Here is a 288,358-nt window from a genome sequence, read left to right as displayed (position 1 = left end):
ACACTTCCTGTCAGTCCGGCCGGGAACAGGAAACTGAATCCCCTGTTCCTGTACCGCGCAGTACCCGGCCGGTCTGAGTGACAGCCAGGAGGTAGAGGAGGAGAGCTCGGCCACGCTACAGAGCAGCAGTCAGCACAGCAGAGGAGGAACTCAGGAGGTAACCAGGAGTGCTGCAGCCGCCTGAGGCTCTCTATAGAGCGCTCAGGCGGCTGCAGCCTTAAAGGAAGCAAAACAAGCACCGTCTCTGCTTGGGGCCCCGGGCCAGCTTGTTTTGCCTGTCTGTTAGCGAAGGGCCTGCCTCCGCCCGCCCCACACTTCCTACTAGAGGGCGCCTCCTCACATTATTAACACTGGAGGTGCGTCTCTATATAACAGCTTGCAATGTGACGGTCATATTTCTGGGCATGTTCAGTTTATAAGACGCATTGACTTGGGGGTGAGGGGGGTGCGTCTTATAGAGCGAAAAATATGGTAAATTATAATAATGAAAAAGACTTGGAGGAGAAGATGAAACACGGGTCACAGAAGTGAGCCAGCTCTACATATAGGGGAATACAACATCACATACCTGTTACATCCAGTGACATCTCCTGTCATGTAGACCTTCTCTTTCCTTTTCTCCTCCGATTGCCCCAGACCACCATGACTAATTCTTTCAGCCGCATCTCGTCTCTGCAGAGTTTGTTACACAGACAAGTTACATTTCTCATAATTGGGGTCATTTATCAAACTGGTGTAAAGTGCAACTAGCTTAGTGTCCCACAGCAACTAATCAGATTCCACCTTTCATTTTCAAAAGGAGTAGTCTAAAATTAAAAGTGGAATCTGGTTGCTATGGGCAACTAAGCCAGTTCTACGTTACACCAGTTTGATAAATGACCCCCAAATGTTCCTATACAGTCTACAGCAGTTTTAATGTCCCCTAGAGTGCCCCCAGTAATAATAACACCCTATATTGTGCTCCAGGTAATAATGCCTGTATAGTGTCCCTGAAAAATAATGTCCCCTAATATGTCCTTGTAATAGAAATGCCCCTATAGTTCCTACCCAATAGCAACATCCCCCACACTACCCCTATATAGTAGTTTGCCCCCACAGTATTAATTTCTCCACACTGCCCCCACAGTATTAATTCCCCCCATGGTAGTAATTTCCCCTCACACTGCTAATTGTCCCCCACAGTATTAATTTCCCCCACACTAGTAATTTGCCCCCACGTAGTAGTTTGCCCCCACTGTCCCTTTAGTAATATTCTCCTGTGCCCTCTAGTAATGTCCCCCAATCAGCGCTCACTGGTAGATGGTAGGCAGGCGCACTGCACACACACGTTAGTGTGCTGCGGTCGGGCACAGGCGCGCAATGACATCATCACGCCCACCTGCCCCGGGATTTTACTACCACTTAGACTTCAGGTCTATTAGGCCTGAAGCCTATATCGGTGATCGGGGGGGCAGGGAACTATGTGCTCCCGTGCCCCGCTGTAGTTTGTGGGAGTTTGGGTCAGCGTTGGGCCCCCAGCAATGCCGGGCCCGGGTCTACAGACCCAAACACCCATTTAGGACAATTTATCCAGAGAAGCTAAATCTTTTCTCATGTTACTAATTGCTCTAGTAATATAAACCCTATTACACACAGCCAATTGCTGTGCTGCATGAACCTGGAACCACAGCAAGTACAGCGCAAGATGGCAATTAGTGGTAATTCGTGTGTGGTTACCACAGCTCCACTGCAAGACTGTAAGAGCACCCTTGAATGTTAGGGGCCGTCTGACAGGTTCCCTTTAAGTTTTACTAGTGTGTCACACTCAGGTTACGCATTATTTGCATGCATTGCCTGCAGTTATTTCTCACCATCTTTTGAAATTTAACTCTGTAAATTTACATCTTACTGTCAGAAACCCAACTTGGATTAACCCATTAGTATGTACTGGGAAATGCTTATTATGTGCTTACATTTTCACCCATATGTAACTCACTTTTTTTTTTCATTTTCGTTTTTCACTCCCTGCAGTTCCAGGAACCATAACATTTTTATTTTTCCATTCACATGCTGTATGAGGGTTTGTTTTTTGTGGAATACATAGTAATGCATGCCACTTACTAATGTATTGTTGTGATCCATTTTGCTTCCTTTGCTGCCTGGATTCATTTTTTCATCACGTTATACACTGCTTGTTTCCATGGTTACGACCACCCTGCAATCTGTCAGTGGTGGTTGTACTTGCACACTATTGGAAAAAGCACTGGCCTCTCTAGTGGCGGGAGCGCACATAGGCTAGTGCTTTTTTCTATAGTGTCCAAGTACGACCACCACTGATGGATTGCAGGGTGGTCGTAACCATTGAAATGAGCAGTGTATAGACACCTGACACCTAGCTGAGACTGTCACATGGAAAAAAATGGAACTTGTTTTAGAACTTTTTTGCGGTGTGGACGGATCACGGACCCATTCAAGTTGAATGGGTCTGCCTCCATCTGTAGCAACCGCGCGGATGGTACCTGTGCAATGGCGACCGCAAATTGCGGTCCTCAATGCACGGAATGGCTGGGTAACGGACGTGTGCATGAGCCCTTAGGGGTACAAGTGGCTACCCCATAAATATAAGCTGTCAGCAGAACGCTGGGTTGGCACAGCTATTTCACCCACACCCTCTATACATGCCCGCTTGACCGAGTGTCAATGAGTCCGAACGAGGGAGAATGCCAGACTCCTTTAGCGAGGGCTTATCCCCCTACAGTTGAAATCCAACATGCCCGATCTATCTATCCTATTATCTATATATCTATCTCATATCTATTTATCTATCTAAAATCTATCTATCTATCCATCTCATATTCTATCTACCTCCTATCTATCTGTCTGTCTATCTATTCATCCTATTATCTATCTACCTATCGCCTAACGATCGATCTATCTATCCTTCTATTATCTATCTAATATCGATCTATATTTCCATCTCATATCCTATCTATCATCTATCTATCTATCTATCTCATGTCTATTTATCTAGCTAAAATCGATCTAGCTTTCCATCTCATATTCTTTCTACCTCCTATCTGTCTATCTATCCATCCTATTATCTATCTATCTATCTATCTATCTATCTATCTATCTATCTATCTATCTATCATCCATCTATATATCTATTATCTATCTATCTATCTATCTATCTATCTATCTATCTATCTATCTATCATCCATCTATATATCTATTATCTATCTATCTATCTATCTATCTATCTATCATAGTATCTATCTATCTAATATCGATCTATCTTTCCATCTCATATTCTATCTATCCATCCTATTATCTATCTATCTATCTATCTATCATCCATCTATATATCTATTATCTATCTATCTATCTAAGTATCTATCTATCTAATATCGATCTATCTTTCCATCTCATATTCTATCTATCCTTCTATTTGTCCTATTATCTATCTATCTATCTATCTATCTAATATCGATCTATCTTTCCATCTCATATTCTATCTATCCTTCTATTTATCCTATTATCTATCTATCTATCTATCTATCTATCTATCTAATATCGATCTATCTTTCCATCTCATATTCTATCTATCCTTCTATTTATCCTATTATCTATCTATCCATCCCTATGATGCCCGTTCAGAGGTCCAGATTTCCAGCCGTGGAAGTTCTGGTTCCGGGCAGCAGTGATACATGATCCACCTCCATCCTCGGCACACACCCTCAGAGCGGCGGCAATGAAAGGGTGTCCTCCGCCTCGCATGTGACGGTGTCAGCCTGAGGTGTCAGGTGCGCGTCTCCCGCCTGCATACTTCTCCTCCAGCCCCTGGGTACAGGGAGGCCTCCTCCCCACCTCCTCCTTAGCCGGCCTGAACCTGGTGGCCCCCAAGTCTCCGGTGTGCTAAGACCTAGGAGCCCCTCGCCACAATGGCATCTCCAGCGCCGGAGTCTCCAAGCGGAAAGAAGAAGGGGCTGAAGAAGCGGCTGCTGAGACTGTTCTCCAGAAGTGAAGTCAAGGAGAAGCCCAGGACACGGAGTGAGGGGGACAAGAGCTCCGCAGCTGGGGAGACGGGGCAGCTGGACCCTAAAGGAAGGTGGGGTAGGACGGACAGGTAAGAGGCACAGGGGGCACTGACCCCGCACCATGTGGATTCTGTGGTAATGGGGTCTAAACAGAGGTATTTCCCATAAATAGTGCTGCCAACAGCAAATTGTTCCTGTGAAGGGCAGCCTCACACATAGGTGGCACACTCATCCCCAATATGGCATCCATAGCTTCCTGTGCAGATTACTGTACCCCTAAAAACCATATGGGCTTGAGCACTAGGCATTGCCCTGGGTGAGACTGCACACTGAGGCACCCGCATGCGCTGAACCAGGTCCACAGAAGGTGGCATAACATTCCTGCGCCCATTGGCCACAGCATGCGGCAGACCGTGAGTTCTTGCTCTAAGTCTGTGTTCACATGGGCAAAACCTGACACTGATTCAGCAGCAGAAAACAAGTATGTGCTGCAGTGTAATCCGCATTCAAAACGCCAACAGCTTCCCTTTCAGTTCAGTGTAAAAGGTTTTTCAGCAGCCGAGAAGTGAGGTTACTTCTGTGAAGCAGATTTGAGGGTGGATATCCATAGAAGTCAATGAGGAAGCAGAAAAACCCTCACTCAAAAATTCTTCTAACAAGTTTGTAAAAACTCCTCTAAAATGCCATCAAATGATCAAACCACAAATCCAAAACGACTTGTTTTCAGATTCCGATTTTTCTGCTTTGGATTTTGCTGTGTGAGTCTAGTCTAAGGCCTCAGTGTACATTTCCATTTTTCACTGATGTGTGCCGTGTGCATTTTCTACGGACAGCACACGCACCCATTGAGTGTAATGTGTCTGTTCATACATCAGTATTCTTTTATTGACCGTTGGTCAGTAAGAAAAATCACGGAGACATGCACTACTTTTTTGTGCGGACCAAACATAAGTCTGTGGGTCTGTGAAAATCACTTGGATGGCGTCCGTGCTGCGTCCATTTTTCACTGATGGCAGATGCTCTGGAAATTAATGTTCAGCTGAGCAGTGTCCGTGGAATACGGATGACACACGGAGGGCAAAAATGGACACACGGACGCTTCACGGATAAAACACGGGACATTTTTTTTTCACGGATGTGAAACTGACACGGAAATGTGGACGAGGCCCAAGCCTTTGCAGTTTTGTACAATGCCATACATCTATGTATGTGTATTAGTTTATTATATATATGTTGGTGTGAACATATATATATATATGTGTATAGCGGTGGGTTCACACATAGGTTATTAATGTTTTTTTCAGCACTTTTTGCATTTTAAGTGGCACACACAAGTGCTTTTTTGTGGTTCTGTAGCCTTTTAAAAAACGCAGCATGTTGAAGCTTTTGGCGTTAGGAGAATAAACGCCATGAAAAAACTTTGGGGGTCATTTATTAAGACCGATGTTTTTGACGCTGATCGTAATACCCCCTTACCTGGCGGTGGATGTGCCAAATTTATGAGGCACTGACCTCTACCTGACTTTGGCATATCCACCCCCAGCTCCCTTTCAGGTGTAGATTTAGACAATTTTTTACGCCTAAAATAGGCGTAGAAAATGCTAAATGAGACAGGCCCCCCCTTTGCCACTCACCCTCTTTTAGACATGGTGTGAATGGGGAAAAGTCACAGATTGTGGCGCAAAAAATGTTTGCGTCGCAATCTGCACCAGATATATGCCAAAAAGTGGAGTATATGTTTGTAAATGACCGCCTTTGTTCACACTTCTGACTAGACTAAAAAATGGCATAAAAATTGCTTGTGGTACGGAAAACACAGAGAATTTATTTTAGTGGTGGCTGCAGTGCCACTGAAAATAGCTGGATAATATGTATATATAGGCTAGCGGCAGAACAGCCTGGCAGAGTCCTGATCTGGCACTGCCGAGTACTGACTATAATGGGGTCTGGCAGAGATCTGACCACTGTCCGACAAATGCGTTGGGAATTGGCCGGATAAAAACCGCTGTAGGCAATTTTGTCTGCCCAATTCCCAGCATTCTCTACCAGTGACAGTGGCCTGACAAGAGACAGGACTTGAATGCTGTGACTTTCCTTTATGGCCTCCACTAATCCAGAACAGAAATCTGGAACAAGGACAAAATTATGAGCAGAGGTAAACAGGAATCTCGGTTTCTCTCCGTTTAAATACTTTGCCTTAGATTTTAGCACAGCCGTATTTTTGTGGTATAGCGTCAGTTAGGCTCTGTGTACATTACGGTCGCGCCTACTGCTTGACATATAGCACCCGACACCCTTAGGGCCCCATTATAAAAAGAAATGTACACCACGTGTAGGCATTTCTATATAGTTCTAGACAGTGTGGTATGTCAGTGCACTTTTAGCATCCGCCTGGTGAATGGCGACGTATAGAAAAGCTAGAAGTTACGCAGACATCTCGGCGTAACATGATGGACCCTAGTGTAAACCACTGGAGATTTGGATGCCACAACATGGCTGAAGCTAGCCTAATCACAGGATGACTTCCAGTGATGGAAATGAGCAGTGGGTTTCTGTGAATTGGGCTACGTTTCCGGTGGCATCGCTGCAGGAATCCCAGAAGTCGGTGCCGGAGATACACAGCTCCTTGTGTAGTAGACGGATCTGGAAACTGCATTGAGGTGAATGGGAGCAGCACTGCCGTTAGTTGTCACATATCTCCGGCACCAGGACAGGTGATTGGTGGGGGTGCCATCTGATATTGATGACATGTGCAGTGGATACGCCATCCATATCAAAATCCGTGACAACTTGGTGGATTATAGATTTTTTCTGCGTGTTTGCACCATTGGACATGGTTAGATACATAAGGGTTAAATATATAGTGCACAGCAAGGAGAGAAAATATTCTTTTATTTTCTTGTTTTCTGATATTGTGGGAATGAGCATTGTGGTTGGCGCGCTTCCGTGTGAACTGCGGGATTGATTATGTGCTGAGGACCTTATTGTTTGTTTAGGCTTGTATGGCTGGCGATGCTCCGCAGTGGGTAAACATCAGGCGCACAGGTGGCATATGCTGTAGTATAGATTCCAGTGGCAGCCATAAACCTGCTGATCTGGTGTATTTCAGTCTATTAACATCAATAGCTTTATGTGACGTCACTGAACCTCCGACATAAAAGACACCAATTAATATTATAGCAGCTTCCTCTGGAAACACCCAGTAGCCTCCCTGAAGCATCAGGGAGACATTGACACTGCTGCGGACTTCATATGAGGAAGGGTTAATTCTTCTGTAAGTGTGCAGAAATGGAAAGACAAATAACCGATCCTTTTAATTATGACTTTTTGGCCATGAACTCCTTTGTTTCCATTTTTGCATCCCGTCCTATAGGAGGGTTTATTTTTTGTGGGATGAGTTGTATTTTTCATTGGTTAGGGCTCATGCACATGACCGTTGCCGTTTTTGCAGTTCACAAATTGCAGATCTGTAAAATACGGATGCCGACTGTGTGTGTTCTGCATTTTCTGGAACAGAATGTCCTGCCTATACGTGTGTATAGTTAGATAATTTTGTACTCTGCACACCTTGGATCCAGTGTGGGTGCCTGTGAGAGTGGTTTAGACAATATAAGTTAAATCCACGGCACTCCGAAAGTTTTTTTGCAAAATAAAGTTTCACATTTTAATTCTTAGTATACAGAATATCATTCATGTACATCCAGTGCAATTCATTTACATATAGTAAGTATATGCCATATCAGATAATTCCATCCAGCGCCTGCCTCCTGACTCTGCCTACAGACCCCACTGAAGAAGGTTGCACAGACCGAAACGTTCGGGAAATTTCTGATATGGCATATACTTACTATAAGTAAATGAATTGCACTGGATGTACATGAATGTACATGAATGATATTCTGTATACTAAGAATTAAAATGTGAAACTTTATTTTGCAAAAAAACTTTTGGAGTGCCGTGGATTTAACTTATATACGTGTGTATAGAACTGTCCTATACGTGTGTGTAATTTTTTTGTGAGGCCGCGGAACAGACATACGGATGCGGACAGCACACGGGTATGGTTTCTGCCCAATTGAAGCGAACGGGTCCACATCCGACCTGTAGAAAATGCTCTCTCCTGGCCTTATACTGTAAACCATGATAAGCAGGGTGTTCTAGTGGTGATATATAATCATTTATCACCTCTCCCGTGTTCTCTCCTGTCCTTTATACTTCAATCAGTGATTAGCAGGGTGTTCTAGTGGTGATAGATAATCAGTTCTCCCCTCTTCTGTGCTCTCTACTGTCTTATACTATAAACAGTGATAAGCAGTGTTCTAATGGTGATAGATAATCAGCTCTCACCTCTCCTGTCCTTTATACTTCAATCAGTGATTAGCAGGGTGTTCTAGTGGTGATAGATAATCAGTTCTCCCTCTCCTGTGTTCTCTCCTGCCCCTTATACTACAAACCGGATTCCCAAAAAGTTGGGACACTATACAAATCGTGAATAAAAACTGAATGCAATGATGTGAAGGTGCCCACTTCTAATATTTTATTCAGAATAGAACATAAATCACGGAACAAAAGTTTAAACTGAGAAAATGTACCATTTTAAAGGAAAAATATGTTGAATCAGAATTTCATGGTGTCAACAAATCCCCAAAAAGTTGGGACAAGGTCATTATCACCACTGTGTGGCATCTTCCCTTCTTCTTACAACACTCAACAGACGTCTGGGGACCGAGGAGACCAGTTTCTCAAGTTTATAAATAGGAATGCTCTCCCATTCTTGTCTAATACAGGCCTCTAACTGTTCAATCGTCTTGGGCCTTCTTTGTTGCACCTTCCTCTTTATGATGCGCCAAATGTTCTCTATAGGTGAAAGATCTGGACTGCAGACTGGCCATTTCAGTACCCGGATCCTTCTCCTACGCAGCCATGATGTTGTGATTGATGCAGAATGTGGTCTGGCATTATCTTGTTGAAAAATGCAGGGTCTTCCCTGAAAGAGATGACGTCTGGATGGGAGCATATGTTGTTCTAGAACCTGAATATATTTTTCTGCATCGATGGTGCCTTTCCAGACATGCAAGCTGCCCATGCCACACGCACTCATGCAACCCCATACCATCAGAGAAGCAGGCTTCTGAACTGAGCGTTGATAACAACTTGGGTTGTCCTTGTCCTCTTTGGTCCGGATGACATGGCGTCCCAGATTTCCAAAAAGAACTTCGAATCGTGACTCGTCTGACCACAGAACAGTCTTCCATTTTGCCACACTCCATTTTAAATGATCCCTGGCCCAGTGAAAACGCCTGAGCTTGTGGATCTTGCTTAGAAATGGCTTCTTCTTTGCACTGTAGAGTTTCAGCTGGCAACGGCGGATGGCACGGTGGATTGTGTTCACTGACAATGGTTTCTGGAAGTATTCCTGAGCCCATTCTGTGATTTCCTTTACAGTAGCATTCCTGTTTGTGGTGCAGTGTCGTTTAAGGGCCCGGAGATCACAGGCATCCAGTATGGTTTTACAGCCTTGACCCTTGCGCACAGAGATTGTTCCAGATTCTCTGAATCTTCGGATGATGTTATGCACAGTTGATGATGATAGATGCAAAGTCTTTGCAATTTTTCGCTGGGTAACACCTTTCTGATATTGCTCCACTATCTTTCTGAGCAACATTGTGGGAATTGGTGATCCTCTACCCATCTTGGCTTCTGAGAAACACTGCCACTCTGAGAAGCTCTTTTTATACCCAATCATGTTGCCAATCGACCTAATTAGTGTTAATTGGTCTTCCAGCTCTTCATTATGCTCAAATTTACTTTTTCCAGCCTCTTGTCCCAACTTTTTTGGGATTTGTTGACGCCGTGAAAATATGAATCAACGTATTTTTCCTTTAAAATGATATATTTACTCGGATTAAACTTTTGATCTGTCATCTACGTTCTATTATGACATTTGCCATCTCCACATCATTGCATTCAGTTTTTATTCACAATTTGTTTAGTGTCCCAACCTTTTTGGAATCCAGTTTGTATAATCAGTGATAAACAGGGTGTTCTAGTGGTGATAGATAATCAGCTCTCATATCTCCTGTGTTCTCTCCTGTCCTTATACTATAAAACATTGCCCTTGTGGTCACAGCTTTGCCACCAACCCAATTTAGGGTACTTTCACACTAGTGTTTTTCTTTTCCAGCATAGAATTCTGTCCTAGGGGCTCTAAACCGGAAAAGAACTGATCAGTTTTATCTTAATGCATTCTGAATGGAGAGCAATCCGTTCAGGATGCATCAGGATGTCTTCAGTTCAGTCTTTTTGACTTTTCAGGACGGAGATAAAACTGCAGCATGCTGTGGTTTTATCTCCGTCCAAAATTCCGGAACACTTGCCTGAATGTCGGATCCGGCATTTTTTTTCCATTGAAATGTATTAGTGCCGGATCCAGCATTCAAATTGCCGAATTGACGGATGCGCAGACCGCAAAAAATGTGAAAAAAAAAAAATGATGGATCCGTTTTACCGCAGGGCCCTGAAAGTGATTAGCACAAATAAAAAAGACACACACAGAAAAAAAGATACACAAAAAAGACACGTGTGAGTGTCTTTTTTGTTTGTGCTAATCACTTTTACCCTAAGTTCAGACCTGAGCGTTTTACAGCGCGTTCCTACGCGCTGTAAAACGCTCAACACAGAGAAACCAATGATTCCCTATGGGAATGGTTCTCACCTGGGCGTTTTACAGCGCGTACGATCGCGCTGTAAAACGCCCGACGCTCAAACAAGTACAGGAGCTTTTTTTGGCGCGTTTGACGCGCGTTTGGGCCATAGACTCTTTGGACAACACTGCTGTCAATCACCCAAACGCGCGTCAAACGCGCGTTCACTATTAAAAAAAACGCGCATAAAAACGCGCGACAAAAACGCGCATAGAAACGCGCGTTTGAGAAACGCCTAGGTGTGAAACCAGGGTTAGGGCCATAATTAACCCCTTAGTGACCAGCCTGTTTTGGGCCTGGCTGACCAAGCGTTTTTCTGTCCTTTTTTATCATTGCCTTCCAAGAGCTATAACTTTTTTTTTCATGTATACAGCTGTATGAGGGCTTGTTTTTACGGGACAAGTTGCAGTTTTTAATGGTGTCTTTTTGGGGTACACATAACCTTCTGTTTAAGTTTTATTTACTCTCTTTGGCAGGGAGATGGGAAAAAAACAGCAATACTGCCACTGAGTTTTTAGGTTATAAATTTTACGGCTTTCATTTTTCTGTATAAATAACATAATATCTTTATTCTCTGGGTCAGTATGATTACAGCGATACCAAATATATATAGTTTTTTTTCCCCGTTTTACTACTTTTGTGGAATAAACCCCCTTTAAAAAAAAAAAAAAAAAAAAATCTACATCGCTGCATCCCAAGACCCACAACTTTTTTTTTTTTTTTCTTTCTATGGAGTTGTGAGGGCTTGATTTTTGTGGGAAGACTTGTAATTTCCATTGGTATCATTTTGGGGTAAATAACACTTTTTGATATTTTGTTATTAAGTTTTTTTGGTGGAGAATAAGAATAATTAGTTTTTTTTACGACATTCACTTTAGGAGATAATTTACATGATGTTTGTGTAGTGCAGGTCGTCATGGATACGACGATACCAAACATCTGGAGGATATTTTATTTTTGCTATATTTTTCATTGAAAACAACTTAATAGTCATGCAAGGGAACTATAACAGGCAGGATACAATGCAGTATCCCTATAGTGCATTGCATTTTAATATCAGTGCTATACTAAGTTTAACCAGCAGGCTGTGCCAGAAAGGTGCAGCCTGCTGGGGTACACTCAAGGAAGGCTTGGGGCCTACACCAGGTCCCAGCCAGCCCATACACACATCGGCACCCCGCGATTGCATTTGTGGAGTGCCAATAGGAGACAGAGGGAGTCTGCTCCATCTGTCACTGCTTATATGCGGTGGACGCCATTTGCCTGCAACATGTAAGGAGTTAAACAGCCAGGGGACCCGTGCAGCGCTTAGACTGGCCATCTTAAAAAGGCGGCGGCCCATCTTAAGACCCCTTTGCGACCACTGTAAAAAAGGTGTATGGGTGGTCATTAGAGGGTTGAAATTGCTTTGGGGGTTGGACAACCAATTTAATGCATTGTAATGTCATATTGGCATCCTTTCATGTTATGATAAATGCACTGTGATGTCATGATGTTGCCTCATGGTGTCATGATTTATTATGATTTCATAATGGAGTCTTGGGATGTCATATTAATGCATTGTGATGTATTCATTGTATGTTATGATGTCATAATGCATTGTGATGTCATAATTGTGTTCTATGATGTCACAATAAATGCGTTTTGTATTATGATGTCATAATGGAGTACTGTTATGTTATGATAATGCACTGCACTCTTCTACTTCCTAGGTTCTGTCAGGAAAAGGTTGGCATATATGGGATAAACTGTATACTGCTCTATGATGTGTGATCTCCCACATGTGACCAGCATAAATCTTAAGAATCACTTAAAACTACCTTAATTACACTTTTTTAATGGAACCTTTGTAGATAAACCTTGATAAACCAGTAATAGTGTAAGATTTGTGTGAAGATATCCTTTAATTGTATGTCAGAAGTAGATGACTACTACTAAAGTAAGACTACTACCATTTAGTCATGATAGCCGGATTTGAAAATCCTCTTTGTCCATTACAAATTAAAGAAAGAGTATAACTGGTATAACTGGTATAAACAGAGTAACCGATGCACTGACTGGAATGTAATAAGGCTGCACTGACAAAACACTATGGGGATGGGGCACATTTATTAAGATCGGCTTATTAGACGCCTGTCTTAAAAAGCCCCATAGCTAGCGGAGGATCCACCGAAGTTCTGAAGAGGCTTGGGCTTCTCCATAACTTCGGCGTGTCCACCGCTGCTTTTAAATGTATGAAGAGGCTTGGGCTTCTCCATAACTTCGGCGCGTCCACCGCTACTTTTAAATGTAAGACAGCTTCCTTGCCGTCTTACATTTAGACCTTTTTCTACGCCTACAACAGGTGTAGAAAATGGTAAATGAGATGGGCCTGCCAGCCCGTCCCCTTCCCGACCCACGATTTTAGACCTGGCGCTGCCATCTGTGCCTGAAATACAGCTAATTTAGGTGTATTTCAGCTTAGTAAATGACCCTCTATGGGAGCTCTTTATTTTCTTTGGAGTTACCTCTTATGTTTCTTTTAAGCACAAACTTCTTTCCAGATTTCTGTTGCCGATTCAGTGCCTTCTGAAAACATTTGGTGCCACCATTTTGAATACAGTACCACTATGCAGATTCTGCAGAAGAAGCAAGGAAAAGTCTGGGTCCTACACCAAGCATAATGACCTCCATACACATTAGCGTATTGCTGCTAGAGCCCGGCCTCTTTAACTTGTTGAGGACACAGGGCATACAGGTACGCCCTGATGTCCCAGTACTTAAGGACACAGGGCGTACCTCTATGCCCTGTGCATTTCTGATCACCGCCGCGCGGCGAGCGGTGATCAGAACTGGGTGCCTGCTGAAATTAATCAGCAGGCACCCTGGGACAATGCTGAGGGGGGTCCTGTGACTTCCCCCCCATATCGGCGATTGCTGCGTTTCCCCATTATTCAGGTCTCTGGTGGTCTGGTCTCTTGGGCGGGCAGTTTAAACTTACTGCAGCTCTGCCTCCTCCTCCTTTCTGTGTCCGGATCCAGGAGAGAGAGGTGCATCGTCGTCCGGCTCCAGAGCCCAGTGAGCCCAGCACCCCACTGAGCCACCATAGTGCCATCTGGCACTAAAAAAGTACATAGGGACAGGTTAGGGAGAGCTTAGATAGGTAGGGATAGTCAGGGAAAGTTTAGAAAAAAAAAAAAAAAGGTTTATTTTTGCATCACCCTGATCGGGTGTCTGGGGTCCATAGCACACTCAGCTGTGTGACCCTAGACCCCCCCCCAGGGGTGCTGCACCTTGCCCCCCTGCCTCCCACCCCCTCCACACAAATTTTTTGTGTGCGTGCGCTGACTGTTAGTGCATCGCCCACCCCACGAGTTTTTGTATTTTTGGGGCTGGCTTTTTTTTATTTAAATTTTTATTTTTTCTGTTAGGCTTAGGGATAAGTACTCGAACACCCGTGCCCCCACACACACGCACACTAAATACAATTTTCCACACACACACACACACTTCCCTTTGGCCCACCAGACGTTCTCTGCCAAGGAGGCATACGCCCTGCTTGCCTCCGACTCCGAGAGCCCCAGTGAGGACGAGGATGACCCCACTTTCCTCTTGTCATCCGCATCCTCATCTAGCGTTGATGATGAGCCCCCAAGGCGGCGGAGCAAGGGGACCGCCATGCCAGGGACCCTGTGTCCAACACTAGTACGAGCAGCTCTTGGGCTCGTACTAGTTTTCCGGCCCACCAGTTAAGTCCACCAGAGCCCCCTACTTAAACTTGTATGGTGTACCCCAGAGGATTTTGAGCCCATGATTCCTGATTTTGTTGGCCAAGCAGGAATCCAGATTCCCACAGTGGGCTTCACTGAATATGACTATTTTAGTTTTTTTTTTCAGTGACCACTTTGTGAATCTGATGGTGGACCAAACAAACTTTTTCGTCCAACAGTTCATTGCTCAACACCCAGGCACCTTTTTGGCTAGGTCCGGTGGCTGGACTACGGTCAGTGCAGCCGAGATGAGGACGTTTTGGGGCCTCGTGCTACACATGGGCTTAGTAAAAAAAAACTGTGTCAGGCTGTACTGGAGTGGGGACGTCCTCTACCAGACCCCACTTTACAGTACGGCCATGACACACTCCCGTTTTGAGGCCATTCGGAAATGCCTGCATTATGCAGATAATGCAGCATGTTCCTCCCAAGGTGATCCTGCCTATGACCGCCTGTACAAAATCAGGATGGTCATCGATCACTTTGGGGCCAGATTTTTGGAGGCCTATGTACCTGGAAGGGAGGTCGCGGTTGATGAGTCTCTCATTTCATTCCCTCTAAGCAGGCGAGGTATGGTGTGAAGCTGTACAAACTTGTGAGAGTACCTCAGGCTACACAGTTTTGTGTGTGCAAGGGGCGAGATTCCCGTATTGAACCCCCAGAATGTCCCCCCACTCTGGGTGTTAGCGGGAAACTTGTGTGGGACCTTATGCACCCACTGCTAGATAAGGGTTACCACCTGTACGTGGATAACTTTTATACTAGTATCCCCTTGTTCCAGTCCCTCGCCGTCAGATCCACGTCCGCTTGTGGGACCGTGCGGAAAAATCGGCCTCCCTAGCCACCCCCTCCAGGTACCTATCCCCAGGGATGAGACCCGTGCCCTTACCAGTGGAAACCTGTTGCTGGTCAGATATAAGAACAAGAAGGATGTCCTTGTACTGTCCACAATTCATGGTAATGGCATCACCCCTGTCCCTATGCGAGGTACCGCGGCAACGGTCCTCAAGCCCAATTGTATCGTCGACTACAATCGGTATATGGGAGGAGTTGATCTCTCTGATCAAGTCCTCAAGCCATATAACGCCATGCGCAAAACACGGGCATGGTACAAAAAAGTTGCAGTCTACTTGGTACAGGTAGCCTTGTACAACTGTTTTGTGCTGTCCCGGAGCGCTGGCAACACAGGGAAATTCCTCCAGTTCTATGAGGCAGTCGTCAAGGCCCTGATCTTTTCTGACCGGGAAAGAGCAGGCCGGAGTACCTCGGGAACTGGAGGCGCAAGGTTCTCAGACTTGAAAAAAATGATATTTTGTAAAATTAAAATAAATAAAAAAAGTCGACATATTAGGTATCGCCATGTCTGTAAGAATCGCTGTATAAAAATACCCCATGACCTAACCCCTCAAATGAACACGGTCAGAAATAAAAACGGTGCAAACCTTACATCACAAAAAGTGTAATAGCAAGCGATCAAAAAGTAATATGCCCCCCAAAATAGTGCCAATAAAACCCTCCTCTCATCCAGCGAAAAATTAGCCCCCACCTAAGACAATTGGCTAAAAAACAAAACAAAAAAACTACTCTGGTGGGTTTTTTTGTTTAAAAAAGGATAATATAGTGTAAAACCTAAATACATAAAAAAAAAGTAGACATATTAGGTATCGCCGCGTCCTTAAGAATCTGCTCTATAAAAATACCCCATACCTAACTGCTCAGATGAACACGGTCAAAAAAAATTAAAACGATGCCAAAACAGCTATTTTTTTGGCTAATGTTGAATTTTTATCCATTTTTTCCAGTAACAAAGCAAGGGTTAACAGCCAAACAAAACTAAATATTTATTACACTGATTCTGCAGTTTACAGAAACACCCCATATGTGGTCATAAACTGCTGTATGACCAAACAGCAGGGCGCAGAAGGAAAGGAACGCCATATGGTTTCTGGAAGGCAGATTTTGATGGCCTTTTTTTTGGGCACCATGTCCCATTTGAAGCCCCCCTGATGCACCCCTAGAGTAGAAACGCCATAAAAGTGACCCCATCTAAGAAACTACACCCCTCAAGGTATTCAAAACTGATTTTACAAACTTATTTAACTCTTTAGGTGTTCCTCAACAGTTTATGGCAAATGGAGATGAAATTTCTATTTTTGGTAACCTTGCCTCACAAAAATGTAATATAGAGCAACCAAAAACCATATGTACCCTGAAAATAGTCCCAACAAAACTGCCACCTTATCCCGTAGTTTCCAAAATGGGGTAACTTTTATGGAGTTTTTACTCTAGGGGGGCATTAGGGGGTCTCCAAATGGCACATGGTGTAAATAAACCAGTCCAGCAAAATCTGCCTTCCAAAAACCACACGACGCTCCTTTCCCTCTACGTCCTACTGTGTGCCCGTACAGTAGTTGACGACCACATATGGGGTGTTTTTGCAAACTACAGAATCAGGGCAAAAAATATTGAGTTTTGTTTGGCTGTTAACCCTTGCTTTGTTACTGGAAAAAATGGATTAAAATGGAAAATTTGCCCAAAAATTGAAATTCTTAAATTTCATCTCCATTTGCCAATAACTCTTGTGGAACACCTAAAGGGTTAACAAAGTTTGTAAAATCAGTTTTGAATACCTTGAGGGGTGTAGTTTCTTAGATGGGGTCACTTTTATGCTTTCCAAAAACCATATGGCGCTCCTTTCATTGTGCGCCCTGCTGTTTGGCAATACAGCATTTTACAACCACATATGGGGTGTTTCTGTAAACTACAGAATCAGGGCAATAAATATTGAGTTTTGTTAGACTGTTAACCCTTGCTTTGTTACTGGAAAAAAATGGATTAAAATGGAAAATTTGCCCAAAAATTTAAATTCTTAAATTGTATCTCCATTTGCCATTAACTCTTATGGAACACCTAAAGGGTTAACGACATTTGTAAAATCAGTTTTGAATACCTTGAGGTGTGTAGTTTCTAGAATGGGGTAATTTTCAGGTGGTTTCTATTATGTAAGCCTCACAAAGTGACTTCAGACCTGAACTGGTCCTTAAAAAGTGGGTTTTAGAAAATTTCAAGATTTGCTTCTAAACTTCTAAGCCTTGTAACATCCCCAAAAAATAAAATGTAATTCCCAAAATGATCCAAACATGAAGTAGACATATGGAGAATGTAAAGTAATAACTATTTTTGGAGGTATTACTATGTATTATAGAAGTAGGGAAATAGAAACTTGGAAATGTTCTAATTTTTCTAAATTTTGAATAAATTTAGTATTTTTTTATGAATATAAATAAAAAAATTTTACTTCATTTTACCAGTGTCATGAAGTACAATATGTGAAGAAAAATCAGTCTCAGAATGGCCTGGATAAGTCAAAGTGTTTTAAAGTTATTCACACATAAAGTGACACTGGTCAGATTGGTAATAAATGGCCTGGTCCTTAAGGTGAAATATGGCTGTGTCCTTAAGGGGTTAATGGGACTCCCATGTGTATGGGGAGCGCCTGACTCCATGACTGATAATGGCAGGAGAGAGAAAGATCAGCCATTTTGAACGTCTTCACCATATCCTTTTGCTCTCCAATGACATACTGTAAGCCACTGGCAGAAGTTTATGGCAGCAGCTTCTTCCTCTTCCCCCTTGAAAACACATATATGCTTGGCTGAACCAATTGTGCATTTTATGGGGTGTTTGGGAGAGATAGATATCATATTGACATGTCAAAAGTTTTGATTGGTGGGATCTGAGTACTAGAACAAGGAGAATTTTAGCAAGTGCCTGCAACTTTCCTCACTAAGCCAAAGATTCATACATATGGCGCAGTACGGGCTTGGTCCCATATTCTGTAGTAGTCAATGACTCGCTTGTGACCACATCACTGCTGAAGCCAGTCACTGTCTGCAGCGGATCATATGACCATGCCCATACTGCGCTGGATGTAAACACTCTGGGGCCCGCAACATGGACACACTGCTGAGGATCGGAGCTTTGGGGAGCAGCTTAATGAGGCAGGCTATGGCCACTTGCTAAAATGTCCTAATTCCTGGAGAATAGCTACTCCTATAACTCCTGTGTCCATCTTTCTGCACACAGACATGATTCTGCTTCTCACTCAGTGTCTAAATCCCATCACCGACCGTCCAACGGGTGTTTCCCTCACCATCTCCAGAGTGTAATAAACAGCTGAAAGCAGCAAGCACACCCAAACACATCTGTATCTAATCCTATCCTGTGTGATACAGCCTGTTGAGCTGTGTATCTAAACCCATCACTGACCGTCCACAGGTTTTTCCCTCACCATCTCCAGAGTGTGATAAACAGCTGGAATCGGCAAGCACGTCCAAACACATCTGTATCTAATCCTATCCTGTGTGATGCAGCCTGCTGAGCTGTGTATCTAAACTCATCACTGACCGTCCACGGGCTCTTCCCTTACCTTCTCCAGAGTGTGAGAAACAGCTGAAAGCAGCAAGCACACCCAAACACATCTGTATCTAATCCTATCCTGTGTGATACAGCCTGTTGAGCTGTGTATCTAAACCCATCACTGACCGTCCACAGGTTTTTCCCTCACCATCTCCAGAGTGTGATAAACAGCTGGAATCGGCAAGCACGTCCAAACACATCTGTATCTAATCCTATCCTGTGTGATGCAGCCTGCTGAGCTGTGTATCTAAACTCATCAGTGACCGTCCACGGGCTCTTCCCTTACCTTCTCCAGAGTGTGAGAAACAGCTGAAAGCAGCAAGCACACCCAAACACATCTGTATCTAATCCTATCCTGTGTGATACAGCCTGTTGAGCTGTGTATCTAAACCCATCACTGACCGTCCACAGGTTTTTCCCTCACCATCTCCAGAGTGTGATAAACAGCTGGAATCGGCAAGCACGTCCAAACACATCTGTATCTAATCCTATCCTGTGTGATGCAGCCTGCTGAGCTGTGTATCTAAACTCATCACTGACCGTCCACGGGCTCTTCCCTTACCTTCTCCAGAGTGTGAGAAACAGCTGGAAGAAGCAAGCACATCCAAAGACATTTGTATCTAATCCTATCCTGTGTGATACAGCCTGCTGAGCTGTGTATCTAATCTTATCACTGACCGTCCATGGGCTCTTCCCTCACCATCTCCAGAGTGTAATAAACACATCATATCCAAACACATCTGTATCTAATCCTCACATGTATGTGCCTGATACACATCCTGTTGTGTGCGATACTGCCTACTGAAATGTGTATCTAATCCCATCTTCTATGATACAGCCTGCTGAGCCGTGTATCTAATTCCATTTTGTATGACAGTCTGCTGAGTGGTGTATCTCAGTGTTTCCCAACCAGTGTGCCTCCAGCTGTTGCAAAACTACAACTCCCAGCATGCCTGCACAACCAAAGGCTGTCCGGGCATGCTGGGAGTTGTAGTTTTGCAACAGCTGGAGGCACACTGGTTGGGAAACACTGGTGTATCTAATTCTATCTTGTATGATCCTGCCTGCTGAGCTGTGTATCTAATCCCTTATGCACACGACTGTATCAATTTTTCGGTCTGCGAGCCACAGATCCGCTAAGTAAGTATACTGTCCGTGTGCGACCAGCAATTTTTTTTTTGCAGTCCCATTGATTTCTATGGATTTCAGGTCTGCATTATGAGGACCAAAATAGGACATTTTTTTTGCAGAACTGACACTGTGCTTTCCACATCCGTATATTAGTACAGCAAAAGATAGAACATGTCTTTTTCTGGTCCTCATAATGCAGATATAAAACCCATAGAACTCCATGGCTCTGGAAAAAAATGCAGATCTCACTAACAGGCAGTATCCTCATTTAGCAGATCTGCTACTTGGAGAAAGCAGAACAGATACGGTCCTGTGCATGAGGCTTAATTCTATCCTCTTGGGTCCTGACTGCTGAAGGGTTTATCTTGGGCCATCATGTGTGATACACGTGATATAAGACCATGATCAGCCTGGGAAACACGGTCCGCGTGTCGTCACATCTCCCAGGCCGACCACACTCTCCTGACCGAACTGACGATATGACAGTTATGTATGATACAGCCAGTCTCTTATCTGGACAGGGAGCCGAGGTTGGCCTGGAAATTGCTGCTGACACATGGACTGAGCCATGGATTCCTGGGCCGATCACAGTAGTTTGCATGATCCCTATCACTCATACTGAGCCACCATAACTGTGTTATCTACAGTGCCCCCATAACAGTGACATCTAGAGCACCCCCATAACAGTTACATCCACAGTGTCCCCATAACAGTTACATTCACAGTGCTCCCATAACAGTGACATCTACAGTGTCTCCATAACAGTGACATCCACAGCGCCCCCATAACAGTGACATCCACAGCGCCCCTATAACAGTGACATCCACAGCGCCTCCATAACAGTGACATCCACAGTGCCCCCATCACAGTGACATCCACAGTGCCCCCATAACAGTGACATTCACAGTGCTCCCATAACAGTGACATCCACAGTGCTCCCATAATAGTGACATCCACAGTGCTCCCATAATAGTGACATCCACAGTGCCCCCATAACAGTGACATCCACAGTGCCCCCATAACAGTGATATTAACAGTGCTCCCATAAGTGACATCCTCAGTGCCTCCATAACAGAGACATCCACAGTGCCTGATAAAAGTAATACCCACAGTGCCCCATAACAGTAACATCTAGAACACCCTATAACAGTGACATCCACAACGCCCCCATAACAGTGACATCCTCAGCGCCCCATTACAGTGTCACTGTTATGGGAGCACTGTGGATATCACTGTTATGGGGTCACTCTAGATGTTATCTACAGTGCCCCCATGTGCTATCCACAGTGACAGCCACAGTGCCCCCATGTGCAAGCCACAGTGCCCACAAGGGCACCCATGTGCCATCCACAGTGCCTACAAGGGCACCCATGTGCCATCCACAGTGCCCACAAGGGCACCCATGTTCCATCCAAAGTGTCCCTCATGTGCCATGCACAGCTCCCCCAATGACCTCCACAGCATTGTGATCAGCCTCTGTGGCTGATGGCTATGCTGTCACTCATGTACAGCGCTTACATTGCGCTGTACATGAGTCAGTACAGGCTTCACATAGAAGCCTGTACACTCAGAAGACTGACGGCGGTCCCGGTGCATGTGCAGTAGTGTGCAAGTGACGGGACTACGTTCCGTCTCCTGCCTCAGGCAGGAAAAGAAGAGGACGGCGCTGGACCGGAAGACTTCAAAACGCTTCAGGAAGAGTATCATAGGAAGGGCTGCACTGTGGAGGGTAAGTATTGGTGTGATAACCTTTCCCCCACAGGTAATGAAGATGGGCAATTTTCAAGTAGAGGCCGGAGAACCCCTTTAACTCTAATGGAGTCCAGCCGCAATCTGGCAAATATGCCGAGAATCCGCCGGACAGAAACTACTGCACACTGCGGGTTTGTGTCCGGTCGTTTTTTTGTAATTTTTTTTACCCAGAACTGGCTGCTGGATCGCATTGCTGCAGATGTGAAAGTAGCCTAAAGCAGTTAAAGGGGTTCTGCAGTTTTTTTAAACTGATGATCTATCCTCCATTCAAGTGAACAGAGCTTAGCCCCACCCAGGCCCTTGATAATTGATACTAGTCGTGACGTCACTGGGCCTGCGGTAAACAGCGAGAAGGCCGCAGCGCCGCTGCCTTCTCAAACAGCTGATATATCCAGAGAATAGATCATCAGTTTAAAAAACTGCAGAACCCCTTTAAGGCCCCCTTTTTACACAGGCCGATGATTGGGGCAATTATCAGAAGACGTGTTCCTAGTGGGAGACGGACCATTTAGACAGTCTCTTTATCCAGGGTTTATTGGGCATACACCCAGGCAGAGGTCGTGCTACATTTTTTCTTGAAGAGTAAAAATACTCCTCTTACCATTTTTGAGGAGAATTTTTAGCCGATGAGGAGTACGAAAGTTACAGTAATTCAAATAGTTAATACAAAGGCCTACATAACATTAGGGGTTGCTATTTATGCAGGGAAACCATTACTAGTGCTCTAGAACTGTCTAACATGCATAAATTGCAAATTTAGACAATTTGAAATTTAGCTGAGATCACTGTTGCGCTGAGGGGGCGACACCACTGAAGTCACTGTTGCGCTGAGGGGGCGGCACCACTGAGGTCACTGTTGCACTGAGAGGTCGGCACCACTGAGGTCACTGTTGCACTGAGGGGTCGGCGCCACTGAGGTCACTGTTGCACTGAGGGGTCGGCACCACTGAGGTCACTGTTGCACTGAGGGGTCAGCACCACTGAGGTCACTGTTTCACTGAGGGATCGGTACCACTGAGGTCACTGTTGCTCTGAGGGGTCGGTACCACTGAGGTCACTGTTGCTCTGAGGGGTCGGCACCGCTGAGGTCACTGTTGCTCTGAGGGGGTCGGCACCACTGAGGTCACTGTTGCTCTGAGGGGTTGGTGCCACTGAGATCACTGTTGCTCTGAGGGGTCGGTACCACTGAGGTCACTGTTGCTCTGAGGGGGTCGGCACCACTGAGGTCACATTTGCTCTGAGGGGTCGGTACCACTGAGGTCACTGTTGCTCTGAGGGGGTCGGTACCACCGAGGTCACTGTTGCACTGAGTAGTCGGTACCACCGAGGTCACTGTTACACTAGGGGGTCGGTACGACCGAGGTCACTGTTGCTCTGAGGGGGTCGGCACCACTGAGGTCACTGTTGCTCTGAGGGGTCGGTACCACTGAGGTCACTGTTGCACTGAGGGGTCAGTACCACCGAGGTCACTCTTGCACTGAGGAGTTGGTACCACGAGGTCACTGTTGCACTGAGGGGTCGGTACCACCGAGGTCACTGTTGCACTGAGTAGTAGGTACCACCGAGGTCACTGTTGCACTACGGGGTCGGTACCACTGAGGTCACTGTTGCTCTGAGGGGGTCGGCACCACTGATGTCACTGTTGCTCTGAGGGGTTGGTACCACTGAGATCACTGTTGCTCTCAGGGGGTCGGTACCACTGAGGTCACTGTTGCTCTGAGGGGGTCGGCACCACTGTGGTCACTGTGGCTCTGAAGGAATCGGCACCACTGAGGTCACTGTTGCACTGAGGGGTCGGTACCACCGAGGTGACTGTTGCACTGAGGGGTCGGTACCACCGAGGTCACTGTTGCACTGAGTAGTCGGTACCACCAAGGTCACTGTTGCACTAGGGGGTCGGTACGACCGAGGTCACTGTTGCTCTGAGGGGGTCGGCACCACTGAGGTCACTGTTGCTCTGAGGGGTCGGTACCACTGAGGTCACTGTTGCACTGAGGGGTCAGCACCACTGAGGTCACTGTTGCACTGAAGGATCGGCACCACTGAGGTCACTGTTGCTCTGAGGGGTAGGTACCACTGAGGTCACTGTTGCTCTGAGGGGTCGGTACCACTGAGGTCACTGTTGCTCTGAGGGGGTCGGCACCACTGATGTCACTGTTGCTCTGAGGGGTTGGTACCACTGAGATCACTGTTGCTCTGAGGGGGTCGGTACCACTGAGGTCACTGTTGCTCTGAGGGGGTCGGCACCACTGAGGTCACTGTTGCTCTGAGGGGTCGGTACCACTGAGGTCACTGTTGCACTGAGGGGGTCAGTACCACCGAGGTCACTCTTGCACTGAGGAGTTGGTACCACCGAGGTCACTGTTGCACTGAGGGGTCGGTACCACCGAGGTCACTCTTGCACTGAGGAGTTGGTACCACCGAGGTCACTGTTGCACTGAGGGGTCGGTACCACCGAGGTCACTGTTGCACTGAGTAGTAGGTACCATCGAGGTCACTGTTGCACTACGGGGTCGGTACCACTGAGGTCACTGTTGCTCTGAGGTGGTCAGCACCACTGAGGTCACTGTTGCTCTGAGGGTGTCCGCACCACTGAGGTCACTGTTGCTCTGAGGGGGTCGGCACCACTGAGGTCACTGTTGCACTAAGGGGTCGGCACCACTGAGGTCACTGTTGCTCTGAGGGGGTCGGCACCACTGAGGTCACTGTTGCTCTGAGGGGGTCGGTACCACTGAGGTCACTGTTGCTCTGAGGGGGCGGCACCACTGAGGTCACTGTTGCACTGAGAGGTCGGCACCACTGATGTCACTTTTGCACTGAGGGGTCGGCGCCACTGAGGTCACTGTTGCACTGAGGGGTCGGCACCACTGAGGTCACTGTTGCACTGAGGGGTCAGCACCACTGAGGTCACTGTTGCACTGAGGGACCGGCACCACTGAGGTCACTGTTGCTCTGAGGGGGTCGGCACCACTGAGGTCACTGTTGCTCTGAGGGGGTCGGTACCACTGAGGTCACTGTTGCTCTGAGGGGGCGGCACCACTGAGGTCACTGTTGCTCTGAGGGGGTCGGCACCACTGAGGTCACTGTTGCTCTGAGGGGGTCGGCACCACTGAGGTCACTGTTGCTCTGAGGGGGTCGGCACCACTGAGGTCACTGTTGCACTAAGGGGTCGGCACCACTGAGGTCACTGTTGCTCTGAGGGGTTGGCACCACTGAGGTCACTGTTGCTCTGAGGGGGTCGGCACCACTGAGGTTACTGTTGCACTAAGGGGTCGGTACCACCGAGGTCACTGTTGCTCTGAGGGGGTCGGCACCACTGAGGTCACTGTTGCTCTGAGGGGTCTGCACCACTGAGGTCACTGTTGCTCTGAGGGGGTCGGCACCACTGAGGTCACTGTTGCTCTGAGGCGGTCGGCACCACTGAGGTCACTGTTGCTCTGAGGGGTCGGCACCACTGAGGTCACTGTTGCTCTGAGGGGTCGGCACCACTGAGGTCACTTTTGCACTAAGGGGTCGGTACCACCGAGGTCACTGTTGCTCTGAGGGGGTCGGCACCACTGAGGTCACTGTTGCTCTGAGGGGGGTTGGCACCACTGAGGTCACTGTTGCTCTGAGGGGGTCGGTACCACCGAGGTCACTGTTGCTCTGAGGGGGCGGCACCACTGAGGTCACTGTTGCACTGAGAGGTCGGCACCACTGAGGTCACTGTTGCACTGAGGGGTCGGCGCCACTGAGGTCACTGTTGCACTGAGGGGTCGGCACCACTGAGGTCACCTGAGGTCACTGTTGCACTGAGGGGTCAGCACCACTGAGGTCACTGTTGCACTGAGGGATCGGCACCACTGAGGTCACTGTTGCTCTGAGGGGGCGGCACCACTGAGGTCACTGTTGCTCTGAGGGGGTCGGCACCACTGAGGTCACTGTTGCTCCGAGGGGTCGGTACCACTGAGGTCACTGTTGCTCTGAGGGGGTCGGCACCACTGAGGTCACTGTTGCTCTGAGGGGTTGGTACCACTGAGATCACTGTTGCTCTGAGGGGTCGGCACCACTGAGGTCACATTTGCTCTTAGGAGTCGGCACCACTGAGGTCACTGTTGCTCTGAGGGGGTCGGCACCACTGAGGTCACTGTTGCTCTGAGGGGTCGGCACCACTGAGGTCACTGCTGCACTAAGGGGTCGGCACCACTGAGGTCACTGTTGCACTGAGGGGGTCGGCACCACTGAGGTCACTGTTGCTCTGAGGGGGTCGGCACCACTGGGGTCACTGTTGCTCTGAGGGGGTCGGCACCACTGGGGTCACTGTTGCTCTGAGGGGGTCGACACCACTGAGGTCACTGTTGCTCTTAGGGGTCAGTACCACCGAGGTCACTGTTGCACTGAGGGGTCGGTACAACCGAGGTCACTGTTGCACTGAGTAGTCGGTACCACCGAGGTCATTGTTGCTCTGAGGGGGTCGGCACCACTGAGGTCACTGTTGCACTAAGGGGTCGGTACCACTGAGGTCACTGTTGCTCTGAGGGGGTCGGCACCACTGAGGTCACTGTTGCTCTGAGGGGGTCGGCACCACCGAGGTCACTGTTGCTCTGAGGGGGTCGGCACCACTGAGGTCACTGTTGCACTAAGGGGTCGGCACCACCGAGGTCACTGTTGCTCTGAGGGGGTCGGCACCACCGAGGTCACTGTTGCTCTGAGGGGGTCGGCACCACTGAGGTCACTGTTGCTCTGAGGGGGTCGGCACCACTGAGGTCACTGTTGCTCTGAGGGGTTGGCACCACTGAGGTCACTGTTGCTCTGAGGGGGTCGGCACCACTGAGGTCTCTGTTGCTCTGAGGGGTCGGTACCACTGAGGTCACTGTTGCTCTGAGGGGTCGGCACCACTGAGGTCACTTTTGCACTAAGGGGTCGGTACCACCGAGGTCACTGTTGCTCTGAGGGGGTCGGCACCACTGAGGTCACTGTTGCTCTGAGGGGGGTTGGCACCACTGAGGTCACTGTTGCTCTGAGGGGGTCGGTACCACCGAGGTCACTGTTGCTCTGAGGGGGCGGCACCACTGAGGTCACTGTTGCACTGAGAGGTCGGCACCACTGAGGTCACTGTTGCACTGAGGGGTCGGCGCCACTGAGGTCACTGTTGCACTGAGGGGTCGGCACCACTGAGGTCACCTGAGGTCACTGTTGCACTGAGGGGTCAGCACCACTGAGGTCACTGTTGCACTGAGGGATCGGCACCACTGAGGTCACTGTTGCTCTGAGGGGTCGGCACCACTGAGGTCACTGTTGCTCTGAGGGGGCGGCACCACTGAGGTCACTGTTGCTCTGAGGGGGTCGGCACCACTGAGGTCACTGTTGCTCCGAGGGGTCGGTACCACTGAGGTCACTGTTGCTCTGAGGGGGTCGGCACCACTGAGGTCACTGTTGCTCTGAGGGGTTGGTACCACTGAGATCACTGTTGCTCTGAGGGGTCGGCACCACTGAGGTCACATTTGCTCTTAGGAGTCGGCACCACTGAGGTCACTGTTGCTCTGAGGGGGTCGGCACCACTGAGGTCACTGTTGCTCTGAGGGGTCGGCACCACTGAGGTCACTGCTGCACTAAGGGGTCGGCACCACTGAGGTCACTGTTGCACTGAGGGGGTCGGCACCACTGAGGTCACTGTTGCTCTGAGGGGGTCGGCACCACTGGGGTCACTGTTGCTCTGAGGGGGTCGGCACCACTGGGGTCACTGTTGCTCTGAGGGGGTCGACACCACTGAGGTCACTGTTGCTCTTAGGGGTCAGTACCACCGAGGTCACTGTTGCACTGAGGGGTCGGTACAACCGAGGTCACTGTTGCACTGAGTAGTCGGTACCACCGAGGTCATTGTTGCTCTGAGGGGGTCGGCACCACTGAGGTCACTGTTGCACTAAGGGGTCGGTACCACTGAGGTCACTGTTGCTCTGAGGGGGTCGGCACCACTGAGGTCACTGTTGCTCTGAGGGGGTCGGCACCACCGAGGTCACTGTTGCTCTGAGGGGGTCGGCACCACTGAGGTCACTGTTGCACTAAGGGGTCGGCACCACTGAGGTCACTGTTGCTCTGAGGGGGTCGGCACCACTGAGGTCACTGTTGCTCTGAGGGGGTCGGCACCACTGAGGTCACTGTTGCACTAAGGGGTCGGCACCACTGAGGTCACTGTTGCTCTGAGGGGGTCGGCACCACCGAGGTCACTGTTGCTCTGAGGGGGTCGGCACCACTGAGGTCACTGTTGCACTAAGGGGTCGGCACCACTGAGGTCACTGTTGCTCTGAGGGGGTCGGCACCACCGAGGTCACTGTTGCTCTGAGGGGGTCGGCACCACTGAGGTCACTGTTGCTCTGAGGGGGTCGGCACCACTGAGGTCACTGTTGCTCTGAGGGGTTGGCACCACTGAGGTCACTGTTGCTCTGAGGGGGTCGGCACCACTGAGGTCTCTGTTGCTCTGAGGGGTCGGTACCACTGAGGTCACTGTTGCTCTGAGGGGTCGGTACCACTGAGGTCACTATTGCTCTGAGGGGTCAGCACCACTGAGGTCACTGTCTCAGTGATTTTATGAGGTTTAAAGGGTTTGTCCTAAGATCGATATTTATCACCTGTCGTTAAAGAGGACCCCTCACCTCTCTGGATTTGTCTGTTTCGGAAACTACTTGTACCCCCCATGTAATAACAATCCTGGAGCATCTATTCTTATGACTTTATGTTGCACCATTCCTCTTATTTCTGCTGTTAGTTATGAATCACTTGCTAGCAGTTTGCAGTAAAGGTCCAGATGGGGGGTGTCCCTGCACAGCCTGATATTATTCAATCAGTGCTGTCAACTGGTAACCCCCTGCTGGACCTTTATTGCAGACTACTAGCAATTTGTTCATTAGTTCTAGTAGGAATAATAGAGGGATGGTACAATATAGAGTCACAAGAAGTGATCCCCCAGAATTGTTATTGGATGGGAAAAGTCGTTACTAAAACAGACATGTTCCCTTTAAGTACATGATCACTGGGGGCCCCACCTTGGTTACCAGGTTCTAGTGTTCTCTGGGTTAAGTATGGATAGGTAAACAGTGTTGATCTTAGGACAATCCCTTAAATTTTTGCTGCTGTTTCTGTGCCGCTGGTCACTGGGGTATGCCATCCATCACGTGGCCATTGCTGCCCACCAAATTTACTTGTAGATGAGCTCTCAGGTGGGTATGTCGGTGCCACCAGGGCTGTTGGTAGACTCTGAAGAGACCTGAGGCACTGGCGGAGCAGGACACAGACACAATGGATTGTGGTGCATGCTGGTGCCAAGGGCACAAGCGCAAGACCCGGGCACATACCTTCGCACCGCCACAGTCATATGTTGTGGATCTTGGATGATGTCATCACGCAGTGATAACCACTGATGGGTGCAGCAACCTTTGGCACTCCAGCGCTGCTGTGAAACTACAACTCCCACACTTTCTTAGCTGTTCTTGTAACTCCCAAAGAAGTGAAAGGAGGATACTGGGAGTTGTAGTTTCAGAACAGCTGGAGTGCCAGAGGTTGCTGAACCCTGATCTAGAGGCTGTCATTTTGTGTTATGCTTGATCTTGCTATAAAGGGGAGTTTGTCTTCCATGACCAGGTTGACCGATCTCATGCCACAAAATTGCCACCACCGCTGTGGTTATTGGATTATACAGTCTTACAGCGAAGACTTCATGCGCTTGGCAGAGGGCTTTAAATGGCCACATGCAGTCCTTGTAGCACCATGTGCCGCACGGCGCTGCATCCTCATAGCACACGATACGTCTAGTTCCGTGTCTGATGGAACATGCTGCAATGAATCCTTGATGGATTCTTAAAAACGCTGACAAGTGACATAGAGGTCTACGGGTGACAGGTCTGTCGTTATGGAGGTTGTATGGAGGTCTCCTGTGTCCAGCGCTGGGACCCCCACTGACTTCTATAAGCAGGAGTCTGAAGCGCTCAGACACTTTTCCTCACTGCTGAGCACGGTAGTGAAGACGGTCCCCTAGACCTTCTATTGAGGCCATCTTCACTACCGCACTCAGCAGGGAGGAGAGACAGACTCATCACTATAGGGGAAAAACAAGGCGCTCAGATCCCCACAAAATTTCACAGATCCCCACTCACCCCGCCAGTGAGGATTGCGCACCTCCTTCCTCCTCACTTCAGAGCGGTGTGCCAAAATCTCTGGCAGCCTGCTCAAGCTGACCAATAACAAAGCTCCTCACTGTAAGGAACCTTATTATTGGTTGTTTCAGGCAGCCGCAGCAGCATCGCTGCGCTGCCTGTGCCGTTCACAGCGCTCACTGCGTTGATGAATGGCAGGGAAAAGTCTAAGGCATATTGGTCAAATGGCCTGAATAGGCGTCTATGACGCTTGTACAGGCGTTATTGCGACATCTGAACCCAGGCTTGCTTCAGCAAACAAGATAACAGTTCATAAAAAAATAACAAAAAATGCAGTAATATAGGCTTCTCACCAGCATGTAGGTTTTCACCTAGAGATTTCACTTTGTATAGTGGTCTTGTCCGAGGGTCTTCCTCTCAGACCAGCTCTCTGGCAGCGTGCCTTTTAATTAGTTTTCCAACTGGTTGAGGTAGGAACACCTTGGATGGAGTATGGGAGTGACCTTCACACCCAAGCTCTTCAGTCACTCCTAAATCTCGGACCCCAGCTACCACAAACTCAGTGATCTAGCATCACTGGTCACAGCCTACCTCTGCATACCTGCCATCTATGACATCACCCATTGAATGCTTACACTAGGAACAATTATTGCCCTGTGTAAAGCTGCTGCCAATCACCCGATGAATGAGCAAACAGTTTACTGTGAGTCAGTTAATCATTGTACTGTTTCATCACTGCACTCCTGTTCCCTTAGACACGGCAGAAATGATATCTTCAGCATCAACAAGGTGGTCATGGAGCTTGATATGGAGAGGTAGTATCAGGGAGCTGCGAGGAGGGAAGATCACACAAAGTCATCTGCACAGGAGAGGGGCCTAAATGTTCCTGTAATTTCTCATTGGTCTCGTACAAAACAGCTTCAACTCTCTTATGTTGGCGGGCTTTCTGCCATGAACTGCTCGCTTCAAGTCCTTCCACAACATTACTACTGCAATTACGTCAAGACTTTGACTTGGCCATTCCAAAACTTTTACTTTATTCTTATGAATGGATCAGTTTGTATTATCTGTAACATAGCCAAGACGGATCCATCATGAACTCCATTGAAAGTCAATGGGAGATGGATCCGTTTTCTATTGTGTCAGTTTGTGTCAGAGAAAACAGCTCCGTTTCGTCAAGCGGACAGCAAAACGCTGCAGGCAGCATTTTGGTGTCCGCCTCAAGAGCGGAATGGAGACTGATCGGAGGCAAACTGATGCATTCCGAGCGGATCCTTTTCCATTCAGAATGCATTTGGGCAAAACTGATCCGTTTTGGACCACTTGTGAGAGCCCTGAACGGACAAACGGAAAGCCAAAACGCCAGTGTGAAAGTAGCCTTAACCACTTAAATGCGATAGCCGTGTGCAGGTTGCTGCTATGGTGTCCTAAAGCCTTACAAAGCCTGGGTCTCATAGGCGAGCTGTTCACATCTCATATTTGCTGTACATCAAGCAGATTACGTTTAAACATACATTAAAAAAAGCATATGAACGTATGCAGTTTTGTGGTTATGTATTTTTTTTTCCACGTATGCATTTGCCAGATGTACATACTTTTCAATACGTTTGTGTCTTCTGTTTTTTAAACAAAAAGTATAGGGGTCATTTATGAACAGATATACGTCACTTTTTGTCATATATCTATTGCAGATTGCGGTACAAACCTTGATTGCTCTGCAATCTGCGACTTTTCTGCCTCTCACGCCAGGTCTAAAAAAAGGGGGAGTGTTGTGGATGGGGAAAAGTGCGGAAAGGAAGGCCCGTATCATTTTCTACACCTGTTTTAGGCATAGAAAATGGTCTAAATTTGCATCAGCAAGGGATCTGGCGTACATTTAGACAAGGTAAAGTCCACCTAAGTTATATAGAGCCCGGCGCCTCTACATAACTTAGGCAGATAAACCACCAGTGCAGGAGGGACTAAAACCCGGCGTGTAAATCGTTACATATGGTATCTTTCTATATATATTTTTTTTTTGCAGAGCAGAAAGCGTGGTATTCTGCTTTACTCTGTCCTGCCTTTTTAACTAGGTTTTTGCCCAATTATAGTCTATAAGTAATGTCAAGTAATACACTTTGCCTGTTTACAAACGTATCCGCTTGACGTAGGGTACTTTCACACTAGCGTTTTTCTTTTCCGGCGCTGAGTTCCGTCCTAGGGGCTCAAATCCGGAAAAGAACTGATCAGTTTTATTCTAATGCATTCTGAATGGAGAGTAATCAGTTCAGGATGCATCAGGATGTCTTCAGTTCAGTCTTTTTGACTGATCAGGCTTTTCAGAAAACCGTAGCATGTTGTATTTTTACCTCCGGCCAAAAATCCTGAACACTTTGACTGAACGCCTGATCAGGCTTTTTTCCCATTGACTTGCATTAACGCCTGATCCGGCGCCGTGTGTTCAGTCAAACCGGATCCGGCTTTTGCATGTTAAACCCGAAAAATTTGAAAAAAAAGTTAAAGTCCATAAATGGCGGATCCGTTTTTTCCAATGCATTTTTTCATTGTGATCAAAATCCTGATCAGGATTCAAATGTACTCCGTTTTCACACGTTTTTCCGGATCCGGCAGTCAGTTCCCGTGTCGGAATTGAACGCCGGATTTAAACAACGCTAGTGTGAAAGTAGCTATACAGCAAAAGCAAGATGTCAACAACTCCTAAAACTGACAGTTCAATGCAGTACAACGCATTTCAATTTTAATAAAGACCAATTGAAAAAAAGATTTTTAGCCCAAAATGAGTAAAATGCAGTGTACATAGCCTTTAAAGTCCCATAGTGGAACAAAAAAAAAAGTTAAGAAAATTACATTAAAAAAGTGTTTCTTAAAAATAAAAGTTTCAAGAAAAATAAATAAAGCAGCCTATACCCTGATCAAAACATGTACAATAAAAATAAAATAAAAAATAGACATGAGGTATCTCCACGTCAGTTACGTATGCCACCCCTTGATAAAAACCTTTACATCAGGGGCTCTGCAAATGTGATGAAGGACCCAAAAACCATTCCTTTTCTAAAACTCACATCCCCACCTATCCCTTGGTTGAACTTGATGGACTTATGTTTTTTTTTCAACCGTATTAACTATATAATAAGAGGTCTTGTTTTTCACACTGGCACACAATGGGCACAACATATTAAAGGGGTTGTCTGGATTCACATTTGCGTGTGCACTGAATTTATATCATACTATCCTCAGGATAGGTCATCAATATCAGATTGGCGGGGTCCGACACCGGGCACCCTTGATCAGCTGTATGAGGAGACGACACTTGCAGAGTGCTCATGCACAGATGAGACTTGAAAAAGGTCACCATGACCGAAACGTCGTCATTAGTGTTGAGCGAACTTGTGTTTTAAATTCGGCTTCGGGTTATCGAAGTATCAGGATCGGGTTATCGAAGTATCCCGTTATGGATACTGCTACCACGAACCATAACGTAATTTAGAATCCATAACGGGATCCTTCGATAACCCGAACTTTAGAGGCCGAATTTAAAACGCAACATTATCATGCTGAGAAACGATTCTTGAAATTATGAATGTTCTCCTTTTTTTCATTCTTTTTGCTGAGACAATGGAAATTATGTACTACAAATATCTTGCCAAAAATTTAAAAAAGAATATAATTTTGATTCAAATTTGCGTCTGCACTGAATTTATATAATACTCGAATAGGGTTGAAAAACCCTTTTTGGTTGCAGCACACCCTATATATGGTGTTCTTTTCCAATATATATCCACTATCCTGAGGATAGGTCATCAGTAGTAAAAGGCTGGACAACCCCTTTAAAGAGGACCTTTCATCAGTTTTGACATAAGCTAGTTATGGTATTACCTTGTAGGGCGGCCCCCACTGATGCCATGGGTGTTTTTTTTTTTTTAAATGTCCCCCCCTTTCGTCCGCTGTGGCCCCCCGATGATTTGGCGCGCTGTATTTTAATAAGCAATATACTCGCAATGGGGAAGAGACGCAGTCTTCTTCTGTGGGCGTCTCCTTCTTCCTGGCTGTGAGTGCAATCCAATCAGAGCGGACTGCTCACAGCCAGGGAGAAGGAATCTCGCGAGAATTTCAGCTCCTTCTCCCTGGCTGTGTGCTGTCCGCTCTGATTGGATCATGCTCACAACCAGGCACAAGGAAGCGCCCACAGCAGAAGACTCCGTCTTCTCCCCATTGCGAGTATACTGCTCATTAGAAAACAGTACGCTACAGTGGACGAACGGGGGGGGGGGGATGCAGCTTTTAAAAAAAAAAAGAAAAACACCCATGGCATCAGTGGGGGCCTTCCTACAAGGTAATATCATAATTAGCCTATGTCAAAACTGATTAAAGGTCCTCTTTAAGCACTGAACTGGCATATCTGTTTAAAAATTGCAATTTTCACTTTGCACCATCTGCTGTGAATTAATTTTCCCAAAACACCTGTTCAGTCAAAATGCTCATCCCTTGCTAAATACTGTGAGGGGTGTGGTTTCTAAAATTGAGTTCCTTCTTTGAGGTTTCTTTTTTATTTTGTCTCAGTGACTCTGAGTTTTCGACCAGTGTAAATCACCACACTAGGCCTCAAATGTACATGGTGCTCTTCTGAACAGTGCAGTGTGGCCAAACAGCAGTTTACAACCGCATATGAAGTGTTGCTATATTCAGGAGAAAATGGGTAAGGCCTCTTTCACACGGTCGTCATGGATTTGGGCCGGATAAGATGCGGGTGCGTCGCTGGAAAATGCGTTTTGCACGCGTGTGAGAAAAATCTGCATGTTTGGTACCCAAACCCGAACTTCTTCACAGAAGTTCTGGTTTGGGTTAGGTGTTGTGTAGATTTTATTATTTTCTCTTATAACACAGTTATAAGGGAAAATAATAGCATTCCTAATACAGAATGCTTAGTAAAATAGGGCTGGAGGGGTTAAAAAAATAAATAAATAATTTAACTCACCTTAATACACTTGTTCGCGCAGCCCGGCTTCTCTTCTTTCTTCTTCTTTGCTGTGCAGGAGGAAGAAGACCTTTGGTGACGTTACTGTGCTCATCACATGGTCCGTCACATGGTCCATCCCCCATGGTGATGGATCATGTGATGGACCATGTGATGAGCGCAGTGATGTCACCAGAGGTCCTTTTCCTCCTGCACAGCAAAGAAGAAGAAAGAAGAGAAGCCGGGCTGCGCGAGTAAAACATTTTTTAACCCCTCCATAGTGCTCCAGACTAAAAAAAATATCAAGCTGAAAAATTTAGGAGCCAAATGAAATTTTTGGTTGCCATATTTAAAATACATATAATATAGCTGGGATGCTTAGGAGCATGGGGTTTTCTAAGCTACAGCCCACACAGTTTAAGGAGTTGTACACTCATTTCCATGACCTGTCAGACTAGCCAGATTCGTGTTGGTAATCCCTAGGTGCTGGGTCCCAGCTAATTCGCATCCCGGCCTCCGCTGCTTCTCTTGGGTTTCTCAATGAAAACATTTGGCTGCAGTGGCATCAAGACAATCTCTGGCCACAGTGGAGATCTGCTCCCTTTGCATCACATGACCATTTAACATAATGCCCGGGAAGCAGTGGTCAGTCATTGGCTGTAACGCCGTCAAATAGGAGGTTTTCATGAAGGGACTCAAGACAAGCAACAAAGGTTGGGGAGCAAACGAGCCGGGACCCCGCACTGGGCATCAGGCAAGTATGATTACCAACAAAGGTCCTGCCAGTCTCAGAGGTCCAGAAATGAGTGTATCCAAACCCTTTAAGGAGTAATTTTTATATTTTTCTTTAAGGGGTTTCAAACCAGTATTATTCTATATGTGACACAGAATGGGTTAAAAAAAACTATTCCCACTGCACTCCTTAAAAGGCCAATCACTTGAGTCGCCCCTGCAACCAGTGACCACATCAGCGGGCATCACATTCTTTTTTTATCTATTTTTTTTACATTAAGAAAAAATATAACAGATAAAAATATAATACTTCACAAGCTTTACTCTTTATTCTCAACCCCTCTGCTTGCCTGTCAGTGAATGAAAACCTTTGCTCTCAGAGGGAGGAAAGATCACCCATATTCTAGTGCTGCTCACTGTGTAACTGTGGCTTGACATGGACATTCAGTCTGTGAATGTCAACCTTAAAGGTTTCCATTCACTGCCAGCAAGCAGAGATGTAGGAAAGCTAGGGGACCTCCTCTGGCAGCTGAACTAGCCTGTGCTTAACCCCTTATAGGCTGCTTCAGTGCCATTTTCCCTCTATTTAACTCTACTACATGTCTCTGGCACAGAAAGGAGCAGTTAAGGGCTCTCTGCCCATCACCCACGTGTCAGTAAGGAGCCGTGCACGGACATCTCCCTCCTTTTCTAGAACGTGCGCAGTATAGGAGGCAATCTCTCCTTGTCAATTGGCGTGCCTTGGGACTGCTGAGCGAACCCCTAGGCCGGGGGAGTCCCACCGTCTCATCATTTTGCCAGCAGTAACATGGACTGACGGGAAGGCTGACATCCGATTGCTATTCCCTATGTGGAAGTGAATACTGGTCTTGGGAAATAAGGGGAATAGATTATATGATTTATGATCAGAAATGGTTACTAGTCTGTGCATTGATAGGATTGCGCTGGTTTCACACCGGAGTCTGTCTGCAGGAGCGCTGTACTGCCGGGGTCGCATAGCATTATATTGATTTATGATGCTATGTAACCCTTACAGTTCTGGAATGTATCATGTTGACCGCATTTCTCAACGTGAAAAACTCACAAAATAGAGCATGCTGCGATTTTCACGCAACGCACAAGTGATGCGTGAAAATTACTGCTCATGTGCACAGCCCCATAGAAATGAATGTGTCCGGATTCATTGCGGGTGCAATGCGTTCACCTCGCGCGGCAAGAGGCATAACGAGTTATGGTTTTATTTTTTATTTTTAACCCTTGAGAAAATGAAAAATCTGAGGCTAAAGCAACATTTTATTGGAATTTTTTTAATTTTTCATAGGCAAGTGTTTCTAAATTCTATGACGCGTCTGTGGGTCAAAGCACTCACTACATCTCTGAATACATTCCTTGAGAGGTGTTGTTTCCAAAATTAGGGATCACTTTTTGGTTTTTTTAATTGTAGAGGTACCTCAGGATCTCTTCAAATATGACATGGTGCCTGAAAATCATTACAACAAAATCTGCCCTCCAAAAGCCAAATAGTGCTCATTCCTTTCTGAGCCCTGCTGTGTGCCTATACCACAGTTTATGTAAACTGCAGAATCAAGGTAATCAATATTGGATTGGATTAAAATGGAAAATCTGCAAAAAAAATGTGACATTTGGAAATTTCACCCCATCTGAAGGGTTACCAAAGTTTGTAAAAATCAGTTTTAAATAATTTGAATGGTGTAGTTTCTAAAATGCAATTATTTATAGGTGTTTTCTATTATGTAAGCCCCACAAAGTGACTTCATAACTGAATTGGTCCTTAAAAAAGTTTGTTTGGGTAATTTTCTTTCAAATTTTAAAAATTGATTCTAAAATTGTAAGCCTTCTAACATCCTAAAAAAATAAAATGACAATTACAAAATGGTACCAAAATAAAGGAGACATATGGGGAATGTTTATTAATAACTATTTCACAAAGTATCACTCTCTGTCTTAGGGGGGTTGGTCAATCTCATACATTGTGGCATATTGCTAGGTAATGCTAGGTAATGCTAGGTAATTCCACCAATGTCTGATAGGTGCAGTTCCCATCTCTAGAACGGAACCCACAAAGTGAAGGAGAGCGGACTGCATATGCTTGCTCAGCTGTTTCCGCCAGCTCCATAGATGTGAATGGAGTGGCGGCAGTGTTTCCTATTAATTTCTCTGGGACTTCCGAAAATAGCCGAGCAGACCGTTTTGCGGGCTCTGCTCTAGGGATAGGTGAGGTGTTCTCTATCAGATATTGGGGGCATATCCTAGCCATATGCAAAAAAAAAAACAATTCATTTACTGCAGCACTCACCTCCAGTTTTTTAACCCCTTAAAGGGACACTGACAGGCCCAATAACCATAATTAGCTGTACATATCCATGCACAGGTCTTCTATTGTGCATTAAAAACATATAAGTATCCCCCCGTCCACATTATGAATACAGTTAACTCACGTTTTACAACTTGAACTAATCGCTGTTCTTTCTGCCCAATGGGCGGGGTTTCAGCTTCTCTTGCGCCCAGCCAGCATCAGCCCAACCTCCGTTTTTGAAGTGCAGCCCAGCTCATCAATATTCACTTAGCTGGGCGGCTTCTGCAGTCCCCGACCTTCCAAGATCCGGCGCATGCCCAATAGAAAGCTATGGGCATCGGACTCGCTTTCAGCTTCTGCGCATGCGCCCGGCACCCATAGCTGAAACCCCGCCCCTTGGGCAGAAAGAACAGCGATTAGTTCAGGTTATAAAACGTGAGTTAACTGTATTCATAATGTGGACAGGGGGGATACTTATATGTTTTTAATGCACATTAGAAGACCTGTGCATGGATATGTACAGCTAATTATGGTTATTGGGCCTGTCAGTGTCCCTTTAAGGACTCGGCCCTATTTCACCTTACAGACTTGGCCATTTTTTGCAAATCTGACCAGTGTCACTTTAAGTGCTGATAACTTTAAAACGCTTTGACTTATCCAGGCCATTCTGAGATTGTTTTTTCATCACATATTGTACTTCATGGCATTGGTAAAATGAAGTAAAAAAAATCTAATTTACCAAAAATGTGTAAAGAATTGCACATTTCCAAGTTTACATTTCTCTACTTCTTTATAGTAATACCTCCAAAAATAGTTATTGCTTTACATTCCCCATATTTCTACTTCATGTTTGGATAATTTTGGGAATTATATTTTATTTTTTTGGGATGTTACAAGGCTTAGAAGTTTAGAAGCAAATCTTGAAATTTTTCAGAAATTTTCAAAAACCCAATTTTTAGGGACCAGTTCAGGTCTGAAGTAACTTTGCGAGGCTTACATAATAGAAACCACCCAAAAATGACCCCATTCTATAAACTACCCCCTCAAGGTATTCAAAACTGATTTCACAAACTGTGTTAACCCTTTAGGTGTTCCACAAGAATTAATGGAAAATAGAGATACAATTTCAAAATGTCACTTTTTTGGCAGATTTTCCATTTTAATAATTTTTTTCCAGTTACAAAGCAAAAGGTTAACAGCCAAACCAAACTCAATATTTATGGCCCTGATTCTGTAGTTTACAGAAACACCCCATATGTGGTCGTAAACAGTACGGGCACACGGCAGAGTGCAGAAGGAAAGGAATGCCATATGGTTTTTGGAAGGCAGATTTTGCTGGACTGTTTTTTTTTTTACACCATGTCCCATTTGAAGCCCCTCTGATGCACCCCTAGAGTAGAAACTCCAAAAAAGTGGCCCCATTTTAGAAACTACGGGATAGGGTGGCAGTACTATTGTTGGTACTAGTTTAGGGTACATATGATTTTTGGTTGCTCTATATTACACTTTTTGTGAGGCAAGATAACAAGAAATAGTTTTGGCACCGTTTTTATTTTTTTGTTATTTACAACATTAATCTGACAGGTTAGATCATGTGATATTTTATAGACCAGGTTGTCACGGATGCGGCGATACCTAATACTGTATGTATACATTTTTTTTATTTATGTAAGTTTTACACAATGATTTATTTTTGAAGCAAAAAAAAAATCATGTTTTAGTGTTTCCATAGTCTGAGAGCCATAATTTTTTTCCGTTTTTGGGCGATTACCTTGGGTAGGGTATGATTTTTGCAGGATGAGGTGACGGCTTTATTGGCACTATTTTGGTGTGCGTGTGACTTTTTGATCGCTTGCTATTACACTTTTTATGATGTAAAATGACAAAAAAAATTTATTTAGCACAGTTTTTATTTTACATTTTTTACGGTGTTCATCTGAGGGGTTAGGTCATGTGATATTTTTATAGAGCCGGTCGATATGGACGCGGCGATACCTAATATGTATACTTTTTTTATTTATTTATTTATGTAAGTTTTACACAATAATATCATTTTTGAAACAAAAAAAAATCATGTTTTAATGTTTCCATATTCTGAGAGCCATAGTTTTTTCAGTTTTTGGGCGATTATCTTAGGCAGGGTCTCATTTTTTGCGGGATAGGATGACACTTTTTGTGATGTAAGGTGACAAAAAATGGTTTATTTAGCACAGTTTTTATTTTTTACGGTGTTCATCTGAGGGGTTAGGTCATGTGATATGTTTATAGAGCCGGTCGATACGGACGCGACGATAGCTAATATGTATACTATTCCCCCCCCCCCCCCATTTTTTACCTATTTTTTAACTTTATTTAGGGAAAATGACGTTTTGGTTTATTTTTACTTGAAACTTTTAATTTTTGTCACACTTTGGGACTTGAACTTTTGGGGGGCTAATCCTTTACAATGCATTCCAATACTTCTGTATTGGAATGCATTGGCTGTATGAGTAATACTGTGTGTATTACTCATACAGCTTCCGGCCGACTCTTCACCGGAAGGCAGCGCTCTGCTATCCTTAGGCATCGCTCTGCCTTCCATGCCATCGGGTTCCCCCCACAGCCGACCACCGCTCCTGCACCAGGTAAAAGCTGCAATCCGCAGGTGTGAATTGGCGATCGCCGATACGGGGGGATCACATGACCCCCCCGGCGTTGTGACATGATGCCCGCTGAATGATTTCAGCAGGCATCCTGTCACAATTAAACCCCGCCGCGCCGCAATCTACTTTTAAACTTATGACGTAACCGTACATCCTAAGGCCTTAAGGACTCGGCAAACGTGGTGTACCGGTACGTCCTAAGTCCCTAAGGGGTTAAAGGAGTCACGGACTGTACTGGTCTAGACGCAGCCAGGTGAGCAATCCAGGAATAGCAAAAAAAAAGTCCAGCTCCTTATCCTTAAAAATCAATGTTTTATTTTTTCACATATTGAGTTAAAATCCATGTGTAAATCTCCCGTCACTGAATCCTGCTCCTATCCAGATACTTAGAGTTACGCGTCAGGGGTGCCCCTTATCCCCGGCACTTTTTGCATTAGCTATGGAGCCCCTAGCTATCTCTATTAGAAGGGATCAAAATGTGTCAGGCGTCAGGGTTGGAGAAACGGAATACAAACTGAGCCTGTTCGCTGATGACCTCCTCCTTTCCCTCACTAACCCTCTTGTTTCCCTACCAAACCTCATGCGAATTTTAGACAACTTTTCTAAGGCATTCGGACTTCGGCTTAACCATCAGAAATCCGAGCTCATGCTATGTAATACCCCACATTCCCTGAAATCACTCCTTTTAAATAACTTCCAATTCCACTATCAACCAGGTCATATACCATATTTAGGCACAATAGTCCCCACCCATCCACACCTAATGTATAAGATGAACTATATCCCTCTATATCGGTCTATTAGAGAAGACCTTAAGACCTGGAGCACATTACCAATATCTTGGATAGGTAGAATACATGTGGTCAGGATGGTAGTCCTACCTAAACTCCTTTACTTGTTCAGGACTATACCATTGCCGGTCCCGGGTGGGGATCTCCACGACCTACAGAGGGAGGTGCTGAAGTTTATATGGAGTAATAAGCGAGCCCGTATAGCTCGGGCAGTCATGTGTTGACATAAAACACAGGGTGGTCTCTCAGTTCCTGATTTCCTAAAATATTATAAGGCGGCTAGATTAGCCCAGCTTTTTTTGACTCATACTAAACTCGAGACACACCCACTATGGGTCTCGATGGAACAGTCCCTCTTCTCTCCTTGGTCGTGGAGAGCCTTACTCTGGTCTACTTTGCCCATTCCGAAAAAGATGCGCACTGATTCACCACTATCATATCAGGCCCTCCTGTTATGGAGATCGGTTAGATTTAAGTTTGCACTTCAGTCGAAGCTTTCACCGCTCCTACACTTACTGGGCAATCCTGCCTTTCCGCCGGGATTGAAGACCTCCAATTTCAAATGGTGGATTGATAATAAATGTACAAACCTGCATAGATTTTAGAGATAAATTTGACCTACCTGGTTGTGAATCGTTCAGGGCTAATCAGGTTTTCTCATTTCTTCATTCTTTGCAGACTGCTGAGCAGACTTTAGACTTCACCCCTTTGAAAGATTTGTTAACTTCTCTTTGTATAGACAGGGGTTGTTGTCTAGACTATATAGTATGCTGGATCTCTCACCTGAGGGGGTCCGACTCCCGTACATGGCGGAGTGGGACAATGATACACAGGTAGAATGCCCGTTATCCGAGTGGTTCTCTCGGTCCCAGACTTTGACCAAGACTTCTTGGCAAACTACACTAGCGGAGACCTCTGTAAAGGTTCTTCATAGAACCCATCTAGTGCCATTTCGATTGCACCATATATACCCAGATGTGTCACCATTATGCTTTAGAGGGTGTAATGCAGATGGTACCGTATACCATATCTGGTGGACATGCCCTCATGTCCAGCTGTTTTGGTCTAAAATTGGTAAGTTACTCACCACAGTACTGGGTTCCCCTTACCAAATTACGCCCGCTTTATGCCTCCTGGGAGATAAACCTCCTGAGCTAACTTTCGCCAAATTCAAGTTGTCACAACACATCTTAATGGCTGCCAGAATTCACATAGCATTCAAATGGAAATCGAATTCATTGAGCTACCAAGCAGTGTTGGACAGAGTTAATAGGATACTACTCTATGAAAAACTCTCTGCAATTCGGGACGGATACCTTTGAAGCCTTTGAGAAGTTATGGGAACCTTGGGTGTCCTCGACCTACTCCGCCAATGTACAACGTAGTCTAACGTTATAATGTTCCGTAAGGTCACACCGGGATACTCTAAGCGGGACTGTAAAGGCCGCCCAATGATGTGATTTATTGAGTTACCACCTGCCTATGTCCAGCTGGTGATTGCCTCTGGATTCTCCATTGACGTATGTTATTGTTTTATTGTATTATTTATGTACTTAATGTATGACCATTATACATTTGTTATTGCATTTGTGTTAGCTATATCAAGATGCTTTTATGCTGATGAAAATACTTTTCAATAAAGCATTTGAAACATAAAATCCATGTGTACAAACGGAGAAACTGTAGCACAATGTGACACATTTCGGGCCACTTGCGTATGGGCCCTTCATCCTAGCTATATGCCCCGATGTATTAGATGAGCCAACTCCTTTAAAAACTGAGAATAAAAATTTAAAAAAGAACACATTTTTAAAAATTTTCTGTTATTTTTTATTTAAAAAAAAGGTAAAAATATCAACTCAGATTCACCACCAACATGAAGTACAATGTGTCACGAGAAAACATTGTTAGAATCAGTTGGATAAGTAAAAGCATGTAAAAGTTATTACCACATAAAGTGATCTTTGTCAGATTTGCTAAATTTAGCCAATGTCAGGAAGGTGTCTGGAGGGGGTTAACTATTTCTTAGGATTTTTGTACTGCTGCATGACCCACTTTCTCTTGAGATTCAGCTGGGGGACATTTTTCTTTAAAATGTGCTGGTATTATTCAAAGTTAATTGTTCCATCAATGATGGCAAGTATCTTGGCCCACATGGTACAAAAGAGACCCAAACTACGACACTAGCACCACCAACCATGTTTAACAGATAAGATGAGGATTTTATGCTGAAATGCAGATTTATCATCCAGCCTGAGCCACTGTGATAAGTCAGACTGAGGTGCAATGGGACAAGGTCGTAGCGTGATACCAATGCACCCCCACATTTCAGCTCTGGCTTGAAGCCTCGCTGCTTTGTTATTGTTGGTGACACTGGATGTACAATAAAACTAATTGTATCACGGATATTCCTCTGGAGTGCCATTACTTACTCCATTTAGGTCATTGTTCTAATAGCCTTCTTGCTTGTCCAAGTTTTCATGAGCAAACTGCAGATAGGCAGTAATCTCCTTTATGAAGAGCAATGGATTTCTCCTTGCAATCCTGCCATGTACACCGTGAACATTAGCTAATGTGACAAAGGCCTTTAGTTGCTTAGAGGTTACCTTGGGTTCCTTTGTGTCCTCGCAGACTGTTACATACCTTGCTCTTGGCATGATCTTTGTTGGTTGATCAGTTCTGAGGAGGTTAATAATGGTCTTGAATTTCTTCCATTTGGGGATGGGTTTGTAACCTTTTCAGGTCTGACGAGGTCCTCAGAAATCTCCTTTGTTTGTGCCATGACACACTTCCACAAACGTGTTATAAAGATCAGACTTTGATAGACCCCTGTTTAAATAAAACAGGTTGCCCACTCACATCCGATTGTCATGCCATTGATTGAAATCGTCTGACTCTAATTTCACCTCCAAATGAAGCGCTAATCATAAAGGTTCACATGCTTTTGACACAGACATATTGGATCATTTTCTTCAATAAATAAACAATCAAGTCTAACATTTGTGACTCATTTGTTTGATTTGGTTATCTTTATCTACTTTTAGGATTTTATCTAATGTAGTCTTAAAGGGGTTCTCTGGGAATTAAGAAAATACAATTACTGAAAATACCTAAATATGACTTCATTATAAACACTCTCCCAGTAGGGAGAGAGGAGGACGGACATGTCAATCTGTTGTGGGGTGTGGTAATGTAGCAGACTGCTGCTACTCATTAGCCACATCCCCCACCCGTCCGTCCTCCTCTCCGTACTCTCCCTTCTCTCCATTACCACACACAACTGATACAGTCCTGATCATTTAAGACCACTTGAAAAATAACAAAAAAATCATATTTAGCATGGCTGGATCTTAACATGGTTCCAAGTAGAGCTTCAACATGCAACAAGAAGAAATGGGAGTGAGACAAAACATTTTTTGAGCATTCAATTTAATAAAAACAACAAATAAACTGAAACAGGCTATTTTTCAGCTGATCAAAAGTTTAGGACCACACCTCCCCAAAAAAAACGAAACCCCCCCCAAAACAGAAATCCAACTTCCAAACATGAACTCAGTAATGAGTAGCTCCGCCATTATTGTTTATCACTTCAAAAATTCGTTTTGGCATGCTTGATGCAAGCGTTTCTATGAGGTGAGTGGGAACATTTCTCCAAGTGGTGAAGACGGCCGCACGAAGGCCATCTACTGTCTGGAACTGTTGTCCATTTTTGTAAACTTCCCTTGCCATCCATCCCCAAAGGTTCTCAATTGGATTTAGATCATGGGAACACGCAGGATGGGCCAAAAGAGTGATGTTATTATCCTGGAAGAAGTCCCTTGTCCTGCGGCATTGTGTACTGTAGTGTTGTCCTGTTGAAAAACTGTCATGGAACCATGAACCAGACGTACAACAGAGATAGGTGGAATAAGAAGGCTTTATTGAAAATCAAGCCGTAGCTAAAGTCCAAACGGATGGCTAAACCGAAGCAGGGTCTTGCGTAGACGGAGGTCAGGAACCAGGAGGGTAGTCAGACGTAGCCAGGATCAGGAACCAACGGGGTAGTCAGACGAAGCCAGGATCGGGAACCAACGGGGTAGTCAGACGAGGCCAGGATCAGGAACCAGAAGCAGCAGCAGTCTTTGAAGCATGTGCACACAGGAGGACCAAGCAAGGAACTGAAGCCACAGACCTTCTATATATATGAGCTAGGCATCCAGCTCCTCCCAGTGGGAAGGAGGAGCCGCAGGGTGGGAGGCTACAAGAAACCCAGAAACCAAGATGGCCGCCAGCACATGTCAAATGAAGGAGAACAGTGAGAAGGTAAGACCATGACAGTACCTCCCCCTCAAGGGCCCCTCCTCCGCGGAGTAAGGAACGGTTTCAGGGGGAAGCGTGCGTGGAAGGCTCGGAGCAACGCAGGAGCATGGACATCTGTGGAGGGAACCCAGGAACGCTCCTCTGGACCATAACCACGCCAATGGACCAAAAACTGCAACCGACCGCGGACCAGGCGTGAGTCCAGGATATTGCTCACCTCATATTCCTCACGATTGCCCACTTGGACCGGACGGGGCCGAGGAACCGAGGAAGTGAAACGATTACACACCAATGGCTTCAACAGGGAGACATGAAACACGTTGGAGATCCGCATGCCAGGAGGAAGCGCAAGGGCATAGGCTACCGGGTTTACCCTGTGAAGCACTCGGAAGGGACCAACAAAGCGAGGCGCCAGCTTGGGAGTGGGCACTCGAAGGTTGAGGTTGCGGGTGGACAACCATACACGGTCTCCGACCTGGTAGGAAGGAGCGGGCGCTCGTCTGCGATTAGCCTGGAGTCTCTGGCGTTGCGCAGAGACCTCAAGGGACCTCTGGATCTGTACCCAAGAAGTACGTAGGACGGAAAGGTGATCCTCCACAGCCGGAGTATCCTGGGGAGAGAATACCTCCGGTAACACGGCAGGTTGGAACCCATAATTGGCCATGAAGGGAGACGTCCCAGAGGAAGAGTTCACCGCCGTGTTCCTGGCAAACTCAGCCCAAGGCAGGAGGTCAACCCAATTGTCTTGGTGATCAGAGACATAGCAACGAAGGAATTGCTCCAAGGCCTGATTGGATCGTTCTGCGGCCCCATTGGACTGAGGGTGGTAGGCCGAGGAGAAAGAGAGATGAATCCCCAACTGGGAGCAAAAGGCGCGCCAGAACCTGGACACAAACTGACTCCCCCGATCCGACACAATCTCCTTGGGCAAACCGTGCAACCGGAAGACCTCCCTGGCAAAAATCGAGGCCAACTCTTGTGCAGAGGGTAACTTCTTGAGAGGAACACAGTGGCACATTTTGGAAAACCGATCCACAATCATGAGAATGACCGTATGGCCTCGGGATGCAGGAAGGTCCACAATGAAATCCATCCCCAGGTGTGACCATGGACGCTCCCCGGTGGCTATGGGTTGCAAAAGGCCCAACGGAAGGTGCCGAGGGGACTTACTCTGGGCACAAACGGAGCATGCCGCTACATATGCGGCGATGTCGGAACGTAGAGAAGGCCACCAGAACAGACGTGAAACCGCCCAGGACAGCTGATTCTTTCCAGGGTGCCCCGCGGCCTTGGAGTTATGGTAGGTACGCAACAACCGAGTGCGCAACTCCTCAGGCACAAAACATCTGCCGTTGGGTCTCCCAGAGGGAGCACCAGATTGAGCCGCCAAAATCTGCTCACCCAGAGGAGAGGTCAGGCTGGTGCGAATAGCAGCCAGGATCTGATTCGGGGGTATGACCGTAGTCGGAATCGACTCCTCCCCGGACAGCTCGGAGTACTGCCGTGATAAGGCATCCGCTCTGATGTTCTTGGAGCCGGGTAGGTAGGAGACCACGTAATTAAAACGTGACAAGAACAGAGCCCATCTGGCCTGACGTGGTGTCAATCTCTTGGCCTCAGAGAGGTAGGTCAGATTCTTGTGGTCCGTCAGGATGAGAACCGGAACCACCGAGCCCTCGAGCAAGTGCCTCCATTCTTTAAGGGCCTGCACGATGGCCAATAACTCCCTGTCACCAATCTGATAGTTGCACTCCGCGGAAGACAGTTTCCGGGAGTAAAACCCACAAGGAAGCAGAGGACCCTCTGGTGTTCTACGCTGAGACAGGAGGGCGCCTACTCCCGTCTCAGACGCGTCCACCTCGAGGACAAAAGGCAACCCAGGGTTGGGATGCGACAGAATCGGAGCCGACACAAAGGCGGACTTTAGAGCCTCAAAAGCTCGGATGGCCTCGAGCGACCAGACCTGCGGATTACTGCCCTTCCTGGTCAGATCCGTGAGAGGCTTGGCTAGCATGGAAAAGTCCCTGATGAACTTCCGATAATAATTGGCGAAGCCCAAAAAGCGCTGCAGGGCACGAAGCCCACTGGGCTGGGGCCACTGTAAGACAGCCGAAACCTTCTCAGGATCCATGGAGAACCCCTCAGCGGAAATGATGTAACCTAAGAAGGTTACCTGGGATCGGTGAAATTCGCATTTCTCAAGCTTACCGAACAGCTTGTTCTCTCGTAAGCGTTGCAACACTCGTCTGACATCCAGAATGTGGGCCTCCATGGATGCAGAATATACCAAGATGTCATCCAAATAGACCACCACACACTGCTGCAACAGGTCACGGAAAACATCGTTGATGAATTCCTGGAAGACTGCGGGCGCATTGCACAACCCAAAGGGCATAACCAAGGATTCATAATGACCGGTCCTGGTGTTAAACGCGGTCTTCCACTCATCGCCCGCCTTGATCCTTACCAGGTTATATGCCGCCCTCAGGTCGAGTTTGGTAAAGACCGTGGCCCCTTTGAGGCGATCGAACAGCTCGGAAATCAAGGGTATCGGGTAAGCGTTCTTGATCGTGATGCGATTGAGACCCCTGTAGTCGATGCAAGGCCTCAACTCACCGCCCTTCTTTTTCACAAAGAAAAATCCAGCCCCTGCCGGGGACGAGGATTTGCGAATGTGTCCGCGTGAAAGCGCCTCCCTCACGTACTCCTCCATGGCCTCATTCTCCGCTACCGACAGTGGATAGACTTTGCCACGAGGAGGAACGGCACCAGATTGTAACTCTATGGCACAATCGTATGGGCGGTGCGGAGGTAGGGCAACCGCACGCACCTTATCGAATACATCCCGGTACTCCTCGTATTCAGGAGGCAACAGAGAGTCCGAGGAAGTACACAGCAACTTGACAGGCCCATGGATGCAACTAGCCCCACACTGCGGTGACCACGAGAGGATCTCGGCCGATCTCCAATCGAAAGTCGGATTATGCTTCTGGAGCCAGGGGTACCCCAAGACCACCGAGTAGTGTGGAGACGAAATAACCTGGAGACAGACCGACTCTCTGTGAACGGCACCAATGGCCATCCCCACTGGAAGGGTCTCCTGAGTCACGTGTGGCGGCAGAAGGGGTCTGCCGTCTATCGCCTCAAGAGCCAGTGGGGAACCTCGAGGCTGCAGAGGAATGGAATTGGCGGCGGCGAACACACTATCAATGAACAAGCCACCAGCACCAGAGTCCACCAACGCCTGGGTCGTCACCGAGCCCCCGACCCAGGAGAGGACAACAGTAATCAGTGGTTTGTCAACACGGGAAACCGGGGACGAGGAGACTCCACCCAAGATCTGCCCCCGACAGGATCTCAGGTGCGAGCGTTTCCCGGACGGTTCGGGCATGCCAACCGAAAATGCCCACCGAGACCACAGTACATGCATCGGCCCTCGCGTCTCCGGAGTACCCTCTCCCCCTCGGACAGGCGAGCAACCCCCAGCTGCATGGGTTGACCCCCAGACCAGTCATCCCCAGGAGACGTGGGAGGAGAGGGAGGCACGGGTGGGACAGCAAACGTAGGCGCCAATCTGTTAGAAGGCCTCCGCAGGCTCTCCTTAAAGGAAGGTCTCTCCCTGAGTCTGGTGTCAATCAAAATCAGGAAAGAAATAAGGGACTCGAGCTCCACTGGTAGGTCCTTGGCTGCAATCTCATCCTTCAAGGCATCCGAGAGACCATGAGAGAAAGCAGCGACCAGAGCCTCATTATTCCAGCCCACCTCTGCTGCCAGGGTACGAAACTCAATGGCGTATTCAGCTACGGATCGTGAACCCTGTCTGATGGACATAAGGAGCTTCGCAGCAGAGGCAGCACGAGCCGGCACATCGAATACCTTCCGAAGAGAAGCAACAAAACCGGAAAACTCGGCAACCACCGGATTGTTGTTCTCCCATAAAGGGCTGGCCCAGGCCAAGGCCCTGTCCGAGAGCAGCGAGATCAAGAAGCCCACCTTTGATCTCTCAGTAGGAAAGGCATGTGGCAGCAACTCGAAATAAATGGCCACCTGGTTAAGGAAACCTCGGCACTGAGTTGGCTCTCCCCCAAAGCGCTGTGGAAGGGGGGCAGAACCGGTCATACCCCGAAACACCGCAGGTGCAGCAACAGGTGTCGGGGTAGACTCTGGCGCAACAACCGGAGCGGCAGTAGGAGCGGGCCCAGGAGCGACAACCGACCCATCGGCAACGGAAGCTAAATGAGCCGTGCGTTCAAGCAGGGTTTGTAACGCCACAGCGAACCGACCCAACAGGTGATCCTGCTGATCAAGTCTGGCAACCAGCGTAGGTAGCGAGGATGGCCCTGTACCGTCAGAATTCATGGCTTGGTCCTAATGTCATGGAACCATGAACCAGACGTACAACAGAGATAGGTGGAATAAGAAGGCTTTATTGAAAATCAAGCCGTAGCTAAAGTCCAAACGGATGGCTAAACCGAAGCAGGGTCTTGCGTAGACGGAGGTCAGGAACCAGGAGGGTAGTCAGACGTAGCCAGGATCAGGAACCAACGGGGTAGTCAGACGAAGCCAGGATCGGGAACCAACGGGGTAGTCAGACGAGGCCAGGATCAGGAACCAGAAGCAGCAGCAGTCTTTGAAGCATGTGCACACAGGAGGACCAAGCAAGGAACTGAAGCCACAGACCTTCTATATATATGAGCTAGGCATCCAGCTCCTCCCAGTGGGAAGGAGGAGCCGCAGGGTGGGAGGCTACAAGAAACCCAGAAACCAAGATGGCCGCCAGCACATGTCAAATGAAGGAGAACAGTGAGAAGGTAAGACCATGACAAAAACCCAGTCGTTTCCACACAGACGAGGGCCCTCAGTCATGAGAAAAGCTCTCTGCAACACTGGACATAGCCAGCGGCCGTTTGACGCCCCTTTACTTCCTGAAGCTCCATTGTTCCACTGAAGGAAAAAGCACCCCAGACCATTATGGCCCCCCTCCACTGTGGTGCGTAGAAAACATCTCAGGTGGGATCTGCTTGTCATGCCAGTAATGTTGGAAACCATCAGGACCATCAAGGTAAAAAAAAATCTCATCAGAGAATAAAACTTTCTTCCACCTTTGAATGTCCCATGTTTGGTACTCTCTTGCAAAGTCCAAACGAGCAGTTATGTGGCGTTCAAGGAGACAAGGTCTTTGAAGACGTTTTTTGTTTTTGAAGCCCTTCAGTCTTAGATGCCGTCTGATGGTTATGGGGCTGCAGTCAGCACCAGCAAGGGCCTTCATTTGGGTCGAGGATCGTCTAGTGTCTTGACGTACAGCCAATTGGATCCTCCGGCTCAGTGCTGATGAAATTTTTTGGGGTCTTCCACTTGACTTTTTTGTTCCATAACCCTCAGGTTCATTTAAGAAATTCCAAATGACTGTCTTACTGTGTCCCACCTCAGCATCGATGGCACGCTGTGAGAGACCCTGCTTATGCAGTTCAACAACCCAACCACGTTCAAAAAGGGAGAGTTTTTTTTGCCTTTGCCATCACAACGTGTGACTACCTGACAGAAAATGACAATTAATCCACATCTTTGCACAGATTTGCCCTTTTAAAGGCATGTGGTCCTAAACTTTTGATCAGCTGAAAAACAGCCTGTTTCAGTTTATTCGTTGTTTTCATTAAATTGAATGCTCAAAAAATGTTTTCTCGCTCCCATTTCTTCTTGTTGCATGTTGAAGCTCTACTTGTAACCTTGTTAAGATCCAGCCATGCTAAATATGATTTTTTGCCATTTTTCAAGTGGTCTTAAACTTTTGATCAGGACTGTATCTTATCAGCTGTATGTAAGATGGTAATTTATTACAGCCAGACTGGTTAGGAGGGCTGAGAGAGCTCTTTAGCTAACTGCACTGAACCTCTGATGTATCCTGTCCCAGCTGTGTTGTGAGGACAGACTTTGTGCTAGTAGAGGAGCCGCCATTTTATTTCTCCTGATGCTTGTCCCCCTAGAGAAAACAAGACATTATAAATAATAAAAGCTGTTTGGGAAAGTGTTTATAATGAAGTAATATTTATGTATTTCATTAATTGTAATTTCTTAATTCCTGGAGAACCCTTAAGTCAAATTTATGCAGAAATACACTGACGAGCAAAAGGCTAACAATGTTTTGAACTTTTGACTATTTTCAGGCTCCATATCTCACCATTCATAACAGCTTTGAACATGAGACTACCATCATTTTATACACAATCATCTTGGCTATCTCATACATAAATTGGAGTTGCAACTATTTAGCATATGATTAGTTATGCAGATTCTTGTCATGTAACATTATTGCTGTTTTTCTCCTGGTGGTGGAACAATCTTTTTCTTCTTGTATACTACAAATTACAACCTGCTCTTACATTCCCTAATAGCTCAGTGTGCTATTAGGTTGGTTCCCAAGTGAAAGGTCACTGGTTCGAATAAAGGAGCATCCATGAAGACGATTTCCCCAAAAAAGAGAAACATCATCATCCAGCTCATCGATAGTGGTATCTCGGCCAAGAAAATTGACAAACTGCATTATGTCAGTGCCCTGACAGTCGGAAGAATACAAAATGAAGTCCGTCCATCCATTCCAAAGCCAAGAGGTGGGTGTCCAGTCAAAATATTGGAGTCAACAAGTCGGCTCATCACAAGGTCTATCAGTTCTGGTGCATCAAACAAGGCAGTGGAGGTGGCTCGTACGCTTCGTAATAGTGAGATCAAAGACGTCCATGCAAGCATTACACAAGTCTGGAATGGTGGCCCAAAAAAAGATGAAGAAGCCTTGACTTCAATATCGTCATAAGAAGCGTCGGCTTGATTTTGCAAAAAAGTACAAACAGCGGACAGTAGAAGAGTGGAAACGGGGCTCTGATGGGTGCAAATGGATCTGGAAGAAACATGGCAAAAGGGGGCTAACAGATTGAGAAAGTGAAGGAACTGTCAAGTTTGGTGGAGGAAGCCTGATGATATGGGGTTGTTTCACAGCCAAAGGCGTTGGATACTTGACAGTATCGATACAGGATTGATGGTATTCTCCATGCTGAGCTATATTTGAATATCCTACAAGACGAGTTAGGCTACTTTCATACGTCATGGATCTTCAAAAACGCTTCCATTACCATAATACAACCGCATGAACAGATCCGGTTGTATCATGTCTTCTATAGCCATGACGGATCCGTCATGAACACCATTGAAAGTCAAGGGGGGATGGATTAATTTTCTATTGTACCAGAGAAAACGGATTGTCCCCATTGACTTACATTGTGTGCCAGGACGGTCCATCTTGCTCCGCACCACATTGCGGACAGAAAAATGCTGCTTGCAGCGTTATTCTGTCCATGATGGGAGCGCAACCAAACAGAACGGAATGCATTTTGGTGCATTCCATTTTGTTCAGTTCAGTTTTGTCCCCATTGACCATGAATGGGGACAAAACTGAAGCGTTTTCTTCCACTATTGAGATCCTATGACGGATCTCAATAGCGGAATTGAAAACGCTAATGTGAAAGTAGCCTTACTTTGTACACTTGAGTACTATGGGTATGAAAAGGACGACATTGTGTTCCAGCAGGACAACAACCCGAAGCAGATGTTGAGATTGACCAATAAATAGTTCAATAACAATGAAGTAGAGGTGCTGTATTGGCCCCCACAGTCCACAGACCTCAAACCAATCGAACACTTGTGGGTAGTGTTAAGAGCCAAAGGTCGATTTACAAAATACTAACAAAATAATAAAAAAATTTAATTTAGAATTTTAGGAGCAAAGCAGTAACAATGCAGTTACATGACAAGGATCTGCATAACTAATCATATGCTAAATATTTGCAAGTCCAGTTTATGTATGAGATAGCCAAGATGATTGTCTGTAAAATGATGGCAGTCTCAGGTTCAAAGTTGTAGTGAATGGTGAAATATGAAGCCTGGAAGTCAGAAGTTCAAAATATTGTTACCCTTTTGCTTGTCAATGTATAGTAAATTTTGAAGGGTTCACAAACTTTCAAGCACCACTGTACATGTACGTGAAAATAATGGACTTTCACATTGTATGAAGACATTGTAGCGGTAAGAGAACACATTATTTACTTGTTTAGTTTCGCTGTCTCAACAGTACTCTTCCGATTAATATAATTGTAAAGAAAATAAACACTGTGTGGCCTGTAACTTGCCCCATCAAAGTACTATACACTCATTGATTTAAAAAAATAATGCATGCAGATAGAGATGTCAGATTGCTGCAAAACTCAGCATGCAGTTATGTCTCAGGCACATAATTAAATGATTACAGGTGTGGTCTGATAAGACATTGGATCTGGCCACAAGAGGGTGTACAAATGCTTCCCTGTAAAAAGGTTCTCAGAGGATACTTTTGGATAGAGTACCTCTTGGTGAGATATCGTAGACTGCTAGACATGCCTCTACGATGGACTCAAAGACATTTTGTCAGACAGACTTTGAGAGGGGGCACATCAATGGACTGAGAGAAACAGGCTGCTGTTTCTATGAACTTACAGCTATCTTGGCAGTTCTGAACTTGTTGTTTAGGTGTTGGGAGCAGTGTTTATGTAAGGTCATGTACGCTCAGCAAATAGTCTCTGGATGGTCCAGACAGACCATTAATAGAGAGGATCATTGGATCTGCCAACACATGCAGGCAGCTCTCCGTTTTGTTGTCCATCATCCAAACTAAGGTGGCACCTTCATTATACACTGCAGGCTCTGCCTCTACTATTTCCAGGTGCTTAGCAGCAGGAATTTTGGTGTCACAGTGCCCATTACGTGTCCTGCCTTTGACAGCCAGCCACTGCCGCTTTTGTTTACAGATGTGAATGAGAGACCTAGACTGCAACAGACTGGATCCTGATACCGCTAGCAATGAATCCAGGTTATGTTTGGGATCTGATGGCAGAGGCCTGGTGGTGAAGCAATTGTGCCTTTTCTGTGGAGTGACACACTGCCCCAACTGCTGGAGTGATGGAGCCACCGCATACCGAAGTCAGTCACCCTTAGTAATGATACGAGGGACACTAACAGCTTAGAGGTAAGCGCAGGACACCATATGGAACCTGTATGCTTCCATGCCCAACCGTATCTCCTCTTGTATCACGGCTAAAGGTGACCCAACAGATACTAGAGCTTCTTTTCAGTTGTACAGTTTTCACCAATAAACGTATGCATTTACTCAAATATTGTAATCACATAAATCTTTCACACATATAACATTTAATTTAATTCTAACAACTCAATGGGGATAGACAGATAGATAATCCAAAATCAGGGCCGCACTGCCAGTTGTAGAGATGCACCAGGTGCCTGCGGTTTAGACGAGACCAATCATCTGTTACATACAAAAGGAAAAATAGCCGCGGCACATCCAAATAAAGTGAAAAAAGTTGTGTCCTTTATTCACTCGAGTAGAGACGTTTCCCTTTATTTGGATCTGCTGCGGCTTTTTCCTTTAGAGAGATACATTGAGCACTGGTGTAAAGAGTGTAATCATAGTGTAATACAGTAGTAATGTGCTCTCTGACAAAGGCCGCCATGCAAGTTCTTCAGAGTGGTTCCTTCCCTGCTGCCGCCTTTAACAGTGTACTACTGCGGCAAAAATATAATAATAGTGGCAAACATATGCTGTCCACCTTGGTAATAGTGCTGTTATTCTCATCTACTTTTATATTGTATTCCAGTACATTGTGTCTGAATGAGTAACCACAAATCTACCAGGAAAACAAGGAACATTTTTCATTTTTTTTTTTTAAACAATACATGCAAATTAGACGAGAGCTCACATGACAACTTCTCTGTGAGTTTTAAATAATATTCATTAAGAAAATGTGAGCCATTAACTTTAGGAGATGTTCATGGCGTGGGCTTAGCCTAAGAGACCTGATCATAGACTCCTGCCTTTTAGTAATGTGATCACATCTGAAAGGGAAGCTCTAATGAAACCGACAAAAATCCAGTAGTGACAAAATTAGGAAGATAAAAAATGTGTAACTGGACAAAGTGGTACTATGAGTATGGTTACCCTGTGAGATTCAGCAGGGCCCTAGCAGTGGCACCATATATTGTTACTAAGATGTCATTGTCCTCGCTAGACGCCATTTACCAAAAGCCAACTTATCTCTGGGTTTGACAGTGAAGGTCTGTACATGTGTAGCTGTTGATGCATCCATGTACTTTCCTGTTCAGGGATAGCAGCACAGCAGCGTGAGAAGACCTTTGTCCTGAGTACAATAGCATCTATAATGTACGGTACATTCTTCTCTTCACGGCTAATGAACTGGAAGAGGCTGAACTATAGGTTATACCAGTCAGTGCTAGGCTGGGATGTTTTACCAATAAACTTCTTTTGTTTCTTTAGGTTTCTTGTACTTTAGACCGGCCATTCTTCTTTTTAGAAACACGCCCAGAGACCAACAGTTTTGTCATAAGCTCTTTACACACTGACTAACGTAGGCTGTTTAGTCAGACATTTGTCCAGCTCCCTCTGAATAATATTTTCCAATATTTATAAGGCCACTTTCACACGGTCAGTATTTGATCAGAGTATTGCATCGGTATTTGTAAGCCAAAATCAGGAGCGGAGCATACAGAGAGAAAATATAATGGATAGATCTGTGCTTCTTCCATGTTCTGGAACCACTCCTGCTTTGACTTACAAAAACTGATGCGAAATACTGACTGAATACTGACCGCATGAAAGTGGAATTAGACTGACGGTTAGGTCCTCATGCACACGACCGTTGTTTGGGTCCGCATCCTAACCGCCGTTTTGGCGGCTCGGATGCGGACCCATTCATTTCAATAGAGCCGCAAAAGATGCGGACAGCACTCTGTGTGCTGTCCGCATCCGTGGCTCCGTTCCACGGCCCCGCCCAAAAAATATAACATGTCCTATTCTTGTCCGCGATTTGCGGACAAGAATAGGCATTTATATTGCCGGCGCCCATTCCGTTCCGCAAATTGCGTAAGGCAACACGGACGCCTTCTGTTTTTTCTTGCGGATCCGCGGTTTGCGGACCGCAAAAAACGGCACGGTCGTGTGCATGAGGCCTTTATGGCATCTTCCTGCTGTTTTACTTTAGTGCCAGTGTAAATTCACATACAACAGCTGCTTGTTCCGGAAACAACCCCAGTCACACGTTGAACTGTTTTTAGTGGCAAAAGTTATGCAAAATAAAAAAAACTATATCTTAATGGGGTTGTCTCACTTCAGAAAATAGCATTTATTATGTAGAGAAAGTTAATACAAGGCACTTACTGATGTATTGTTATTACCCATATTGCATAATGCTGTCAATGTTATACAATACATTCCAGAGCTGTAAGGGATACATAGCATCATAAATCAATATAATGCTATGTGATCCTATCAGTGCTAAGTAGGTCAGGATGGGAGCTGTGGGTTTAGTGCATTGAACTCGCTTGTGTGAAACAGCCTTAGGCTACTTTCACATTTGTGTTTTGTGCGGATCCTTCATGGACGGATCCGTTCAGATAATACAACCGCAATGCATCCGTTCAAAATGGATCAATTTTTATTATCTTTAACATAGCCATGACGGATCTGTCTTGAACACCATTGAATGGAGGACGGATCCGTTTTCTATTGTGCTAGAGTGTGTCAGTGAAAATGGATCCATCCCCATTGACTTACATTGTGTGCCAGGACGGATCCGTTTGGCTCAGTTGGACACTGCTAATGAATGGCAGATTTCTGATTAGATGAGGGGATTTGGTGGCGACTAACCCTTTAGTCAGGGGCTGCGGAGATACCTGAGAACCAGTGTTCTGCTATCTCTGGCAGCCCCATAGAGTCGATTAGAGCAGCAGCGTGCATGTGTAATAAACAGTTACATAGCAAGATTATGAATGCACATTATGGTCGTGGCTACGGATACTGGAGCTATTGTGGTGAACACAGGAAACCTGAACGTATCATATATTACATAGGCCTGGATTGTGCCCGTAGCCGTGAAACATGGGTAGCCTATAAGGGGGCATACCCTGAGGAAGCCCTTGAAAAGGGGAGGGAGGGTGGGGCACGAGATGACGCCAGCGTCGGATGACCGTGGGAGGGGGGCTTATAAAGCCCCTCCCACAATCACAGGCTGCAACAGCCTTGACAATTGTGGAGGACCTAGAAAGACATACATAAGATGACATTATATTAGCCCATTAGAGATAGTAGCAGGGTGCAGTAGTGGTAACACCACTCTAGGGTGTTACACATAATATTAGGGTGAATATACTTCCCGACTCCAGTTATGCCAATCAAAATAAATCCCTGCATGAGCATACCATCTCCAGAAATCCAGTACCCATAAATTGTACTATTATACCTGATGATAGTGAAACCTTCTTTTCTCTAGATGTACAGGATGTCCCCTTTCATTGCAGGCCTAGGTATAAACGATTATTAGAGAGATCTCTGTACTGTCCATTCATGTAGTTGTACCTTGTATTTACATCTCCCTGTGTTCTTTTTTCTAAACTAAATAGCCCTAAATTTGATCACCTTTCTTCGTACGGCAACCTACTAATTTCCTTTAATTACCTCGTGTCTCTGTATCTGCTCTAGTTCAGCTGTATCCTTATATGTAGCTGCCCAAAATTGTACACAATGGGGCAGATTTATTAATCTTATCTAATATTTAGACAGTGTAAGCTTAAAGAGGACCACTCCTGACATGCCTGTATTAATAGCTTCCCCTCTGTACCCTTACTACAGACTGCTAGCATTTCATGCATAACTTCTAGTAGGAGTAATACAGGAACGGCACAACATAGAGCCAGAAGAATAGATGCTCCACAATTGTTATTACATAGGGAATGCATGAAGTTATTAATACAGGCATGTCAGGAGCGGTGACGGGTCCTCTTTAAACTAGACAGTGTGGACATGTGCCAGTTGTAAAAGAGTAGCTCATGCTAGATGGTACATCTGCTGCATCCTCAGACAATCCTGTCTAAATTTACGCTACCTATTTGTTGGTTTACTTTGCGCTAGATTTGTGCCACACATTAATCTTAAACCATTGCCTTTTCCCTATAGGCTCTCCCCTTTTCCAGAACCATAGTGAGGTGCAAAAAAGTGTCTTAAAGATACAATAGATGTTTGTGAGCCATAAGACAGATCCTTTGATGGATTCCACTGTGAAGGCGAAAGATTGGCTTGCATTGTATTTGAAAAGATCCAGCCTAGTGAAGACTAATGGATTACCTAGTGTGGCGATAGGTGGTCATAGCCTTTAAGTTTGAAATGGAAGGGAACTGACAGGGCCAGGCAAAATAACTATGCAGCAACCAGGAGGAGCAAGGGTCCCTCCTGCAATGCATGTAACTAATCATTTGTATGTGGATTCAAAGTACTTTTTCTCCAGAATGAAGTACGGATTGCTAGGTTAAAGGGCTTCTGTCAGCCCACTAAACCCTTTTTTTTTTTCCCCGTTAATATTAATCCCTACACTGCAAGCTCCCTGTACATATGCTAAATATTAATTTTCGTTCAGTAGATATTGTTAAAAATCAAGTTTTATCATATGTAAATTACCTTGCTACCAGCAAGTAGGGCGGCTACTTGCTGGTAGCAGCCGCATCCTCCTCTCATCATGACGCCCCCTCCGCCGTTTGATTGACAGGGCCAGGGAACGGGTTCGTTCTCTGCTGGCCCTGTTCGAATTCAAAATATCGCGCCTGCGCCGTACCTTTCTTTAATCGGTGCAGGCGCACTGAGAGGCGGCCTCTCTCCCGGCCGCTCCATCCTCAATGCGCCTGCGCCGGGTGTAGATGTGACGTCATCGGCGCAGGCGCATTGAGGATGGAGCGGCCGGGAGAGAGGCCGCCTCTCAGTGCGCCTGCACCGATTAAAGAAAGGTACGGCGCAGGCGCGATATTTTGAATTCGAACAGGGCCAGCAGAGAACGAACCCGTTCCCTGGCCCTGTCAATCAAACGGCGGAGGGGGCGTCATGATGAGAGGAGGATGCGGCTGCTACCAGCAAGTAGCCGCCCTACTTGCTGGTAGCAAGGTAATTTACATATGATAAAACTTGATTTTTAACAATATCTACTGAACGAAAATTAATATTTAGCATATGTACAGGGAGCTTGCAGTGTAGGGATTAATATTAACGGGGAAAAAAAAAAGGGTTTAGTGGGCTGACAGAAGCCCTTTAAAGATACCATTACATTCAGCTCAACTAGTCCTACAAGGCACTGTGCATGGTTTACCAGTGAATTTCCTGCTGACAAATAACTTTTAGCTATTGAGATGTATCTTTTTATAACCTGTATCTTGTATGCCTTCTGGGAAAAAAAAGTTATAATTGTGGTGTGGAATAAATATATTTATCAGATTTATAGAAGATGAAATGTTGCATGCCTGCTGTTTCATTGTTTTTGTGATCGTTTGTATAGGTAGATGTGGTTTTTATAAACGTTGTGCATCTTCTATTTTTTAGTGAGACAAACTTTAGTCACAAGCTTGAAATCTTATGTTTTTCCTCCAATTTTACATTTCTCAGGTTGTCTGCCTTCAGGTAGTACATCAGGTATGAAGGCACACTCACTCATTTAGGTGACTTTTAGACACAGGCACTCATTTCTATGTATTTTTTAACAATAGTTTTCTGATGCATGAAGGTGCCTGGAGATTAAAGTTCTGGGTGATATTTTGCTGTTAGAAAGTGTGTAGGTAGGATGGCAGTGGCAGCCTTTGCAATTACGGAAACAAAGCAAATGCTTGGGGCACAAGAGACCATTGGCTGCACTGTTGAGCAGAGAGCGGCTTAGGCAGCTGACAGGGGTGGAGCTTAATGGTACATCAGAGGCCCTCAAACATAACTTTGCTTGGGGCCCCAGTAGCGCCAAATCTGCCTCTTGTAGTGGTATAGTATGACATTTTATTTTGTCATTCAGGTTTTATTTGTATATATTAGTGTGTAAAAATGAAAACAGCAGGATGCAAAAGAGTTGAAATAAAATATATTTAGGGTTACAAAAACCAGATAAAATAAGTCGGTATAACCGTATTATGTAGCATAAAGCAATGCACTGAATAGGATGAAAAATGACTACATACTGTATCGGAAAAACACTTGTCAGGCTGCAACTGACATCACAAACACTTGATGGCCACATGTAGATGCAAAGAACTCCCGACAGAGTATCTCAAAATCAAGTTTTTCTTAAAACTCCTTTACTACCAGTGTCGTACATGTATGGATGGCGCTGGAACGATGGGCAAACATGGCGCCTGCTTGTGAATGCGATTATTAAAGCCTTTAGATGCTGTGAACAAGTGAGATCACGGCATCTAAAGGGTGAAAAACCCGGATGTTCGCGTTTCCGGGCTTCTTACCGACATCCTCTGCGGCCAATGAGGATGTCGGTAATTAGTTTCAATATGCTGCGTCTCGCTGAAGAGACCCAGGATATTGAAGCTACAATTCCTAGCAGTTGGCAGGCCAACATAAGAAATGAACAATTCTGAATAATTAATGGGTCAAAAAAATCCATGACTGTTCAGAATTAATATATTTTTTTTTTTTGTAGGCTCAAATACAAGCTTCAAAATCATAATAAAAAGTAAAAAAAAATTAAAAATATATAAAAATAAAAATATAAAAGTTTAAATTAACCCCCCTTTCCATAGAATAACAAAAAATATAAACATCATGGGTATCACCATGACCGAAAATGGCCGTATTATTAAAATATTAAAATATTTTTCCAATATGGAATTTTTTCATCCCTTCTCTTACAAAAAAAAAATCTAACAAAATGTGATCAAAAAGTCACTCACACACTCCAACATGGTATCAATAGATACTACAGAATGTCCCACAAAAATGAGCCCCTACACAGCTCAGCAGAGCTAAATATAAAAAAGTTATGGGGGTCAGAATATGGTAGTGTAAAAACAAAAAAAATAATCTCAAAGTTTAAATTTATTTTTACAATATTTAGACATAAAAACCTACAGTATACATATGTGATATTGTTGTAATCCTACTGACCCAGAGAATGAAGGGCACGGGTTAGTTTTGACACAAATGGAATGCCATGGGAACAAAACCCGTAAAACAGTAGAGGAATAGCGTTTTTATTTTCCAATTTCACTCCATTTGGAATTTATTTCCCATTTAGCACTACATTGTATGCCATATTAAATGGTGGCATTAGAAAGTACTTGTCCCGCAAACAATAAGCCTTCATACAGCTATGTGAACGGAAAAATAAAAAGTTATGGCTCAAGGAAGATCAGATAAGAAAAATGAAAAAACAAAACTCCGGTATCCTAAGGGTTAGAGCTTGTCATCTTAGGATGTGTTGAGTCAGGATGAATTGTAAGGATGGATACATCTGTATTAATGTTCTAAATATGCACACATGTAGGGTCATTTATTAAACTGGCTTAAAGTTAGTTGCTCATAGCAACCAATCAGCTTCCACCTTTAATTTGTTCTACGTTACACCAATTTGATAAATGACCCCAATAATCGTTATCCTCCCAGCATTCCTCTGTAGGCAGATCACAGATAATTATTATCTAACAGTCAGTTAATAGATCATTATTATCTGTGATCTACATACAGACAAATACTAGGACACAAGATTCCTGAAGCCTGTATTTCACTGGCCGATTTTTTGGCAGATAATCGTTAGCGATCATCTGGCAGTGTAATACTGCCGCTGATTGCCCAATAACATAGTAACATAGTACATAAGGCCGAAAAAAGACATTTGTCCATCCAGTTCGGCCTGTCATCCTGCAAGTTGATCCAGAGGAAGGCAAAAAAAACCTGTGAGGTAGAAGCCAATTTTCCTCACTTTAGGGGAATAAAAATTCCTTCCCGACTCCAATCAGGCAATCAGAATGACTCCCTGGATCAACGACCCCTCTCTAGTAGCTATAGCCTGTAATATTATTACGCTCCAGAAATACATCCAGGCCCCTCTTGAATTCCTTTATTGTACTCACCATCACCACCTCCTCAGGCAGAGAGTTCCATAGTCTCACTGCTCTTACCGTAAAGAATCCTCTTCTATGTTTGTGTACAAACCTTCTTTCCTCCCGACGCAGAGGATGTCCCCTCGTCACAGTCACCGTCCTGGGAATGAATAGATGATGGGATAGATCTCTGTACTGACCCCTGATATATTTATACATAGTGATTAGATCTCCTCTCAGTCGTCTTTTTTCTAAAGTGAATAACCCTAATTTTGATAATCTTTCAGGGTACTGTAGTTTCCCCATTCCAGTTATTACTTTAGTTGCCCTCCTCTGGACCCTCTCCAGCTCCGCTATGTCTGCTTTGTTCACTGGAGCCCAGAACTGTACACAGTACTCCATGTGTGGTCTGACTAATGATTTGTAAAGTGGTAGGACTATGTTCTCATCACGGGCATCTATGCCCCTTTTAATGCAACCCATTATCTTATTGGTCTTGGCAGCAGCTGCCTGACACTTACCACCCAAATGAATTTTACCTCCTTTTCTTCTCACTAATGGAGCTTTCATTTGGTGGTATTTTATTGCTGCTGACATTTTTACTTTTTTTGTTATTAATCAAAATGTAACGATTTTTTTGCAAAAAAATGACATTTTTCACTTTCAGCTGTAAAATTTTGCAAAAAAAAACGACATCCATATATAAATTTTTCGCCAAATTTATTGTTCTACATGTCTTTGATAAAAAAAAAATGTTTGGGCAAAAAAAAAAATATGGTTTGGGTAAAGGTTATAGCGTTTACAAACTATGGTACAAAAATGTGAATTTCCGCTTTTTGAAACAGCTCTGATTTTCGGAGCACCTGTCATGATTCCTGAGGTTCTACAATGCCCAAACAGTAGAGAAAACCCACAAATGACCCCATTTCGAAAAGTAGACACCCTAAGTATTCGCTGATGGGCATAGTGAGTTCATAGAACTTTTTCTTTTTTGTCACAAGTTAGCGGAAAATGATGATGATTTTTATTTTATTTTTTTTCTTACGAAGTTTCATATTCCACTAACTTGCGACAAAAAATAAAAAATTCTAGGAACTCACCATGCCCCTCACAGAATACCTTGGGGTGTCTTCTTTCCAAAATGGGGTCACTTGTGGGGTAGTTATACTGCCCTGGCAATTTAGGGGCCCAAATGTGTGAGAAGAACTTTGCAATCAAAATGTGTAAAAAATGACCGGTGAAATCCGAAAGGTGCACTTTGGAATATGTGCCCCTTTGCCCACCTTGGCAGCAAAAAAGTGTCACACATCTGGTATCGCCGTACTCAGGAGAAGTTGGGGAATGTGTTTTGGGGTGTCATTTTACATATACCCATGCTAGGTGAGAGAAATATCTTGGCAAAAGACAACTTTTCCCATTTTTTTATACAAAGTTGGCATTTGACCAAGATATTTTTCTCACCCAGCATGGGTATATGTAAAATGACACCCCAAAACACATTCCCCAACTTCTCCTGAGTACGGCGATACCAGATGTGTCACACTTTTTTGCTGCCAAGGTGGGCAAAGGGGCACATATTCCAAAGTGCACCTTTCGGATTTTGCAGGCCATTTTTTACACATTTTGATTGCAAGGTACTTCTCACACATTTGGGCCCCTAAATTGCCAGGGCAGTATAACTACCCCACAAGTGACCCCATTTTGGAAAGAAGACACCCCAAGGTATTCCGTGAGGGGCACTGCGAGTTCCTAGAACTTTTTTTTTTTTTGTCACAAGTTAGGAACGCCGCCTCCTCCTCAGCTCGTATGCCTCGGCAAACGTATCTGTTACTGCAGAGGAGAAAATCTCGTCTTGCAGCGCCGCATACACCGACTTGCGTGTAATCTGACAGCAGCGCAATGCTTCTGTCAGAATGCACATCAGTGCTGCAGCTAATCGATCGGTTGGTCCACCTGGAAGGTAAAAAAACAAAAAAAAGAAAAAACCAGGCCGCAACACAATAATTTTATTAACTTTGCAACAGAACATATAAACTTTAACTTTTTTAACTGAACATTAACCTTTTTGCTTACTGGTGTTTTTTTTTTTTTTTTTACCTTTATAGAACAAACCTCTCCTTCCCCATGGGTCAATGTGCAAAGCACAAATCGCCCAAAGATGTGGCGAAGTGCGTTATGCACTTTGTCCCATGTGAAAGGAGACGTTTGCAGCAGCAGTGAGTGAATGGGCCCTAATAGCCCTGTGTGCCTGTCCTGGTGAGATGATCCCTATGCTAATAGTGTACCTGTGAGTGGTACTTCCGGAAACACTCTCCAAAGCATAGGGCAGGGTGGTCAGGACAGTCAGGACAGAAATAGCGGGTGTCACGCCTTATTCCACTCCTGCTACAGACACAACATCTTTTTCGGGGTGACGGTTGGGTTGAGGTACCAGGAACGACATTGGGGAAATGTCGCTCGTGTAGACGGCTAACTACACTGGTGGATGGTGCCACAGAACCTCCTGGGTACAGGAGGTTCTCGATGATCTCTTCCTGAAATTTGAGGAAGAGATCCAGTTCTGCCAGCCTAACTGTAGAGAACAAAACTATTGTACAGAGCCAATTGAATTAAATATACAGACACCTTTTTATACCAGCGTCTGGTTCTGCGGGAAACTAAATACGGAGACAACATCTGGTCATTGAAGTCCACCCCTCCCATGTGAAGGTTATAGTCGTGGACTGAGAGGGGCTTTTCAGAGACACGGGTTGCTCGCTCAATTTGTATTGTCGTGTCTGCGTGAATGGAGGAGAGCATGTAAACGTCACGCTTGTCTCCATTTCACCGCGAGCAGTTCTTCGTTACACAGTGCGGCCCTCTGCCCCCTTGCAAGACGGGTGGTAATGAGCCGTTGGGGGAAGCCCGCGCGACTAGTTCGCGCGGTACCACAGGCGCCAATCCGTTCTAGAAACAAATGCCTAAAGAGGGCCACACTTGTGTAAAAATTGTCCACATAAAGATGGTACCCCTTGCCGAATAAGGGTGACACCAAGTCCCAAACTGTCTTCCCACTGCTCCCCAGGTAGTCAGGGCAACCGACCGGCTCCAGGGTCTGATCTTTTCCCTCATAGATCCAAAATTTGTGGGTATAGCCTGTGGCCCTTTCACAGAGCTTATACAATTTGACCCCATACCGGGCGCGCTTGCTTGGGATGTATTGTTTGAAGCCAAGGCGCCCGGTAAAATGTATCAGGGACTCGTCTACGCAGATGTTTTGCTCTGGGGTATACAAATCTGCATATTTCTGGTTGAAATGGTCTATGAGGGGCACGTGTGGGCGACCGATCAGGCCTGATCGGGCAAACACTGCGTTTTGGGTGGAGGGCGAACTAAAGTGACACTAGTACTATTATAGATCTGACCGTGATCAGTTTTGATCACTTCCAGATACTATAAAAGTACAAATGCTGATTAGCGATACGCTAATCAGCGAATAACGGACTGCGGTGCGGTGGGCTGGGCGCTAACTGATCGCTAACTACCTAACCAAGGGGCCTAAACTATACCTAAAACCTAACGGTCAATACCAGTGAAAAAAAAAAGTGACAGTTTACACTGATCACTTTTTTCCTTTCACTAGTGATTGACAAAGGGGTGATCAAAGGGTTAATTGGGGTTCAGGGGGGTGATCTGGGGCTAAAGTGTAGTGTTTGGTGTACTCACTGTGAAGCCTGCTCCTCTGCTGGATCCAACCGACGAAAAGAACCAGCAGAGGAGCAGGCAGCCATATAACAGATCATATTTACAAATATGATCTGTTATCTGGCGCTGTGATTGTTTTTTTTGAAAATCATCAGCTTGCCAGCCGCGATCATTGGCTGGCAAGCTGATGACGAAATGGTCTTCTTCGAAATGCCGGCCCGAACTGCGCATGCGATCTCGCGTCTCGCGAGATGACGCGTATATGCGTCGTTGTGCGCAGCGCTGCCGCCTCCGGACCGCACATCTGCGTTAGGCGGTCCGGAGGCGGTTAAGTCGCTGATGTACTTCCTCCTGGGTCAGACAGGACACTTTTAATGGGGAATTTATTTCAACATTCGGCATGTCATCTGACAGTTTATTTTCCTCAGTGAATACATTGGAGATAAAAATATTTAACAGCTTTGCTTTCTCCTTGTCGCTCTCTGCGACTCCCCCCTCATTACTCTTTAACGGGCCGACACCTTCAGATTTATACTTTTTAACATTTATATAATTGAAGAACATTTTAGGGTTAGTTTTACTCTCTTTGGCAATTAATCTCTCGGTCTCTAGTTTGGCCGCTTTTATTTGTTTTTTACATGTTCTATTTTTATTCCTTATAGTTTTTCAGTGCTTCCGTGCTACCTTCCTGTTTTAGTGTTTTATATGCTTTCTTTTTGTCATTTATTGCTTTCTTTACAGTTCTGTTTATCCACATTGGTTTCTTTTTGTTCCTTAACCTTTTATTCCCATACGGTATGTACCTCTCACAATGAGATTTTAGGATGCTTTTAAAGATATCCCATTTTGTGGCTGTATTTTTATTTATGAGGACTTTATCCCATTTAGTTAGGCCTATGGCCTCTCTTAGTTGGCTAAATTTAGCTTTTTTGAAGTTTGGTATTTTTGTTCCTCCCTGTAGAAACGCTCTCTTGAATGATAATTGGAAGGTTATTACTTTGTGGTCACTATTTCCCAGGTGTCCCCCAACCTGCACGTCTGTTGTTCTGTCAGGCCTATTGGTTAATACTAAGTCCAGTATGGCCGTCCCTCTAGTCGGGTCCTGAACCAGTTGGGAGAGGTAATTGTCTTTGGTTATTGCCAAGAACCGGTTTCCCTTATGAGATATACAAGTTTCAGTTTCCCAGTCTATATCTGGGTAGTTGAAGTCCCTCATAATAACCACCTCATTATGATTTGCCGCCTCGTCTATCTCGTTTAGTAGTAGATTTTCTGTGGACTCTGGTATATTAGGTGGTTTATAGTAAACTCCTATTAGTAATTTATTATTGTTTTTAGCTCCATGTATCTCTACCCACAGTGACTCCACATGTTCATGTCCCTCATTTATATCTTCCGAGAGTGTGGGCTTTAGACAGGACTTTACATAAAGGCAGACCCCTCCCCCTCTCCGGTTTTGACGATTCTTTCTAAACAGACTGTAACCCTGTACATTAACTGCCCAGTCATAGCTATCATCCAGCCATGTCTCCGTTATTCCCACTATGTCATAGTCCTCCTCACACATCACCAATTCCAGTTCACCAGTTTTATTAGTCAGGCTTCTGGCATTAGTATACATACATTCTTTTTACATCTTAAACAATTATTGTTTGTAGGTGGCAGATCATGGTGTCTAATAACGATCTGCCACCGGCAAACCATTACACAGCATGGGGCAAGAGATGGCATAACTATCGCACCTCTCCATGCTGCGAAGGAGATAGCTGCATGTAATGGCAGCGGTTTTCTCTGCTAGTGAGCAGGCAATTGCCGGAAGGCAACGTTTCCCTCCCAACAATCGTCTGCCACATTGGGTTTTGTAATACAGCCTTAAAGCCTTAAAATAAAGGTGGGGGAGTCATATTTCAGGCACAGATGGCTGATATATCTAGGACTTTTCCCTGCTCAAACCAGGTCTAAAATTGTGGGCTTACATGGGCAGAGAAGGAGACGAGCCGGCTGTTTTTGGCATATAAAATAGATTTGCTGAATTTATGGAGAGGCCGGCGCCTCTTCATAACTTTGGTCCAGCTACAGGTCTAAAACGCTGGTCTTAATAAATATGCCCCTAAGTGTCCATATCACAGACTATATATTAGATCCTTACAAGTTATTCACTAGTTATCGCACTAGTTTTTGACATCCTAACCTCACCCTATCAGCTCTTGCATGCAAGAAACATTTCTGCTTTTGCTGTGAGCTCCGCGGCTTTCTCTCAGGTTTTCCTAGGGCAGTGACGACATATTCACTGGTCACATGGCCTAGGCACAGCTCAGCCCGATGTAAGTGAATGTGGCTGAGCGCGATACCAAGCACAGCCGCTATGCAATGTACAGCCCTGTGCTTGGTGAGAAGGAGCACCAGTGCTTTCTCAAACTGCTGGCGGGGTGTCAACAGGGGGTCCTGGGTGTCGGGGCTCATCAGTATTAAAGTCTCGGAAAACCTGTTTAATTTCAAGGGAGGTATTTAGAACCACAGAAGCCGGGAGCTTCATGGCATGGGTTTCTGTGGCCAAGCAGCTGCATGCAAACCTTACATCACCAATCACTATGCCAAGCGTCAAATAGAGTGGTGTAAAGCCTACCGCCAATGAACTCTGGAACAGTGGAAACGTGTTGTAGTGATGAATCACTTCTCTATCTGGCAGTCTGATGGATGACTCCAGGACTGCACTGTGCTAACTGTAAAGTCTGGTGGAGGAAGGATAATGCTGTGCATTGTTTTTCAGTAGTTGGCCCAGGCTTCTTAGTTCCAGTAAAGGGAAAAATTTTATGCATCAGCATACCAAGACATTTTGGACAATTGTCTGTACAGCTCGGTGTGGAAGAACTGGCCCCCACAGAGCCCTGAACTCAACTCAGTCGAATACCTTTTGGGTGAGCTAGAACAGATATTGTGAGCCTCTGGTCCAAAACATCAGTGTCTGACCTCACAAATGCTCTTCTGAATGAATAAACTCCAAAATCTCTTAGAAATCCTTCCCAAAAGATTGACAGCTGTTTTTGCTGCAGCCTATGGATTTAGAATGGGACGTCATTAACCCCTTAAGGACCCATGAAGTACATGTACTTCATGGGGATCGGGCAGGCGCAGCTCCTGCGGCAGGGTCCGGCAGTCACTGATAGCCAGACCACTGCTGCATGCGCCGGCATCGGTGAAATCACTGATGCTGGTGCAATAACCCTTCATGTGCCGCGGTCAGCGCTGACTGCGGCACGTGCGATGTCGGGCGAGGATCGGAGCTGCCATTGGGTCCCCGTGCTCCTGTGACCCTGCCTTCCGGTAGAGAGCCTGTAAGATCCAGCCCCCTGGATCTCACAGGCAGGAAGCTGTATGAGTAGTACATACTGTATTACAAGTACAGCCAATGCATTTCAATACAGTATTGGAATGCATTGTAAAGGGGATTAGACCCCCCAAAAGTTGAAGTCCCAATATGAGACAAAAAATAAAGTGAAAAAAAGTTGAAAAAATTAAGTTTTCCCCCCAAAAAATTAAAAGTTTCAAGTAAAAACAAAAACAAAAATGTAATTTTCCCCAAATAAAGTTAAACATTTTTTATAAATAAAATAGGGAAAAAAAAGAAAAGAATACATATTATGTATCGCCGCATCCGTAACGACCAGCTCTATAAACATATCACAGGACCTAACCCCTCAGATGAACACCTTAAAAAAATAACTGTGCGAAATAAACAATTTTTTTTGCCACCTTACATCATCAAAAGTACAACACCAAGCAATCAAAAAAGAGTATGCCCGCCAAAATAGTGCCATTCTAACCGTCATCTCATCCCGCAAAAAATGAGCCCCTACCTAAGACAATCGCCCAAAAAATTAAAAAACTATGGCTCAGAATATGGAGACACTAAAACATTGTTCTTTTGTTTTAAAAATACTGTTATTGTGTAAAACTTAAAGGGAACCTGTCATGTGGATATTTAATTATAATCTAACTAATTATATACAATCATTAACTACTAAAAAGTGCCTTAGATGTATTCACTTACTGGTGTGACAGATGGTTACCTCATCATATACACACAAAGATGCCACATGCTGCATGCTAATGAGCTGATTTGAGTCCAGCGTGATGTCATTGAGTCCAGCGTTTATTTAATTAACAGCTATAGCCATTCCCCTGCCCACCTGCTGCTGATTCATATGGAAAATAACTGTCAATCAGCAGCAGGTAGGCGGGGAGAGCCTCATGACTCATCATTACCAGCTAGAGTTTTTCAATACAAGATGTTGGCAGATTGACTGGGTCAATTTAAGAAAGTGACCCAGCATTTTGCTAAGAGAATCACTTATTTATGTTGCCCTTAGTTAGGACACCATAAAACTGGTAAATTAAGTAAATAAAAAAAGTATACATATTAGGTATCGCCGCGTCCGTAAGAACCTGCTCTATAAAAATATCACATGACCTAACCCCTCAGATGAACACCGTAAAAAAAAAAAAAGGCGTCAAAAGGGGCGTGGTCAACTGCTGGCATGAGCGCACGCACTTGAGAGCTGCTCTGTTCCCTGCACAGAATCCTGCAATATCCTGGCATAATGGCCACCTCAAACACTGAGTGGCAAGTGCACAGAGGGAAGAGGAGACCTGGGAAGTCTGCGATGGGCCCCAGCAAGGCACAGTCAGCGGCTGAAAAACGAAAAGAATATATGAGGCAAGAGGCTTAAAATGGCGCCGCTGCTCCTGCCACACCGTGGGTGGCAGTCACGCGAGGTCAAACAGCGCACCAGTCAGAGGCGGGAGGTACGGGGGAGCCTGAGATTACCTTAAAAACTGTCTCTGATCAACTTCTGACAGCGATATCCACATGTCAGACCTCACCTGCAAAATCGAGGAGGTGAAGGGGACCTGGGCCTGCTGAGGCAAGAGGTGCAGCAGCTCAGGGAGCGGGTGCGTCACACAGAAGACAAGGTCTCAGCTTTAGAAGACCTCACTAGACCACTTGTGAAAGTGCATGATGTGGAAAGGTCTGTGAGCCTATGGCAACAAAAGTGTGATGACCTTGAGAACAGGGCCAGGCGCAACAATGTCAGGATCCTGGGATTAACAGAGAGATCGGAAGGCTCGGATCCGGCTACATTCCTGGAGCTTTGGTTTAAAGCGCAATTTCCTGAAGCGCCATTTTCTGCCGCCTACGCTGTTGAAAGAGTGCATTGAGTTCCTGCCAGGCCTCCCCTCCAGGGGCGCCTTAAAGACACCTTTTGGCGCGGATGCTTATTTGGAAAGATAGAGATCTCATCCTGAGTCAAGCAAGAAACAAGCGTGTCATCAAGCATGAAAACGTGAATATATCGCTGTTTCCCGATTTTTCTGCTGAGCTGCAAAAGAAGAGGCCCACCTTTATTTCAGTCAAGAGATGACTACGTGATTTAAACCTACAATACTCCATGGCTTATCCGGCGCGTCTTCGGTTGATAGATGGCGAAAAGACCGTCTTCCTCGTTGATCCAAAGGAAGCGGAGGAATGGATCTCCAAGAGACCAAGTCGCCCAAGACCTCATTGATGCTACCGTCTTTGCAGATGTTGCAATTATCATGTTCACACCGTTACACTCACCTGCCTGATGCTATCCGTTGACTCTTAACATCACTGTCTGAGACTCAGGGCAATCCCTCACCCTGCACCAGTGGAACGTATTAGATCATAATACTTCACGCTCGTGTATCAGAGGGGCAGTTACTTTTCCCTTTTTCTATTTTCTATATGCACACATTATGCCACATTATTTTACTGTTACGGGGAGCGAGCAAATACCTGCATAGGTTTAACACCTTATTGCACTATGTAGGTCTCCGGAAACCTAGCCACATTACAGGATGGCAGTGATGTCATCACTTACAGGTTCACTCAATTGTCTGTTAAACTACAGTTAAGTTGCATATAGTTTATTCTGTTAAAGGCATGGTACACTGTTTATTTTATACTAGTGGAGAGGGCATACACAAGAAGGTTCAAGAGAGAGGGTTTTTACCCCCCTGAAGCCGGGGAGCTGATTCATTCGGAGAAGGAGTTGTTGGGTTATAGATTTCAAATTTGTATGTAGTGTCCTGGAACGTGAGAGGAGTGGGCAACCCAAGGAAAAGAATTGCTGTATTCTCCCATTTACGCCAGTACAATCCTTATATCCTGGGACTGCAGGAGACCCACCTTACACCAGAGACAGGGAGTAGAATTAGGAAGCCATGGGTTCAGTGGTCTCTGAATGCGTATGGGTCGACGCATTCTAGAGAAGTGGCTATACTTAGTACAGCAATCAGTAGTAGATCCAGAGGGGCAATATATTTTTGTGTATGCGTTCATCAACTGCACTCCCTATGTAGTGGTCAATATATACAACCCCCCAACCCCCCCCCCCCCCCCCCCGCTACTATTCCAGGCGGTGATGGGCTTTGTTGCGCAGTATCCCAATGCTAAACTGCTCTGGGAGACTTTAATTTAATGATGCTTGATTTTATGGACAGATTCCACCCGGTGGGAAGAGGGGACGGTCGCTCTCCACATGTCACCACCCTCTCTAGAGTGATTGAGGAATTGGGATGGCTAGATATGTGGAGACTTAACATCCGCTTCAGAGGGAGTATTCCTGTTTTATTCCTGCCAGGGGTGCCTTGTCTAGGATTGATTACCTCCTCGGTAACGCCGCAGTATACACAGATCTCGAAGATATAGGGTATGGATCGCAGGGACATTCGGATCATGCTCCGGTCTTTGCTAAGCTAAGACTTCATGATGTTGTTAAACAGAGTATCAAAATGTGCATTCATCCATTATGGTTGTCCCTTATGACCACGAATGATAGGATCCCTGATCAGCTTAAGTTGTTTCTGGAGGTGCAGGATGAGATGACGGATGATTTGCTACTCTGGGAGACGATGAAAGCCTACTTGAGGGAGTGTCTCAAATCATCTATCTCCTATATCAAGAGATACTCAAAGCGTAAAGGACTAGAACTACATACTAAGGCCTCCTGCACACGACTGTTGTGTGCACCCGTGGCCGTTGTCCCGTTTAACGTGTTTTTCTGTGGTCCCATTGACTTTCAATGGGTCCGTGGAAAAATCGGAAACTGCACCGTTTGGCAGCCGCATCCGTGATCCGTGTTTCCTGGCCGTGAAAAAAATAAGACCTGTCCTATTTTTTTCACGGCCAACGGTTCACGGACCCATTCAAGTCAATGGGTCCGTGAAAAATCACGGATGCACACAAGATGGTCATCTGCGTCCGTGATCCGTGTCCGTGATCCGTGTCCGTTTTTTCCTATCATTTCAATGGCAAACTTGACCCACGGAAGAAAAAACGGGCACGGATCACGGTACAACGGATCCACGTTTTGCGGGACGTAAAAAAATACTGTCATGTGCAGGAGGCCTAATTATAAGGAGGCAGAGAGCTCTTTTAGGTCTGATCCCTCTGAAGCGAATAGACAAAAATGGATGCTTAAAGGCGGGCTTTACATGATGCATCCCAGGGAAAAGAGTGAGCGCAAATTATTCTTTTTAAAGCAGCAATCCTTTGAGACGGGTAATCAGGTAATATTGTGCGTAACAACAGCATGTCCCCCCCCCGGTCATCCGAATAAAGAATTCTGAGGGCTCGGTGGTGGAATCAGTGGAGGGTATATTACAATGTTTCAAGAGGTTCTACCAAGACCTGTATAAGTCTGCAGTTCAATATACAGCACAGGAGTTAGGGGATTATCTAATGGAGGTAGCACATCCCCAGCTTAATGAAGAGGACAGGAACCTGTTAGAAGCTGACATTTCAATAGAAGAAATCCAAATGGCAATTAAGGAGCTGCCTGCTGGAAAAGCGCCCAGCCAAAATGGTATTCCGGTAGAAGTGTATTCTAAATATGTGGATGTACTAGGGCCCCAGCTTCTCTAATTATACCTGGCTACTCAGCAACGACATCAGTTGTCAGAATCCATGTATGATGTTACTATAGTGGTGATCCTGAAGCCAGATACAAATTCATTGGAGTACGGGTCGTATCGACCAATCTCGCTACTGAACTTAGATTATAAAATACTCTACGATGCTCCTTCCTACTAGATTAAATAAGGTAATTGCCACCATAGTACATAAAGATCCGTCAGGATTTATACCGGGTAGATCGACATCTGATAATGTCACAAGGGTGTCAAGAGTCACGTCTGACTCCGTTATACCCGGGGTCAGGAAGTCGCAGCGGGTGGCTGCGCGCTCTATGTCTAAAGATCACGGTGTTTCTTAGTGTTTGTTTTCTGTGTTTGCCTTGCTATCCTTTTTGTCTCACTCAGGGATCCGTAGCTTCTCCTCCTCAGCTGTTTCTTGTCTGCCACTCCCAAACTCCTTATATTCTCCTCTCACACTTCTCTTGTTGCCAGTTATAGAGCTTCCTGCCTGGACATCTATGCTGACCCACTGGAGCTGAGAATCTGGTTGTTGTTCCAGAGTGCTACCCTCCGGATCCCTGTTGGGCTTTTGTTGTCTCCTGTTGTTGCCCACCTGGGATTATATGTTTAGTTTGTATTGTCTGTCCTCCCCTTGGTGTTTTCCTTTAGAGCTAGTGGTGCGGACTAGTGTTCCCACCGCCCTGTTCACTATCTAGGGCTCATCCTAGGGAAAGCCAGGGTTTTAGGCACGTGATCGGCGTACGGGTGAGGAACCCGTCTAGGGACGACAGGGCAGCCAGGCGCCAGCCGCAAGGTGAGTCAGGGGTCACCACCTTCCCTCTCACTAGGGCAGGGCCTCCCTCTTTTCCTCCCTCCGTGTCACGTATGTGACAGTTACGCCGATCGTGATAGATAACATTAGGAGAGCGCAGGCCATCGCGCAGATAGGAATAGCAGGGGATAAGCATTGGGCCCTGGCATCGCTGGATACACCCAAGGCTTTCGACTTTGTGGAGTGGATGTATTTATTGGCGGTGTTGCAGAGTTTTGGTTTTGAGCCCTAAGTTTATCAAATGGATAGAGATACTATATCAACTTCCCAAGGCTAACATATTAGTGAATGGGTCTCAGTCAGATTCATTCAGGCTCCACAGAGGTACTAGGCAAGGGTGCCCCCTGTCGCCGCTATTATTTGCGGTGGCAATAGAACATCTCACCCTTAGGATAAGGCAGGATCAGGTTTTTATAGGTGTTAGCATGGGGGATAGAGTAGATAAGATGGGATTATGTGTAGACGATCTCCTTCTTTTTATGGCTAAGCCTGAGACTACGCTTCCTAGAGCGATTGAAATAATAGGACATTTTGGGAAGTACTCAGGCTCGCAGATAAATTGGACGAAGTATGTGCCCCTCTCAATACTGCAATTTACTGGTTGTGAATCGCTTCAAGTACTTGGGAATTGTGATCACCAAAGATCCCCAACTGTCATACGCCCTAAATATAGCACCCCTGGAATTCCTGTTTATTGATAAATTCAGAACGTGGAAGTCCCTACCGTTATCAATCATGGGGAGACTGAACTTGGTCAAAATCATTCTTTTGCCCAAGGGTCTATACCTACTGGCACATGCATGCACACCGGTACCACTAGGATTCTTTGGTCTCATCCATGCATTGGTGGCTAGCTTTATCTGGGGAGGAGCCAGAAGGAAACTCTCCCTTAGTGTTCTGCAGCCTGCAGATCTAAACTAGAAGGGGGTGCTGCCCTGCCCTATTTTTTCTTATATTATTTGGCTGGTCAGCTGAAATTCTTATCTTCTTGGATCTCAGCATTAGAATGACCAAATGCGGAATATTATCTTAGGGAATACTTACATATGTCCTCTCTGTGGCCATTACTGGAGGGGCCACGGCTTGCCGCCACACGTTTACTCCCTCTACATAAGCTAGCTCATCAAGTGTGGAGTGCTGCTAAGATGCAATCATTTACGCTGGGTTCACACCTGAGCGTTTTACAGCGCGTTCCTACGCGCTGTAAAACGCACAACAGGCAAGAACCAATGATTCCCTATGGGAAGGGTTCACACCTGGGCGTTTTACAGCGCGTACGATCGCGCTGTAAAACGCCCGACGCTCAAACAAGTACAGGAGCTTTTTTTGGCGCGTTTGACGCGCGTTTGGGCCATAGACTCTTTGGACAACACTGCTGTCAATCACCCAAACGCGCGTTCACTATTAAAAAAAACGCGCATAAAACGCGCGACAAAAACGCGCATAGAAACGCGCGTTTGAGAAACGCCTAGGTGTGAACCCAGCGTTAGAGGATCTCCCGGGTGATAGTCCAATATTGGATAATCCTATATTTGCTCATCTGAGAAAACTGGAAGGAACAAATTTGTGGAAATGTCATGGTGTACTCATCCTGCGAGATCTATATGTTGAAGGTACTTTGCACTTCTTTTCGCAAATGCAGGAGAAATTCACGCTAGCCTGTAACTTCTTCTTTAGATATCTGCAACTGAGACACGCGTTAAAAGCCCAGTTTGGGGAGAGAGGGCGAAACATCTCAAAATACCCTTTAATAGGTATACTGAGGTCGCAGGGGCATCATCTCTGTGCTTTATACACACCTGCTCAGTAACCGCATGATGTTGAACCCTCTAGCTATTGAGGGAAAGTGGGAAATTTCAATACCGTCTCTGACGGCTGATGATTGGAATGAAGCCTTAATGGCTCCGCTGAAGGTCTCTCCATTAATCAACAATAGGTTGATACAGCTGTTTATTTTGCACAGAAGTTACCTTACGCCCACTAGGTTACACAAAATGGGTACACTGCCACATACTAGATGCCACAGATGTTTAGAGGATAATGCTGATTTTTGGCATCTGTTGTGGGATTGCACTTACTTGAGAGGTTACTGGAGAGAGGTGGTTGGAGCATTGTCAACTATGGTTCCCTCTGCCGTACCGCTATGCCCTAAAGTTTGTGTTCTGGGTATATTAGATGAGGAGACATGGGGATATTACCACAGGGTGTTACTGAGTGAGACTTTATTCTTTGCTAGAAAAGCCATTGCTTTGAGGTGGATGGCCGATAGAGCGCCCACACTAAGGCTACTTTTACAGCAGCGTTTCGGTGTCCGCCTGTGAGATCCGTTTCAAGGCTCACACAAGCAGCCCCAAACGGATCATTTTAGCCCCAATGCATTCTGAATGGATGCGGATCCGTTCAGAATGCATCAGTTTGGCTCCGTTCCACCTCCATTCCGCTGTGGAGGCGGACACCAAAACGCTGCTTGCAGCGTTTTGGTGTCCGCCTGGCCGTGCGGAGCCAAACGGATCCGTCCTGACACACAATGTAAGTCAATGGGGACGGATCCGTTTGACGTTGACACAATATGGTGCAATTGCAAACGAATCCGTCTGACTAACAATTAGACTTTTTACATAGAATGCAGATGGATCCGTTCTGAACGGATACCATCGATTGCATTTATAGGTGCGGATCCGTCTGTGCAGATACCAGATGGATCCGCACCTAACGCAGGTGTGAAAGTAGCCTAAGGCCGAATACACACGGTCGTGTTTCAAGGCCGTGAGTGGTCCGTGGTAGCACGGGCTGGATTCCTGCCCAGAGCAGGAGCACACGGCGTCATTGGTTGCTATGACGCCGTGCGCGTCCTGCTGCCGCCGCAGTACAGTAATACACTGGTATGATCTATACCAGTGTATTACTGTACTGCAGTGGCAGCAGGAAGCGCACGGCGTCATAGCAAACAATGACGCCGTGCGCTCCTGCTCTGAGCAGGAATCCAGCCAGTGAAACACGGCCGTGTGCATTCGGTCTTAGGCCTCATGCACATGACAGTATTTTTTCACGGTCCGCAAAACGGGGTTCCGTTGTTCCGTGATCCGTTTCCGTTTTTGTTTCCGTGTGTCTTCCTTGATTTTTGGAGGATCACCAGACATGAAGGAAAGTGAAAAAAAATCAAGTCAAGTTTGCCTTGCAAATGATAGTAAAAAAACGGACACGGATCACGGACGCGGTTGACAATCTTGTGTGCATCCGTGTTTTTTCACGAACCCATTGACTTGAATGGGTCTGCGAACCGTTGTCCATGAAAAAAATAGGACAGGATCTTATTTTTTTGACGGACTGAAAAGACACGGATCATGGACGCGGATGACAAACGGTGCATTATCCGAGTTTTCAACGGACCCATTGAAAGTCAATGGGTCCGCAGAAAATCACGGAAAATGGAACAACGGACACGGAACACAACAACGGTCGTGTGCATGAGGCCTAAGTCAGTGGAAATCAATAGTCAATCATGCTGTGAGTATGGAAAAAATTGTATTCATTCACAGAAAATGTCCACAAAAATTTCACAAGGTATGGGGAGAGTGGTGTTCAGCTTCTCTAACATTGCCTAATGCATGCATGTACTATGTGGCCGATATTGCTCATACGTCTGCTGTATAATAATGCACGGCTCTCAGGTTCTGGATGATAGCTTTATCATACCTGTTACTTACTCCTATCTGATTAAGGCCTCATGCACACGACCGTTTTTTTTAAGGTCCGCAAAATCTAGGTCCGTGACCGTTTTTTTTGTCCGTGGGTCTTCCTTGTTCTTTGGAGGATCCACGGACATGAAAAATAAAAATAAAAATCTAAGTCAAGTTTGCCATTGAAATGATAGGAAAAAACGGACACGGATCACGGACACGGATCACGGACGCGGATGACAATCTTGTGTGCATCCGTGATTTTTCACGGACCCATTGACTTGAATGGGTCTGTGAACCGTTGACCGTGAAAAAAAATAAGGACACGGATCACGGATGCGGCTGCCAAACGGTGCAATTTCCGATTTTTCCACGGACCCATTGAAAGTCAATGGGTCCGCAAAAAAAAACGGAAAACGGCACAACGGCCACAGATGCACACAACGGTCGTGTGCATGAGGCCTAAGAATGGATTTTTTTCTTACACCTTCTGTAAGATCCTTGGGATCTCTTGTGTTATCAGTGTATCCCCTGCGTGGGATGTATCCCTGCTATGCTTTCTTGTCATATCCCTTATTTGTTCAACTCCAATAAAACGAGTGGAAAAAAAAAAGGTGGAAAAAAAGCTATTTTTTTGTCAGCTTACATCACAAAAAGTGTAATAGCGATAAAAAAAGTCATACGCACCCCAAAATAGTGCCAATCAAACCATCATCTCATCCTGCAAAAATCATACCCTACCTAAGATATTATCGCCAAAGACTGAAAAAACAATGGCTCTCAGAATATGGAGACACTAAAACATGATTTTTTTTGTTTCAAAAATAAAATCATTGTGTAAAACTTACATAAATAAAAAAAAAGTTGACATATTAGGTATTGCCACGTCTGTAATAACCTGCTCTAAAAAAATATCACATAACCTAACCCCTCAGGTGAATACCGTAAAAACAATAAAATAAAAACGGTGAAAAAAAGCCATTTTTTGTCACCTTACATCACAAAAAGTGTAATAGCAAGCGATTAAAAAGTCATACGCACCCCAAAATAGTGCCAATCAAACCGTCATCTCATCCCGCAATAATCATACCCTACCTAAGATAATAGCCCAAAAACAAATAAAAAAACTATGGCTCTCAGAATATGGAGACACTAAAACATGATTTTTTTTTTATTAATAAATTAAATCATTATGTAAAACTTACATAAATAAAAAGAAGTTGACATATTGCCGCGTCCGTAACGACCGGCTCTATAAAAATACCACATGACCTAACCCCTCAGGTGAACACCGTAATAAAAAAAATTAAAAAACTGTGTAAAAAAAAGCAATTTTTGGTCACCTTACATCATAAAAAGTGTAATAGCAAGCGATCAAGAAGTCAATTCTGGTGGGGGGTTGATCCACTAGTATTTTAGTGTGAATCTATAGGTATCTAGATTACCCAATACGAAGTGAGAAGAGTACTCACTTTTGTAAATACTCGCTTTAGGCTACTTTCACACTTGCGTTCAGAGCGGATCCGTCTGAGACGGATCCGCTCATATAAGGCAGACGGTGGCACAGTTCAGAACGGATCCGTCTGCATTATAATGTTACAAAATTTCTAAGTGTGAAAGTAGCCTCAGACGGATCCGTCCAGACTTTCAATGTAAAGTCAATGGGGGACAGATCCGTTTGAAGATTGAGCCATAGTGTGTCATCTTCAAACTGATCCGTCCCCATTGACTTACATTGTAAGTCTGGACGGATCCGCACGCCTCCTCACGGCCAGGCAGACACCCGAACGCTGCAAGCAGCGTTCAGGTGTCCGCCTGCTGAGCGGAGCGGAGGCTGAACGCTGCCAGACTGATGCATTCTGAGCGGATCCGCATCCACTCAGAATGCATTAGGGCAGTGCGGATGCGTTCGGGTCCGCTTGTGAGCCCCTTCAAACGGAGCTCACAAGCGGACACCCAAACACTAGTGTGAAAGTAGCCTTAAGAGTGCATTCATACGACCATACAGTATGTATTTTGCAGTCCGCAAAGAATACGGATGGTATCCGTGTGATCCATGCAGCCTTTTTTTTTTGCGGATCCAGTATAACAAATGCCTATCCTTGTCCACAAAATAGACAAGAATAGGACATGTTCTATCTTTTTTGGCGGGGCTACAGAATGGACATAACTGACACCCCTAAACAGGGGAAGGAGAGAGGGGGAGAAGGTACGTTCCAATCACACATACACACTCCTATCAGAACCTAGGTGTGGAGAAAGACCTCCACTACTGGGGTCTCCCTTTGCTCTTTTATTACACACCTAAACGGGGTGAAAGAGAAGGGGGAGAAGGCACGCTAAGGTTGCCTCCACACACACACACACACACACACACACACACACACTTCTATCAGGAGGCAGATTCTACAGGTCTGTTAATTAGCAAGTACTATCCAGTGCCAAAGGTAGAATAGCGGTCCCTGCCTAAAAAAAGGGAATTCCTGTGAGCAAACCCTCCTTACATGTTTCACTAAGGCAATGGCTTCATCAGCACAACCCAAATTCCCCTGATGAAGCCAGTGCGCTGGTGAAACATGTAGGGAGGGTTTGCTCATGGGAATCCCCTCAATAAGGCCTCTTGTACTCCAACGTTGTGCATCCGTTCCGTGCATTGGGGACCACAATTTGCGATCCCCAATGCACGGCAACGTCCTTGCGGTGACTGGGATGGCTTGAGACCCATTCAACTTGAATGGGTCAGTGATCCGTCCGCACCGGAAAAAAAAAAAAAAAAAAAGAACAAGTTCTATTTTATTTATTTTTTCGCGGTGCGGAGGCACAGACAGAACTACGGAGTGCTTCCGTGGGGTTCCGATCCGTGCTGCCGTTCCGCATCTCTGTGATTGCGGACCCACACAACGTTTGTGTGCAAGAGGCCTAGGGGTGACCCTGTACAGGGACTACTTTTTTGGGTTATCAACCGTCTCATTCAGTTTTTGACAAAATCCTCTTGTGCTTCACCCTCTAGGGACCTCTTTTTGTCAATTTCTACAGTAGTAGTGCACCACACAGTTAAAGTGCTGCCTTTATGCCCCACAAACTAATAGTGCCCACAAACAGTAATAGTGCACTTTTCAGGCCCAACATAGTAATACTGAACCTCTTAGTGCCCACACAGTAACAATGCCTACCTTTGTGCCCCTATGCAGCAATAATGCCCCCTTTGTGCCCCTAAGTAGTAACAATACCCACCACTGTGCCTCTTACAAAATATTTATGCCTCATTTGTGCAGTGTAAACAGTAATAATGTATGTTTGCCCCCTTTCTGCCCCAACACGGTAATAATTACCTCCTTTGTGTTCTCTAAAAAGTAATAGTGCCCAACTTTGTGCTAACCAGACAGTAATCATACCCCCTTCTGCCCATAACTAATAATTGCAACTCTGTGTCTACCACACAGTGAAAATTGACACTTTTGTAGGGACGGATCAGTTTTCACTGACACAATATGGTGCAATTGAAAACGGATCTGCCTCCCATTGACTTTCAGTGTAAGTCAAGACGGATCCATTTGCATTAGGCCTCTTTCATACTGGCGTGTGCGGCCCATAGTCGTGCTGCGGCCCGCAAAATGCGGGCCGCAATGCACGAGCACAGTCCGTGGGGCAGCCGCAGCGGATTGCGGACCCATTCACTTGAATGGGAACGCGATCCGGCCGTTGCGTAAAAAGGTAGGACATGTTCTTTTTTTTGCGGAACGGAAGTACGGGACGAAACCCCACGAAAGCACTTCGTAGTGCTTCCGTAGGGTTCCATTCCGTGGTTCTGTTCCGCACCATTCCGCATCTCCGAATTTGTAGACCCATTCAAGTGAATGGGTCCGCATCCGTGATGCGGAATGCCCATGGAATGCACCCGTGTATTGTGGCCCGCATTTTGTGGTCCGCAATATGGCAATGGGCCACACACGCCAGTGTGAGAGAGGCCTCATCATGAACATGGTAATGCAAACAGATCCGTTCTGAACGGATACAATTGTTTGCATTATAGGTGCGGATCCGTCTGTGCAGATACCAGACGGATCCGCACCTAACGCAAGTGTGAAAGTAGCCTAATAAGGCCTCTAATTAGAGGTGCCTACCTAATTTTACCTTTTTCAGGACAGCTTATCAAAAATGTATGGACAGATAATATTTATTATGGAAAAATTAGAAAACCATAATGCAGGATGTTGTGGAAATTTTATTAGGATGTGTATTTAATATTATGTATTGTCATCATGTCTCTCAGTGTCGGGGTAAACCATTGGAGTGGATATCTTCCCGTGTATGTCCTGTCACAGCTGCTGGGCGCAGGGGTCTCCAGTCGGCGAATGGTCCATGTGCTAAGCACTGGGCTGTGGGCCGGGGAGACTGATGTGTTCAGCAGAGTAGTGTTTTGTTGGCTGATGTATGGACGCCGGCTAGGGCAAGACTCGGATTTATTGGCTTGGCGTGGATGCATTTGTTAAGAGAACAATATATGAAACAATATATGATGGTGGACACTACAGGGGTGTGTGCTGTAATTAGTAAGTGAGAGTCTGATGATCTGATGTTAAAAAGAGATGCCAGCTGTGATAAGGAGGGCGCCCCTTCCTTCTTTTGGGGTGCACACTCTTATATGACAGATATAAAGGTACTTTTACACTTGCGGCAGGACGGATCCGGCAGGCTGTTCAGCCTGTCGGATCCGTCCGGCTGCTATTTCGCTGGACCGCTGCTCTGTCCCCATTGACTATAATAGGGATTGGGGCGGAGCTCCGGCGCAGCATGGCACTGCGCGGTGAGAGGCCACCGGACGAAAAAGTCGGACTTGCAGTACTTTTCGGCTGCCAGCCTTTCACCGCACACTGCCGCGCTGCACCGGAGCTCCGTCCCCGTTCCCATTATAGTCAATGGGGATGGAGTGGCGGCAAGGCGAAATAGCGGCAGGACGGATCCAACAGGCTGAACAGCCTGTCGGATCCGTCCTGCCGCAAGTGTGAAACTGCTCATGGCGGTGGGAGATCTAGGATGGGTGTTTGGGTGGGAGCTCTTGAAGGGGTGGTGGGAGGCCCGATAGATATGTGGGGGCTGCGGGGGGGCCCATAATTTTGTTTTGCTATGGGGCCCATGCATTTCTAGCTACGCCCCTGTTCCTTACACAAACTTTGATGTGAGCTGATTACAACTATTAATATTTCTACAACAAGGATAATAATTAAAAGTGATATATGGTAACCCATCCTGTACTTTGAGTCACTGTACTTTTATTGCTTCTCCTCTAATCACTTGACTTCATTTATTCTTTGTTCAGGTCGGGTACAACCAGTTCCCCAAATCTAAAAATGACCTTTTGTATTCCCTTGCATTCATCCTCTTTAGTCTTTATGCTACCATCTAATCATCCAGCATCAGCCTGAAGTTTTGTCATCATGGAAACTGCAGACTACAAAACGAACATATAACCAGAAGTAGCAATATTTCAATTAAAAGTAATGTGTCATCAGAAAAAATGACCTTGTGGTTTAATCAAGTTTTTATGTTAAAATTGTTCATGTCGATATTTATATTACTATAAAATCCTGCAGTTTTAACTCTGGACGCATTCCTGAGGTTGACATGTCCTGTTTTGTAGAGATCACTTCTCAGTAGACATCTCTTTATCATCATATGTTAGATTGCAATGAAAGATGTCACCTATATTATATATACTGTAGATAACACAGGATCCACCATTGACAATAAGTAATGGTCACAGCTTAACTATTCTCCCTTGTCCACAAGTTACTGGATCCGTGCCACAGGTTCAACCAGAGGATTGTCCAGAGGGTCAGAAGCTATGGAACCACTTCTTCCACAGGAAACATCCACAGAGGAGTCGTTCCTTATTTTCTTTCTCCCCTTTTTTTCGTGTTGCAATCGATCGTTGGGGGAGGTTCTCCTCTCCTCGCCTATGTCTCCAGCGATACTTGCATGGTAACAGGGGAGACAATCTTTTAATAGTCTAAAATCGTGTAACCTTCTTTTTCTAGAGGGTTAAACTGCTTTTTGTGTGGAAGTTTTTAGTATTAGAAGCCTGTGATGGGAAGTGTAGCAGCACATGCACATTCACTGCTCCCAAAGTCAAACTGGAGCTTTGGTGCCAGCTTTGGGAGCAGTGAATGCGCATGTGCAGGTATACTTCCATCACAGGCTCCTATTATATCTTCCCGGGTACAGATCACGCACACATCCTCTGTGGATGTTTCCCTTGGAAGAAGTGGTTCCATAGTGCGATGAGCTTCTGACCAATCCTCTTGTTGAACCTGCGGCGCAGATCCGGTAGCTTGTGGACATTAGACTGTGAGAATATAGACCTATTCTCTCTATAGGATTCTGCGGCCATAAATACAAGAGTGGGGACGGGTTGTGTTACAGTTTTCTTGCAAAGAAGTCTTCTGGGGAGTGCATCGTGATTCCAGACCCGTTCCTTCTATGTTCGTACCTGCACAGTGTCCCCTCCACAGGTCACAGATCAATTAGTCTTCTCCAGACTACAGGTTCCTATGGTATATGTGGCGGTTGTAAAGCATTTCTTTAAATGCTGTGAACAGCAGCTCAATTAAGATGGCTGTACCTGTAATCATATACAGAAATTAGGCAAAATCCATCAGCAAATAAAAACAGATTAGAACCAAGAAATATGTATCATTATATGGTTTTATATAGTAAAAGAAAGGTGACATCTTCCCTTTAACCCCTTCAGGACACAGCCTTATTTCACCTTAAGGACCAGGCCATTTTTTGCTAATCTGACCAGTGTCACTTTATGTGGTGATAACTTTAAAACGCTTTTACTTAGCCAGGCCATTCTGAGTTAGTTTTTTCGTCACATATTGTACTTCATGACACTGGTAAAATTGAGTCAAAAAAATTCATTTTTATTTATAAAAAAATACCAAATTTACCAAAATTTTGAAACATTTGCAAATTTCTAACTTTATACATACATAGTAATAACTCAAAAATAGTTATTAATTTGCATACCCTATATGTGTACTTCATGTTTGGATCATTTTGGGAATTATATTTTATTTTTGGGGGATGTTACAAGGCGTAGAAGTTTAGATAGAAGCAAATCTTGAAATTTTTCAGAAATTTTCAAAAACCCAATTTTTAGGGACCAGTTCAGGTCTGAAGTCACTTTGCGAGGCTTACATAATAGAAACTGTCACGAACTGCGACCGCCGCGGCCACAATACGTCACGAAACCGTCACAGCGCCCCTAGTGGTCAATCCGCAAACAGGCCTCTCAGCCACTTTCAGCACACCGACAGTCCAACTTGAGTCCGTACAGTCGATAGGCTGAAAGCGCAGGGAGTGGACCGCCGATTGACCGCAAGTAAGCGTGTGGCGAACTGCGACCGGAACCACACACAGGGTAGTTTAACTGCCACCACCTTGCAATTTATGAGAGCAAGGAACCCACTATCTAGATAACAGAACCGAGTAGCTTTCTCTTCGGAGAGGCTAGGGTAAGTTTTTGCAGTGTTTGAAAACAGGCATATGGGTAGAGAAATGACTTGGAGGTCATTTATTATATATCTATATACAATACAAATTATCACGATGCACAGTAATTATAACACAATAATCAAGGAAAGTATAGTCCAATAAACAAAAAGGGAGAAAGAGATGTCCGTTGGTGAAATAGTCAGTTGCAGGGGTAAAGTCCAAGAAGCCTTTGTCCAGTGTAATATGCCTTCAGCCCACGGGTTCTCTGGCTGAGGCCCTCTTCAGGTGTTGTTAAAAGTGGAGAACTCCTTTAGCAGATTCTAGGTCTTTGTTATAAAGGGTCCCAGAATCAAGGCAGGGAATTGAGAGTCAGGCAGGCTGTATTCCTGAGGTGAATGTCAGTTCTGAAAGATGGCATGTGCCATATCGCGGGATGTCTCCGCTGTACACAAGTAACAAGCACATATTCACATTCCCCACAAAATATGGAGTTCAGGGATACCAAATATTACTATTATAACTGGTTCTATGATGGGGTAACACCATAACTTTACCTGGGCACATCTTAGAGTTATGTTTGTCCTATGTAAACGTCCAGTGAATTCTGGGTGACACGATGATGTAATTTTTACGTCCGTAAGATGCATGAGCTCTCTTAGGCTACTTTCACACTAGCGTTCGATCGGATCCGTTCTGAACGGATCCGATCATAATAATGCAGACGGAGGCTCCGTTCAGAACTGATCCGTCTGCATTATTTTTAGCATATAACAGCTAAGTGTGAAAATAGCCTCATACGGATCCGTCCAGACTTTCAATGTAAAGTCAATGGGGGACGGATCCGCCTGAAGATTGAGCCATATTGTGGCATCTTCAAACGGATCCGTCCCCATTGACTTACATTGTAAGTCTGGACGGATCCGCACGCCTCCGCACGGCCAGGCGGACACCCGAACGCTGCAAGCAGCGTTCAGCTGTCCGCCTGTCCGTGCGGAGGCGAGCGGAGCGGAGGCTGAACGCCGCCAGACTGATGCAGTCTGAGCGGATCCGCTCCATTCAGACTGCATCAGGGCTGGACGGCTGCGTTCGGGTCCGCTCGTGAGCCCCTTCAAACGGAGCTCACGAGCGGACCGACGAACGCTAGTGTGAAAGTAGCCTTAAAAAGGTAAAAATCATATCTCAGATTCATGTTGCAATCTGGGAAACCTTGGTGCCGGCCTGTCTGCAGCAAGCTAGCTTACAGACCCCTTATGGCAGCAACACCAAATGGCTCCCCCCAGGTGCAGTCTTCACACCTAGCTGTGATATCTCTGCAGAAAGGGAAGTTATTTTGTCAACCTGAGGAAGCCAGCTGTAATTGCGTTATCTGCTGGGCATCTATTGACTGACTTGAACAAAAGGGCTATTTTGTTCTCTGGGTACACGGAAGAAGACGCTCTGAGTAATCAAATTGTAGGTTCTGGGGCCTGGGGAAATAATTACTGTTTAATAGACCTACTGATCAATAAGGCAGAGTAATATTGACAATATTGGGAGGACAGTTCAATATTCTCGCGGATCATCCGTGACAGAAGCCACCCAAAAATGACCCCATTATATAAACTACCCCCCTAAAAACTGATTTTACAAACTTTGTTAACCCTTTAGGTGTTCCTTAAGAATTAATGGAAAATAGAGATACAATTTCAAAATTTCACTTTTTTGGCAGATTTTCCATTTTAATAATTTTTTTCCAGTTACAAAGCAAGGGTTAACAGCCAAATAAAACTCAATATTTATGGCCCTGATTATGTAGTTTACAGAAACACCCCATATGTGGTCGTAAACCGCTGTACGGGCACACGGCAGGGCGCAGAAGGAAAGGAATGCCATACGGTTTTTGGAAGGCAGGTTTTGCTGGACAGTTTTTTTTTGACACCATGTCCCATTTGAAGCCCCCCTGATGCACCCCTAAAGTAGAAACTCCATAAAAGTGACCCCATCTAAGAAACTACACCCCTCAAGGTATTCAAAACTGATTTTACAAACGTTGTTAACCCTTTAGGTGTTCCACAAGAATTAATGGAAAATAGAGATACAATTTCAAAATTTAACTTTTTTGGCAGATTTTCCATTTTAATAATTTTTTTCCAGTTACAAAGCAAAGGTTAACAGCCAAACCAAACTCAATATTTATGGCCCTGATTCTGTAGTTTACAGAAACACCCCATATGTGGTCGTAAACAGCTGTACGGGCACACGGCAGAGCGCAGAAGGAAAGGAATGCCATATGGTCTTTGGAATGCAGATTTTGCTGGACTGTTTTTTTTGACACCATGTCCCATTTGAAGCCCCCCTGATGCACCCCTAAAGTAGAAACTCCAAAAAAGTGGCCCCATTTTAGAAACTACGGGATAGGGTGGCAGTATTGTTGGTACTAGTTTAGGGTACATATGAGTTTTGGTTGCTCTATATTACACTTTTTGTGAGGCAAGATAACAAGAAATAGATGTTTTGGCACCGTTTTTATTTTTTGTTATTTACAACATTCATCTGACAGGTTAGATCATGTGATATTTTTATAGACCAGGTTGTCACGGATGCGGCGATACCTAATACTGTATGTATAAATTTTTTTATTTATGTAAGTTTTACACAATGATTTCATTTTTGAAGCAAAAAAAATAATGTTTTAGTTTTTCCATAGTCTGAGAGCCATAATTTTTTCCGTTTTTGGGCGATTATCTTGGGTAGGATATGATTTTTGCAGGATGAGTTGACGGTTTTATTGGCACTATTTTGGGGGGTGTGTGACCTTTTGATCGCTTGCTATTACACTTTTTATGATGTAAAATGACAAAAAATTGTTTATTTAGCTCAGTTTTGATTTTAAATTTTTTACGGTGTTTATCTGAGGGGTTAGGTCATGTGATATTTTTATAGAGCCGATCGATATGGACGTGGCGATACCTAATATGTATACTTCTTTATTTATTTATGTAAGTTTTACACAATAATATCATTTTTGAAACAAAAAAAATCATGTTTGAATGTCTCAATATTCTGAGAGCCATAGTTTTTTCAGTTTTTGGGTGATTATCTTAGGTAGGGTCTCGTTTTTTGCGGGATGAGATGACGGTTTGATTGGCACTATTTTGGGGTGCATATGACTTTTTGATCGCTTGCTATTACACTTTTTGTGATGTAAGGTGATAAAAAATGGTTTATTTAGCAGTTTTTATTTTACATTTTTTTACGGTGTTCATCTTAGGGGTTAGGTCATGTGATATTTTTATAGAGCCGGTCGATACGGACGCGGCGAGATACCTGATATGTATACTTTTTTTTATTTATGTAAGTTTTACACAATAACAGCTTTTTTAAAACAAAATAAATGATGTTTTAGTGTCTCCATATTCTGAGCCATAGTTTTTTTTTTTTTTTTTGGGCGATTGTCTCAGGTAGGGGCTAATTTTTTGCGGGATGACGGTTAGATTGGTACTATTTTGGTGGGCAAAAGCCTTTTTGATCGCTTGCTGTTGTACATTTTGTGATGTAAGGTGAAAAAAAATTTGTTTATTTAGCTTATAGTTTATATTATAGTATGTTTGTAGAGCCGGTCGTTACTGACGCGGCGATACCTAATATGTATACTCCCCCCCCCCCATATTTTTTACCATTTTTTTTAACTTAATTTGGAGAAAATGACGTTTTTGTTTATTTTTACTTGAAACGTTTAATTTTTGGGGGGGAAAACTTTATTTTTTCAACTTTTTTTTCACTTTATTTTTTGTCCCACTTTGGGACTTGAACTTGGGGGTGAGAGCAGCCAATGGCACGCGGGGACAGGAAAAAGCCTCCCTAGCATCGCGAGTGAAGCTAGGGAGGCTTGTCCCCATCTCCGCCTGCCATTGGCTGCTCCCCCCTGACACCAGGGGGCTTTTGTAGAAATTGGATAACCCCTTTAACTTGTCATTTTCTCAGTGTCATATGTAAACTGGTTTGAACATATAGATTAAAAAAAGGACAAAAATTACAGCATAAAGTAGTGAACTAAAATTATACAGTAAATGTATGACTAATCCTTAATCATGCCCATTTAACAGATTTTTCAGCACAATTCCCACAATTGATTATTAACACTTCACAATTTTTTTGGTAAACTACATTGGTTGTAGCTTCTTTATTAGGGTGAGTTCACATATAGTTTTTTAATGGTGTTTTTGCTCACTTTAGTGTTCTTAGTGGTGTTTTGGTGGGTTTTTGTGGTAAAAGTACCAGCTGCAGATAATAGCTGAAGTCTATGGGGAATATGAAATGCAGGACATATAGCAGTTTTTGGGCTTCTCGAGTTTTTGTTTTTAATTAGGTGATTTTTTTTTTGTCTATCTGGCTTCTTTTTGGAAATGCAGCATGATGTAATACAAATTGACATTTTCAGTAGTTTTGATGTCTCATTCTCTATAGGGGAATTCTAGGGGAGGTTTGCTAAAAACTTCAATCAAGGAATTCCCACGACACAACTTTTGATTTTTGCAAGACTAAATGGACAATTTGTATACTTTATGGACGTGTGTAAAGGAACAACTTTGAACAATCGTTTATATTTTACCAATTTACCAAATAAATATACTGTGCATTGTGTATGTTTTATCCGGGCAAAAATAAAACATTTGGCTATTGTAGGAAGGCGCAAGGGGCCGTCATTGATGGAAGGTAAAGTATAGACCAAAAGTTTGGACACACCTTCTCATTCAAAGAGCTTTCTTTATTTTTATGACTATTCACACTGAAGGCATCAAAACTATGAATTAACGCATGTGGAATTATATACATAACAAAAAAGTGTGAAACAACTGAAATATGTCATATTCTAGGTTCTTCAAAGTAGCCACCTTTTGCTTTGATTACTGCTTTGCACACTCTTGGCATTCTCTTCATGAGCTTCAAGAGGTAGTCACCTGAAATGGTTTTCACTTCACAGGTGTGCCCTGTCAGGTTTAATAGGTGGGATTTCTTGCCTTATAAATGGGGTTGGGACCATCAGTTGCGTTGTGGAGAAGTCAGGTGGATACACAGCTTATAGTCCTACTGAATAGACTGTTAGAATTTGTATTATGGCAAGAAAAAAGCAGCTAAGTAAAGAAAAACAAGTGTCCATCATTACTATAAGAAATGAAGGTCAGTCAGTCTGAAAAATTGGGAAAACTTTGAAAGTGTCCCCAAGTGCAGTCACAAAACCCATCAAGCGCTACAAAGAAACTGGCTCACATGCGGACCGCCCCAGGAAAGGAAGACCAAGAGTCACCTCTGCTGCGGAGTATAAGTTCATCCGAGTCACCGTGAAGCATGGAGGAGGAGGTGTGATGGTGTGGGGGTGCTTTGCTGGTGACACTGTTGGGGATTTATTCAAAATTGAAGGCATACTGAACCTGCATGGCTACCACAGCATCTTGCAGCAGCATGCTATTCCATCCTGTTTGCGTTTAGTTGGACCATCATTTATTTTTCAACAGGACAATGACCCCAAACACACCTCCAGGCTGTGTAAGGGCTATTTGACCATGAAGGAGAGTGATGGGGTGCTGCGCCAGATGACCTGGCCTCCAGAGTCACTGGACCTGAACCCAATCGAGATGGTTTGGGGTGAGCTGGACTGCAGAGTGAAGGCAAAAGGGCCAACAAGTGCTAAGCATCTCTGTGAACTCCTTCAAGACTGTTGGAAGACCATTTCAGGTGACTACCTCTTGAAGCTTATCAAGAGAATGCCAAGAGTGTGCAAAGCAGTAATCAAAGCAAAAGGTGGCTACTTTGAAGAACCTAGAATATGACATATTTTCAGTTGTTTCACACTTTCTTGTTATGTATATAATTCCACATGTGTTAATTCAAAGTTTTGATGCCTTCAGTGTGAATCTACAATTTTCCATAGTCATGAAAATAAAGAAAACTCTTTGAATGAGAAGGTGTGTCCAAACTTGCGCGGTCAAATTCGTAGCGGGCACAGTGGAAAAGGAGAGAGGAGGAGAGTAAACGGGCGGGCAGAGGCACACGGAGGGCGGGGTTATGAGCCGTTGAGGAGGTGCTGCCTGGGGCTCGGACGATTGAGACGCCGCCCTGGGCACTTGAGAGGGCGCATTTACAGAATCTTAAAAGTTAATTTTTGGCTGAAAGAAAACTCCATTAGATACAACAAAGGTACAGTTTTTAAGTTCTCGGTGGCACATATAACGCTATTTGATCAGTCTAATATGCTCAAATGTGGTGACAGACTCCCTTTAAGTTGAAGACTTTGTGAATTCCTCTATACTGCGTCCGCTAGCCTGTCTACCAGAGCAAAACCCCACAATTGGTATCAGGATGGTTTCAATCCATCGACTTCTGGGTTATGGGCCCAGCACGCTTCCGCTGCACCACTCTGCTAGGGTCACATCTGTCTCACGGGTATCGGTAACTTTCGTGTCCGGCCATAGTGCCGGAAAACCGGGGTAGTCTCTCCCAATTATTAGTTCATACGGTCATTTTGTGGCAAAAGCGCGCACAGGAGCGCACGGCATTATCATGACCGATTGGCTATTTTTTTTTGTCACTTTGCCTTCCCCAAAAATGTAAAACAAAGTGATCAAAAAGTAATTTCCCCACAAAAAAAGAGCCCTCATACAGCTCTGTACACATAAAAAAAAAAAGTTGTGGGGGTAAAAATATGGTGATGCAAAGAAAAAATTGTTTTTTCCAAAGTTTTTTTTCTCAGTATTAAAACAGAAGAAAAACGACACATATGTGGTATTGTTATAATTGTACTGAAAGTAATGTCAGTTTTACCACATAGAAGACGCTGTAAAAACAAAACCCATAAAATTGTGGCAGACTTTTTTTATATATATAATTCCACTCTATTTTGAATTTTTTTCCTGCTTTCTGGAACCTGCTTTCTGCAACTATAAATGGTTCCATTAGAAAGTACAACTTGTGCCGCAAAAACAGCCCTCACATGACTATGTGAATGGAAAAGTGAAAAAGTAAAAAACGAAAATAAAAAATATGGAAAATCGTTTAGTCATTAAGGGGTTACGTTCTGTTAGACTGCAGATTCTAGTAAATTAGAATTATAATTTGACTGGATCTTGTTGAACACTATAGAAATAAAGAACTGTAGTCATCATGTAGTTGTTCATGGAGTCAGTATTAGATAATTTTTCTGTTTGGAAACTGAGCATTCGAAAAAAGCCCCAAAGCAATGCACAAAGGATTTGCATTATTCTCATCTTTGTAAAATGTTAGAACTTTAAAATATTTGCTTAGTGCCTAGGGTAGAAATCACAAAGGTCAGGGTGAGTGGTAAGTATCGGTTGTTCACATTGTTAGGCCTCATGCACATGGCCATTCGGCGGCCGGCTGTGTGCATGCCGCATCACGGATGCGGACCCATTCACTTGAATGGGTCTGCAATTCCAGAGATGCGGAACAGAGTTACAGAACGGAACACCGGAAGCACTAAGGAGTGCTTCTTCCCATAGTTCTGCACCGCCAAAAAATATGACATGTCCCCAATGAACGGAACGGCCGCCCAACGGCCGTGTGCATGAGGCCTTAGTAGAACTACTGTAAGTAATTGGGACACTCAGTATTGTTGATAACATTTTCAGATAATAGTGAATAAAGATTTCAAGTGTTAAAGAAAACTGTAAAAAAAAATATATATAATAACAAAACACATTGTTAAATGAAAACAAGGTGTACATTCTGTCAGGGCCGTTGCAAGGATTTTTGCCAACACAAGCGAAGCTAAATTTTGGTGCCCCCCCCTCGCAGCTCACCTGGCCTTGGTCCAGTCTGCAGCAGCTGACTTCTCCTCTATGTGGTCCTGGTATCTTCTCTCTGCTTCAGACAATCGCTGGTTTGAGGACCGTATTTGTCGCCCTCTAAGGGCTGTTTCACATGAGCGAGTCCATTGCGGGAATCACGCTCCGTGTGTGAGTGTGATCCTCCGCTCTGGACTTGCAGGAGCACACGGCATTATACTGATTTATAATGCTATGTGTCTCTGCTTAACCTTGTTTCTACAGAATCATAGTGACAGCTTTATGTCACTATGATTCTGTGGAAAAAAGGCCATGCAGAGACATAGCATTATAGTCATGATAATGCTGTGCGCTCCTGCAAGTCCAGAGCGGAGGGTCACACTCACACACGGAACGTGATTCCCGCAATGGACTCGCTCGTGTGAAACAGCCCTGAGACGCACCTAGGTTTTAGAGGAGGATAATAAGACCAGCAATCAGACCCCCATGTCAGACATCAGCCCCCATCCATCATGCCCCCATGTCAGCAATCAGCCCCCCATGTAAGCCATCATGCCCCCATGTCAGCCATCAGCCCCCCCATGTCATATTTCTCCCCCCCCCATGGCACATTTTTGAACACATTTATGCCGTGCACTCTGTGATCACCTACCCACCTGTCCTGCTGCTTTGGCAATCTGGCTGTGTGTGAGTCAGACTCAGCCGCCGCTGCGCCACTCGCCAGTCACACCCCACGTGGCCTGACCCCGTGACCATGCTGCCGGGCCTGTGCCGCTCTGTGAGTGAGGACTGGGGCCACACAGCGCATGCAGGCTGAGGCGGGCGGCCGGCGGCACGGCGGCACTGCGGCACAACTCAATTGGCCGACCCAAAAATATTTTTCGCTTTATAAGACAAACTTCCCCCCTCCCCCAAAAGTGGGGGGAAAATGGCAGTGCGCCTTATAAAGCGATGGTTGACTTTTTACGTGGTTGACACGGATGTATCGCCGGCCGCTATGCTGCACAGCGCGGCCGGCGATACATCAGTTACAGTATGGGGAGGGAGGAGGGGCTGGAGGCAAGTCGTTATTTTAATGAACAAATGTTCTTTTATTTATTCTATTTTATTTATCTCTTCTGTGCAGTGCAAAATGTCAAGTTTTGTATTTTGTACTTTTGCAGTAATGCAAATATGTTATTTAATTTAGTAAAAGATGTTTTATTTTGAAAAACACTGTGCATTTCAGTTCTTGAGTTAAGCATAACTACATTTCAGCATTATCAGTAATTTGTGTGTGCTTTTGCCTTGAAAATCCAAGCAAATAGACCTCTAGCACAATTCCCTTAAAATATCGCATCGCATACCATTATTGCAATTTTTAGGGAATCGCAATCGCACAAAATTCCCATATCGTGCAGCCCTACTTCTTTCCTTGGTAAAAGGGGGGTAGATTGGAGCAATCGTCTCTCGAAACATGTTATTGTAGCTCATCGTGGCTGTGGTGTGACATTGAGAGGAGGAAGTTATACAGTGGGAGCAGAAGGAGACTCCTGTAGTTGAGCTGCGATTATTGGGGAAGGTTAAAGGGACTTCCAGGCTGCGGTGAGGTGCTCATCATCAGAGTCTTACTACTCGACTATGTACATTACCTTTTCTCTACCTTCTTACCCTTTCTACTCTTCACTTACTCAGACACCTCTAGCCATGCTTTCACCTTCTCTTTCACTTCTTTCTTTTTCCATCCATTTCCTTTTTTTCTACTGGAACCCTCACAATTTATCCAAACACCCTGTCTTGGGAAAATTTCCCTTTTTATTACCTCCTTTATACCTTTCACTGCTCATCCTCCATTAAGATCAACAGCATTTGCTCCCTGTGGGATTGATTTTACCTCAATTCACCCATCTGAGTAAGTTCCCTCACTAACATCCATAGCATTCACTCCCTGCGGGTCTGACTTCTGCTATTTTTTGAGCCCATGATCCCCTCCTGATAGGGTAGCTACTCCTACTCGCGGGATCAATCTTCCTAGGGACCCCCCTACCCCTTTTGGAGGACTGGATTCCTTAACACTGGTCAGTATGACTTACAACGGTACCCTTTTCTCTGATCCTTGAGCACAGACACAACAGAGTCACCACTAAGTCCCAAGATGAGTCTTATCACTAGGTCACATACTCCATGGCAGGGTTCTGTGTTCACTCCACATCATCACTCCAACCATCTTTCACAGCAGCCTCACAGGAGCTGTATGCCAACTTGTGAGCGGGTGTGGATTAGGGATCGACCGATATTGATTTTTTAGGGCCGATGCCGATAATTTGTGAACTTTCAGGCCGATAGCCGATAATTTATACTGATATTCTGGGAATTTTCATTAAAAAAATAAATAAAAATTTCCTACGCAAATCTGCTGAAAATTAATGTTTATTGTTAATGTGTAGTTTTGTTTTTGTATTTTTTTTTTCATTTATCAGGGTGAATAGGACACTGTCCCTGCTGCTCTGTGCTCTGTGCACACAGCAGCATGGAGCTTACTATGACAGCCAGGGCTTCAATAGCGTCCTGGCTGCCATGGTAACCGATCAGAGCCCCAGGATTACACTGCTGGGGCTCCGATCGGAGGAGGAGGGGGATCCTGTGGCCACTGCCACCAATGATTAATACTGGAGGGGGGGCTTGGGTGGGGGGGCGCACTGCGCCACCAATGTGTTTAATGTGGGGGGCGCACTGCGCCACCAATGATTAATACTAGGGGAGCTTGGAGGGGGCGCACTGCGCCACCAATGATTAATACTGGGGGGCTTGGGGGCGGCGCACTGCGCCACCAATGAAGTTAAATCTCTCATTTTTTCATATACAGGAGGCAAGAGCTGCAGAATGACATAGCCGGCCCCCAACCTCCTATGAGCGGTAGCACCTGAGGGGTTAACCGAGGATCGCAGCTACAGCGCATAGAGGTCGGGAGCTGGCTATGTGATCCTGCAGCTCCCGCCTCCTGTTCAATTTGAATGAATGAGAGATTTCTCTTCATTGGTGGCGCAGTGGCCACAGCCCCTCCCCTTCTCTTGTCCCCTGTCCTCCCATTGGCTGCAGCAGCAGCACAGGGGGAGGGAGACTGCTTCCTTCTCCCCTGTGCTGCTGAGGGAACACGGAGAGCGCTGTCAGCAGCGCGATCTGTGTTCCCCATATGTTATCGGAATATCGGCAAAATAGATGCCGATACCGATAACAGTCAAAATCATCAATCTCGGCCGATAATATCGGTAAAACCGATAATCGGTCGATCCCTAGTGTGGATAACCGTCACTTCTGCAAGGATCAACTTCTGATCTGATTCCAGTGGACCCAGGGATCAGGTGCCGGAGGGAACACCTTGAACATGCTGTTTGGTGTTATCTCGGTCTTTATTCTGGGTCTACTTATTGGAATCACAACAGAAGTGCTCCTGTCATTCACTCTCCTTTCACACACATAGCCTAGAGCAGTGATGGAGAACCAATGGCACGGGTGCCAGAGGCGGCACTCAGAGCCCTCTCTGTGAGCACCCGCACCCTGGAAAAAGTCTATGGTGTACCAATAAGCCTTAGACTTTTCCTGCCATTCATCAGCGAAGGGAGCGCTATGAACAGCACAGGCAGTTATTATAGCTAAATGATAAAGTACATGGAAGATACACTATATTGGTATTCAGGTTAAATTGCCGTGTTGGCACTTTGTGATAAGTGGGTTTAGGTTGCAGTTTGGGCACTCGTTCTCTAAAGGGTTCACCATCACTGGCCTAGAATATCAACGGGGACAAACATGACAGACATCATGAGGATAGACAAATGAACCTCGACAAAATCTCAGAAATTCCTCCTTACCCATCCGGAATGAAAAGAGAACTCACCTAGAGAGGGAAGGAGAGAAATCATTAAGACAATGTCTTATGTCTCTCCTTTCCTCCCGGGAGCTCCCTTCTTGCTTCAGGCAAGGCAGGTGTTATGGGGATCACGGACATGAGCCCTCACTTAATGTTAGAGTAGCTTCCTCTACTGAAAATTAAGTTGTCGAGAATCAAGTGACACAGTGCACAGAGCAAGGTCCATAAAGACATTGTTTGGTGTAGAAGAACTTGACTAGCCCGAATGTAGCCTTGGCCTCAACCCCATCAAACACCTTTGGGATGAACTAGAATGGAGATTGCTAGCTAAGTCCTCTTGTTCAACAGTGTCTGACCTCACAAATACTGTTCTCAACTAATTGATACAAATTCCCACAGAAACACTCCAAAATCTTATAGAAAGCCTTCCCAGAATAGTGGAAGCTATTTTAGCTGCAGAGGGAGGACCAACTCCATAGTAATGCCTATAGATTTAGAATAGGATGTCATAAAATCTCCTGTAGGTGTAGATGTTCATACTTTTGTCCATATAGGTTGTATCCAAGATTAATAAAAAAGATTTGCTTAACTACATACTGACCAAGGGACGTATTTGTACGGTGCTTGGCTTTAATCTGGAGCAGTGTACATATATATAGTGTGGGATTAAAGGGGTTATCCAGTTCTGAAAATGCCACCCACAATGCCCAGGCCCCTCCTATAGATCATACTTACCCCGCTCCCCGGCACCCGCATCACTCCGAATCCCTGCATGGCCGCTTGTGCATTTTCCCGGTTGCACTGATCAAATCATCCGGGGACGGTGCAGCCAATAGCTAGCCACGGCGGTGACTAGCTCTCCCTTGCCCTGCACTGTATCACGCAGAGCAGGGGCTGTTTGTTTATATTCTTTACACTGCTAGGCGGAGGCTTCCGCTTAGCGTTGTTCGCGGTGAGGTCACCGACACTGATGGGCAGACTTTAGTGCTGCCCTAGCTGTTGCCCTAGTGCTAAAGCCTGCCCATAAGGGCTGGTGACATCACCGGGCTAACTACTAGGCGGAAGTCTCCATCTAGCTTTACCCATGGAGACCATGGTGTACATCACCAGATCTCCAGAAAAAGCCTTTACCCTGCGTGATTCAGCATAGGGCAAAGGAGAGCATTAGAGCATAAATTCCAGACAACCCCTTTACAAGGGTTATCTATCTTTTGAGGAAAAAATAAAGAGTTGCTACTGTTAGACAAAGAAAAAATAAACAGTATATACCTCTTCTTTCAGGACTCTCCAGTCATTATTTACAAGCGGCTGGTATGTGACTGGCCAGTCTGCCACCTCAGTGGTCATGTGCCAGTATCCTGTCTCCTATTGCTGATTGTTATGCTATTAATACGGCCACGGATTGGCTACAGCAATCACAAGCTGGCCACATGGAAATAATAACCAGTAGGATTGAGTAGCTGCTGCACTGGATCATTTGGGCAAAGAGGTTAGTACTGTTTATTTTGTTTTTTTTAACCCTTTCCCGATATGTGAAGTACTATTATCTCACATGTCGGGTCTTCAAAGATGGTGCCAGCTCCTGAGCGGAGCAGGTGCCATAACAACCAGGTACCCGCTTTATCATACAGCAGGCACCCGCAGCTAATGTCCACGACTGGCGGTAATGCCGATTGTCGACATTTAACCTCTCAAACCTGACCATGGCATCTAAATACTGGAAGCGCGCATTTCCGGTAACGCTCTGGCTCCCCTGTGCGGCGATTGGAGGAGCCGGAGCTTGTGTGCGGCAGCCCCTGTCATGGTGAATGACTGGAGACTACTGCACAGTGTTTCCTATGGACCTCTTGCCTGTAGCAGGACTCCATAGGAAAGTAGTTAAATCATCACAGACTCCAATGCTAGTGCTAGTTTTGATCAATAAAAAAATTAATAAATCCCCCCCCCTTTGCCCAAATGAAAAAATAAATAAATAAATAAATACACATCATTGGTATCGCTGCATGTGAAAACGCCCATACCGTCAAAATATAAAAGTATTAATCCCATTCGGAAAAAGATGAAACAAAAAAAAGGGTTAAAATGGCCGATTTGCCATTTTTTGGTTGCTTCTCCTCCCACACAAAATTTAATAAAAAGTGATCAAAAAGTTGTACACGCCCCAGAATGGTATCAATGAAAAGTACACATAATTACAAAAAAGTTTTTTTTCCCCCAGTACCAAAACGCAAGGAAAACTATACATACAGTATGTGGTATCGCAGGATAAACAGTCAGTCAGTCTGGGTGAAAAAGCAATAGAATAGGATAATCAAACACTGAGCACACAGAGAAACCTCTCTTTATAAGGCTACATGCACACGAACATTGTTTGTTTCCGTGTCAGTTCATTTTTTTTTTTTTGCGGATAGGATGCAGACCCATTTATTTCAATGGGTCCGCAAAAATGTGCTGTCCGCATCAGTATGTCCGTTCCGTAGCCCCGCAAAAAAAATTATACCTTTCCTATTCTTGTCTGTTTTAGGCATTGTTACAATGGATCAGCAAAAAAAAAAAACAACTGATGGCAAACGGATGTCATCCGTTTTTTTTTGCGGACCGCAACACACATACGGTCATGTGCATGTAGCCTTAGGCCCCATTTACACGTCCGCAATTTCATTCCGCATTTTGCAGAACGGAATTGCGGACCCATTCATTTCTATGTGCTGCCTGGATACGGAATTGCGGACCCGCCGTGGATTTCACCCTTTAAATTGCTACAGAAAAATCTACTGTTTGTGAATTAGGTTCTGTTAAACATCATTCAGTAAGTATTGTGCTGCAGATTTCTGGTAATTAATCCCTACTAATAATCATCATAAAATCTGCAAGGTTTTATTTAGTTTTTGGTGATACTGAAGAGACTGATATTGTTACCATGCTGCCATACCTCTAAAATACCACCAGGTGGCACAGACACACCAAAGAAGAGAAAAGAAAACAGTGACAAGGAATGAATGGAACCCAGGGTCAGACTAGGATGCTAGGGCCCACCTGAGAAACTGATTCTGGGGGCCCATACTATAGCTACATGGAAACATTAGGGTACATATGCATGGGACATAAACGCTGCAGATTTATCACACGCAAATCTGTGGCAGTAAAGCATATATGATTTTGAGAAATCTCATCCACAGGCTCTGAATAAAACTGGACTGCTGTGGAGATTTAAAATGAGCAGCGTGATTTGGGGCGGATTTTGCTGCTGCAGATTTACATATGGATGTACCCTCACCTGTTCTTTTTTAGAGTTAACACACATAAACATTGCACCAAACTATATTCTGCACTACCGTACATTAATATTGTAGGCCATCGATACTGATCGTGGAGGACTGAACTCTAGGTCCTCTACTAATCATCACAGTGAAAGCAGCTCCTGCGTTCCAGCAAGTGATGCACCCCGCGTTTTCATTTACACAGACACAATGAGGGTCGTTCATTAAGCCCTTTACACCACTATTGTGTTTTAATCCGCGCGCCGGGGAGATGCAGCAGTAGCCATGCAGGGATCGGGATAGATGTGGGTGCTGGGGAGCAGGGTAAGTGTAACCTATATGAAGGGCCCGGACATTGGGGAACATGTTTTATAGTTTGGATAACCTCTTTAATTAAGGAATGCACGCTCTGTCTGTAACAAACTGTCCTACATAAATTACATTTTCATCTTTCAAAAACTTTCCTTTCTGGGTCTCACAGAAACATGGCTGACACCCTTTGACACCTCCTCCCCTGCTGCACTCTCTTGTAGTGCATTTAAATTCACTCCCACCCCCCTCCCCGGCTGGAAACATAGTGGAGGAGTTGGTCTTCTCCTATCAGACACCTGCTCCTACAGCCCAACTCTACTGCCACCCTCCATTACGCTCATCTCATTTGAAGTACACTCTGTTCTCATCTACTCTCCTTCCAACCTTCAAGTAGCTGCCACTTTAACACCTGGCTACTACACTTTCTTTCTGCCGACATCCCCACTATCATCATGGGTGACTTCAACATCCTTATTGACACCTGCCACTCGGCCTCCTCTAAACTCCTATCACTCTCTTCCTCCTTTGGCCTATCACAGTGGTCTTCAGCTCCCACCCACAGAGATTCTCACACTCTGTATCTTATCTTTACCCGCCTCTGCTCCATATCTAACCTTTCTAATCCGCCTCTCCCCCTATCTTACCACAACCTACTCACCTTCTCCTCACTGGTCTCTTCTGCTGCTCCCCCGATCCACACACTAGCACACCCCCACAGGAACCTTAAACATCTCGACTTTCACTTGCTTTCTGACTCTCTTCTCCCACTCTCTACCATCTGTTCCCTCCAAGACCCAGAGGCTGCCACCACCCTATATAACACCACAATAAGTACAGCTCTGTACACTGTTGCCCCCCTCACACACAACCTGACAACCCTGGCACACCAATCTGACAAAAAAAACTCATACAAGCATCCAGGGCTGCTGAGCGGAGATGGAAGAAATCCCATTCTAAAGATCAATTCACCTCATACAAGCAATCCCTCCTCATATTCAAATCCTCACTCGCTGATGCAAAGCAGGCCTACTTCTCATCTCTCATATCTTCCCTGGCCCACAGCCCTAAACAACGTTAACACTTTTAACTCATTTCTCCGTCCCCCAGTGCCCCCACCCTCTCCTCTCATCTCAGCTGAGGACTTTGCCACATACTTCAAACAAAAGATAGTCAACATCAGAGAAAGCTTCAGTGCACAGTCCCCACAGACCCTCTACACAACTGCTGTCCTCTTCTCGCAAAACCCGCTTCTCCACCATTGCAGAAGAAAACCTCTCCACTTTACTCTCCAGATCACATCTCACCACCTGTGCACTTGACCCAATCCCATCCCACCTCATCCCTAACCTCACCACAGTGTTTATCCCAGCCCTATTCTCAACCTATCACTAACCTCTGGTGTCTTCCCCTCTGCTTTTAAACATGCTACCATTACACCCATCCTAAAAAAGCCTTCACTTGACCCATCTTCTTTGTCCAGTTATCACCCCATATTGCTTCTTCCGTATGCCTCAAAGCTACTTGAACAACATGTCCTCTCATCATTCCTCCTGCTCCCACTTTGACTGGCTACAATCTGGCTTCCGACCCCACCACTCGAATGAGACTGGTCACCACTGACCTACTAATAGCCAAAACCAAAATACATTACTCTGTCCTCCTTCTCTTTGACCTGTCCTCTGCCTTCGACCCTGTTGACCACTCCCTTCTGTTGCAAACTCTCTTATCTCTTGGCATTACTGACCTGGCCCTCTCCTGGATCACATCGTACCTCTCAGACCGGATGTTTAGCGTCTCCCACTCTCGCACCACCTCCTCATCTCTGTTGGTGTTCCGCAAGGCTCTGTCCTAGGACCCCTGCTCTTCTCTATCTACCCTTTTGGCCTGGGACATCTCATAGAGTCCCATGGCTTTTAATATCACTCTTATGCTGACAACACACAAATCTACCTCTCTGGTCCAGACATCACCACCTTACTATCCAGAATCCCACAATGTCTATCTTCTATATCATCCTTCTTCTCCTTTCACTTTTTAAAACTTAACATGGATAAAACAGAATTAATCATCTTTCCCCCATCTTGCTCAACCCCCCCAACACAGACCTATCTATCACGATCAATGGCTGCACACTCTCCTCGGTAAACCAAGTCTGCTGCCTTGGAGTGACCTTGGATTCTGCCCTCTCCTTCCGACCACACATCCAAGCCCTCTCCACCACCTGCCGCCTCCAACTCAAAAACATCTCCGCGCTTTCCTTAACTTTGAATCTGTGAAAATGCTTGTACATGCCCTCATCTCCCGCCTAGACTACTGCAACATTCTCCTCTATGGCCTTCCATCTAGTACTCTCGCACCCCTCCAATCTATCCTCAACTCTGTTACCCGACTAATCCACCTCTCACCCTCCTGCCTCTCCCCTCTGCTAATCCCCTCACTGGCTCCCCATTGCCCAGAAAATTCAGTTCAAAGTACTAACAAATACAGTACATACAAGGCCCTCCACAACCTGTCCCCTCCCTACATCTCTAAGCTACTTTCCAGATACATCCCCACACGCACTCTCCGACCCTCACAAGACCCCCTTCTCTCCTCTCCTCTTATCACCTCTTCCCACAATCGGCTCCAAGATTTCTCATGTGCATCCCCCATACTCTGGAACTCACTACCCCAACATATCAGACTCTCACCTACAGTGAAATCCTTCAAAAGAAACCTGAAAACCCACCTCTTCAGACAAGCCTTCAACCAGTGACCCTGCTGTCTCTGCCATGACCAACTTCACCTGCACCTACTGTGTCCTTCTCCCATACCATGTAGATTGTAAGGCTTCACGGGCAGGGCCCTCTCTCCTTCTGTACCAGTTTGTAACTCGTCTTGTTTATGATTTGTGCAATTGTCTGTATTATGTATGTTTACCCCTTTTCATATGTACAGCGCTATGGAATGAATGGTGCTTTAATAATTTAATAATAAATAATAATAATGGGGACGGATCAGTTTTCTCTGACACAATCTGGCGCAATAGAAAACGGATCGGTCTCCCATTGACTTTTAATGGAGTTCATGACGGATCCGTCTTGGCTATGTTACAGATAATACAAACTGACCCGTTCATGATGGATGCATGCGTTTGTATTGTTGTAACTGATCCGTTTTTGCAGATCCATGATCCGCCCAAAACACGAGTGTGAAAGTAGCCTTAAGTGTATGAAAGACAGTCATACATTTTTATTCCCAAACTTGTCTCTCCCTTTAGGATTTGAAATTACTCTCTAATATGAATACTTGGAGGTCTGTAATGCTATGACGAGGATCACCAATTTATTTTTTGGCAACAGGGAAAGTTGTCTTTTTCTCCTTATCCTCACTCTGAATGTCTGCCCTGTTTCTCCCACATAAAGATCCTGAGTTTAGTGCACATAATGAGGTACACCACATTAGATGCAGAACACGTGAATGTTCTAGGAATCTTATAGTCCTGCTGGATATCCTGTCTGTGGTTAGTATGTGTGAACAGGTTTTGCAGATCCTCACATTGCAGGGAAAAGTTCCTTTCTGTATATTGGATGGTAGTGAACTCCTGATACTCAGATTTCTTAAATTCTGACGTTGCCTGAAGCATAGCATGGGAGGGTCTGGGAATATTGTCCTGAGACGGTCATCTTTGAGTAGAATATTGGGTAGCTTCTTTTTCTTAGTATCTCTAGTTGTGGGTTGTAGGTCAACACTAGAGGTACTGTGCATTATGCCAGCATTATGTCAGTGTCATCCAATACATTCCAGAACTGTAAGGGCTGTTTCACACGAGTGGATGCCGTGCGTGGCATCCGCTCCGTGAAAGAGTGCCAAGACCCGATGCAGACTGCAGAGGCACGGAGCATTAACATGACTGATAATGCTCCATGCCTCTGCAGTCTGCATCGGGTCTTGGCACTCTTTCACGGAGCGGATGCCACGCACGGCATCCGCTCATGTGAAACAGCCCTAAGGGTTACAAAGCATCATAAATCAGTATAATGCTATGCGACCCCGTCAGGTCAGGACGGGTGCTCTTGTTGACACATGCTGCGAGTCCAATTCATGGAACTTGATTGAAATGGGCCTAAAAGCAACTGTGTGCTTTGTTTGGGTATATGGGTACAAGGCTCAACTTCCTTTAGTTAGGACTGTCTGTTGTTTAGAGGCAGCCATATTTTTCTTTTTTGTACTGTTTTATTTAATATTTCTCTGTCTGCAAAAGCCAATGAAATTGGCTGCAGCCAGTTGCACCATACTTGTTTAGACTGGACTATGTTTTGAGTGCCAACAGCACCCGTCTATCCCAGGAGACAGCGCTCCTGTAAGCTAATCCAATAAAGTACCTTTAAAAAAATAAAAATCTTTGAAAAACCACTTTTTTCTTTGCATTGCAATATTCTGACAGCCAGGACTGTTATATATGTTATATATATTATATTATAGTCTACAGAGCTGTGTGGGGGGGGGGGGGGGGGCTTATGTTTTGTGAAGCTAGCTGTAGTTTTTACTGGTACATTTTCTGGGTACATATGACTTTTTGATCATGTTTTATTCAATTTTATTTTGGCAGGGGACAAGATGACAAAAAATAGAAAATTGTCCATTTTTATATTTTGTTTCTGTTACAACATACACTGGCAGGGTAAATGGTGCCACTAGAAAGTACAACTGGTCCCGGAAAAAACAAGCCCTCATATGGCTTCCATATTTTTTCGCCCTGTAAGATGCACCTGCCCTCACACTGTGCACAGTCACAGCACAGCGAGCAGCCGAGGAAGACCAGGAAGTGGTGAGTACAGAACGTGGGAGCGCTGCATTTATTGCTTCCCGGTCCTCCTGTACTAATGAGCGCTTCCATGACGGAAGCATTCATTAGTATTCGCCCTATAAGACCCACTGACATTTTCCCTCCACTTTGGGGAGGGAAAAGTGTATCTTATAGGGCGAAAAATACGGTAAGTGAATGAAAAAATATTAAAATATAAGGCTTTGGGGAGGCTGGGAGTAAAAATGAAAACGTAAAATCGCTAGGTCCTAAATGGGTTAATTGATAGTCAGAAGAAAGAATGACCTGTTCCTTCACAGTTACTTGAGAGCATTAAAGTAGGAGAAACATCTGAAGAATCCAACAAATGAGGCAATGAAAATGCACATGCAGGTCTGCCAGGGTGCTTCACCATTACCAGACAATGTGAATACTCACTTTCAATGGTTTCTTTGTTTTGGTCTTTTGACCATGTCCAGATGCAGCAACACTAAAACCTGCACTGCAGTGTGTGGCTTCAATGACTGCGTGACTGAATGAGTGTTGAACGTGTGTAGGCTACAAACCAAGAGCACAAATAGTACATAGGTAAAATGACATATGGTTACCCTAAATATATGGTAAATGGGTGGTATGGGAAGCGATGACTGTCCTGAGTGCAAAATAAATTCTGCATTTGCCTCTAGTACCTTATCAGATATGGGTGAGAAGAGTTGAAAGGCTCTGTGCAGTGGTTGCAAGTAGAGATGAGCAAATTTCCGCTTATGAAATTCATTCACACTTAGTTTGTTGGTCAAAGGTGAATTGCGTTATGGATTCCGTTACCACGGACCATAACGCAATTCTATGACGGAATGCATAACAGAATGCCTTTAGACGCATTCCGTTATTCATTCCATTATAATAGAAGTCTGGGCTGCAAAACGGATCCGTCCCGTTTCCGTTATGCAGGAGAGGACGGATGCAGGAGAGGACGCAAACAGGAGGGATCCGTTTTGCAGCCCATAGACTTCTAATATGACGGAATGAATAACTGCCTCTAAAGACATTCTCTTATGGATTCCGTCATAGAATTGCGTTATGGTCCGTGGTAACGGAATCCATAACGCAGTTCACCTTTAACCAACAAACAAAGTGTGAATGAATTTCAAAATATGAAATTCGCTCATCTCTAGTTGCAAGTAAAGATATAATTAATGCTACATATATTTATGAGGATAGGTCATCAATATCAGTATATCAGTGGGGGTCAGACTCCAGGCACCCTTGCCGATCAACTGTTAGAAGGGGCGGTGACGCTCATACGAGCACGATGTCCTCTTTGTTATATAACTGTAGTGGTGGTGCAGGGTAATTACAGCTTTCTCTCCTATTCACTTCAATGTGACAGACATCTAGAATTACACTTAAGTGCTGCTACAATCGAGATGGGGTGCAGGGAAAAATGCTCACATGAGCATTGCAGTCTCTTCAAACAGCTGATGGCTTGGGGTGCCGGAAACTGGACCCTTCTGATCTGATATTGAAAACATATTCTGAAGATACGTCATTAATACATTCTCATCGTGATCTATCATCAGCAGTGACTTGTGAACTGAATGCTTCGAAGTTCTGAGAATATCGTAGAGAGTAAGGCCCCTTTCACACGGGCGAGTTTTCCGTGCGGGTGCGATGCGTGCGGTGAACGCACTGCACCCGCACTGAATCCTGACCCATTCATTTCTATGAGACTGTGCACACGAGCGGTGATTTTCACGCATCACTTGTGCGTTGCGTAAAAATCGCAGCATGCTCCTCTTTGTGCGTTTTTCACGTAACGCAGGCCCTATAGAAATGAATGGGGTTGCGTGAAAATCGCATGCATCCGCAAGCAAGTGCGGATGCGGTGCGATTTTCACGCATGCGTTCTAGGTGACAGTCTATTCACTGTATTATTTTCCCTTATAACATGGTTATAAGGGAAAATAATAGCATTCTGAATACAGAATGCTTAGTATAATAGTGCTGGAAGGGTTAAAAATAATAAAAAAAGTTAACTCACCTTCTCCTCTTGTTCGCGTAGATGCCGGTCTGTTCTTTATCTGTGGGCTAAAGGACCTGTGGTGATGTCAGATCACATGCTCCATCACCATGGTGATGGACCATGTGATTGGAGCATGTGATCTGACATCACCTTAGGTCATTCAGCCCACAGCTAAAGAACAGACCGGCATCTACGCGAACAAGAGGAGAAGGTGAGTTAACTTTTTTTATTATTTTTAACCCTTCCAGCACTATTATACTAAGCATTCTGTATTCAGAATGCTATTATTTTCCCTTATAACCATGTTATAAGGGAAAATAATACAATCTTCAGAACATCAATCCCAAGCCCGAACTTCTGTGAAGAAGTTCGGGTCTGGGTACCAAACATGCGCGATTTTTCTCACGCGAGTGCAAAACGCATGACAATGTTTTGCACTCGCGCGGAAAAATTGCGCATTTTCCCGCAACGCACCCGCCTCTTATCCGGGCAAAAAACATGACGCCCGTGTGAAAGAGGCCTAAGGGTATGGTCAAACAGCAGATTGGTCATTCAGATTCTGAAGTGTATGTGAAGTCCGCCCACAATCTCCCATCCATTGAAGGTCGCCCTAGGATTTCTACCACAAACATCTGTGTGATCATATCCTGATACAATAGAATGGCTATCGCATGTTAAAAATTCTTACACAGTCTTTGTTTTTGGCAGGCAGGAACCACAGGAAGGGGCAGAGAGTCTTCCCAGGTTGAGAAATCAAAAATCAGAAGATGGCATTTTGAAGAGATCATCAAGGGAAACAAAGGTCAGATATGAAATTCATTAGAGCTATTTCAGGTTTGTGTCACTAGATATCCATGACTGTATTCCTGACACCTCCTAACAAAAAGTAATCATTATCATATCTTACTAGTGAGTCATTGAGGATTCCTTCTATCTGATGAACCACCCAGTAGTCAACAGAATTTCCATTGTCCTGACACAGCAGAAACCAGACATTGCTGAATAGCTGAGGCTCATGTTTCCTACTCCTGTTCTTCTTGGAAATCTGGGTCACTAATAATTATTTACTTGTGGATTGCACCCACACGTGTCAGTTTTACAGTACAATGAAAGCAATATACTGATTGTAATGCATTTAATTAAATGTCTGGAGTATAAAAATACCACGGTATACTCATTCAGTCTCGAAGGCTTCACTGATCAACCCTAAACCTGGCTGTTCATGTTAACTTCAGTGGGAATGGCTGATAATCTATTGTGTATGGCCTGACTGGACCAATCCTAAAATGAGTCTCTGTCAGAGAGGAGCTTATAACCCCCCCTCTCTCTGCTGAAATGAATATGCACTCTTCTCTCTTCATGATGTCATTGTACACTAGTTGTCAGTTGGCTCCATTGCTCCACGACACCAGCAAGTAACAAATGAAGATCCTTATACAATGGCCCAGAGTTAGACAGACTAGACTTGTAGACAGGGAGTCTTTAAAGGGAGTCTGTCAGCTCCACAAAAACACCCTCAAACTAGAATAAGCAGTGTATAGTGTATGTGGTGCTGAGATTGATTATGTAATTTTTATCTTAATACTTGCATTCTGACTCTGTGCTCCCACAATCCAGCAGGGGAATGCATTGAGAGGACTCCTTCTTGAGTCCTCTCCATTTTGTGGATGAGCTAAGGAGTCCTCTCAATGTACTTTACTGAAGGTTTGGTGGAGCACAGCATAAGAATGCAAATGAGTGTGAAGATAAAAATGACACAACCTAAGACTCTGTGTCACTTAGGCTACTTTCACACTTATGTTTGGTGCGGATCCGTCATGGATCTGCATAGACGGATCCGTTCAGATAATAAAAAAGTCTGCATCCGTTCAGAACGGATCCCATTGTATTATCTTTAACATAGCCAAGGCGAATCAGTCTTGAACACCATTGAAAGTCAATGGGAGATGGATCCATTTCATGTGTCATAGAAAACGGATCCGTCCCCATTGACTTACATTGTGTGTCAGAATGGATCCGTTTGGCTCAAGCAGTGTTTTGGTGTCCGCCTCCAAAGCAGAATGGACATGGAACGGATCCAAACTGATGCATTCTGAGCGGATCCTTTTCCATTCAGAATGCATTAGGGCAAACTGATTCGTTTTGGACCGCTTGTGAGAGCCCTGAATGGATCTCAAAAATTATGTTAATAAATAGGGATGAGCCCCGGGACCCCATTAAAGTCCATTTACTTTTCCATTATAACATGGTATAATTGAAAATAATAGCATTCTTTAATACAGAATGCTAAGTAAAATGTCATTGCGGGTTAAAAAATAAATAAAAAAATGACTCACCTCATCCACTTGATCGCGCAGCCGTTATCGTCTTCTTTCTTCTTCTTGCAGGACCTGCAAAAGGACTTGCGCTGACGTCATTGCGCTCACCACGTGGGTACCAACATTCAGTTTTTTATCACGCTCGTGCAAGATGCATTAAAATGCTTTGCACTCGCGCAGGAAAAAACTGAACAACCAATCGTAGACAAATTGCGTGCAAACTGGCGCGGGTTTCCCTAAACCCGCCTGCAACGCATCTGAACTGAATCCGGCACGCTCGTCTTCAAAGGGCCTAAATCTAAGCCAGTGAATCACATCCATTTCTTTTTCTTAAAAACAGAAAATAGAAGAACTAAAAGCACTACCCGTTGCACAAGTATATGACACTTGAGAGTAAGCTGCAGTATGCCTGCACTGCCACTACACAATGGATGGAGCTTTCTGCTTCTGTTTTGATTCCTGTGCTGGAGGCTGAAAAATCAGCTGATTGCTGGGAATGCTAGTTACAGGACCCCCACCGATCTGATATTGATTGATACCTATCCGGTGTGAATTCCGGGTTTGGAGGAAGGAATCCATTTCATGATTTTAAAGAGCATCTGTCGCCAAGATCAACCCTATTAACCCAGACATACTCCCTGGTAGATTTGGTCATGGTGACTAAAATACGCTCTTTTCCCTCTGCAAAAAGTATTATTGTTGCACAAAAATTCTACTTTTAGTTTTATGTTAATAAAGCGCTCAAGGCACCGAGGGGCTGGCATAGCTCCGAGGGGCATCACTTCACCTCTGCCTCACCTTAGTTACAAGTTACGGTGGTCACCGTATTTTTTATATTTTAATAGTTCGCACTTTTTCGGGTATGGCGATATGTAATATGTTTATTTATTGTTTATTTTATATGTAAAATTGGGAATGGGGGTGATTTAAACTTAATATTTTGCTGTTTGTTTTTTAACTTTTTATTTAGGGGCTAGAACCTGGGATCTTTTAATCCCTTGTCCTATTCACCCTAATAGAGATCTATGAAGGTGAATAGGACTTTACACTCTCCCTGCTGCCCTGTGCATAGTGCACACAGCAGCAGGGAGATTACCATGGCAGCCAAGGCTTCAGTAGCGTCCTGGCTGCCATGGTAACTGATTGGAGCCCCAGGATTACACTGCTGGGGCTCTGATCAGAAGCTGCCACTGCACCACCAATGAATGAAGAGGAGGGGACCCTGTGGCCACTGCCACCAATGATCATAATACTGGGGTGGTTGGGGGGGGGGGCGCACTGCTCCACCAATGACTTTAATAATGGGGTTGGGGGGAGGGCACACTGTGCCACTAATGAAGATAAGTAACCTTTTAATACAGATATAGGAGGCGGGTGCTGGCGGCAGAATCACATAGCCGGCACCCGACCTCTATAGTATGAGGGAGAAGGAAAAAACAATAAAAAAAAAAGGTGTGTTAATCAAAGAATTTTTGGGATGAGGGTCTAACAAATCTTAGAGTAACCGCAGGGCGCCAAAGGGAGGAAAACCTAGTGGCAGTGTGAAAGGATTAGGAGGCTGCCGGTGATGACTGTATGTGTAAAATGAACTACTACATATGTGAATACAGAAAAGAAAAAGAAAATCACAGCCACCAAAAGGGCACCAAACCCCTAGTTAACGTTATAATAAGTTATCAGAATAGAGATGTGGAAGAGGAATAGAGCAATTCCCAAAGTAGTAGGAAAACATGACTATTGTAGCCAATTGTATTATGAACTGAAGTAAAAGAGGATCATTGCATAAAATAAAGTAAAAGCACTTAGAGACTTGTTTAAAAATAAAAAATGTTTTAATAATTGACTCACTTCACTGAGGAGGTGGTCCATGGGATAAACTCAAGACACCCATAGACTTGACCTCCCCCGCCCGGATCGCTTGTAGTATCTTAGGAAAGACACGGCAGTACCACAGATGTTACTTCTGGTGGTTCCCTTTATTGGTATCGCAAGTTGGCGCAAAACGCGTTTCGGGGCTTGCCATATACTACCTTCTTCAGGAGCAGTCAAAAATATATACAAAGATAACAGTAGCATCATAAAAGTTTGTCTTACCAATAGACTTTATATATGCTCAATGTTTGTAATCCCGCCTTATTGATCCACGAGGTGGCGGTGGAGGTGGAAACGTCACTTCCGTATCAGAAATGAAAGTATGCGTTCCAGAGTGGAACACATACTAAACATCTTATATTGTACATATATCCTTTGGGCATTTGTGGAACCAAATATCTAGCATAACCCTACCCGCATGGGATGTAAATACATCCTCAGGCTAGAGGGAAGATGTATCGCAACTAAGAGAACCGAGCAGGACCGGAAGAGAAGTACTTCCGGTTACGCTCCTGTGGAACGCAGGGGATGGAAGGCTTATACTTCCGGTTACAGATGGAACGCAAAAGTGGAACGCATGGACATAGCGGACAAAGCTGCTCCCATGTCTGTCAATCATACCCCTGTGTCTCCTATCGCTGTGGATGTAATACAGGGGACTACAAACAGAGTACCACTAGTGTATATATTATGCCTATATATCGTGGTCCTATAGCATATGCACAGTGTTGAGTTAATGTATGATAAAAATGAATACCTAAATATATATACATATATATATTAGACCACATGAATAATACATATACAATACTAGAAAATGGTAAGAGATGAGCGAATTTCATATTTTGAAATTCGTTTACACTTCGCTTGGTGGTAAGGTGAGTTGCGTTATGGATTTCGTTACCACGGAGCAGAACGCAATTCTATGACGGAATGCATAACGGAATGCCTTTAGAGGCATTCCGTTATTCAGTCCGTCATAATAGAAGTCTATGGGCTGCAAAACGGATCTGTCCCATTTCCGTTATGCAGGGGAGGACAGGTAATGAAGTTGCAGCTTCACCTAAACACGTGTGACACCGACACAAAATAATAAACACTTGCCCAGCTAGGCTCTAACTAATACATATAACTTGCCTCCCTGACTGACCTACATAGCACAGTTCACACACTGTCTCAGTTGCGGCTTTCTCAGCCAATCGTCCAGAAGCCTCCAGGCTGTCACTACACCACGCACAGTTCCCCACAGGGAAGAGATTCGGCTACACAGCCTTGTGGCCCCTCAGTCCTCCTGACTGAGACCACACACAGAGCCTCGGCAGGTCTCTGTATCCCAAGTTCACTCTCTCCCCCAGACTGACATACCGGGAGGTGTTTTCTGCCAGCCTGATTACAGCAGGCCTCAGCTGCGATCACCTTAGGTAGAAGGGAATACCTGTCCTGGAAGGGTGTGGATTGGCAGATCCCACTTCCAGTCCAATTGAAATAAAATCCAGCCCAGAATTAATAAACAAAACTGTCTCAGCAAACTATGCTTTGCTGGGTCTGCTGCCGCTCTCTGGATTTTAGTTGTCTCATCCAGCTGAGGTACCTGAGTGGGACATGCACGTCTTCCAGCACTGTTCCCATTACCAGATATCCCCCCCTCCCCCTCGTCTTCAGACCGGAGGTCTGAACATTTTCCCACATCATACCATGTCCTCTGGAAGATGTGGTCCGTGACACATTTTTTCCTTTATTCTGCCACACCCAGGCTAGCAGAGCTCGGTTTTTCATAAACACTGACTTTCCACCTAGTAGAAAATGCCTAAGGGCCTTCTGTGCCCAACTAATGGCCAGATACTCTCTTTCTACTGTTTTCACGCCCTCACACTCTGATTCTTGCTCTCATGCTCCCTTGCTTTGCAGAGCTCTTTGAGCAGAGCATGCTTGTCGCAGCTCGCTCCTTTTCAGTGCATCTGGTTCCCTTCTACCTTGGCAACTCACCGTTTCCCTTTCAGGGACCTCCATTTTGTCCCCAATTCTTTTTTTTGCTGTCTTTTCAGCCTTTCTGCTTCTAGATTTGCTAGTTCTGGAATGATCATGAGTTCCATCTCCACTCTCTTCCTTCTCTTCAGCAGTGGTTTTCTCAGATTTAGTGGCAGTTTCAGAGACCTCTGCTTCTTCAGTGGCTTTTTCCACTTCAGCAGATTCTCCCTCGGGCTCTTCTTTGATCTCGGCAGTGTCTGAGGATTTCTCCAACTCATCGGCCTTAACTTCTTCAGCCTTTATCTTTTTGGAGTCTCCAATCTCTTTGCTAGCCTTCTCATCCTTCTCGGACATGGCATCATATACTGGCACTCTTAACGCCTCCTCCTCTTTCTCACCGAGGTTGGAGGCATCGGGGACACTGGGGTCTTTAACATTCCCTCCAGAGGGTCAGCTAGGGCCTTGTTCTCCATTCGTGCAAGCTCCAGGAGAGCCCACCCACCGTAGTAGACAGCATCTGCATGCTGGTTGTCTGTCTCCTTGTATTTCTTCCCCAGAAGGCTGCCGGCTTCCGGGAAAGCGTTGACGACGGACCGTATGTCTTTCACGACCAGGTCCTGGCTACTTGCTGCCATGAATCTTTTGGCTTCTGCAGCCATATCAGCCCCATCAACTTGTTCAGCAGAGACATCTTCCATCTTCTCTGCCTCGGCTGGGACTGCAGCGCCACACAGGTGAGTTTTCCACGCGGGTGCAATGCGGGAGGTGAACGCATTGCCCCAGCACTGAATCCAGACCCATTAATTTCTATGGGGCTGTGCACATGAGCGGTGATTCTCGCGCATCACTTGTAGGTTGTGTGAAAATCGCAGCATGCTCTACATTATGCGTTTTTCACTCAACGCAGGCCCCATAGAAGTGAATGGTGCTGTGTGAAAATTGCAAGCATCCGCAAGCAAGTGCGGATGCGGTGCAATTTTCACGCATGGTTTCTAGGTGACGATCGGGATGGGGGCGCGATCATTATTATTTTTCCTTATAACATGGTTATAAGGGAAAATAATAGCATTCTTAATACTAAATGCTAAGTAAATTAGGGATGGAGGGGTTAAAAAAAAATTATAAATAATTAAACTCACCTCATCCACTTTGATGACCTGGGAGGAAAAGGACCTTTGGTGACGTCACTGCGCTCATCACATGTTCCATCACTATGGTGATGGACCATTTGACGGACCATGTCATGAGCGCATGACGTCACCAAAGGTCCTTTTCTCCCAGTTCCTCAAAGAAGACAAGCCGAGCTATGCGAACAAGTGGACGAGGTGAGTTTAATTTTTATCATTTTTTTTAACCCCCTCCATCCCTATTTTACTAAGCACTTTGTATTAAGAATGCTATTATTTTCCCTTATAACCATGTTATAAGGGAAAATAATAAAATCTACACAACACCTAACCCAAACACGAACTTCTGTAAAGAAGTCCAGGTTCGGGTCTGGGTACCAAACATGCCAATTTTTTTCACGCGCGTGCAAAACGCATTAAAACGCTTTGCACTCACGCGGAAAAATCGCACATTTTCCCTTGACGCACCTCCATCCTATCCGGCCCTCAGACACAACGCCCACGTAAAAGAGGCTTAACTTTTCAAGCTGTCCTCATTTCTTCCACCTGCTGCTCGCGAGAACACTTAGACTTCTCCAACTCATGGACGTTCTTCTCAACTTCATCCTTTGAGCTCATGAGATCCTCTATCTCTGCCCTAAGTTGCTTGTTCAGCCTCCAATTCATCTCGAGGCTCAAGCACTTCTTCAAGGGCCCAAGCCAGAGAGAGGGCCTTGGTATCCTCCTGAATATTGGCAGACACAGGAGTACCCACATTTTCTTTTGGCAACCCTGTGGGAGTTCCACTCAGGAACTCTTCAAGCCCTTCGATGTCTATTGTAGTCCTTTGTGTTTTTCTGGAGTCTTTACTCTTCACTCTCTTTGAGATCTCAAGTTCCATCACCGACACCTTGGACTTTTACAAAGTGTCCCCTCAGTGTTGAAGGCTTAGTCTCCAGGGCCAACTGCAGTTACACCCTCAAAGCTTCCCCCTCTGCATCCAACCGTATCCTGAGAACCTGCAGTTCTTGCTTTCTGGTCACAACGTCACTGCCCAGTTCCTCAGCACAGCGGTTACCACGGGAAATGCCTAGGCCTTGCGTTAGGACTTCTCTTGGTCTGTCAAACTTATGAGCTTTTCATGCTCCTGTTGCTACTTCAGGTGCCTTCGGTTAGCCACCAGATTGGCCTGCCTCAGCTGCTCGGTGTGATCCTCCATCCACCCCATAGCAACAGAAAGTCCAGGCACCACCACCAGAAAAAATAAATAAAACATTTCACAGGTCAGTCTCTTTCTCTGGGCTTCTGGCCTTTTAAATCCCTACACAATTTTATTTGCAACACAGCAATAGTAGTCCAAAATAGCACGAGCAGCACCTGCTCCACCGAACAAACAGGCTTCCGGACCCTTAACTCCAACACAGCAGTAACAAAGCAGCATTCAGCAGCATCTGCTTTTTTTTCTGCCCTGTCGTTGCCCCTAGCAACCTGCTGTTGTTGTTTATGCCCACATCCTCCATGAATTGTAAGGGATCGTCTTACTTCAGGGGGTTTGCTCTCACAGACTTCGTCACCAGACACCAAGTTTAAGGTCCAAACTTGTGATTTATTCAGGACACTTCAGCCAATATAGGTAATGAAGTCGCAGCTTCACCTAAACACGTGTGACATTCACACAAAATAATAAACACTTGCCCAGCTAGGCTCTAAATAATACATAAGACGTGTCTTCCTGATTCTACTACATAGCACAGTTAACGTCTCAGGTGCGGCTTTCTCAGCCAATCGTTCAGCAGCCTCCAGGCTGTCACTGCACAACGCACAGTTCCCCACAGGGAAGAGATTCAGCCTCGTGGCCCCTCAGTCCTCCTGACTGAGACCACACACACAGAGCCTCGACAGGTCTCTGTATCCCCAGTTTACTCTCTCCACCAGACTGACATACTGGGAGGTGCTTTATGCCAGCCTGATTACAGCAGGCCTCAGCTGCGATCACGTTAGGTAGAAGGGAATACCCTTTCTGGAAGGGTGTGGATTGGCAGAGCCCACTTCCAGTCCTATCTGCCAATCCAAATAAAATCCAGCCCAGAATTAATAAACAAAACTGTCTCAGCAAACTATGCTTTGCTGAGACTACTGCCACTTTCTCGATTTTAGTTGTCTCACCCAGCTGAGGTACCTGAGTGGGACATACACGCCTTCCAGCACTGTTCCCATTACCACAAGGCATTCCGTTATGCATTCTGTCATAGAATTGCGTTATGGTCTGTGGTAATCCATAACGCAATTCACCTTTTACCACCAAACGAAGTGTGAACGAATTTCATAAGCATAAAATTCGCTCATCTCTAAAAATGGTACATATACAGTAGGGCTGCACGATATGGGAATTTTGTACGATTGTGATTAGAGCCCTAAAAATTGCGATAACGATATGCGATGCAATATTTTATGGGAATTGTGCTAGAGGTCTATTTGCTTGGATTTTCAAGGCAAAAGCACACACAAATTACTGATGATGCTGAAATGCAGTTATGCTAAACTCAAGAACTGAAATGCACAGTGTTTTTCAAAATAAAACATCTTTTACTGAATTAAAAAACATATTTGCATTACTGCAAAAGTACAAAATATAAAACGTGCCATTTTCTTAATAGCACTGCACAGAACAGATACATAAAATAGAATAGATATACAGTCATGTGAAAAAATTAGGACACCCTTTGAAAGCATGTGGTTTTTTGTAACATTTTTAATAAAAGGTTATTTCATCTCCGTTTCAACAATACAGAGAGATTAAAGTAATCCAACTAAACAAAGAAAACTGAAGAAAAGTCTTTTCAAGATCTTCTGTAAATGTCATTCTACAAAAATGCCTATTCTAACTGAGGAAAAAGATAGGACACCCTCACATGTATTCCCTCTTAAATTGGCTCAGATCTCACACAGGTATATCACACCAGGTGCACATAATTAGTAGATCGTTACTCTGCATGTTGAATGAGGCTTGCCCTATTTAAACCTCAGACATTTAGTTTGGTGTGCTCCTGACTGTTGAAGTGAGAGTGAGCACCATGGTGAGAGCAAAAGAGCTGTCAGAGGACTTCAGAAAAAAGATTGTAGCAGCCTATGAGTCTGGGAAGGGATTTAAAAAGATCTCAAAAGATTTTGAAATCAGCCATTCCACTGTCCGGAAGATAGTCTACAAGTGGAGGGCTTTCAAAACAACTGCCAACATGCCCAGGACTGGTCGCCCCAGCAAGTTCACCCCAAGAGCAGACCGCAAGATGCTAAAAGAGGTCTCCAAAAACCCTAAAGTGTCATCTCGAGAACTACAGCAGGCTCTGGCTACTGTTGATGTAGAAGTACATGCCTCTACAATCAGAAAGAGACTGTACAAGTTTAACTTGCATGGGAGGTGTGCAAGGAGGAAACCTTTGCTTTCCAAGAGAAACATCGAGGCCAGACTGACATTTGCCAGAGATAAAGTTGACAAAGACCAGGACTTCTGGAATAATGTTCTTTGGACAGATGAGTCCAAAATTGAATTATTTGGACACAACAGCAGAGGACATGTTTGGCGTAAACCAAACACAGCATTCCAAGAAAAGAACCTCATACCAACTGTGAAGCATGGAGGTGGAAGTGTCATGGTTTGGGGCTGCTTTGCTGCAGCAGGACCTGGTCAGCTCACCATCATAGAATCCACGATGAATTCTACTGTGTATCAGAAGGTGCTTGAAGAACATGTGAGACCATCAATTAGAAAATTAAAGCTGAAGCGGAACTGGACCATGCAACATGACAATGACCCAAAACATACTAGTAAATCAACCAAAGATTGGCTGAAAAAGAAGAAATGGAGAGTCCTGGAATGGCCAAGTCAAAGTCCAGATTTGAATCCCATTGAGATGCTGTGGGGTGACTTGAAAAGGGCTGTACGTGCAAGAAACCCCTCAAACATCTCACAGCTGAAAAAGTTCTGCATTGAGGAGTGGGGTAAAATTTCCTCAGACCGATGTCGAAGACTGGTAGATGGCTACAAGAACCGTCTCACTGCAGTTATTTCAGCCAAAGGAGGTAACACTCGCTATTAGGGGCAAGGGTGTCCTATCTTTTTCCTCAGTTAGAATAGGCATTTTTGTAGAATGACATTTACAGAAGATCTTGAAAAGACTTTTCTTCAGTTTTCTTTGTTTAGTTGGATTACTTTAATCTCTCTGTATTGTTGAAACGGAGATGAAATAACCTTTTATTAAAAATGTTACAAAAAACCACATGCTTTCAAAGGGTGTCCTAATTTTTTCACATGACTGTAAGAACATGTGTTCATTAAAATAATATTGTCCGACCACTGAACAAACAGGAACTTTTTAAAGAACACCATAGTCAGCAGCAGCAACATAAGGTAATATACCGTATTTTCCGCCCTATAAGACGCACCTGCCCATAAGATGCAACTAGGTTTTTTAAGGAGGAAAATAAGAAAAAAAATATTTTGAACCAAAAGGTGTGCTTTGGTGGATTTTAAACTAATAGTGGTCTGTGGATGACACTATTATGGGGGATTTGTGGATGACACTGTTATGGAGGGGATCTGTGGATGGTACTGTTATTGGTGATCTCTGGATGGCACTTTTATGGGGGAATCTCTGGATTGCACTTTTATGGGGGATCTCTGGATGGCACTGTTATGTGGGATCTCTGGATGGCACTGTGATGGGGGCATCTGTGGATGACACTGCTATGGGGGGATCTGTGGATATATGTTATGTGTCTTCCACAGATCCCCCATAACAGTATCCCTGCAGTGTGAATGACCCCCAATACAGGGGCTGGGGGCCGGCATCTGGATTAGGAATGACAGCGGGGACCAGTGCAGTCCCTGTATTTTAATGCACCAGCCCCCCTCACTGTTGTATACGGTAATCTTATCTAACCTGTAGGCATTGTTAAAATATAATAATCATGTATAATCCAGCTGTATTACTTACAACTAAGTTCTGTAACAGAGAGGAGGCAGGCCGGGAGGACGGGCGGGCGACGCGTCACTCACTACGTCACATGCCCGCACCGCCTCCTTCATTCATAAAGTGGGCGGCGCAGGTGCATGACGTAGTGAGTAACGCGCTGCCCTTCCGGCCTGCCTCCTCACTCCTCTCTGCTACGGAACTTAGTTGTAAGTAATACAGCTGGATTACACATGATTATTATATCTTAACAATGCCTACAGGTTACATAAGATTATACAACAGTGAGGGGGGCCAGTGCATTAGAATGCAGGGACTGCACCAGTCCACGTTGTCATTCCTAATCCAGATGCTAGCCCCCAGGCCCTCCTCCCTGTGTTGATACACCCGCCGACCGTGCTGTGCGGCCGTGTATCATTGTACGTAATCGCAGCATTTTTGGGTCGGCCAAATCGCCATATCGCAATCGTAGATTATTGCGATACGATTGCTTTGGCGATATATCGTGCAGGCGTAATATACAGTGGATATAAAAAGTCTACACACCCATGTTAAAATGTCAGGTTTCTGTGAAAATTTGACAAAGATAAACCATTTCAGAACTTTTTCCACCTTTTAATGTGACCTATAAACTGTACAACTCAATTGAAAAACAAACTGAAATCTTTCAGGTAGAGGGAAGAAAAAATATAAAAATAAAATAATATGGTTGCATAAGTGTGCACGCCCCTAAACTAATACTTTGTTGACGCACATTTTGATTTTAGTACAGCACTCAGTCTTTGGGTATGAGTCTATCAGCATGGCACATTTTGACTTGGCAAGATTTGCCCACTCTTCTTTGCAAAAACACTCCAAATCTATCAGATTGAGAGGGCATCTTCTGTGCATAGCCCTCTTCAGATCACCCCACAGATTTTCAATCGGATTCAGGTCTGGGCTCTGGCTGGGCCATTCCAAAACTTTAATCTTCTTCTGGTGAAGCCATTCCTTTGTTGATTTGGATGTATGCTTTGGGTTGTTGTCATGCTGAACAATGAAGTTCCTCTTCATGTTCAGCTTTCTAGCAGAAGCCTGAAGGTTTTCTGCCAATATTGACTGGTATTTGGAACTGTTCATAATTCCCTCTAGCTTAACTATGGCCCCAGTTCCAGCTGAAGAAAAACAGTCCCAAAGCATGATGCTACCACCACCATGCTTCACTGTGGGTATGGTGTTCTTTTGGTGATGTGCAGTGTTGTTTTTGCGCCAAACATATCTTTTGGAATTATGGCCAAAAAGTTTAACCTTGGTTTCATCAGACCATAACACCTTTTCCCACTTGCTTTTGGGATCGCCGCATCTGTAAGAATCTACTCTATAAAAATACCCCATGACCTAACCCCTCAGATGAACATGGTCAAAAAAATAAAATAAAAATGGTTACACCTTACATCACAAAAAGTTTAATAGCAAGCGATCAAAAAGTCATATGCCTCCCAAAATAGTGCCAATAAAACCGTCCTCTCATCCCTCAAAAAATGAGCCCCTACCTAAGATAATAGGCTAAAAACTAAAAAAAAACAACAACTGACTATTAGACTATGGAGTAGAAACTCCATAAAAGTGACCCCATCTAATAAACTACACCCCTCAAGGTATTCAAAACTGATTTTACAAACTTTATTAACCTTTTAGGTATTCCTCAACAGTTTATGGCAAATCGAGATGAAATTTCAGAATTTCTATTTTTGGTAACCTTGCCTCTCAAAAATGTAATATAGAGCAACCAAAAATCATATGTACCCTAAAAATAGTCCCAACAAAACTGCCACCTTATCACGTAGTTTCCAAAATGGGGTTGCTTTTATGGAGTTTCTACTCTAGGGGTGCATCAGGGGGGCTTCAAATGGGACATGGTGTAAATAAACCAGTCCAGCAAAATCTGCCTTCTAAAAACCACACAGTGCTCCTTTCTCTCTATGCCCTACCGCGTGCCCGTACGGTAGTTTACGACCACATACGGGGTGTTTCTGCAAACTACAGAATCAGGGCAATAAATATTGAGTTTTGTTTATCTGTTAACCCTTGCTTTGTTACTGTAAAAAATTGATTAAAATGGAAAATTTGCCCAAAAATTTTAATTCGGAAATTTTATCTCCATTTGCCATTAACTCTTGTGGAACACCTAAAGGGTAAATGACGTTTGTAAAATCCGTTTTGAATACCTTGAGGGGTGTAGTTTCTAGAATGGGGTCGTTTCTTTTATGTAAGCCTCACAAAGTGACTTTAGACCTGAACTGGTCCTTAACCCCTTACGGACACATGACATACCGGAACGGCATGTGTTGTTCCGATCACCGCCGCCCGGAACAAGGTGCCTGCTCAAATCATTGAGCAGGCACCTCAGCTAAATGCGCGGGGGGGTCCCGGGTCCCCATGGGACTGTGGGGGGGACCCGGTGGCATGGAAGGCAGCGCTACGCCTTCCTGAGGCATCTGCGCTACCTTCAGGTGAAGAGCCTGTGAGATCCAGCCCCCCTGGATCTCACAGGCCCCGGAAGCTGTATGATTAATACACACAGTATTCATACAGCCAATGCATTCCAATACAGAAGTATTGGAATGCATTGTAAAGGAATATACCCCTAAAAGTTCAAGTCCCAAAGTGGGACAAAAAATAAAGTGAAAAAAATAAAGTTGAAAAAATAAAGTTTTCCCCCCCAAAATTAAAAGTTTCAAGTAAAAATAAACCAAAACGTCATTTTCCCCAAATAAAGTTAAAAAAATTGGGAAAAAATAGGGGGGAAAAGTATACATATTAGGTATCGCCGCGTCCGTATCGACCGGCTCTATAAATATATCACATGACCTAACCCCTCAGATGAACACCGTAAAAAATAAAAACTGTGCTAAATAAACTATTTTTTGTCACCTTACATCACAAAAAGTACAACAGCAAGCGATCAAAAAGGCGTTTGGCCACCAAAGTACCAATCTAACCGTCACCTCATCCCGCTAAAAATGAGCCCCTACCTGAGACAATCGCCCAAAAAATAAAAAAAACTATGGCTCAGAATATGGAGACACTAAAACATCCTTTTTTTAAAAAAAAAAAGCTGTTATTGTGTAAAACTTACATAAATAAAATAAAAAAAAGTACATATTTGGTATCGCCGCGTTCATATCGACCGGCTCTATAAAAATATCTTTTTTTCTATTTTGTCACTTACATCACAAAAAGTGTAATAGCAAGCGATCAAAAAGTCATTTGCACCCCAAAATAGTGCCAATCAAACCGTCATCTCATCCTGCAAAAAATGAGACCCTACCTAAGATAAACGCCCAAAAACTGAAAAAAATATGGCTCTCAGATTATGGAGACACTAAAACATGATTTCTTTTTGTTTCAAAAATGATATTGTGTAAAACTTACATAAAAAAAACTTATACATATTAGGTATCACCGCGTCCGTATCGACCGGCTCTATAAAAATATCACATGACCTAACCCCTCAGATGAACAGCGTAAAAAATGTAATATAAAAACTAAATAAACCCTTGTCACCTTACATCACAAAAAGTGTAATAGCAAACGATCAAAAAGTCACACGGACCCCAAAATAGTGCCAATAAAACCGTCATCTCATCCTGCAAAAATCATACCCTACCCAAGGTAATCGCCCAAAAACTGAAAAAATTATGGCTCTCAGACTATGGAATCACTAAAACATGATTTTTATTTGCTTAAAAAATGAAATCATTGTGTAAAACTTACATAAATAAAAAAAAAGTATACATATTCAGTATCGCCGCATCCGTGACAACCTGGTCTATAAAAATATCACATGATCTAACCTGTCAGATGAATGTTGTAAATAACAAAAAATAAAAACGGTGCCAAAACAGCTATTTCTTGTTATCTTGCCTCACAAAAAGTGTAATATAGAGCAACCAAAAATCATATGTACCCAAGTAATCATAGTACCAACAATACTTCCACCCTATCCCGTAGTTACCAAAATGGGGCCACTTTTTGGGAGTTTCCGCTCTAGGGGTGCATCGGGGGGCTTCAAATGGGACATGGTGTCGTGGGCGGAGCCTAGCCGCTGATGGAGACGGAGCTGTAGGAGAGATCTCCTTCCTCTAAAGTCCGTGCTCTTCAGCTTATATACAGAAATACCTGAGACAATATGGTAAAAATCAGGAGAGACAAGCCCAGAGAAGCTCCTAGGCACTCCAGCTCGCAGAAAAACTCGGCGGAGATGGACAAATACCTTTATAAGAAGAGCGCCGTGTCCCCAGCGCGCGCTTCCAAGATGGCGCGGCACGAGGGAGATAGGATTCCTGCGGATGATGAAAACGCAGAAAGTGATGCAGTGTCATGCGCGGGAGATGACCATGAAGGAGACAGTGGCACCCTCACAAAAGCTTTCTCCAAAGCCACGCTACAGCAAGCGATTGCCCCCCTCGTAAGGGAAATACGTGACCTCAGCCATGAGATGCGAGTGGAAAAGCTGGAATCACGACAGGATCGCATGATCGAACACAGCTCAGCACTCGAGCAGACGCTGGAGCAGCATGCCTCCTCACTGAATACTACCCACTTCATGATAGAGGACCAAGAGAACAGAGGTAGGAGGAGAAATCTCCGTCTCAAGGGCCTTTAAGATCTAGTGGCGAATGAAGACTTGGAGTCAGCTGCCATGAAGATATTTACAGATCTGCTGAGGGAACAAAGGGCAGCCTCCATTGTCATAGAGCGGATCCATCGCTCACTCAGGGCCAGACCCAAAGCGAACGAACCCCCAAGAGACGTGTATGTGGGCTCTTAAGTTATAGAGACACAGCTGCCATCCTACAAGCCACGCGGAACACAAAAGATATCAGGTACACTGACTCTGCTGTCCTTCTGTTTCAAGACCTAGCGCCCTACACACTGGCGAAGAGACGAATTCTCAGACCCCTTACGGAACAGCTCAGAAACCAGAATGTTCTGTACAAATGGTTGTTCCCTTTCAGGTTGTCCTTCGCTAAAAATGGCCGCAGATGTGTTGTGCGCATTCCCTCTGACCTAACGGAGGCCTGGTCCATATTGGGGGTCACACCAGTCCAGATAGACTCATGGTTACCCGTAGACTCTCTGGCGGGCAACCTACCTCGCCTCCTGCCAAGGGAACCGTGGGAGACGGTTACGAGACCGAAATCCAGCAACAAGAGACGAGCTGACATTCAATAGGCTCACAGCGCCGGGCGATTTACCTTAGTGAATTTGTGCTGATAGCCGTTGTTTTTCATCGCCCCTGGCATACTGGAAACGGCAGTGAGTGTCTTCTGACAGTCTATGACTATCTTCTTCCCTATGTGAGCCACTGTCGACACTTTAAGAGTATGGACTATGCTGATACACTACTCATATGCTATGTGGCCTCATACACCTGATATGTGGATATCTGTATTGGAACAAACTCAAATAACCAAGACCTCAGAGTGCAAGTACCATACTCCTACATCTACTGAGGCCTACTCGCAGGGATGGGACACTCCGGAAGCCAAATCCACCCACGAAACCAAAACGGTTTATCGGCACGCAGGCTCGTAAATATCCTTGTGCTTGAGCTCATAACATGCAAGATGTGACCCGTATTTACCCCATTAGGTCTATATTGTTGTGTTATCTCTCACCTATTGCTCTCCTCATTGAGTTTCAAAGCTCTCAGGTATTATATATTATGCATTAGCCTCTAGAAGCCTGGATGTGAGGATCCGGGCTAGGATGCTCTTTTGTCATCACTACCTGCCCCCACATCTCGATGTGGCAGCTTTATCCGCCGTTAATTAATGTGACCACTTTCAACGTGAGAGGTCTTAATACACCTCAGAAGCATTCTCAGATTTTCACTATGTTGAGGAAAAGCAAAAGTGACATATGTTTCCTACAGGAAACACATTTCAAAAATGGGAGAGTTCCTAAACTGCCGAAATCTAAATTCTCTCAGTGGTTTCACAACACATACCAAAAAGCCGCCAGGGGGGGTCAGCATAGCCATTAGTAGAAATGTACCCTTTGTGACCTCAGGGACCCAAATGGACACGGAAGGCAGATTTCTGCTTGTGAAGGGTAAGGTAGGCCAGGTTATGGTTTCCCTAGCGTGCCTTTACGCACCTAATGCGCGCCAGCACAAATGGATTAAACAAACCCTTAAAAGCTTTAGGGATTTTACGGAAGGAATTCTAATAGTAGGAGGAGATGTCAATGTCTCGCTCAATCCCTCATTAGATGCATCCATAGGTGGCACTGCTCAATCCCAAAGGACGATAGGAGGTATCCAACTGTTGTTGAAGCATCATAGGCTAATAGATACTTGGAGGATGTTACATAGTTCTGACAGAGACTATACGTTTTATTCAGCAGTACGCCATACATACCAACGCCTAGATTACATATGTATTTCCCAATCCCACGTAGGCATGGTGCGTGACTCCACTATAGACCCCATTACTGTATCCGATCATGCCCCGGTGACCACTACCCTCTCCTTTGCTAACTTACCTGTTAGGGAGTGGGCGTGGCGTCTCAATTAGACTATTTTAGACTCGGCCCGTCACTCGTCTGACATCGCTAAAAAACTTACAAGATATTTCCAGGAGAATGATCCCAAAGATACGTCGCAAACGAGAACGTGGGAAGCACACAAGGCCTTATAGCCCTAGGTTCTCGTATCAAGAAAGAGAGGCAGAACAAAATAAACTCCCTGATAAGTAAAATAACCTCCATAGAAAAAAGCTGAAAAGATCAATTGTTCTGTCACTACAGGCTGAACTTGAGTCCCTTAGGAGACAACTAAAAGAGCTCCTCAACATTAGGTGTGCTAAGGCTTATCAATACTCCAAAGCCCAGTTTTATCTCCATGGGGATAAGGGCAACCACTTGATGTCGCATATGATAAAGAAAAGAAATGAGGCACAACATATTGCAGCAATCCGAACAGATAAAGGTACACTGGTAGCCACGACTAAAGATATTGCAAGAGAGTTTTGTTCGTTCTACTCAAAACTGTACAATATTGACCCCCCTAAAAAGACTCTGCATACAGATCATACTCAAGATAAGAAGAGACAGTTAATAGATAGCTTCCTGACAAAATTACATCTCCCCAGTTTTCAGGAGACAGATAGCTCCTCTCTTCTTAAACCGGTCACAGGCAGTGAAGTTGTAAAAATACTTAGCTCGATGCCTATGGGAAAAGCCCCGGGGCCAGATGGTCTACCAGTAGGCTATTATAAGAAATTTCTATCTATCTTAACCCCCGAGCTAACTAAATGGTGCCAGGCACTTCTAGAAGGGAACCCCTTACCAAAACAGACCTTGGAGGCCACTATTACCATAATCCACAAGGAAGGGAAAGACAACACAGAGTGTGGAAATTACCGTCATTGTTGAACACAGACGTCAAGATATGGGCTAAACTTCTAGCTTCTAGACTAGCCCCCCTTATACCAAAAATAGTCCACCCAGAGCAGGCGGGTTTTGTGTTGGGTCGAGAGGGTAGCTCCCAATCGTGTAGCTTTCTGGGTTCATAAGAAGTCTTCTCCACTAGTCCTTCTTAGTACGGACGCAGAGAAGGCCTTCGATAGGGTAAACTGGCTATTTATGCAAAGAACTCTACATAGATTTGGAGTGCCAGACCCCTTCATATGTTCAGTTATGTCTTTATATGGATCCCCAGGAGCAAGAGTAAGAGTTAATGGCACACTGTCGGAGCCCTTTCCCATTACAAATGGGACACGACAGGGCTGTCGCCTTCTCTCTTCATACTTGTAATGGAAACACTGTTGCAAGCATTCAGAGATGATCTACGTATAAGGGGTCTAAAAATTGGTAAAACGGAACATAAATGTGCTGCATTTGCAGACGATCTTATGCTGTTGATATCAAATCCCACAAAAGCCTTCCCACATGACACCTTCTCTGAATTGAATTTGTCAATCTGTCCAATTTTAAAATCAACTACACTAAGTCGGAGACAATGGGGTTTAACCTCTCGACCCAAACGATCCATTTATTAAAAGACAGCTTTCCCTTTAAATGGAATCCTACCTCTCTTCCATACCTGGGAATAACTCTCCCCAATATCCCCTCCCTCCTATATAAACTAAATTATCCTACATTAGTGAGAAAGATTCAGGAGCAACTGAGCTCTCTTGCTTTGCCGTGGCTGTCATGGATAGGTAGAAAGAACCTCATACAAACATATAAAATGCCCAAAATCATGTACCTGTTACAAATGGTGCCTATATTTCTCCCAAAGTCCTTTTTCAAAACGGTCAGACGTATCCTTACGACCTTCCTATGGAGAGGCAAGAAACCTAGGATTTCTTTCCTCAAACTTGCAAGGAGCAGAGCTCACGGAGGCTTTGGCCTGCCGGATGTGGAGCACTATTACAAAGCGATCCAATTGAAAAGGTGGTTACAGCTGTGCATACCAAGATATAGGATATTGGGTTCTGATATTGAGACAGACCAACTGTCTAATGTTCAATCGGCGGGTTTGTGGGGGCTGAGTACCGCCTCTCCCACTCCACTGAACCTCACAAGGGGTATATACCAAACCATAAGGTCCTTACACGCAACAGTAGGGATGTCCCCCCCCCCCCCCCCCAAGACGCTACCTGCAAAGTTATATCCTTATCTTTTAAACACACACACCCACGAGTTACCTCATTTTTGGAAAGGCTTGAAAGATGTTACGATCTCTTCCCTGCTACAGGAGGTCGGTTCAGCTGATAATATCTCAAACTATTGCTCTCAAGCCATTTCTGTTAGCAATTTCATAGCAAACCAGGAACTACAGAATTCCCACAAGACCTTACTGTCTAACATTAAGATACAGGCAAACCCCACGTGGTTTGAGAAACTAACCATGTTAGAATCTTGCCTGAAACATTGCATATCCACCCTATACAGAGCTTTGATCACCCCCATAGATCCAGTGGTCCCTTTCTCTGCCCAGGAGATCGCACGCATTCATCGGAACTCTCATGGATTTTCGAGATGTGCAAAAATTCAGGAGCACTCATATAAGACAGTAACGAGGTGGTACAATGACCCACAGAAACTATTTGTAATGGGCCTATCTCAGTCGGATGTGTGCTGGAGGTGCTCAGCCCACACTGGTTCCCTGGGTCATATCTTTTGGTCATGCCCTCAGATTCGACAGTTCTGGGACCTAATTGGAAGGGAAATTAATAAGGTTTGCCATTCTGACTGGGTTTTCTCCCCTCAATCAATACTCCTTTGGCTTCCAGCCAATAAGTGGTACCCCTCTTCTAAAGATTTAGTTACTTTACTGATCCAGGCGGCGAGACTTTTAATCCCCCTTCAATGGCTTTGTCCCTCGCCCCCAACATTAGAACAATGGCTCTCAAAAGTAGATCAAATATACTTAATGGAGGAATAAGTCAGTTGGTTAAACAGATCGCATGAAAAATTTGCTAAGCTATGGAAACCTTGGAAGGATTATAGGAATTCCCCTAGTCAACCCTAGTCCAACTCAATACTTTCTAGAAATTTTATGTGATCCCGAGATAAGTAATATAAATAACTACTCAAATACTTAGTGTTTCTTTTTGGAACGCCCAATACTGTACCAGGTTGTTAGTATGTTCAATATGTTAGACTGATCAAAGTTTATTTTTTATGTCCTAGCTGCCCTTGTGATTGGAGTACTAGATTTGATACAACCAGTGTAATCCATTCGGATTGACTTCCTATTACCTGATATCGCAATGCATAAAATATACTATTACTTGGAGACCTGTTTAGTAGTACTGTGATGTATTGCATTATTATTGGTGTTATCAACTGTACCCCCATCCCTTCCTTTATCCCTTCCTTTACCCCCTCCTTTCCCTTCCCCCGTGTTCCTCCCCAGTTTTCCCTATATCTAAAAGATGCTGTATTTGTCTCACCACATATTTTCAATGAATTATGAAAATTAAAATAAAAAGAGATTTTCCAGAAATGGGACATGGTGTCAAAAAAACTAGTCCCCGTCTATAAGGGGTTAAATGATGGCAGGTGTATGCTGACTCCTATTTAACATGATTTTGAATGTGATTGCTTAATTCTGAACACAGCTACATCCCCAGTTATAAGAGGGGGTGCACACTTATGCAACCACATTATTTAATTTTTTTTTGTTTTCTTCCCTCCACCTAAAAGATCTTAGTTTGTTTTTCAATTGAGTCGTACAGTTTATAGGTCACATTAAAGGTGGAAAAAGTTTTGAAATTATTTATCTTTGTCTCATTTTTTTACAGCACAGAAACCTGACATTTTAACAGGGGTGTGTAGACTTTTTATATCCACTGTATATGTGAATAAGTTGAATAAAGGTTATCATGTCTTAATTAAAAATCTCCTACTAGAGTATAAATACATGATTTACATAAAAAATAGAAAAAATAAAACATAATAGGAAAAATGAAAGATAAAAATAAAGAATAAACAAAAAAAGAGTAAAAAAAAGTATAGCACCTTACAATAGTTCTGAGACATAGTACCTCAGATAGAATTAATAAAAATAGACTATATTTCACTAAATATGTTAAACCCTTTTTAAATATACATAAGGTACCTCAATTGTATATTACATATCATAGAGTACAATATTGGGTATTGTATCAGGTTATTATTGATGCCTTAATTTACTTGATAATATGGTATAATGGTATATTGGAAATGACAATATCTATTTAGGTGACTGAACCTGTTAATAAGTTGTCACTTAGGTAGGCTAATGATTTAAGAGGGCTAATAGTTTATGTACAGTATTCTAGAGATTCATTCAGCCCAAAAGGAGATAAAGTGTTAAGATGAAAAATCCAATACATCTCCTTTCTACATAATAATTGATAGGATTGAGGAATCCACTCTAGGGTATTCTCTTCTCTTCCAGTCCCGCTCGGTTCTCTTAGTTGTGATACATCTTCTCTCTAGCCTGAGTACAAGTTACTGGTACATCCCAAGTGGGTAGGGTTACGCTAGATATTTGGTTCCACAAATGCCCAAAGGATATATATACAATATAAGGTGTTTAGTATGTATTCCATTCTGGAATGCATACTTTCATTTCTGATACTGGAAGGGACGTTTCCACCTCCACCGCCACCTCGTGGATCAATCAGGCAGGATTACAAACACTGAGTATATATAAAGACAATTGGTAAGACATACTTTTTTGATGCTTCTGTTATCTTTGTGTATATTTTTGACTGCTCCTGAAGATGGGGGTATATGGTAACCCCCGAAATGCGTTGAGCCCACTTGCGATACCAATAAAGGGAACCACCAGACGTAACATCCGTGGTACTGTCATGTCTTTCCTAAGATACTGCAAGCAATCCAGGCGGGGAGGTCGATTCTATGGGTGTCTTGAGTTTATCCCATGGACCACCTCCTCAGTGAAGTGAGTCAATTATAAAAATAAAAAAAATAGTTTTTGAACAAGTCTCTAAGTGCTTTTACTTTATTTTATGCAATGATCCTCTTTTACTTCAGTTCATAATACAATTGGCTACAATAGTCATTTTTTCCTACTACTTTGCGATAATTCCTCTTTCACATCTCTATTCTGATAACTTTAACTAGGGGTTTGGCGCCCTTTTGGTGGCTGTCATTTTCTTTTTCCTTTTCTTTCTTGTACCACGACCTCTATGACAGGGCGCTGCGATACGCGGCAGTTAACTCCTTTAGATGCCGCACCTGAGGGGTTAACTGCCGCAGCTCACAGCGCCCTGTCAGAGAGGCCAGGTGCCGACTATGTGATTCTGCCGCCGGCACCCGCCCGCCTATATTTGTATTAATGGGTTGGTTATCACCACAGCCCCTCCCCTCCCCCACCCATCTCTCTTCTTATTAGCAGCATAAGGACTCCTTCTCCCATGTGCTGCTAATGAGAACATGGAGCTGTGTGCAAATTAGTATCGGTAGTAAATCGACACCGGTACAAAAGTATTGATTGGGTATCGATAATTCAATACCCGGTGCAAACCTAGCCATGACTGGATAACAAACATATTAACATTATACCCCTATACTATGATTGGATAACATCGCCATACAGTGACTGAACAACCGCCGTACAATGACTGGATAACACCGCCATAGTGACTGGATAACACCGCCATACAATGACTGGATAACACCGCCATACAATGACGGGATAACATCGAATTACAGTGACTGTATAACAACGCAATACAATGACTGGATAAAATCACCATACAGTGACTGGATAGCTTCTCACTACATCGTATGCAATATAAAATAGTGGAATTAGAAAGTACAACAAATACACAAAAAAAAAAATCCTCATATGGCTATGTGAACAGAAAAATATAAAAGTTTTGGCTCTGTGAATGCAGAGAGTGAAAGGCAAAAACGAAAATTGGCCCATTTCTTAATGGGTTAATAGGTGACAGATGCTCTTTAAGATAAACTGTCGGATGACTCAACGGTGGTTTAATATTGTCTCTTTGGAACATTATAATACATTTATGACAACAGGATAAGCTTGATGAACCTGTGTCTTTTTCCACATGTAATGTATCTGATTATCTCTCTTAGGACTATGCACCGTACATGTACAGCATTTAGTCCTGGGCTTTAATCCTACATGTATGCAGTGGCGTAGGGATCGCCATAGCAACCATAGCAGTGGCTATGGGGCCCTACGCCACTGGGGGCCCGTCCGGACCGCATCATTTTTTAAATTTTTTATTAATATACTGAGTCTGACACAGGCTGCGGCAGCCAGGCCCGACCGCCCGCCCAGTGTAGTGGGCGGGGTGCGGGCGGTCCGCGGCTCGGGCCTGGCTGGGGGGAAGGCGGAAGCTAAGGAAGGAGGAGACAGGAGAGGACAGTGAGTGGCACTGCCGGAACATGAGGTAGGCGGACGCGGTGGAGGGGGCCGGAACGGGGGCGTAGCGGAGGCGGAGCCAGGCTGGCACCAGCGCCGCAGACCGCACTGCACTTGCCTCTGTGGAAATTGAAGAGAAGCGCCGTAATCTCGCACTGGCAGTCGGCAGAGGCATCGAAGTGCGCATGCACCGTCTTCCTGGCCTCTGCCAGTGCGCCTGTGCGAGATTACGGCGCTTCTCTGTGGAGGACACTGAAGGGGGGGTCTGTGGAGGACACTGAAGGGGGGGTCTGTGGAGGACACTGAAGGGGGGGTCTGTGGAGGACACTGAAGGGGGGGTCTGTGGAGGACACTGAAGGGGGGGTCTGTGGAGGACACTCTAGGGGGGTCTGTGGAGGACACTGAAGGGGGGGTCTGTGGAGGACACTGAAGGGGGGATCTATTGGACGACACTTAGGGGGGGGATCTGTGGAGGACACTGAAGGGGGGGTCTGTGGAGGACACTGAAGGGGGGGATCTATTGGACGACACTTAGGGGGGGATCTGTGGAGGACACTGAAGGGGGGATCTGTGGAGGACACTTAGGGGGGGATCTGTGGAGGACACTGAAGGGGGGGATCTGTGGAGGACACTGAAGGGGGGGTCTGTGGAGGACACTGAAGGGGGGATCTGTGGACGACACTGAAGGGGGGATCTGTGGACGACACTGAAGGGGGGATCTATTGGACGACACTTGGGGGGGGATCTGTGGACGACACTTGGGGGGATGTTCGGGTGGGAGGTCCTGGAGGGGTGTTTGGGTGGGAGCTCTGGAAGGGGTGGGAGGTCCGATAGGTATGTGGGGGTGGGAGATCCGGGAGGGGTGGGCCCATAATTTTTTTTGCTATGGGGCCCAGTCATTTCTAGCTACGCCCCTGCATGTATGGCACTGGATTAAAGCTCCTGCATGTGATCACCAGGTGTCTCGGGATAAGAGCAAAGTTTGGCACTGTTCGGGACTGCCTGTGTACAATGCCCTCACAGAGGGCTGTTTTGTCCTGCATCTCATTTGGATGCTCCAGTTATTGTTGAAATAGTGTAAAATGAAAAAAATAAGGTATCAGAGGCCTTTTAATGACCTCTTGAAGGACATATTACACACCAAAAATAAGAAAAATATAATAAAAATTATAATAAAAGATACAAACACCCACACAAACTATAGAATTGTTGCTATTATCACCCCATACACACAAAATAGGGAACTAATTTTAATAATTTATTTTTTCGTGTAGGTTTTCATATTTATCCCCTTAGTGACCACCCATATGTGTTTTTACAGTGGTCACTAAGGGGCCTTGGGCTGGAGCGCCACCTTTTTATGGTGGCACTTCAGCCCAAGTTAGTGCTGAGGTAGCTGAGGGCTCGGGGCAGTGATCAGAGACCGTGACAAGCGTTCTCTTATCATGTGATCGCTGTGATACACTGTATCACGGCGATCACCAAAAATGCAGTAAGCTTTCTCCCTCCTCTCATTTAAGAGTCTCTGGTGCAGCTTCCCCATAAGGAGAGTAGAGAGAGTTTAAAGTTATGCCCCTGTGTGGGATATGTATAATCATTTTTTTTTTTCTTTCTGAGCTTTTTAGTATATAAAATGGCTCAAAGATTATTCAGTGCAAAGCAGGCATTTGATTTTCTATGCTCTGAAAACTCTGAATCCGACACTGCTTGAGAGGCAGAAATATTTTCTGATAGCGGGGACCCTAGCTCCACTTCCATCCCCAGACCCCATAGCCCTATGGTGGTAGAAGTCGCCACCTCATCGCATTCACCACCCAGCAGTCCCATCCCTTCTACTACGTGGGTTGCTGCTTCATCATTTTCCCCCCAAGTATCCCAATTTTTATCTACTCTACAATTTAATGTGGACGTCACCAATTTTACCCCTTATGATTTTTTTCATTTATTCGTGGACGATAAAGTCCTGGAATTAATTGTGCAGCAGACTAATCTGTACGCCACACAGTTTGCTGTACAAAGGCCCACGTCTATTTATATAAGACGGTGGACCCCCACAAGTGTCCTTGAAACATTTTTGGGGCTTATCCTGGACATGGGCATTGTTAAAAAAACATCTGTCCGATAGTTTTGGGCTGCGAGTACTGTCCACTCAACCCCTGTGTTTTCAGCAGTTATGTCCCGAAACCGCTATGAAGCCCTAATACGGTTTATGCATTGTTCAGATAATGTCCAAGTCCCCCCCAACACTGACCCAGCCTACAACCGCCTAAATAAATTGAGACCCTTTATTTCCCTCCTTAGGGATTTATTCTTAAAATGATATAGCCCTGATACAAATCTTGCTGTCGATGAATCCCTTTTTAGTTTTAAAGACCGCCTTTCCTTCCGTCAGTTTAGTCCCTCCAAGCCTGCCAGATATGGGGTAAAATTATATATGGTGTGCGAGAGCACAACCGGCTACACCTGCGGTCTGTCTGTATATGAGGGCAGAGACTATAGGGATGATGGTGCTAAAGAGACTTTATACGACCAGTCACTGTCCTTGAATGCCAACTTGTCATTATAGCCCTATCAGTGTTCTTGTATCTTGTGAAGAAAATGGAATTTGCTACATAGTTGGAGACATTTTCTTGGACATGTTGGCTTTCACTACAGTTAATTTTTTTTTCTGCAATCATTTATTATATGTCAGACCAGAACGCTGCTCACAACAGCATCAGAATGACAGAAATGCGGGACAACTGCTTTGTTAGCAAATGCCTTTTTAGAAATCTGCCTCCCTTATAAGTGCACAGCTTCATTTGTCATCTGTACGTGCCACAAATATAAGAATGTGCCGAATTTCTAAGACAGTAACAGGTTACCCATCTAAAATTATTTTTTTCTCCAATTTCCTGCAAAATGTTATTAACAATTTGAAAAAAACATATATACTCATTATTTTATCCTATAATAATTTTGCACTCAGCATGCTCACTACACCACTAGTTTTTAAAATGGGGTCATTTATAAGGGTTTTCTATCATTTTGCAGCTCAATGCCATTACATGTGTGCAATGGGGCCTGAACCATTTTCAGTTTATTATCTGAAAGGCCCCAGGTGCTCCTTCATGTTTGGGCCCTGCCGTGTGTCAAGACATAAGATTAGGGCCACAATGGTGATATTTTTGCTCTGTAGAAAAAAAATCTTTAAATTGACACGTTTGTGTAAAAAAAATGTTATTTTTTTTCACCTTCTTAGCATTCATTTCTTTAAAAAACACCCATAGATGAATACGTTAAGGGGACCCCCCTTCAAAATGGGTTCACTTTTGTGGGGGGTTCTATTATTCTGACACTTATATGCCTCTGCAAACTTGGCTTGTTGCAGGAAAAAATATGTACTTTCAAAAATGTTTAATGAATTAAAATGGTAAGTCTCCAAAATTAAAAAAAGTAAAAGTTTTTTGTAAGTGCAGCCACTATAAAGTAAAGATGTTGAAATATATTTCTGATAAAAGTGTAATAGCATTTATGTATGTATGTGAAATATTGCAGTTGAAAATAGGAAAATATGCCAATTTTTACAAATTTTCATAGGTTTTTGCGTTTTTTTTAAATAAAGATATGCATATTTTAGCAGTAAAATTTTACCACCTAAGGCCTCTTTCACACTTGCGTTGTCCGGATCCGGCGTGTACTCCACTTGCCGGAATTACACGCCGGATCTGGAAAAACGCAAGTGTACTGAAAGCATTTGAAGACGGATCTGTCTTTAAAATGCTTTCAGTGTTACTATGGCAGCCAGGACGCTATTAAAGTCCTGGTTGCCATAGTAGGAGCGGGGGAGCGGTATACTTACAGTCCGCGCAGCTCCCGGGGCGCTCCAGAATGACGTCAGAGCGCCCCATGCGCATGGATGACGTGCCATGCGATCATGTGATCCATGCGCTTGGGGCGCCCTGACGTCACTCTGGAGCGCCCCGGGAGCCGACGGATGGTAAGTATGCTGCTCCCCCGCTCCCCACTACACTTTACCATGGCTGCCAGGACTTTAGCGTCCCGGCAGCCATGGTAACCACTCTAAAAAAGCTAAACGTCGGATCCGGCAATGCGCCGAAACGACGTTTAGCTTAAGGCTGGATCCGGATCAATGCCTTTCAATGGACATTAATTCCGGATCCGGCCTTGCGGCAAGTCTTCAGGATTTTTGGCCGGAGCAAAAAGCGCAGCATGCTGCGGTATTTTCTCCGGCCAAAAAACGTTCCGTTCCGGAACTGAAGACATCCTGATGCATCCTGAACGGATTTCACTCCATTTAGAATGCATTAGGATAATCCTGATCAGACAAGAACGCAGGTGTGAAAGAGCCCTAAGTAAGATACTATATGTGACGAGAAAACAATGTCAGAATTACTTTGATGTGCAAAACCTTTACGAAGATTTCCAAAATCTGGCTTGGTCATTAAGGCCCAAGCAGGCTTGGTCACTAAGGGGTTAAAGAATAAAGAGCTATAGTTTAAAAACAATGATTTCTGTAAAATAAAATTGCCATTTTCCGCAAGTAAAACAAAAAGAAAAGAAAATCGCTAAAAACATATTAATTAAAAGCTTAACCTTTCATGTAAAAAATGTCACAAACATTATTTTGGTAGTCCAATAAATGAAAAAGTTGCAACCGTTAAACCAGCACGTGCTCTAAATAACAAAAAGGTGTCTTGTCATTAAAGGGGCTCTTCAGGATTTTGATATTGATGACCTATCTTCGATCAGCTGTATGAAGAGACTGCATGGCTCTGTGAGAATTTAGGCTTCTCCGGGGCCGTGTGACGTCAAGTACAGCCTCTATCCAATGGATGGCGCTTTGCCTGGTAAGCTGTGAGGAGGCCACAGCACAGATGAGTGTTGCTGCTTCCTCAAACAGCTGATCAGCGGGGTGTCAGACCTCCGCTAAGCTCATATTGATGATTTATATTGAGGATGGGCCATTAATAAGAAAACTCTGGAGAAACCTTTTAAGGCCTTTTCCAGTCTGGTCATTAAAGGGTTATACATCTCAATTGATCCTAGATTTCTTGTTTAAAGGGACATTTCATCTGAAGCATAAAATGGTTATACAGCAGTAGCCTGGAAGTTACATTATGACAAATGACAAAAAGACATATTGATAGTAACTTTTGAACTAAGGGTGTATTATACAGCCCGATTTAACAGGCAATTGTTGGGAAGGAAGTGTTCCTTCCCGGCAATCGTCTGCTCGCTAGTGGAGGAGACCGCTGCAATTACATGCAGCGATCTCCTCCTTAGTATAGGGAGGAGTGATCGTTATACCATCGCTCTTCCCGTTACTGAATCATTGTTTGCCGGCAGCAGATCGTGATTAGGCACCATGATAATTTTTTAACCTGTGGAAAGATTTGGATTGCCCAATAAATTAACGTTTGCTCATTCATTGGGCAATTGGCGGCGGTATTAGATTGCCAGACGATCACTAACGAGTGTTACTATAAACGCTCGTTAGCGATCATCTACCGGCAGGTATAATACGCCCTTTATAGGAACTTTCTTAGATACTGATGGAAAACGTAATTGTGGAAGTTTGGCTGCTGCTCTAACTTATATTTAATTGTATGGCCATTTTTACATTTTGAGTATAAATATTCTTTAATTGTATTTTTTTTATTGGGCTCACACATTGATTTTTTATCTTCTTTCAGACTCGATCACTTAGTTACTCAGAGTTGGACTTACCAGCTTCTAGTTTTCTTCAGAGGTTTGGCAGTCTGACCTGGCGCAAAAAAAGGTTTAGTGCATTGGACTACAGCAATGCTATTACCCCTACTGTTTCAACCCCAGCACAATCCCATTTGTCTTTGGGACGATTAGACAGACCTGCTGTGGGAAATGAACTGGATTTAAAAAACAGACGTCCCAACTCTTGTATTGTTGAATATCCTTTCCCACAGCTCACCCCTAAAAATTCTAAACAATGTTCTGACGGAGAACCAAAGACTCTAGAGGTGTCAACATCATTTGATTGTGTAGCTAATAATGAGGACGATAAAAGCTCAAGTCAGAGGACCACAAAAGGGAAGAATGTCCAGCTGCCGTTTCCCTTTCCAGAGAGACTGGAAGGAGAAGAAGAAGAGTCACTCCCATGTTGGGCGGAGAGTATATTGAAAGACTACATGTCACAAGACCAGCATACTCCAGGCTCACCACTCTCATATCCTCTGTCTAGAGACTCTCACACTTTACAGACTATGGAGCAGCATGAAGAACCTGACCGATATCGAAGTCCTCTTTATCATTGCATAGTATCAAAAGATATCATACAAGAACATGTTCCTCCGGTAAAAATGCCTGTTATTTCCAGCATCTGTATTGAAACTATAGAACAGAATAAACAATTTGATGCGCAGCAGACTCTTTTGTGTAAAGCCCAAAAAATTAAAGCGACTGAAAGAACAACAAAACAGATACCTCTCTATAATAGTATCCCTGTAGATGTGGCACAGATTAGAACTGGCCAGAAATGTAGGAATCTGTCTGCAGAAGCACAAAATAATGCATCCGGTTTTCCAGACCCATTAAAGCTATCTACAGAATATTCCCCAGGAAAAAAGGCCTGCAGCAAGAACAATCAAACTTCTTTAGCACATAGGAATAATTTACAGGATGGGCTTCAGAAAAAGATCCACAATGAACATAGACAAGTTCATGAACCAGCACACAGTCTGTCTGAATCCTCTATAGTATCCCAAGCAAAAATGAAAGATGACTGTAAACCACAGCAGTCACCAAACACAGCTAAAATCAGATATGAAGTTATTATCACTATGACTAAAGAGGAAGAAGAGCAAGAGCAGTTGCCAAGTCTGGCACAAGAATTGGTGAAAGCTGAGGAACTTGTTGGACAAGATCTAAGGATGTCACCTTCATTGGAATCTCAGGCATGTGGCTGCCATGGGGCGGGTCTTACAGATGTGACAGCCAAAGAGATTTCAGAAACATCTGATCAGACTGAAAAGAATACAACACAGGAAGAGGAGATCCCTGAGAACAAGAGGGGAGGAGAGACCCCTAAGGGGGCACAGCTGAACAGGTGAGCAGTGGATGGGGGCAAAGCAGTCTCCAGGAGGCAATGATGTAGAGAGGTATCACAGATGTATGCTGTTATAAACATGACATGACTATAAAAGTTATGAAAACTGATAGCGCATTTTGCTTCTGAGATGACATAGACAATGTGGGAGTGTGTACCTGCTGAAAGAAACCTGTACCTGTCAGTGTGTGAAACAAAGTCATGGATGTTGTGCCTAATACAGTGTGAAATGTAGTGATTTCTTCATTCTTCCAAAACATGTTGGGCTTGGCTGCAGTTTGAACTCTGTATTCTCCCTGTCATATCATAAAAATACAAAGTTCAGTATGGGGAGGGGTAGAGCCCGGGGAAGTACTGCAGATAATATGTAATACAGGAGTGGCTGAAGGTTTCCCTTTGTTGCTATCACTGCCTCAGCAAAGTGTTCTCCAGAGATCTCGGTAAGTAACTTTGGAGGTTCTAAGTATCTGTAATTGTAATGTAAAATAGATTAGATATAGATAGATATATACATGATGATAGATAGATGGATAGATATGAGCTAGATATTAGATAGATCGTTATTAGATAGATAGATAAATACTTAGATATATGTGAGATGCCCCTAGCTGCCTGTTGAGTGACAGGCCCGGACATCTTGACTGTAGTGTAGCGCCACATGCACAGTCGCTTCTACCGAAGCCGAATATATTAATGATATCACTGTCAGAATTTAAAAAATGTTGAGATATAAAACTATACTGTTATACTTATTATTTTGCTTGCTTTATTATTTGTCACTTTTTATACCTGCCTTTGAAACTGAATGGTTAAGAAAAAAAGAAAAACAGTAATGACCAAAATTTTCAAGCGCTACTGCCTCTGTAGGGACTAAAACATCTGATCTTTCAGGTTTTCAGTGACGTTAGGCTTTAAAATACTCTGTCCTTGAACCTGTCAGAATGGAAAGCCAGAACTTTTCCTTCACTGTTTGTCGATAAGTAAAGGTGGAAAGAGGTCAATAGTGAATCAGAATTAGGGTCCATTCACATGTCCACAACTGTTTTGTGGTCCGCAAATTGCTAAACACGGACACCGGCCATGTGCGTTCCGCATTTTGTGGACCGCACATGGACGGCACTCAAATAGAAATACCTATTTTTGTTTGTGTCTGCATCTTTTGCGGCCCCATTCAAAATGAATGGGTCCACACCCGCAAAATTGTGGAACGGATGCGGACCCATTTTGCAAACCTGTGAATGGACCCTTACACCCCTTTCACACGAGCGTGATGTGAACGCATAGCACCCGCACTGAATCCGGACTCATTAATTTCAATGGGTCTGTGTACATGAGCGTTGTTTCTCACGTATCAGTTCTGCGTCGCAGCATGTTCTATATTCTGTGTTTTTACGCAGCCCTGGCCCCATAGATGAATGGGGCTGCGTAAAAAACGCATTGCATCCACAAGCAATTGCGGGTGCGATGCGTTTTTGACTGATGGTATATCAGATATGTTGTTTGTAAACCTTTAGTTTTTTATCACGCACGTGAAAAACGCATTGCACCCACTTGCAAAATAGTGCGAGTTTCACTAAACGCACCCTAAATGCATCTGGACCTAATCCGTCACGCTCGTGTGAAAGAGGCCTTAGGCTACTTTCACACCTGCGTTTGGGTGCGGATCCGTCTGGTATCTGCACAGACGGATCCGCACCTATAATGCGAACGCTTGTATCCGTTCAGAACGGATCCGTTGCATTACCATAAACAAAAATAAAATAAAAAATTTAAAACATTTTTTGGATCATGATAATGCAAACGGATCCGTTTTGACTTACACTGAAATTCAATGGGAGGCGGATCCGTTTTCAATTGCACCATATTGTGTCCCCATTGACTTACATAGTAAGTCAGGACGGATCCGTTTGGCTCCGCATTGTCAGGCGGACATCAAAACGCTGCAAGCAGCATTTTGGTGTCCGCCTCCAGAGCGGAATGGAGGCAGACGGAGCCAAACTGATGCATTCTCAACGGATCCTTATCCATTCAGAATGCATTGGAGCTAAACTGATCCGTTTTGGGCCGCTTGTGAGAGCCCTGAAACGGATCTCACAAGCGGACCCAGAAACGCCAGTGTGAAAGTAGCCTTAGACAGTTAAACTTTCCTGTTAAAATCCCAATCCCAAAAGTTATACCCAAAATGTAACCTCATGCAGATTAACATTCCTGTGTTCTCCCATTTTCAGAGCACTCATTCTGAAAGGGCATAAATGAAAAGATATTTTTCTAGAGTATGACTGAATTTCCCATGAGAATATTAATCATCAACCAAGCTAAATTTAAACCATATATAGTAGTTACATTGGGTAGGACCAGTTTGAAAGGCTCAACAAACGTAGACGCATACATCTGTATTCATATAAAATGGCATACATCTGATGTGGACAACTGTGAAACAATTGTACTAAACCTACAAAGCTAAAAATGGACTCCAGGACACCAAAACCTTATCGGACTAGCCCACCAGAGTACCCTTTGATGGCCCACGCTCTGATACCATAGTGGGCACCAAAGGCCCAGTAGAAAAGATCTCATTGGCTGCCTTTAAAGCCAATCACTTACCACTAGGGTCTATTTCTTTTAATGAAAACCTTTTAGACTTTATTTATAATATGGGGATTGGGCTCCAAGAATAATTTCCTCTGATGGGCCCCAAAGAATCCCAGTCTGACAGTGGGGTTGTCTCAGCAAATGGCATTTATCATGTAGAGAAAATCAATAATAGGCACTTACTAATGTATTGTGATTAGAAACATAGAAACATAGAATGTGTCGGCAGATAAGAACCATTTGGCCCATCTAGTCTGCCCAATATATCTGAATCCTATGAATAGCCCCGGCCCTATCTTATATGAAGGATAGCCTTATGCCTATCCCATGCATGCTTAAACTCCTTCACTGTATTTGCAGCTACCACTTCTGCAGGAAGGCTATTCCATGCATCCACTACCCTCTCAGTAAAGTAATACTTCCTTATATTACTTTTAAACCTTTGCCCCTCTAATTTAAAACTGTGTCCTCTTGTGGTAGTTTTTCTTCTTTTAAATATGCTCTCCTCCTTTACCGAGTTGATTCCCTTTATGTATTTAAAAGTTTCTATCATATCCCCTCGGTCTCTTCTTTCTTCCAAGCTATTGATTGTCTATATTTTGTCCATCCTTTCCTGGCTTGATTCATTTTTCCATTGCACGTTACACTACTCTTCTCCAGGAGCTGCTGCGCATGCATGGCTATGCACACTCGCATGGTCCCGGCCACCAGACAGGTAGATGCTTTTTAGTGCAAGCAGCTGAATTGCAGGGTGGTCATAACCCCTGGATACAAGCAGTGTATAATATGATGGAAAAATGAATCCAGACAGTAAAGGAAGCAATATTGACAATCACAATAGATTAGTAAGTGGCTTGTATTACTTTTCTCTACATGATAAAATTAATTTGCTGACGTGAGACACCCCTAAGATTCGTCTACGTGAGACAACCTGTTTAAATTCTATCATAATATTCAAACTTTTTTGAATCTGCTGAAACATAATTAACATACGTATTTAGAGGTGGAATGGTGATGAATCCATTGCTGGAAGCATCAGGTCATGAAAGTCTCATCACATACATTTTAATGTGTTCAGGACACTAAATTCACACAGTCACCGCATGTTAAAGCCAGTGCAGGAACATTTCCTCAATCTTATATGGGCTGAATTATTCTGAAGGCTTGTATAGATCGAAGAGGGACCTTACAGACCACAGTGCCACCTGCAGCCCCAATGTGCATTTTGCTTTAGTTTCTTCCGGGGGGGTAAAGATGAAGTGCCACCTTCTAGTATTTAAACTCTTCTCAGCCAGTAAGAATGCATTGCTACAGCTGAGCATGTTAATAAAAAGGCCCATACACTTGGGGTACTGGACCAATAACGAATGCCAGTCAATGATATACAAGTGGATCAGCATTCATTTAAAGTGTCTTTCACGTGGCTCAATACAAAGTGAAAAAGGAATGAACGATCATTATTATGATTAATCGATTAATTCAATTAATTTGCCTTTTTGATGTCTTTTCTACAAACATCAGGTAATTGAATTTTTGATCCTGGGAGAAACAGTCTATCAGCGCAGCCTGTGTAGAGTCTGTTCCCCTGACCCTCATGATACATACACATGTAAACAAAATGTTGGTACAAAAGCCCACAATGGTCACTGAATTAGACTGAAACTGACAAAGTAAGAAAAAAACTAACTATTGAAAGCCTGGATAAAAATGATGTTAACCCTGAAAAAGATTGAAAATAATTTGACCATAGGGACATGTGAAACTAAGGTAATTAGCATCACAGGGGTCTTCAAACTTGTAACCAGTCAGTCTGCCTATTTAAAGGATGAAAAGTAGTCACAGTGCTGTTTGGTATCATGGTGGGTACCACACTGAGCATGGTCATCAGTACGTATGGCCTGCACAACCCCTTCAACGGGTCATTTTTACCGCTCAGTAAGTACTGTATAAACAAAACCCTAAAAACAATTCCCCATTCCATGCTTTTTTCATAACAACCCCCAAACATTTTTTTTTAAAAGTTATATAATATAGCAGAGGTACCCCAAAATACTAGCATAAAAAGTACAACTGTTCCCATATAAAACAAGCTCTCACGTGGCTAAGTTGATGGAAAAGTAACAGGTCATGACCAAAAAATTGCTACGGTTTTCTAGTTTGCCTCAACATCCTTTAAAATACCGTAATCATTTAGAAAGTTATTACTCTTATCATCCATTCTGGGCTGTGGTCACATGACCATGTCCATGCAGCTTTTTCTTATTTCCTGTGATGTTATATTCAAGGGTGTGAAATCAGCAACAGGGGCAGTGATAGGAGAGTCTATGTGTAACTAGCTGGGTGTTAGGTTAGGGGCGATGCTGGAGCTGTGGCAGAGAAAGGAGAAGTGCATCACAACCATACAACATGTACATGAGATAAGCAACTCCATGGGCGTATCTTGTTAAAAACCATAGTAATCCAAGTAAACCCTTTTAAGTACCAAACTAGGTTGTGTCGTTAAAGGGGTTATCCAGTCCAGTCCATTGGCAGGGATCTGACACCCCTCACCCTGCCGATGAGCTTCAATGGCAGCAATGCTACAGTAACCAGCTTTGCCATTGCACACCGGATGGAGCTATGTAGTTCTGGTGCTGAGTGCCAGAGCTTCTGCAGAACAGCTGATCGGCGGGGGTGTGGATTGTAGGACCCCATCGATCACATAGTGATGTGCTGACGATAGGCCATCACTTGTAAAGGGGGTTAATAAGGGGGTTAATAATATTGATCCAGTGTTTCTAGCAATTCATGTATTCATGCTCACTCCACCATTTTAAATGTTACATTGTTTTCAATGTTACATTGTTTACATTGTTATTGAATGAACAAAATAAATATTTTATAAATAAAAAAAACATAGGTTTCACCACATCTGAAAATGTCCAAACTATTTATCATGTGCGTTGTACATAGTGGATTTGCAAAATAGATGGAAAAGTTGTGTGCACCCCAAAATGATAGCAATAAAACTACAGCTCGCCGTCTGAAAAAGAGCCTTCACATATCTATGTATATAGAAAGATAACAAAAAGTTATGGCTGTCAGAATATGGCAATGCAAAGAAAAGATGTTTACATTTTTTTTTAAGCTTAAAGGGGTTCTACAGTTTGTTTAACTGATGATCTATCCTCAGGATAGATCATCAGCATCTGACCGGCTGGGGTCCGACACCCGGGACCCCTGCCGATCAGCTGTTTGAGAAGGCAGCGGCGCTCCAGCAGTGCCGCGGCCTTCTGATTGTTTACTGCTGGCCCAGTGATGTCATGACTAGTATCACTGGCCTGGGCGCGTCTAAGCTCCATTCAAGTGGCTACTTTCACACTGGCGTTTCTGGGTCCGCTTGTGAGATCTGTTTCAGGGCTCTCAAAAGCGGCCCAAAATGGATCAGTTTAGCCCCAATGCATTCTGAATAGGATAATAATCCTTTCAGAATGCATCAGTTTGCCTCCATTCCGCTCTGGAGGCGGATACCAAAACGCTGCTTGCAGCGTTTTGATGTCCGCCTCATGATGCGGAGCCAAAGGGATCCATCCTGACTTACAATGCTGTTCAGAATAGATCCGTTTGTATTATCTGTAACATAGCCAAGACACCACACCAGTGGGGGACAGATCCGTTTTCTATTGTGCCAGATTGTGTCAGTGAAAACGGATCCGTCCCCATTGACTTACATTGTGTGTCAGGACGGATCCATTTGGCTCAGTTTCATCAGACGGACACCAAAACGCTGCAAGCAGCGTTTTAGTGTCCGTCTCCAAAGCGGAATGGAGGCGGAACGGAGGCAAACTGATGCATTCTGAGCGGATCCGTTTCCATTCAGAATGCAAACTAATCCGTTTTGGACCGCTTGTGAGAGCCCTGAACGGATCTCACAAACGGAAAGCCAAAACGCCAGTGTGAGAGTAGTCTTAGTTGTTACAGACGCTACGATACTAATTATATAAGGAGAACTTAATTAGTAGACTGGCACTCTATATCTGCTTACACGCAGAGGACACATAAACTATATCATGTACAGTTATTTATTACCCCGATTTGGGGAAAAAGAATTGTTAAAATGTCCCTCTAAAAAACAATGCTACTTATAAGATACAAATGACAATAAAAACATAAAAACTCATACTGCCTAACATATAGACATTATAGATCAGTATGGCCTCATGCACACGACCGTTTAGTTTTTTTGCGGTCCGCAAACCGTGAATCCGCAAAAAACTGAAGCCGCCCGTGTGCCTTCCGCAATTTACGGAACATTGTAAAAATGCCTATTCTTGTCCGCAAAACGGACAAGAATAGGACATGTTATATTTTTTTTTGCGGGGCCTCGGAACGGAGCAACGGATTGAAGTGAATGGGTCCGCAACCGAGCTGCAAAAATTGCGGCTCTGATGCAGACCCGAAAAATGGTTGTGTGCATGAGGCCTATCTGTCACGAGGGTATCGAGAACTACGCCTGACTCCGTTATACCCGGGGTCAGGAAGTCGCAGCGGTTGGCTGCACGCTGTATTTAAGATAGGGCTGTTTTCCTTATGGTAGCTTTCTGGGTTTGCTTTGCAAACCCTTTTGGCTCACTCAGGGACCCGTAGCTCCTTCTCCTCAGCTGTTCCTTGTCCAGCACTCCCAAACCTCCTTATATTCCTCTCTCACACTTCTCTGGTTGCCAGAGATAGAGCTTCCTGCCTGGACATCTATTCTGACCCACTGGAGCTGTGTTGCTGCGTTCTCGGATGGTTGTTTCAGAACGCTACCCTCCGGATCCCTGTTGGACCTTTGTGGACTGCTGTGGTCGCACACCTGGGTGTTTGTGTTTGTTTGTATTTGTCTGTCCTCTCCCTGGTGTTTCCCTCTTAGTGCAGTGGTGCGGACTAGCGATCCCACCGGCCCGTTCACTATCTAGGGCTCATTTCAGGGAAAGCCAGGGTTTAGGCACGTGATCGCCGCACGGGTGAGGAACCCGTCTAGGGACGTCAGGGCAGTCAGGTGCCAGCCGCAAGGTGAGTTAGGGGTCACCACCTTTCCCTCTCCCTTGGGCAGGGCTTTCCCTGTTTTCCTCCCTGTGTGTGACGCCGATCATTACACTATCTGGTATTAAATGTGATGTTTGTCCAGGTACCAATCCATATACAGCCAGGGCCATAAATATTGGGACATGGACACAATTATAAATTTTTGGGCTCTATACACCCCCACAATGGATTTGAAATGAAACGAACAAGATGTGCTTTAACTGCAGACTGTCAGCTTTAATTTGAGGGTATTTACATCCAAATCAGGTGAATGGTGTAGGAATTACAACAGTTTGCATATGTGCCTCCCACTTGTTAAGGGACCAAAAGTAATGGGACAGGATAATAATCATAAATCAAACTTTCACTTTTTAATACATGGTTGCAAATCCTTTGCAGTCAATTACAGCCTGAAGTCTGGAATGCATAGACATCACCAGACGCTGGGTTTCATCCCTGGTGATGCTCTGCCAGGCCTCTACTGCAACTGTCTTCAGTTCCTACTTGTTCTTGGGGCATTTTACCTTCAGTTTTGTCTTCAGCAAGAGAAATGCATGCTCAATCGGATTCAGGTCAGGTGATTGACTTGGCCATTGCATAACATTCCACTTCTTTCCCTTGAAAAACTCTTTGGTTGCTTTTGCAGTATGCTTTGGGTCATTGTCCATCTGCACTGTGAAGCGCCGTCCAATGAGTTCTGAAGCATTTGGCTGAATATGAGCAGATAATATTGCCCGAAACACTTCAGAATTCATCCTGCTGCTTTTGTCAGCAGTCACATTATCAATAAATACAAGAGAACCAGTTCCATTGGCAGCCATACATGCCCACACCATGACACTACCACCACCATGCTACACTGATGAGGTGGTATGCTTAGGATCATGAGCAGTTCCTTTCCTTCTCCATACTCTTCTCATCACTTTGGTACAAGTTGATCTCGGTCTCATCTGTCCATAGGATGTTGTTCCAGAACTGTGAAGGCTTTTTTTAGATGTTGCTTGGCAAACTCTAATTTGGCCTTCCTGTTTCTGAGGCTCACCAATGGTTTACATCTTGTGGTGAACCCTCTGTATTCCCTCTGGTGAAGTCTTCTCTTGATTGCTGACTTTGACACACATACACCTACCTCCTGGAGAGTGTTCTTGATCTGGCCAACTGTTGTGTAGGGTGTTTTCTTCACCAGGGAAATAATTTTTCGGTCATCCACCACAGTTGTTTTCCGTGGTCTTCTGGGTCTTTTGGTGTTGCTGAGCTAACCGGTGCATTCCTTCTTTTTAAGAATGTTCCAAACAGTTGTTTTGGCCACGCTGATGGGTTTGTTTTGTTTTTTCAGCCTAATGATGGCTTGCTTCACTGATAGTGACAGCTCTTTGGATCTCATCTTGAGAGTTGACAGCAACAGATTGCAAATAGCACATTAGAAATGAACTCTGGACCTTTTTTCTGCTTATTGTAATTGGGATAATGAGGGAATAACACACACCTGGCCATGGAACAGATGAGAAGCCAATTGTCCCATTACCTTTGGTCCCTTAACAAGTGGGAGGCACATATGCAAACTGTTGTAATTCCTACACCGTTCACCTGATTTGGATGTAAATGCCCTCAAATTAAAGCTGACAGTCTGCAGTTAAAGCACATTTTGTTTGTTTCATTTCAAATCCATTGTGGTGGTGTATAGAGCCAAAAATGTTAGAATTGTGTTGATGTCCCAATATTTATGGACCTGACTGTATATTAAGTCCCGGTAATAGCGTCAATGGATCAGCAATATGTTTGCTGCAAGAATAAAAGCTGTGAACAAAAATATATTATAACCATAATATGTTCCACAGAAGTTTAGGCGCAGTTAGTCTTGTGACAAAGTCACTATTAGAATGTTAGAAACAATGAAGTAAACTTGCAACAGGGTAATTGTATAATCGCAATGTATTCTCTGCGGCAGCAAAGAATGGTACTGTCTAGAAAGAGTCCATTCACTTTCGTGAGCCGGCGGTACTTCCCATAAAAGTCGTTCTTATAACGATCGTTTTATAGGATAGCTGGTGTTTTTAGTATATCAGCAGGCAGCTTTTGTTTAATACCTGTGGCGTCCCACTCGGTAATAATGTGCTGCCTGCTATTACCTTTTATATTACCTATAACAATTGTTATACCCGCACATCTAATTATAATATAGACAAGAGATATTAATCCAATAGGAAGCGCTTCCTTCATCTATTGCAGCCTGCATATCCACAGAATATCCCAATATACGGAGCCTACTGGTGCGGGCCACGCGGGACGCTAAGACCGCATGAGACATCAAGCACTGATACCGGCATATGCCACGTGGGATGCCGAGACTGCACGGACCATTTTCAGTATACACTGAGAGGCGAGTTCCGACAGGACAGTCTGATGACAACAAGTGATTTCACAGCTCTGAAGACGTCAGTAAGGTAATAGCAGGCAGCACATTATTACCGAGTGGGACGCCACAGGTATTAAACAAAAGCTGCCTGCTAATATACTAAAAACACCAACTATCCTATAAAACGATTGTTATAAGAACGACATTCATGGGAAGTACCGCCGGCCCACGAAAGTGAATGGGCTCTTTCTAGACAGTACCATTCTTTGCTGCCGCCGAGACTTCATCGCTACATTGCGATTATACAACAATTACTCTGGTGCAAGTTTACTTCATTGTTTCTAACATTCTAATAGTGACTTTGTCGCAAGACTAACTGCGCCTAATTTTCTGTGGAACATATTATGGTTCATAATATATTTTTGTTCGCAGCTTTTATTCTTGCAGCAAACATATAATTGCTGATCCATTGATGCTATTACCGGGACTTAATATATATCGATCAGTACCTGGACAAACATCACAATTAATACCAGATACTGATCTATAATGTCCATATGTTAGGCAGTATGAGTTTTTATGTTTTTATTGTCATTTGTATCTTATAAGTAGCATTGTTTTTTAGAGGGACATTCTAACAAATGTTTTTCCCCAAATAGGGGTAATAAATAACTTTACATGATATAGTTTATGTGTCCTCTCCGTGTAACCAGATATATAGTTCCAGTCTACTAATTAAGTTCTCCTTACCTTATACCACTGACTGGGTGAGTCAGCCAGACTTTGAGCACCAGTATGTGATAATAGACAGGTGAGTGACTATAAAATGTAGCATTTCTCACAGTTGATACCAATTATGTGTCGTTTATTTTATGTTATTTTTCATTTTGTCTGGATAAGGGAAAAGAACAATTTTTTTATTTAGATTTATTTTTTACATTTTTTAAAACTTCTTCTTTAAAGGGGTTATCCAACCTATAATCCCCCCCCCCCCCCCCAATGCTCGTGCCCCTCACACACAATGTACTTATCTCGCTCCCTGGCTCCCGCATCCCTTCTGAAGCCCTCACAGCCGCCACAGTTGCAGCAAATAGCAGGTGGTGACAGGAAAGAGCCTCCCTAGCATTCCGGGTAACTCTAGGGAGGATCGTTCCAGTCATGGCCTGTTATTGGCTACCAGCCCCCCCCCCCCCACGTCGCTGGAACGGGAGATGCGGCGGCAGCCGTGTGGGCTTCAGAACTATGCGGATGTTGGGGAGCGAGGTAAGTGCATTGTGTGTGAGGGGCCTGGGCATAAGGGGAGTATTTCAGGGGTTGGATAAGTCCCCTTAAGGGATTTCAACATACAATATTGCTGGTTCGATACACTGTAATAGTTATCTACTGCAGTGCATTGTGCCTATCAGTTTTACACTGACACTTCTGCTATCAGACCTTGTCTCTCCATACATGGCAGACCCAGATTCCTTTGCTGTGGCAGTCAAGAGGCCTTATAACTATTGGGATCCTGAGATTGCATTGTGAGGGGCCCAGTGGCTTAGAGAGGGAACCTTCTCACTAAAAAAAAAAAATATTAGATGCAGCAGTCGTTACTGACTGGGACATCTAAGGGGTTAAACAGCCAAGATCAGAGATAGCCCCGGTCGTTTGCGGACTTAGCTGTGTGTTACAGCTGGCACCTGCTGCTGATGTCAACGGCTCAGTTCCTGAGCTACTGTAGCACAATCACTATGCTGTAAATGTATGGCAGGGTTCAAGAACAAGCTACTTTCCATGAAAACATACATTTATGGTATTGGGTGGGATGCTAAAGACTATAGACACAATTGGGTGCATTTTTTTATTATTGCATTCAACTTATTTTGGATTAAAGTAATTTTTTCAGTTGGTGTTTTTTAAAAATTGTCAAAAGTTTTCCTTGTACAGCTTTTAGTTTTTGTGTATTTTCAGACTGGCAGTCTCTCTCTTTACAGTGAATCCTGTCAGACAGCAGCTCTGAAGGCTCGGTCTTTATCCCTTATGTTTGAACTCCCTGACAGCTCATAATTGCTCATTATAGCTCTGTATAAGTGTTTATAAGCTGTCAGGTGTTCAGACATAAGGGCTGCAGATCTTGTCATCAGAGCTGCTGTCTTCACTGAGAAGGGAGAGCCTGCCAAAATGATTTTTCGTACAAAATGATTAGGTTGCAATAATAAAAAAATGCCCCTAAGGCTACTTTCACACTAGCGTTCGGGCGGATCCGTTCTGAACGGATCCGCTCATAATAATGCAGACGGAGGCTCCGTTCAGAACGGATCCGTCTGCATTAAAATGGAAAAAAAAAGCTAAGTGTGAAAATAGCCTCGGACGGATCCGTCCAGACTTTCAATGTAAAGTCAATGGGGGACGGATCCGCTTGAAGATTGAGCCATATTGTGGCATCTTCAAACGGATCCGTCCCCATTGACTTACATTGTAAGTCTGGACGGATCCGCACGCCTCCGCACGGCCAGGCGGACACCTGAACGCTGCAAGCAGCGTTCAGCTGTCCGCCTGTCCGTGCGGAGGCGAGCGGAGCGGCCGCCAGACTGATGCAGTCTGAGCGGATCCGCTCCATTCAGACTGCATCAGGGCTGGACGGCTGCGTTCGGGTCCGCTCGTGAGCCCCTTCAAACGGAGCTCACGAGCGGACCGACGAACGCTAGTGTGAAAGTAGCCTAAGGTGTTCATAGCCTTTATGTATAACTCTTATTTTTCAAAGGCTAGGATTTATTCATTTCTAATTATTTATAGATCGTCATATTCCATAGCACCCTACAGAGGTTCTTCTCACATTCAGATTATCCCTTTCAGCCAATTTCGTAGCAAGCCATTTTACCTACTATTATGTTTTTGGAGTATGGGAGGAAGCTGGGGTAATCAAACATGACCCACTAAGGCATAGGCGGATTTATAGGGCATTAATCAGAAATGAAATGCTCGTCCCCAATCATTGCCTGCTTGTTTTAGCTGCATTTACATACAGCGTCATTTCAGAGACAGTGTTAAGGGCATGCCTACCTACCATATGGAGAACCTGTAAGGCCCCTTTCACACGGGCGAGAATTCCGCGCTGGTGCAATGCGTGAGGTGAGCGCATTGGCACCCGCACCGAATCCGGACCCATTCACTCCAATGGGGCTGTGCAGATGAGCGGTGATTTTCACGCATCACTTGTGCGTTGTGTGAAAATCTCAGCAAGCTCAATATTGTCCATGGTTATAAGGGAAAATAATAGCATTCTTAATACAGAATGCTAAGTAAATTAGGTATGGAGGGGTTAAATAAAAAAATAAAAAAATTAACTCTCCTCATCCACTTGTTTGCGCAGCCCAGCTTGTCTTCTTTCTTCTTCTTTGAGGACCTGGGAGAAAGGGACCTTTGGTGACCATGGTGATGGACCATGTGATGAGCGCAAAAAGAAAGATGTCAAACCAGGCTGCGTGAAGAAGTGGATGAGGAGAGTTAGTTTTTTTTTTTTTAACCCCTCCATTCCTAATTTACTTAGCATTCTGTATTAAGAATGCTATTATTTTCCCTTATATTATTAAAATCCCTTATATTATTAAAATCTACAGAATACCTAACGCAAACACGAACTTCAGTGAAGAAGTCCGGGTTTGGGTCTGGGTACCACATTTAGTTTTTTCTCACGCGCGTGCAAAATGCATTGCACTCACATGGAAAAAAACTGAAGAACACAATGCAATCGCATACAAAACTCACTCGCAGGCAAAATCGCACGATTTTCTCGCGACGCACCCCCATCCTATCCGGCCCTCACACGCGAGGCCCATGTGAAAGAGGCCTAAAGCAAAGGCATAAAGGCAAAATATATATTCATTATACTCATTCATAAATATATTTCGGAGTGGTCTCAGTTAAGTAAAGAATTTATTTTAAGAAACAGCCAACTAACTGTAAAAGATGTAGCTACAGTCCGTACACCTCAAAATTGGAGAATATATAAAGTTCACCTTCCTTTAAAGTGTAAACCTTTGTATATACTTTATTAAACCCTTAAGGACCTTGGCATTTTTCATCTTAAGGACCAGGCCATGTGACATGTGTCACTTTATGTGGTAATAATTTTAAAACACGTTTACTTATCCAGGCCATTCTGAGATTGTTTTCTCGTCACATATTGTAACTTATGATAGTGGTGAAATTGAGTCAAAAGATTTTTTTTCTAAAAATACCGAATTGAACGAATTTTTTTTGAAAAAGTTGCATATTTACAAATTTACATTTCTCAACTTTTATAATAGATAGTAATAACTCCAAAAATAGTTATTACTTTACATTTCCCATATGTCTACTTCATTTTTGGATCATTTTGTGATATCCATTTTATTTTTTGGTGACGTTAGAAGGCTTAGTACTGAGATACGAGCACGAATCAACTTGGAGAAATTAACTTATTGCGTACCTGCAGCTTGGGTTAATAAACACCTGTCTATATCTAGCAGCCTGCCAAAGCAAACGTGTGTCCGCTACAAAGACACGTGCAGGCATTGGCTGTGATACGAATCAACCTGTTTGCCTAGCTAACTATCGTTACACATGGCACACCCTGACTGCTAAAGTGCTCTACGCGTTTCGCCTATGATGGCTCATCAGGAACTCTAACACGATCATTGTTATTCACAGGGTACAGTTCTACAACAAACAAGCCGCCGGCCCTATGTGCAGAGGCTGCGGCAAAACAGCAGTAGAGTGGCCGTATGCGGCCGCCAAAATGCAGGGATTAAGAGAGATCGAGCCCCTGGCCCAGCCAATCACAGAGGCTGGGGCGTGGTCCAGCTACGGTTAAGCCCCGCCCCTCGCGCAGGCCCCCTCAGCGAAGCGATCTGCCAAAGATGTCAAAACATCACCTATTCTACTCAGGGACCAAACTGCGGTCCATATTTCATACGAGCAGGCATCGATGCAACAAAAAGGAAAGGTGAGAGGTATCAGGAGCTGCCAACCCACTCCAATCGTAACAGGATCAGCATGCCCCTGCATAGTGTACTAAATCAATAATTAAGAAAAGAATCAGAGCACAACCTTAGTTAACTTTGCAAAAGTAATGGATTGCACAGATGTTAAGATGTAATCGTCATGCAATAAACTGATGTGATCCAGATGTACCTATACTATACGTGGAAATGATGATCAAAATATAGTAGCTACGGATATACCAGGACCAGGGTTGCTTTAAATAAAGCAAGTAAATGAGTTGTAATCATTAAGTCCTTCTGGTTTAACCGTATGCATCCTAAATATCCATTGTGTTTCTTCCTGTAGCAATTTTTTTTATCAAAGTCTCCACCTCTTGGAGATCTGATCGCTTCCACACCTTGGAATTTGACCGCCCCAATGTCTTGATTATGTTGGGAAAAAACATGTTTCGCAATCGGGGTATCCGCACCTTTACGGATGTTGTTCAGGTGTTCCCCGATCCTCCTGCGAAATTCTTGCGCGTTTTTTCCCACATATTGTTTGCCACAAACACACGTGGCCAGGTAAACAACCCCTATTGTGCGGCATACCGTCCTCGACGGTATGTGATGAGTGGTCTCTCACCAATAAGGTGACCCACATCAGGGTCAGATCTTAAAATGCCCCAAAACTGGGTAAGGACATTCCTCACTTCCTCATGCGCATCATCGTATGTGGCGATGATGCGCACTTCATCCACATCCGAGGCCCTCCTTTTAGGTGTCAACAGGGAGTTGCGATCCGTGGCCAAGGAGTGCTGATATGCCTTGACCAGTACCTCTTGTGGGTAACAAAGCAAGGGTTAACAGCCAAATAAAACTCAATATTTATTACCCTGATTCTCTAGTCTACAGAAACACCCCATATGTGGTTGTAAACTGCTGTACGGCCACAAGGCAGAGCGCAAAAAGAAAGGAACGCCATATGGTTTTTGGAAGGCAGATGTCACTAGAATAATTTTAAGCTGCCGTGTCACCTTTGAAGACCCCCTGATGCACCCCTAGAGTAGAAACTCCAAAAAAGTGACCCTATTTCAGAAACTATACATCTCAAGGTATTCAAAACTGGTTTTACAAACTTTGTTAACCACCTCAGCCCCCCTAGCTTAAACCCCCTTAATGACCAGACCACTTTTTACAATTCTGCACTACACTACTTTCATGGTTTATTGCTTGGTCATACAACTTACCACCCAAATGAATTTTACCTCCTTTTCTTCTCACTAATAGAGCTTTCATTTGGTGGTATTTCATTGCTACTGAAATTTTAGCTTTTTTTTTTTAATATTAATCGAAAATGACCGAAATTTTTGCCAAAAAATGACATTTTTCACTTTCTGTTGTAAATCTTTTCCAATAAAACTACATTTCTATATAAATTTTTCTCTAAATTTATTGTTCTACATGTCTTTGATTTAAAAAAAAATGCAATAAGTGTATATTTATTGGTTTGGGTAAAAGTTATAGCGTTTACAAACTATGGTGCAAAAAAATGTATTTACGCACTTTGACTTTCTGAGCACCTGTCATGTTTCCTGAGGTTCTACAATGCCCAGACAGTAGAAACACCCCACAAATGACCCCATTTCGGAAAGTAGACACCTTAAGGTATTCGCTGATGGGCATAGTGAGTTAATAGAAGTTTTTATTTTTAGTCACAAGTTAGCGTAAATTGAATATATATATATTTTTTTTACAAAGTCTCATATTCCACTAACTTGTGACAAAAAATTTAATTTTACATGAACTCACCATACCCCTCACGGAATACCTTGGGGTGTCTTCTTTCTAAAATAGGGTCACTTGTGGGGTATTTATACTGCCCTTGCATTTTAGGGGCCCTAAAGCGTGAGAAGTAGTTTGGAATCCAAATGCGTAAAAATGCCCTGTGAAATCCTAAAAGTACTCATTGGAATTTGGGCCCCTTTGCGCACCTAGGCTGCAAAAAAGTGTCACACATGTGGTATCACCGTACTCAGAAGAAGTAGGGAAATGTGTTTTGGGGTGTATTTTTACATATATCCATACTGTATGTGAAAAATATCTCTGTAAATGACAACTTTTTGCATTTTTTTATACAAAGTTGTCAATTTACAGAGATATTTCTCTCACCCAGCATGGGTATGTGTAAAAATACACCCGAAGCCACATTGCCCTACTTCTCCTGAGTACGGCGATACTACATGTGTGACACTTTCTTGCAGCCTAGGTGCGCAAAGGGGCCCAAATTTCAATGAGTACCTTTTTGGGAGGGCATTTTTAGGCATTTGGATTCCAGACTTCTTCTCACGCTTTAGGGCCCTTAAAATGCCAGGGCAGTATAAATACTCCACATGTGACCCCATTTTGGAAAGAAGACACTCCAAGGTATTCCGTGAGTGGCATGGCGAGATCATAGAAGTTTCTGCACAAGTTAGCACAAGTTAGCGGAAATTGTTTAGTTTGTTTGTTTTTTCTCACAAAGTCTCCCTTTCCGCTAACTTGTGACAAAAAGTTAAATCTTTCATGGACTCAATATGCCCCTCAGCGAATACCTTGGGGTGTCTTCTTTCCAAAATGGGGTCATTTGTGGGGTGTATGTACTGCCTTGGCATTTGAGGGTCTCCGCAATCATTACATGTATGGCCAGCATTAGGAGTTTCTGCTATTCTCCTTATATTGAGCATACGAGTAATGAGATTTTTTTTTCCCGTTCAGTCTCTGGGCTGAAAGAAAAAATGAACGACACAGATTTCTTCATTCACATTGATTAATGTGGATGAAAAAATCTCTGCCAAAAAATGTGCAAAAAAAAAAGAGGGGAAAGGTGTCTGCCAGGACATAGGAGCTCTGCCCAACATCCAAACCCACTCAGCCCGTATGCCCTGGCAAACCCGATTTCTCCATTCACATCAATCGATGTGGATGAATAAATCATTGCCGGAATTTTATTTTTATTTTTTTATATACAAAGTGTTTGCCAAAGTATATGAACACCGCCCCTCAGCTCATAAGCCTCGGCAAACGCATCTTTTTTACTGCAGAGGAGAAATCTCGTCTTGCAGCGCCGCATACACCGACTTTTGTGTAATCTGACAGCAGCGTAATGCTTCTGTCAGAATGCACATCAGTGCTGCAGCTGGTTGATCGCTTGGTCCACCTAGAAGGTAAAAATAAAATAAAAAATTAAGTACAGGAAGCCTCTGCGATTGATAAAAAATATCAAAACTGTTTTTTTTTATCGCCGCAGCGCTTGTGCAGTGATAAAAAAATAAAAATAAATTTTGTTACTGGGGCGGGGCGGGCGTGGGTGAACGCACGTGTGGGCGACCGATCACGCCTGATCGGGCAAACACTGCATTTTGGGTGGAGGGCGAGCTAAGGTGACACTAATGCTATTATAGATCCGACTGTGATCAGTTCTGATCACTTACAGATACTATAAAGTACCAATGCTGATTAGCGATACGCTAATCAGCTAATCAGTGACTGCGGTGCGGTGGGCTGGGTGCTAACTACCTACCAAAGGGGCCTAAACTAACCTAAACCTAACAGTCAATACTGGTGGGAAAAAAAAGTGACAGTTTACACTGATCACTTTTTTCCCTTTCACTAGTGATTGACAGGGGTGATCAAGGGGTTAATTGGGGTGATGGGGGGGGGTGATCTGGGGCTAAATATGTAGTGCTTGGTGTACTCGCTGTGATCTGTGCTCTCTGCTGGGACCAACCGACAAAAAGGACCCAGCAGAGAGCACAAAAGCCATTTAACACATTATATTTATAAATATAATGTGTTATGTGGCTGGTGGTTCGTTATTTTAAAAGTCACCAACCTGCCAGCGCTGATCATTGGCTGGCAGGCTGGTGAACAACTCCTTGTGCTCCTTTTGCCGACCCGCACTGCGCATGTGCGGGCCAAATATGCACGTAATCTCGCAAGATGACGTGTAGATGCGTGACGGAGGAATAACCCGGCCGCCCGCAGGACGCATCCCTGCGTCAGGCGGTCGGGAGGTTGTTAAACCTTTAGGTGATTCACAAGAATTAATGGAAAATGGAGATGAAATTTCAGAATTTCATTTTTTGGGCAGATTTTCCATTTTAATACATTTTTTACAGTTGCAAAGCAAGGGTTAACAGCCAAACACAACTCAATATTTATTACCCTGATTGTGTAGTTTACAGAAACACCCCATATGTGGTTGTAAACTGCTGTACGACCACACAGCAGAGCACAGAAGGAAAGGAACACCATATGGTTTTTGGAAGGCAGATTTCACTGGAATAATTTTAAGTAGAAACTTCAAAAAGAGACCCCATTTTGGAAACTACACATCTCAAGGTATTCAAAACTGATGTTGCAAACTTTGTTAACCCTTTAGGTGATCCACATGAATTAATGGAATATGGAGATGAAATTTCAGAATTTCACTTTTTTGGCAGATTTTCCATTTTAATACATTTTTTCTAGTAACAAAGCAAGGGTTAACAGCCAAACAAAACTCAATATTTATTATCCCTATTCTGTAGTTTACAGAAACACCCCATATGTGGTTGTAAACTGCTGTACGGCCACACGGCAGAGCGCAGAAGGAAAGTAACGCCATATAGTTTTTGGAAGGCAGCTCTCACTGGAATAATTTTAAGCTGCCGTGTCACATTTGAAGACCCCCTGATGCACCCCTAGAGTAGAAACTCCCCAAAAAATGCTGCCATTTTGGAAACTACAGAATAGGGTGGCAGTTTTGTTGGTACTATTTTAGGGTACATATGCTTTTTGGTTGCACTATATTACACTTTTTGTGAGGCAAGGTAAGAAAAACGGTTTTGGCACCGTTTTTATTTTTTGTTATTTACAGTGTTCATCTAACAGGTTAGATCATATGGTATTTTTATAGAGCAGGTTGTTACGGACGCGACAATACCAAATATAATTTGTTTGTTTCAGTTTTACATAATAAAGCATTTTCTGAAAGCCATAGTTTTTTTTTTATTTTGGGAGACTGGGGGGGCTCATTTTTTTCAGTATGAGATGACGGTCTGATTGGTACTATTTTTGGTTGCATATGACTTTTTTATCGTTTGGTATTGCACTTTTTGTGATGTAAGGTGACAAAAAATGTCTTAAAAAAAAAATGTTGTGTCCACCTGAGGGGTTAGGTCATGTGATATTTTTATACAGCAAGTTCTTATGGACGCGGCAATACCTAATATGTATACTTTTTTTTTATTTATTTCCATTTCACAAAAAAATCATGTTTTAATGTCTCCATATTCTGAAAGCCATAGTTTTTTTTATTTTTTGGGCAACTGTCTTAGGTAGGGTATAATTTTTGGTGGGATGAGATCACGGTTTTATTGGCACTATTTTGGGGCGCATATGTCTTTTTGATCGCTTTCTATTACACTTTTTGTGATGTAAGGTAACAAAAAAATGGCTTTTGACAGCGCTTTTATAAAAAAAAATTGACAGTGTTAAAAAAAAAAATCATGTTTTAGTGTCTCCATAGTCTTTGAGCTATAGTTTTTATTTTTAATTTTTTAGGCGATTGTCTTAGGTAGTGGCTCATTTTTTGCGGGATGAGGTGACGGTTAGATTTGTACTATTTTGGGGAGCATACACCTTTTTTTTATCACTTGGTGTTGCACTTTTAGTGATTTAAGGTGACAAAAAATGGCTTTCTAGCACAGTTTTTATTTTTTTTACGGTGTTTATCAAAGGGGTTTGGTCATGTGATACTTTTATAGAGCTGGTTGATACGGACCTGGCCATACGTAATATGTCTACTTTTCTTTTTTTCCCTATTTCTTACAAAAATTTTACTTTATTTTGGGAAAAGGACGCTTTTTTTTTTTTGCTTGAAACGTAAAAAAATTTTTTGTAAAACTTTCTTTTCTTAACTTTTTTTTAAACTTTATTATTTGTCCCACTCTGGGACTTCAACATTATAGGGTCTGATCCCTGTTTCAATGCAGCACAATACATCTGTATTGTGCTGTATTGAACTGTTAGTGTCTTACACTGTAAGACGCTAACAGTTGCCTAGGAGATCCAGCCTGGGGGCTAGGTCTCTAAGGCCTCCGTACATGCCGGGCCCCAAGACTTGGAAAGGCTTGGGGCTGCCATGGCAACCATCGCGTCACCGCCGCAGCAGTGCGGAGACCCAATGGATGAGGTGAGGGAGAGCAAGCCTCTCATATGCTGACCGCGGCATATGAGGGGTTAATCCATCAGCGTTATCGCCGATGCTGGTGGATGCAGCAGGGATCTGGCTGTCAGTAACAGCCGGATCTCTGCCGCTGATCGCGGCACCGCACACTGGAGGGAGGAAGGACTGTAGTACAAGAATGCTCGTCCTGGAGCACTAAGTACCGGACCTTTAGGACGAGGATTCTCGTCCTGGGTCCTTAATGTGTTAAAAGCTATTGTAAATGCCATTTTTAACATTTAAAGGACATGACAACATTTAGCACATGACAATCTCTTTCTAACAAAGCTAGAACCAGCCCCGTACCTCACATGGATCCAGAGATCTGCTGTGTTAGATTTATATCAAGCTGGCAGCGCAAGGGGAGTCTATATTCTGCTGCAGCTCAGGGGTGGGGGGCGCCAAAATGTAGCTTTGCTTGTGTTGGCAAAAATCCTTGCACCGGCCCTGGGTGTGTCCATGTTCCTATCACAGCTCAGGAGGCAGTTAAAGGATGAAACTGAGCATGTGCTGCATCTCAGTGAGCAGGTCAAACAAATAAGAAAAGAACAAACAGCAGATGGTGCGATACAGATATATTTTACTGAATAACTTAGTGGCTATGCAATTTTTTTTATTTCATGCGATTACAAAAGAATTCAGATCCAGGTGCTGGCTTGAAAGCTGTAGAATATTTTTTGTGGCACAACCCCTTTAAGTTCAGGTGCCTATAGCGATTTGCACCGCTGTGTATGTGTGTATGGATTACCCTGCGGACACAGTGCGCTCTGTACAGACAGGGGTATACATCGCTTCTCCTTCCTGCATACTACATTGGCACATGCTAACAGAGCAGCATGAGCGGGCGCAGGGCAGTAGCTTGCATAGTACATTGCTCCTCTGCCTGTGCCAGGCTTTAGGAGAACAGCGCTGATACAGTTAGGAGAAGCAATGCATGCCCCTGCCTGTACAGCGCTCATGTTCAGTACTGATTTCTCCTTATCCAGCCCATGAAGGGTCTCCGTTCCCTTGTACTAACTGACAGTGAGGCTGACAAGTGTGTAATAACCTCTCTCTGTACACTAATGTTATTCCACCTGTGCTTTCCTCTTTATCTGTAGCTTGTATGATTTGCCCGGATGATTTTCTCCTTCTCCACTCGCTGGTCAGTCCTGTGCAACTCTCTTCTCTTCCATTGCTGTTATCTTAAAAGGGCATCTGTCAGTAGATTTGTAGGTATGAAACTGGCTGACCCATTGTATGTGAGCTCGGCAGCTGAGGCTGAAGGCATCTGTGTTGGTCCCATGTTCATATGTGTCCACTTTGCTGAGAAAAATGAAGTTTTAATATATGCAAATTAGCCTCTAAGAGCAATGGGGGCGTTGCCCTTATACCTAGAGGCTCTGCTGTCTCTGCAATTGACACACCTTCTGCACTTTGATTGGCAGGGCCAGGCATTGATTTGTGAAGTCAATCAAAGTGCAGGGGGGTGCAGAAGTTGCAGAGGGAGCTGAGCCTCTAGGAGTAACGATAACGCCCCCGTTGCTCCTAGAGGCTCATTTGCATATCTTAAAACATCGTTTTTGTCAGCACATATGAACATGGGACCAACGCAGATGCCTTCAGCTGCCAAGCGCACATACAACAGGTCAGCCAGTGTCATAGGTACAAATCTGCTGACAGACGTCCGTTAAAGATAACAGCAGGGAACAGGAGAAGGTGGTACAGAGAGAGCCATCAGAAGCAGGAGCAGTGTTCTGTTGGATCTATGTCAGATTCAGCAAGACAGCTAGATCTGTGAAGGAGTTACACAAAGTGGTAGGGAATCTTTAATGCAGACTATTTAGAAATTTTCAGAATTTAGCATTTAGGAAAGATATAAAAAAGAAAAACAAACAGCCTATAACAGGGCCAATCACTGAACAAATGATACATTTGTGAGATCAGGTTATATTGCATTGTATAAGGCTACTTTCACAATAGCGTTCGGGGCTCCACTTGTGAGTTCCGTTTGAAGGCTCTCACAAATGTCCCCGAACGGGTCCGTCCAGCCCTAATGCATTCTGAGTGGATGCGAATCCGCTCAGAATGCATCAGTATGACTCCGCTTGGCTTCCGCTCCGCTCAGCAGGTGGACACCCGAACGCTGCTTGCAGCGTTCGGGTGTCCGCCTGGCCGTGCGGAGGCAAACAGATCCGTCCAGAGTTACAATGGAAGTCAATGGGGGCGGATCCGTTTGAAGGTGACACAATATGGTGCAATTTTCAAACGGATCCGCCCCCTATTGACTTTCAATGTATGTCTGGACGGATCCGTCTGAATACAAATTGGACTTTTTTAGTGAAATATAATGCAGATGGTTCCGTCTGAACGGATACCATCATTTGCATTATAAGAGCGGATCTGTCTGTACAAATACCAGACGGATCCGTTCGGAACGCAAGTGTGAAAGTAGCCTTAAAAAGACCATGTTTATACTGGAATGGCTAATAAATATTTGCAGATTAAAATTCAGATAAAAGATTATTTTTCAATTTTCAGAAAAGATAAAATTACATTTGAAGACACCCATAAATTGAAGGGGCTGTGACACTCTGTTAGAACCTGGATATATCGGTACACATGCATGAACAGCATCATTTCAGTAGAAATGTAGCTGTAGAGTTGTGGGAGGAAACATCGAAATGATAGTAAATGCTCCTGTTTCTAAAACCACAAATGGCAGCAGTACTTTTCATTTTTATGGTCTCCCATTATTATATTGCTACATAGACTTGACTATGCGTTGAGACTATTGTTACGCATATTCTTAAAGGCATTTCCAGTCTTTGGATATTAGTGACCTACCCTCCAGATAAGTCATCAATATCAGATTGGTGGGGATTCATCATGTCACCCACACTGCTGACCCCCACTAATTTGATATTAATGACCTATGTGGAGGAAAAATCTACATCTAAAGAGTGGAAAAGTGCAGGTCACTGTGTCACAAGAGTCTGTGCATTTTGATCAGGTCACTTTAAATGAATGTGGTCAAATTATTTTTGTGATTATAGTGATCGGAGCTGACTTGTTCTGTAACTATTGTTCATGCAAAAATGAATTGATGTATTGTGATTCATAAATTACTTCTAGTAAACAGGCACTCACTTGAAACTACTGCTTAGTCAAGGCCACCCATTCTCTGAAGGTTACATCTCAGGGTGGTGTCACAAACAGCTTTTTGTGGCAGTTTTTGAAGCAGTATTTTGAGCCAAAAGTGAATCCAGCAGGAAGGAGAAGTATAAATCCTTCCTATATATTTTTCATTCCCTTACAACCCACTTCTGTCTTTGGCCTAAAATCTGCTTGGAAAACTGCCACAAACCAACTCGGCATACAATTAGTTGTTTTTTTAGAGTCCTTACACACATGAATTTGCAGTGGCATTTTTGAGGGCATCTGCATTTTTTGTCACTTTTTTTTGCCATTTTTTTTTTTGTGTGTGTGTGCAATAGATGTAAATTTGTTTTTTTCTGACTTCTTTATTCATTTCTTCAGATCACTTCTTCCTTATTGCATTCCAGATACATATGCAATGTATAAATAGTGGTGACAAACCCAGACAGGTTTGTATTATTGACTTGCCCTAACCTGTAGTTTTAGATAAGCGGGAACCTCTCCTACTATTGCCAGGACATGTCAGAAAATCTCACCTTTTCAGAAACTTTAATATACCGGTACTTAGTTTTTTCCTTGTTTAGGCCTCATGCACATGGCTGTACCATGTTTTGCTGTCCGCGTGTGTTCCGCATTTTGCAGAGTGGAAGGTCTGGCACTCAATAGACCAGCCCTATCCTTGTTTGTGGGGCCGTGGAACAGAGGTACGGATGCGGACATCACACAAAGTGCTGTCCGCATCTTTAGCGACCTCATTTAAATGAATGGGTCCGCATCTGAGCCACAAAAAATGCAGTTCCGATGCGGACCCAAACAACGTTCGTGTGCATAATTTTTTTTTAGGATAAAAGTAATTTCAGTTTCGAAGCAAGTGCAGTGTAACAAAAAGAATGGTTTGTTTCGTCTTGTAACAAATTGTACTGTCCCTCTTCCTAGATCTATTAGATCAACAGTGGATGAAGAGTTTTTCATTACTGCCAGTGGCTCTGATCAGGTGTCGGAATCGTGCAGACCTTATTCTACTAACATGGAAAAACCTGATAATCAGCAAAATGTCTTTGAGCTGCCCCGATCATCTAACAAGAAGGATAATGATTTTGCAAAGCTGTCATATGGCCATGTGTCTCCTCAGCTATATGTAGGCCATGTAAAGGGCTTGCAGAAAGTGTTTGAAAATATTAGTACTAAAGATAATGTTATTCATCATAAAGAAACCCCCAAATCCCAACAGTATGGATCTCTTAGGGAGAAGAAACATAAAGTGCCCCAAGACATGCCTGCCACTCCGGGATTTCATGGACCAGTTTACTCTAAAGTTTACAATCCTTTAAGAAAAGATCATTTAGAGAAAAGAAACGAACATGTAATAGTGACAGTAATTGACGGTTCTGAAAAATCAGACACTTCACCAGTGTCTACAATATCTATGGACAGTAATAGAAAATGTTTGGAAACTAAGAGCAGTGCCAAAAAATACATTGGGAATGTGGAATTAACCAATACGTATAATTCTGGCAATGAAGCCAAAAATAGGAAAGCAAGAGCCCAGCTTCCAGATCTTAATCTCCCTCCCAGGATACCAACACCACCCCCTTACAGGACTAGGAGTAATGTTTCAATTTCACTGAGTTCACCAAGAGGATGGAAAAATGAAAGTGTTCGCTCACCTATGTCTTCAGTTGCACAGCGGTTTGAAAATCAGAGGAATCATTTTTCTCCAAATCCATCCCAGACATCTGCCAATTTTTTCTTTTCAGGAGGCAGTATTTCTCATGCTAAATCAAGTTCAGAACTACAGCAAAATGTGATAAAGTTTGAAGAAAACCTAATCCAACCAAGAGATATAACCAAAAGTTACCTTGCAAAGAACTCACAGGCATTAAACACAGCAGACCTTACATCATTGTCCACAGCCAATATTCCCCATGTTGTAAGCCGTTTTGTAGATGAAAAAGAGGCAATACACAGCAAAAGCTTTGAGGCACTTATAAACACCATTAGCAATGAAATTCAAGAAGACTCTACAGTGAATGAAGATTCGGGACTAGTAGACATACAGGAAAGATTTAATGACAAACATGTTGCTAAAAGAATATTGATAGAAGACAGACATGATCAAGGCATTGGTACTTTAGACATGAAAGACTTAAAATCAAGAGGTAAGGAGGTCTGTGTACAAGAAACCATGAACACAAGCACAATTGACAGTCATCTTGGTCAAGGCAGCCCTCCTATGATAACTCCAAAAAGAAAGCCACCTGATTATTCACATGATGCCTACATTAACCATAAACTGAAACACACTCTTAAAAAGAAACTAGTAGATTCAAATGACCTAAATAAACACAATGCTTCACATTGCATGGATCTAAACTACACAGCAGTCAACAGTATGCCAGTTGAGAATAGAGATTATATAGGTAGAGATTTTAGACGTGCCAACCAAAAAGTAAAGAATAAACATCAACCCACCATAATCCTTTGTACTTTTGTCAATCAAGTAGATCATGACTCCATTCATTTAACTAAAAGAACAAATAATGATGAAATTTTGCATTATGGAGCATCACTCAGCGATCAACCACTTGAGGAAGAGACCAAAATGAAACTAAAACATGAAGCAGAATTAAAAAACAAACATGCAGAAGTCATTCAGTGTGATGTTAAAAATAACTTAGAATCCAGTACTAATACTCTTTATGAATATCAGTCTACAACTATAGTAAACCAGGGTAAACCCCTAACGGATCAATCTGAGGGAGAAGTTTTTACTATCCTAAATAAAGGTGAGGACACTGTAGATCTAGAAACAAATATTACGAGTTCAGCAGATAATAATGAGGAAGGCAAAACTGATGTGCCAGAAAGAGCTGATGGTGATGTCAGTTCTGTAACATTAAATAAAGAGGTAATAGAAAGTCAGATAGAACTGCCAGAAATGGACATTTCAGAAGATTATAATGGTTTTGAGCAACCTGTAGGAGATATACAAATGGACAAGATTGAAAAAATGTCCATAATGCAGAATGATAAATATTTAACCAAAGTAACTAAAGATGCACCATTCAATAAAGAGGTAATAGAAAGTCACACAAGACAGCAAGAAATTGACATTTCAGAAGATAATGCTTTTGAACAACCTCTAGGAGATATACAAATGGACCAGGTTGAAAAAGTAGCCATAATGCAGAATGATACCTATTTAACTGAAGTAACTGAAGATGCACCATTAAACAAAGAGGTAATAGAAAGTCACATAGAACAGCCAGAAATTGACATTTCAGAAGATTATGATTTTGTGTGGAACAAAGCTGAGGACAAAACTTTAGGAGAACTATCAAACACAGAGTATAATAACCACAAAGTTGACAAAGAAGTAAATAACCAAGAGCTACATTATATTGTTTCTATAACAACCATCGATGGGCAAATGGACTACGTGAATGAGTTCAAACACAACCAAATTTTGAGACATGTAGGTTCTGTAGATATATTAGAGCAGGTCGAAAATGAAGAAGCACAATTGACAGATCAACTAGTTAATAATGTGAAAGATGGATCCTCATTGGCTGAAGATAAATCTAAATATGAACAAAATATAACGGAAAATGATTTTCTGTCCACAGATTCTATTCCAAATACTGTTGGTAGTAATGTAATGGGCCATGGTCAAAATGTTGAGGTCAGTGTGGAAATAAAATGTGAACACATGGAAAATGTAAGTGATATTAGTGAGAATTCTACAGTAGTGAAACATACAGTAACTGTGATTCAGGAAAAGACCAATAAAATTGATATAAATACTGTAGACATGACAGACCAAAGTATTCTGATTGCAGCTGTAGCAGAGGATGAGCCAGTTACTCATGAGACCCACTTGTTTGCCAATGACATGACTGTGAGCACAGAGGTGGAGCAGTCAAAGGAGATAATAAAAATTGCTGAGTCTAAGGACCCAGCAGCACAGGAGGTAATTGTCCTCGTTGACTCTTCTATAGAGATCAGTGAGCAAACATTTAACAATTTCAAAGAAGATCCTGATAACATGTTGAATACTGATGTAAATGACAATCATATGTCAGATACACATGTGCTATATAACAATACAGCACAAACAGGTGATGTCATTGTGGATTATAATAATCAGAATACTGATCTCCTAAGTGAACGTCATGAGAATGGTGCAGAGCAAGCTTTAGAAGTGATTAGTCAGTTTGTGAATAATAAGGTAATAGAAACAACTGTCCTAGTTAGTGAAGAGGACTGTGGTATTTTTACTGAAGATAAAGATAAGGTAATAATAAAACTACCTGTAAATGTGTTTGTGGATCAGACTAGTGATTTGGTCAATGACCAAGCTGAACAAAATGGGCACATCTTTTCAGTAGAAAGTTTGACAGTGGACAATAGTAATTCAACGGGTGAAGCTGCACAAAGCACCTTGAGGCAATCTGATAAGACACAAAACATTTCAGATATATTAGGGCAAAAGACCAGCTTGACAGGGGAGAATGAGGAAAATGATAGCCTTAATGGGGTCAGGCTTCATATTTTTGTAGAAAAAGTAATTGAGCAACCTCTAGTAGAAATACAAATGAATCAAGTTGAAAAAGTGGCCGTAATGCAGAATGATAAATGTTTGACCAAAGTAACTGAAGATGCAGTTTATGACAAAGAGGATGCATTAGAGCCTGATATGACTAATGAAATACATGCGCATACACGGGTAAAAATTACTAATGACATTTTGACATGTATTGATAGTAAGAACTCTTTAGATGATCAACCAAGTGAAAATACTCAGATGGGTAAAGATATAGCAAATCGTGTTGTAGAGGAAATAAGCCAATTGAAAGGTCTGGATGATAATCTTCTCTTGAGTGAACAGCAAGCAGAACATTTAAATGATCAATCACCTACATTGTATAGTAGTGGTATGCAGACTACTTCACAACTGCCAGAAACAAATGAATTCCAAAGAAGAAAAAATATTGATACACATGATTCCAACTTTTATTCGTCCTTAAACAAGTTAAATGGAGACATTTCGGGGATCTCATTGTTGTATGTGGAGAAAAATAATCCTGCTAATCATGGGAATATGGCAAGTGCGAATACAATTGACCCACAAATACATCAAAACTCAGTAGAGCAAACAACCAGAATTTTTCAACACTTTCATCTTACTAATTCAGAAAATAATTTAAATGATGCAACGATGACAGAACATGCTAGAAACTGTGCAGAAGAGGAAGAATCAGATTCTTCAGAAAATATGGAGATGTGGCTGAGCAAATTACGACAGTTAGAAACCCCTGAGTTTATGAAACATCTTAGAGAACCTCGTCAGCCTCGTTGCTCCGCACTAAGCATGTATGCCACTCTGCCTCCTATAAAAGAGGATCAGGCTTCACCAAAAAGTGACTGCTTTGATTTCAGGGTGGCTCTTCCCGAGATAAAGGAAAAGAAAATCACACCCGAAGAAGGTGAATCAACAGTAGAACCTAATGTTGTAGACCAAACTGAAAAGTCAGAAGAGGATGAAAAGAAATATTCATGGGAAAGAAACACAGAAAGCTCCAAGGTTAGGTCATCCCCACTGGAACTAATGAGAAAACACTCTGGGGATGATGGTTCTAGAAGTGACAGCTACAAGGCTTTTATTGCACAAAATATTAGTCAAAGGCAAAGTTCTATCATTGGCTCCCTACTTCTATCTGAAAAGTTAGATAAAAAGACAGACACATCTGAAGGTAAATCCTATTCCAGACTTGAAAGCAGTTTTCTCCTCAGTAGTTACCTGAAACCCCAAAAAGATAAACTGGGGGTAACAAAAGAAACAGAAACAGTTTTGGAGAATTCCATATCTGAAAATGATACTGATACAGCCACAACTAATGATACTTTAACTAGCACTACAAGCGATCCTAAACAAGAAGATAATGTAGACTGTTCCATTCCAGAGGTCAATCACATAACAGAAATTGATTCAACTGAGCAGCCATCCAAGCTGGATATTCCAGTATCTACCCCTATCAAAGTTTTCCCGGATGTCTGGGTGAGATATACTAAAATTCATTTGACTTATTTTAAATTATGTGTCACTAAATGGACAGCTGTCAATTAAATACTATTGTATATACATTTACTTAATTGGGTACATATGGCTGCAAATATTATACCAGTATGTATACATTTAATAACTTATCATTTAATATCATTATCTAATTTTGTATTTATTTTATTTGTATGTAGTATTGCAATTGAAAATAATATAATATTGTTCTTTTAGCATCACCCAGGGAAAAGTCATGGCAAATTGAATCCAAGACCAGGAAAGGTAGGCATCTAAATAACAGAGGAACTTTCATACTTCACTGAAAAACACAGTTTGAGCAAATTAAAACAAATATACAAATTTACAAATGTATGTGTGCAAGTGGTTAATATAAAGGTCAGCTATTGTATGTTGTGTAACTGTCATTTCAGAAAACTTCTGGCATGTCACTCTTTGATCGGTGAAGGCCTTGGTGCTGAGACCTCCCACCAGTCACTGAAATAAAGGGGTAGAAGCACTCGCCAGAGCACAGTGCCCCTTTGGCTATAAATGCAAAAGAGTGGTACATGGACTCATAAAAATAGTCTATATGTCCATACACTGCTAACACCACCCCTCCAAAGAGAACCGAGCAGTGCCAATCTTAGGGCATAGTGGTTAGCATTTCAGTTATCAATGTGGGTCTCAGCACCTGATTCTCCAGCATTCAAAAAGTCTTTTAAAACCTGTATATTTTTTTTACCTTTTATGTCCGGTAAAAATTTGTACTAGATACAAACTAAATGTTAAAATATCTAGTGCTGGCTTTACTTGAATACAGTAATGTGTCTTTCTCTGCCATCAACATTTGAAATTGTGCCCTTTAGCTGCTATATCAGCCAGTATAGTGAGTGGCAACAAGCTAACAGGCTGCAGGGAGAGGGGTAAACATGGACTTCTATGCATATTACCACCTTCCTTCCAAATCAATCAGAGCATATACTTGCTTGGTTGTCAGATAGGGGAGTTCTTTTATCCAGAAAAGGAGTGAGAAGATGCGTGCCTCTGCCTACTACCTACTGCCTACCTAACAGACATGAATCAGGTAATAGGGATACAACTTAACCCAAATACACTAAAAGTAGATCCACAAAAGGACATAATATAAAAGCATGACCAAATAAGATAGTTAAACCAGCTCAGTTATGACATCTGGTAGATCGGGATCTATCTATAGGAATTAGCGTTAAATAACAGACGAGTAAGCTTATTATTGGCAGCTGGAAAACCAAGCTGGGCCGAGCTTGCATCTAACCAATCATCCTTAGATAAATTGAGGATCAGCTCCCTCCATCTAGACTAGGCTGGTAGGTCAACAAATGAGATTCTGGTAGACAATAAATGAGTATACACTGTCATTTTCAGGTCATCAGGACCTTGGGACCTTATGATACCTAGAGGACGTTAAAAGGAGATAGAGAGAGGTGAATCCGGGAATTGCAAGCTGAGAACGTCTCAATTGGAGACACCTAAAGTGTCTCTGTGAGGGATCTCCAAGGCATTTTGAATGTCACAAACTAACAAAAGAATCCCATGTGCATTACAATTGTTGGCGTCACAAGTCATGTTCAAGTCGAGCCAGAATGGAGAGTCTGCAAGTACAAAAAGATGACAGAAAGCTGGATTTCTGAGATTTTTTTCGTGACACAATATACTTTATGTTAGTGGAAGATTTAAGTTGATATATTTAGTTTTTTTATTTTGTGGGACAAGCTGTAGTTTTATTGGTACCATTTCGGGGCACATTTGGCTTTTTGGATCACTTTTTATTACAATTTTGGAAGATAAGGTGGGCAAAATGTGCAATTCTGTCATTTTTTTATTTTTTATTTTTTTTATTAGGTTTACCATGTGTTACATATAATATGATAACTTTAGTCTGCAGGTTGATATGATTATGGCAATAGAAATTTATATAGTTTTTCATGTTCTACTATTTTTGCATCATAAAATCACTTTTTTTTATTAAAAATCAGCTGCATTTTGCATTGCCATACAGGTGCAGTTCAATAAATTAGAATATCAACGAAAACTTAATTTATTCCGGTAACTCAATTTAAAAACTGAAACCCATATTTTATATACCTTAGCTACATTACATACAGAGTGATCTTTTTCAAGCGTTTATTTATTTTGATGATTATGGCTTACAGCTAATGAAAACCCAAAAGTCAGTATCTGAGAAAATTTGAATATTGTGAAAAAGTTCAATATTGTAGACTCATGGTATCAAACTCTAATTGGCCAATCAACACAAAACACCTGCAAAGGTTTCCTAAGCCTTAGGCCCCCTGTACACGATCGTGTGCGCCCCGTGGTCGTGGTGCGGCCCGCAATGCACGAGCACAGTCCGTGGGGCAGTGGATCGCGGACCCATTCACTTGAATGGGTCCGCGATCCGGCTGTTCCACAAAAAGATAGGAAATGTTCTATCTTTTTGCAGAACGGAAGTACGGGAGGAAACCCCACGGAAGCACTCCGTAGGGTTCCGTTCCATGCTTCCATTACGTACCAGTAATTGTTAAAGAAGCTGGCTATTCACAGAGTGCTGTATCCAAGCATATTAATGGAAAGTTGAGTGGAAGGAAAAAGTGTGGTAGAAAAAGATGCACAAGCAACAGGGATAACGGCAGCCTTGAAAGGATTGCCAAGCAAAGACCATTCAAGAATTTGGGGGAGATTAACAAAATGTGGACTGCGGCTGGAGTCAGTGCTTCAAGAGCTACCACACACACATGTATCCACGATATGGGCTACAGCTGTCGTATTTTTTGTGTGACTCAGGGACAATGTCAGAAGCATCTTACCTAGGCTAAGAAAAAAAAGCCTGGACTGTTGCTTAGTAGTCCAAAGTCCTGTTTTCAGATGAAAGTAAATTTAGCATTTCATTTGGAAATCAAGGTGCCAGAGTGTGGAGTAAGAGTGGAGAGGTACACAATCCAAGTTGCTTGATGTCCAGTGTTAAGTTTCCACAGTCAGTGATGGTTTGGGGAGCAATGTCATCTGCTGGTGTTGGTCCACTGTGTTATATCAAGTTTAAAGTCAGCACAGCCGTCAGCTGACAAGTTTTTTCAAGATGCTGATGTATTTTTCCAGCAAGACTTCACCTGCCCGCACTGCCAAAAGTACCAATACCTAGTTTAAATACCATGGTATCACTGTGCTTGATTGGCCAGCAAACTCGCTTGACTTAAACCCCATAGAGAACCTATGGGGTATTGTTAAGAGGAAGATGAGAGATACCATACCCAATAATGCAGAAGTGCTGAGGGCTGCTATCAAAGTACCCTGGGCTTCAATTAAACCTTAGCAGTGCCACAGTCTGATCGCCTTTTCATTAGTTGTAAGCCATAATCATCCACATTAAAATAAATAAACGCTTGAAATAGATCACTATATGTGTAATGAATCTACAGTCGTGGCTAAAAGTTTTGAGAATTACATAAACATTGGAAAAGTTGCTGCTTAAGTTTTTATGATAGCAATTTGCATATACTCCAGAATGTTATGAAGAGTGATCAGATGAATTGCATAGTCCTTCTTTGCCATGAAAATTAACTTAATCCCAAAAAAACCTTTCCACTGCATTTCATTAAAGAACCTGCTGAGATCATTTCAGTAATCGTCTTGTTAACTCAGGTGAGAATGTTGACAAGCACAAGGCTGGAGATCATTATGTCAGGCTGATTGGGTTACAATGTACAATGGCAGACTTGACCTGTTAAAAGGAGGGTGATGCTTGAAATCATTGTTCTTCCATTGTTAACCATGGTGACCTGCAAAGAAACGTGTGCAGCCATCATTACGTTGCATAAAAATGGCTTCACAGGCAAGGATATTGTGGCTACTAAGATTGCACCTCAATCAACAATTTATAGGATCATCAAGAACTTCAAGGAAAGAGGTTCAATTCTTGTTAAGAAGTCTTCAGGGCATCCAAGAAAGTCCAGCAAGCTCCAGGATCGTCTCATAAAGAGGATTCATCTGCGGGATTGGAGTGCCACCAGTGCAGAGCTTGCTCAGGAATGGCAGCAGGCAGGTGTGAGCACATCTGCACGCACAGTGAGGCGAAGACTTTTGGAAGATGGCCTGGTGTCAAGAAGGGCAGCAAAGAAGCCACTTCTCTCCAAAAAAAAACATCAGGGACAGATTGATCTTCTGCAGAAAATATGGTGAATGGACTGTTGAGGACTGGGGCAAAGTCATATTCTCCGATGAAGCCTCTTTCCGATTGTTTGGGGCATCAGGAAAAAGGCTTGTCCGGAGAAGAAAAGGTGAGCGCTACCATCAGTCCTGTGTCATGCCAACAGTAAAGCATCCTGAGACCATTCATGTGTGGGGTTGCTTCTCATCCAAGGGAGTGGGCTCACTCACAATTTTGCCCAAAAACACAGCCATGAATAAAGAATGGTACCAAAACACCCTCCAACAGCAACTTCTTCCAACAATCCAACAACAGTTTGGTGAAGAACAATGCATTTTGCAGCACGATGGAGCACCGTGCTATAAGGCAAAAGTGCTAACTAAGTGGCTCGGGGACCAAAACGTTGACATTTTGGGTCCATGGCCTGGAAACTCCCTAGATCTTAATCCCATTGAGAACTTGTGGTCAATCCTCAAGAGGTGGGTGGACAAACAAAAACCCACTAATTCTGACAAACTCCAAGAAGTGATTATGAAAGAATGGGTTGCTATCAGTCAGGAATTGGCCCAGAAGTTGATTGAGAGCATGCCCAGTCGAATTGCAGAGGTCCTGAAAAAGAAGGGCCAACACTGCAAATACTGACTCTTTGCATAAATGTCATGTAATTGTCGATAAAAGCCTTTGAAACGTATGAAGTGCGTGTAATTATATTTCACTACATCACAGAAACAACTGAAACAAAGATCTAAAAGCAGTTTAGCAGCAAACTTTGTGAAAACTAATGTTTGTGTCATTCTCAAAACTTTTGGCCACGACTGTATATACTATACGAGTTTCACTTTTTGGAATTTAATTAGTGAAATAAAATTTTTAATGATATTCTAATTTATTGTCACATCACAAGGGGTCCAATGGAGGAGAGAGGGAGCCTCCTCCCTCTGTAAACCCCATAGATGCATAAGTAACATATAACTGACACCCCGCATAAATGGCTAAGATCAGTGCCGATCGTGGCCGTAACAACCGCAGCATCTTTGGGTTAAATGGCCAGGATCGGTGTTAGTACCGACCTCAGCCACTACTGCTGACACTAGCTGCTGTTAGCAGTGTCTCAGTTCTTGTATTGCATGGTGCAGGAATGTGATAATAGTTATGCTGTATATTTATGGCATGGTACAAGAAGGGAGGTAAACATATACAGGAGGTGAGTGGTCAAGATATCTAATGTTTGTAAATATCTCTCCATAGGAAGTTTATCTGGGCAAGTATCCTTCCCCTTTATCATGGAAGATATACTTTCCTTGATTTCATCTGGGGTAAATGTGGTATCAATAGCCTGACCATGCTCTGCTCCTAGAAAGAGGGAAACGTGATTTCTCCCAAAGAGGCCTCCAACTGCCCTGAGCCATAGGTAGCATGAGACATATACAGGTCCAGATAGAAACTGGAAAATTGGTGGAGAATATTTTGTGGTGCTGTTACTATTGTGTTAGGAGTAGTACAAATCCACAGTACTGAAGGAGCTGAGATATTGTTTTTAACCACACTGGTTAGCAATTTACCAGATTGGTTGCCCAGATCAAAATAAAATTGCTTAATAATAAAACAATCCACGTGATGCAGATGAAAAAAAAGAAGAAGAGCAAATGGGTAGGTTTGTTAACCAACAGGACATACAGTGCCAATAAAATCCTCATGTTAGTGTGTTGTGCTAGAGGCAGAACACTCCAGCAGGATTTCAGAGGTGCCCCCGTAGGCTGCTGCATGCATTTTCTCCAGTCCAAGGCTGGGCCTGATGCAATAATGATAGATAGTAGTGTGAAAAGTGGTGGTGCTGCTAGATCCAGTGGCACAAAGAATTTAGAGAAATTGATTTATTGTAACACAAACACTGTGTTTCAGGTCACAACGAGACCATTTGTCAGATTCAATACAATACAGTTATTTTGGTCAGCAGTCTAAGTGGCCTATTTAGCCCTTAAACGCTTTGTTCATGTTATAGTAAATCAATTTCTCTGAATTTTGGGGCCAATTTTCAAACTACTATCACAAAAAAACACAATATACGAAAAGTTTTCTCTTTCAAGACATGTAAATACAATGTACCATTTGCCAGTCAGGTATGCTGATTAGCAGAGCTTGGGTCAGCAATAAAGTCTGTCTGCAGAACAATTGGCCTAAATCTTGTTTAGCATAATTTTTTTAACATAGGAGATCGCTGATTAGAAGTAACCATTTAAGTATGCTTGAAGAGCATCACAGACCAATAAACAGTCAGACATATTTCCATGGACTTCGGTAAACAGCTGCAGTTCATCTGGAAAAAGACTTGAGAGTCAGAGGGGGAAATCTTGTCTAAGGAGGGATCTAAAATATTAAGCTTACTCATCAGAATGAGGGAAGCGCCTAGGTAAGAGGCAGCAAAACATAGTGCCTTTTGTAACAATGATAGGTTAGCAGGTGGAGGATTACAGATGCCCTTAATAGCAGAGACAACAATATACCAACCCTCCACATAAACACTAGTTTGCAATGCCTCCCACCACAGACTATTATGAATTAGAGACTCCCTTTTATGACCTGAATATCAGTTTATTAAGAAACTTGAACCTAAACGTTCACCTAAATATTTTTGCAAAGTGTTAGAAATAACCTTAAAATATTTTTTCTAATGTAGTTTATTGATTTTCAAATTTTATTAAAAAAAGAGACCCGAAGTTCCGGTCTCCTCAACTCTATTCATTACAGCACACAGATGTGTATGCGATGAACAGATATTGATTTGTATTATATGCACTTAAGTGAGCGCTGTTATGAGGGGTGTACATCTCCCTACTATTGCCCTCACCCTCCACTGAAAGCTCTGTCATAGCACATCAAGATACCCTGCACCAATGTTCTATGTAGAGGTTCCAGCGGAGAGCAGCGAGTACAGGCAGATGTTCTGCACAGCACATTGCTGCTCCTGCCTGTCCTCGCTGTGCTCTGCATATAACAACAGTGCATGGTATCCGGCACTATGACAGAGCTTTTAGCAGAGGGTACAGGCAGGAGCAGTGCTCACTGCTGTGAATATAATACAAATCATTATCCATGGATGCAGTGTATGGATTCTCTGTGCACTGAAATGAATAGTGCTTCAGGAGGCGGCAACTTTAGGGCCTCTTTTTGTGATAAAATTAGAAAGTGGGTTGGGCTTGGGCCCCTGCTCCAACCTATTGTCTTACAGCCAAAGCAACCAAGTAGTGAGGTGGAGGAAGGGGAACATGGTGATCACCTGGGACCCATAGAGAGAATTTCTCTATATAATATTTCCCTATTTGAATTGTAATATGAGCGGTTGGGATATATATATATGTGTGTGTGTGTGTGTGTTTAAGCAGCCATACACATTAGATAAGAATTGGGATTGTGTATTAATAGGCTGCTATATTGGAATGATTAAATAAGCTAATTGTCACGGACATTCCCGTGGCAGGTACCAGGAGATCGAAGAGACTAGCAACTCGTGGGTTAAATTGACAAGTTGACTGTGGATCTTATTGTGTCTGTGTTTTGGTCAATGCCACACCCCTTGCTTCAGGTGTTGCTTGTTGGTAATTTGCCTTTCCCATAAGTAGACACTTCTCACTCTTGAAGGGGCGGTTTATAGATTTTCCTCCTGCCTTCTAACTAGCTGGCCGGTTGTACTCTGTGGTGCTTCTGGAGTTGCCAGCTTTCTACTTTCAGATAAGTCTTGTCTTTTCTTATTGTTTTGTGTTTGTTATATTCCCTGTTGTTGTATCTGGGCCTGAGACAGAGACTTCCATTCGTCCATCTGGGGAGGAATGGGTTGTCTCTGGTCCTCACCTTATTCCAGGACCTTATAGGGATATTAGGGCCTAGGTATACAGCATTTGAATATTCCTACCTTCAAGGTCTTTTCATATTGATAGGTAGTTAGGGCCCGGATTAGGGTTGTTTAGGGGGTGACCTGTTCCTTCCGTAGTTTTCAGGCCCAGTTACTGTTCCTCTTCCCTCCTGTGTTTAGTGTGAAGTTTTTCCCCCACACTGATCTTGTTTTTCCCAAGATAAATGCTCAATGAACAGGTTTTACCAAACATATTACAATGTCAGAATATATTGTATGAGTCATATTTACAAGTGTAGAACTATAATTACATTTCCCTTAATGTAATAATTATTAAAAGGACTCTTCAATAAGTATTTTTTTCTGTACCGCTTTATTACCAGATCATACTATTTTCAGAGCCTGGTTTCAGGGGTCACAGTTATGAGATCTATAGTGATGTGGGTAACACCTGTGAATGGGAACTGCAGGGAAAGATCTCTGTTCGGATTATTCGAGGAGGGTAAGTGTTGGTAAAAATATGCTGATATCTGTGCATATATATATATATATATATATATATATATACTGTATAGCACAAGGTAAGCTAACTTCACTCCTATACGGATTCTGTGCAAATAAAAAAACTCAAAAATATCACAAATACAATGCAACACACATGCTATTCAGTTGAGATATGAACAGACTCAGAGCACAACCTTAAAGTGTAACTGTCAACCTTAAAGTGTAACTGTCATATTTTTTTTTATTTGCTAGTTAATTAGAGCTAGGCATGTATATCTGAGTTAGTCTGTCAATTATTGCCAAAAGATCTGTAATTACCTTATAATGACAGCTTTCATTAATATCCCCTGTCACTTTCCACTGCTCCCTTAACAGACCGTTGCTATGGCTTGTCTGTCTTCCCTTTAGTATAAACAGAAGACAGAGGGGCGGTCTTCCACACTGCATGCCTGCATTAGGCTTTAGAATGAAGAGGCGTGTCTCTCAGTAATCCCATCTGATTGGCTAGCAGGGAGCTGCTGGCTACAGCAAGTGTGTATGAGAAGTGAGGGAAAGCAGTTTTGGCCTCAGAACTGGCAGAGGAGCCATCTTAAGAAGATCCTCATATTGTAGGGGTTAAAACAGCTGTAACTAAGGGAAAAGCTCAAGGAATACAGTGGTATGTAAAGAAACTAGAGATTGCTTTATGGATGATACTGCAGCAGCAGTAACATATGCTAAAATTATTTATTTATTTATTTTTTAAACATGACAGTTACACTTTAAAGGGGAGTCTGCCACATTTTCACCTATATAACAGAATTGCGACACAGAAGATTGCAAATGTATTCCAAACATACCTATGTGAACTTTGTATCTTTATTTCATGTCCAGGAAAAGCACTATTATTCTACTGAAAAAGTCTCTCAATTGCCCAACTGTGCTCAAAGCAAATCAGACTTAAGAAAAGGGGAAGGCTGCTTAACGAGCCTGGTCCTGTTTGAAAGCTGATATTCCAGAACAACATTATATCCTCTACATTGGAAGATATAGCTGTTAAAAATCGGATTGGCTGTGAATGCAGCTAAAAGTGAAAGTAAAAACAGGTTTCACTGCTTTCACTCCTGATCTGATTTCTAACAGCTATATATTCTTATGTAGTGGATATAATGCTGTGATTCTGGTATTGTTTGAAAGCTTGGAATGCCATATCTCTAGCTGCTACCCAAGAAAGGAGCAGCTAATGCAGTCCTCCCCTCTTCATAATTGTTTGCTTTGGGCACTTGGAACAGCAAAAGTGCTTTTCCTGGACATGGAATAAAGACACAAAGTACGAGGTATGTCTGGAATGCATTTGCAACTCTGTGGGGCAATGCTGTTAGTTTTATTGGTGAAAATTATGTGACAGACTTCCTTTAAATATTTAAATCTACCGGTATATAGTATCTCAGCAAACATTTTTTAATACCTAGACACCAAGAAATAATTCAGAAGTTTTTTTCATTTATTTATTTTTTTTGCTTTCTCCATTGCTGCCTACACAATACTGTCATATGACAAATCATGACTTGAAGCCTCTCATTTAGTATACCTAGTTCAATTGTAGCTGTAAAAAAATACCAGAAACATGTGTGTGACTAAAGCCTAATAGTGACAAATGCCCAAAACCTATAAATATCTACCCTATCTACTCCTTATGCCAGGGGCCTAACTATAATTCATAGAGCCCCATAGCAAAATAAGATGGAGTCCCCACCACCGAGTGTAATAAAATAAAACAGCAGCATAAGTAGCAATAATAAAAGGTATGTATAATAGCACAATATATTAGAAAGCCTACATTATAGTGAAAATCCACCATATTGTTATTTCCTACAAAAGCAAGTAGCAAGTGCTACAGCTAGAGTTCCGCCAATGCCTTATGCTATAATATTTTTCTGTTTAGTACTTTCCAGAGTTACTACATATTATCACTGAACATTAACTAATGTGACTGTGTGTTAGTTCTGGGACGTTTTTAGCAAAAGAGCACATAGTGACAATTCAAAACTAACTTACATTCAATCTTTTTAGATGGCTTTTATATGAGAAGCCATATTTCCGAGGAAGACGTGTTATTCTTTTAGAAGGAGACACTGATTTGACGTGTCCATGGGAAGTTCAAGACAAATCATCTAAAGACCCACAAAGGGATACTACGAAACCCAAATCTTGGATTGGATCATTGCGCCATTTGGTTCGGGTGAGTGAAAGAAAATTAGAAGATATGAAAAAAGAAATTACTGTTAAAGACAGGAGTGTATGAATGACAATAAAATGAAAATAAAATAACCTAAAGAAGTTGGCCAGCATTTTTAAGTGATGGCCTATCATCAGGATAGTAATATTAAATAGAAATCCACATATATCGCAGTAGCGTAGCTCAGGAAGTTCTCTTGTGTACTTCTCACGCAGTCTAAGCAGCAAAAGAGCCCGCTGCACAAAACAGTTTTATGCTTTCTGTCTCCGTGATTTAGACTTTTTAAAAACATGGACTTTGGAATGTGTTGATTACACTTTTTGAATAATGATGAAATAAAGATGTTCATATAATACAGCGGGCTCTTTTGCTGCTTGGACGATCATCAGGATAGGCCATCACTAGCTGATTGGCGGGGGTCCAGCACACCGCTCCTGCGGATCACCATTTCAGTGCAGCTCCATCCCTGGATGTCTGCTTTGGAGCTATAGATCACTCTGAACTTTGTAGTGGAGGGATCTCTCTAATACAGCTCCCTCAGCTACAATGTTGATGGTGCGCTGTAGCGCAGGCGCCAACTTCAAAGAGTATCTGTCACCACTACAATATGCAGTGCAATCTACAGGCAGCATGAGTTGAGAAGAATAATATATCATTTTATTGGAAAAGGTTCAGTAAAATGTGTAATTTATACATTGAAATCAGCTTTTTCTGATTTCAGTCGTGCATGGGGGAAGTGTTATCAGTGATTGATAGCATTCTCTGTGTAGGTGTGAATACACAGATATAGTTATCAGTCACTTATACTTGTACACGGGAGTGGTCTCTCAGTTCAGAAAAAGCTGAAATTTTAATGAATAGATCACACATTGTACTGAATCTGTTCCCACAAACATATATATGAATCTGATCAGCTTCTGCTGTTTTAACATGCCGCCTGAAGATTGCATAGCACTTTGTGGTGACACATTCTCTTTAAAGGGTTTCTGTCAGCAGTAAAATGGGTATTAACCTGGCTGACATTAGTGATGCGTTTTTTGTTCTGGCATTTTTTCACCCTTGAGCATTTTCTTCAAATTGCAACATGCTATATCCCTGGCATTTTCTCAAATATAGTCTGTCATTTTTCTTCAATAGACCTCGCACCCTCAAAAAAAATATACAGTGTGTGAAATTATGGGGGGCACATACCGTCCTCTAAAAAAAAAATAACACCTTTAAAAATGCCTGGTTCAAAAACACACTATATGGGTAAAAATACCTCAAAACTGCTACAAACAAAAGCTAAACACTGAGCAAGACAGTCATTTTTGAGGCATTGTCTGGGCCCAAAAAAGGACCGAAACTGTGTAAAGGAGCCCTAACAAACAATTTGTTACCCTCTTTTTGCTTTCTGCCATGTACAGGATTTCCAGGTCCCTCGAATAAGTCTGTTTTTGGATGAAAATGGAGAGGGTAATAAGATTACAATACTGGGAGCAGCTTCAGATTCATGTGTTAATGGCCAGCCCATCAAAACAGAATCCATCATAGTGCACAGTGGACTGTAAGTGACAAGGGATTCAATGGGTTGGAGGTCAGCTTATGTGATTAGTAGATTTATGGTATGTTATATAAAATGAGAACCATTTTTTCACAGCTGGCTAGTGTACAGTAAACCATTTTTTGAAGGGGACCCTTATATTTTGGAGCCTGGAGGATATCCTAACAGAAAAGCCTGGAATGGGCATGACTCACATTTATGCTCCTTGCAACCTGCACGTATTGTGAGTTACTTTGATTATAATACTTTATACATGCCACTTTCCTGTTATTCATCACTTGTCAATGTAATCATACTCCTTGGCTGTGTGGTACAGTAAATATTTTCTGCATCTTTTAGGGAGGTCCCACAGTGGAAAAGCCTAATGAACCCAAGGTGAGTTGGAGTAGAGGGAATTTACTTCAGTTGTGTATCTACAAAGATTAACTTTGCAATTTAATAGCTTACAACGATTTTAATTGGCAATGAATGTTTGTACATCTACTGCAAGCTCAAAGTGAAGGTCCACCCCATAACAATCCAAATAGGTCCCTAATTCTATGCCGATAAATTTCTTAATACATCTTTACAGTGGTCAGAGCTTAGTTTTTCTGGCACAGTTTCATTTTCTCTTCATTAATGTAAGGGTAAAAGTCTATGTTTCATATGCCAATCTATTTATCTATGTATCTAGTCTACACTTGACAAAGTCACCTCATAAGGCCGAATGCACACGGCCGTTGTTCATGGCCGTGGGCGGTCCGTGGAACCGCGGCCTGGATTCCTGCTGAGTGCAGGAGCGCACGGCGTCATTGGTTGCTATGACGCCGTGCGCTCCCTGCTGCCGCCACAGTACAGTAATACACTGGTACACTGGTACAACGGCCGTGTGCATTCGGCCTTGCAATCATCAAGTTGTATGTTTAGCTAAATGCAAATGTCTACACAGTTCTACAGAGCAGTACCCACTGAGCTATTCCAAACTAAGAACTCTACAAATGTGCAATCCCATTATCAGAAGAGGTTAGTTGCCTAGCCCATAGACTGCTGGTAGGTGACCCCTTCTCAAGGAGAAAGAAAGGTCTAGTGGCGAATTTCTGAGATTTTCCCAGTATGTGCAACGAATATTCTCCCCAATCACTGTGAATCTAGCGTAAAACTACTGATTTACAAATGATCACTCATTGATAAACCTGGAAGGATTGTGTAGTCCACTGCTATGAATAAAAAAATCTGCTCAATTTTCTACTACTATACGCATTGTTTCATTCATATATGGTTTGTTCTGTATTGCATGTGGGGGGCATAATTGTTTGTAATTCAAAATGATGGTTGTTGAGATGTAACGTGCAAATCAAAATGTGGTTATTCATGTCACTTGCACAAACAGACTGCTGTACAATAGTGTAATAACTTGCCTTTGCAAATAATACACCCCTGCAGATTCATGTGTTCCAACACCCTGAATTTAAAGGACACAGCTGGGAAGTGACCAGAGACCTTCACTCACTACAAGGAGAGCCTAACCAGCAGGGAGAGCGTCTCACTAGTGTAGGCTCTTTAAAAGTGCTTGGAGGGTGGTAGGTATTAAATAATAATACAAATAATAACAACAATAGTAATATAATGTAATGACAGGTTTTTGTTTCTATTTTTTCACCTTACTACTTTCATTGGCTGCAGTTGGGTAGCATACGAGAAGGAAGGCTTTCATGGTCACCAATACCTTCTAGAGGAAGGGGAATATCAGAAATGGTCTCAGTGGGGTGGTTGTACTGAAGAATTAGGATCACTTCGGCTTATCCGTACGGTGAGGATATGGAAGTTGCCAGCTTTCTTATGCATGTATATTGGCAACATTATATTATGCAGTATTGTTATACAAAGTCCACATCTCCTGCTTCCCCAGGATTTTTCAGAACCTGAAATAATACTATACGAGAAGCCGGGATGCTTAGAGGGTTCATGTTTGCGTCTGAATGAAGCTTTGGCAGATATAGAGGTTGCAGACTATGGGACGAGTACTGGCTCTATCCAAGTGCTGAATGGAGTGTAAGTTTTTTTTTAAGGATAATTTTGCTTAATCTTTTAGTTATGCTGTTGAGTACCTAGACTGACTTTTATTTCTTAGGTGGGTGGCCTATGAAAACGTTGACTTCTCGGGAGAGCAATATATTTTAGAAAAAGGGATTTATCACAGCTATCATGACTGGGGAGCTAAAGACAGCCAGATCTGTGCTGTTCAGCCTGTACTACAGGTAAGATATGCTGATAACATAAATCATAATCAGGTTTATGACTCACATTCGTCACAGTTTTCTCTAGCATACTAATATACAAAAATTGCTCCAATCTGGATATATTGGAGTAAATCTACCACACGAAAGGAATATATGCACAGCACAACGAGTACTTAACTATTATTAAAATAAAATAGCAGCAGTCATGTATTACAGACAAAGAACTACGTAGCCGGTGTAACCATATTGATAGGTACATACAACCCCAATAGATTTTATGCCTTACATAAAAGAGCAATAGCTACTTAACACAGGAGTGCGTAGTGCAATACCAAATGTTAGGTTATTGGTGCCCTTATACTGCTAAGGGGACCAATAAAACCAGATAACAACACATGTCCTTTTTTTTCTAATCTGTTTTTGTTTTATTATATTTTCTGAACATTATTATGGGTGCGGCCATCTTGCCTGAGCTGTTCTTAACAGCATTTACAAGCATAAAAAATTTGCTTTATGGCAGCCCCATGGTCCATAGACACAATTGTCAGGAGGGGACCTTATTGATTAACATGGGAGAGTTTTGTATGTGTGACCTGTGCAGAGGTCATTGTACAAGGAAAGAATAGACTCTCTCCTTTTGTACCAGTTTGTAACTCGTCTTGTTAATGCTTAGTGCAATTGTCTGTATTATGTATGTACACCACTTCATATGTACAGCGCCATTTATTGTGAATGGTGGATCCTGTCTTATCTGTCATTCTAATCCTGTAAGTAAGTATATCACCACTGTGTATAGATAAGCAGGTAACTCCAATTGAGTCATTTATACAGACCAAGAAGTGATGCCTAGACTCAATGGCCAGTGCGAAAACTGCAGGATTTTTATTTTTTTTGTTCAAATATAGACAGTGACATGGAAAAGTAAAAATTACACCATAAAAATTCTTTAAAAATGTGTTAAACATAAAAACGTGTATTAAACAATAGGTCATTTTCTGATGACACATTCCATTTAAAGGGATCCTGTCATCAACTTTATGCTGACTGTACTGAGGGCAGTATAAAGTAGTGACAGAAAAATGCTGATTTCAGCGGTGTGTCACTCAAGAGCTAAAAGTAAGTGGTCGCCGATAGGGATGAGCGAACTCGAACTGTATAGTTCGGGTTCGTACCGAATTTTGGGGTGTCCGTGACACGGACCCGAACCCGGACATTTTCGTAAAAGTCCGGGTTCGGGTTCGGTGTTCGTCGCTTTCTTCGCGCTTTTGTGACGCTTTCTTGGCGCTTTTTGAAAGGCTGCAAAGCAGCCAATCAACAAGCGTCATACTACTTGCCCCAAGAGGCCATCACAGCCATGCCTACTATTGGCATGGCTGTGATTGGCCAGAGCACCATGTGACCCAGCCTCTATTTAAGCTGGAGTCACATAGCGCCGCCCGTCACTCTGCTCTGATTAGCGTAGGGAGAGGTTGCGGCTGCGACAGTAGGGCGAGAGTAGGCAGATTAACTCCTCCAAAGGACTTGATTAACTGATCGATCTGCAGCTGTGGATCATTGAGCTGCTGATCCTCAATTGCTCACTGTTTTTAGGCTGCACAGACCGTTTGTCAGTCACATTTTTCTGGGGTGATCGGCGGCCATTTTGTGTCTTGTGGTGCGCCAGCACAAGCTGCGACCAAGTGCATTTAACCCTCAATGGTGTGGTTGTTTTTTGGCTAAAGCCTACATCAGGGTGAAGCTGTCACACCAAGTGCATTTAACCAGCAATAGTCTGTTCATTTTTTGGCCATATACAAAATCAGGGGCAAGCTGCGCCTGTCACCAAGTGCATTTAACCCTCAATGGTGTGGTTGTTTTTTGGCTAAAGCCTACATCAGGGTGAAGCTGTCACACCAAGTGCATTTAACCAGCAATAGTCTGTTCATTTTTTGGCCATATACTAAATCAGGGGCAAGCTGCGCCTGTCACCAAGTGCATTTAACCCTCAATGGTGTGGTTGTTTTTTGGCTAAAGCCTACATCAGGGTGAAGCTGTCACACCAAGTGCATTTAACCAGCAATAGTCTGTTTATTTTTTGGCCATATCCCAGTCTAATTCTGTCACTAAATCCATACCGGTCACCCAGCGCCTAAATACTAGGCCTCAAATTTATATCCAGCTAAATCTGTCCCTAGTGCTGTAGCTGGGCGAGTTATTTAGTGTCCGTTCAAGCACATTTCTTGTTCTGGGTTGAAATACAATTCCCAATTTAGCAATTTCATAATTTAGTGGTTTCTGCTATATCAGAGCTATTTGAAATCTATCCCTAAAAGGGTATATAATATTCAAGGTGCACATTGGGTCATTCAGAATAACTTCACACACACCCGCTACTGTGTATTTCCAAGTCTAATTCTGTCACTAAACCCATACCTGTCACGCAGCGCCTAAATACTAGGCCTCAAATTTATATCCAGCTAAATCTGTCCCTAGTGCTGTAGCTGGGCGAGTTATTTAGTGTCCGTTCAAGCACATTTCTTGTTCTGGGTTGAAATACAATTCCCAATTTAGCAATTTCATAATTTAGTGGTTTCTGCTATATCAGAGCTATTTGAAATCTATCCCTAAAAGGGTATATAATATTCAAGGTGCACATAGGGTCATTCAGAATAACTTCACACACCCGCTACTGTGCATTTCCAAATCTAATTCTGTCACTAAACCCATACCTGTCACCCAGCGCCTAAATACTAGGCCTCAAATTTATATCCCGCTAAATCTCTCGTTACCGCTGTCCTGTTGTGGCTGGGAAAGTTATTTAGTGTCCGTCAAAGCACATTTTTTGTTCTGGGTTGAAATACAATTCCCAATTTAGCAATTTCATAATTTAGTCGTTTCTGCTATATCAGAGCTATTTGAAATCTATCCCTAAAAGGGTAGATCATATTGAAGGTGCACATAGGGTCATTCAGAATAACTTCACACACACGCTTCTGTGCATTTCCAAGTCTAATTCTGTCACTAAATCCATACCGGTCACCCAGCGCCTAAATACTAGGCCTCAAATTTATATCCCGCTGAATTTGAATACAATACATTGGGCCAAATAATATATTTGTTGTTGTGGTGAACCATAACAATGAGAAAAACATCTAGTAAGGGACGCGGACGTGGACATGGTCGTGGTGGTGTTAGTGGACCCTCTGGTGCTGGGAGAGGACGTGGCCGTTCTGCCACATCCACACGTCCTAGTGTACCAACTACCTCAGGTCCCAGTAGCCGCCAGAATTTACAGCGATATATGGTGGGGCCCAATGCCGTTCTAAGGATGGTAAGGCCTGAGCAGGTACAGGCATTAGTCAATTGGGTGGCCGACAGTGGATCCAGCACGTTCACATTATCTCCCACCCAGTCTTCTGCAGAAAGCGCACAGATGGCGCCTGAAAACCAACCCCATCAGTCTGTCACATCACCCCCATGCATACCAGGGAAACTGTCTCAGCCTCAAGTTATGCAGCAGTCTCTTATGCTGTTTGAAGACTCCGCTGGCAGGGTTTCCCAAGGGCATCCACCTAGCCCTTCCCCAGCGGTGAAAGACATAGAATGCACTGACGCACAACCACTTATGTTTCCTGATGATGAGGACATGGGAATACCACCTCAGCATGTCTCTGATGATGACGAAACACAGGTGCCAACTGCTGCGTCTTTCTGCAGTGTGCAGACTGAACAGGAGGTCAGGGATCAAGACTGGGTGGAAGACGATGCAGGGGACGATGAGGTCCTAGACCCCACATGGAATGAAGGTCGTGCCACTGACTTTCACAGTTCGGAGGAAGAGGCAGTGGTGAGACCGAGCCAACAGCGTAGCAAAAGAGGGAGCAGTGGGCAAAAGCAGAACACCCGCCGCCAAGAGACTCCGCCTGCTACTGACCGCCGCCATCTGGGACCGAGCACCCCAAAGGCAGCTTCAAGGAGTTCCCTGGCATGGCACTTCTTCAAACAATGTGCTGACGACAAGACCCGAGTGGTTTGCACGCTGTGCCATCAGAGCCTGAAGCGAGGCATTAACGTTCTGAACCTGAGCACAACCTGCATGACCAGGCACCTGCATGCAAAGCATGAACTGCAGTGGAGTAAACACCTTAAAACCAAGGAAGTCACTCAGGCTCCCCCTGCTACCTCTTCTGCTGCTGCCGCCTCGGCCTATTCTGCTGCTGCCGCCTCGGCCTCTTCCTCCGCCTCTGGAGGAACGTTGGCACCTGCCGCCCAGCAAACAGGGGATGTACCACCAACACCACCACCACCACCTCCGTCACCAAGCGTCTCAACCATGTCACACGCCAGCGTTCAGCTCTCCATCTCACAAACATTTGATAGAAAGCGTAAATTCCCACCTAGCCACCCTCGATCCCTGGCCCTGAATGCCAGCATTTCTAAACTACTGGCCTATGAAATGCTGTCATTTAGGCTGGTGGACACAGACAGCTTCAAACAGCTCATGTCGCTTGCTGTCCCACAGTATGTTGTTCCCAGCCGGCACTACTTCTCCAAGAGAGCCGTGCCTTCCCTGCACAACCAAGTATCCGATAAAATCAAGTGTGCACTGCGCAACGCCATCTGTGGCAAGGTCCACCTAACCACAGATACGTGGACCAGTAAGCACGGCCAGGGACGCTATATCTCCCTAACTGCACACTGGGTAAATGTAGTGGCAGCTGGGCCCCAGGCGGAGAGCTGTTTGGCGCACGTCCTTCCGCCGCCAAGGATCGCAGGGCAACATTCTTTGCCTCCTGTTGCCACCTCCTCCTTCTCGGCTTCCTCCTCCTCTTCTTCCACCTGCTCATCCAGTCAGCCACACACCTTCACCACCAACTTCAGCACAGCCCGGGGTAAACGTCAGCAGGCCATTCTGAAACTCATATGTTTGGGGGACAGGCCCCACACCGCACAGGAGTTGTGGCGGGGTATAGAACAACAGACCGACGAGTGGTTGCTGCCGGTGAGCCTCAAGCCCGGCCTGGTGGTGTGTGATAATGGGCGAAATCTCGTTGCAGCTCTGGGACTAGCCAATTTGACGCACATCCCTTGCTTGGCGCATGTGCTGAATTTGGTGGTGCAGAAGTTCATTCACAACTACCCCGACATGTCAGAGCTGCTGCATAAAGTGCGGGCCGTCTGTTCGCGCTTCCGGCGTTCACATCCTGCTGCTGCTCGCCTGTCTGCGCTACAGCGTAACTTCGGCCTTCCCGCTCACCGCCTCATATGCGACGTGCCCACCAGGTGGAACTCCACCTTGCACATGCTGGACAGACTGTGCGAGCAGCAGCAGGCCATAGTGGAGTTTCAGCTGCAGCACGCACGGGTCAGTCGCACTACAGAACAGCACCACTTCACCACCAATGACTGGGCCTCCATGCGAGACCTGTGTGCCCTGTTGCGCTGTTTCGAGTACTCCACCAACATGGCCAGTGGCGATGACACCGTTATCAGCGTTACAATACCACTTCTATGTCTCCTTGAGAAAACACTTAGGGCGATGATGGAAGAGGAGGTGGCCCAGGAGGAGGAGGAGGAGGAGGAGGAAGAGGGGTCATTTTTAGCACTTTCAGGCCAGTCTCTTCGAAGTGACTCAGAGGGAGGTTTTTGGCAACAGCAGAGGCCAGGTACAAATGTGGCCAGCCAGGGCCCACTACTGGAGGACGAGGAGGACGAGGATGAGGAGGAGGTGGAGGAGGATGAGGATGAAGCATGGTCACAGCGGGGTGGCACCCAACGCAGCTCGGGTCCATCACTGGTGCGTGGCTGGGGGGAAAGGCAGGACGATGACGATACGCCTCCCACAGAGGACAGCTTGTCCTTATCCCTGGGCAGCCTGGCACACATGAGCGACTACATGCTGCAGTGCCTGCGCAACGACAGCAGAGTTGCCCACATTTTAACCTGTGCGGACTACTGGGTTGCCACCCTGCTGGATCCACGCTACAAAGACAATGTGCCCACCTTACTTCCTGCACTGGAGCGTGATAGGAAGATGCGCGAGTACAAGCGCACGTTGGTAGACGCGCTACTGAGAGCATTCCCAAATGTCACAGGGGAACAAGTGGAAGCCCAAGGCCAAGGCAGAGGAGGAGCAAGAGGTCGCCAAGGCAGCTGTGTCACGGCCAGCTCCTCTGAGGGCAGGGTTAGCATGGCAGAGATGTGGAAAACTTTTGTCAACACGCCACAGCTAACTGCACCACCACCTGATACGCAACGTGTTAGCAGGAGGCAACATTTCACTAACATGGTGGAACAGTACGTGTGCACACCCCTCCACGTACTGACTGATGGTTCGGCCCCATTCAACTTCTGGGTCTCTAAATTGTCCACGTGGCCAGAGCTAGCCTTTTATGCCTTGGAGGTGCTGGCCTGCCCGGCAGCCAGCGTTTTGTCTGAACGTGTATTCAGCACGGCAGGGGGCGTCATTACAGACAAACGCAGCCGCCTGTCTACAGCCAATGTGGACAAGCTGACGTTCATAAAAATGAACCAGGCATGGATCCCACAGGACCTGTCCGTCCCTTGTCCAGATTAGACATTAACTACCTCCCCATAACCATATATTATTGGACTCCAGGGCACTTCCTCATTCAATCCTATTTTTATTTTCATTTTACCATTATATTGCGATGCTACCCAAAGTTGAATGAACCTCTCCTCTGCCTGTGTGCTAGGCCTAAATATATGCCAATGGACTGTTGCAGTGGTGGCTGACATGAAGCCTGATTCTCTGCTATGACATGCAGACTAATTCTCTGCTGACATGAAGCCAGATTGTCTGTTACGGGACCTCTCTCCTCTGCCTGGGTGCTGGGCCTAAATTTATGACAATGGACTGTTGCAGTGGTGGCTGACGTGAAGCCTCATTCTCTGCTATGACATGCAGACTGATTCTCTGCTGACATGAAGCCAGATTGTCTGTTACGGGACCTCTCTCCTCTGCCTGTGTGCTAGGCCTAAATATATGCCAATGGACTGTTGCAGTGGTGGCTGACGTGAAGCCTGATTCTCTGCTATGACATGCAGACTGATTCTCTGCTGACATGAAGCCAGATCCTCTGTTACGGGACCTCTCTCCTCTGCCTGTGTGTGTGCTGGGCCTAAATATATGCCAATGGACTGTTGCAGTGGTGGCTGACGTGAAGCCTCATTCTCTGCTATGACATGCAGACTAATTCTCTGCTGACATGAAGACAGATTCTCTGTTACGGGACCTCCCTCCTCTGCCTGGGTGCTGGGCCTAAATATATGCCAATGGACTGTTGCAGTGGTGGGTGACGTGAAGCCTGATTCTCTGCTATGACATGCAGACTAATTCTCTGCTGACATGAAGCCAGATTGTCTGTTACGGGACCTCTCTCCTCTGCCTGTGTGTGTGCTGGGCCTAAATATATGCCAATGGACTGTTGCAGTGGTGGCTGACGTGAAGCCTCATTCTCTGCTATGACATGCAGACTGATTCTCTGCTGACATGAAGCCAGATTCTCTGTTACGGGACCTCTCTCCTCTGCCTGTGTGTGTGCTGGGCCTAAATATATGCCAATGGACTGTTGCAGTGGTGGCTGACGTGAAGCCTCATTCTCTGCTATGACATGCAGACTAATTCTCTGCTGACATGAAGACAGATTCTCTGTTACGGGACCTCCCTCCTCTGCCTGGGTGCTGGGCCTAAATATATGCCAATGGACTGTTGCAGTGGTGGCTGACGTGAAGCCTCATTCTCTGCTATGACATGCAGACTAATTCTCTGCTGACATGAAGACAGATTCTCTGTTACGGGACCTCTCTCCTCTGCCTGGGTGCCGGGGCCTAAATATCTGAGAATGGACTGTTCCAGTGGTGGGTGACGGGAAGCCAGATTCTCTGCTATGGAACCTCTCTCCAATTGATTTTGGTTAATTTTTATTTATTTAATTTTTAATTTAATTCATTTCCCTATCCACATTTGTTTGCAGGGGATTTACCTACATGTTGCTGCCTTTTGCAGCCCTCTAGCTCTTTCCTGGGCTGTTTTACAGCCTTTTTAGTGCCGAAAAGTTCGGGTCCCCATTGACTTCAATGGGGTTCGGGTTCGGGACGAAGTTCGGATCGGGTTCGGATCCCGAACCCGAACATTTCCGGGATGTTCGGCCGAACTTCTCGAACCCGAACATCCAGGTGTTCGCTCAACTCTAGTCGCCGAGAACCAACATCATAATCATTGCAGCCCAGGCCTTGAAAAGAGTCAAATCTACCTGAGAAGAGTCATGCTTATTCATAAAGTCATGGTTATTCATAATCTCCTGCCCTTTCGCCAATCTGCTGATGATTGGCAGTTCTCTACTAGAATGAAAGGGAGAAAACTAGGTAGAAGTCATCAGCAGGTGGGCACAGAGAGCAGGAATTCATGAATAACCAGGACTCTTCTCAGGTAGATTTAACTCTTTTCAAGGCCTGGGCTGCAATGATTATGATGCTGGTTTTCTGCAACCATTTACTTTTAGCTGATGAGTGACACACCTCTGAAATCAGCATTTCTTTCACTACTTTATACTGCCCTCAGTACGGTCAGCATAAAGTTGATGACAGGTACCCTTTAAGAAAAATAAGCAGATAACTAGGACAGATAAACAAATCCTAAACAGTCAGGAATAGATGCCGGAAGCTTTAAATAACTATTATGAGGACAGGAGCGTTTCGGGGTCCACGACAGTGCACAGTGTACCAGAAAAAAAAACTTGGAGCCACATTCACCTGAAATGTAAAGGAGCATCTCATCCTGGCACAGACAGAGGGCAGTACAGGACATGTAGTAGCTCATTTTACTGTAATGGAAATGACAATGTTGAATGGTTGGATCTGAGTCAAGTTTAATTCTTGTTTCAACTTATGATGGCCAATGTAGTTTGAGGGACTACTGTACTGCGCAGTTTATTGTTTTCCACTCATTGACAAAAAAAAATTACTTTCCATGCAGTTATGTCTCAGGCAGATGTAAATGAGTATAGGTGCGGTCTGATTAGAAACTGGGTCTTGCCACAAGATCATGTAAAAGTGCCTCCCCCCACTGCTCTATAAAAAGGCTCTCAGAAGCTACTTTTGGATAGTATACTTCCTGGTGAGAGATCGTTGACTGCTAGACATGACTCTTTGACACACTGAACAACATTTTGCCCAGTTAGCAGACTTTGAGAGGGGATGCATCATTGGACTTAGAGAAGTAGGATGGTGGTTTTGACAAATTGCCTGCCATCAAGGCTGTTCTGACTTAGCCGTTAAGAGTCCAGGTTGGAAGCAGTGGTTACACAAGGCGAACAGGCTCTGGACAGCCCCTAGACAGACCACCAGTAGAGAGGATGATTTGTTCCACCGACAAACATGTGCAATTCCCACAGTTTCATTGTCCACCATCATACTGTTCATACTGATAGCAAGTCAGGACTGTGACTAGGGATTTGACTAGGAGTTGTCCCAGAGTGGGATAAAAACAAAGTTAAAAAAAATTATGTGTTTTTAATAAACAAAAAAAAGTTTCAAGTAAAAAATGAAAAAACGCCCCTTTCCCCTTATTTTATAGAAAAAAAATACAAAAAAGGAAAAAACACACATAATGGGTATCACCGCGTCCGTAACAACCAGCTCTATAAAAATATCACATGACCTATCTTCTACAGCTGAACACCATAAAAAAAACTGTGCCAAAAAAGCCATTATTTGTCACCTAACATCACATAAAGTGCAACACCAAGCGATCAAAAAGGCGTATGCCCCCCAAAATAGTACCAATCAAACTGTCACCTCATCCCGCAAAAAATGAAACTCTACCTAAGACAATCGGTAAAAAAATAAAAAAATCTATGGCTCTCAGACTATGGAGACACTAAAATGCTATTATTGTGTAAAACTTAAATAATTAAGAAAATGTATACATATTAGGTATTGCCACGTCCGTAACGATCTGCTCTATAAAAATGTCATGAACTAACCCCTCAGGTGAACGCTGTAAAAATAAATATAAAAAAACTGCCAAAACAACACATTTTTTGGTCACCTTGCCCCATAAAGTGTAATAATGAATGATCAAAAAATCATGTACCCAAAAATGGTACCAATAAAAACGTCAACTTTTCTTGCAAAAAATGAGCCCCTGCACAAGACGATCGGCAGAAAAATAAAAAAAGATATGGCGTTCAGAAAAATGAAGACACAAAATATTTAAAAAAAAATAAAAAATGCTTTAATATGTAAAACATATTTGATATCATTCGTCCGTAACAACCTGCTCTATAAAAATAGCACATTATCTACCCTGTCAGATGATGGTTGTAAAAAACTAAAATGATGCCAAAACCATTTTTTGGTTACCTTGCCTCACAGAAAAATGCAATATAGAGCAATTAAAAATCATATGTACCCCAAAAATTGTGCTGATAAAACTGTCACCTTATCCCGTAGTTTTCAAAATGGGGTCATTTTTTGATTGTTTCTGTAACGGTGCATCAGGAGGGCTTCGCATAAGAAATGGTGTCTAAAAATCAGTCCAGCAAAATCTGCCTTCTAAAAACCATATGGCTCTCCTTTTCTTCTGCGCCCTGCCGTGTGCCCTTACATCAGTTTACGACCACATGTGGGTGTTTCTGTAAACCGCAGAATCAGGGTAATAAAGATTGAGTTTTGTTTGGCTGTTAACCCCGAATGTGTTAAAGAAAAAAATTGATTAAAATGGAAAATCTGCCAAAAAAGTGAAATTTTGAAATTTCATCTCTACAATGGGGTCATTTATGGGTGAGTTTCCACAAAGTGACTTCAGTCTACATAAATATGGGGAATGTTAGACATATGGGGAATGTTAAGTAATAAAAAATATTTATGAGGTATCACTTTCTGTTCTAATAGCAGAGAAATTGAAATTTAGAAATATGCGAAGTTTTCCAAATTTCTCGTAAATTTGGGATTTTTTCATAAATAAAGGTGTAATATATTGACTCAAATTTATGACTATCATGAAGTACAATGTTTCGTAAGAAAACGATCTCAGAATTGCCTGGATAACTAAAAGTGTTCCAAAGTTATTACCCCATAATGTGACACATATCAGATTTGCCAAAAATGACCTGGGCAGGAGGGCGAAAACTGGCCAGGAGTAGAAAGGGTTAAAGGGAATGTGTCATCAGAAAATGATCTATTGTTTAAATCATGATTAGAAACATAGAATGTGTCGGCAGATTAGAACCATTTGGCCCATCTAGTCTGCCCAATATACTGAATACTATGAATAGCCCCTGGCCCTATCTTATATGAAGGATGGCCTTATGCCTATCCGATGCATGCTTAAGCTGACTATTATTTTAGTCACCCAATCAAAAAAATCAATAAGATTAGTTTGACATGATCTCCCTGAAGTAAACCCATGCTGTTTTTCATCTTTCAATCCATGGGATTTTAGATATTCCACAGTCCTCTCATTGATTATGGTTTCCATTCATTTCCCCACTATTGATGTCAGGCTTACTGGCCTATAGTTCTCCGATTCCTCCCTACTACCTTTCTTGTGAATGGGCACAACATTTGCTAATTTCCAATCTTCTGGGACGACTTCTGTTACCAGTGATTGGTTAACCGCTAAGCTCTTTTAATAGCTTTGGGTGTATCCCATCAGGGCCCCTGTGACTTATTTGTATTAAATTTATGTTAAACATATTTTTAAAGAATTTAGGGTGATGCTATGTTTAATTTTCCATGTCAGTATTGAAGAGCAGCTGGAATCTTTACTTTCAGTCCATGCACGTGGGGGTAAGGCTTTATGCAGCTACACAGTACATGATGGTCTGTATAACTAGCTAGAAGGGCTAGGACCTTTCCTCCTGCAGTAAGGAAGCAGCTGCATATCTCCTTAGCATTCTGCTCCAGCAGGAAGTTTAACATTGATGGTCACTTTGGGTGGCCACAGACCCCCCAGGAGCCTCAGGAAGCTGCCAAAAGCAGTATATTGTATTCCATCATTGATTGAATCTGTCAGAGTTTTCCCAATGATTTTGCTGTAGATCAGCTGTAAATCCAGTGTATCAGTAGAAAAATCCACAGATTTTGATACAGATTTTGTTGCTGATTCCTCACTTGACACAAATACACCATTTATAGAGCATCCAGCATTTGATTTGAAAATTCTGCAGTGTGTGAATAAGGTTTTCTAAAACACGATTACTTTGCATTGAACTGTGTACATGTACAAGGATTATGTAAAGTGTGAATTTACCTTTTTTCCCCCTTTTATATATTTTTTTATTCTTTTGATAGGTTGGAGGTCAGAGTCTTCAATATTTATCTAAGGTAAGTAGCACAGTGCTTGGTCATATACACAAGAGAAATTATAGAGAGAAAATTTCAATTTCAAATCAGTAATGTAATGAATCACAATTTCTGATTGCAAATAAGAGCAATATGGATTTCAAAAATATTCTGTGCTTCATAGTAGACACTTCCCAACTTGCAAGTGTATTGCTAGCATTGTTTGATCTCTTGATAGAAATTGTCCAGTTTCATAATGTTGACCTATCCTCAGGTTAGGTCAAGAATAATAGATGGATAGTGGTCTGATGCCTGTCACCCCGCTAGTCAGCTGTTTAAAGGACCCATGGTGCTTGTGCAAGTGCTAGACGCTCTTCAGTGTTTACCTGCACACTCTACCTGGCGGTGAACTGTAATTACAAGTTCCTCTCTTCGACAAGTAAATGGGCTGTAATTACACTGCACCGCCACTACAAAGAAGACACCACAGCACTTAGCTTAGCTGATTGGCTGGGTGTTAGGAGTCGGACCCCTACTGATCCCATTATGATAACCTATCCTGAGGATAGGTCATCAGTATCATGAAACCGGACAACCCTTTTATGGTGGTTCTCATATAATACTAACCCTGTGATGGGAAACCTGCAATTTATGACAAAATACTTATTAACAAAAAGACCAAAAGTGTATCAACATTTAAATCTGTAGTGTATAAATATGAAAAAAGACAGTAGAAAGCTGTCTCAATTAATGTGGAAGGAGCTTTTGGGTTGGCAGCCCAGGGCCTGACATTTCTGTGGGGCCCATCACCATCCCAAACACCCACATTATAGAATACATTCAGCAGTGCTTAGTGCCGCAGTGTTCCCCTAAGCTGCACACTCCAGAGCTTCTATTCCTGGCTAGCCTATAGCCAGCTCAGGGCTGCTCCACAGGCCCACTCTCCACTGCAGTTCCCACCTTTTGCCACGCTGCTGTGTCCTCGCCAGAAGAAGAGGAAGTCAGGTGAGAGGAGGCAAGAGGGAAGAGGGCATGTCAGCTTTGAGCAGCAGACTGCAGGTACCATGATCTTACTCACATCATCTGTACCCACAGAGTTTTCACTGTGTTATGTGAGGTGTTACATAGGACTGAAGGGAACATCTACTACATTATCTTTACTCAGATAGTTATCACTGACAGTGATTACTGTCAGAGTACAGATAATGTAAAGGATGTTCCCTGCAGTCCTATGTAACACTATAAATAACATAAGGTAAAGGGGTTTTCCAGGATTTACATATTGATGGCCTATACTTAGGATAGGTCATCAGTATGATACTGGCATAGGTCTGACTCCTGGCACCCTTGCCAATCAGCTGTTTGAGGAGAAAACTTTCTTGCTGTGTACCAAGCACAGCGCTGTCCATTTGTTAGCAGCTGTGGTTGGTATTGCAACTCAGCCCCATTCACTTGGATTGGACTGAGCTGCTCCTAGGCCTAAGTTGGGTAGACATCCCTAGGCCTATTATGCACTTCGCCCCTGGTAAGAAATCTAGGTCTATATATATATATATATATATATATATAAATACATACTATATGTACTTGTGGACATATCAATAGTTCACCTTTATTCAATAATGTATTTCTGGTTTCTGGGAAACATACAAAAAGAAAACTATAATATTTCTATTATTCTTTTCCTTAGAGTCCTTAAACCATTATCAAAACTAATCTGCATGTTACAATTTTTAAACTGGTTCTGATTTAGATACAACTTTTTTCTGAGCCCAACTTCCATGGTGACTGTATGACATACACAGAGGACCGCATATTACTGCCAAAAACCTTTTCACCCCAGTCGTGTCGGATAGAAGGGGGCAGGTGAGAATTTCTTTCTTCAGTTTTATGCTTTAAACATTTTCCAGCACTTTCATACCACAACAACCTCTGGATGCACTTCTCTTATTAGGCTAGGTTCACATTTATGACACAGGTCCTGAAAAAAAACAAAAGGAGGAAATACCCCTACATGCTAAAAACCTGAAATACCCCATTATAGTGAATGGACTCTGTCCAAATTCTGGTATCCTGTTCCTACGTCAGAACAAAATACTGAAATTTGGACACAGATCTAAACCTAGCCTTACTGGGAATTGCACACAACTTCATTTTTTCAGTATAAATTTAGAAGCTTCACTGGATCCCATGAATTGTTACAGTAAGTAATCTGCACATCCACATAACACATATAAGGTAGAACACAGTTCCAGTATGTTTGTCATGAGAGGGTTATTAGTATCTACCACCTTCACAAATGTCAGAAATTAGGGAATGACAAGAGGGTAACTTTGCTAATCATCAAGTCTGGTCCTGTCTGTTATTATCTGCTCTGCATATTCTGTAATCTCATCACAGTTTATCCAAAGCTGAACTTGGTCAACCGGTTATGAGCATCAGTGACTTCATCTTGCACCTTCTCACATCAGCTTAGTTGGTAGACCAAGTAGACACCCTGCCCTTTTTGTTAGTTTCTGCTTGCTTCACATGTCAGTTAGCATGCTCATCTCATGATTTACCTTGCTCTCCATCGCTCCATTCTTACTCCCGTCCCACGTCCGTTACAGTCTGCCAGAAAAATAAATCGCTGGACTAACATACCATTACCAGTTATCTAGCAAATCTAACTTGTAATATTGGTATATAAAAAAACATTTAGGTTCCAACTTCATGTGGCACAGTGTTCCATAGTCTCACAGTAAGTAAAGGATTCCCTTATAAATTTGTGTGCAAATCTTCTTTCCTCTAGTCGTAGTGGGTGCCCCTTATGACAGTTACATTCTAGGCTTTAAATTGTTACACTAAACCGTCTTTTTTCTACACTAAGGAACCCTAATTTTAATAAAGGGGTTGTCTGAGATTTTGGTATTGATTGCCTAGCCTTAGTATAGGTCATCAATATCTGATTGGTGGGAGTTCAGCTTCTGGCAACCCAGCCAATCAGATGTTTGAAGGGGCTTTAGCGATCCAGTGAGCGCTGCAGCCTTTTTCTAGCCTAGCGACATCATATTCATCGGTCACATGACCTAGATGCAGATAATTTCCTTTCAAGAGAATGGGCTTGAACTGCAATACCAAGCACAACCGCTATACAGCGTACCCTACTGTGAGGAAGCCGCAGTGCTCAATGATGCACCATGGCCTCTACAAACAGCTGATCGGTGGGGGTGCCGGGAGTCAAAACCTCACTGATCCTGATGATAGGCCATCAATATAAAATCTCTGATAATCCCTTAACCTTTCTGTGTACCGGAGTCCCCCCATTGCAGCTGGTTGCCTGTCTTTGAACCAGCTCAAAGTTTGTTATGTCTTTCTTGTACACTGGTGTCAAAACTGCTCAAAATAATCCATATGATTATTATAGTGGTAGAACTACATTCATATGTATCTATGTCCCTTTTCTTTCAATTTGTTTGCCACATCTCTTCCAAGCCTTTTGATATCAGGTCTATATGGCTTTCCACCATTAGATATAAACAGGAATGATTAAAAGATCTTGTGATGGTGAATGTCTGCAGAAAACAACATGTGAGGAGATGGATCCGCATACAACCGGGAAATAAAACCCTCTATATAATCAGAGGCATAGCAGCGGCCCATAGGCAACATATTATGGATCTTTACACCATGGATCCTTGAGACAGCCATATGAATAATGCCTCTTGATTATTAATTTCATTGGTACTACCAGAACAAAATAGGCACCTTCACCCTGATTTATCATACCTTCACTACAGAATTCTGGCTTCAAAAAGTCGTAAAATAGGGATTTTGTGACTTTTTGCATTTTTACACTAGTTTTGAAATGTGGGTGGAAAAGTTGGTGTGGTTAACTACCGTATGTTAACGAGTTACACTCCAGAGCAATCATTGAGACTTTTTTTTCTTAAGTCACATAAAAGTCATGATCTCACTTCAGTAGTAGGGTGGAGCAGGAAAACTGGAGAAGCTTTTCTACACAAGAGTGTTAGGTTTAAGGATAAGCCAAATTTATCAAACAACATGTGACATTTGATAAATGTGGCATAAAATACTCCACAGACACAGATTCAATCAAAACTGACATCAAATATTCCCCTCATGATAAATTCCTCTATATGAACTTTTGTCTACCTATGAAAAAAAGCTAAATTGAGTTTCCCACAGGTCAGAATGTGTTAATATTTGCATAGTAATTTCTGTCCACCCAAATATTACCGGACAGAAATAAATCACAAAAAAACAGACCCACAAATGGAGCCACAAATATTTTTTTTTTTTTTTTTTTTTTTTTTTTTTTTTTTAATTTTATTATTTGTATTTTTATTTTACAGACAATATAAAAGCAAATTTCCAATCAGATATACTATAATAGCGCACATTAGACAGTGTATCGTCTCCATGCCATATATCGGACACATACAACAAAACAATCTGTGACCAGAGGAGTCAGCTCTAATACCAGTACATAGGCATGGGATCCACAACCCAAAAAAAAAACACACAAGAATAAAAAAAAAAAAACATAAACCCAACCCCCCTCCGCCCCGCCCCCTCACCCCCCACCCGTTTCCACCCGGCTTGGTGCGGCCGCCGCGAGGGGCGGCGGAGTATTCCTGCCCCCCTCATAGGGATTTTCATTAGAGCCTTTACAATTTCACACGTATTCTGGCGTGGGCTGTGTTGATAGAGTTTATCTAGGAATATATAATGGTTTATTGGGGTATATATCAGTGGTCTCCCCAGTTACTAGCCATCAATTCTGCTCTGGGGTATTACGGCTGGCTATTTCCCTTCTCTATGGGCCCATTCCGGTAGCGTCGTTTAATCCACGTCGTTTCATGCCCTCAAAATGTGTTATTCGCGTCATTAAACTTTGCCAATCATTGATTGTTGGGGGTCTATCTTTCACCCACTGTCTCAAGATTATCACTTTGGCCAAAAGAAACCCCTTTAACCAATATACCTGTTCATTTTTAGTGGTTTTGTTTTTATACTCAGGAGGAAGCAATCCAAGAACTGCTACTTGAATAGTCATGGGAGGACTGTTCCTGCTGTTTGCCACCATTGTCTGAAATATGCAGCCCCAGAAAGTCCTAATAGCTGGACAGTCCCACAGCATATGTACAAGCCCTGCGGCTACACAAGAACATTTAAGGCAGCTAAATTCTTGACCCTTGTTAGTGTACATTTTAGTCAACAGGCTCGGAGTAACATATAAGCGATGTATTATTTTGAATTGTATCAATCGGTGTTGTCGTGAAAGAGAGGCCTTCTTTATATTTTGATATATTTCCTGCCATTGTGAGGGGTTACATTCCCCAATATCTGTCTTCCATTTATCCACACTTTTAAATTTAGTGATAGTGCTTATTTCCTCGATGAATCTCCTATATATTAGTGAAATCTTAACTTTATTCCCTACTATGTTATAACAAAAGGATAAGAACCCCGGAGTAACTTTTATCAAGGGTGTTTTTTTGAGAGTGTATGATAGTGCATGTTGTAGTTGACAATATCTATAGTGCTCTAGTGCAGTTATTGGTGCTTGTTTTATCAATTCCCGTATTGATTTACTATTCCCTTTTGTGTATATATGTGAAAATAATGAAATACCTTTTCGAGTCCAGAATTCGTTTTCGTTAAGTGTCAAAAATTCAGTTAGGGCAGGGTTGTCCCATAAGGGGGAGAAATCCAGAATTTGAGGGGCATGGATCAATATCTTAATTTTATTCCAAACTTTCTGTAGCGCGGCTCCGATGGGGCAAAAGTAATCTGTACGTTGAAACATTCCGGATTCCAATATACTAAAAATGTTATTGGAGTGTAGTGGGCGTTGACCTAGGATATGTGATATTAATACACCATCCCCGACATTGACGCACCATTGTAATTGTGCACAGAGATAATAGATTTGAAAATGGGGCAGGCCTAGGCCCCCGTTACTTACGGCCATTCGCAGGTATTGTAGTTTGATGCGGACCCTTTTTCTGCCCCATATCAGATCATTTATCAAGCGGTCAATCAGATTGAAGACGCTATCCTCAATCCAAGTGGGGCAGGAGCTGACCGTATACAATATCCAGGGTAACAAAACCATTTTAATCAACGCAATCCTATTGATCTGCGAAAGTGGGAGTTTCTGCCACACTCTTATTTTGTCTTTTATTCTCCCCACTAAAGGGGAAATATTTAACTGATTATATTCCCTGATATTATTGCTGATTTTTATCCCGAGATAATCTAAATGATCTGTCGGGGGAATAATTCTGATCCTAAGATCGTTAGGGGGGGGCATCCGGTTCAGGGGGAAGAGTACAGACTTAGACCAGTTTATCTCATACCCAGCAATTCTGCCGAATTCCTCTGTTATCCGCATAACATTGGGGACGCTTCTCCAACCGTCATTCAGGTAGAGTAAGACGTCATCTGCATATAAGCAAATCTTATCGTCTGTCCCTCTCCCCCCGAAGCCGGATATGCCAGGTTCAGTCCGTATCCTGCAGGCAAGGGGTTCCATAAAGATTGCGAAGAGGAGAGGAGAAAGGGGGCAGCCCTGACGTGTTCCCCGCTTTAGGGAAACAGCAGGGGTAAGCACCTCATTGACTTTAATTCTAGCAGTTGTTTCACTATATAGCAGTTTAACCCATCCAATAAATTCCTGGCCCAGATTCATCCTATACATAACACGCCAGGGGAAGGGCCACTCGACACGATCGAACGCTTTAGCGGCGTCCAATGATAGTATCGAGCGGTCCTCCCCTCCGCCAATCTGGATATTAAGAAAGGTCCGCCGTATATTGGTCTGTATCTGTCGCCCAGGAATGAACCCTGTCTGGTCCACATGTATCAGGCGCGCTATTACTTTTTTTAAGCGATTGGAAAGGACTTTTGCAATTATTTTATAATCTGCATTGAGCAGTGATATTGGGCGATAGTCCTCAACTTTATTTCCCAGTTTCCCCTTTTTAAGGATCAATGTAACCGTTGCTTCGGCCAGAGACGGGGGCAGCTTTCCGCGTTTACTAGACTCATTTAGAACAAGCAACAGTCCGGGCAAGAGTATCTCCGCATGGCGCTTATAGATGCCAAATGGAAGTCCATCCGGACCCGGCGCAGAAGAACCCCGAGTCCCCTGCAGGGCCGTTTGTAATTCCTCCAGTAAGATGGGGGCACACAAAGAGGCGGAATCGGAGACCGAGAGCGCCGGGATCCTGACTTGTTCCAAAAAGGCATCTATTTCGGTCACTATATCTACCGCCTCAGATCGATATAAATTATCAAAGTGATTAAAAAACTCTGCTACCATCTCCATTCCTCTTTCCAATCTACGCCCATCCCCCGTCAGTATCTGTCTAATTCTTTGGGGGGGTTTTTGATTTGCTATAATAGAAACCAATAGCTTACTCGGGGTACCCGCCTCGCAGAAATCTTTATAGCCCATGAAAAATAGTTGATTCTGTGCTTTTTCCTTCATAAAGGTAATGTAATGATCTTTGGCAGATTTTAGCTTAGTACGCGTATTCATATCATTTCGTACTCGGATACAGCCCTCCAGATATGCAATATTTGCCTCCAGCTTTTTTTGTTCGGCAGAGAAATCATTTTTTTTCGTTTTTATTCTAGAAAAATACAGCCCACGCATAAATGCCTTCATGGCATCCCAAACAAAATGAATGTGAGCTGTACCGATATTCTCTTGCCAAAATTGTGAGAGTTCTTTATCTATCCCAGCGGAATCATTTAATATAGTTAGCCAGTGTTCGTTCAATCTGAACGATCTGCTGATCCCGGTTTTTTGTCCGGTCTTCATCACCAGTAAGATCGGTGAATGGTCGGATATGCCATGGGTCTCGTATGTCATTTTTGAGATAGATTCAAGCATCTGCTCATTGGCCAAGGCCATATCGATCCTAGACATAGCGCTATACGCTTTGCTAAAGCAGGAGAACACCTGTTTGTTGCCGTAAAGCCATCGCCAGACGTCGGTTAAACCCATCTCCTCACAGAACCCGCGAAGTAGAACATGTTTATCCTGCGCACTTTTCCGGGCGGTTGAAAATCTATCCAGCGCCGGGTCGAGCACGCAGTTAAAGTCACCACATATTAATATCGGAGAGCGCTCTCTATTATGTATAAAGAGTGCCAGCTGCTTTAAAACTGTCATTGTGAACGGTGGGGGAATATACAAGAAAGCAAGGACGCACCTACTACCATTCCATTGGGCGAAGAGGAAGATATATCTCCCATCTCTATCAATCGACTGGTCTAGCAGGATAAAGTCGATGCTATGGTGTATATACACACTGATCCCTCGGGAATATGCCGAGAGACCAGAGTGAAATTGATGTCCAGCCCATCTATTTATTAAATACTCAGGGATATTCGGTGTGGCATGCGTTTCTAATAAAGCAACTATTGCGGGGAGGTGTCGAGTAATTAAATCAAAGACCACTACCCTTTTCATTCTATCAGCCAGTCCACGCACATTCCATATCATGACTCTATTACTAGTCATCATGAATTATGGAGGAGGCGTCCGTCACCCCCCAAAGGCAGCCGCAACCAAGCCGGGGTCCCCCCCCACCCATTATCCACCCACACCCATTGATACCCACCCCCCATCAACCCCCTTACTGGTTCACTGATGCGAAGCATCGTTGTCAACCTCTTACATTTCGCCCATCGCCCCATTTCGAGCCACAAATATTTAGAAGCCACAAAAGGCCATTTCGCCAGTAACCTGGCTTCTTCCGGAAGAACCCAGGTTACTAGAGAAACGGCGTTGGGTCAGGAGGTGGCTGAGAGATCGACACACCATTCAGGGTATGCCCATTTTTTTTCTAATCACCAAGTTTTTTTGTCCTCATATTTGCCTCTATTGCAGTAGTGTTTGGGGCTTATTGTCCCGAGGTGTCTTGGTGTTTTTTCATCTTATAGTCTTTTCCCTGCTTCTTGGTGTGCTGACCTCTCGGGTCCTGTTCCTCATCCTTGTATTCCACCTTTGTGCTTCCTTTTATCATCATGTATGTATTTATTATACATTATCAATAAAGTTTTTCGATTTTAATTTTGTGAAGATTTTGGTTCAAATTTTTTGGCGATATAGGGATTTCTGTGTATAATGGAAGACACAAACAAAAGAACCCTACGTGGCCCAGGATATATTCACAGAAAAAAGGTTTAATAACCGAGGTTTAATTACCAATGGGTATATAGATCCTGTTTTTGGCCTTCGTAACTGTAACGGATCTCCTGGCACCCTGACCGGGTACCTCCGTCGATAGATGCTCCTAGTGCTTTCCAAGGACTCAAAGCACTCCACTTGACACCGTACGCACTGCAGACCCCACGAACCTTGGTTAAGGTCTCACCGTCTCCTACCCACCCTGGACCTACGACAAGGCTCCAGGCTCCAGTGGGTGAACCTCTCCTAAATCCCGAGAGCAGGAACAGCTCTTACAAGAGCTAGTAGTTATGCCAGGGGAGTATAGCAAATCTTCAGCGTATAGCAATCCCCCAGTGTCGATCAGTTACCCAAACACCAGCCTCAACTTGGTAAAGGGTAAAAACAGAAACTCCTTTTTTGAACACTCCAAAACTCAGTGGCGAGGTTGGTTTCGCCACAGTAACTTTTAGTCTTTTATTAAAAAAGATTTGCCCATATTGCCATTAAAAATGTATAGCCACTCAGTTTGTTAATGGGAAAGTCATTTTTATATATATTTTTTATATGTGTAGACTTTGTAAAAAATAACCTATAGGGGTATTGTTATCATACTCCCTCATGCTCAGACATTTGTATCAGTGGAATCTTATTGTAGCAGTGGAAAAATCCACTTGCTAGATTTGTATCAGTTGTCACAAGGTCTGCACTTGATATGTTTCTAACGCAGGTCTAATAGGCCCACCCATGATAGAGTTATGACATCATTGCGGCTTCTAAATATTGCCTGCTGCCATCACCATTAATTTTATTTTAACTGGTGTCTACTAGTCCTGCATATCAGTTCCCTGCCTGGATCAGTTAACCGCAGTGCGCTCTGCTGATCACTAAAACTAAGTGGGCTATCAGTTTTAAAAAATAAAGTAATGCTCCCCTGACAGGTTTCGCTACATACACGTTGTCCTCAAGGGTAGCGGAGCTACTAGCGTTATATAATATATGATAACAATAACCCTATAGATTCTTTTTTACTAGGTGTACACGTACGGTATATAAAAAAATTAAAAATGACTTTCCCATTAACAAACTGTTATACATGGCTACGCATTTTTTAATGGGAATATGAGCAAGTCTTTTTAAATAAAATAATAAAAGTTACGTCTTAAATCATGGACAAAAACAGGAACTGTATAGCCATTAGCTATTGAACTTTTTTAAAAAAAATTTATGGAAGACATGCTACTGACACACCAGACATACCCAACTGACTGACTTTTTTGTCTTCCATCAGGATACCTAATTTGGAATGCAATATTGCTTAGTGCTGTGCCGCTTCATGTTCATGATTAGTGGAGGTCCCTACAGTTGCATAATCAGTCAGAAAATTATATCATATCTTAGCAATATGCCATCACTCTACTGAGATGGAAAAGCCCCTCTACAAGTAATACAAAGTGAATAGCAGGTTGTAAACCAAGCATACAATGAACTATGATGAGCCACTGGTATATTATATTAGTGTGCTAATCATCAGATCTCAGATTTCTGCCAGTGCAGCCAAATAATGTTCTAGTAGTGGTAACATAACTGTCGAAGACAAGTAGTTACCATGACAAGAATGAATTATTTCCAACTATATGTGATACCCGCAGTATATGGAAGATTTATGTTTATAACTAGATGCTGAAAACCTCTACACTTACCACTGCGGGTTTTGCATTGAGAGGACTCCCAGGCTCATGCACAAAATGGAGAGGAGTCCCCCCCAATGCATTTCACTGCTGGTTTGTGGGAGCATAGAGTCAGAATGCAAGTGATTATAAAGATACAAATGATATAATGAGTCAGCACCACTTACACTGTATGGCGCTTTCTTTAGCGTTGGGGCGGTCTCAGAGCTGACAGATTCCTGTTAAGAGTTTGCTCAGCTGGAACATTGGTCTAAGAAAGGCATGAGGGGCTGTCCATGTCCTTTTATACAGTTCATGTGTACTCCTAGCAGACACTCCCTGAAGACGTTTGTCAAAAGCATGCAACTATGAGGGTCAATTCACACAGGGCAGATTTCACAAATCACATCCATGGATTGTAGAAATGAATTGAAGACTCGTGGAGTGAATTTTTAATCCACAGCACATCAGTTTCTGTCGCAGATTAAGCATGCCTTTGTTGTGGATTTTCCCCATTGATTTGAGTGAAAATAAATCTGCAACAAAATCTGTAAGTAATGTAGTGTTTTGGATTTTGCTGCAGATTTCAATACTTCAAAACCTTTGGTGTCAAGTTCTGCTGGAAAATCATCAGCAAATCCACACCAAAATCTGCACAACCTGCCTGAGCCTGTACGATATTATATAGAGACTGTGCAGCTCTACATCCCCAGGGCACTGCTTGCATCCCAGCAATGTACATAAGCCATAACACATAACATGAGCCATGGTTTAAATCGTATGTGACCATAATTGCTTTACGGTTTTATTCTCTCCACAGTTGGGTTTTGTATGAAGGTGAGGATTGCTGTGGTGAGCAATTCATACTGGTTGAGGGTGATTATCCTACACGTACTGCTATGGGTTGCCAGGCAATGAGTGCTATACAATCTCTTAAGAAGGTTCCACTTGTAAGTATCTGAGTAGTCAAACTTATGTATTTTAATGTACATCTTACATTTTTAGACCATTTGTTGAAGCATACATCATGGGGGAAGATATATCAAACTGGTGTAAAGTAGAACTGGCTTAGTTGCCCACAGCAGTAAATCAGATTTCACCTTCTTTTCACAGCTCCTTTTGGAAAATGAAAAGTGGAATCTGATTGGTTGCAATGGGCAACTAAGCCAGATCTACTTTACTCCAGTTTGATAAATTTCCCCTATTGTGTTTAGTGTAACCTCCACTTAACATACGCACTGTGTTAGACTGGGGTTCCTAGGGCCCTCCAGTACAATTCATTATGGAGACCAACTGTAGAGTAAATAACAGGGCAAATATAAGATGCTAAGGATGATTGATTGTGGGGGAGATCGCTGCAGCGATTTTGAGAAGGCGGATCAGTGGGAAAAGAGGATACTGGCTGGCTTTAGAAGTCATCTCAGCACCTGATGCATCTATAATACATTGGGTATTGATAATCTCTCCAGTTTTTATATGGACATTGGCTGCACTACATACAAATGCATACAGCATGACAGCCAGTCTATCTATTGTGCTTTGTGCCACTCGTGCAGGTGGTGGGGACTAGGGGTCCACCAGGGAATTCACTTTTTCCCCTGTGGGCCAGTCAGAGCCTGAATACACATTTAATAAACTTTTTCTGACCGTGACAGTATTTGCTTAGTATTTTTCATCACTTTTCATAAACCAAAACTAGGAGTGGGCCAGAACACAAAGGAGATGCACATCTTTCCATAAGGCCTCATGCACACGGACGTTTTTTTTCACGGTCCGCAAAACGGGGTTCCGTTGGTCCGTGATCCGTGACCGTTTTTCCGTCCGTGGGTCTTCCTTGATTTTTGGAGGATCCACGGACATGAAAAAAAAAGTCATTTTGGTGTCCGCCTGGCCGTGCGGAGCCAAACGGATCCGTCCTGAATTACAATGCAAGTCAATGGGGACGGATCCGTTTGATGTTGACACAATATGGTGCCATTTCAAACGGATCCGTCCCCATTGACTTTCAATGTAAAGTCTGGAGTTCTGTTATACCATCGGATTGGCCCCAATGTATTAAAACAATAGAGGGAGGGAGGGGGGGGGGGGTTGGGGGGGCGCGCGCACACTGGCCCCAATGTATTAAAACAATAGAGGGAGGGAGGGGGGTGCGCACACTGGCCACCAACGAGTCAACAACAGGGGAGGGGGGGGGGCCGCACAATGATATTCAAACTGGGGAGGGGGGGGGGTCTGCCCCCTGCTGCCTGGCAGCCCTGATCTCTTACAGGGGGATATGATAGTACAATTAACCCCTTCAGGTGCCGCACCTGATGGGGTTAATTGTACTATCATATCCCCCTGTAAGAGATCGGGTGCTGCCAGGCAGCAGGGGGCAGTCTTGTACACAGTTTGTAGTGTATTCTAACTAGAAGCGTCCCATCACCATGGGAACGCCTCTGTGTTAGAATATACTGTCGGATCTGAGTTTTCACGAAGTGAAAACTCAGCTCTGAAAAAGCTTTTATGCAGACGGATCTTCGGATCCGTCTGTATGAAACTAAAACCTACGGCCACGGATCACGGACACGGATGCCAATCTTGTGTGCATCCGTGTTCTTTCACGGACCCATTGACTTGAATGGGCCCGTGAACTGTTGGCCGTGAAAAAAATAGGACAGGTCCTATTTTTTTCACGGCCAGGAAACACGGCTCACGGATGCGGCTGCCAAACGGTGCATTTTCCGATTTTTCCACGGACCCATTGAAAGTCAATGGGTCCGTGAAAAAAAACGGAAAACGGCACAACGGCCACGGATGCACACAACGGTCGTGTGCATGAGGCCTAAGGGTCCATTCACACGTCCGTTCTGCAATTTTGCGAAACGGTTGCCGACCCATTCATTTTCAATGGGGCCGCAAAAGATACAGACAGCACACCATGTGCTGTCCACATCTGCACTTCCGTTCCGCAGACTCCGCAAAAAAATTTGCTATTCTTATCCGCAGCCACGGACAACAAAAGGAATTTCTATCATAGTGGGCCATGTGCGGTCCCGAAAATGCGTAACGCACATGGTCGGTGTCCGTGTTTTGCAGTCCGCAAAAAACTTGCAGATGTGTAAATGGACCCTTATACTTTTACTGTCTGTTGGTTTCTATACTGATTTTGATTTACAAATACTGATACAAAATACTGACCAAAATATGCAAGTGGGAATGAGGCTTTAGCTTGTAACTTAGTTAGGGTCTTATAGGGGTTGTTTGAATTTAAAAAGTAAATGATAAACTACAGGGGGTTGCTAAAACAATAAAGTTATACTCGCTATTCTGAGCTCATTTTGCTTTCCAAGGACCATAACGACAAACTAGCGATATAAAAGGGAGTATTTTTAATGAGCGAGTTGTAGTTTCATATTTTGAGATATATCCAACTCTTTGAATACTTTTTATTATGCTGGAAAAAATACCCATTTCTAAAGCACATCAATAAAACATATTCCTTTATTGAAGATCAATGAAAAGCATCTTGTACAAATAAAAAAGATAGCAAATGCTTTTCAGACAGAAGATATGTCTAGTCCTTAGTCATGGCACAAATAAAACACTGTGAGTACCTCTGTTTTCTATCATCAGGAACCACTCAGGTATAACCGTTAATTGCTCCTTCAGTTAACTATTGGAGAGCCCTACAGGTGCAGAGTGGATATACAGAGATGTGCACATTCCATGCAATTTTTTTCATGAACAACATTCACAATATTCTAAATGATACAATAACCTTAAAGTATTAATAAAAATAAATTACATAATTTCACTTATTTGATGCCACTGGGGTTCTAGTTCCAATTGAATAATCAAAAATATTTTCATAGCATGTAATTTATGTTCCCACTTCCCTCCCCTATCAGTTTTGTATACTTTCTCTTTAGCACTCACTTGTAAGGTGTCCACTTTTACTTCAAGTTTTTCTACAAATTGTCAAGCTGACATATTTGTGAACCTTGACTTAGAGTGCATTCACATGACCGTATGTATTTTGAGGTCCGTAAAACGAAGATCCCCCAAAAATACGGACTATGTCAGTGTTGCATCCATTTTTTTCCGGACCCATTGCAATAATGCCCATTCTTCTCCACAAAACAGACAAGAAGGGGTGAAGAATAAGGACCCCGTGGATTTATTCAGAAATGGTTAATAGATTCCTTGGGCACGGACCATTTTTCTTCTGCTTTTACAGTAGAACGTGCCCACAGAATTCTGGGGGGAGGGGGGGAGCCCGGTTGTTAGCCCCCCGCGGCCCTTACTATTGAAAATGCTTTGCACAAAGGATAGAGACACTGTTATGAGACATAAGAGAGAAATAGGAGATATGGAATATAATGGTAATAGAATTGACATTTAGCCAGACTTTTCAAAAGCTACGCAAGACAAACGAAGACAGTATAGAGATATAAAAAAAACGGCTTGCACATGCTAATATTAAATATGCTATGTTATATCGAGCAAAATTACAAATTATTTATAAAGACACAGTAATGTATGCAATTGAGGCATCGGTGTGGTTAGACTCCAAGGGTATAGGAGATGTTTGATGTAATTTGAACTTAGGTTGTCTTTATTTTTCTTGGGCTCTGGGTGGATGGGGGCGGGTTTGGTGATGTGTAAGAGGTTCATGAGTAGAGGGGGGGGGGGTGTTGGGGAGTACATCACTATCGGTGGATCCAACAGGGTAATCAGAAAATTGGTGGCAAATTACACCACTTTTTGTTCAACACACGTCACACACAGAATTATAACGTGGGATGTGTGGGGATTAGCCGATAAGGTTAAAAAAAGAGTAGTCTTTGATTTAGTAGCCAAACATCTTCCTGCCACAGTAGGACTGCTCGAAACGCATTATACACCTGAAAAATCGATTTATTATAAGAAAAAATTGGCTCAATATGATTACCATTTTGTACTATTCCTCCTATTCCCGTGGGATTAGCGTATAAATTCATAGACAGGTCGAGTTTGAACCCTTTGATCAATTGATTGATCAAGAAGGTAGATTTTTTTTTTTATATGGTCGTTGGAATCATATAGTATGTAGTTAGACCAACCTATAGTATGTATCCTGCCCTTTTTATATATACCTCCCCCATTTTCCTCATATGCCCTTAGTAAATTTATCCGTCACAGGCACAAATGCCCAGTTTTAGTCTGGGCATTAAAAAAATGAGTCATGAAGCCTACGGTATCTCAGATCATTCCCCGATTTTACTCTCATTTGAGATGTCAGGCATGAGGAACGTAACTAGATCATTTAGGCTAAATCTGTACTGGATCCAGGTAATAGGTGATCAAGAGAATATTGGGAGAGAGATTGTAGAATTCTGGGAATTGAACATGGGATCTACTCATATCCATTTTGTCTAGGATGATTTTAAATAATTTTTACGGGGATTGTATTAGTCAAAGATTAAAAAAAAGGGAGTGGCCTTTGCTTAAACGGAAAAGCTTCTGGGGGAAACTAGAGAGAGAGACTAGAGACAGAAATTTGCAACAACAATAATGTCGTAATGCAACAACGACTAAGTGAAGCTAAGGAAAAATATCTACTTCATTTAACTCAAAAAGCCCAACATAAGATCTTCTTAGGTCAGAAAACGTTTTGTGAATCAGGGAAACCAGGTAGGTCACTGTCATCAATGATATCTAATTAACGGGAGCACATCAGCATTAGATGGTTGAGACTAAGAACTGGCAATATAACCTATAATCAGGACGTTATTGAAGCAGAATTTACCAGGCATTTTTCTGCTTTATATCAGTCTGAGTTAGCAGGGAAGGAAGATAGAATAGGACCTTATTTAGATAGGCTTGTGCTTCCTGAATTGACTGAACAATATAGTGCAGCATTAAATTATCCTATCTCTCTGACCAAATTGTAGGAAGTCATAAAGAAGATTAAGGGTAATTCTGACCCTGGTAGTGATGGACTGCCTTTTGAGATTTATAGACGCTTTGGAGATAGAGTATTGCTGTTCCTATTACAAGTATTAAATGCTTCCCGGCTTTCAGGTAGCCTCCCCTCCTCTTTGAGGGAGACCTCTATCATACTTATACTTAAAAAAAAAGAGAACGATAGTATGGAGGTTGGATCTTATTGTCCAATCTTATTGTTAAATACGGATTATAAGATCTTGGCAAAACCTTTAGCCAACAGGCTTAAATAGGTGATACATAAACTGGTGCACCCGGATCACACAGGTTTTATCCCCAAACGTCAGTTGAAAACCAATATCCGTAGAGTTTTTTTTTAACATTCAGTATGGGGAGGGGGAGGACCGCTCCATACTGTCACTTGACGCTGCTAAAGCGTTTGACAGGGTGGAGTGGTCCTTCCTCTGGAGTCATGGAAATGATGGGACTGGGGAGAAATTTTATTAAAGGGGTTCACCTACTCTATCATCATTCAATGGCCAGCATTATTATCAATGGGGCTAGCTCAGAAGCATTCCCTCTTCATCGCGGTACCAGGCAGGGCTGTCCTCGCTCTGTTTTTGGAACCCTTAGCTTGTAGGATCAGGGCAGATAAATCTATTGAAGGATTCGGTGGAAGAGAGATAGAGGATAAGATTAGCTTAATGCGGATGATATTTTTTTTTCTGAAATCAGGTTGGGAGGGTCTGTCCTCAGTGATTGAATTTATGGATGAATTTTAATTATTATCAGGGTACAAGAGCAACTGGAGCAAATCTGTGCTCCTTCCTTTAAACCGGCCTGTTCCGTGTTATGTCATCAATGTATGAGTATTGTGCTTTATGTTCTGACTATTTGCCCAATATGGATTGAAGACTTTTTTTAAGTTACTGGAAAAATTATTAAATGATCGAATATGGGGCAGAAAACACGTAAGAATAATGCAACAATTCCTCCGGTTGGCAGAGGGAGACGGTGGTCTTTCGCTCCTTTTTTTCCAGGGATATTACATCGCAGCCCAACTGCAATGGTGTATGTACGGAGAAGATGATCACCTTCTTCGGCTCCTTACCAGAGGATACAAAGGCCCCTCAAATGATATCTTTAGTATATTGGAGGCTGGTTATTTGCGTACTAAGGGGAAACTCTGCCCTATAAGTAATATGCTGCAGAAGATCTGGTTGTCAAGGGTGAAGTTGCAGATAGCTGAAACTTATAAATAAACGACCGACTGACTTGATCCAAAACTAAGGAGCATATAGGTGAGCCCTTTAAAACCCTAAGAGCTCTCCCTGACTGCTATGCACATGCAAGGGTCTCAATGGTAGACGATTGCATGCCCACGTACCTAAGACTGTGTGACACCTGAAAACCCTATAATAGTGAGGGGACACGACCACCGGCTCCCTGCACTGAATACGGATGGAGTCAGGGTCACCTAGAATCAAGCCAGCAAGGAAACACAATAAAGGAAAAGACTTATCTGAGCAAACAGCAGCAGCAGCCTCCAGCAGTGAACACAATTTATCCAGGAAGTAGTATAAACCGCAAAGTGAGGCAGTATGGGAGGGAATATAAAGGAAGACGATTAGTCTAAATAAGTGACACCTGGCAGAAGGAAAGGAGCTGACAAAGTGAAACCAAAACAAAGAACGTCATACAAGAGGCAGAGAAGAACGTCTGTCAGACCTTCTCACAGAACTGGTGGTGACACTGGTATAAGCTTAGGACAATTTTGGGTATAACTCATGCTTTACTATTCACTCACTATTCACACTATGGAATAATATACACTTAGGTGATTTTGCTTTAATATGTTATCAAAATTACTGGGTTCAGAGAGGTATAACCACGTTTGCACAGTTAGTGACACAAGGAACGCTGAATCCCTTAGAGAAACTACTACTGGGGGTGGAACTATCGTCACTTTGTAAATTTATATATTTTCAAATTCAACACGCTTATGCTTCCACTAAGGAGAAAAACAGTTTTTATATTCAAGAACAGAACTGTATGGAATTCTGTTTTAAGGCTAACGGAATCTTGCTCACTATTTCACAGATATATCACAAAATTCAAGCAGAATTGTCTAAGGTGATAAAATTGAATAGTGTTCCTAAACGCACTTAATTGGGGAGAAATATATAAAAATATTTTAAAAATCATCTATTTCTAGTAAATATAGTTTAATACAATTTAAGATTATACACCGACTGTATTATACTCTCGTATCGCTCTCCAAGATGTTTAAAGATAAAGATCACAGATGTTTGAAATGTCACGGAGAAGCAGCAAGTTATTGTCATTTATTATGGAATTGTCTGCATATCCAGAATTTCTGGCAGCAGATTTATATAGAATTGGGTAGTCGTACAACATATAAATTGGTTCCTCATATAGAACAGGCAGTTTTTGGTTTATTTCTTAATAACATTAATTCTAAACTAGTCTCAAATATTTAGAAAAGGCTCCACAAGCAAACTACTGGAGCTCAGCCTTTCAGTTACCAGCTGAAAAAAAAAAAGGAATAAATCAATAGTAATATAGGCTGGCTCACAGTATTTTTGCATACAATTTTATTAATACATTAACTTAAAACAAACTGATTGTTATCAGCATATCAGCATACATACATAAGAAAAATAGGTATATAAGTGCGGAGCTCACGCACAACCTAAATAGCTGGAGTACTCCTATGAATAGAAACCTAATGGCTAAAGTGAGGTTTGCAAGAGGTATTCAGTTGGACCGCTCACATGTCCATGCTTTGAATGTCAGTTTACCAAGTAGTTAGAACCAAGGTTCAAAGACGTCCTAGTTGTAATTGCCCGCACAGAAAACTCTGTATTCAAATGTCAAATGGTAACCGCACTTCCTCCGATCAGCAGTGTCCCAGTTACTTGTTACTTGCAGAGCAATCCTTGAACTCGCTCGCTCAGCGTCCCACGTGTCCAGCCAGATAGTCGATCGCTGGTTTGTGACGTGGGCGCCTAGAGTCGTCAGGCCGGCGGAAGCTGGTAAAGCCGAGCTGAGCTAGTGATTGCCTGAACCTATCGGTCCGATGGTAGTGGACACAGCAGAGTTTGCCTTGTGTTTGCGGCAATATTAGAAGTATCAACACAGTTTTTAGTCCGCTTTATAAATAGTTGATGAATAAGGTCTTTTTGCAGGTCTTTTTGCAGCGGTATGGGACGTCTTCTAATGCTTGGAAATTTAAAGCAGAATCCTCTTCTTGCGTGTATAACCGCACTAATAGCCTGGTCTCTATACACACTAGACGCGTTTCGTAAACAAGTTCCTTCCTCAGTAGATAATTGTAGAATGCTGAATGCAGTCACAGGTCATGACTTTAAATACCCTTTTTGGGCTTGATGTAAAATATGGATCGGATTGCGGACTGGGCTAACTGCACAGCCGCAATTTTCACCTTTCATAACATAAGCAATGATTAACCATAAGTGTATTGCAACATGTATCTTGCTGTCACATTGAATATATACATACGCAAAATACATGTTAAAATTAAAACTGAATTGTAACAGATGCTGGAATGACTGGGTTGTGGCTTTAAGAGAATTTGATAGCAAGTGTGGATCGAATTACAGACTGAGCTTGCCACACAGTCACAGTCTTCACTCCATATTAGTCGATGATCAATAAACACCAGTACAGTTTTCAATATTATGTTACACAGATACACATTGTAAGTAAATACTCACAATATGGATATATAATAAATAATAATAAATAATATGTATAAAAAATAAAAATAAAAATGAAAAAGAAATATAAAAAATACAGTAAAAAAATAAATAAAAATAAAATAACATTAAATCACATGGTGGGATATCTGGAGTGTGGCGTTGACTGAGAGAGGGGAAGGGATGCAGGAGGACTCAATGCACTGGAAAGCAGCCTGGCATTGACTCCCCGTGTAAGCCAACCCATCTCTCCTAAAGGAACCCAAAAATTTCAATCTCCGAGTTAAGACCCTGAGGCATCAAGGACCCAAACTCGAATATTTTCTTGGACTCCTGTCTAGGCATTTTGGCCACAAAATCACCTCCTCTCCAGTCTTGTTTGACTGATTGAATAGCCATATAGCTCATTTTACTTGGATCATCCTGCATGATATAATTTAAAATGCTTGGATAGAGGATGCGTTTCAGATTGTTTCTTAATGTTGTTGATATGCTCAGCTATTCTGGTCCTAAATACCCTTTTTGTACGGCCGATATACTGTTTTGGGCATGGGCACTGAATAATATAGATTACTGCCTTACTGTTACATGACAAAATTTCTTTGATTTCCCATTTGAAATTATTGGACGTTGACATTATCTGTTTTATGTTTCTATCAAAGTGTGTCTGTTTGCAATTTTGACAACAGCCACACCTGTAGAAACCTTTTAAATTGGCCCATGGGGTTATCAATGATTTTGTTTGGTGTTTTCTTATAGTGGGAGCCACTTGAAGTCCCAGGTTAGGGGCCCGAGTATAAACTATTGGCGGATTTGCTGGAAGTATAGGGCCCAAAACTTTATCTTCCTTCAATAGGTGCCAATGGTTGTGAACAATATTACTCACCAGTTTATAATCTTTATTATATGGTAAGATTATTTTGGCTGTAATATCTTGTTCTTGTATAGTAGTAGGTACTTCTTTGGGTTTAAAGAATAGGGCTCTATCTAGTTCTCTTACCCTTTGGATTGAATTCTCCAATAGTTCGTTAGGGTACTCTTTTTGTAGGAACTGTGCTTTCATGCTCAGTGCCTCTGCCTCAAATTGCTCTTTCGCCGTACAATTTCTTCTTAAGCGCCTAAATTGGCTAAAAGGGACATTTAGGAGCCACCTCGGAAGGTGACAGCTTGTGTTCAAAATGAAGCTGTTTTTGGCCACATCTTTTTGATATGTGCTACAGGCAAAAGATCCCTCTTTCTTTTCGATATGGAGATCCAAAAAATCCACTGTATGGGGATCAATATTGGCTGTAAACTTCAAATTTAACTTGTTAGTATTAAGATTGTTTACAAACTCTAACAGTGATAGATGAGATCCTTTCCAGACTAACAGAATGTCGTCTATATAGCGCCGCCATAGGACCAGGTCCGCTCCAAGCTTTGGGATGATGGTATCTTGTTCCCATGCTGCCATGAATAAATTGGCATAGCTCGGAGCGAAACCTGGTACCCATGGCGGTGCCCGTAGTCTGTAAATAATAATTGGACCCAAATTGAAAATAATTATGGTTCAGCACAAAATTGATCCCATCTAGTATGAATTGAAGTTGCTCAATTGTCAAATTCCCTTTTTGGGATAAGATTTTGGACACTGATTCTAAACTAGAAAAGCTACAATTTCTGGGGAAATTGTGTGAAGTGTTCTTGCTTCCACTGGTAGTCTACAACTGGAGTGAGTGAGCGGAGTAACTGGGTGAAGTGGCTTAAGTAACTGTTGTGTGGTTGGAGTGGCTGGAGTAACTGTGAAAGGCTGGACTGGGCAAAGTAACTGTATGGAGTGGGCAGAGTAACTGTGTGGAGTGTTTGGAGTGAATAAAGATAGTAAACATTACACTAACCAATTGATCAAATTTAAAAAGTGCACATGGCAAGCTTGATAGAGTAAGAAATGCATTTCAACTTTTATTTATTTATATAGCATATTTAATTGCAATGTTGTTGCCCAAAGTGCTTCACAGTTACATTAAAACATACCGTATTTTTCGCTTTATAAGACGCACTTGTTTCCCCCCAAAATTGGGGTGAAAATGGCCGTGTGTCTTATAAAGCGGATACTTCGCTGGCCGCTATGCTGCACAGCACGGCTAGCGAAGTATCAGTGTGGAGGGAGGAGGCGGGGACACTCATGGCGGGGCCGGTGCAGTGACTCTACTCTAATACACCGGGCCCCGCAACTGTTAAATACATTCAATCCGATCTATATCTAAATGTATACCGCACTGTTCGGTACTTACTGTAGTACCGTAAGTATAGCATTAAGACGGCGCAGACCGGCAGCTCCCTCGGTCATGCGCCGCCTGCCGCAGCTCCCTCGGTCATGCGCCGCCTGCTGCAGCTCCCTCGGTCATGCACCGCCTGCCGCAGCTCCCTCGGTCACGCGCCGCCTTCCCCGCCTGCCTGTTCATTCATAAAGTGAGATAAGCGGACAGGCGGCGCATGAGGAGGGAGCTGGGGCAGGCGGAGCATGACCGAAGGAGCTGCTGGTCTGCGCCGTCTTAATGCTATACTTACGGTACTACAGTAAGTACCAAACAGTGAGATATACATTTAGATATAGATCGGATTGAATGTATTTAACAGTTGCGGGGCCCGGTGTATTAGAGTAGAGTCACTGCACCGGGCCCCGCCATGAGTGTCTCCGCCTCCTCTCTCCACACTAATGCATCTGATGGGGGATCTGTAGATGACACTTATGGGGATCTGTGGATGACATAAGTGTCATCTATAGAGCCCCATAGGTGTAATCCACAGATCCCCCATCAGTTTAATCCACAGATCCCCCATCAGTTTAATCTACAGATCCCCCATCAGTGTCATCCACAGATCCCCCATCAGTGTCATCCACAGATCCCCCATCAGTGTCATCCACAGATCCCCCCATAACAGTGCCATCCACAGATCCCCCCATAACAGTGCGTCATCCACAGATCCCCCTATAACAGTACGTCATCCACAGATCCCCCCCATAACAGTACGTCATCCACAGATCCCCCCATAACACTGCGTCATCCACAGATCCCCATAACAGTGCGGCATCCACAGACCACCATTAGTTCAAAACCTACTAAAAGCACACCTTTTGGTTCAAAATATTTTTTTCTTATTTTCCTCCTCAAAAACCTAGGTGTGTCTTATAAAGTGAAAAATACGGTACATTTATAAAAAACATTAGCAGCCGATTTGTGTAGGTGGGCTTGAAAATGAGGGAGTGGTGGCAGTTTAGAAATCATGTCCTGATTTTTCAGCTCACTCCATTTCCACTATGCTGCTGTGGGGCTCCAGATCCCGAATGTCACAAACCTCCATTTCCACTATGCTGCTGTGGGGCTCCGGATCCTGAAAGTGTGGGTATGAAAGGTCCAGTTTAGTCCAGCGTATCTTTGCAGCTTTAGATCTCTTTCCTTAGATGGCATGAGGATATTCACACAGCTCTAATTTCTTTTCGTAAACGTAGCTAGTTTAAACACCTCAAATTCTCTCTACTGTATAAAACTTATTTCCAAACTTTTATAGGGGTTGGCCACCCTAAGTATCAAAAATCCAAAGTGCCCCAGACAACAGCCCAAACTATGAAGTATTTATATAATGCTAAATGTACTGGCTATATGTAATTTTTCTAATCTGTTCACCATGACATGTTCCCCTGAGCTTCCTCAGACAAGCTATGTGGGCAGAGCAGCTGTAAAGTGAAAGTAAATATCCCAGCATGCATTGCAGCAAGCATCTTCAGAGGAGCAGTCACATGACATCCCCGCCCACCTCTGTTCCTATAGAGACAAGAGCCCCTCAGACTTCTGTACAGACACAGCAATAGAAAGCACACCCCAGTCCTAGCAGTAAAGAGAGGTCACTTCACTGGCGGTTGCCATCTTCAAACTGTGGTAGTTTAAAAATTATAAATCCTACAGCGAAGAGCTTTATATTGTGAGAATCACAAGACCCAGACCTACATTTTGATGCATATTATGAAGGCACAGTCGCAGTTTAGAAATTGCCCTTTGGCTAGAGTGGAGTTTCAATGAATGTCAATGGGCGGCGTGAGTTGCAAACAAATGGTCATATTGTGAAAACTATCAGGACTATGGCTTAGCCGTGGATATTGTTAGTGGCAGCAGAGATACCTGAACGTTTTAATATAAGATTTGTGTAGGTGGGCTTGAAAATGAGGGAGTGGTGGCAGTTTAGAAATCATGTCCTGATTTTTCAGCTCACACTCTAGCTTTTGTCAGCTCCCACTCTAGTTTGAACATTCCGCCATTCATTCCTATGGGACCAATTTAGCCACAAAAACCCTTATATTTCGTCAACCATTCGGCGAAACGTTCCACAAAGTAATAGCACACCAATCGGGAACAATCCGCACGTTTCGGTATATTACTGTCTAAACTGTGGGAGGAGTTAGGGTGGTAAATTTGGCTATAATAAAAATATATATGTGAGATAACAGTAAGTGGTCTTGCCATGCAAAAACACTTCACAGAAATGCAGGTGGTTAACTGGTCTACAAATAGCTAGGAGTCCGTATAGTAAACAGGTGGGGATCAGAAAATAACCCCGATGTTATGGAATGGAGAACTTTAATGAATAAAGTATGTGAATATGAACGTATGATTCATATGGTTTAGACGTTTGAGGGTGTTGGGTCCATCGATGGTGACTCTGGGGTGGGAGTGGGTGGAATTGGGGGATATAACAGATGTAATATAAACATTTGAGAATTTATATAATGTAATGTATTATTTAATACTACTTAATTATATGTAATTTTCTGAATAAAAAAAAAAGAAACAGATTTTGTCCCCCAAAATATCATGTAGTGTACGATCCTTATATAATATAGGCAAACACTTTCTGATAATTTCCACTATATTGTTATAACCCTCACTGTAGCTAATATTAAATATTTATAATATATATTCTATTTTTTATTAATAAAAATGTTTTTGGGTCGCTATTTCTTTATATGTTTTTTCCACAAGTAAATCATCTTAGAATTAGTATGTGCTATCCCCTTGGCTTTCCTCAAATGGGGGCCCATATCACCCCTCTTACATTGTCTATTTGTAATATTTTACATTCCCTATCAAACATAGCTTCATCCCCAGAAATCCTCCTTGCCCTAATGTACAGTATTCACCTACAGGAAGACTGCTAACCACACCACTTCTGGCATGCAGTAAAGAATTTACCACCACTGGTTTTCTAAAAATCTGGATATTGATGACATTTCCCTCTGCAGTAAGCCAAATATGAGATAAAATAAATTAGAAATAAGTATAGGCCTTATTACCGTAGATTTTCAGGACCTTCATCATCATCTTGGTGTCTGAAAGGATGCCTTTGCCTGTTTTAGTGCATCATGAATCAAAACCAGATCTATCAGTGTCACGCTTCTGTGTGGGAGGGAAACACCACACCAAGCATAGAAAGAAGAGGGAAACAGGGAATCAGGCCTGAAAACTAGGGAAGGAAAATGGACACCTCCTAGTGAAAACCCTAACCAAAATCCTGACTGACTACCAGTATGAACAGACCTCAAAGGTAGGTGAGTTCATACGCAGGAATACCTAGAGTCCTATCAAGCCCTATTGGACCCTGGTACTAATGGCAGGGACGAGACTACCTGTTCCTCCAAAAGGAAGGACGAACAGGAGTCTTCTTCAGGCCTAATACAAACAATAGGAAAATGCAAAACACAGAACCCAAACAAAATGCAAAAGGGAAAGGAAAGACTTAACTTCAAAGGAGCAATAGAAGCACCAGGACAACCACAATCACAATCTATCCAAAGGTCCAAACAGAAGCTATAAACCGCACAGCATTGTGGGAGAAGCAACTATAAATAGAGAAGGTTAAATGACCCTAATAGCCACACCTGGGGAAAGAAGGTGTGGTAAGCACCAGAAACAACACAGACGTAATTTGATCCAAATGGAAAACATGTCAGATCAAATCACATGTTGCCAGTCTCACCGATCTCCTGCCACCTGTCGCGGGAGCAATCAGCCGTACTATGGATATACTATATGTATACACTTTAATAACAAGCAGTTATTTTATACTTATTGCTGCTGTTTCTTTTGCAGTATTTTTCAATTCCCTCCATATCACTTCATGGCTTAGAGAGATTTGAAGGCAAGGAGCTAGAATTTACTGGCACAGTTCGGAGCCTGCAAGGTGAAGGATACAACAACCATGTGATGTCTGTTAAAGTGGCGAGTGGAATGTGAGTGATTCTTTACTAGTTCATTTGCCGCCTTTTTTGCTATATTCCAGCTCATAAAGTATACAAGACTACTTCATATGTTATCTCTGGTTATAAAATGTGTTCTTTTTGCTGATGCAGATGGGTGCTTTATGAGCACAGTGATTTTCGTGGAAGACAGTGGCTTTTACAACAGACACAAATCACCAACTGGTTGCTGTTCAGTGGCACCCAGAGAATCGGATCACTCTGTCCTATTAGACAGGTAAGGTCACTGCAAATACAGTAATCTGTAATCAGCCCCAAATTCTTTAATGACAAACTTACATGTGCCTATTAGTGTTGATCGAGCACCAAAGTGCTCGGGTGCTCGAGTAGAACACTTTGGGATGCTCGGGTGCTCTACAGAGCACCCGAGCACAATGGAAGTCAATGGGAGAACCCGAGCATTAAACCAGGCACCCTCTGCTCTGAAAAGGAAAGGGTGTCTTGTTCATAGGAAAAGGTCAGAAATTGATGTGTTGTCCGAGTAGTACGCCACTTTTACAGACTGAAAATAATATGCACCAAACTGAAGATAAAATAGATTTTAGAGGAAATATTGTTAGGAAACATTCTTTCCTGTATATTTACTTGTATATAAAGTGCAAATGCTGCCAAAAATTACAAGGAAGAGGCACTCCGACACAACCTGTATATCACATAAAGGAGGGCCTCATTCACATTGTGGTACAATTGTCCAGGTAGTGGGACTCCTACACTAATAAAGCCTATGTATGCACTAAATGAAAGGGCTGGCAAAAATTACAAGGAATCGGCATTCCAATATACCCTTTATTACACATAAAGGAGGGCATCATACACACCCTTGAAAAATTATGATTGATGCCCTCCTGGTGACCCTCTAAAACATTAGGGGCGAGGGCCTGCTGCTGATCTAACTATCTAAAAAAATTAGGGGTGAGGGTCTGCTGCTGAGCTGACCTTCTAAAACATTAGTGGCGTGGGCCTGCTGCTGATCTAACCATCTAAAAAATTAGGGGTGAGGGTCTGCTGCTGAGCTGACATCTAAAAAAGTAGGCATGAGGGTCTGCTGCTGAGCTGACCCTCTAAAACATTAGTGGCGAGGACCTGCTGCTGATCTGACCATCTAAAAAATTTGGGGTGAGGGTCTGCTGCTGAGCTGACCACCTAAAAAATTAGGGCTGAGGGTCTGCTGCTGATCTGACCATCTAAACATTAGGGGTGAGGGTCTGCTGCTGTCCTGACCTTCTAAAATATTAGAGGTGAGGGTCTGCTGCTGAGCTGACCATCTAAAACATTAGGGACGAGGGCCTGCTGCTGATCTGATCATCTAAACAATTAGAGGTGAGGGTCTGCTGCTGATCTGACCTTCTAAAACATTAGGGGTGAGGGTCTGCTGCTGAGCTGACCATCTAAAACATTAGGGGTGAGGCCCTGCTGCTGATCTGACCATGTAAAAAAATTAGGGGTGAGGGTCTGCTACTGAGCTGACCACCTAAAATATTAGGGGTGAGGGTCTGTTGCTTATCTGACCATCTAAAACATTATGGGTAAGGGTCTGATGCTGATCTGACCATCTAAAAAATTAGGGGTGAGGGTCTGCTGCTGATCTGACCATCTAAAATACTATAGGCGAGGCCATGCTGGTGACCCGCTAAAATATTAAGAGCGAGGGCAGCCTAATGAGCGTATTGATATGATGGAGGAGGAGTAGGAGGACGAGAAAAGATTGAACAATATACCCTTATTTGTGGTGGAAGGGGTGCATGGGAATACAGTGTATTCAATACACCATAAAAGCCACATTTAGAGTGCCTTTATGTTCAGCTGCTTTCCTCTGGTGGAATAGAGAAGTCAGGGGCAATCCAGGCCTTGTTCATTTTGATAAGAGTCAACCTGTCAGCATTTTCAGTTGACAGGCAGTTGCGCTTATCAGTTATTATGCTCCCAGCAGCACTAAATACCTGCTCTGACAAAACGCTGGCAGCAGGGCAGGCCCGCACCTCCAAGGTGTAGAGCGTCAGTCCGTGCCACGTGTCCAGCTTGGACACCCAATAGTTGTAAGGCAAAGAGGGATCACTGAGGATGCTGAGGTCTGCTACATACTCCTTCACCATCTTCCAAAACTTTTCCCTCCTTGTGACACTAGGCCACGCATCAGGGTGAGGGTGCTGGCGGGGTGTCATGAAACTGTCCCAGGCCTTGGGGAGTGTTGCCCTGCCTCTGTTGGAACTGTCGTGTGTTCCCCTTGTCTCCCCTCTTTAGTTGCCCAAGGAACTACGTACTCTGCTGCCAGCTGGAAATTTTTGGAGCAATTTTTCCAAAAGGACCTTCCGGTATTGCACCATTTTGCTAGTCCTCTCCACCACAGGAATGAGAGATGAGAAGTTCTCTTTGTAGCACGGCCTGTTGCCGCTTCCCCACTGCAGTGCTACACTGCTTCCATCTACTGACTGATGGCTGACTGGTGCTGCAAGATGAGAATTCAGAGGTGGAAGTGGAGGAGGAGAAGGGGGGGGTTGCAGCCACTAATGTAGGTGGTGGTGGAAATCCTGATGGAAGTAGGGCCAGCAATCCTTGGCGTCGGTAGCATCTGTGCCTATCCCAGGGTACAACTCGCTCCTGGCCTCCACAACATTCACCCAGTCAGGGAAATGTAGCGTCCCTGGCCAAAAGCACTTGTCCATGTGTTAGTGGTTAAGTGGACCTTCCCAATAACTGTGTTGGTCAGCAATTTGGAAAGGTGCGCATTTAGTGCTATGGCCTGTGGGTGGGTGGCTGGGTATTTGCGCTTTCGTTCAAAGGCCTGAGGTATGGACATCTGTATCTTGCGCTGGGACACAGAAGTGGATGTGCTAGCTGATGGTGCTTGCAAAGGTCCAGGTGCAGGGCGGGAGGCATCCAGGCCTGCGTTTTGGACAGGGGATTGGCCAGCACGTAACACAGGGGAAGAGGAGGCAGTGGTGTGACCCGCAGACACTGATTGTGGACCCAGGCATTCGGCCCACCTATTAGGGTGCTTTGATGCCATGTGGCGGATCATGCTGGTGGTGGTGAGGTTGCTAGTGTTCACACCCCTTCTCATTTTTGTACAGCACAGGTTGCAAATGACAATTCTTTTATCGTCCGTACTTTCCTCAAAAAAGCGCCAGACTGCGGAACACCTACCCCTTGGCAGTGGAGATTGCTGCAAGGGGGTGCTCCGGGCAACAGTTGCGGGCCTGTTTCGTGTTGCCCGCCTTCTCCCTTTTGCCACCCCACTGCCTCTTCCAGCCTATTGCGGTGCTTCGGATCCCTCTCCCTCTGTACTGCTGTCTTCGCTTGGCTTGCCACCTTCCCAGCTTAGGTCAGTGATTTAATTGTCCACCACCTCCTCTTCCACTTCCTCACTCTGGTCATCCTCCTGACTTGTTGACCTAACAAGAACCTCACTTATAGACAACTGTGTCTCATCCTCATCATGAACCTCTTGAGACACTAATTGCGGTTGACTTATTGGCAACTGTGTCTCATCATAATCATCCACCTCATGAAACACTAATTGCCGTTCCCCTCCGTCATCTTTTTCTGACTGTGGATGCTCAAGAGTTTGGGAATCGGTGCACAAGATGGATCATGTCCCCCTTCAAGCGGGCTTGGCGAGAGGGCCAAATCAAGTAATGGCGATGAAAAGAGCTCCTCGGAATATCCGAGTGTGGGATCACTTTGTTGCCAAGACTCTCCATGGTGGGAGAAAGGAGGAGCAGGGTGAGTATTCTATTTACCAGACTCTTGGCTACTGAGACTTGACTTTGTGGAAGACTGGTGCTTAACCGACTGAAAGCATTATCTGCTGCAATCCAACCGACCACCTGGTCGCACTGGTGTGACTTCGAGAGTGGTGTCCTGCGCCGCCCTGCAAACTGGGACATGAAGCTAGGTATTGTGGATGAGTGTGTTTCTTGTGCTCTGGGCAGCAGGCACAGTTTCACCGCGCCCAGGGCCACGACCTCTGCGTGCACCATCAGCAGCACAGCCACAGTTATACAGGAGATGTAGCACAGATAATGTCGCTGTCACCAGCGGCGAAAATATGCAACTTCACCCGTGACAACCAGATCTTCTGCAGGATATTACTTATAGGGCAGAGTTTTCCCTTAGTACCCAAATAACCAGCCTCCAATATACTAAAGATATCATTTGAGGGGCCTTTGTATCCTCTGGTAAGGAAGCCGAAGAAGGTGATCTACACCTCCGTACATACACCATTGTAGTTGGGCTGCGATGTATATAGCACCCGATGACGCGTTCCGGCCAGCCAATCACTGTAATGCCAGTAACCAACATGGCTACGGCATTACAGTGAGTGGCACTACTCCCCTGCACATTTATTGGCTGCGTAGCAGCCAACAAACGTGTAGGGAGGAGACTTGAGCATCGGCCAAACACCGCGACTGTGCCGAGCATCGCGATGCTCGAGTGAAAAAGGTGTTTGGCCGAGCATGCTCGCCCAACACTATTGCCTACATTGCAGGAGCACATAAGAAATAGTACTGTTTTATTATGTATTTATCTTCTGATTTCTACAGACAATACCTTGTATCAGTTCTAAGGTTCTACTGCAAGCATTCAATGTGTACCTAATTCCAACCATTTTTCTCTCAATTTTAGAGGAGAGTATATTTCCGACTACGAAACCATGCCCTAGGCCTATTCTTATGCGTTTCAGAGCCAGCTGAGAACATGAAAGCTGCACGTGTCCAAGTCAGTGAGCCAAGAGAGGGAAGCTGTGATCTTTGGTACTATGAGGAAGGGCGCATCAAGAATCAGGTCAATAGAAAACATTCTTATATCAGTGATATTTTTTTTTACCTTATTTATTACTGCATTTCATGAGGAGTCCACATGAAATATCCATTAGGGCTCATGCTCACGAATGTAAGGGCTCCGTGCCCGTGCTGCAATGCATGGGCACAGACCGTGGAGCAGCCGCATGCGGATCGCGGACCCAATCACTTGAATAGGGTCTGCGATGCGCATCCGACAGTCCGCACCGCAAAAAAGTAGTGCATGCTCTACTTTTTTGTGGTGCGGAGGCGTAGCCAGAAACACCACGGAAGCACTCAGTAGTGCTTCTGTGGGGTTCCGATCCGTGCCTCCGTTCCGCATCTCCATGATTGCGGACCCATTGCGGAATGCATACGGCTGGTGCCTGTGTATTGTGGACCTGCTGTCTGCAGGCTGCAATACGGCCATGGGGGACACAGAGATCAGGTGTCATTATTTGATCTGCACCTGTTCTGTTTTTTTGACCCACACCTGGTTTTGGCTCACAATAACTGATGGAAATAATTGATCACATAACTGAAGTGTGAACACAGCCTAAATCTGCGGTAATACAGGTCTATTCCGTGCACTGTATGGGCCAAAATCTATGCACAATAATGTGCATGAGGCCACAGGGGGATTTGCATTTGTTCTGTTTCCATTTTCTTTATGTATGCAGAGGATTTCGTTTTTTCTCATCCTGTTACAGTTCAAACCACAATGTTTTATTGACACATGTGATTGGGCAGAGTGTTTATAACCTTCTCTGCCCAATCATAGGCACAACTGTGAACCTGTTATCTCTCTCCCCTGTTCTGCAATGAGTAGCTGTATGATCAGTATAGAGCAGGTTGGAGAAGCTTAAAGGGGTTATCCCATGATTGATGTGAAAAATAAAAATCAGACATCATAAAGTACATGATAACCTTTTTCTAGCAAAGCTTGAGCCAGCCCTGCACCTCACGTGGATCTCCCCTATTTATTGCTCTGCTGGATTTATATTAAGCTAGCAGCTTAGGGAGAATGTCCTTTGAAGGACATTCTCCCTAAGGATGAAACTGAGCATGTGCGGTCATCCCAGACAGCTGGATAAAGAAATAAAAAAACAAGTGGAGCTGTACAGATACATTTTCTTGAATAAGAGTGGCTATACAAAATTCTTAATCACATGCAGTTAAAAAGTATTCAGATCCAGGTGCGGGTATGAAAACTTTAGAATATTTTTGTGGGACTTTCCGTTTAACACGATCCGCTTGAAAGAGCCTGACCTCATTTAGCTTCCTGTCTCTGGAGACTGTTGAGTAACCACTAGATGACAAACAGAAGCAAGACTACCTGTTTTCATTGTATGCACCTTCTTTAAACTGCTTGACTCCCTTTAGGGGGAACTGAAACTTTTATGGGGGTTTGTTTTAAACTTGTAGGTGTGGTTGAGGCTATGTTTTAGACTGGCGTTGCTTTGTGTACCTGCACCAAATTTATGAAGACAGGTGTTTGGTTTTAATAAATTGTGTGATGTGTTTTTGCCTTTGTCATAGTACGCCAGTTTTTTTGTGAATTTTCTAATAAATGAGACTAATAAAGGTGTTCTAATCTGTAATCCCAACCAATTTTTTCACTCCAAATTTGAAAGTTTCCATTTGCTCACAAAATGTGGCAAAATTTCATCGAAAGTTGCAAAAAATGCACCAAGCGTCACACGCAACATAGCTTGAGATTTTAAGACACAAAACCTGCATAGCAGATTTGAAATAATGCCGTGTTACAAAAGAACAGACTGTGACAAGCAGTGTTATAAGGGTATGAGCCAGCACATTCATGTATCTGTAAACCTCACCGTAAAAAATGGATGCTACTGAATGGTTCCTTCTTTAATAAACCGATTTTTTTATATTAACCACAAGTCTTCTGTCACTTTATAGATGACTCCTCAAATGAGCCTTCAGGTAGTTGGCATGACTAGCCCAGGGACAAAAGTCGTCATGTGGTCAGAGGGGCGCAAGCCAATTCAAACCTGGACAATCGAGGATACTGGTCTTATAATGAGTTGTTTGTTTGAGGGCTTGTGTCTGGATATAAAGGGTAAGTAATGTAACCAGTAAGACTTGCATTTATACAGGTCATGAAACTCTTAGATAATTCCTAATATTCCTGATAATTTATAGTATGGGTATATTATTCCTTTGCAGAACCAGCCCTTCCCCCATTCACTGATGTGAATTTATCATTCCCCCATGACAGTTATCTAGTGTATGCATGTGTTTGCAACTGTTTTAATGCCACTTGGGCAAAACATTTTCTTCTCTGCTGTCCTCGCCACTTTTATAAAAAGGAGGCATGCTGAGGGTGGGGCCCTGGTATATTTATCTTCTTTTACCCAATTTTTCTGGTGTAAAAGAAGACTGAGGAACTATGTAAGTTCACATGTGGTGGATACCCTGCGAATTTACGTTTGGCAGATCCGCAGTGTTGTACAGAACCAGCAAAGTGGGTGACATTTTACGAAGCCTCATTCATGCACTGTGATCTGAAATCTGCAGCATGTCAGTTTATGCTGTGGATCTTCACTGTGGATTTCCACCTTTTGCAATGGAGGTGGTGAAATCAACCATTGCTGTAATTCATGCATTTTTTGTCATGGTTTGTGCAGCAAATCTGCAGCAGAACTTTACATTTTGTGTGGATGTAAGAATCTCCTTTTTAAACAGAGGGAACACTACAGATCAGTCAGCGGCTGGTATAGGATCTACACATCCCTGTACACAACCTGCAACAGATCACTTACCCGGGAACAGTTGAGCAGCGGTTATGCAGTGCAACTTCTTTCTCTCTAAAATTCTGACCCCAAAAATGTGATGTGTATACACTGATGTGGATCATTAGTATTAATTAGAATAACTTTGCAATGTTTTTATGATAATATTTATAAATAACCCATGCATGTACCCTCAACTCACATACTGGAGCTTGAGAAAAGTACAGCACAGGTTAATAAAATAGCCGCATTTTTAATACTTTTTAGAATGTTGTGACTTCTTGTAACATATAATTGTGGAGACGGGGCAGCACTCCTTAATGATGCAGTCCGGGTGCCAATGTTCAACCCTTGATTACAGGTGTAGATATACACTGAAGAAATCCACGGCACTCTTTGCTAGAAAGTGAAAAAATGTGTATTTATTCACACATGTCAAAACAGCGACGTTTCGGTCCTCTCACTGGAGTGCAAAGATTTATACATCACACAATTAATTAATCACCAATCAATTAATGTTTAAAAGTGCACGCCCATATTTCACTCAAAGTGCTATTTTATCCAGAATGCAGTGTTACTAGTCATGACCCAGCATCAATGGAACATACAACAGCTGAACAGATCAAATTATAGTCAGGGCTGGTGAGGCAGAGTAATCATTACAATGAAAAAGCCTGTGAGGGGTTAATTTGGTGGACATAGATTGTAGTATGTATACATCGATTCCACTTGTTTGTGTGGCGCTATTGCAGCTGCACATATATAGTGGGACGATGAGGTCCAGACAAGGTCTCGGTAGTTGCATATTAAATAATGCAAGATTATTGTTTAAGTTGGCGCTGGATGTGGACGGACACATGCGATGGCGGCGCACGCGCAAAAAGGTGAGGAAGACGCCAAGGTATCTGTGCGCCTCGCATGTGTCCGCTGTGCAGCACTACGCAATGTGTTCGGCTTCTGATATGCCCATGATGTTCTACGTTTGTATGTTGTAGCCAAGCGCTGGTTTTAATATGTATGTTATAAGCATATTGCACTTTATGTCATATCTGCACATGAATATAGAATATGAAATCATGGACACTAAGACTGCAGTGGACATGGCATTGATGCTGGATCATGACTAGTAACACTGCATTCTGGATAAAATAGCACTTTGAGTGAAATATAGGCGTGCACTTTTAAACATGTATTAATTGGTGATTAATTAATTGTGTGATGTATAAATCTTTGCACTTTTGCACTTTGTAATTCACTTGGCTTGAGAAAAGTCCTGTGAGAGGACCGAAACGTCGCTGTTTTGACATGTGTGAATAAATACTCATTTTTTCACTTTCTACCAAGGAGTGCCGTGGATTTCTTCAGTGTATATCTATTTATATAGACATCATTTTTTTTACAATGTTAAGATGTAAGATGATTTTCTAATACAAAATGTAGGGCCACATTTATTAAGATCACTGGAATGCATTGCACCAAATTTGTTAAAATGCACATACTGTATCTCTTAATAAATTTGGAACATTGTGGACTGTCCGTAAGTCAGAATAAGAACGCTATGACTACAAAAATTTGTGTAAACCATACCCACTTTTCAAAGTTTGGCATTTTGAGACTTTCTAAAGCCAAAGAACAGTGGCAAAGCATGTTGATAAATTGCCCGAGCGGGTGCAATGTGTGACGCATTGAGCCCGCACGGAATCCGGACCCATCCTTTTAAATGGGGCTGTGTACATGTGCGTTGTTTTTCACACATCACAAATCGTAGCATGTTCTATATTCTGCGATTTTTCACGCAATGCTGGCCCCATAGAAATGAATGGAGCTGCGTGAAAATCGCATCCACAAGCAAGTGCGGATGCAATGCGGATTGCTAAGAGATGTTGTTTGTATACCTTCAGTTTTTTATCATGCACGTGCAAAACACATTAAATCGCATTAAAAAACTGAACGCGATCGCAGACAAAACTAAATGACTTTGTTTGCGAAATCGCACATTTTTTAATTAACGCATTTGCAACGCATCCGGACCTAATCTGGACATGCTCGTCTGTAAGGGGCCTAAAGGTGGCTCTTTGTTTTCTTCATGTTGCTGAAGTATCACTATTGCTGACTTCTCTCTATACTTACAGGTGGGCACAGCTACGACTCAGACCATGCTGTAGTGTGGGAGACCGCAGAGGACAGGTTAACTCAACGTTGGGTTCTTGAAGTCTTCTAAAACCATAAGTACTTTGTTTTCCAGACCTGGATAATCTTGGTTTCTGACATTAGGCTCATAAATTGGATTTCAGTGCAAGCTGCATTATTCCTATCAAGACAATTAATGGACTCACACTACAGTTAGGTTTACAGGAGCCCCATCATCCTATGCTCCTCACTACAGTATTACCTATGATAAGATGCAGACTGGCAGACCTTATGAACCTTCGACTGGCATGATAAGCACTTTCCTACCCACATATGTAATAACCAACTGATAATCAAAATCTGTAAAATGTGAAACTCCAGCTGAAGATCACGGGGTGCAGTAGATGTTCTGTGTATAGTATTATCAAGTATCAAGTTTGAGGTACTAGAATATTTATATTATATATATTTTTATACAGTCTTGCAGTCTCTGTCATTCTTTTCTAATTCACAAGTTCGTGGTGATTGTGTATATACTATATTATATATGGGACTTCATTAAAATGAATAAACACGCAGCTGGGTCAGTAACATTTATTGTGTTAAGCTATCAGTTTACCTTTGCTTGTTATACATACACATAAAGATGTGAATAATAGCAGATATCACTTTATGGTACAATCAGGTTTATTCTGCAGAACAGGTTCACCACAGGAATTGGCTCGGAGAAGCTGAGTAGATGTTTAGCAGTTCTTTTGAACATGCAACAACCGTGCCCTTGCTCCTCTAGGCTGGTCTTCATGGAAGGTGGTTAGTTGTGTGAAGCAGGTAGTTAAAAGCTGAGAATGTTACAATGATAAGCAACATGGCTGACATCTCTGAAGCGCCATTCGTTTTACCATGTGTATCTGCAGTTGTGTTTGCCTAGGTAAAGAAAAAAAATTAAAGGTCTAAAATATTCTTACTTTACTACATTATAAACCAAAGTGTTTTCAGATGTTAGAGTAAGGAAATATGAGGTGGAGCCATGATGTTGCTGGAAACCATACCTGCATGTAGTTTACTGCAAATCCTCACATTTTCAAATACTTCCTAAACACCTGCAAGATTTTTGCTGGTGATTTGACATATGTCTATGGTTTTTGCATGCAGTGGAGGCTGACCAGTAACTTGGCAAAACATATGCTGCACACAATGTCAATTCTAGCCTACAACAAAATCTTAAAGGGGTTGACCTTTTTAGACGCCGGTCTTAATAACCTCAGCTCTGGCGGTGGATTCACTGAAGTTATAGGCAGATTAATTAACCCCAGTAAATTACTATTCAGCTAATCCCTGTGCGGATCCACTGGCATGTCAATGTCAGAATACTTAGTCTTAGTACACTACCGTAGGCCCTCCGAGACATACGGTCTGTGAGCGGGCCATATGTCCCGAAGCGGCATTGATTTTGCGCCCGTGAGCTCACAGCATCATAGATTACAATGATGCTGTGTACTTCCGGCCGCCCGCTGGACTATTGTCCCGCACTCATATGATCTTATAGTCCCGCAGGCGGCCCGACTTGCACAGCATCACTGTAATCTATGATGCTGTGCGCTTCCGTGCGCATGATCAATGCCGCTTTGGGACATATGGCCCGCTCACGGACCGTATATCTCGGAGGGCATACGGTCGTGTGCAAGGGCCCTTATGTGAAAGTTCTTTGAAAAGTACCTGTGTCATATCTGATATTTGAACACATCTCAAATGTCGGAAAAAAAATAACTTAGTATTTGTATGTTAGAAAAAATACTACAAAATAAATGACCTTACAGTGCCTAATTTGTACCCTTTGAACTCCTTCACACACACACTAGGGCAAATTAACTAATCCTGTCTAATATGTAGACTGTATAAACAGAAGTTCCTTTTACATGGACAGATAATAAGCCAGTTGCCGTGAACAAACTAAGGGCTGTTTCACACGAGCGAGTCCATTGCGGGAATCGCGCTCCGTGTGTGAGTGTGATCCTCTGCCTTGAACTTGCAGGAGCGCACGGCATTATACTGATTTATAATGCTATGTGCCTCTGCATGGCCTTATTTCTACAGAATTAGGCCTCATGCACACGACCGTTTTTTTTTTACGGTCCGCAAAAACGAGGTCCGTGATCCGTGACAGTTTTTTCGTCCGTGGGTCTTCCTTGATTTTTGGAGGATCCACGGACATGAAAAAAAAGTAGTTTTGGTGTCCGCCAGGCCGTACGGAGCCAAACGGATCCGTCCTGAATTACAATGCAAGTCAATGGGGACGGATTCGTTTGACGTTGACACAATATGGTGCAATTGCAAACGGATCCGTCCCCCATTGACTTTCAATGTGAAGTCAGGAGTCCCTTTTATACCATCAGATCGGAGTTTTCTCCAATCCGATGGTATATTTTAACTTGAAGCGTCCCCATCACCATGGGAACGCCTCTATGTTAGAATATACTGTCGGATATGAGTTAGATCGTGAAACTCAAATCCGACAGTATATTCTAACACAGAGGCGTTCCCATGGTGATGGGGACGCTTCAGGTTAGAATATACTAAAAGAACTGTGTACATGACTGCCCCCTGCTGCCTGCAGTCCCGGTTGCCATGGTTACTTAGCAATTTGTAGAAGCATTATACTTACCTGCGAGCTGCGATGTCTGTGTCCGGCCGGGAGCTCCTCCTACTGGTAAGTGACAGGTCTGTGCGGCGCATTGCTTAATGATCTGTCACTTACCAGTAGGAGGAGCTCCCGGCCGGACACAGAGATCGCAGCTCGCAAGTAAGTATAATGCTTCTACAAATTGCTAAGTAACCATGGCAACCGGGACTGCAGTAGCGTCCTGGTTGCCATGGTTACCGATCGAAGCCCCAGCGATTAAACTGGGACTCCGATCGGTACTCTCCGCTGCCACCAATGATAGGGGGGGGAGATTTTAATTAGGAGGGGGAGGGCCCACTGGCCACCAACGAGTTAACTACAGGGGAGGGAGGGGGGGCCGGCCGCACTGGACAACAAAGAGTTAACTACAGGGGAGGGAGGGGGGGCCGGCCGCACTGGACAACAAAGAGTTAACTACAGGGGAGGGGGGGCCCACTGGCCACTAATGAGTTAACTACAGGGGAGCGAGGGGGCCCGGCTGCACTGGACAACAAAGAGTTAACTAAAGGGGGGGGCCTGCCCCCTGCTGCCTGGCAGCACCTGCCAGACAGCAGGGGGCAGTCATGTACACTGTTCTTTTAGTATATTCTAACTAGAAGCATCCCCATCACTATGGGAACGCCTCTGTGTTAGAATATACTGTCGGATCTAAGTTTTCATAAAGTTAAAACTCAGCTCTGAAAAAGCTTTTATGCAGACGGATCTTCGGATCCGTCTGTATGAAAGTAACCAACGGCCACGGATGCCAATCTTGTGTGCATCCGTGTTCTTTCACGGACCCATTGACTTGAATGGGTCCGTGAACCGTTGTCCGTCATATTTTTTTGACGGACAGGATACACGATCACGGTCTCGGCTGCAAAACGGTGCATTTTCAGATTTTTCCACGGACCCATTGAAAGTCAATTGGTCCGCGAAAAAAAAACGGCACAACGGCCACGGATGCACACAACGGTCGTGTGCATGAGGCCTTATACTGACAGCTTTATGTCACTATGATTCTGTGGAAAAAAGGCCATGCAGAGACACATAGCATTATAGATCATGATAATGCCGTGCGCACCTGCAAGTCCAGAGCGGAGGATCACACTCGCACACGGAGCGTGATTCCCGCAATGGACTCGCTTGTGTGAAACAGCCCTAAGGGTGCAGAAACACATTCAGGTATTTTGATGCAGTTGTTGAAGCCAAAACCAGGAGTGGATTGAAAAGAGAAGTTGTATCTGTCCTTAATACTTTTTCTCCTCTTGTGATCCACACCTGATTTTGGCTTTAAAAACTGTATCAAAATGCACTGAACGCGTGTCAGCACACTAAAGGTTCGTCAGTGGAGATGAGAGTTTCATTTACATGCAACAATCTTCTCCGCTGCGTCCCCATAGCAAATAATTGTTTGGGGCAGCAGATCGCTGTTTATACTGTTTATTTGCTGCACCGAAAAAAAGATTTTTGGTGCTGGCTGAAAGACACAACACGTATGCTTCTGTATTGGGTGATCGCCATTACTTTTTACACACGTCAATTATCAGTAATGAGCATTTAGGCCTCATGCACATGACTGTATGTATTTTGCGGTCTGCAAAAAATACGGATGATATCCGTGTGCATTCCGTATTTTGCGGAACGGAACAGCTGGCCCCTAATAGAACAGTACTATCCTTGTCCATAATGCGGACAATAATAGGACAGGGTCTATTTTTTAGCGGAACGTAAATACGGACATACAGAATTGGAATGCACACGAAGTACCTTCCGTTTTTTTTTTTTGGGGCGGATGTATTGAAATGAATGGTTCCATATATGGTCCGCCAAAAGGACGGAACGGACTCGGAAAGAAAATACGGTTGTGTGCATGAGCCCTTATACAAATGCTCATCCCCATTAATCGGCCTGATTATCGATCCGTGTAAAAGACTGGACAGTCTAAAGATGCACCATGGTGGCTGATGCTAGATGATTAATTTGGTGCATCTTTAGACAGTCAGGTAGTCTAGTCTAAGTTTATATCACGTTTGTTGCCTTATTTTGTAATTTTGTCACACATTGTTGAATCTTATGACATCCACCTGTCTGGCGAACCACACCTCTTCCCACAAAAAAAGCATTTAAAACACTCAATAAATATGGTACAAAGCATATATGCCAGTTGTTGCCGCAATTTGTACCAGAAAAACATGTCTAATAACTGGCCATCAGAGAGGCTTGACAGTTTCCCAATCACCTGGGATAATTAAGATACACTATATAAAAATTGTGATCCCACCTCACAAGAATGCAATAAAGGATAACTTTTATTGATAGCTAGCAATTCAGCTGACCTAGATTACAATCCACAGATAGCTATATTGACCTACGGGCACAGTCATGACTACACAATACAGTAGCTCACCAATCTGTACACGTGATCCTTTGTCTCCTGATGAGTCTGGGAGCGTTGTCAGACAAAATGCATAGGGCCTAAGGGTACTTTCACACTAGCGTTTTTCTTTTCCGGTATTGAGTTCTGTCCTAGGGGCTCTATACCGGAAAAAAACTGATCAGTTTTATCCTAATGCATTCTGAATGGAGAGCAATCAGTTTAGTATGCATCAGGATGTCTTCAGTTCAGTCACTGTAAGTTTTTTGCTGCGGTATTTCCTCCGCCCAAAACTCCGGAACACTGGCCGGCATTATTTTACATTGAAATGCATTAATGCCGGATCCGGCACCAAGTGTTCTGGAAAAACAGATCCGGTTTTGCGGTTTGCGCATGCGCAGACCTTTAAAAATGTGAAAAAGATAATACCGGATCCGTTTTTCCAGATGTCAACCGGAGAGACGGATCCGGTATTGCAATACATTTGTGAGACGGATCCGCATCCGGATCAGTCTACAAATGGTATTCGTTTGCATACAGATTGCCGGATCTGCCTGCCGGAATCCAGCAACGCTAGTGTGAAAGTACCCTTAGTTACTTTATTTCCACTGCTGGAGTACAGATTATCCTTTTGCCCCCCAAAAAAGGGCCTAAAGAATAGGGACAGGTACTGGATGGGGATGCCTTTTTCAGGGAGAACACTCTGTAGTAGGAGGTCATCAAGGGCAAATAGCCGTGACAGGGCATAATAGGAAGAGTTCTTTTCCCTCCTTCCCTCCATGATATTAGTTGCATTATCACTCGCAGGGATGTATGCTGATCTTGAGCCATTAAGATTGCTCTGTTTTATTCTCCACATGTATGGCTGATATACATTTTTGAGTCTGATAGGTGGCACCCGTTTTCATCCACTCACATTTGTTTTTGGTCTGTTTACATGTGAGCACCTTATAAATGGTGAAAACTGTATTTTTGTGTTTTGCAAATTGCACTGGGTACTGGTTTTAATCTATTAATAAATAACTTATGTTTTACTGATTCTTTTTGTAAGGTGGGATCACCGTCATCCTTTGATGTATTGTATTAAAAAAGTGTATAAAAGGCTATAAACTTCTTTTTTTTACGTCGGAACATTTTGTACATAAGGGTTTTGTTTTTTTGCAGTTTTTGACGTCTTAATAGAGAAGCCATTGGGAACAAAACACCATAAATGTCACTGACTGCTAAAAGGCAAAAAAAGTGCATGTGAAAGTTACAATATTTTCCTTTGAGAAATGCCAATATAGAACCCCATAAAAAAAACATGCTTCACAAGACCAAAGATTGCTGTGTAGCAGTGCAACATTACAACATAATAAAAGTGAATGTGCTTGCTGCATGACTCGCAAATTGCTGAGACCCTAGATTGCATGTTGACGTCAAAGTCGCCGTGTAGGTTATATTGACATGCAGCTGGCTTCTTTTCAAAAATGCTGCATGCTGTAGCTCTTATGTGCATTTTCACATAATTTTCTGTATAGGAAAAAAAAAATGCCATAAAGAAACCGCCAGTGGCTAGACACATGAGCCCAGATTTACTAATGTATCTGCCAGAATTCTGTCTAAATAAAAAAGTATCACAAACTGACTAAGCAGAAAGTGGCAGAGCTTCGCAAGAAAGGAAGTAGGGAATGAGCGCCATTTTGCACCAACATTTCAGAACAAAACTGGCGTTAAAATCTGTCTCAAAGTAACCCAAAAAATAGTTGGTACAGAATCAGGAAAATAGTCTATCCCTGCACCAGATTTATCATCCAGCCTGAGCCCCTGTGATAAATCTGATGCAGGTCTAGACAGCCTGTCTAAGTTTACACCATCTATGCGATTAGTAAATCTGGGCCACTGTGGTCAGAAAGGCAAAAAATAAAATAAAAAGTGACAAAAAACTGCTTGTAAAATTCGCAAGAGCTTGCCACCAGAAGCTTCTATCTGGAAATATATTAAAATTTAGGACACTACACACACAGCACAGTTTGGAGCAGAATTTTATGAGGTGGATTGTGAAGACAGGAAACGTATAAAGGAAAGACTTCTACTATTTTGTATGCAGTTCTATATGTATTCGACTTGTAGAGGTAGCATTAGTAATCTCAAATAGGTTTTGAAGATGAAGCCGCATATAGCAGTCTGCAATAAGTGGTCACTCCGTGTGCACGCCGCTTGCAGATGCAGACCCATTGACTTGAAGATACATTACGCAGAGCAAAAAAATAGGACATGTTCTATTTTTTTCAGCGTGGAGGCACAAACCGAAATCTCACGGAAGCGTTTCGTAGTGCTTCGATCCATGCCTCCACTCCACACTGCTCTGTATTTTGAGGATTGCTGACCCATTCAAGTCAATGGGTCTGCATCTGTGATACGGAGTGCACACGGCCTGTGTCCATATATTGCGGACCTACTGCTTGCTTGCGTGCATGAACACTGTGTCATTGCTTCATCTCTTCATATTTGAATGGTGAGGAATTTTGTATGGCATATTGTTGAAAACAAAATATGGAATGGTTGCAGTTTCAAGAAAATTCTGTCATTGACACTTACCGAATTTTCACCTCCGAGTATCACCGCCATTAGGGAGAGCAGTATTGCACACCAGAAAAAACAACGTGGCATTATTGAAGATGTCACAGCAGAACGTGTAATGAGCTTCATGGGATGCAGAACTCTCTTGACAGGAAGCAGTACAATAATAGGAGTTTGTTTTTCAACTGTGAAAGCCCAAAAGTGAAAGTATCTGTTGCTGCTGAAGAAGGTTTGGTGTAACATATGGTTTAACACCTGTTCATAAACGCAGGAAAGTTTAACAAACCTGTCCTACAATGATCACCACTAAGCAACTGCAGTAAAACCACTTCAAAGATGATGTTCTTATGTGTTATTTTGTGATCTGGAGATAAAACCCTCAATGCATAAACAAGGTTGTCGCATGTAGGAGTTAGAGTACTAAACTGTGATAAATAGGAACCGCTCCTGCATATCTCTGAACAATGACAATTTAAATCAAATGCAATATTTGTCTACCAAACATTGCAAGTGTCAAGACTATGCCAGAGACTAAGTTAAATGTGCCAGAATTCTTTCAACCGGCATTAAAAAACTGGTGTACATTCCTTACACCACTTACTATTTGTTTTAGACACTTAGTCAAGGGGCATGGAGTAAATGTGACATGCACCGAATTTTGGTGCAGACTAAGACATTTAAATAGGTGGTTAATGTTACACAAAAGTTGGACTACCTGGTCCAAGTTTGAATGTGTATTCCCATCTCAACATTTGTGGTGTATCACTAGGATATGCTACAAATGTCAGATAGGAGCAGGTCCCAAAGGTGGGTCCCACACTTATCAGAATGGGACCCCCTAAGTAAAGGAGAGCACAACACGTGTAACCAGCAGTAGATGTGTACCCAATGTGCCAACTAACCAGTTTGACCAGTTAAGGTTGTTGTCCTGGCGGTTACCTGGGGGCACATTTATTAAATGGATTATCCAACCCCTGAAATGCCCCCCCCCCCCCCCCCATGCACAGGGCCTCACTCCCCGCCACCCACATCTCTTCTGAAGCCCGCACAGCCACTGCTGGTTCTCCCCATGTGCGGATAAACACATCCGGCGTTAAATGGGGGGGAGGGCAGCCAATGGCAGGCAGTGACGGCGACCAGCCTCCCTAGCATCGCTGTGAAGGGAGAGTAGCCGCGCATGTGTGGCTGCTCTCCCTTTACTTTGGGGGCACGGTCTGGGAGATAGGGACAGTTGCATATACTAGTGATATTCCAAAAATGTAGAGATGGGAATACCCCTTTAAGCTGCCTAAATAATATACAGGATTAGAAACTCTACCCTCATATGCTTAAGTCTACTTTTACACTTGCGCTTTCCGCTATTGAGATCCGTCATAGGATCTCAAAAGCAGGGGAAAACGCTTCCGTTTTGTCCCCATTGTCACCACCAGACATCTGAGAAGCTCTGACAGATGCCTTTCAGAACCTCCTCCTTGAGCTTCCTTTGTTTTGCTTTCAGTTCCTCATCTCGTTAGCCTCTCTCAGCTGTCATGTAGTTGGACTGATTGCATCCCTTTAAATTCCTCCCCATAGTGCATCAGTGTGCGGTTTATATTTCTTCCTGGAGTGTGTGTGCATGCTGATCCTACTTCCCAGTCTTCTACAAGATAAGTGTTGTGCATTCTTTTGTGTTTTTCTGTTTGCTGGATCCCAGGTGACCCTGACTCCCTCCGTATCTAGTGTAGGGAGCCGGTGGTCGTGTCCCCTCACTATTATAGGGTGTTCAGGTGTTATACAGTCGAGGTACGAGGATATGCGATCATCTACCATTGGGATTATCGCATAGGCTGAGCAGTAAGGGAGAGAGCCAGGTCTGATGCAGGGGTCTCCCTTTTGTTCCTTAGTTTTGGATCCAGTGAGTCGTATATTCATTTTGTGTTGTCTTGTTTCCTGTACACTTTCCGTGACACCCATTCATTGTCAATGGGGACAAAACAGAACTGAACGAAACGGAATGCACCAAAATGCATTCTATTCCGTTTGGTTGCGTCCCCATCGCGGACAGAATAACGCTGCAAGCAGCTTTCTTCTGTCCGCAATGTGGTGCGGAGCAAGACAGATCCGTCCTGACACAATAGAAAATGGATCCGTCCCCTATTGACTTTCAGTGGTGTTCATGAAGTCTTGGCTATTTTATAGATAATACAACTGGATCCGTTCATAACGGACGAAGACGGTTGTATTATTATGACGGAAGCGTTTTTGCTGATCCATGACGGATCCAGCTAAAACGCTGGTGTGAAAGTAGGCTTAGTTTGTGTTCATATCTGCATTTATAATGGAAGGTGGGTTCCACCATGGTGTCAGTCATTTTAATGGAAACTGGATGAGAACTTAGCCTGAAGGTGCCCATACACCTTTCAATATAGCGGTCAGCTGAATGAACATTCAACCGTTCAGACCATATGATCACTTATAGTGCGGTAAAATCCAATCTAGATAAAAGAAACTGGGGCAAATTTTAGGGTAAAGCTCCACCACGATCATGTATGTGGAGCCATTCACTTCACTGTGGCCACAAAAAACCTCTGTGTCTGTATGGCTGCTCCGCAAAAATATAGAACATGTCCTATTATTGTCCGGTTTATGGACAAGAATAGCACTACTTTATTAGGGGTCTTGCAGTGATGTTCCGCAAAGTGTGCAATGCACACAACTGGGATCCGCAATTTGCAGACCGCAAAACATCCAACAGTCGTGTGCATGAGCCCTAAGGGGGAACAAAATAGTGAAGAACTGTCAATCCAGGAATACAGGGGTCTGAGGAGTTTCTTGGCCATAGACCCAAAATGTCAAGATTTTGTTCACTGGGCCAGTTAGTTATAAGTTTTGCCTTGTGACATGGTGCTCCATCATGCTGAAAAAAGAATTGTTTATCACCAGATTGCTCCAGGATGGTTGGGAGAAGTTGCCCTTGGAAGATGTTTTGATCCTATTGTTTATTCACGATAGTGTTCTTAGGCAAAATTGTGACTGAGCCTACTCGCTTTTTTTTTTTTTTTTACTGTTGGCATGACACATGGTACTGCTCACCTTTTCTTCTTGGACAATACATCTGAAGGAGGTTTCATCAGAGAAAATAACTTTAAGCCAGTCCTCTGCAGTCCAATGTCTGTTCTACCTGCAGAATGTTAGTCTTCCTTGATGTTTTTCTTGGAGAGAAGTGGCTTTGCTGCCCTTTTTAACACCTGGCCACCTCTAAAAGCCTTTGCCTCACTGTGCGTGCAGATGTACTCACACACCTGCCTGCTGCCATTTCTGAGCAAGCTCTGCACTGTTGGTGACACAATCCCATAGCTGAATCCTCTTTTGAAGACGGTCCTGGCATTTGCTGGACTTTCTTGGGTGCCACAAAGCCTTCTTCACAGTAATTGAACCTCTATACTTGAAGTTCTTGATGATCCGATAAATAGGTGATTTAGGTAAAATTTTGCAGCAATGTAGGTTAACAAAAGACGACAATGATTTCAACTCATCCCCCTTTTAATCCAATCAGCATAACAGAGTGCTATCAGCTGCCTTGTCCTCGTTAACAATTTCCCCTAAGCTAATAAGAAGATCACTGAAATAATGTTAACAGGTTATTTTGCAGCAGGACTGAAATGCAATGGAGTTTTTGTGATTAAGCTAACCTTCATGGCAATGATTGACTTTGCAATTAATCTGATCACTCAAGTCATTATTGATAAAAGCATAGATATTTAGCAGAAATGATCAAAAGCAAAGGAGGAACTCAATTGCTATCTCCTTGAGAAAAGTCAACATAAAATCTTTTTTTCAGGTCAGAGACAGTTCTGTGAGGCAGGTAAGCCAGGGCATCGATTAGCCTCACTTATTCAAAGTCAACAGAAACTTACTATTATTAAAGGTATTAGATCAAGTAATGGAGGGATATGTGCTAATATTGAAGAAATTAAACAAGGGTTTTTGAGTTATTTTTCCTCCCTGTACAAATCAGAGGTTGCTGGGCCGAATGTTGATTTTAAATCTTTTCTAGATAAAATTGCTTTACCTGCTCTTACAGAGGGAGACAGAAATGCGCTAGAGTCACCCATTCACTTGCGCGAATTAGAAGAAGTGGTTAGGTCAATGAAAGGTAATTCAGTACCAGGTGCTGATGGTCTCCCTTTCGAACTATATCGGCGATACAGCAGGGTTCTACTGCCTCATTTATTATATCTGCTAAATGCTTCTTGGAGTGAGGGATGTCTTCCCCCCTCAATGTTAGAGACCATCATCACTTTGGTCCTGAAAAGGGGAAAGGATGAAAGGGAAATAGTCTCTTATAGACCCATCTCCTTACTTAACACAGATTACAAAATATGTGCAAAAATATTAGCTAACAGGCTTAAATGGGTAATTACTAAGAGAATCCACCCTGATCAAACGGGTTTTATCCCGAAGCATTCTGCCCAGACCAACATTCGACGAGTGATGATGAATATTTATTTGGGATAAAGGGAGGACAGCTCCATCCTTTCATTGGACGCTGCCAAGGCCTTTGACAGGGTGGAGTGGAACTTCCTATGGGAGGTAATGGACAAAATGAATTATGGTCCCACTTTTATCCAATGGATTAAGTTATTATGTTGTCACCCTAAGGCGCGGATAAACATAAACGGTATATGGACAGACACTTTTGACCTTCAGCAGGGCACTAGACAGGGTTGACCCCACCCCCTCTTTTGTTCGCAATTTTTTTTAGAGACTTTCGCTTGTAGAGTTAGACAAGACGATCAGATACGACGGTTTGGAGGGCAGGATCTGCAAGACAAAATTAGTCTTTACGCAGATGACGTCCTTATATACTTTAAAGACGGATATCATGCTCTTCCCCATGTTATGACGATCATTAACTAATTTGGCACATTTTCAGGCTGTGAAGTGAATTGGTTGAAATCGGCTTTACTTCCCTTAAATAAGTCTCCTCCAATTAAAGTTTTGGAGGTTAAGTGCCTATCCTTAACAGATTCTTTGGAATACCTGGGAGTTAGGATTGGTTCTTCGCTGGTGGATTACACCAAACTGAACATTAACCCACTGATAGAGTTAAAAATAAAATCCGGGTGTGGGAAAAATTGATGTTGTGCCAGGCTGATAGGATCGCAATAGGCAATCAAAATGGTACTTCTTCCAAAGATTTTATATCAGGTTTCCCCCTGTCCAATTTGGATTAAGGACTCCTTTTTTAAAACATTGGAGAAATTGTTTAATTAATTAATATTGGGCAGAAAGAGAGTTTGAATAAAGCAGAAATATCTTCTGCTCTCTGTGGAGAATGGGGGACTATCCCTACCCTTTGTTCGGGGCTACTATTTGGCGGCCCAGATCCAATGGTATTTAAATGGACTAGACAATATACAGGTCCTTCTCAAAAAATTAGCATATTGTGATAAAGTTCATTATTTTCTGTAATGTACTGATAAACATTAGACTTTCATATATTTTAGATTCATTACACACCAACTGAAGTAGTTCAAGCCTTTTATTGTTTTAATATTAATGATTTTGGCATACAGCTCATGAAAACCCAAATTTCCTATCTCAAAAAATTTGCATATTTCATCCGATCAATAAAAGAAAAGTGTTTTTAATACAAAAAAAGTCAACCTTCAAATAATTATGTTCAGTTATGCACTCAATACTTGGTTGGGAATCCTTTTGCAGAAATGACTGCTTTAATGCGGCGTGGCATGGAGGCAATCAGCCTGTGGCACTGCTGAGGTGTTATGGAGGCCCAGGATGCTTCGATAGCGGCCTTAAGCTCATCCAGAGTGTTGGGTCTTGCGTCTCTCAACTTTCTCTTCCCAATATCCCACAGATTCTCTATGGGGTTCAGGTCAGGAGAGTTGGCAGGCCAATTGAGCACAGTAATACCATGGTCAGTAAACCATTTACCAGTGGTTTTGGCACTGTGAGCAGGTGCCAGGTCGTGCTGAAAAATGAAATCTTCATCTCCATAAAGCTTTTCAGCAGATGGAAGCATGAAGTGCTCCAAAATCTCCTGATAGTTAGCTGCATTGACCCTGCCCTTGATAAAACACAGTGGACCAACACCAGCAGCTGACATGGCACCCCAGACCATCACTGACTGTGGGTACTTGACACTGGACTTCAGGCATTTTGGCATTTCCCTCTCCCCAGTCTTCCTCCAGACTCTGGCACCTTGATTTCCGAATGACATGCAACAGTCCAGTGCTGCTTCTCTGTAGTCCAGGTCAGGCGCTTCTGCCGCTGTTTCTGGTTCAAAAGTGGCTTGACCTGGGGAATGCGGCACCTGTAGCCCATTTCCTGCACACGCCTGTACACGGTGGCTCTGGATGTTTCTACTCCAGACTCAGTCCACTGCTTCCGCAGGTCCCCCAAGGTCTGGAATTGGTCCTTCTCCACAATCTTCCTCAGGGTCCGGTCACCTCTTCTCGTTGTGCAGCGTTTTCTGCCACACTTTTTCCTTCCCACTGAGGTGCCTTGATACAGCACTCTGGGAACAGCCTATTCGTTCAGAAATTTATTTCTGTGTCTTACCCTCTTGCTTGAGGGTGTCAATGATGGCCTTCTGGACAGCAGTCAGGTCGGCAGTCTTACCCATGATTGCGGTTTTGAGTAATGAACCAGGCTGGGAGTTTTTAAAAGCCTCAGGAATCTTTTGCAGGTGTTTAGAGTTAATTAGTTGATCCAGATGATTAGGTTAATAGCTCGTTTAGAGAACCTTTTCATGATATGCTAATTTTTTGAGATAGGAATTTTGGGTTTTCATGAGCTGTATGCCAAAATCATCAATATTAAAACAATAAAAGGCTTGAACTACTTCAGTTGGTGTGTAATGAATCTAAAATATATGAAAGTCTAATGTTTATCAGTACATTACAGAAAATAATGAACTTTATCACAATATGCTAATTTTTTGAGAAGGACCTGTATTCCCCCAGCTGATTAGAGATTATAGGGGAAGTCAGCGAGATGTATTCAGCATATTAGAAACTGGGAGAAAGAGGGAAAAAATGTATTATAAGTTACTCAATGCAATTAGTTTGGAATACACTTAAATTAATTTTTGGTATAATTTTTATCTAAGTGAATTTATTAAGATTAATGATGTTATGTTCTGGGAAAAGTACAGAATTACTAGAATTTCACATTTAGTATATGGGGGAAATATTAGGAGTATAGAGAACATATTTGGCGGCACTGAGTTTAGTTTCTTGTTAAAATATAAATATTACCAGATTAAACACGCTTTTGATAGCACTAGAGACAAAGCTTGTCTTTTAGTTAAACCACATGATTTTATGGATTGGTGTTATAACGTAAATCAGAATAGGGTGTTTATCTCACAGATTTATAACAAACTGAGAATAGAAATGGGTAGGACTAATAAGTTTAAAAGTGAAATAAAATGGGTTCAAGATATAGGGAATATTAAGACACTTAATTGGGCATCCATATATAAAATTTTTTGAAAAACATCTCCCTTTTCGAATCATAAACTAATGCCGGACATGTAATAGCCAACAAGCGGATTTTGCCCATCTCATCTGGTCATGCCCTGTGATTCAGTCTTTTTCGGAAAATATTTTTTCCGAGTTAGGCTACTTTCACACTAGCGTTCGATCGGATCCGTTCTGAACGGATCCGATCGTAATAATGCAGACGGAGGCTCCGTTCAGAACGGATCCGTCTGCATTATATTAGCAAAAAAAAAGCTAAGTGTGAAAATAGCCTCGGACGGATCCGTCCAGACTTTCAATGTAAAGTCAATGGGGGACGGATCCGCCTGAAGATTAAGCCATATTGTGGCATCTTCAAACGGATCCGTCCCCATTGACTTACATTGTAAGTCTGGACGGATCCGCACGCCTCCGCACGGCCAGGCGGACACCCGAACGCTGCAAGCAGCGTTCAGCTGTCCGCCTGTCCGTGCGGAGGCGAGCGGAGCGGAGGCTGAACGCCGCCAGACTGATGCAGTCTGAGCGGATCCGCTCCATTCAGACTGCATCAGGGCTGGACGGCTGCGTTCGGGTCCGCTCGTGAGCTCCTTCAAACGGAGCTCACGAGCGGACCAGCGAACGCTAGTGTGAAAGGAGCCTTAGATGGGTGCTCTCCTTCTATGATAGAGACATTTCAATTGCTGTCTTAGGTATTTCCCTCTTTGACAGACTAGGACGTTAAAATGTATTCTGGATGAAGTCTCTGATGCTACTAGAGTTATAATTTCCAGAAAGTGGGGCTCAAGTAGCCCCCCAAATGTAGCAGAATGGCGTCAACTCGTGTCAAAAGTGAAGAACTATGAGTGGTTAATTATCGAAGAGAGACTAAAGTGAGAAAGAACCTGGTCATCTTGGCCAAAAGAATGTTAATGACCCTAGCTGTTATGAGGACCCTCCGACCTGTCCGCCGTATGTGGTCCCCGAGACAACGAGGAAGGGGGGGTGGAAAGGGGGAAGCATGGGTTAAGAAATAGCTATCCACTGCTTATTTGTGATGTATTATTTTCCTTTTTGACAAATTAGAGATTATAGAATAATTTATTGTAACCATGAATGAGCAGGAGACCTGAATGGTGTTTTTATTGATTGATGACTTAAAATAAGAAAAATAAAGTAATGAGGAAAAAAAAAAAGATCACTCTTTATAACAATATAGAGGTAATGCAGATTGCCAACTTAAAAACTAAAGCAGCAAACCTTGTGAAAACCAAAATTGATGTCAGTCTAAAAAGCTACGACTAAGAAACAACTTTAGCTCCTCACTTTTCCAGCATCCATTGTGCCTTTCCTCAACGACACCAACCTCCCATTCTGCTAATACCCTCAATTATGTACCTGTTCCTGCTGTGTGCCTCAGAAGGAGGAAGATGTTACCTATGACTGCAGGATTAATGTTTCTATATGTCATGGACCCATAGCTGATATGGGTGTTTCTTTGTGCACTGTGGCATTATGATGAATTTTGAGGTTGTGCAGATAATTGGTGAACAGAATTTTACATTTTATTACTATTTCTGTGCCCACAAGTTGTACTTACTGCTATTGACTTCCTGAATAGTTAGTGCGATGCAGTGATACCATTGCGCCACCTGCTTGGTCCCAGCATACTATAGTCCAGAGGCCCAGCAGACACCAATGCAGTTGAGGGTGATGTGTCCTCCAGATGCCAATGCAGTTGAGGGTGGTGCTCACCAGAGGATCATCAGTCCTCCCCTAGTGGGCACTGCCCACCCCCGCTAGCTACTCCACTGACTCCCATACACATTAGGTTATCGGACCCGTCTTGCAAAAATTGGTGTGTTCAGCTGACAATACCCTCAACTCCTAGCAAAATAAGGAACAGAGAGAACAGCAAAACAGGAAATTTTTAATAATCAAAAGTTCGGTTTTGAGATTGAAACTTGATGTGAGAGTGAATAACAAAACAATAATTACAGGGAATTAGAAGAAAACACATTTGTACAAAGTGTACAGGGCACAACATCAGGGTGAATTCACACGTCATGAATTCTTGGAGCAGTTTCTGCAGTCTGTGGAAATTTAAAGAACTATACATGTGTATGAGATTATTAAAACCCCATTCATATGTAGCAGAGAAATGTGCATCTAAAACTGTCCTCCAGCCCATATGCAGATTAACACTCGAGTTCTTGAATTCAGTCTTTGGCCTGAGCTACCACCAGATTTTTTTGCCCACGACAGTCATGTCCTACACTGTCACTATACGACAGTCATGTCCTATACACTGAGATACACTGTCACTTGTACAGCATTCATGTGACTCATTTAAAACAAATATATCACAGTGAAAGAAATGGACTGAGAAAATTACGTAGAGGCACAAATCTTGTTCAACAGTTCCAACAAAGTTCTTGCTGAAATGTGAGTTACCTCCAAAGTCTGTCTGAGGTGCAAATCCTTACACAGCGATTCCCTACACGCCATTCCAGCTGGGGGTGCACACAAATCCAATTTGTTCTGCAAAGTCTGCAATTCCTAACTGCTGAAGTGCAGACTCCAAAAACAACAATGCAAGCTGCCAAACAAAAACCTTGCACTTCCTCTTCAGCTGCTCAACAATTTTAAGGGTTCTTAAACTATACTTAGTATCTGGGGTTAATTGGTATCTCAAGGGGGTCACACCGACTGATGGTAACTGACAGGGTTGGTAGTTGTGCCATCAGCTGCCTTGTCTTAACACAGTGACTGAATCCAAAGAGAGGTTAAGCTCTGCCTTTCTTCTGGAAGCATCCCACAGGTAGCTAATACTGCATTTCTGGTGCGTTTTTAACCAATGGGGGTCTGTGGATGAAGCACTGTTATGGGGGATCTGTGGATAATTCATATATGGTACCTTACGCTGGTATTATGGGTGTATTACACCTGGCGATTTTTCGATTTTTACTACGAACGTGGGTTAGCGATCTTCTAGCAGTCTAATACTGCCGAAGATTGCCCGATGAACAAATAAATGCTTGTTCATCATGCAGGGGCGTACCTAGAGCATTTGGCACCCGGGGCGAACCCTTTGTTTGGCACCCCGGGCGAACCCTTTGTTTGGCACGCCCCCCCCCCCCCCCCCCCCCCAAGAAAGTTAAGAAAACATGCACAAACTTTTTTCAATGTTTCCAATAATATTTATTACAAAACATTCAGACATCCGCATGTGTTTTGCGGATCCGATCCATGTATCAGTGGATCCGTAAAAATCATACGGACGTCTGAATGGAGCCTTACAGGGGGGTGATCAATGACGGAGGTGATCAGGGAGTCTATATGGGTGATCACCCCTCTGTCATTGATCACCCCCTTGTAAGGCTCCATTCAGACATCCGCATGTGTTTTGCGGATCCGATCCATGTATCAGTGGATCCGTAAAAATCATACGGACCTCTGAATGGAGCCTTACAGGGGGGTGATCAGGGAGTCTATATGGGGTGATCAGTGGTTCATAAGGGGCATCTCCTCTCCTACATAGCGCCACATACCTCTTACATCCAGTGATGTCACCTTTGATGTAGACGTTCTCTTTCCTCATCTTCTCCATTCAGACCAGACCGCCATGATGATTTTTCTGCCATCTCCCGTCTCTGCAGAGATTGAGAAACAGACATTAGTTTCCTGCCACCCCCAATACTATACTGCAGAAACAGTCCCCCTGGGAATACTACTATAGTGCCCTAGTAATCATGTTCCTCATAGCCCCCAGTAGTAGTAAAGCTCCCCATAATACCCCCTAGTGGTACTAATTTTCCCTATAATATGACAGTACATGAAATACCCCCACTTAGTGCCCGCAGTTGAGCTAATGTCCCCATAATGTATGCCAGTATAAAATACCCCTATATAGTGCCCCAGTAAATGCCCTCATACTGCTCCTCTCCCCCTTCCCCATAGTGTCCCCCATAATATGCCAGTAAAAAAATGCCCCTTAGTGCCCCCAGCAGATGCCCCTATAGTGCTCCTCCCCCACAATGTGCCAGTAAAAAAATGCCCCTTCTTAGTGCCACCATATGCCTCAATAGTGCTCCACTCCCCCATAGTGCCGCTCTCCCCTATAGTGCCTCCCATAATGTGCCAGTAAAAAATGCCCCCTTAGTGCCACCAAATGCCAGTGCCCCCCATAATGTTCCAATACAAAAGACCACTTTAGAGCCCCCACTTCCCCATAGTGCCCCCAAATAATGCCCCTATAGTAACACCAGATGCCCCATAGTGCTGCTCTCCCCTATAGTGCCCCCCAGAATGTGCCAATAATTAAAAAAAAAGCCCACAGATACCCCCATAGTGCTCCTCTCCCCCTTGTTTGCCCCCCATAATGTGCCATTAAGAAATGCCCCCATAGTGCCAGCTCCCCCCCCCATAGTGCCAGCTCCCCCCCCATAGTGCCAGCTCCCCCTATAGTGCCAGCTCCCCCTATAGTGCCAGCTCCCCCTAGTGCTAGTTCCCCCATAGTGCCAGCCCCCCCATAGTGCCAGCCCCCCCCTATAGTGCCAGCTCCCTCTATAGTGTCAGCTCCCCCTATAGTGCCAGCTGTCCCTATAGTGCCCCCCCATAGTGCTAGTTCCCCCATAGTGCCAGATCTCCCCCCATAGTGCCAGCTCCCCCCCATAGTGCCAGCTCCCTCTATAGTGTCAGCTCCCCCTATAGTGCCAGCTGCCCCATAGTGCCAGATCTCCCCCCATAGTGCCAGATCTCCCCCCATAGTGCCAGCCCCCCCTATAGTGCCAGCTCCCCCTATAGTGCCAGCTCCCCCTATAGTGCCAGCTCCCCCTATAGTGCCCCCCCATAGTGCTAGTTCCCCCATAGTGCCCCTCCATAGTGCTAGTTCCCCCATAGTGCCAGCTCCCCCCCCCCATAGTGGCAGATCTCCCCCCCCCCCATAGTGCCAGATCTCCCCCCCCCATAGTGCCAGATCTCCCCCCCATAGTGGCAGATCTCCCCCTCATAGTGCCAGGCCCCCCCCCCCCCCCGCAAAGAGGAAAAAAAAACGAATACTTACCTCCATCAGCTCAGCAGCGATGCAAGCCTTTTCCGGCCTGTGTCCCTGCTGTGTGCTGCCGGAGTCAGGCGTCGCGATGATAATGACATCATCGCGCTGCCTGAGCCGGCCTCTGATAGGCTGCAGGCATTAGTGCCTGCGGCCTATCAGAAGAACAGGGGAGGGACACGCCTCTCCCTCCCCTGCCCCACAGCACGGCCGCAATTACATCCAGGGCCGCGCCGCCTGTGGCGATCGGTGGTGCGGCCCTGAAGAATAAAAAATATATATTTTTTTTTTAAAGACAGGCGGCCTGGCACCCCCCTTGTGAGTGGCACCCGGGGCAGCCCGCCCCCCTCTTGGTACGCCACTGTCATCATGCAATCCAAATCTTTTGTCTATTCACGATCTGCTGCCGGCAAACAATGATTCAATATAGGGAAGAGCGATGGTATAATGATCGTTGCATGTAAGGCTACTTTCACACTAGCGTTTTGGCTTTCTGTTTCTGAGATCCGTCATGGGCTCTCACAAGCGGTTCAAAACGGATCAGTTTTGCCCTAATGCATTCTGAATGGAAATGGATCCGCTCAGAATGCATCAGTTTGCCTCCGTTCAGTAACCATTCTTCTCTGGAGGCGGACACCAAGACGCTGCCTGCAGCGTTTTGCTGTCTGCTTGACGAAGCGGAGCCAAACAGTTTTCTCTGACACAATAGACTTTCAATGGTGTTCATGACGCATCCGCCGGAGTTATGAAGAGGTGCCTCAGACACGCTGGCGGCAGGCATCTGCTCGCCGAAAGCTGCATAAGCAGTGCCTCCTGGTAATAAAGTAATTTGGCCTCCCTTTCGGCAGCAGGAAAACATTCCCCCATTTTGCTTTTATAACGAGGGTCTAAAAGCATCGCTATCCAGTAATCGTCATAATGCTTGATGTAATACGCCTGTCAATATATAAACAAGCAAGCATACAGCTCGCCATTTTGGAAAGCATGCCCAAGAAGCCAGTTTCCAGCTGTGCCCCCCCCCCACCCCACTGAGACAATTGGGTGTTGTGTCCGTTGTCATCGCCACCATCCTCCTGCTCCTCCTCCAGTGGCAGGTCCTCATCCTCCATGGGAGTTTTTCCTTGTGGGTCCCCAACAGACACATACTATCCCTGCCCATAAGAGCTGGTCCTGAACTTTGCTACACAGTTAAACTGCAATTTTAACCTCCTCAGGACCACCGTACGCAGGACTGCGTCCTGGCGGCGGCCCTGCTATTCTGGGTGGACGCATATACGCGTCCTCTCGCGAGAGGCGAGATTTCCTGTGAACGCGCGCACACAGGCGCGCGCGTTCACAGGATTGGAAGGTAAGCGAGTGGATCTCCAGCCTGCCAGCGGCGATCGTTCGCTGGCAGGCTGGAGATGCGATTTTTTTAACCCTTAACAGGTATATTAGACGCTGTTTTGATAACAGCGTCTAATATACCTGGTCCTCTGGTGGTCCCTTTTGTTTGGATTGACCACCAGAGGACACAGGTAGCTGTGTAAAGTAGCACCAACCACCACTACACTACACTACACCCCCCCTGTCACTTATTCACCCCCCCCCCCCCCCGTAAGGCTCCATTCAGACGTCCGTATGATTTCTACGGATCTACGGATACATGGATCGGATCCGCAAAACACATACGGACGTCTGAATGGAGCCTTACATGGGGGTGATCACCCATATAGACTCCCTGATCACCCCCCTGTCATTGATCACCCCCCTGTAAGGCTCCATTCAGACGTCCGTATGTTTTTTACGGATCCACGGATACATGGATCTGATCTGCAAAACACATACGGACGACAGAAGGGAGCCTTACAGGGGGGTGATCAATGACGGGGGTGATCACCTCATATACACTCCCTGATCACCCCCTGTCATTGATCACCCCCTGTCATTGATCACCCCCCTGTCATTGATCACCCCCCTGTAAGGCTCCATTCAGACGTCCGTATGATTTTTACGGATCCACGGATCGGATCCGCAAAACACATACGGACGTCTGAATGGAGCCTTACAGGGGGGTGATCAATGACAGGGGGGTGATCACCTCATATACACTCTCTGATCACCCCCTGTCATTGATCACCCCCCTGTAAGGCTCCATTCAGACGTCCGTATGATTTTTACGGATCCGCGGATACATGGATCGGATCCGCAAAACACATACGGACGTCTGAATGGAGCCTTACAGCGGGGTGATCAATGACAGGGGGGTGATCACCTCATATACACTCCCTGATCACCCCCTGTCATTGATCACCCCCCTGTAAGGCTCCATTCAGACATTTTTTGGGCCCAAGTTAGCGGAAATTGTAAGAAAAAACAAAACAAAACAAAAAAAAATTCTCATATTCCACAAACTTGTGTCAAAAAATAAAATCTCACATGAACTCACCATACCCCTCACGGAATCCAAATGCGTAAATTTTTTTAGACATTTATATTCCAGACTTCTTCTTACGCTTTAGGGCCCCTAAAATGCCAGGGCAGTATAAATACCCCACATGTGACCCCATTTCGAAAAGAAGACACCCCAAGGTATTCCGTGAGGGGCATATTGAGTCCATGAAAGATTGAAATTTTTGTCCCAAGTTAGCGGAAAGGGAGACTTTGTGAGAAAATACAAAGAAAAAGTCAATTTCCGCTAACTTGTGCCAAAAAAATAAAATTTCTATGAACTCGCCATGCCCCTCATTGAATACCTTGGGGTGTCTTCTTTCCAAAATGGGGTCACATGTGGGGTATTTATACTGCCCTGGCATTTTAGGGGCCCGAAAGCGTGAGAAGAAGTCTGGGATCCAAATGTCTAAAAATGCCCTCCTAAAAGGAATTTGGGCCGCTTTGCGCATCTAGGCTGCAAAAAAGTGTCACACATCTGGTATCGCCGTACTCAGGAGAAGTTGGGCAATGTGTTTTGGGGTGTCATTTTACATATACCCATGCTGGGTGAGATAAATATCTTGGTCAAATGCCAACTTTGTATAAAATAATGGGAAAAGTTGTCTTTTGCCAAGATATTTCTCTCACCCAGCTTGGGTATATGTAAAATGACACATTCCCCAACTTCTCCTGAGTACGGCGATATCAGATGTGTGACACTTTTTTGCAGCCTAGGTGGGCAAAGGGGCCCACATTCCAAAGAGCACCTTTCGGATTTCACCGGTCATTTTTTACAGATTTTGATTTCAAACTACTTTGCACGCATTTGGGCCCCTAAAATGCCAGGGCAGTATAACTATCCCACAAGTGACCCCATTTTGGAAAGAAGACACCCCAAGGTATTTCGTGATGGGCATAGTGAGTTCATGGAAGTTTTTATTTTTTGTCATAAGTTAGTGGAATATGAGACTTTGCAAGAAAAAAAAAAAAATCATCATTTTCCGCTAACTTGTGACAAAAAGTAAAAAGTTCTATGAAATCACTATGCCCATCAGTGAATACCTTAGGGTGTCTACTTTCCGAAATGGGGTCATTTGTGGGGTGTTTGTACTGTCTGGGCATTGTAGAACCTCAGGAAACATGACAGGTGCTCAGAAAGTCAGAGCTGCTTCAAAAAGCGGAAATTCAAATTTTTGTACCATAGTTTGTAAACGCTATAACTTTTACCCAAACCATTTTTTTTTTTTACCCAAACATTTTCTTTTTTATCAAAGACATGTAGAACAATAAATTTAGCAAAAAATGTATATATGGATGTCGTTTTTTTTGCAAAATTTTACAACTGAAAGTGAAAAATGTCATTTTTTTGCAAAAAAATCGTTAAATTCTGATTAATAACAAAAAAAGTTAAAATGTCAGCAGCAATGAAATACCACCAAATGAAAGCTCTATTAGTGAGAAGAAAAGGAGGTAAAATTCATTTGGGTGGTAAGTTGCATGACCGAGCAATAAATGGTGAAAGTAGTGTAGAGCAGAAGTGTAAAAAGTGGCCTGGTCATTAAGGGTGTTTAAGCTAGGGGGGCTGAGGTGGTTAAGCAACCGTTTTGAAAAAATGGACAGCTGGGCAGAGGTTTGAATGTCTTACGGCAGTATGAAATTCTGATGAAGGCGCAGAACAGCGCAACCATTACCAAAACTAAGTGGTATGGCGGAAACTGCACCACCAGCAACTTGGCCAGGTGGGAAATCAGCCACTTGCTACTATATTTCTAATAGCCACACATTCCCTTAAAGGGGTTCTGCACTTTGTTTTAACTGATGATCTATCCTTTGGATAGATCATCAGCTTCTGATCGGCGGGGGTCCGACACCCAGGACCCCGCCGATCAGCTGTTTGAGAAGGCAGCGGCGCTCCAGTAGCGCCGCGACCTTCTCACTGTTTACCGCCGGCCCACTGACGTCGTGACTAATATCAACTGGCCTGGGCAGGGCTAAGCTCCATTCAAGTGAACAGAGCTTAGCCCCGCCCACCCTAGTTGATACTAGTTGTGACGTCACTGGGCCTGCGGTAAACAGTGAGAAGGCCGGGGTGCTACTGGAGCGCTGCTGCCTTCTCAAACAGCTGATCAGCGGGGGTCCCGGGTGTCGGACCCCCGCCGATCAGAAGCTGATAATCTATCCAGAGGATAGATCATCAGTTAAAACAAAGTGCAGAACCCCTTTAAGGATGTCTCACGATGATGCGGAGGACAAGGAGGAGGAGTCTAAACAGGAGAAGAAGAAGCTGATGATGACAAGGACACAGTATTGCTTGGTAATGCAGGCTGGCTGTCACAAAGAAAAGAAGAATGAGGAAACACTGAGTTCTGAGAATGCTGGCCAGTTCTGTTTTCCCAAAGGATTCAGTGACGCCACCTCTAGTGCTGCAATAGCGTTTTGGTACCTTGGCACAGTTTATTTTAATCTAGCAGATTTTGCATAAGGCTGTAGGTTTTTTGTGCCTCCCTGGTGGGGAAAAAATGCCATACGCAAGATAGTGGCAGCTGATCTTGAGAAGGTTTGGCATGTTTTGAGCCTACACCCACACTATTAGTGGCATCACCAGTTCCACAGCTGACCACAATATAAGCAGATTTGACCTTGGCAGTTTTTTTGGCCGTACATTATCTCCACAATTTATTGCCACCAACCTTCTCCTCATATGTATCCTCCTCTTTGGCAACCTGTTTAACATGTAAGCATTTGTCATAGTCCTCACCCTCCACCCCACTGTGATTTCACGGTGAGCTTTTTTTTTTAACTCTTCTATATTCCAGACATTTTATTATAATTGTATAAACTCACAATTTTGATAAATAAAAATTCATGGGTTTGGTTAATTACCGTAAATGTCCTTCCACGTCTACAAACACAGTAAAAATTGCTAAAAACGGTGTAATTTTATTTTATTTTTGAAATATGTCAGAAACTATGCAAAAGAGGCTCACAGACGGTTGTGCTTAACCACTGAGGTGTCTCATAACGCTGATAGTGATGTCAGTTCCTGTGGTTTTGAGGAGAGGGACACAGAGAGCTCTGACAGTAGTGTGCATGCTGGATGATTATCAAAGAGGTGCAGAACCACCAAACCACAATATCCTAACACGCCTACCATCGGCAGAGACATGCTATCTACAAGTGCACAAAATCCTGACAAGCCTACCACCAGCAGAGACATGCCAACTACAAGTGCACAAAATTATTACACGCCTACCACCATTAAAGACGTGCCAACTTCAAGTGCACAAACTCCTAACAAGCCTAGCACCAGCAGAAACATGCCATCTACAAGTGCACAAAATCCTGATGTGCCTACCACCAACAGAGATATGCCAACTGCCAGCAGAGAGGTACAAGTGCCTGAACTGCTCCCTCAAATTGCCTCTCTGAATTGGCAACCCACAAGTACAGGCATCCCGTTTGTCCCAGAATTTAAAGTTGTACTAGGTATTACATTGGATGTAACTGGATTTTACCCACTACAGTTTTTTCAGCATTTTGTAACGGACGACCTTTTTGTAAAAGAGACAAATTTATAAGGTACTCAATATATATACAGTCCTGATCATAAGTTTAAGACCACTTGAAAAATTGCAAAAAATCATATTTAGCATGGCTGGATCTTAACAAGGTTCCAAATAGAGCTTCAACATGCAACAAGAAGAAATGGGAGTGAGACAAAACATTTTTTGAGCATTCAATTTAATGAGAACAACAAATATACTGAAACAGGCTGTTTTTCAGCTGATCAAAAGTTTAGGACCACATGCCTTTAAAAGGCCAAATCTGTGCAAAGATGTGGATTCATTGTCATTTTCTGTCAGGTAGTCACACGTTGTGATGGCAAAGGCAAAAAAACTCTCCCTTTTTGAACGTGGTCTCACAGCGCGCCATCGCATTCTTAAATGATCCTGAGGTTAATGGAACAAAAAAGTCAAGTGGAAGACCCAAAAGAATTTAATCAGCACTGAGCCGGAGGATCCAATTGGCTGTCCGTCAAGACACTGGACGATGCTAGACCCAAATTAAGACCCTTACTGGTGCTGACTGCAGCCCCATAACCATTAGACGGCATCTGAGACTGAAGGGCTTCAAAAACAAAAAACTTCTTCAAAGACATTGTCTCCTTGAACGCCACAGAACTGCTCGTTTGGACTTTGCAAGAGAGCACCAAACATGGGACATTCAAAGGTGGAAGAAAGTTTTATTCTCTGATGAGAAAAAATTAAACTTTGATGGTCCTGATGGTTTCCAACGTTACTGGCATGACAAGCAGATCCCACCTGAGATGCTTTCTACGCGCCACAGTGGAGGGGGCGCTATAATGGTCTGGGGTGCTTTTTCCTTCAGTGGAACAAAGGAGCTTCAGGAAGTGCAGGGGCGTCAAACGGCCGCTAGCTATGTCCAGATGTTGCAGAGAGCATTCCTCATGACTGAGGGCCCTCGTCTGTGTGGTAAAGAATGGGTTTTTCAACAGGACAATGCTACAGTACACAATGCCCGCAGGACAAGGGACTTCTTCCAGTAGAATAACATCACTCTTTTGGCCCATCCAATTGAGAACCTTTGGGGATGGATGGCAAGTGAAGCTTACAAAAATGGACAACAGTTCCAATTAGTCTATGCCTCGAAGCTACATGGGGGTATAAAGAGGGGTCCATGGCCACACTTCATTAACCTCCTGAAGAAGCTGAGGCGAAATGCGCGACGGGGTTTTCAGCCTGTCCTTGTGCCTGCTGTTTCTGCCCTCCATCGTGTCACACGGTATGTTATAATTTTTCATCAGATGTCCACAGGCGAGCTTTGGTTATAGCCTATACTAGATGACTTGATATATGGGGACCTGTTCACTTGAGCACTTTAGATAAATATCACTTTATTTTTGCTGCTATTTGTGTATCATAAAGGATCCAACATAGATATACTTGTCTAGTGGCTATACATTGGAGTGATGATCACAGATATTATTTAAGTGGTTAGTACCATATACCACTTCTCTGTGAATCACCCCACTGCATAGTATACATACAACTGACATGTGTTCCACCTCTTTGGCGGGCTACAGAGACACTGGCCAGGGGACTACGGTATCCGGGTCTGTTGCTGATTTTTTCAAAACTTTTTTTGTGTTATCTTTTAAATCTGTATAATCATGATCTATTAATGATAAAATAAAATATATATTTTTAAATACAATGGGCATTCTCTGGTTGTTTGTTTAGCAAATTTTTTAGGTTTACACCAGACAGTAGATGGCCTTCGTACGGCCGTCTTCACCACTTGGAGAAATGTTCCCCCTCACCTCATGGAAACGCTTGCATCAAGCATGCCGAAACAAATTTTGGAAGTGATAAACAATAACGGCGGAGCTACTCATTACTGACTTCATGTTTGGAAGTTGGATTTCTGATTTGGGGGGGTTTATTTTTTTTTGGAGGTGTGGTCCTAAACTTTTGATCAGCTGAAAAACAGCCTGTTTCAGTTTATTTGTTGTTTTCATTAAATTGAATGCTCAAAAAATGTTTCGTCTCACTCCCATTTCTTCTTGTTGCATGTTGAAGCTCTACTTGGAACCTTTTCAAGATCCAGCCATGCTAAATATGTTTTTTTGCCATTTTTCAAGTGGTCTTAAACTTTTAACCAGGACAATATATATATATATATATATATATATATATATATGTAAAAACCTCCTCTAACTATGCCAGTCCTGGACAATGGACACCCACAAATTTGGATGAAATGGAAAAAAAATTCTGGCCTTAACATTAGCAATGGGTATCGTAAAAATAAAAATACAAAACGACGGTCTTATCGGGAGGCAAGCCCCATCCATAGCACCTCAAGTTAGCAATTATGTCAAGATATCGATATGAAACTCTCCTCAAATTCTTCAATTTCAATAACAACAATCTTCTGATTACGACAGGTTTTATAAAATTAGGCCACTTCTAAATTATCTGGTTGACAAATATTTAACTGTTTATACCCCCCTTTGAAAATGTATCAGTTGATAAGTCACTTGGTAAATTTAAAGTAAGGTTATATTTCAAGCAATTCATTCCATCCAAGCGGGCCAGATATGGCATACAACTTTACAAATTGTGTGAAAGCACAACAGGTTACACTTCTGCATTTCAATTGTACCAAGGGTAGGACATTGAACAAACCCCCAAGTATGCCCAGCTGGTTTAGGGACAAATGCAAAAGTCATCTGGGAACTAATGGGTCCCCACTGTTACAAAAGGGGTACAAATTAGTTATAGACAATTACTACACAAGTGTTCCCCTTTTCCAGAGCCTGCAAGAAGCAAATACGGGGGCATGTGGCATATTCAGGAGAAATCACAAAGGTTTTCCACAATCCCTGCTGGTAAAAAAAAAACTACAAAGAGAAGAATCTGATGCCCTTCATAGTGGCAACCTGCTGGCACTATACTACAAGGGCAGAAAGGATATTCTTATGCTAAGTACGATTCACACAGAAGCCACAGTGCCAGTGAGAGAACGGGGCAGTGAAGACAGACAGTCCACCACTGAAAGACTTCTCTGGTGCTGCAAGGAGAAGGAGCAGGAGGAATGCTGTGACCTTTGGCCCTAGGGCACGGTGCCAGACACAAAAGTGACCTCCATATCATCCTGCTGTGATAAAGTGATCCATCCAATCCACAATCTCATCCTCTTTCTCCTCAATGATAATATTGCGCCTTTCAGAAGCCAAAGAGAACTGTGTCCTACTATTACTACATCTGGATGGACAGCTAACTTGTGGTACTACCTGCATTCTGGCTCTGGGAGGATCAGTCCTAGTTTTTTTTTTTTTTTCATTTTTAAACTTCTATATTCAGACATTTTATTATAATTGTATAAACTCACAATTTTGATAAATAAAAATTCATGGGTTTGGTTAATTAAATGTCCTTCCACATCTACAAACACAGTGAAAATTGCTAAAAACAGTGTAATTTTTCCCCCCAGAAATATGTGTCAGAAACTATGCAAAAGAGGCTCACAGATGGTTGTGCCTAAAGGAAACCTGTCACCATGATTTTGCGCATAGAGCTGGGGACATGGGCTGCTAGATGGCCACTAGCACATCTGCAGTAGCCAGGTCCCATAGCTCTCTGCGCTTTTATTGTGTTAAAAAACAGTTTTGATCGATATGCAAATTACCTGATATGAGTCCTGTAGCCGGAGATTAGTCAAGCGGAAAGGAGCCCAGCACCGCCCCGCGTCCTCCGAATCTCCTCCTTGCTGGCTGACGTCACAGAGCTGGAGCGCCGAAATCTCGCGATGCGCGAGCTAGCGCATGCGTAGTTCGTTCCCTGTGCTGATGCCAGTACAGGGAATGAACATGATGCCGACACTGCGCATGCGCTAGCTCGCGCATCGCGAGATTTCGGCGCTCCAGCTCTGTGACGTCAGCCAGCAAGAAGGAGATTCGGAGGACGCGGGGCAGTGCTGGGCTCCTTTCCGCTTGACTCATCTCCGGCTACAGGACTCATATCAGGTAATTTGCATATCGATCAAAACTGTTTTTTAACACAATAAAAGCGCAGAGAGCTATGGGACCTGGGTACTGCAGATGTGCTAGTGGCCATCTAGCAGCCCATGTCCCCAGCTCTATGCACAAAATCATGGTGACAGGTTTCCTTTACAACTCAGGTGTCTCATAATGCTGATAGTGATGTCATTTCCTGTGGTTTTGAGGAGAGGGACTGTCACGGAAGGTGTACAGGAAACAAGACAATGCAAAATGAATATATGACTCGCTGGATCCAAAACTAAGGAACGAAAGGGAGACCCCTGCATAAGACCTGGCACTCTCCCTGACTGCTCAGCCTATGCGAACACCCCAATGGTGGATGATCGCATATCCTCGTACCTCGACTATATAACACCTGAACACCCTACAATAGTGAGGGGACACGACCACCGGCTCCCTACACTAGACACGGAGGGAGTCAGGGTCACCTGGGATCCAGCAAACAGAAAATCACAAATGAATGTACAACACTTATCTTGTAGAAGACTGGGAAATAGGATCAGCATGCACACACACTTCAGGAAGTTGTATAAACCGCACACGAATGCATTATGGGGAGGAATTTAAAGGGATGCAATCAGTCCAACTACATGACAGCTGAGAGAGGCTAACGAGATGAGGAACTGAAAACCAAAACAAAGAAAGCTCAAGGAGGCGGTTCTGAAAGGCATCTGTCAGAGCTTCTCAGATGTCTGGTTGTGACAGGGACACAGAGAGCTCTGACAGTAGTGTGCATGCTGGATGATTATCAAAGAGGTGCAGAACCACCAAACCACAAAATCCTAACACGCCTACCATCGGCAGAGATCTGCCAACTACAAGTGCACAAAATCCAGACAAACCTACCACCAGCAGACACATGCCAACTACAAGTGCACAAAATCATGACATGCCTACCACCATTAAAGATGTGCCAACGACAACTGCACAAAATCCTAACAAGCCTACCACCAGCAGAAACATGCCATCTACAAGTGCACAAAATCCAGATGTGCCTACCACCAACAGAGATATGCCAACTGCCAGCAGAGAGGCACAAGTGCATGAACTGTTCCCTCAAATTGCCTCTCTGAATTGGCAACCCCCAAGTACAGGCATCCCGTTTGTCCCAGAATTTAAAGTTGTACTAGGTATTACATTGGATGTAACTGGATTTTATCCACTACAGTTTTTTCAGCTGTTTGTAATGGACAACCGTTTTGAAAAAGACACAAATTTATATGGTACTCAACATATATATATATATATATATATATATATATTATGAATTAACACATGTAGAATTATATACATAACAAAAAAGTGTGAAACAACTGAAAATATGTCATATTCTAGGTTCTTCAAAGTAGCCACCTTTTGCTTTGATTACTGCTTTGCACACTCTTGGCATTCTCTTGATGAGCTTCAAGAGGTAGTCATCTGAAATGGTCTTTCAACAGTCTTGAAGGAGTTCCCAGAGATGCTAAGCACTTGTTGGCCCTTTTGCCTTCACTCTGCGGTCCAGCTCACCCCAAACCATCTCGATTGGGTTCAGGTCCGGTGACTGTGGAGGCCAGGTCATCTGGCGCAGCACCCCATCACTCTCCTTCATGGTCAAAAAGCCCTTACACAGCCTGGAGGTGTGTTTGGGGTCATTGTCCTGTTGAAAAATAAATGATGGTCCAACTAAACGCAAACCAGATGGAATAGCATGCTGCTGCAAGATGCTGTGGTAGCCATGCTGGTTCAGTATGCCTTCAATTTTGAATATATCCCCAACACTTTTACCAGCAAAGCACCCCCACACATCACACCTCCTCCTCCATGCTTCACGGTGGGAACCAGGCATGTAGAGTCCATCCGTTCACCTTTTCTGCGTCGCACAAAGACACGGTGGTTGGAACCAAAGATCTCAAATTTGGACTCATCAGACCAAAGCACAGATTTCCACTGGTCTAATGTCCATTCCTTGTGTTATTTAGCCCAAACAAGTCTCTTCTGCTTGTTGCCTGTCCTTAGCAGTGGTTTCCTAGCAGATATTCTACCATGAAGGCCTGATTCACACAGTCTCCTCTTAACAGTTGTTCTAGAGATGTGTCTGCTGCTAGAACTCTGTGTGGCATTGACCTGGTCTCTAATCTGAGCTGCTGTTAACCTGCGATTTCTGTGGCTGGTGACTCAGATGAACTTATCCTCCGCAGCAGAGGTGACTCTTGGTCTTCCTTTCCTGGGGCGGTCCGCATGTGACCCACTTTCTTTGTAGCGCTTGATGGTTTTTGTGACTGCACTTGGGGACACTTTCAAAGTTTTACCAATTTTTCAGACTGACTGACCTTACTTTCTTAAAGTAATGATGGCCACTCGTTTTTTTTTTTACTTAGCTGCTTTTTTCTTGCCATAATACAAATTCTAACAGTCTATTCAGTAGGACTATAAGCTGACTTCTCCACAACGCAACTGATGGTCCCAACCCCATGTATAAGGCAAGAAATCCCACTTATTAAACCTGACAAGGCACACCTGTGAAGTGAAAACCATTTCAGGTGACTACCTTTTGAAGCTCATCAAGAGAAAGCCAAGAGTGTGCAAAGCAGTAATCAAAGCAAAATGTGGCTACTTTGACGAACCTAGAATATGACATATTTTCAGTTGTTTCACACTTTTTTGTTATGTATATAATTCCACATGTGTTAATTCATAGTTTTGATGGCTTCAGTGTGAATCTACAATTTTCATAGTCATGAAAATAAAGAAAACTCTTTGAATGAGGTGTGTCCAAACTTTTGGTCTGTACTGTATATACACTCACCTAAATAATTATTAGGAACACCATACTAATACGGTGTTGGACTCCCTTTTGCCTTCAGAACTGCCTTAATTCTACGTGGCATTGATTCAACAAGGTGCTGATAGCATTCTTTAGAAATGTTGGCCCATATTGATAGGATAGCATCTTGCAGTTGATGGAGATTTAAAGGGTTGCACATCCAGGGCACGAAGCTCCCGTTCCACCACATCCCAAAGATGCTCTATTAGGTTGAGATCTGGTGACTGTGGGGGCCATTTTAGTAAAGTGAACTCATTGTCATGTTCAAGAAACCAATTTGAAATGATTCGAGCTTTGTGACATGGTGCATTATCCTGCTGGAAGTAGCCATCAGAGGATGGGTACATGGTGGTCATGAAGGGATGGACATGGTCAGAAACAATGCTCAGGTAGCCCGTGGCATTTAAACGATGGCCAATTGGCACTAAGGGGCCTAAAGTGTGCCCAGAAAACATCCCCCACACCATTACACCACCACCACCAGCCTGCACAATGGTAACAAGGCATGATGGATACATGTTCTCATTCTGTTTACGCCAAATTCGGACTCTACCATTTGAATGTCTCAACAGAAATCGAGACTCATCAGACCAGGCAACATTTTTCCAGTCTTCAACAGTCCAATTTTGGTGAGCTCGTGCAAATTGTAGCCTCTTTTTCCTATTTGTAGTGGAGATGAGTGGTAACCGGTGGGGTCTTCTGCTGTTGTAGCCCATCCGCTTCAAGCTTGTGCGTGTTGTGGCTTCACAAATGCTTTGCTGCATACCTCGGTTGCTAACGAGTGGTTATTTCAGTCAACGTTGCTCTTCTATCAGCTTGAATCAGTCAGCCCATTCTCCTCTGACCTTTAGCATCAACAAGGCATTTTCGCCCACAGGACTGCCGCATACTGGATGTTTTTTCCTTTTCACACCATTCTTTGTAAACCCTAGAAATGGTTGTGCGTGAAAATCCCAGTAACTGAGCAGATTCAGGGCCATCTTTAATATTGATTGGACCCTGGGCAAAAATTTACTTGGGCCCCCTGGATCCCACCTTCCCACACCTTAGCAGGCAATCACGCCCTCCACCACAACACACACACAAAAAATCCACACATCTGGTAGAGTCCAGTGAATGACTGTAAATACTTCCAGTTCTGTAGACTCCAGCGGCTCAGGATCAGTGCTCTGGGCAGCTGGGCTCAGGCTTGAAGTGGGCACCTCTCTGCAGGAAGGAGACCGGGGCTCGGCTCACCCTAGTGTTACAGTGCACCCCAGCACCCCCCAGTATGCAGTTTAGCACCCTATAGTATACAGCACCCCACACTATACAGTACCCCACAGTATATAGTATAGCAGCCCACAGTATACAACAGTATACAGTAGAGCAGTATAGCACCTCACCGTATACAGCACCCCAAACTATACATGATACAGCACCCCACACTATACAGTACAGCAGTATAGCACTCCACACTATACATCACCCACAGTATACAGTATACAGCCCCCACAGTATACAGTACAGCAGTATAGCACTCCACAATATACAGCACCCACAGTATACAGGCCCCCCACACACTATACAGGCCTTCCACACTATACAGCCCCCCCCCAGTATACAGGCCCCCCACACTATACAGCCCCCCCCCCCACAATATACAGGCCCCACACAGTATACAGGCCCCACACAGTATACAGGCCCCACACACTATACAGGCCCCACACACTATACAGGCCCCCACACAGTATACAGGCCCCCACACACAGTATACAGCCCCCACACAGTATACAGCCCCCACACAGTATACAGCCCCCCACACAGTATACAGCCCCCCACAGTATACAGCCCCACACAGTATACAGGCCCCACACAGTATACAGCCCACCACACAGTATACAGGCCCCACACAGTATACAGGCCCCACACAGTATACAGCCCACCACACAGTATACAGGCCCCACACAGTATACAGCCCACCACACAGTATACAGCCCACCACACAGTATACAGGCGCCACACAGTATACAGCCCACCACACAGTATACAGCCCCACACAGTATACAGGCCCCACACAGTATACAGGCCCCACACAGTATACAGGCCCCACACAGTATACAGCCCACCACACAGTATACAGCCCACCACACAGTATACAGGCCTCACACAGTATACAGCACCCCACTATACAGTATTTTACAGTATATCAGCATAACAGCCCCTGAGTGTCACCTTTTTCTGATATAATCTTCACAAAAAAAAGCTCCACAGTTAAGGCAAACTTCACCTGCAACACTCCTGCTAGGACCTGTGATGACCTCATAGCCATGTGACCAGTAATATTGCTAGGTTACTGGTCACATGGTGATGATGTCAATAAGGTCCTAGATCACATTCACAGCTCTAACACAGTACGATGCCGGGACTCACCCCCTGTGAAGCTGACAGCCTGACACCCGGGGCAGTGGCTAGCAGGGCTTAAGAGGCAGCTGCCTTGGGCCCCCCAGGAGCAACTGGGCCCGGGGCAGCTGCCCCTTGGTAAAGACGGCCCTGAGCAGATTGCGAAATACTCAGACCGGCCCGTCTGGCACCAACAACCATGCCACGCTCAAAATTGCTTAAATAACCTTTCTTTCCCATTCTGACATTCAGTTTGGAGTTCAGGAGATTGTCTTGACCAGGACAACCCTACATGCATTGAAGCAACTGCCATGTGATTGGTTGACTAGATAATCGCATTAATGAGAAATAGAACAGGTGTTCCTAATAATTGCTTAGGTGAGTGTATATACCGTATATACTCGAGCATAAGCCGACCCGAATATAAGCCGAGGCCTTAATTTTACCCCCAAAAAATGGGAAAAATTATTGACTCGAGTATAAGACTAGGGTGGGAAATGCAGCAGCTACTGGTAAATTTCAAAAATAAAAATAGATACCGTACCAATAAAATTACATTAATTGAGGCATCAGTAGGTTAAAGGTTTTTGAATATTTATTTCAAAGAAAAACAATATGGTATCAACAATAACTTTAACAGTACAAAAACCAACTAAAGCGAATATTCGATTTTTGGGAAAATACCAGTTCATGCAAATTTTTATGCGAAAATTTGAATGCGATTTTTTTGCGAATTTTCGCAATCAACACCTAGACTCGAGTATAAGACGAGGGGGCTTTTTGAGCACAAAAATATGTGCCAAAAAACTTGTCTTATACTCGAGTATATACGGTATATATATATTTAAAAACCTCCTCTAACTATGCCAGGCCTGGACAATGGACACCCACAAATGTGGATGAAATGAAAAAAAAAATTCTGGCCTTAACATTAGCAATGGGTATCTGTGAGGACAAGCCCCATCCATAGCACCCCAAGTTTGCAATTATGTCCAGATAGCGATATGAAATTCTCCTCAAATTCGTCCATTTTAATGACAACAGTCAGTGCCCCCCAAATTCTTCTCCTGATTACGACAGGTTATATAAAATTAGGCCACTTCTAAACTGATCTGTTTGACAAATGTTTAACTGTTTATACCCCCTCTGAAAATGTATAAGTTGATGATTCACTTCGTGAATTTAAAGGAAGGTTATATTTCATGCTAAGTATGATTCACACAGAAGCCACAGTCACAGCCAGTGAGAGAACGGGGCAATGAAGACAGACAGTCCACCACTGAAAGACTTCTCTGGTGCTGCAAGGAGAAGGAGCAGGAGGAATGCTGTGATCTTTGGCTCTAGGGCACGGTGCCAGACACAAAAGTGACCTCCATATCATCCTGCTGTGATAAAGTGATCCATCCAATCCACAATCTCATCCTCTTTCTCCTCAATGATAATATTGCGCCTTTCAGAAGAAAAAGAGAACTGTGTCCTACTATTACTACATCTGGATGGACAGCTAACTTGTGGTAATACCTGCATTCTAGCTCTGGGAGGATGAGTCCTATTTTTTATATATTCCAGACATTTTATTATAATTGTGTAAACTCACAATTTTGAGAAATAAAAATTCATGGGTTTGGTAAATTAAATGTCCTTCCACGTCTACAAACATAGTGAAAATTGCTAAAAACGGCATAATTTTATTTTTTTCCAGAAAAATGTGTCACAATCTATGCAAAAGAGGCTCACAGACGGTTGTGCTTAACCACTGAGGTGTCTCATAACGCTGATAGTGATGTCAGTTCCTGTGGTTTTGAGGAGAGGGACACAGAGAGCTCTGAAAGTAGTGTGCATGCTGGATGATTATCAAAGAGGTGCAGAACCACCAAACCACAAAATCCTAACACGCCTACCATCGGCAGAGACATGCTATCTACAAGTGCACAAAATCCTGACAAGCCTACCACCATTAAAGACGTGCCAACTTCAAGTGCACAAACTCCTAACAAGCCTAGCACCAGCAGAAACATGCCATCTACAAGTGCACAAAATCCTGATGTGCCTACCACCAACAGAGATATGCCAACTGCCGGCAGAGAGGCACAAGTGCCTGAACTGCTCCCTTAAATTGCCTCTCTGAATTGGCAACCCCCAAGTACAGGCATCCCGTTTGTCCCAGAATTTAAAGTTGTACTAGGTATTACATTGGATGTAACTGGATTTTATCCACTACAGTTTTTTCAGTTGTTTGTAACGGACGACTTTTTTGCAAAAAGAGACAAATTTATATGGTTATATATATATATATATATATATATAAACTCCTCTAACTATGCCAGGCCTGGACAATGGACACCCACAAATGTGGATGAAATGAAAAAAAAATTCTGGCCTTAACATTTGCAATGGGTATCGTAAAAAAATAATTGTGAGGCAAGCCCCATCCATGGCACCTCAAGTTAGCAATCATGTCCAGATATCGATATGAAAACAGTTGTGTCCCCCAAATTCTTCTCCTGATTACGACAGGTTATATAAAATTAGGCCACTTCTAAATTATCTGGTTGACAAATGTTTAACTGTTTATACCCCCTCTGAAAATGTATCAGTTGATAAGTCACTTGGTAAATTTAAAGGAAGGTTATATTTCAAGCAATTCCTTCCATCCAAGCGGGCCAGATATGGAATACAACTTTACAAATTGTGTGAAAGCACAACAGGTTACACTTCTGCATTTCAAGTGTACCAAGGATAGGACATCGAACTAAACCCCCAAATATGCCCAGCTGGTTTAGGGACAAATGCAAAAGTCGTCTGGGAACTAATGGGTCCCCACTGTTACAAAAGGGGTTCAAATTAGTTATAGACAATTACTACACAAGCGTTCCCCTTTTCCAGAGCCTGCAAAAAGCAAATACGGGGGCATGTGGCATATTCAGGAGAAATCGCAGAGGTTTTCCACAATCCCTGCTGAGAAAAAACTACAAAGAGAAGAATCTGATGCCCTTCATAGTGGCAACCTGCTGGCACTATACTACAAGGGCAGAAAGGATATTCTTATGCTAAGTACGATTCACACAGAAGCCACAGTGCCAGTGAGAGAACGGGGATCAACCACCGATAAACAAAGACTAACTTGTAGACTAGTTTACAATAAAAACATGGGGGGCAGTGGGGCACTGACTTGTCTGATCAGGTACTTAAACCATACGAGGTAATGCGCAAGTCCTATGCCTGGTATAAAAAGTTATCCATCTATTTGCTACAGATGGCAATGTACAACTCCTATGTGCTGTACAAAAAGTCTGGGGGAACACAAACATTTCTTTGATATCAAGAAATAATTATTGAGAAATTACGTTAGAGGCCCCAACCTACCACTGGAAGCAGAAGAAATGAGATTAGTCGAAAGGCAGTTTATTGCAGCTATACACCCATCAGAAAACCAAAGACATCTGCAAAGAAGGTGCCGTGTCTGCACAAAACAAAGCATCAGACGAGACACAAGATATTTTTGCCCTGACTGCCTTTCTCTGCCACCAATCTGTGTTGGAAACTGCTTTAAAGTCTATCATACACAGGCACACTTTAAAATTTGCTTGCAAAGGAAAAATATGTATAATATTGCAGTTCTAATTTTTTTTGGTACACGTAGGTCTTTAGTAGGATTTACCGTATTTTTCGCCCTATAAGACGCACAATGCGTCTTATGGGGCGAATGCTGCCATTTAACACTGATACATCGCAGACAGCGATGCTGCACAGTGCGGCCGACGATCTATCGGGGAGGGAGGAGGGGCCGGCAACTGATATTGGAATGGCAGCAGGGCCCGATGCAGTCACTGTATTCTATTACACCGGACCCCACTCATTGTAGTATTCATATGTAACATTTAGGCATGGGAGCTTTGTTAAACTATAGAAATCCTCTGCAGCAGTAGCGAAATCTACATAGTACTCACTTGAAACTCCCGTAGCAGGCAGGCGAGGCGGCAGCGTAACGTCACTCACTACGTCGCGAGCCTGCTCCGCCTGCTTCATTCATAAAGTGGGAGGAGCAGGCGCGTGACGTAGTGAGTGATGTTACGCTACCACCCAGCCTGCCTGCTACGGGAGTTTCAAGTGAGTACTACGTGGATTTTGCTACTTCTGCAGAGGATTTCTATAGTTTAACAAAGCTCCCATGCCTAAACGTTACATATGAATACTACAGTGAGTGGGGCCCGGTGTAATAGAATACAGTGACTGCATTGGGCCCCGCTGCCATTCCAACACCAGTTGCCGCCCCCAACCCCCCCTGTATTGGTCATTCACTATTTACACAGGGACACTGTTATAGGGGGGGATCTGTGGATGACACGTATATAGCATAAGATGCTATATATGTGTCATTGACAGATCCCCCCATAACAGTGTCATCCACAGATCCCGTCCCATAAGAGTGTCATCCACAGATCCTTATACCAGTGTGCCATCCACAGATCCCCCATAACAGTGCCATCCACAGATCCCCCCATAACAGTGCCATCCACAGATCCCCCATAAGTGCCATCGACAGATACCCATAACAGTGCCATCCACAGATCCCCCATAACAGTGCCATCCACAGATGCCCCATAACAGTGTCATCCACAGATGCCCCATAACAGTGTCATCCACAGATGCCTATAACAGTGTGTCATTCACAGATCCCCTCCATAACAGTGTCATCCACAGATTCCCCATAATAGTGTCTTCCACAGACCACCATTAGTTCAAAACCCAACAAAAGCACAGCTTTTGGTTCAAAATATTTTTTTTCTTATTTTTCTCCTAAAAAAAACCTAGGTGCGTCTTATAGGGCAAAAATACGGTAGTTATTTTTAGTAGTTTGAGCTAAATCAGCAGCATAGTGAAAAAATGCAGTTTTTTATGTTTTGTTCCATCTTCCAACAAAAGATTTAAAAGAAAACGGAAAATGTTAATTTTACAATAAACCACTCGTTGAATAAGTTGCAGTGTCTATTTTACTCAGTAGTGTTCTTTTTAACATTTCTGCTGCATAGAGACATTGCAAAGACAGCATACTGGTATCTAAGCTGAAAGGTATGCCCTTTAATTTTGGCCACCATAAAATGCCCTGGGAGTGGGTGACGTACACAATTGGGATGTCTTTGTCTTGATAGCTTGCATGTTTGCTGTAGTTTGAGCTAAATCAGCAGCAAAGTGAAAAAATGATGGTCCCCGCGCTGTGGTGACAGGGACCCGATGAGTGAGAAGGCAGCCTGATACCTTGCAGAGGAATCGGGAGCTGTCTTCTACGGAAGCCTAGGGGATTCAGCCCCAGGCTGGGTCTTCTAGGCAACTGTTAGTGTATTAGGCTACTTTCACACTAGCAGTAGCTTTTTCCGGCAGGCTGTTCCAGCGGGGGAACAGCCTGCCGGATCTGTGCTACTGCAAGTCCACAGTGCCGCCGGAAGTCCACTCTGGCCCCATTCACTACAAACTGTTATTTTATTCCTGCCACCTCTCGGCATAAAAAAAGTTCTTAAAAATAAAAAATAAAGTTTAAAGTAAAAAAAAAAAGGAAAAAAGCCCCTTTCCCTCATTTTATAATAATAATAATAATAAAAAAAAACTAATTAGCCCCTATATAAGACAATCACCCCCTCCCCCCCCCCCCAAAAAAAAATATGGCTCTCAGAATATGGCGAAACATAAAAATATGATTTTTTTGTTTTGTTTCAAAAATGTTTTTGTGTTAAAGTGAAATAAATAAAAAAAATAGACATATTAGGTGTGCTGCGTCCATAACAACCAGCTCTATAAAATATATAATAATCTAGCACGTCAGGAGAACGCCATAAAAAATGAAATAAAATCTGTGCCTTACATGACAAAAATTGCAATAACAAGCGATCAAAAAGTGATATGTATCCCAAAATAGTGCTAATCAAACCGTCATCTCATCCTGCAAAAAAAAGAGTCCCTACATAAGACAATCGGCCAAAAAAATAAAGATAAAATATGGCTGTCAGAAAATGGACACGCTAAAACATGATTTTTTTGGTTTCAAGCATGCTTTTATTGTGTTAAAGTGAAATAAATAAAAAAAGTTGACATATTAGGTATCACTGCATCCATAACAATCAGTTCTATAAAAATATCCCATGACCTAACCCCTCAGATGAAAAAAAAAAAAAAACGGTGCCAAAAATGACATTTTTGGTCACCTTACATCACAAAAAGTGTAATACCAAGCGATCAAAAAGTCACATGCACCCCAAAATAGTATCAATCAAACTGTCACCTCATTCTGCAAAAGATTAATCCCTACATAACACAATCGCCAAACAATAAAAAAAACTTGGGCTCTTGGAATATGGGGACACTAAAACATCCTTTTTTTTTATTTAAAAAATGCTTTTATTGTGCAAAACTTAAATAAGAAAATGTATACATATTAGGTATTTCCATGTCTGTAACGACCGGCTCTATAAAAATATCACATGACTTTTTTTGGTCACCTTGCCCCATAAAGTGTAATATTGAATGATCAAAAATTCATATGTACCCAAAAATGGTACCAATAAAAACGTCAACTCGTCCTGCAAAAAACGAGCCCCTGCACAAGACGACGATCGGCGGGAAAAAAAAAATATGACGTTCAGAAAATGGAGAAAAAAATGCTTTACTATGTAGAACTAAAACAAACAAAAAAGTAGACATATTTGATATTGTTGCGTCTGTAACAACCTGCTCTATAAAAATAGCACATGATCTAACCTGTCAGATGAACGTTGTAAAAAACAAAAAATATAGACTGTGCTAGAACAGCCGTTTTTTGGTTACATTGCCTCACAAAAAGCGTAATATACAGCGATCAAAAATCATATGTACCCCAAAATAATACCAATAAAACTGTCTCCTTATCCCGTAGTTTCCCAAATGGGGTCACTTTTTGATTGTTTCTACTGTAGGGTGCATCAGGGGGGCTTCAAATGGGATATGGTGTCTAAAAACCAGACCAGCAAAACTGCCCTCCAAAAGCCTTATGCGTCCCTGCCGTGTGCTCTTACAGTAGTTTACCACCACATATGGGGTGTTTCTGTAAACTACAGGGTAATAGATATTGAGTTTCGTTTGGCTGTTAACCCTTGATGTGTTACAGAGAAAATGGATTAAAATGGAAAATCTGACAAAAATTTGAAATTTAACCTCCATTTTCCCTTAATTCTTGTGGAATACCTAAAGGATTAACAAAGTGTCACGAGGGTGTCAAGAGCCACGTCTGACTCCGTTGTACCCGGGGTCAGGAAGTCGCAGCGGATGGCTGCGCGCTCTATGTCTAAAAATCACGCTGTTTCTTAGGCCTCATGAACACGACCGTTGTGTGCATCCGTCGCCGTTGTGCCGTTTTCCGTTTTTTTTCGCGGACCCATTGACTTTCAATGGGTCCGTGGAAAAATCGGAAAATGCACCGTTTGGCAGCCGCATCCGTGATCCGTGTTTCCTGGCCGTGAAAAAAATAGGACCTGTCCTATTTTTTTCACGGCCAACGGTTCACGGACCCATTCAAGTCAATGGGTCCGTGAAAAAACACGGATGCACACAAGATTGTCATCCGTGTCCGTGATCCGTTTTTTCCTATCATTTCAATGGCAAACTTGACTTTGATTTTTTTTTCATTTTTCATGTCCGTGGATCCTCCAAAAATCAAGGTAGACCCACGGACGAAAAAACGGTCACGGATCACGGACCTACAGACCCCGTTTTGTGGACCTTAAAAAAAAACGGTCGTGTGCATGAGGCCTTAATGATAGTTTTCTGTGTTTGCCTTACTATCCTTTTTGTCTCACTCAGGGATCCGTAGCTTCTCCTCCTCAGCTGTTTCTTGTCTGTCACTCCCAATCTTCTTATATTCTCCTCTCTCACTTCTCTGGTTGCCAGATATAGAGCTTCCTGCCTGGACTTCTGTACTGACCCACTGGAGCTGTGAATCCTGGTTGTTGTTCCAGAGTGTTACCCTCCGGATCCCTGTTGGGCTTTTTGTTGTCTTCTGTTGTCGCCCACCTGGGATTATATGTTGTCTGTATTGTCTGTCCTCCCCTTGGTGTTTTCCTTTAGAGTTAGTGGTGCGGACTAGTGTTCCCACCGCCCTATTCACTATCTAGGGCTCATCTTAGGGAAAGCCAGGGTTTTAGGCACGCAATCGGCGTACGGGTGAGGAACCCGTCTAGGGACGTCAGGGCAGTCAGGTGCCAGCCTCAAGGTGAGATAGGGGTCACCACCTTTCCCTCTCCCTTGGACAGAGCCTTCCCTTTTCCCTCCCTTTGTGTCACGTATGTGATAGGCACGCCGGTCGTGATATTATATCTGGCCCTTATTTTTTGGGAAGAGAAAAAAAAATAAAAAAAAATTTACTCTCTCTATTTAGAATCCAGTATGGATCCTATTACTGCTTTGGCAAAACAACTTCAAGGCCTGTCTTTGGAGGTGGCAGGACTGAAGGCGTCGGTCCTCCAGCAACAGCAGCAAATGCAGCAGACCGCAAGCCCAGCGGTTGATATGGGTAACCAAGTTGTTGCAGAACCCAAGGTTGTTCTTCCTGACAGATTTTCTGGGGGAAGGGACAAGTTTGTGACGTTCCGTGAGGCCTGTAAATTATATTTTAAGCTGCGCCCTTACTCCTCTGGTAATGAAGAACAGTGGGTGGGGATTGTTATTTCCTGCTTCAGGGGGACCCGCAATCCTTGGCGTTCTCTTTACCCCCTGGTTCCCAGGCTCTCCGGTCAGTGGATGAATTTTTGGGGCCTTGGGTCTCATATATGATGACCCTGACCGAGTCGCCCTGGCGGAGTCGAAGTTACGGAGACTCCTACAGGGAGATCGGCCAGCAGAGGAATTTTGCTCAGAGTTCCGTAGGTTGGCTACGGATACTCAGTGGAATGACCCGGCTCTCAGGAGTCAGTTTTGCTCTGGGTTATCCGAAAGGGTTAAGGATACGCTTGCGCTATATGAGACTCCCCTTTCCCTTGATGCTGTTATGTCCCTCTCTATCAGAATAGATAGACGTCTTAGGGAGAGATTGAAAATTCCTGAGCAATTGGTAACCTCTCCCAAGCAGCAGTTAGTCTGTACGGACTTAGATGAGCCAATGCAGCTAGGAGGAACTACTCGTCAGGTCCATCCTCCTGAGGCTCGCCGTAGGCGTGGGGCTTGTTTTTTCTTTCTCAAAAACAAAAGACTGTCGGAACCACTAACCCCAGGCTGTGCGGAGGATGTCAGCCGGGGGGTATACGTTTCCTCCATACGAACATCTCAATTTGTGTTGCCAGCGGTTATTGTTTTTGGTGTTAAGACGGAGACTATTTCTTTCTTTTTAGACAGTGGAGCAGGGGTAAATTTGATTGATGCCCATTTTGCCCGCACTTTGGGTTTGTCTCTCTGTACGCTGCAGAGACCTATTCCCATATTCGCTATTGATTCTGCTCCTCTGTCTCAGAGAAACCTCACTCACATTGTCCATAACTTACATCTTCGGGTAGGGGACCATCATATTGAGTGTCTTTCATGTTACGTTCTGGAGGGCCTTCCCTCTCCTGTGGTATTGGGTCTTCCCTGGTTGGTAGCGCACAATCCTGTGGTGGATTGGCAGGCCAGGGAGATATTGGAGTGGAGTGAGCATTGCAGAGAAAATTGCTTAAATAGCAATTGCTTAGTCGCCTCCATAGCTACCCTACCTACATTTATTTCGGACTTTGAGGACGAAGATTATATCTCCGAGAGTCTGGCTAAGGGACACATCAGACCCTCTTCTTCACCCGTGGCTGCAGGGTTTTTCTTTGTTAAAAAGAAAGATGGGGGGCCTGCGTCCTTGCCTAGATTTCCGCGAGCTAAACCGGATAACCATCCGAGACCCATACCCTCTTCCTCTCATTCCTGACCTTTTTAATCAGATTGCGGGTGCTAAGTGGTTATCCAAACTTGATCTTAGGGGGGCCTACAATCTGATTCGTATCAAGGAAGGGGATGAGTGGAAGACAGCTTTTAACACCCCTGAGGGGCATTATGAAAATTTAGTCATGCCTTTCGGTCTGACCAATGCTCCTGCTGTCTTCCAACATTTCGTTAATGATATTTTTAGTCATCTTATCGGCAGGTTTGTGGTGATATACCTAGATGATATCTTAATTTATTCGGCTGATCTGAAAACACATGAAGTACATGTCAGACAGGTACTGCAGGTCCTACGAACGAATAAATTATATGCGAAAATTGAAAAGTGTGTCTTCGCCGTTCAGGAAATACAGTTCCTAGGATATCTATTATCTGCTTCAGGTTTCCGTATGGATCCTAGGAAGGTCCAGGCAATTTTAGATTGGGATCTTCCTGAGAACCTTAAAGCTCTACAACGGTTTTTGGGTTTCGCAAATTTCTATAGAAAGTTCATTAAAAATTATTCAGTGATCGTCAAACCCCTTACTGACATGACTAGGAAGGGGACTAATTTTTCTAAATGGTCTGTCGCCGCTAAAATTGCATTTTCCTCTCTAAAAGAGAGATTTACTTCGGCACCTGTTCTAATTCAACCTGATGTCTCCCAGCCTTTTATTGTTGAAGTAGATGCGTCAGAGGTGGGAGTGGGGGCTGTACTGTCTCAGGGTCCGTCTCCTGGCAAATGGCGTCCTTGCGCTTTCTTTTCCAAAAAATTATCTACAGCTGAGAAAAACTATGATATTGGAAATAGGGAACTATTAGCGATTAAACTAGTGTTTGAAGAATGGCATCACTTCTTAGAGGGAGCAATCCACCCCGTCACGGTGATTACGGATCACAAAAACCTTCTGTACCTCGAATCGGCTAAGCGTCTCATCCCTAGACAAGCTAGGTGGTCGCTATTTTTTACCAGGTTTAACTTTGTCATCACCTATCGTCCTGGGGCAAAAAATACCAAGGCAGATGCATTATCTCGTAGTTTCCCTGGAGGGGGTAATGTTAGTGATCCGGTACCCATTTTACAAAGAGGAGTGGTTGTCTCTGCTGTACACTCTGTTCTGGAGGGGAAGGTGTTAGAGGCCCAGGGGGACGCCCCGGTCTCTTGCCCCTCAGAGAAATTGTTTGTACCGTTAAACCTGCGTCTCGAATTATTAAAGGAACATCATAATTCGGCACTTACTGGGCACCCGGGTAGTAAAGCAACCTTGGAGCTATTGTCTCGTCGTTTTTGGTGGCCAAGGTTGCGTCAGGATGTAATGGATTTTGTGTCTACTTGTTCTACTTGTGCACGCGCGAAAGTCTCTCATACACGTCCTGCAGGGTCTTTATTGCCACTTGTCATTCCCAATAGGCCATGGACACATCTGTCAATGGATTTCATCACTGACTTACCTTCGTCTGCAGGTAAAACAGTTATCTTGGTTGTAGTAGACAGGTTTAGCAAAATGGTACACTTCATTGCGTTACCCGCACTTCCTAATGCTAAGACTCTTGCTCAGGTGTTCATCAGTGAAATCGTGAAGCTTCACGGGGTCCCTTCCGATGTGGTTTCGGATCGGGGAACCCAATTTATTTCTAAGTTTTGGAAAGCTTTTTGTTCCCGTTTGGGGGTACACTTATCTTTTTCCTCAGCTTTCCATCCTCACTCGAATGGACAGACTGAGCGTACCAACCAAAACCTTGAGACATATCTAAGGTGTTTTGTGTCTGAAAATCAAGAGGTGTGGTCATCATATTTACCGTTAGCCGAGTTTGCCATAAATAATCGCCGTCAGGAATCCACTGGCAAGTCACCATTTCTTGGTGCATATGGTTTTCATCCCCAATTCTGTACTTTCAAAGAGGGGGGGTCTTCTGGGGTTCCCGAAGAGGAACGGTTTTCTTCATCTTATTCATCTGTATGGCAGAAGGTGCAAGCTAACTTGAAAAATATGGGAGGTAAATATAAATGCATGGCTGATAAGAAACGGTCGCCAGGTCCGGACCTAGGAGTGAATGACTATGTGTGGTTATCTACTAGGAATATTAAGTTGAAGGTTCCCTCTTGGAAACTGGGTCCTAGGTTCATTGGTCCTTACAAAATAGTAGCCGTCATTAACCCCGTGGCTTTTCGCCTGGAGCTACCTCAGACTTTTAAGATCTATAACGTCTTCCATAAGTCGTTACTCAAGAAGTATGTTCCACCTCTAGAACCATCACCACTGCCACCCCCTCCTGTTATTGTGGATGGTAATCTGGAGTTTTAAATATCCAAAATTGTTGATTCTCGTCTGGTCCGCCGCTCTCTTCAGTATCTGGTGCATTGGAGGGGTTACGGCCCCGAGGAAAGAATGTGGGTTCCAGCGTCAGAGGTAAACGCCAACAGGTTAGTTCAGGCTTTCCATGCCTCTCATCCTGAGAGACCTGGTCCTGAGTGTCTGGAGGCCCCTCGTAGAAAGGGGGGTACTGTCACGAGGGTGTCAAGAGCCACGTCTGACTCCGTTGTACCCGGGGTCAGGAAGTCGCAGCGGGTGGCTGCGCGCGCTATGTCTAAAAATCACGCTGTTTCTTAATGATAGTTTTCTGTGTTTGCCCTACTATCCTTTTTGTCTCACTCAGGGATCCGTAGCTTCTCCTCCTCAGCTGTTTCTTGTCTGTCACTCCCAATCTTCTTATATTCTCCTCTCTCACTTCTCTGGTTGCCAGATATAGAGCTTCCTGCCTGGACTTCTATACTGACCCACTGGAGCTGTGAATCCTGGTTGTTGTTCCAGAGTGTTACCCTCCGGATCCCTGTTGGGCTTTTTGTTGTCTTCTGTTGTCGCCCACCTGGGATTATATGTTGTCTGTATTGTCTGTCCTCCCCTTGGTGTTTTCCTTTAGAGTTAGTGGTGCGGACTAGTGTTCCCACCGCCCTATTCACTATCTAGGGCTCATCTTAGGGAAAGCCAGGGTTTTAGGCACGCGATCGGCGTACAGGTGAGGAACCCGTCTAGGAACGTCAGGGCAGTCAGGTGCCAGCCCCAAGGTGAGATAGGGGTCACCACCTTTCCCTCTCCCTTGGACAGAGCCTTCCCTTTTCCCTCCCTTTGTGTCACGTATGTGATAGGCACGCCGGTCGTGATACAAAGTATGTTAAATCAGTTTAAATAACTTGAGGGGTGTACTTTCTACAATGGGGGGTTTCTACTATGTAAGCCACACAAAGTGACTTCATAAGGGGGGGGGGGGCGTGGCCAACTGCCGTCATGGCCGGACGCATCTAAGAGCAGCTCCGTCTCCCACCAGCAATCCTGAATCTGCTGACTGCCGAATTTACCCTCAATGGGAGCATCTGGGTCTGCTAACAAGACCTGACCTGAACCATGAGCCCCAGTAATACGCAGATGGCGGCGGAGCAATTTAAGGAGTTCGCTAGGCAGGACTCCCAACATGGCGCTGCGCCTCTTCACCGTCCCGCGCGGCCAGCACTAGGAGCCAGTCTTCTCAGCAGCTACCTTCTGATGCAGAGCCCGTACCGGAATTTACCCTGCAAACCTCCCATCAACAACTTATGGCGGCCATAACCGGGTGCCAGGTCTCCCTGACGGGGAAGATAGAGGAGGTCAGGGTGGACTTGGGCCTACTACGTCATGACGTGCAACAGCTGCGGGAAAGGGTTAGACTTACTGAGACCTGGAAGATCTGACCAATCCCTTGCCGGCGAGGATTGCCGCCGTGGAGCTGTACCGTCAGAAATGTGACGATCTTGAAAATCGCGCGCGTTGCAATAATGTGCGCATCATTGGCATGCCAGAGCGGGCGGAGGGCCCAGATCCAGCGGCCTTTTTGGAGGGGTGGTTCAAAGAGGTGTTCCCAAACGCTGCCTTTTCCTCCGCATACGCCGTTGAAAGAGCGCACCTGAGTCCCTGCCAGACCACTTCCTCCTGGTGCCCCCCCCCCCCGAGGCCTCTGCTAGCCCGCATGCTAAATTGGCGTGACAGAGATCTTATTCTGGCGCAGGCCAGAGTCGCACAGGCCATATCGCTGGGCTCAGCAAATATCTCTCTGTATCCGGACTTTTCCGCTGACCTGCAGAAGAAACGGCTACCTTCGTCTCCATTAAAAGGCGCCTTCGTGAGATGAACTTCAAATACTCAATGGCGTACCCTGCACAATTGAGGATCGTAGATGGCGACAAGTCGCTCTTTTTCTCCAACCCTGCTGAGGCGGAGGACTGGCTATCCGGGAGATCCCGCCGCTCTCCTCCCAAGTGATCCTGATTGAGGATGAGTTTCTAATATCAGGGTGGTCCCTGGAAGGTTTGCACTGTGAATGACCTTAACTCTCATTCCTCCATTTTACCTGTTTCCTGGTTTGGTAATGTATTACCTCATTTGAAAATGGACTCAGGGACGTTGAGGGTTAACCTTGTATGCTATTGTGTTGATGGCACTCATGCAGTCGGCAAGCTTTGCTGCGAATGGTGGGAGTCCGCTACTCCACCTGCACTGGGTTTCCATTCCTATACACCGTGCAGGTCCCCAAATGCACGTGGCCACTTGTTACTATAGGCATGTTTATGTTCTACAGGTTAACCCGTTGTTTGGGTGGTTGAATGTATGCCTAATGTTTTCCGCTATTTCTGAAATGTCTAACAGTCGATTTATGAGTGTTATGTGCAATGTACATCATCTTTGCCATAGTGGACCCCAGGAGTTGGGCTCTTATCCTTCTTTTTATGACTGGTGCTCATTATGGCAGATATTAGAGTAATGTCCTGGAATGTCAGAGGGTTGGGCGGGCCTAGGAAACGCATGGCTGTGTTTTCACATATCCGAAGCTATGCTCCCCATATTCTAGGGTTACAGGAAACGCACCTTACCACTGAAACGGGGGGAGGGTAAAGAAGCCCTGGGCTCAATGGGTAGAAAGTGCGTATGGTAACTCATATTCCAAAGGGGTGTCACTGTTGATTCACCGTGCAGTCAGGTGGGAACCGCAGCACACGAGTATTGACCCGTAGGGGAAATTCGTGTTTGTTTATGCTCATATTAATGCAATGCCTTATGTGATATTGAACATGTACAGACAGATATCCAGACAGAATAGAATTCTCTTGTTTCACTCCTTCTAGGGGAGCTTTATCTAGGATTGACTACCTCCTGGGCACCCCTGGCACCTTTATGGCAATACGGGAGATACATTATGGGTCCCAGGGCCCGTCTGACCATGCATCCGTAATGGCCTCGATCACTGACCCTTACGTAGCCGCCCGCAATCCCAAGCAACGCATACACCCTTTCTGGCTGTCTTTGATGTCCCTGAATGATAGGGTGCCCGATCAGCTTCACACTTTTTTTGTGGTTCACCTAGCTGATACGGACCCGGCCCTGCTGTGGGAAACCTTTAAAGCCTTCCTGCGTGGATGCCTTAAATCCTCCATCTCTTACATTAAGAAATCTACTCGTCATAGGGAGGAGGAGTTGGGCATGCAGTGCAGAAATGCAGAATTTGCATATGTCTCAGATCCCACTGAAGAGAATAGGAGGGACTGGTTGCTGAAAGGTAGGAGTTACATGAACCACTTGCAGGAAAAGAGCGATCGCAAGATGCTTTTCTTGCAGCAGCAGACCTTTGAACAAGGTAGTAGAGTGAGCAAAGTACTGGCACAGATAGTAAGAAGGAACAACATGTCTCCGCCGATACTCCGCATCGCGGACAAAGACGGAATAGTAGTGTAGAACCCTGAGGGTATATTGGACCGGTTCAGGGAGTTTTATCAGGACCTATACTGTTCTCATGCCCAGTACTCTTCTCAGACATTGGAGAATTATCTGCAGGAAGTATCCTACCCGCAGTTATCCGAGTCGGATAGGGAAATGTTAGATGGGGAGATTACACTGGAGGAAGTGAGTGAGGCGATTGCAGGGTCAAATATTGGTAGAGCCCCAGGGCCGGATGGGATACCGTTAGAAGTGTATTATAAATATGTGGAGATTTTAGCACCGCAGCTTTTGCGTATGTACAAGGCATCTCTGAACAGTGGTATCCTTCCGGAGTCACTGTATGAGGCTTCCATTGTAGTTTTGTTGAAACCTGATAAAGAGCCCTTAGAGTGCGGGTCGTACCGTCCTATCTCGCTGTTAAACTTAGACTACAAAATTCTCACTAAATTGTTAGCGAATAGACTGAACAGGGTTATATCATCTATTATACATGAAAACCAGTCTGGTTTTATCCCTGGCAGATCTACCTCTAGTAATATATGTAGGGCACAGGTTATTGCTCAGTTGGGATGTGCGGACCGGAAATTGTGGGCTTTGGCTGCCTTAGATACCGCCAAAGCGTTCGATTCAGTTGAATGGCCTTATTTAGTGCAAGTCCTGCAGTTTTTTGGCTTCGGTCCCACATTCATCAAATGGGTCAATATCCTGTATAGATCCCCGACAGCGAACATAATGATCAATGGCTCCTTGTCATCTACATTTAAACTGTACAGGGGCACCAGGCAGGGATGTCCCCTATCTCCCCTGCTGTTCGCGGTGGCCATTGAACATTGGCATTGAGGATTCGCCAGGATGATGTTTATAAAGGTATTGCGTTGGGAAATAGAGAGGACAGGCTGGGCCTATATGCTGATGACCTCATTTTGTACATGGATTCCGTAGAATGTACCTTACCTAGAGCGATAACCCTTATTGAGCAGTTTGGTGCATTTTCTGGACTGTGTATTAATTGGGCCAAGTCGGCCATTATGCCTCTGTGGGCCTCGGACTGGCCATTGGTGTACCGGAATTTGATGGTGGTGGACAGGTTTAAATATTTAGGGGTAATCATTACTAAAGTCCCAGAGTCCTCACATGTGCTGAACATAGATCCCCCGGTGTCATACTTTGTAGACAAGTTTAAATCTTGGAATACTTTACCGTTGTCCACCATGGGCCGCATAAACATAATCAAAATGATTCTCCAACCCAAAGCCTTGTACCTACTGGAACACGCTTGTGCACCTGTCCCACGCACATTTTTTGATAGATTACACTCTCTCATGGCGACATTCATATGGGGTAGGAATAGAAGAAAGTTAGCCATTAAATCTCTACAGAGGAGCTGGGATCAGGGTGGGGCATCTTTACCGGACCTACATTTGTATTTTCTTGCTGGTCAGTTGCGGTTTTTGGTGCCATGGGTGACCCGGGATGTGCTTCCTAACTCTGAATACTATCTGCGGGAATTCTTGCAGCTCCCCACCCTGTGGCCTGTCCTCGAGGGCCGGACATCCATATCAGGCTCGCTCCTACCGATTCATAAATTGGCGCATCAGGTGTGGAGAGCTGCAAAGTTACAGCAGTACAAAGATCTGCCGGATGATATTCCATTATGGAATAACCCATTGTTTCCGCATTTACTGCACTGTGAAGGGGAGGTGGTATGGAAAGGATATGGTGTATGTTATTTGAGAGATCTGTATGAAAATGGTATCCTGTTCTCCTTCTCCCAGCTGCAGACTAAAGTGAGAGTACTGAGGCCGCACTTTTTTAGGTACCTGCAATTGAGACATGCCCTCCAAGCCCAGTTATAAGATCTGAAAAGGCCTGTGTCCGCTTATCCACTAATCAGGGTTTTTAGGACCCAAGGTCCACGGGGGCTGATATCCGCCATTTATACACATTTACTCAACCTCAAAATCTCAGCTTCTCCACTGGGTGCGGAACGTAAATGGAGAGGGAATATATCCACTTTGACGAATGGGGAGAGGCTCTGGAGGCTCCAGTGGCTGTATCTCCTTCTCTAACAGATTAACACAACTCTTCATATTGAACAGGTGTTACTTAACCCCGACCAGGCTTTTCAAAATGGGTAGGAGGCCACACACGGAATGCCATAGGTGTTTACAGTTGAATGCGGATTTTTGGCACCTAATGTGGGACTGTAGACACATACAGTCGTTTTGGAGAGAGGTGGTGGACGTAGTTTTCTCCCTGATTCCGGACTCACTAGTGGTTTGCCCCAAATCTTGCCTTCTGGGTATTATAGAGGACGAGTCACGTTCACGTTATACACTCACCTTCATCAGGGAGGCCCTATTTATGGCCAGGAAAGCCATTGCCCTTAGATGGATGGCGGACAGACCCCCTACGGTTGGCCAGTGGAAAACCCTTGTTAACAATATCATTCCCTTTGAGGGGATTATTTATTCCCGCAGGGGTTGCCCCCAGAAATTCCAAAAGATATGGGGGCCGTGGTGCGCTTCTCCTCTGACTGCTACGGCAGCCCATCTACACTCTATGGCTTAATCACTGTGCTCAATCTGTTGCGCATTTTCAGGATCTACGGATGTGACCTGATTGCTGGAGCCAAATCACAATACACTAATGAGACTATGGATGTTTATTGACATGATGTACTAATGATGTTGTGTCTTGACTTTAAAGATACAGATTATTTTCTTATTTATATTTATTCTCTTTAGTATTGTAAGGCATTGCATACTGTACTGTTTTTTGACCGAACTGTTATATTTCTTGCTTGCTATTCTTCAATAAAGCGAGTTTAAAAAAAAAGTGACTTCATAACAAAATTGGTCCTTAAAAGGTGGGTTTAAGAAATTTTCTTAAAAATTTTAAGAATTGCCTTCTAACAGTCTAAAAAATAAAACAACATTTTCAAAATGATGCCAACATAAAGTATACATATGGGGAATGTTAAGTAATACATATTTTATGAGGTATCACTGTCTGTTTTAAAAGCAGAGAAATTGAAATTTTAAAAATTGTGAATTTTTCCATTTTTTTCATACATAAAGGTGAAATATATTGACTCAAATTTATGACTATCATGAAGTACAATGTATCACGAGAAAACAGTCTCAGAATGACTTGGATATGAAAAAACATTCCATATAAGGCTACTTTCACACCTGCGTTTAGGTGCGGATCCGTCTGGTATCTGCACAGACGGATCCGCACCTATAATGCAAACGCTTGTATCCGTTGAGACGCTTGGATCCATTTGCAT

The 288,358-nt window shown here is 43.7% G+C and overlaps 1 protein-coding gene across 1 annotated transcript; it reads left to right on the top strand.

Annotated features, from left to right (window-relative positions):
- The first annotated feature begins 107,533 nt into the window (after positions 1–107,533).
- Positions 107,534–234,709, top strand: CRYBG2 (crystallin beta-gamma domain containing 2). The gene is made up of 22 exons (XM_044285653.1): positions 107,534–107,571; positions 108,953–109,046; positions 139,076–140,463; positions 165,725–170,846; positions 171,081–171,128; positions 179,263–179,381; positions 181,436–181,604; positions 183,008–183,147; positions 183,241–183,367; positions 183,484–183,519; positions 184,567–184,703; positions 184,807–184,933; positions 185,033–185,175; positions 185,255–185,381; positions 197,661–197,693; positions 199,405–199,517; positions 209,329–209,458; positions 224,281–224,420; positions 224,541–224,664; positions 229,074–229,232; positions 231,152–231,311; positions 234,117–234,709. Exons 1-22 carry the CDS (start codon positions 107,534–107,536, stop codon positions 234,203–234,205), a joined length of 8,763 nt encoding a protein of 2,920 aa, XP_044141588.1. The 3' UTR covers positions 234,206–234,709.
- The last annotated feature ends 53,649 nt before the right edge of the window (positions 234,710–288,358 follow it).

The sequence above is a fragment of the Bufo gargarizans genome, chromosome 3 (genome assembly GCF_014858855.1).
Source record: "Bufo gargarizans isolate SCDJY-AF-19 chromosome 3, ASM1485885v1, whole genome shotgun sequence".
NCBI lineage: Eukaryota > Metazoa > Chordata > Amphibia > Anura > Bufonidae > Bufo > Bufo gargarizans.
Note: the sequence above shows the minus strand (reverse complement) of the source record. Positions and strands in the feature narration are given on the sequence as shown.

Bases quoted from the DNA above. Each gene is read 5' to 3' on its own strand.
- CRYBG2 (XM_044285653.1), top strand. From the start codon at position 107,534: ATGTCCTCTTTGTTATATAACTGTAGTGGTGGTGCAGG. The intron at 109,047-139,075 runs GTCAGATATGAA...ATCTTCTTTCAG, and splicing joins GATCATCAAGGGAAACAAAG to ACTCGATCACTTAGTTACTC. The intron at 185,382-197,660 runs GTAAGATATGCT...TTCTTTTGATAG, and splicing joins CTGTTCAGCCTGTACTACAG to GTTGGAGGTCAGAGTCTTCA.